At 43.6% G+C, this 288,358-nt stretch overlaps 3 protein-coding genes, 3 long non-coding RNA genes, 1 other non-coding gene and 1 pseudogene across 8 annotated transcripts in view; 3 read left to right on the top strand and 5 right to left on the bottom strand.

The window, feature by feature from the left end:
- The window catches only part of LOC133087882 (uncharacterized), a 55,700-nt gene extending 31,770 nt beyond the window's left edge, over positions 1-23,930 (top strand). Inside the window, exons 2-3 of the long non-coding RNA XR_009700464.1 lie at positions 16,899-16,967; positions 23,107-23,930. This is a non-coding gene — a long non-coding RNA (uncharacterized LOC133087882). The remainder of the gene's footprint in view (positions 1-16,898; positions 16,968-23,106) is intronic.
- Positions 15,401-15,473, bottom strand: TRNAR-UCU (transfer RNA arginine (anticodon UCU)). Its single transcript has one exon. It is a non-coding gene; the product is annotated as a tRNA-Arg (tRNA).
- On the bottom strand, positions 20,256-53,871 carry LOC133087883 (uncharacterized). 2 transcript variants are annotated; one of them, XR_009700466.1, is made up of 3 exons: positions 53,664-53,871; positions 47,497-47,577; positions 20,256-20,297 (listed from the first exon to the last, which is right to left on the bottom strand). It is a non-coding gene; the product is annotated as an uncharacterized LOC133087883 (long non-coding RNA). The 2 variants fall into 2 exon arrangements; XR_009700465.1 differs by lacking the exon at positions 20,256-20,297 and adding an exon at positions 46,222-46,486.
- A 9,768-nt stretch (positions 53,872-63,639) lies between these two features.
- Positions 63,640-65,973, top strand: LOC133087881 (uncharacterized). The gene is made up of 3 exons (XR_009700463.1): positions 63,640-63,977; positions 64,628-64,759; positions 64,851-65,973. It is a non-coding gene; the product is annotated as an uncharacterized LOC133087881 (long non-coding RNA).
- Positions 65,974-89,660: 23,687 nt separating this feature from the next.
- On the bottom strand, positions 89,661-100,004 carry NENF (neudesin neurotrophic factor). Its single transcript, XM_061185575.1, has 4 exons — positions 99,778-100,004; positions 92,265-92,325; positions 91,161-91,264; positions 89,661-90,208 (listed from the first exon to the last, which is right to left on the bottom strand). Exons 1-4 carry the CDS (start codon positions 99,952-99,954, stop codon positions 90,032-90,034), a joined length of 519 nt encoding a protein of 172 aa, XP_061041558.1. The 5' UTR covers positions 99,955-100,004; the 3' UTR covers positions 89,661-90,031.
- Positions 100,005-105,646: 5,642 nt separating this feature from the next.
- Positions 105,647-138,935, top strand: PACC1 (proton activated chloride channel 1). The gene is made up of 8 exons (XM_061185574.1): positions 105,647-105,799; positions 109,914-110,010; positions 124,514-124,723; positions 126,228-126,379; positions 131,617-131,759; positions 133,002-133,146; positions 135,719-135,826; positions 137,498-138,935. Exons 1-8 carry the CDS (start codon positions 105,764-105,766, stop codon positions 137,657-137,659), a joined length of 1,053 nt encoding a protein of 350 aa, XP_061041557.1. The 5' UTR covers positions 105,647-105,763; the 3' UTR covers positions 137,660-138,935.
- Positions 138,936-140,364: 1,429 nt separating this feature from the next.
- Positions 140,365-241,730, bottom strand: PPP2R5A (protein phosphatase 2 regulatory subunit B'alpha). Its single transcript, XM_061187515.1, has 13 exons — positions 240,809-241,730; positions 199,626-199,822; positions 196,518-196,619; positions 163,925-164,017; positions 160,357-160,487; positions 158,815-158,874; positions 157,781-157,889; positions 156,912-156,965; positions 151,721-151,771; positions 151,308-151,427; positions 151,092-151,219; positions 150,056-150,157; positions 140,365-141,582 (listed from the first exon to the last, which is right to left on the bottom strand). The coding sequence occupies exons 1-13, from the start codon at positions 240,987-240,989 to the stop codon at positions 141,450-141,452; spliced, it is 1,461 nt and encodes a 486-aa protein (XP_061043498.1). The 5' UTR covers positions 240,990-241,730; the 3' UTR covers positions 140,365-141,449.
- On the bottom strand, positions 234,994-235,092 carry LOC133089224 (U6 spliceosomal RNA; annotated as a pseudogene).
- Positions 241,731-288,358: the final 46,628 nt, after the last annotated feature.

Below are 288,358 nucleotides of genomic sequence, written 5' to 3'. Positions count from 1 at the left end.
TCCTTTAGAACAACTGCAAAGTAAAAATCCCTGTCCATGCTTCATGGTATAAGGTCCTATCATAACTCCCTTTTTCCTCTGCAAGGAACTCCCAAGTTTTGTTCCCTTTCCAATATTAGAGCACTCTTCTGGATTCTTGATGTTTACCCACCTCTTCTCCACCCTGAACACTGGATGACTACTCCTCCCATCAGCATTTTAAAAGCTTTGAGGGACAGATCACTAGGTAAAACACAAGGACACCAAACATTGCCCAACTACCTACATATGTTAATCCTGGTTTTTCAAATAGAAGAATGAATGCATGTGCAAACAAATTCAGACAATGAAAGACGTCTTCTTTTCACTCCAGACCCTGAGTACTTCTTTCCAGAAGTAAGGCTTTTGAGTTTTTTGCCATAATTTCTATTTTTCAAATAAAACACACATTATTTTTGTTTTGAGCTACTTTCTCTAAGTGAAAATTACTAGCCTGTTTCTTTTGAGCAGTAAACACACACCTGATATATTACCATTGTTTAACACTTTTACGTGCTCTAATTTTTAAGATGAATAATAGATAAAAATCAAAATTATATTAGAAATGAAAAAGGATGAGAGGACACCAAACTGAAAGCAAAGCTTGGTTTTGGTACAGGCTTTACCCCTTGAACCAAATAGTTTATGGGAGCTGTCCACTCAGAAATCATATAATTCTGTGACTTTCTACTCTGACACCAACATTTAAATAATAGAATCCTTCAGAATCACAGTGATCCATGTGAATCTTCTCTTAATGAAAGGGAGGTATGAAGCTTTTTTTGGAGAGTCTAACATACCCCAGATCTAGTGCTAATAATGAGACATAATTACCTCATTTAGCTTTTTTTTTTCATTTAATAATGCAATTCAGTCACTCTAAGTTTCAGGTTTTAAAAGGGCTCAGACTTTCTATACCTCATTTAGTTTTTAAAGAACCTTAGGAGATAAGCTTGTTCTATGTGTGATGAAATATCTTCAAGATAAATTATGTTTAAAAACAAAAGATAAAATACAGATGAGTGTGAATGACATGTTCCCATTAATCTTTTGTGTGTTTTTTTTGTTGTTGTTTTTTAAAGTAGGTCCTTGTATATGCCTAGAAAAATTCTGGAAAGCTACACAAGAAAATGTTAACAATAGTTAATTCTGATAAATTTACTGGGGGTTAGGAATAAAGAAAAAGATTTTTACTTGTCATTTTATATTCTTTTGTACTTTTTTTGAAAACCAAGGGCAGGTATTAATCTAGTTCTTATATCCCCTTTAGGAGAAAAGAAATAAGAGGAAAATTTGAAGAGCTAAGGGAATCAGTATTTGTAGTACAACTCATTTTATTGTTTTCTTCATGTGAAGAAAATATTAAAGTAGAAGAAAAGATGGTTGCCTAAGTACAGATAAACCCATAAGGTTTTCTTATAGAGGGGTGAGAGGGGAGAGCCTAGGTTGTCTGCTCTGCGTTTGGAATCTAACTTCCAGTTTTTGGCAGATGCAGCTCAGAGGTAATTGGAAGTGGGTGAAACAAAGGCTTGCATGTGCAAGTATGATGCAGTCACAGTGATTCAGTTCTTGTTGCACAATGTAAGATTCATTCATTTCTTTATTATTCTTTGCTTTGATGTGTAAAATGTGTTTTGCATTTGAATAAAATGCCCTCAAGTATAAGAAAAAATTCTGAACCCCTACATGGTATTCATAATCTAAGCCAACTCTAAAACACAAAGATAATAATCCAGATATAGAGTGGTCTGAGAGACGTAGTATGTGATGTTTACTTTAAATAAAATGGCAGTCCCCTCTTTAGTCCCAGGCAAGAGAGGTCTCTGCCCTGGATCCTGGGCTTCAGAGGGCCTTGCAAACACACACACACACACACACACACACACACACACACTGTACTATAGGATACATGGGTACCTCTATCTCAGGATCTGGTGCTCAGCACAACATGGAATAGCCTATAACCCTAAATATCTACTCTAGTAACTAACACAACTCAGGTCCCAGGGAAACACCTCATCACATCTCCTGCTAGAAGTTTTGTAAACTACACTGCCGCCAACATCAGAGTCAGACATTCTGCTGGGTATGAGGAGGATTTGAGTGGAAGCAGTAAGTTCATTAGGTAATAGAAAAGAAAAAATTCACTTGTCAAATCCTCAGATACCACGAATACAATAGATTCTTCCATGAAGAAGCACCCTTTCTTCCCCTTCCAGATCCTGAGTCCTTCTTTCCAGAGGTAATGCTTTTGAGTTTCTTGCCACAATTTCTATTTTTCAGATAAGCCATATACAACTATTTACATAGCATTTATATTATATTTGGTATTATAAGTAATCTAGAGATGATTTAAAGTACATGGGAGGATTTACATAGATTATATGCAAATACTACACCAATTTATATTAAGGGACTTGAGCATCTGTGAATTTTGGTATCTGTGGGCAGTCCTGGAACCAATCCCCATGGATACTGAGGGACGACTATGTGTATTTTATTACTCATCCAACATTGTCAGCTCATCAACAGAATACCTAGGCATATCCAATAATAAGGAAATGCTGTTGTCTTTCATATTTTGCCCATATGAAAACCACAGATTTCACCTACTTTTTCAACTTGGGTGTTGGATTAGTCAGCTTGGGTTGTCATAAGATACCACAGACTAGATGGCTTAGACCAGGGGGTCCCCAACCCCCGGGCCAGGACCAGTACCTATTAGGAACTGGGCCTCACGGCAGGAGGTGAGCAGCGGGCAAGTGAGTGAAGCTTCATCTGTATTTACAGCCACTCCCCATCGCTCACATCACCGGCTGAGCTCCGCCTCCTGTCAGATCAGCGACAGCATTAGATTCTCATAGGAGCGTGAACCCTACTGTGAACTGCGCATGCGAGAGATCTAGGTTCCTTATGAGAATCTAACGCCTGATGATCTGAGGTGGAGCTGAGGCGGTGATGCTAATGCTGGGGAGTGGCTGCAAATACAGATTATCATTAGCAGAGAGGTTTGACTGCACAGAGACCATAATAAATCAATTGCTTGCAGACTCATATCAAAACCCTATCAGTGAGTAGCAAGTGACAATTAAGCTGCATCTTACGGAGTAGACTGGACATAAGCAACACACTTCGGGTGTCACTGTCTCCCATCACTCCCAGATGGGACCATCTAGTTGCAGGAAAACAAGCTCAGGGCTCCCACTGATTTTGCATTATTGTGAGTTGTGTAATTATTTCATTATATATTACAATATAATAATAATAGAAATAAAGTGCACAATAAATGTAATGCGCTTGAATCATCCTGAAACCATCCACCCCCCCGCCCCCAGTCTGTGGAAAAATTGTCTTCCACGAAACTGGTCCCTGGTGCCAAAAAGGTTGGGGACTGCTGGCTTATACAACCGACATTTATTTTTTCATGGTTTTGGAGGCTGGAAGTCCAAGATCAAGGTGCCACAGGGTTGGTTTCTGGTGAGGCTTCTCTTCTTGGCTTGCATATAGCTGCCTTCTTGCTGTGTCCTCACATGGCCTTTCCTCTGTGTACTTGCAGAAAGAGATTTCTGGTGTCTCTTCCTCTTATAAGGACACCAGTCTTACCGGATTAGGACCTTTTTGACCTATTTAACTTTAATTACCTCCTTAAAGGCCCTGTCTCCAAATGCAGTCTTATTGAGGGTTAGGGCTTCAACATATGAATTTAGTGGGGGACACAATTCAGTCCATAATAGGTGTTATGAAGGTGTATTTGTCAAGGTAAAAATTTGGAACATGCTTTAGTTAACAGTTTTTTAATTTATATAACTTTTACATAGTTAGACATATGGCATGTGGTCCTCCATTTGTACTTTTGGACCCTGCAAATGTAAGGGGCAGGCCTACAACAAAGAATATGCTACAATTTGTGCCTAAAAATGGCTTCCATCAAACCTAGCCCAAGGGGTATTTCCAGAAGAATTTGTCAATGAATAAAGCTGTCTTTCAAAGGGATGAGCTATATTATGATGTAGTAAGAGGGCTCCAAGGGAAATCCCTTTAAGATAAATACATGCATATCAAAAAATATAGGAAAACTACAAAACTTTCAGTGAAAAAAAGAGTTGGAAACCATAAAAGGTAACTTCATTTGCTAAACACAGACTGTGTAAGGAACTGAAACACGAAGGAAAAGGCACCAAAAGTGGAACTTAGGTCAAATCCACCAAGAAGAGGAATGAGGCAGAGCAGTGCTGAAGGCTCAGAGTGATAAAAGTAGAAACCCCCAAACAGGAAATGAAAGTCAAATGACAAAAGATAAAGGGAAATTAAGAATTCTTTATATAAGGAACTAGAGGAATAAAAAGGAAAATATTGCCTTATTTGGTGCTGGAGGGGGAAATGCACACTTACTAGCCTAGTCAACGCAGAGATTCCGAGGGAGTCAGTACTGCTCCATGGAAACAGGCAGGCCGCCTGGCTCCCAAGAGGCCTCCCAGCCTGGCATTTGTTACGGGGAATTATCTCCAAAAGCCCCAGTTTCTGGAATTGTAAGTTGAAGGTAGTAACAGTGGTTCCTGAAAGATCAAATCAGACAATGTTCATAAGGTACTAAGCATAATACTGGTTCCTAATAAATGCTGGCTATGTGGTAGCTGTTATTAATGTCATTACAAACTTATTACTCTAATTTTTTATTCTTTCCTTATGCTATTATTTATTACAGATAATAGTATGGTAGTTATATGACCTTGAAATACACAGGTAACTACCGTCCCACTAGATAAGGCCATCATTTGTAGTAATCTTTTTTCATCAACACCCTTGACAATGAGCCATTAGTGACAAATTTTACTAACTCAAATTTATAAAAATGGAACAGAGCAGCTTAAGCAATATTACCAATGTGATACAGTAAATCAGTGACTTAGCTGAATACAAGACTTGCATCTCAGGGTCCTGTACTCTAGCTAGGATGACCTGCTAGGATAAAAACAGCTACTTAGTTATTTTACATTCTTATTTATAAGCAATATCATGAAGCATAATCTCAACAATGATTTAGACTGATTTAATTATAGAAAAATCTATATTTGCCTGGTGGTATTAAATATTTCTTAAAAGGAATGCCTAAAGCACCATTTATATTTGCAAACTAAGGACAGCCAACATTGAAGGTACAGAAGCATTTAATAATTAATTATTAAATATTATAACAAAAAGTATTATTACAAATTTTTCACAAGTTGATACACTTACTAAAAAAACCTCCTGATCTTCCATACCTATCACACTAGAAATGTATATGTTTTATATATTTGGCCTTATTTTCTGCCCCTCCATAATACTAATATAAATACTAGTGATATTAATAGCTAATTTTATTCCTTTTTCCTTACACCTTCCCTCCCTTGAAGGTCTCCAGCTTTCAGTTATAAGACATTACATAGAAGAAGGATATAAATTGGTGAAGAGTCTACAGAGTGAACATTTATCCATCCCAAATACCATAGTAGGGACCAGAAAGGCCAGACAACTAGAGGCAGTAAACATCCAGACTAGGGGTTCCCGGATTTAGGGTTCAGGGCTCAGTAAATTTTCAAAAAATTGGGGGGATGGGCATCGAGATGCCACCATCTAATTTGCCAAGTAAGGACATTTAAAACAGCAACTACTACCATATACTAACATTCTTTACTAATAGAAGAAATGTGAACTTTAAGAAAAACCAGGTAGGTCGGACAAAAACATCAGAGTAAAGGCGATTAACAAGAAATGATAAGTGATAACCCTAAATCTTTTTCTGATTTTGTTGGAGACCAATGAAAATGAACTGGCCTAATTCTGTGGACTGGTCTCTGAGAGCTGCTCCAGAGACTTCCAAAGAATCATTTGGGGGCCAAATAAGTGTAAAATACAAACATAACCAGAGGACATTTATTGAGGGGTCACGCTGTTCCAAACCCTGTGCTAAGGAGAGATGACCTACTGCGGTATTTGCGTAGAGGGGCCTGCCCCTGCTGCTTTCTGATTCTAATCACCATGAAACCATTACGACCCAAAAGATCTCACTGCTCAGCTGGTGTTTCCAAAAACATGATCTCTATATGAAATTTTTTTTTTCTTTTTTTTTTTAAACATCTTTATTGGAGTATAATTGCTTTACATTGTGTTAGTTTCTGCTGTATTCTATATGAAATTTTAAAACTCCAGTATAACAAAGACTTGAGCGGCTCTTTGGAGGCCATTGCAGCAGGATCTAGCCACAACTAGGATTCAAAGTTCTTTCACAAAGGGACAGAAGGTTACCAGACTTTTTACCACAAGCTTCTGTGCTGTGACAAAGCACTGCTTTGACCAGTGTACTGGCCCTGGTCTGAGACCACAAGAGCCAGTCAGTTATGACAAATCAAAAATAGCCCCATAATCTAAATCAAGACACATGGAGAATGATCCCCCTGAGTCACCCAGACCCATTTGTTACATACTTTATTTTTGGATAACTTTAGTGGGTATAGAAAGTGTTTCATTTGCTGGTTTTTCCTCTTCAAATAAGAGTACAAAGAAAGGAACTAAGTCGTGTGGTTTTGTTTAACTTACTATGAAGGTTGCAGCTAGTATGGATGATGTGATTCCTCAGCTTTGGAGAGCCCATGGCTAATTGGTTGGGATGATGTGTCTCTCTGGACTCCCTAAACTGCCAAAAAGATCTTGGCTCATAATCTGTTGCATAAGAAAATTTTGTTCCCAGGAATACGTGTTTATCGTTCCAAGATCTTTGTTGCCTTTCAGAGTGAGAAAACACAAGTAAATGAGAATGTTGATGTGGAACAGAATGTAGTAGAGAGCTTGTTTGCCTTATTTAGGCTTATTTCCTATTTGAGATTTGAGTTAGTTGTATAAGTGTTTATAATTTGCATTGTAAATCTTTTTTTTTAATAAATTTATTTATTTTTATTTATTTATTTTTGGCTGTATTGGGTCTTCGTTGCTGTGCGCGGGCTTCTCTAGCTGGCGGCGAGCGGGGGCTACTCTTCGTTGCAGTGTGTGGGCTTCTCATTGCGGTGGCTTCTCTTGTTGTGGAGCACGGGCTCTAGGCGCACAGGCTTCAGTAGTTGTGGCTCACGGGCTCAGTAGTTGTGGCATGTGGGCTCAGTAGTTGTGGCGCATGGGCTTAGTTGCTCCATGGCATGTGGGATCTTCCCGGAGCAGGGCTCGAACCCGTGTCCCCTGCATTGGCAGGTGGATTCTTAACCACTGTGCCACCAGGGAATTCCCTGTAAACTTCTAAATGTTTCATTTTAGCAAATGTATTATTATCCTTGTCCTTAAAAATGATTTCCGTGTTTCTTCACCATCATCTGGTCTTCCTCCCACTCCAACACATATCCTATAGTTCTTCTTCCATTCACTGCTGGTCAGCCTTCTCTTTGTTCTTGTAAAATGCCAAGATCCTTCTCACCTTAGAGCCTTTGCATTCGCTGTTTCCTCTGCCTGCAGTGCTCTCCCTATGATCTTTACATAGCTGGTTCCTTAAATCTCTGTTCAAAATACTTCCTTGGAGAAGCCTTCCCTGACCACCTTGGCTGAAATAACCCATCCCTATCAGTCACTCTCTAGTGCATTGCCTTATGTTATTATCTTTACAGCTCTTATGAATGTCTGAAAAGATTTTGCTCACTTATTTGTTAGCTTACAGTTTACCTTCTCTAAAATGAAAGCCTGTGAGAATAGGGAGTTTGTCTTGTTCGTTCCTATAGCTCAGCCCTGGAATAGTGTCTGGCACATAGCAGCACTCAATAAATATTTGTTGAATGAATGAATGAAAGGATAGAAGAATTCACCAGCTTTTTCATATTTTGTGACCTTTATCCCGGAGAGTTCATGACTCAATTGCACAAAGGCTAAAGTACGTTCCTCGGTTCTCTTGATAATTTTATCAGTAAATATAGGCCAAATGACTGATGATGTCAGTTGTCTGGCATGGCTGTCTGTGATTGGTCATATCACTAAACAGTTGTCACATCTTCACTTCACTGAAATTATATCGCTCAGTCTGAGAGAGCAATCAGATAAGAACACAAATAAAACTTTAAAAAGGAAAGATTAGATACTGTGATTTAGGATAGATAAAGACTTCTTTTTTTGGTCGCAGCTTGCGGGATCTTAGTTCCCTGACTAGGGATGGAACTCATGCCTCCTGCAGTGGAAGCATGGAGTCCTAACCACTGGACTACCAGGAAAGTCCCAAGACTTATTAAAATAAAAATATCTAATTTAAATCAACAGGTAACCTGAATATTATTTGTAGAAAAAAACCCACTGAAAGCAAAAGGCCCATTCTTTTTCATTTGTAAAATATTGATATGGAAGTTCCAATCAGTTAGAAAGGTAAGAAAAAGAAATAAATGATATAACTATTTTAAAGTAGAGACAAAATTATCTTTATAGATAACAATTATCTACCAGGAAAACTTAAGATAATTTTTTAAAAGGACTAATAATGGAGTTCAGTGAGGTACAGTTAAGCAATTATAAGCAGAAATAGTTATTTAGGAAACATGAAGGAAAAAAATAGCTAAAGAATGTTATAGATATTACTAGACTAGCTACAGTTTTTTTCTTTTCCTAGTGTCCAAACATGGCATTAATCTTAGACTGCAGAATATGACTGTGGATTTTAATATAATATTGTGTTTCCTATGAAAAAGCATAACTTATCACTTGTTCATTCTGCTAACATTTATACTTCTACTCTATTTATAGTTCTGTACCAAGAACTATGTAGAAAATAAAGGTAAAGGAAGAAAACATGGTCCCTGTTCTTGAAGACTTTATAATCATGTTGGAAAGAAATAATGTACACATGTGAAACTACTAGAAAATTTCTTCTGGTAACATTTATTTAGTAAGTACTTATTCAGCATCTGTAATGAGAAGGTCCCTTTGCAAGTTGTATGTGGAACAGTGGGTGGACTTACCATAATTATGATTAGAACTCAATCATTGCCATCTGTGCAAGCCATTAGGAGGAATAAGGCACAAACCTTTATAATGATAAAGCAATTAAGCTGAATCTTGAAAGAGGAAGGAAGGCTTTCAGTGAATAGAGATAGACCAGATGGCATTCCAAGTGGAGGGCATGACTTTGGGTAAGAAGAGAAAGTATAGGACGTGTTTGTGAACACTGAGCACTCCTGTTTGGCTGGAGCACAGGCCGACAGGAAAGGCAACTGGCAGGTAAGACCAGAAGGAGAGATTGGAGTTCAGGTCTCAGGATGGGGGTCTTGCATTCCTAATTGCAGAGTTTAGATTATAATTTTTGAGCCTTCAAACATTTCCAAATAAGGAAGCAACCTTACAGCTCTGTTATAGGAATATTTGTCTGATGGCAGCATATGGGTTGAATCGAAGCATGAAGAGACAGAGGATGGAGGGTCTGTTAGGAAGCTTTGGAAAGATAAAAGAACAAATAAAATTTTAACGTATAAAGGAAAAGTTAGACATGATTTAAGATAGACAAATACTTCTTTAAAGTATCTACTTTAAACTAACAGCTAACATGATAATTACCAGTAGAAAAAAATATAATACTAAAGGCAAGAAGCCCATTTTTCCCATTTAAAAAATATTGATCTGGAAGTTCTAACCAGACCTGAATTAGTCTGGAGTAGACCTGAGAGACACTGCAGAGGTGATACTGAAGGACTTTGGCACCCAGAACAGTGCCTGGCTTTTAATAGGTATTCACTAAAAATTCATCAAATGAATGCTTTTCTGTCCTCCCTTTGTAAGTTCTCAGGGGTAAGACCAATTGCCTCTCTCTCTCTCTCTCTCTTTCTCTCTCTTCTTTATTTTTTCCACACTACACCCCCCAGAGTCTGGCATTCAATGAATGCCACCTCCTTAGAGATGTTGCCTCATTAGAGGTGTGTCCTTAATGAATGTCACTTCATTAGGTATGGGATTGAGAGAGATGGAGGAGTGCAGAAGTATTCAGTTTTGAACTTATTTCAATGTTAGTGGCATGTTTTCTTTCACAAATATTAATAGGGAATTTAGGAGAAGGGGCTGGTTTGGGGGAGATGATTTGTAAACTTTTAAACTGATGCATTTGAAAGACTAGGAGAATTATCTAGATGATGCAATCCAGTAGATGGTTGAAAATATGAAGATAGAACTCTGTAAATAAGTTGGACTAGGGGTAAAGATCTGGGACTATCTGCATAGAGATGGTAATTGAAACAGTAGGAGTATTTGAGACCACCAGAAAGGAGGTATACAAAAGGAAGAGAAACTGAGTTGAGGACAAATCTTGGGACATACCCGTGTTTCAAATGAGGCAAAAGAGGAGCCAACTGAGGAGATAGAAGTAAGTTAGAGTTGGGAGGCAAACTGTATTCCAATTGCTCCACAAAGGAAGAAAATTTTCAAGAGAGTAGTTCACAGCTGCATCAAATTCATTAGGAAGATTAGTGAGGATAGAATTCAAGAAAAGCTGTTACATCTGGCAGTTAGAGTGAGCATTTCAGCATCTGCATATGTGTGGAGGGAGTGTAGGAAACAAAATCAGATTTGAATGGACAAGGTATGAGATAAAGGGAGTAAAGATTACTCTCTCAAGAAATTTGGTGGGAAAGGGAGGGAGGAGAGAGAAAAGATAGAGGTGTTTGACTAGTTTCTTTGTAGATGCCCCACCATTAAGTGAATAACTTGCCCAAATTTTCAAACTACACACCAGTGCTGTTTAGCATCTATCTGTCTATAAAGTCCCGTGATATAGTCTGTTGCCAGCAAATAGTTGCTGCTGACCTCCTGGAGCAGCAGCATGGCCTGGGTTCCGTGGAAGAAGACGCAGAAGTGTAAATATAAGGAGATAGCAGGTTGAGAGAAACTACATATGAAGCAGCAAAGAACCATACAAAGAGCAGAGCCAGAAGTAATCAGCTTGGTTCCTTAACGTCACTGACCCCGTGTTCTGTGCCAGGCTCTGGGATCTGGTTAAGGGATGAGTCTGGAGGGCGAGTATGGTCTCTGCTTCATGGTGGGATGAGTCTACTAATAGCTTCTAACCTGGAATAGTGAAGGGCTGGAACAGGGAGAGGTGTCCCTAAACTGAATTTGAAGGTTGGCTTTAATGAGTCAGAGGGGGGAAGAGAAGGCAACTTTCAACCTGTGGGACCCACTTGAAGACAACACAAGCACAAGGACTGCCTTCCTGTGGGCCAGTGAAATCCCCTCCTGACCTCAGTGGATGTGGAGGGTTTAAAGGCGCATGAGATTACAAAGGTGATCCTGAAAGGTATTCATTGACCGTGAATAGCTACCCTTCCTTAAAGCCTGAAGAAAATGTTTCTTTTCTGCTTGTTTTTGTCTCTCCCCCACTGTTTCTCTGAGTTGAAAGCAGAACTATTCTTCTTTGTCATAGTCACACCACTGGTTATGAAAAACATTTTCTGCCAAAATAAAAAATAAATACATGTTCACAATCTATGATTTTCACGTGAAAGTCCCTCCCAAGATGAGGCAGTGCTTGGCCATTCACCTTTTTGGAATAGGAAGAAGGAAGAGCTCACCATAGTCATCAGAATCCACCCACTCTTTTACCCACAAACTGCAAGGAGGGTACAACAGCCTCCCCAGATGCCCTGTTATCTTTTGTCATCTTTGTCATGAGACCAAGACAGTGCTCCTTGAAGACCCACGTGATTCAAAGAAGTTGGTTGAACTTTATCCTTCTTAATACCACTTGATATCAGACCCTTTTCTTAAGAGCCATTTCATTTTTAATATTAGGGTTAAGCAAAGTGGCTGCTAAGATCCCTTCCAAGTTTAAAAGACATTAAGGGCTGGGTGTTAACTAGTGAACTCTCTCGAGGGGCACTACTAGCTTGTTTACTCCACTAAGATAAGTCTAAAATACAGGGACACGAGGCTTCCAAAATTCAGGAGAGCATGGTTGTAAGGAAGTGACTGTATAATGTTCTACCACAGGCCCTGTTTCCTCAGGATAAATGAGAAGCAGAGATGTCCACTGTGACTGAGGACTGTGGGTCTAGGCAGTAATTTAGAGGACTCACGGGAGTTCTTTCACCTGTGATATTCCAGAATGACATCCTTGAGCTTAATGCAATACTTTGCACATCTTGTTTGATTAAAAGTTTACCAATAAACACAAATTTTCAGGGAAGTTCTGAAGGCTTGGAAACTGTGTAATTAGTATGAGATATTCAGTGAAGAGTGGCAAAGAATCCTGTCATCCAATCAGTCTTTAATATCTGTGAAATGGATGTGCTAACAGCTGCTGTCTAGAAAATCACAACCATTCCAATGAAGGTGCCAGGTTAATGAGTTTTGAAGAATCCACAGCATGACATTTCTATTCAGTATGGATCAGATAACTAACTTTTGGGATTTCTCTGGGGTCATATGGGATTTTTAGTGTATAAACTCAAGGGGTGGATCTAGGAAAAGGCCTAATGTCCAGGAGCAAAAACAACATAGTCTTCTTAGGCATCTCAGCATAATCATCTCAGCTCTGGAGAAGGGACTAGCTAGGCGGATGTGTGTTTTTGGTCTTCAGTTTTACCCAAAAATTTGTATCACATAAGACTGTAGAGCCCATCTGGCTGGAGTCTCTCCCTTGCTGGCTGGAATGGCACGTTGCAGGAATGGTGGGTAAACCCTCAGGAGGAGCTGAGGGTCCTCCTGAGCCAACAGCTTGCAAAAAAACTAAAGCTCTCAGTTCTATAACTGCAAGGAATGGCTGTCTGCAACCACATGAGTGGTCGGAGAAGCAGATCCCTCTCCAGTCAAACCTTCAGATGAGAGCCCAGCCCTGGCTGACACCTTGGCTGTAGCCTGTGATACCATAAGCAGAGAACCAAGTCAAGCCATGTCCTGACTCCTGACTCACAGAAACTGTGAGATAATACATGCGTGGTTGGTTGCTGCTAAGTCTGCAGTTATGTTGTTACACAGCTATAGAAAACTAATACAGATTCCCCCGATGTCTGCTGAACCTCCTCCCTCAGGCCTACATTGACACTAGAGCCCCCCAGGGTATGCCGAAGGGGATTATGGAGAGAGAAATAACGGGGGGGGGAGGGGGCAGGTGAGAGAAGGGAAGCAATAAAGGTTAGTCACCCACTCAGCTTTTCTAAAATGGAATGGGTTAGAGCATACTTTTCTGAGGCTGTGAGAACAGCCTTGTTTCACCTCAGGATTACACTGAGCTCCAGGCCATGACTAACTGCTCCTCTGACCCCAGTCTACAGAGGCTTATCTCCATCTACTCCCCAACAGAGAATTAGGAACCTAAGATCACCCAGTTCAGGAAAGGCTAATATGTAACACTTATATCACCACTTTCTAATGCAGCACCCGTGGCAGACATAACTAATCAATCACGGTCCTTCCAACTGAGCCCCTTCACAGAGGACCACAGAGAAGGCGGGATTTACTCAAGGTCACCCAGCAAGTCACTGAATGATCTAAGACAAGAACCCAAAATAATAAAACAAACAAAAAAAAGAAAAAGAAAAACAAAATAAAATGAAATGATTTTTTGAAATTAAAAGATAAGATAAGAAAAAAATTTTTGTATCCAAGACTCAGAAGCAAATGGTGCAGTTGTGCTATGGTGATGCACACCCTGGAGATACAGAAAGATTTCTTTTGGCATCATTGTTTCTGGCAGCTATGGGCTCATGGCTCAGGTAGGCAGGTTGCTGTCAATGAGATGAACCAAAACCATAAATTTTGTGAAAAGTGGTGTCTGTTCCTGAGTAGCATCTAGATTCCCTTAGCAGAGGCTAAAGCCAGGAAGAATTCTCACTTTCATTTACAATGGGGCATTTTCTGATTCCTCTACTTTTTTTCTTCCTCCTTTTAAGTTAAGTGTACCACAAAATATTTGGCAAGAGTCAGCTGTAGTGTAGGGACTCAGAGCTCTCACTCACTGTGTGTTACAGGTTTCTCACAGGCTCTCTCTCCATGCTTTACAGAGAAAGCAGGACCAGGGAGAGGGCCTTCCACCCTCCACCCTACCCAGTCGCCACTGGAGACCTTACCCCTTCCCGTTCCAGACTACCTGCTGACCTTGTGTTGTTTATTTTCTCCTCCCAATTGGTGCTTGAAGCTTACTTTAATTCAGTTTCACCTGGGTACAAATGTTAATGGGACTACAGCCCTATTTCTAGACATGAGAACTTGAATCTTTCACTCTGTCCAGATCTAGAACATAAGAACCAATGGAGATGTGGCAGGGGAACAGTTTGCTCTGAGTGAAGCTTTCCTTGTTCTCTTAGAAGAAGGTGACTCTTGGGTTTGCTCTGGCCACCTGATCAAGTCTGGAGTTCCAGGGTTTCACCTTGCCACCTATTTCAGTGTGAGCTTGATAAATCCACGTGAATTCTGAGAGATTACCGTATTTCTAAGATACTCAGTTACTACCAGTGTAAAAGGGGGAATAATGTTCCTCCTCTTTTGGGGTTGTTATGAGAATCATGAGCTAAGGTATTGGAAAGTGCCTGACACAGTGCTTCTCAAGAGTTTGGCTTTTGTCAGCTTTTCTTTGAGCTTCTGAAAGCACTCTTTCTCCTGAAAAATGCTCGAGGATGCAAGTTCAGAGTGACACATTCTCTTAGTATCATGAGGAATACAGTTAACGGGAAATGACTTCAGTTTACTGCATCTGCTAGTAATCCTGTGATGCCATCGCAAAACAAAAAGCACATGACTACTCGTAAGCCTGTGGTACCTGAAAAAGAAATTGGATTTGACTCAGAAAATCAGGCTGTACAGCTAATCGCTCTGATCCAATAATGCGGCCCTGCAGAATGGCATCGTCAGCCCTGGGACACAGAGAGGAGGAGGGAGGGCGAGCAGGGAGAGTAAGCACTCAGGGAAGGGAAGCAGCTGCCCGGTTCTCCAGACACACAAGCCAATGAAAAATTCATAAGGAGATGTTTTATATCCAATGTCTAATACCACTGCTGGGTCACAAGCTGATCTGAGCCAATCAATAGTATTCATCATCCTGAAAGGAACTAGTGATTGCATGTTTATGAGAACTGGGATGTTTTCCAAGCCAAGGCCAGTTTCTGGTTACTTGGAATGTGTCACCCTTAGAAATATAGAACTTATTTTGAAAATGGAACCCAAGACCTTTAAAAAAATTATTCAGAGAAGAGGAGGAGCGGTACTTTTCAAATCTAGGGGGAAAATGTTTAAATTCATTTTTAAGTCAACTGAAGGACTAGTTTTTAAATTGAAGCTACTTTTTTGTTTCAATCTTTGGTGGACAATCTTTATATATGATTCCTTTTTACTTAGATCTAGAATTTTTTCTTTTTCTTTTTCTTTTTTTTGGCTGCGCCGTGCATGGCATGCAAGATCTTAGTTCCCCGACCAGGGATTGAACCTGTGCCCCCTGCAGTAGAAGCACAGAGTCTTAACCACTAGACCACCAGGGAAGTCCCTAGAACTAGAATTTTTAAAATAACACTTTAGTGTACGTGTTAAACTCCTCCAAATACAAGTGGAAATGTATGAGAGTGAAATCATAAAAAGAAAAATAAATGGAGTCAACTTTATCATTATACATCACTAAGTTCCAGGTTGGTTTGATTTTAAAAAGCTTTTAAAGATCATAGAACTTCAACTTGAGTTTCAGGGTTTGCTTTTTACACAGGCAATGATTTAAAGGCAGAGGGAGGTAGAGACAGCAAGATGAGTCTTAAAGGTTATGTGCTCCGAAGTCTGCTGAGGATTTCAGGGGAAACCACACCACAGTCTGGTTAGATGGGAAAAGCACTGAGAAAACCAGGGCTTCCAGGTGTGGCTAAATCAGAGCCCTCCCTGAGGTCTTCAAAATAGATCCTATTAAACACCATCCACCCATGCTCACTCACAGGTGCATTAAACATCAGGAGCTCACAAATGGAAAGCCTTGGAAAATCAACTTGTGAAGTAGGAAGGTAGGAAAGGAAGAACGTCAGAATGGGATAAGGCTTTCATCCTCTCCCTGGTGATGGTGTCAGGAAAGAAGCTGTGCCCTTGCATCTGTGTAAATAAATAAGATTTCTTTTAATGGCTCTGAAAATAACAGAAAACCATTGTAAAACAAAGAAAAAAAAGTAAAAAATAAGAAAAGAAAAATCATCCATAATCCTACTGTCCTGAAAAGTCTATTTAACAAGATGGAGTATTTTCTTCCAGGCTGTTATATCTCTCTAGATATAGATATAGATAAAAAGATATAGTACATTGGAATTTTATTGTAAATAGTTTTATATCCTGCGTTTTCAATGCATATTTATTTTGTAATCATTTTCACATGTCAGAATTTTCAGATGTGGTACCTTATTGTTCAGTTAGGAATCTATTAAAAGGATGTGCCATGCATTTGCAAGCCCCAAGAGTGAGTTCATGCAGGCATTTATAGCCTGCCCATCTCTGTGCATTGAACCCTTACTTGACTGTTTAGTTCTGATGCCACCTACGCTGAAGCCTGCCCCTTTCCCCACTTACCAATTATGTGACCTTGGGAAGCTTCTTAACTAAGCTTCAGTCTCCTCACCTATAAATGGGGATAATTTTATAGAGTATTAATATAATGATCGAGTAAAAGAATATATGTGTTAGTTTCCTCCCCTCTGCCCTTTCTTGGTTTTCAGGCTTCTCCCAGAAGCAGCTATAGAGTAGTGTTTAAGAGCTTGAGCAAGTAACCTAGGCTCTCTGTGCCTCAATTTCTTCACATGTATTTTGGGAATAATGGTACCCATCTCTGCATTCATAGGTTTTTAGGGAGGATTAAATTAGATGATCAACATAAGGCACTTTGTGCCTGCACAAGTAGGAGCACAATAAATGTTTCTTCTTCCTTTATAATCTTACAGGATCTTTCACGAACGTCACTTCATTGTTTTCACCAGAGCCTGAGCTCCTCTATGGCGTCACAGTGGACGGTAAGTTCCCCCTGTGGGCTGCCTCTTGGAGTCACTGTCTAGTGAGCCTCCAAGCAACCCAGAACCCAGGGCTGGGCCCCTCCTCACTGTAGCCACACCTTGCGGTGGGCTCCAGCCCCGGACTTCCCTAGCAACCCCTGCTTGTCCGGTACCGGAACAGAGGAGCCCTTTGGAGGGAGTGGCTTGAGAGGGAGAGACCACCTTAACCGCAGATCAGCATCCAGGTATTAGCCGGAGGGAAGAAAGTCTGGCTATGAGAGAACTTCCTGAGAATTGACTGAGTCAATTTTCAGAAAAGGCCCTGAGGGGGAGATAACCTCAGGGAAATGCCCTAGCGACTTTCTCTTCTTCTTGGGCCTTTCTTGGGAGAGGTCTCTTTCTGACAAGAGGTGGTAACAACCTTGCTTTGGTGCCACCAGGCGGGATCACAGGGAGAGGATAGAATTCACCCAGAAACCATAGAATTCACCCAGAAACCAGGGTGTGGTAGCAATCTTGGAGGGTGTCTGCCCTGCCCCCAGCCTGCATGTTGTACTCTAGCAGAGGTTCTCAAAGCATGGTCCATGGTTCTCAAAGCATGGTCCCCAGCATCAGCATTACCTGGGAACACATGAGAAATGCAAGTTCTCCGTCCTGCCCCAGACCTGCTCAGTCAGAAACTGGGGGATGGGCTTCCTAGCAGTGAGTGTTTTCATGAGCCCCACAGGTGATTCTGATACACTCTCAAGTTCAAGACCCACTGCCCCACGGGGACTGATGGGGAGAGGAGAGGAAGTCTGGACGGATTCCTCTTTCCCAGGCCCTCTCTGAGGACTGGCTAAGTTCCTGCCCGACATTCTTATCTCCACTTCTTTTGTTTGCTTGAGCTGATTTCAGCAGATTTCTGAATTAAAGAGTTTTGAGTAATAAAGCAGGGGTCATTCAAAGAAAAACCGTAAGAGAAGCAAAGCTTTGAGGTGCCTATGCCCCCTGCTTCAGCATCCCCCCTTTTGGGTGCCCCAAAGCCGCTGATCAGGAAGCCTGGTCGTGACTAGTGCCCACTGTCCCTTCTTTCTGGGCAGAGAGACAGACCATGCCAAAGTGCTTTGTCCCTCAGAATTCTGCCCAACGGAAAAATCAGGTATGGGCACAAATACTTATGTACAAAGATGTTCATCTCAGTATTATTTAATGGAAGGGTGGAACAACCCAAATAGCCAAGAGTGGAGGTCGAACCAATTATGGCATGTCCGTATAACGGAATATTGTGCAGCCACAGAAAATGACGTTTTTATAAAACACTTGGTGTCAAGGGGGAAATGGTATCAAATAATGTTAAGTGATAAAAGATGAATACAAAACAGTATGTACGGACTAAACCCATATACATGCATAGAAAAAAATCTAGAGGTAAACAGAATGTTAACAGTGGTTATCATCTCTGGGTAATAGTAGCGTAGAGTCTTTTTATTTTTTTCTTTATACTATTTGGTATTTTCCAATTTTCCACAGTGAACATGTATGACTTTTACAAGTAGGAAAAAACGCAATGACAGTGTGTGAACTTGGTCATTTTACCCCTGCAAGTCTCCGTTTCTTATACCTCCGTGGCACCTGCCTAGGAACCCTCACCCCGCCTCCCGCACCCAGGGGAGATAGTGTGATTATTGGCAGCTCCTCCCCGACAAAATATATTCTTCTTTAATCTCCACTTTCACCATATTGTTTATCAAGAATCAGATGGATCTAAGAGCTGTTTCATTTCTTTCCCATCCTCTGACCACCTTACTTTGGTGACAGCAGTGACTAGCTACGTTGTCATAACTGGAACAGGCTCAGATGTGACCATGCCAGGCCCAGACTGCAAACAGATCTGGCAGAAAAGGAAAAGAAGCAAGGCACGAGTGGGCCATTAGTGCACAGGGGAAATGGAAAGAGTTTCCGCTGCGCCACTGGGGCTGGTCTGAGTCAGCCACAGGCAGCTCTGCCATGGTGCCCTGAGGACAGAGCAAGCTCTGGCAGCCAGTGATCTTTGGAGGTCAGCTGGCCCAGCCGTAGGCAGATTCAGGCAACCAGAAAGTAACACAACAGCCCAGTACAACACCTTGCGTATAGTGGATACTCAATAAATATCTGTTGAGTGGAGGAATAAATGAAACTTCATCACAGACTCTGGTGATCAAGACCCTCCATCAGAGGATGCCCTCAGGGCCAGGGGTCTGGGCACAGACAAGCTTGCAGGGAAAGGGGGCTGGGGAGAGAGCTCGGCTATGCATAGAGAAATGGTGCCGGTGGGGAAAGCAGGAGCCTTAGAATCCAACCCAGATTTGAATCCCACCTCTATCACTAAGCGACTGGGTAATCCAGGGCAGTTTACCTAACCTTCCTGGCCTCACTTCTTCGCTGGCTACCTGGGGATAACTCTCCCCACCCTGAAGGACTGTTTTTGGATGCTTCCATGAGATAATGGAAGGCATGTGAAGGACTGTTACAGGTGTGCTCCCGGGGCTCAGCCTGAGAGATTAAGGCAGGAGCTCTCCTGTGCTCCAGGAGACACGGGCTCTCCAGGAACATGGGCAGGTCGCTGGCACCAGGCACTGGCTCTAACTGGCCACAGAGGCCACAGCATCTGCACTGCCTGGTTCAGAGGCTGGCCAGGTCCAGGCCTGGAGAAGGATCCAGCAATGCACTGGGGAAGAGGGACGCTGGGACGCCAGGAAACGAAGAGGGGGCTGGCTTCTGAGGCCAAAAGAGTAGGAAACAAGAGTAAGGTGAGGGCGTGGGCACCCAGCAGGATCCTCAGACAGAGGATATAAATTTGGTTTTCTCTTTCTCAAGGGCAGATTTGGAATCTCGTTTACTTGAGGTGACTTGTCTCCATGAGGAATTTGTACAGCTCTTTGTTGGGTGTGCTTAAAGGCCACTCAGACCTCCTCCTAGGCACACGCTGTTTTCGGAATGGCTTCCTAATGTCATAGCAAAGACCTGAGGCAGGTTATCTTCAGAGATGAGAGGTACTAACCCCCACACACGCAGTCCTTCTTCTCACACCCACTGGCTCTTCTTCCCGGAGCTTTCTTGTTGCCAAGTCCTGCCCTCACATCTCTGGGTTTATCCTTGGAAAGCACACTGTATTCATTGTTACCTGGCTAATCCACCAACCCTGTCATTCCCACCTGCATCTTGGGCAAGATATGCCGGCGCAGCACTTCCCACTCTCTCGTGGCTGCCTTCTGACGTAGCCTGTATCAGACTGTGAGCTTCCTCAGCATGGGGGTTGTGTCTTATCGTCCATCTGCCCTTTGCAGATCTTAGCGCAGTGCCTGTTGCACAGCAGGCACTCGACATCGGCTGGGTGAAATAAAGAGGGAAGGGGTGTAGCAGACACTGTGGATCGGCTGCCTAAAAGCCTTTCTCGACCTTCTCCCCTTGGTTTCTTCTACTGAGGGGTTGGAAACAAAATGCATACTCAATTTTCCCAGCTACCCTTACAGCAAGGGGTGGCCATGTGAAACAGTTCTGGCCAATGAGATGTAAGTGCATGTCTTCAAGGAAATCTTTCTCTCCAGAGTAAGAAGCAAACCTCTCTAAGAGAAAGCCTTTGATCCTTTTGCCCTTCCCTTTTCTTCCTACCTGGAATGCAGACATGACACCTGGAGGCTCAGTAGCTATCTTGCAACCATGAGGCAACAAGCAACAGTCAGAAGGGCCAAGTGAAAAAGAATGAAGTATTATGATTCTTGATGGCATCACTGATGACCATTATTGTTAGGCTGACCAACCTCATGGTTTGTTTGGGACTGAGGGGTATCTAGAGATGCAGGACTTTTGATGCTAAAACAGGAATGGTCCTGGACAAATCTGGACTTTGGTCACCTATCCTATTCTACCCTAGCCCTGGGCTGCTTATTTACAGAGACTTTTTATTATATAGTGAGAAAAATAAGCCCTGTTTACCTCAGACATTGTAGTCAAGTTTTTCTGTTATTTGTAGTCAAAAGCGTTCCAGTGGATGCACGTGAAAGTTGGTATTTCTAAGATTCAACAAACAGACATGTACAGAGTTGCAGGTCATTAAGTGCTAGCTGCCTTCACAGAGGTTATCTCAGTTGAGTTTCATTATGATTCTTCATGGTAGGTTTTGTTATACCCATTTACAGATGAAAAAACTGAGGCACCCAGAAGTTTAGCTCACCTGGAATCCAAGTCCTGTACATTAATGCCATGCCCTTTTCCCCCATAGCCACTCTGGCTCATTTTCTTTTAACTCAATATGTGATCACTTAATGTTATTCTAGGAGTGGGCATCCTTCTTTCTGAATGAATGAAGTCACTGTGAGATGCAGTATTGCCTTCTCTTTATGGTTTATTTCTGGATAAGTCAAAAAATCCTGGTGATTCGACTTGTTTCTCCATCATTACTGTTAATGAATAAGAGAGAATTGGTTTGCATAGATTTAAAGAAGTTTTTAAAATTATTCTTGAATGATTCAAAAGGTACAAAGGGGAATGTAGTAAAAAGTCTCCTTTCCACCCCTGTTGCTTTATAGATGAATATTAGCAAAACTTCCGTCAGTTTTAAATTGATGGTTTTGAATGTGGACCATAGTGAATAGTCCCTTAAATTTGTATTCAGCTTTTGCGATTACAAAATACTTTCAAAGGCACAGTCTCGTTTTCTCTTTCCAGCTGAGTGGGGAAGTTTTCTTTAGACTCCATTCACAGTCACAGCTCTTGGCAGATCTTCGTCCCCACCCTACCCCCTGCCCTTCCCTATTCCCAGAGGCCAAGACTTCCCTCTGGGTCCCTTGCCCCTTTTGTAGGCTATCTGCCTATGACCAAGGCCAGACCCTGGCTGGTGCTGAGTCTGCTGGGGCCTCCTGGGTACAACCGTAGGCTCTTTATGTGTTCTTTGTATCACTCACTGCACCTGGAAGAGGCCTCTCCCAGAAGATGCTCTGAAAATGCTGTTGATGGGCCCGCCGACTGGCCAACCTGCTCTTGCACATGTGTAGCCTGTAAAATACCCTCTTCAATCAGCACATCTGACTTATTTTCTCTGACAGTTTGCATATTTATTTATAGCTTGCCCCTTATTAAAAGTAATGCTTATGAAGAGTCTGTAATATCATGGGAAGATGTTATTACATTAATTGGAAAAACATAATATATCTATATCTATGTATACCTACATCTATATATACCATATAATTAAGACTCTCATTACAAAGTCTAGGTATAGAACAATTTCTGGAAATAACTCAATTTTTCCTCCCTCTCAGCTCAACTGTACCTCTTCCCCCAAATTTCCTCATCTCAGTTGGGATCTGCCAGTTCCCAAGCCAGGCTCCTTAGCGTTCTCATCCTCGACTCCTTTGCCTCCACCCCCATGACCAGCACAACTGGCCACCTGTCAATCACAGCTGTCACTAAGTCCTGTCCATTCTCCTCCTTAGCTCCCCCAAATCTCTCTGCTTTTCTCTATCCCCATAGCCGCCTCCCTAGTTCAGCCCTCACCATCTCATACCCAAGTTTCGGAAACATCCTTAAAACTAGGCTCCTGCCTTCTAAATCTTTCTCTACCTTGATCCATTCTCCACATTTCAGTCGGGGTCCCTTTTCTTTAAAAAAAGAAAAAAAAGGAGGCTTGCAACACACCCCACTTACAGGTCTGATTGTGTCCCATCGTCCTCAGGAAACCGTTGACTTCCCTTCACAGTCTGGCTCCTGCTCCCTTCTCCAGCCCCTCGCTTGCCTTTCCAGATGCTGCCCACCGCCCACTAGCTGTTTCTGAACCCCTCGCCTCCAGGTCCCACACGGCTGCTCTGTACACTGTGCACGCTCCCCTGAGCTGACTCCTGCTGATGCCTCAGGTCTCAGCCTCACCAACTTTCTAGAAATAAGGTTAAGACAGAAAAAGTCAACCAAGTTAGCTGAATAATGATCCTGGGTTTTCCTCATGATGTGTATAATGACCCAGTCAATCCATCAACCATTCATTCATCGAAGAATCATTAATTCCGCTCAGATTTATTAGACATAATACATCTAATGGCCCAGGGCACCACTGGTTCTAGATGTCAGCCCATATGTCTCTTTCTGCAGGTTTGTTCATTCAGTCAATCTGCATTTCCATCTTTCATTTGTATTTACTCAACAGATGGCCATGCAAAAATGAACAGAAGGGGGGCTTCCCTGGTGGCGCAGCGGTTGAGAATCTGCCTGCCAGCACAGAGGACACGGGTTCGAGCCCTGGTCTGGGAAGATCCCACATGGCGCGGAGCAACTAGGCCCGTGAGCCACAATTACTGAGCCTGCGCGTCTGGAGCCTGTGCTCCGCAACAAGAGAGGCCGCGATAATGAGAGGCCCGCGCACCACGATGAAGAGTGGACCCCACTTGCCACAACTAGAGAAAGCCCTCGCACAGAAACTAAGACCCAACACAGCCAAAAATAAATTTAAAAAAATTAATTAAAAAAAAAAAAATGAACAGAAGGGTCCTCAAGGGTCGTGATGGGGTGAAGAACACAGGCTTACAAACACATCATCATGCAGCATGGTCAGTGCCATGAAGAGGAAGGCAAAGCACTGCAGGAGATCAGAGACAGTCTCACAGCAGAAGTAAGGCTAAATTGGCAGGTGTTAACAGGAAGATAGGGCATGAGAGATCAGGGGACAAGGAATCAAGAGAGGGAGGTTCTTTCCAGAAGAAGAAATAGCAGGTACAAGGCTTAGAGAGTCATTGAAACCTGGCTATACCAGGACCCAGGTAATGTGTGCAGAATGACTAGGGTGCTGGGAAACATGCATCCCCTACATCCTGCCTGCTGCTGGCACCTCATCCTCCATCAGAATGGAGACACTTTCTCCTTCCTCCTTCTCCAAGTCCTATCCATTCTCAACCCACTCAAGACCTACTTCCTTCTTGAAGAAGCCTTGTTGGACTGTGAACCAAAAAGATAGGCATTTAATTCCATTCTGTTTTGTACATTGCCATTTAAAGATTTCATGACAAATCTCAGCTTCCTACCAAATTGTAAAGTCCTTGAAGAGAGGGACTATGGTTTATACTTACTCTTAAATGCCTCTGGGCATGCAGGCAAGAAACCTAGAGCTTCTCTGTGAAAGCTCATTGAAGCAACTCTCCAGGCCTGGAAAGGCAGCCGTAACCTCAAGCAGTTACTGGTGAGTCTCTTAATACATACCTTCCGTCTTCATTCATCATCTGCTGTGATACCGATTATAGGCTTGTGCTGAGGGCTGATTAGATGCCATTAGCGTGCTTTTATGATTCTTGGAGAAGAGGTAAGTAATGATGCTACCAGGAATTTAGGGGGATTCCCATTAGAAGTCCCTAGTTCTAATCAACCTTTGAATTTACTGTTAATTAACTTCTCACCCATGGGAAATTAAAAGTGTCATCTGTGAAGCCCTGAACTTGTAGATAGAAGAACCAGGTCTTTTTGTTCCATCTCTACCACGAATCAGCCTTGTGACCTTTGACAAATCACCTATGCAATTTTTAACCTCAGTTTCCCCCATCTTTAAAATGGGAATAATAATACCTCACAGGGTTATAACTGCTCTCACAGGGCTATTGTAAAGATGAATTGTGGTAATGGATGTGAACTTGATTGGTAATATGTCATTTAAAAATCAGAGAGCACTTTTATCTTTATTATAAATGAAAGTTCTCTTCCCTCTGTTTCATTCTCAGCATTCACAATCCAGACATAATCTCTCCACAGGGAAGTAAGTGAACTGTACTGATTTTTTAAAATATTTATTCATTTATTTATTTGTTTGGCTGTGCTGAGTCTTAGTTGTGTCGCACGGGTCTTAGAGTGCACGAGCTCAGTAGTTGCAGCGCACGGGCTCTCACAGTAGTCATAGCGCGCAGGCTCCAGAGTGTGCGGGCTCAGTATTTGTGGCATGCAGGCTCTCTAGTTGTGGCACACAGGCTCTAGAGCGTGCGAACTCAGTAGTTGCAGTGTGCAGTCTTAGTTGCCCCACGGTATGTGGGATCTTAGTTCCCTGACCAGGGACAGAACCCACATCCCCTGCATTGGAAGGCAGATTCTTTACCACTGGACCACGAGGAAATTCCCTGAACTGTACTGATTTTAAGGAGAGAGTGTGTCTTTCATCTCATATCTAGGAGATCTACTGTAACCACCTTCTCAGGCCACCATAGATGTTGGGATAGTTGTGTCTGCCTTACTTGGGATTGTAGGTCCTCAGGGCAGGCGTGCTGCACACCATGTGAGCTGCCCTATCATGCTCAGACCACAGTGGAATGGCACCCACTAAGGAAGCTGCCCAGGCTCAGCTCTTGGAACATTAGTTTTTCCCAGGGAGAATTCTCTATTCCAGGCTGTCCTCTTCCAAAAGAGAGTTCTGCTTAGATTTGTCAGGGAAGGTGGTTAAGAAATACAAACAACAAAAGTGGGCCCCAAACCTAAGACCCTAAATGAGAAGGGGAGGAGGGGACTCTGGAGGGAGAGACAGTCACGTCTACACAGCCGGCACTAATCTAACCAGTAATCAGAGGCCTGGACTCAAAACCTGTCTCTGATACAAACTGACTGTGTGACTTTGGGAAACTCACCCAACCTCTCTGAGTCTCTAAAATTATACGCTGTAAAATGAGCATAGTAATGCCTATCTTTTGGTGTTATTTAAGGATTAAATTTGTATGAGTTTTACCAAATGGAAAGTGCCATGTGACTATGAGCTGACTATAAATTTATCTGCCTAAAGGAATCATTCACAATAACACAAATGAATTGTGTGTCTCTAGGTCTCCATGAGGTTGTCCATTAAGGGGCTTTAAATGCGATTCTAAGAACCACCTCAAGGTCTGAAAAGGCATCTGTTGCAGATGAGGGGCGTGCCATGAAAGCCAGTTGGTTTCCACAAGAAGCCGAAGGCCACCCCCGGCTGCCTTTGTTCCCTGTACACAGCCCCTCCCTGGAAGAGCACAGTTGCATCCCCTCATGCCTACCTGCACTCCATGCTTTATGGTTCCTAAGGCCCTTCCACTCTTTTATCCTTCCAATAAACCTGTTAGGTTAGCAGAGCAGATACACCCTCTCTTCGCCCACATGCACTTTTTATGGATCACTTGGCTGAGGCCCCAAAGCTCAAATGGATAGTTCCTCTGCAGCCTGGAACCCCCAGCTTGGAGGGTCAGCTGGGATTTGAACCCAGGTTTCTGACAGCCTTGCCGCCCATAGCCCAAGCCATGAGCCCAGGTTTAACAAAAGCCCTATGGGCCGCAGTCTTGAGGGTAAACAGACCCCCTCCATTAACATAAGAGTTCCTTGGCAACCCTGGCTAGACCTGGGCACCTGCTTCCACCCACGGGTTTTCATTTTCTTGCATTTGTCTCCCAGGGAACCAGCAGGCGCTTGCTCTCCCCGCTTTGGTCCTTTCTCCCCCGAGTGTAATTGGGAGCGCCCTGCTGGCCTTGCGCTACATGACTGGGCTTCCTCAGGCAAGCGGACAGTGACTGAAGCCCTGCCAGCACGTGGGCCCTCCTCTGCAGCACTGCACTCAGATGCGATTAGCCCCGAGCGTCACAATGCTTGGCAACAGTTCCGGGAGGCAGCGAGGCCTTTGTTCAGGCCACCGTCCTGTCAACTGGCTACAGTTCGTTTGGCTGCCAGCCTGCTTGGCCTTTTGCATCATCCTGGCCTGCTCCCTCCTCCCTCAGCTAGTGGTTAGTCCATCATCCCAGATTTTTCAGGGAAGATTTGGGGTGTGCCTGTGAAGTTCCTGTGCCTTCCCCTAAAGCAGCTTTGGAATTATCTAGACCATGAGCAAATGCTGCATGGTTTAGGAGGGAGGCTCCTGGGACTTCTCCTGTTTGCCAGTGCAGAGGAGGAAGGACCAAGTGTGGCAGAATCTGGCCGAGCACCAGGCACTTGGATCTGTACAGCCAGTGTTGGTGGGCGTGGGGGGTGCTCGACGTTTGTTGCTTCAGCATGTTTTAATGGAGCACATACTATGCGCCTGGCACGTTCTAGACCCTGGGGATAAAGCAATGAGCAATCCAGACGAAAATCCCTGCCTTATGGGGCCAACATTCTGAGGTGGGAAGGGGAGTGAGGAGAAGAGACAAATAAACTTAAAAATAGCTATGTGAGGGACTTCCCTGGCGGTCCAGTGGTTAAGAGTCAGCACTCCCGATGCAGGGGACGCGGGTTCGATCCCTGGTGGGGGAGCGAAGATCCCACATGCCGGGCCACGCAGCCACGTTAAATAAAGAAATAAATGAATAAATAAATGAGTGAATGAATGAATGGCTCTGTTAAAGGTTGCTATGGAGAAAATTAAAACAGGCAAGAACCTGGCCGTAGGGGACCCTCTTCCCAGCACCCACACAGTGCACAGCATAGAGTGGGTCCCTGACTCTGACCTGTCCAGCTCGTCAGGGCTGGGTCTGAGTCCCACACCTTCCAGCTGCAGCCGATGGGGGCTGCTAGGATGGGAAGCGCTCCTAGAATGCCCCGCCAGTCCTGCCGGCAGGAGTTATGCCCCAGGAGGCAGACTCCCCCCAGTGCAACTCCCTCCACCCAACCCTGCCAGGACGTGCTCTTCTGCTATATTTTCTCCTCCTCCCTCCCCCAAATACTGACTATCTGAACCCAGCCATTCGGACCTGCATAGTCCAGTGCAGGGACTAGTGGGGAGACCAACTAGCAAACAGACCACGATAGTACAGAATGCTGAGAGATCCGGCGGGGCCTGGGTAGGGTCTCTGGGAGCCCTGGGGCGGGGCTGGGGCAGAGTTTTCTGTAGGGGGCTGTCCTGTGTATTGTAGCACGGTGGGCAGCATCCCAGGCCTCAACCTGCCACATGCCAGTAGCACCCTACCCCCAAATCAGGACAACAAAAATATCTCCAGACATTGCCAAATGTTCCCTTTTGCAAATTGCCCTTCACTTGAGAACCACTAGTTTAACTCAATGTCACTCAACTTATTTGACCAAGAAGCACCTTTTATTTTGGGGGAACATCTGTTAACACTGCACGTGACTGTGTTATTCCGAACACTCCGGAGAGTGCTGCATCCAGATAAAGCCCACGTTCCCTAACGCATGGTCAGGGACTTGGGATCTGGGCCCTGTGTGGCCCTCTGGCCATACCCCACACCACATCGGTCTCTACTTTTTACTTCAGTAAAGCCCAACAGTTGGCAGCTGCCTGTATGCACTCTGCATTTTATGTCCTGGGCCTTTGCTCGGGCTGCTCCCACTGCCTAGAATGCCCTCCGCACCTGTCCTCGCCTGGCTCACTGAGTCATTCTTCAAGGTTACACTTGGGCATCACCTCCTGCAGGAAGCCTCCCCTGATGCCCAGACAGGACTGAGGACCCACTTTGCTCATGAACTCCCATCACACCTGACCCATGGTCTTTCCCTCCTCTGAGACGTGAGACAGGACCTGTGGTCCTCTAGTCCTCCAGTCCTATAGTGTTGGTAGTTTGGGGTTATGGGCCCACTTCTCCCACTTGACCTTCAAGGCAGAGACTCTGTTTTCATCTCCAGAACCTGGCAAAGAGTCTGGCACAGAGTAGATGCTCCATAAATGGCAAAATGAATTGACAAGTAAACAGAGCACAGAGATGGATGAGATACAGAGAGTGAGGACAAGAGAACACAGGCTTGGAGGAGGGTCAGAGCCAAGGGGCAATCATCTTTCTACAGCAGAAGGACAAATGATGAAGTGGCCTGCCCCTCATTCCTCTTTCCTTCAGGCTAAACACTTCAATTGCCTTAACCTTTCATCCCACATCCACCTCACTTCCCAGCCGTCTAATCATCTTTGTCGTTCACATCCCTCTGTGCCTTCTCTGCACTTTCCAAAGGCCGCTTTTGTGTTTAATGTGATGTGTTCAGAGCAGCAGGAACGCGAGCCTGTTTCCCCGAAAGCATCACTTCCACTTAATTAGCTTGGGATTCCACAGTTCCCGAAGCCTCACCGCCACCGGCCTGGTGGCTGTGGGAGCAGCCCTGCCTCTGGGCACCAGCAAATTGTTCACACAGAGAAGTGAGTGGAGAGAACTGAACGGGTGATTATGCTAATGATTTTCTTTTCTGTGTCAGGACTGCTCCACAGGGAGGCCGGGCTTCTGGGTCTGGAGGGCAGAGGTGCAGGATGTGGAGGGGGTACCAGGCCTGGAAAGACTTGGTGCTCTGAGCTGGGGTGTGGAAAGTCCACACTAGAGGAGACATCTGAGGGATGTGGCATCTTGGCGGAGTTAGTGCCTTCAGCTGTGACGGGTGGAGAATAGGGGTCCAGGGCCTTCACAGAATCAAGGCTCTCGAATCCACAGCAGTCCTGCAAAGCCGTGATGGACAGATGGAGGGACAGTCCCTAGGTACCAGCTAGGAGCTAGAACACAGGAGCAGTGAGGAGGTCATTCCAACCCAGATCTTGTAACTCCCAGTCCGGAGGACTTCCATTACCCCACAGCCCTTTCTCCTGGTGGACTCAGTGTCAGAGACAGAGGAGGTAGTGCTGGGGGCAGAAGCCCTTTAGCAGCCCTGATAGCACATGACAGAGGCCCAGCGCGTGGCCAGCCAGCCTTAGGCTCCCAGGCTGCGGCCCCCTGGCCAGCCTGTCAGCCTCTCTCGTTGGCAGTGGCCTCAACCAGTTGGAACCTGTGCTTTCTGGAGTCCTCCTCACGTTCCTTCTGTCCAGCCTGCCTGTGCCGCCTGCCTCGGCTCTCCACACGGCAGCTGCCTCGGGAGCCATGTGGACCCCTCACCCGTTAATAGCCCAGCAAATTCCTGCCACGTTGGCTGCTGTTTATCACTGGGGCTGGCTGGTGTTCATCAGTCAGACCATCATCGGTCAGTCAGTCCGTCAGTCAACAAATGTCTGTTGAGGGCCAGGCACTGTTCTGGGTGATGGAGAGACAGAGGAGAATGAGGCAGAGCTCCTGCTCTCAGGGAGCTTGTTCCCGTCCTCAAGGGGTGGGGTGGGGACAGTTTAGTGCAGGAAGAGGCAGAGGACCCTGTGCGTTCCAGGACCTGCCTTGCTCTTTAATGAAGTCCAGCTCCACTGCAGACACTCAGAGGTGGCTTTTAGGTGGGCGATCCTGAGGAGGCTGCTGCCTGGGCTGATGCCCCCTGGTTCCCCAGGATGCGTGGAAGCAGCAGGAGATGCCCCTCACTCACACACACACACACACACACACTCACACACAAGCTCAAGGATGCTTAGTAAGAGGCCTGGGGGCTCCTGAAGGGACACAGGGTCCACCAGTTCTGCCCCTGCTGGTGGGTTGAGGTCATTTAGCCTGGAAGTGTTTCCAAAATTGACTGCTCTGGCCAAACTTCATGCCACGTTGATGGGAGGCATGAGGTGGAGAGATGAACAACACAACTGGACATCCAGGTGCAGGCTGGGGTGAGTGACCTGAGCCCTCTGGGCCTCATTTTCCTCTGTGAAGTAAGGACTGCACTAAGCCTGGCTCACAGGAGTGTGTGTGTGGATTAAAGGTGCACAAAGTTAGCACGGAGGGCACATGGCAAGGGCTCAGGAAATGGCAGCTCAGTTGCCTCCCTGCCCCCTCCAAAGGAAGCCTTCTCTCTGCCTTCTCGTTCACACCTCCTTGGCAACTGTCCAGGGTCCCAAGAGTGAGCTGCCTGGGAAGAATTCAGTGACAGAAATACTAGGCCACATCCGGAACTTCCCTGCTGGCAGCTGGTCCTGGATCCTGGGCCTCCCCTGGGAGCGCTGTGCTGCGTGTTGCTGGCTCTGTCACGCCCCTGGTGGTGGCCTCGGGGGAGTCACCCAAACTCGCCCAGCCTCAGTTTCCGCCCCGTCAGCTAAGGATAAGAGTATCTCCCTCAAATGCTAGTTGAGAGTGTGAAGTAATACAGTGTAGGAGTGGCTACCTTTCTTTATTCTGAAAAAAGCATGAGAGGACAGAGCACCAAAGGAGAGGACAGCAGGAAGCCAAGTGGAGGAGCCAGGAGCTGAGGGGGGCACGTGGGGCCCGACCAGAGTCAGCACAGAATCCTAGCAGCCGCACGCGGGAGCTCTCACTGCCTGCTGGCACTGTGCTCAAAGCTCTGTACCCACCGTGCCTCACTGAGTCTTTACAAAAGCCTCACGGGTTAAGTATTATCCCATTTCACAGATGGAGAAACGAGAGGCTAGAGAGGTTAAGGAAGCTGCCTAAGGTTGCCCAGCTTGGAACAGGCAGAGCCAGGATTCAACCCCAGCTGTCTACCACCACGGTCCCTCCATGGTGCTGCTGCCGGCTCGGGCGAGGGGCAGGGTCTGTCCCAGCTGGGCCTGGAGGCCCTGAGTCACTGCATCCCTCATCTGTGAAGTGGGTGTGAGCATTCCAGCTCTAAATGGAATGTGTGACATTGACTTGAGGGTCCTTGCCCCTCTCCAGCCCTGAGAGGGAAACACTTTATAAACAGGGGATTACCTGTTGGCCCTGCTGCCTTGAGCCAGATCTCTTGTCCTGCCAAATTGTTGGAATGGTTCAGTGACAAGTGTGTTCTTAGGAAGAAATTTATGATGCCTTTTTCAGAGTGAGTCACCGAATCCCTGTGGTGAGAGGCACGGGGGAAGGGCCTTCTGCAGAGATAGGCTAACTTGCCCTGGGCCTTGCTGCCTCCTCAGGCCCACCTGAGGGTGAGTGCCGTCCAGTGAGGGTGAGGGCAGGGGGGAAAGGGAGACAGCCTCCAGCTGGGGAAAGTGGATGCCTCGCAGTGGATTTGTATAGATCTCAAAGGGCTCCAGAATTCACTTTCTGCCTGCCACCGAATTTCCTAGGGTGCTTCTGAGTCAGGCTCCAGGTCACTCCCCGAGTCCTTTCCAAGGCTTTTGCATAACCCTCCCAGAACCAGGTCAGCCAAAGAATATTTCACAGTGTGGGTGAATCCTCTTCTCTCTGCCTTTGAATCACAAAAGAGGAAGGTGATAAAAATTTAAACTTAAGAGAGAGGAAGATTTAGCTTAGGTGTTGCAGTTCTGTTGGGATTGTTTTTTTTCCCTTAAAAACTATACACTGCCATGTTCATGAGGAAAGCTCCAGCCTTAAAAGTTGACTCTTTTGGTCATAAATGTGACTATGTTAGAAGGACTAGTATGAGAAAATGTCTGTCGAAGAATAGCAGGTGATCTCCTTAGACAGATGTCACTGAAGGTCACCAGACAAGGCCGACCCTCCCCTGTCTGCTCCTGGGTGCAGCGTGGGGATTGCTTTGATGTACCCAAACCCACAGGTTAGGATGGAGCACACACAGGGCTCAGGATACGTGGTCTGCAGACACTGAAATGCCCATAGCATGGACACTGTGAGAACCAGCTCACTTCACTGTCGGTCACTTGTCTAGTCATCCACATTTTGCAAACAGCTAAAGGTCAGGATGCAAAAGCAGACCGCTGGGCAGCAAAAATTGGAGTCCATAGTGTCGTTCACTGTGAAGCTCACCCCCTCTCCAACAGGAGAGCCCATCTGGCTTTTTCAGGTACTGTTGACTCCTACTTTAATCGTAATTCTAACACGATAAACACTTCTATCTCTCAACCCAAACCACATCAGAAGGATATAAGTTGGAAGGACAGAAGAGCCTCTAGAGCTGAGATGTTCAGTATTTTGACGGTTAATGACCTCTCTGAGAATCTAAACTGTGAACTCTAGCCCCAGAAAGATGCTTTCACACCCAGTGTGTTCCGTGCAGTACCAGGTGGTTCTTAGCCCCTGAGGCTCAACCATAAAACCCAGATTAAGAACCCCAGCTGTAGAGACTGGCACACCTGTGAGCTGACCGCTCGGACCTTGGAGAGCAGACACCATGACTCTAACCCTGCTGCCTGTCCCCCGCCTGATGGAGCAAACGCCGCCATCCCTGACAGGTGGTGGTGGTCCTCACAGTGGCCCTGTCAGAGCCCAGGTGCGCTTGACGCGCCCACCTAAGCAAGCAGGGGTGCACGTAAAACACTTGCTGAGCGTGTCTGATGTGTCAGGCACTCCTCTAGGGGCTTTATCTGTTTTAATTCATTGAACCCTTGCAACAGCCCTGGAAGTTATTTCTGTAAAACCCTGGACTTAAACTCTTTTTCTCAAATTCCATCTCCAGTGGTTAAATCATTAGAAATGTAATATTTTCCCAGAAAAATCACTTACTGATACTATTGGACACTTGCTTTGTGTCAAACACTGTGCTAGGTATGGATTTTACATGTGTTAATTCGTTTATTTTACATTTTTACAGATAAGGAAATTGAGGCTCAGAGAGACTAAGTGAGAGACTAAGTAATGTGCCTAAGGTAATAGGGCTGTAAGTAGTGGAACTGGGATTTGATCCAAGTTTCTCCATTTCGAAATCCTTCGATAGGAGTTATTGTGCTCTACTCCTCTCTCCAGTGTGGGGTTATGGTCTATATACTCACAACTACCTAGAACGATGGAGGTTTGGTTAGCAAAGTTCAGAAAAGAATGTCCAGGGCAGTTCCTTCAATGGCTCTGTCGGGGCCCAGCAATAATTTGCCCACTTATCACCCATGCTGTATGATCTGCCCGTCCAGGACACAGACCCTGGTGGTGTGGGGTGATACAAAGAGCAAGGAAGACTTCCAGTTCAACATGGAGGCTTGATCTCCTGCATTTATTTTCTCTCCCTCTATCATAGATTTTTTTTTTGTAAAGATGGCTGCAACAACTTTTCTTATTCTTGCATACATACCCCTTTACAGTGCAACTTTGCCGCTCTTCCCATCAAGAGAAAAGGTCTTGAATCTGGGTTGACTTGCTTTGACCGATAGAATTCAGTGGAAGTGATACTGCATGACTTCTAAGGCTCGGCCTCAGGAGACCTTGCAGCTTCTGCCTTGAATATTTGGAACATTGCCCTGAGATCATGTCTTAAGGAAGCTAGTCTAGTTTATTGGAAGGTGAGGGGCCAATGGAGGAGAACCGAGGCATCCTTGTCAACAGGCAGCAGCAGCCACCAGGCTTATGAACAGGCCAGCTTGTGTTTTCCAGCCCAACCAACTGCTAACTGAATGCAGCTGCATGAGCGAGCCCAGGTGAAACCATCAGAGGAACCACCCAATTAACCCACAGCATAATGAAAAGTAGTAAATTATTGTTGTTATAAGCCACTAAGTTTTGGGGTGATTTGTTATAACAATCATGGATAACTGATACAGCCCTCCTAAATTCTACTTCATTCACCTCTTTCCCCAAATAGCCACTAATAGTGGAATTCCAAAGGCTTTAAGCCAAAAGGGTGAAGAGAAGAGAGGAGACCATTGCAGAGGAAAGACTTCCAAACCCTTTTCAGATGGGCATGTGGGTAGAGGAGCAGTCTCTGAGTGGAGCTGGGAAAGGCACAGTCCACATGTGTACAAGAGAGGAAAATGATGAGAAGTGGACCAAGGAGCCCCACAGAGTCTGCGAGGGTTGGGTGCTAAGAGGTACCAGGTACCACAGAAGACAGGAGTGAGGCCCAGGGCTCAGAAATGCAAGCACCACCCCCTCCAGGTCTCTTTTTCCATGCGAGAGACCAGAAGCCATTATCTGGAGAAGATGACTTGGAGATGCTCTGGACTCCAGGACTAGTCACAGCAGAGGGTGACAGTGAGGTAGGAGCTTAAAAACTGGGAGAGTAAAATCAAAAACTAAGTGAATTATGGCCCCTCAGACTCTCTGCCTGCTCCCAGGACACCAGCAGCTAAGTGTCACTTCCCTTCCAGGCAGACAATGGAAGATTCTTCTCTGGATAGATTGAATTCTTCATCACCCCCATCCTCTGTTCCTAGGAAAGGATCTCCACAAAATGTTATTTGAGGTTTCCCAGTAAAACAGCCTTCTAGCCATCTGGTCACCCTACTGTGACGTCTACTAGACTCTAGGCTTGCCTTGCTCTTTAATATGGAGGGTCATCAGACATTTGAAACGAAAGAGAGGTCAAAATAAACAGAAAAGAAGGAAACAACATATAGCAAGCAGAAAAACCTTAAAATAACTTTTTAGAAGAACCTATAAAGTAGTAACCTCAGGAAAATATGACATAAAAATAGAACTCCATGAGAAAGGAACAGAAAAGAAAGAGATCTTGAAAAATTTAAATATGATAACTAAAGTAAAAAAAAAAAAATCTCAACAGAAGGTGCCCAACACAGTAAGCAAAAAACCAGTTCACCCCAGAAGCACATCAGTATCAAATTTTAGAACACAAAGGATAAAGAGAACATCACGAAAGCCCCAGAAAGAAAAAAAACCCCTAACAGACAAAGGAAGGAGAATTAGAAGGGCATGAAACTTCTCTCCAGATACACTGGATAGAACGTAATGGGAAAATGCCCTCAAAATTCTGAAGGAAAATTATTTCAACCAGGATTTTATATTCAGCCAAATGATCAATCAAATGTGACGGGAAAGTAAAGACACTTTCAGACATGCAGGACTCAAAACCTGGGCTCATCATGAAAGAGGAAGCCATGGCATCCAGGAACAGGGGCTCCAGCAAAGGAAAGGGCAGAGGGAAGTCTCAGGACCAAGAGCAAGGAGCCAGCCCAGCCTGAGTAGTGGAACCAGCACGGGGAAGGGAAGTTTCCGGGCCAAGGGACACAGGGCAAGGACCGGCAGATCATACAGCGTGGGTGAGCAGTGGGCAAATTATTGCTGGGCCCCGACGGATCCACTGAAGGAACTGGGGGAAATTGTTATATGTAGAAGAAACTAAGAAGTGGGAAAAGGGTGGGGGATTATTTTTGAAAAAAATGCACGAGAAAAGGTATTTAGGTGGATATTTTGAAATCTAGAGTAAAAAGCAGAAAAAAAAGAAGCTACTGAGTTGGAAGTGGTTGCTTCTGGGGAGCAGGGCAGAGGAGTAGAAAGGGTTGAACTATGGGCCACTGGCTTTCACCATGCCTTTTAGCCCTGTTTGATGTTTAACTATGGGAATAGGTCACTTTAATCAAATAAACATACATTTTTATGCAAAAATAAAGAGCATGGGCTCTAGAGTCCAATTACCTGGGTTCAGATCTCTCTTACTCTCTTACTGATGGCAGGGCCTGGGTTGAGCCACTGGCCTTCCTCAGTTTCCTTATCTACCTTGTGAAACTGAGGTGAGGGTTAAACATAATTTCTGTAAAGGGCCTGGCACAGAATATATGATCAATAAATCATAGCCATTATGATTTTTAAGACTTCTGAGAAATTCCACGGTAGACTGAAAGCAAACTCCACTGCCCCATGTTTGGGAGGAGCTGAGAAAGCCTGGATAAATGTCACCTTTGCATTTGCCAGTAAGTTCTCCAGCTGTTGTAAAGCTGCAGCCATTCTGCGGGCTCCCACCCCATCCCCTCACTCTCTCGGTCATTACGACGTCACAGTCACCTTCCAGAGTGGCTTAGGAGAAGCTGGGCATGCGGCAGAGAGTGGCTTTTCACATAAAGGCCCAATTCATTCCCAGGGGCTGCTTGCAGGTTTTCCTTCTGAAGCAGTCGTCCCACACAGCAAGTTGCCTCCATGGGAGGGATCAAAAAGCAGCTCCAGGTAGGGTCGTTCGTGCAGGGCAGGCAGAAGGCAGCTCCAGGCTCTCAGTTAGGGGCGGGGAGCACGTGGGCATCAGGCAGAAAAGTCCAGTCTCTGAACTGCCAGGGTCCTGGGCTCAGAGCCACCACAGTGATCTGGTGCCCCACCCAACTAAGGGGGCCTCCAAGGAGGGCCTGGGGCTGCGTTTGCTGACCCCCTGGCCTAAATATATACACATACTTATTTAAACAAACATATTGAATGGGGAGAAGTCTGGAGAGAGAGAGGTACCCTAAGATGTTAACCAGCATTCTCTCTAAATGGTGGCATTTGAAGTGATTTTCATTTCTTCTTACTTATCTGTATGTTTCAATTTTGGTAAAATGATCATACATTCCCTTTGTAGTTTTAATTAATAATAATGACAATAAAGAACAAGGTGATGAATCCCTGAAAAGGGAGTGGGTACATGAGGAGGGAAAGTTCTGTGGCCCCTAAAACGCACGAATGACCTTCAGCCTGAGAGACTTGGTAACAGCAGGGAAAACGCCAGTCCCCTGCCAGCCAGTGTTCCAAGAATTCAGAGACCCCCACTTTGGGAGGGGTGCAAATGGGTGGTGGCGGGGCAGAAGAACAGAAAACAGCTAAAGCCTCAATAACCCTTAATGCACGCAAGGTGCTGCTCTGCGCTCGAACTCACTTAATCCTCCCAGTGACCTCTTGAGGTAGGGTCACTTGTCATCCAGCCTTAGTTTTTCCTTTTCTCCTTCACAGGTCCAGCCGGATAAGAGCGACTTGCTGTCTCCCATACGTGACCCTTAATTTCCACTTCCTTGGAATTTTGTCTCCATGCCTTTGTTCAAGCTCTTTCCTCTTCCTAAACACTTCCTCTTCTGTTTTCATGTGCATAATCTCTCTCTGAGAGGGAGAGCAGAGCAGGATACTAACTCTTTCCTCAAGTAACCTCCGTCCCCTCTGAATTCTTAGAATTCTCACTTGGTAACACCATTCTGCCGGCTTCATAATTCGTGCTGCAAGTTATGTTATAGTACATCAGCCCGGGTGCTCGGAAGAGGCATACCGGGTAGGGCAAGACGTGGTCCCGGCCCTGAGGGGCTTTCTGCCAGCCTAGGGAGAAGACACAAATACAGCCAAGTACCTGCAATAGAGAAAGGCCTTTAGACTAAGTGCTAGGGAGAGGAAGAGGGTCTGGGTTCTGCAGGGAGGCCTCCCAGAGGAGGTCAAGTGAACCAAAGGGGCCTTGAAAGGTGCCTGGGATTCCAGCAGGTGGAGAGGGAGAGGGAGGGTCCCCAGCGGGGGAGGCAGGAGGGGTGATGCTGCGCTGTAGTTTAGGGAGTGTGAACTGGTAAACCCCTAAGGGCAGGATTCCCCCTGGCTCATCTTTGCCTCCCCAGAACGGTTCCTGGCCACAGGACACGTCTCTCCTGGCCCATGGTGAGTGTCACAGGGCCAACCACAGTGAGCATCAGAGACACCAGGCTGATGCTCTGCCCTGGGAAGAGCCTCCCCAGCATCTCACCAGGTAGTGCCCGTAGTGTGTAGGCAGAGAATATCTATAAATGAGCGGTGGGCAGCCCATGAAAGGACTCCTGGGCCTGCTCTCAACTGTCAGGGCCCTCTGTGAGCTGCAGCAAGGCACTTCTCCTCTCCAGTCCTTGGTTTCCCCAGCTGTCAGGTGAGATGACCTTGAAGGTACAGGGACTCCTACGGCAAGGGGATGAAGCCCATCGGCCATGGAGCCAGGACGCCTGGGCACAAATCTCCAGCTTCTGAGTGACATCAGTAAGTAAATCTCTCTAAGCCTCAGTTTCCTCCTTTGTAAAAGGGAACAATAATACTGCAAAACCTAATCAGAACATCATACGTAGGATCCCAAGAATTCAACTGCACAAAACTTGGAGTCTCATTACAGTGAGGATTAAGAAAAGATGGGGCACTTGGAGCTAATCGCACCGTGTCTATTCAATTATTATGAGGTGTTATAGTAGGATTCTTGTGGATTAAATGTATATATGTATATACAATATATGAAAATGTGTTAATATATATAAAATGCTTCACACAGTACATGTGCAATGGAAGTGACTAGTAGTAGTAAAACAAGAGCTCCCCAGCTGGCTAAGTGCGGGCTCCCTGAGAGAGGAATAGTGGGCTGGCTGGGAGCACGTCAGGGTCAGACTCTGGCAGGGCTGCTGAGCCCGCACTCCCTGAGGCCAGGAATCCTGACAGCCTGGCTGCTTCCAGGGCTGGATCCGCTCTTGCCAAGGTTAGATCCTAGAAATCCTGGGGAAAACTCTGACTGGGACATTACCTCTGGGCAGGCAAGAAATGTTTTTCAAGTTCCCATGAGATAACTGGAGGACAGAGATGTCAATTAGAAACCACTCTCCCCTTTTTTGTTAAAAATACTCAGAATCGTGTGAGTTGTTAGTATCCCAAGCACTTATTCCCCTGTTAGCATCTATCACAAGAGAGAAGGTAAGCTCTTTTTCCACAGAAGGAAAGCAGTGTCAGAATAAAGCCAGCTCCTACCTCTCCAGCCCTGGCCCTGGCCGTCCCCCCTCCCTGGGCGGGGACTGCAGAAGGCTTTCTGTTGGGGGGGGGCAGGGCTACCAGCCTCCCCACTCCCTACCCCTCACCGTGCCCAGCTACCTCAGGCCATCTGCAGATGCCCCCATGCCAGGGGCAGCTCAAGTAGGAGCCTGGATCCCACGTGCATCCTGGACAAGAGCTAGGAAAGGGTTTCCTGCTGCGATCTGGGCACAGCTCCATTCTACATCTTATAAGCACAGGTATCAGAATGGGACAGGACCCTGGAGAGCCTCCCCTTTTACTAAATGAGCTAAAGCCTAGAGAGAGGTTGTCCATGCCTCCCTGGCTCTCTGTCCCCTTTGCTGTTCCTTCTCACCTCTCAATCTCTAAATGTTGGTGTGCCCCGGAGCTCAGAGCTTGGATCCTCCCACACCAGCTCACAGACCTCACCCGGGCCTGCAGCTTTATGCACCATATATATGTGCCTGCTGACAACTCTCAAATGTACATCTCCATTCCAGACTCTATTCTGACCCCAAGACTCATACATTCAACTACCCACTCAGCTTCTCCACTGGGATGTCTAATAGGCATCTTGCTCCTCATGGGTCCAAAACTGACTTCCTGATCTTTTCTCCTCCCATAGTCTTCTCCATTTGAGTTCATGACAGCTCCATCATTGCTCAAGCCAAAAACCTTGGAGTCACTCTTGGCTTCTGTTTCTCTCATACTCACGCCCAATCCATCAGCAAACCCTTCCACATACATATAGATTCTGATCACTTCTCCCCATCTCTCCCTCACCCTGCTCCAAGCCACCATCAGTCCTGCCTTGTTTTCAGTAGTCTCCTTAATGGTCTCCCTGCCTCCACCCTTGTGTCCTGTAGTCTGTTGTGAACTATCCCAGGAGGCAGACTATCCTGTGAAGATAGAGGTCAGCTGAGGTCTCCCCTCAGCACAATGCCCTCCAGGGGTGCCCCATCCCATCCAGAGCAGTGGTCCATCTTATCTTTCCATCTGCGCTCATAGGGTTCGCTGCCCGCTCGCTCCACTCCAGCCCCAGTGGCCTCAAACCCACCAGGCGCTCTCCCACCTGAGGCCTTGGTGTGTGCAGCTCCTCTGCTTGGGACTCTTCCCCCAGGTTTCCGCGTGCTCACTGCCTCCCGTCCTGGGCACAGCCTCGTTCCTGTCTGTATGCAAATGCCACCTTTTCGGTGAGGTCTTCCCCAGCCTGCTTAGTTACAATTGCACCCCCTCCAATTTCTGTCCCCACTTTTTACTTTCTTTTTCTCCGTGACGCTTATCACTGTCAAACATACTATAAACTTTATTTATTTTGTTTATTATGTATCTCCTCTAATGGGAATGTAAGTCCCCTAAGGTTAGAGATTTTTATCAGATACACAGTAAGTGCTCAACAAATATTTGTTAACTGAGTGAATGAACAGGAATCAGTGGTTCTGGTGCGTCTGCATCAGCTTTTCCCACGAGGACCATTGCACTTAGCCAATGAATGGAAGAGCAAGAAAACACCTAGATCATCAAGTTCAATACCTTCTTCACTTGAGGGACACAGATTTAGCAAGGAGGAGGATATCCCAACACATCACAGCACATTGACTTTAGAGCTGGGGCTGGGAATGGATCCTCCTGTCTCCCAAACAGAGCCTGTCCTCTGGTCCCCCTGCCACCCACGGAGGTCACTCCATTCTGACAGCAATTTCCAGTCTCCTGAGCTATAAAATTAGAACCAGGAACCTACAGAAAACAAAGAAATAAAGTATGGGGCAGGGGTATTTTTAGGCTCGCTGGTTTCTAAGTGCATAGATATATAGAAAGGTCTATACACATGGCTATATATAGGTATTAAATCAGGAAGTAAGTTGAGTGGTGGGTTAGCTTTTCTGGGGGTGGCTGAGTGAGGCTGCTGCAACACGGACAGTTTTGAGCCAGAGCAGCTGATTCCAAGGGAACTGGCCCTGCTGAGTCATCTGGAAGCCGCATCCCTCACACTGAGTGTTCAGGAAGAGTCTGAGGAGTTACAGCCTTCTTTTTCTTCTCCTCAATCAGCCAGAAGAACCAGTGAAACTCCAAGGCCCACCCAGCATCTTATGGTCAAAATCTCCCCAGTACTGGCTTGCCGTCTTTGGGGGCAAATGGGGATTCTGAAGGGGGAGTCTGAGCAGTAACCTGGGGCCTCTGTGTCCCCAGTTGACCAGAGACACCTCCTGGGCTCTGGTCCCTTTGTCCACCAGGAACTTTCCAAGACTTCAGACCAGGCCTAAAAGATGAGACCTGGATTAGCATAACGCACTTCCTAATGGTCAGACATTCTGTTTATCATGTAGGGATCTCATTTTATATAACAATTTACTAGGGAGGTACTTTTAAAATTGTCTCCATTTTATAGTTGGAGAAACTGAGGCACAGTGTGGGTAAGTGATGTACCCAGGTCTCTCAGCTTAAGTGGCAGACCCAAGCGGTCTAGCTCTACAGCCCATGCCCTTAGCCATCAGGCTATGCTGCACTGGCAAGAGGGCAGGAAACCTGGGTATGTGTAGAGCATTTCTGGGGCTCTGAGATTCATGGCTGCATCCAGGTTTTGATGCTGCCGATCTTTGACTGGACTTTGAGCTAAGCGATGAACGTGTAGCAAGCACATTGGTTGCTTGTGGAAAGTGAATGGGGGCAGGCCTGTTCCTCTCACCTGGGGCAATCCAAGGGAAGTATCCCGATTCATGCGGTAGAAATAGGAGCTAGTGTCCCTCTGCAAGGCAGGAAAAGGACCAAGCACTAAAGCTGGGGCAGATCCCTGCCCTCATGTAGCTTATGTTGTAGTTGCGGGACACGGACAATGACCACAAACAAATAAATGAGATAGTTAAGATGGTTATAAAAGCCCTAAACAAAATAAAACAAGGTAATGGAATGGTTATGGGTTCAGCTGTGTTCCCCCAAAAGTTATGTGTTGAAGTCCTAAGCCCCAGAATATGACTTTATTTGGAGATAGGGTCTTTACTGAGGTAACTGATTTAAACTGAGATCATTAGGGTGGGCTCTAATCCAACATGACTGGTATCCTTATAGAAAGGGAAAATGTAGAGACAGGTACCCAGGGAGAACACCATGTGAAGATGAAGAGAGATCAGAGTGATGCATCTACAAGCCAAGAACACCAAAGATTGCCACGTGCCACTAGAAGCTAGAAAAGAGGCATGGAACAAGTTCTCCCCACAGCCCTCAGAAGGAACCAACCCTGCCAACCCCGTGATCTTGGAAACTTCTAGCCTCCAGAACTGTGAGACAATAAACCTCTGTTGTTTAAGCTACCAGTCTGTGGTGCTTTGTTATGGAAGCCCTAACAAACTAACACACAGACAAAGAGTGTCTTGGGGAGAAGAGGATTCATTTAGCTAACAGATTGGGTTAGGTCTATCTGAGGAGGTGACAACTGAGCTGAAGCCTGAATATTGACAAGGAGACGCTCATGTGAAGATACACACCCCAGACATGGAAACTAACTTGGCATATCTATGGGAGAGACGGAAGGCCCATGTGGCTGGACCAGGGTGGGTGAGGGCAGAGAGGTTCAAGGAGAGGGAAGATAGGATAGAACCTTCATGGAACGTGCTGGGAATTGGGATTTTACACTAATTGCAATGGGAAACCACTGGAGGGAGTGACGTGAGACCCAACTTTCCCGTTTCAAAGATCCCTCTGGCTGCTCGGTGGAAAAGAAATTTGAGGATCTGGTAAGGGGAGGCCAGTTAGGAGTGTGAGGTTCACGTTCAGATGAGAAATGAGTACCCTGGACTTAGGGCACTGGCACAGGATGGGGGAGAAGTGGTCTGGTTGGTGATAAACTCTGGAGAACCCCAATAGGACTTGCTGGTCCTGGGATGAGAGAAAAAGAAAGGTACCTACGACGACCCCTAGGACTTTGGGCTAAGCAGCTGAAAGAGCAGCGGTGCTTCTTACGGTGGGAGTGGATAGAGCAGGGAGTTTCTTGGAGAGAAACAGCCAGTCAGCTCCCACCCGAATAAGATTGATAAGCTGAGGCCAGAACAAAGATTATCGCGACATAGTCCTTGTCTTAGAACTCGGAGCCTGAAGGAGGCGGACACATAAACGAATAATACCAACACACCGTGTGAAGTAGCTGGCTACACACAGCTACAGGAGTGACTCTGGGAAAGTCGGACAAAAGAGGAAAAGGTTTCTGTTTTACTTTTTGAAAATAATTTCGGACTTATATAAATGTTGCAAAAACAGTACAAAGAATTCCCAAATACCCTTCACCTGGTTTCCCCAAATGTTAACATCCTACAAATTTACAGTACAGTCATCAAAACCAGGAAATTAGCATTAGCTACAAACCTCATTCAAATTTCATCAAGTTCCCCATTAATGTTCTTCATCTTATCCAGGAGCCAAACCAGGATCACCCATAGCACTTAGTTATCGTGTTTCTGTAGTCTCTCTGGCCTGGGATAGCACCTTCATCTACTCATTCATGGCCTTCATACTCTTGAAGAGTACTAGCCAGTTATTTTGTAGAATGTGCCTCAATTTGGGTTTGTCTGGTGTTTCCTCGGTTTGTGCATTTTGACAAGAACACCACAGAAGTGATGCTGTGCCCTTCTCAGTGCATCATAACAGGCGGCACATGAGGCCGATATGTTGTGGTACTTGTTATGTTGACTGTGATCACCCGAGTAAGGTGGGGTCTGCCAGGTTTTCTACTGTAAAGGTACTCTTTTCCCCTTTGCTACTAATAGGCATCTCGTAGGGAACTACTTTGAGATGATGTAAGCATCCTGTTTCTCATCTTATTTTTACCCACAAATGTTTGTTTCCGTTGATGAGTCTTGCTTAAAACAATCACAACCGTGGGTGTCTGCCAAATGGTGGTTTTCTATTTCCTTCACACCTTTCTAATGTTCATCAATTGAAATTTTGCTGTAAGAAAGGCTTTTCCCTTTTCCCTTACTTGTTTATTCAAACATTTATATCAGTATAGATGCATTATTTCCTATTTTTCTCTTGCTCTATAAGTTATAATCTGTTGTGATCATTTTTTTTTTTTTTTTTTTTTTGCTCAAATTATCTCAAATTTGGCTATCGGGAGCTCCTTCAAGTTGGCTTCTGTGTTCAACAGGAAAGTTTTGAGCAAAACTTATGACAAAGTTATGACAATGAGGCATAGGGACTTGTAGAGAGAAGGGAGAGGAGATGCTTCCAGGCCTGAAGGGCAACCATGGGCTCTACACCCAGTGCTCTCTGAGGATGCTTGCCAGCCTCTGGGCTGGCTACTCCTGACCATGAGGGCCAGGAAGATGCAGCCATGTGCCTTGCTCAGGTAGAGAGACCTCCACTGAAGGTGCCCCACCTCTAGCAAGACTTTCCCAGGGACCAACCAGCAGGCTGCAGCTACTACTGCACTTGGGCTGTTAATGCATCTGCCTGGCTTTGCTCAAGAGGGGCCCTCCACCATGTGCACTGACACCTCCACCTCCAGCCACCTGCTGCCTGCTGCTGCCCCGCCAGATCTGCCATCACCCAGGGGCGTGGGGTCCCCACTGCTCAGCCCCTAGCTGACTGAAGCGTGTTCCTTTGACCTCCTTGCCTGAAGGGGTTGTATCCGGGGAGGTGGCGAGGCTCTCAGAGCTATGGAGTGACAAAACCACTTGGCCTGGAGACCATCTAGGTGAGACTGGCTATCGTTTTGACTGGCTAGCTGTCGTTTTTTTCAATCCAGGGCCTCTGTGAAGTGTTGAGGGGATGCCCAATAGGTAAAGTAGGTCGGAGCGGGCGAAGGGGCGGGGGAGTGGCAGTTGGATGACCATCAGTCTGGTCCAGGCCCCTGTTGACAGGGATGGAGCTGAACCCCAAAGGGAAAATGGCTTATCTAAGGTCACAGGGACAGTTGGTGGCTAGGCAGGACCAGGACTCAGTGTCCAGAATCCTTGTGTCCTCCTCACCATTGCACATTCCCAATCTGCTCTGCTTCTTGTTTATCAATGACTGATGAGGCCGTAGTCTGTGTTTCCTTGTCCATTTCCCTTGTTCCCATGGCAGGCGGAGAGACGGAGGCCAGTCTTCCAGCCCCTTCTGAGGCAGGGCCTCTAGGCACATGAGCAGCACTGACCCTTCACCCCCAGGGAAGGGGAGCTGTCCTGGGTCATTTAGCAAATCAAGGCTGAACTCACCTTGTAATCTCTCCTGGCTGGAGGCCCATGACCTCACCCAGACCCATCACTGAAGGGCTAGAATCTGGCCACCTTTTCTTCCTTCTCTCCCTTCTCTTCCTTCAGTTCAGAATGGGAAGCCTCCTTTTTTTCCTCTTTTAAATTTCATATTAAGCTTTAAGATAGGGTAAGCATTCACATGACTCAAAATTCAAAAATTACAAAAGTTACACTGTAAGAAGTCTCCTTTCCAATTCTGTCCTTTGGACTTCCCCTCCCAGGGGCAGTCACTGTGGTTCATAGGGTTGCTGTGAATTAATCCACAGAAAGCACTTAGAACCGTGGCGGGCACATGTTACACACACAGTGCATGCCGCATCATTGTTTTTATTTTTAAACTCAATCATAGCTTTATCTCCCACACTCAGCACCCAAGTTTCACCTCCTCAGGCCCCCAACACTGTAGCCCCACTAGACTGTGACCACTGTGAACTCCGCCCATGCCTGGTGACCTTTCTGCATCTTGTTGCTGCTGCTCCTTCAGGCTGGGCAAGCCCTCCCCGCCCTGCCCCCTGCTGAAATGCCGCCTATTCTCCAAAGCCCGGCTCAGATGCACCTTCCTTTCAAGGCCTCAGTCTCCTCCTCCTTTGTATTTTCCCATCCTTCTTGACTTCTGGGATTGACTTTCCACAACCTCCTGCATTCACGTGAGAATCATATATGCTTTTGCCATCCCCCAGCTCAACTGTCAACTCCCTGAGGGCAAGGCCGGGATCTTTTTCATCTCTGAGTTCCCTGCAGCACTTAGCACAGAAACTTCCATATGGGAAGAGAATAAATGCCTTTAAATTTAACTGCAAATTTGAACTCATTGAGGATGCAGAATGTGGACATGTGAAGAAATACTTATGCTGCCCAAGGTAGGACTCATTACTTCTCCATGGTCTAGAAGCCATACTTCTATTTTTTTATAAATTTATTTATTTATTTATTTTTATTTTTGGCTGCGTTGGGTCTTTGTTGCTGCGCGCGGGCTTTCTCTAGTTGCGGTGAGCAGGGGCTACTTTTCGTTGTGATACGCGAGCTTCTTATTGCGGTGGCTTCTCTTGTTGCGGACCACAGGCTCTAGGCGCGCAGGCTTCAGTAGCTGTGGCTTGCGGGCTCAGTAGTTGTGGCTCACGCGCTCTAGAGTGCAGGCTCAGTAGTCGTGGCGCACGAGCTTAGTTGCTACGCAGCATGTGGGATCTTCCCGGACCAGGACTCGAACCCGTGTCCCCTGCATTGGCAGGCGGATTCTTAATCACTCCACCACCAGGGAAGTCCCTAGAAGCCATACTCTTATAATCAGAATGCACCAAGTTTTTCCCAAACCTCACAGGTGGGTTGGAGACCTGCTTTCTTCTGCTCACTCATTCCCTGTCATTCTGCATTTGATTTAACAAATCCTACAGTCCTGCAAACAATGTTTGCTTTGCAGTAGCATCCAACTGTCTTTCATTCCTCCCATAAGATAAGGAGCAGGTGACAGAGAACCAACTTTAGTGCAGGACCTCATTAGCTTTGGGGCACAGACACCCTACATGAGTCAGAAACTTTCTACTCCTCACATAATGTGGCTCCAAAAAGTCTAGATTGTTAGGCTACTTTGCTTATAACCAAAATCTTCCTGAATACACTTGTGACCATATGTGTGACTGGAGCTCAGAGAAGAGGGCAAGGTCACCAACCTACATATCCATAAGGACTATGTTGGGTTACATATAATAGAAATCCTAAATAACTAGTTTCTTCTTCCCTCATGTAACATAAATCCTGACGTCTGGTGGACCACACCCTCCATGGCAAAGACTTCCTCTACTCTTCTGCTCTGCCATATTTAGGATGTGACTTCCATCTTCCAGGTTGCCATATGGTCATAACATGGCCACTGTGGCTCCAAACATCACATTCACATTCCAGACAAGGAAAAGGAGAAAGATGGTAAGGGGCAAAAGGGCACAGTTGAGTCAGCCTCCTTTAAAGAGCTTTCTCAGAGCCTCTCCCAGCAACTTCTATTTACATCTCACTGGCCATACCTGTGACCCATGCACACCCTAATTGCAAAGGAGCCTGGGAAACGTAGTTTCTTAGCACATTACTCCCCCAAATAAACTTGGGGTTTTGTTAGTAATGAAAAAAGGGGGAGTAGGGATGGGGTTGGTAGTTAACTGTCTCTGCCACAATTGGGACAATTAAGGAAGACTTCATGGAAGAAATGGGCCACAGTAGGATGAGATAAGAACTTACCACATGCCAGGCACTTTATTAAAACAGGTTGGGGAGGGGAAGCTTCTGTTATCTTCACATGCCAGGGAGCAGTTCCAGTTTCTGTTTTAGAGATAAGAAAAATGAAAGCTAAAGCTATTCAATAATTCACTCAGGGTCATGTTAATGGCAGTCTAGATTCAAATTCCAGAATCTGCCAGGCTCCCTTGTCCCTGCCAGGCTCACCTGTCACCTGCCAGACTCAGCACCTATGTGAGAGGAAGGAAAGAAGAGGGTTCAGAGATGGGGAGGCTCTCGGTGTGTTTCCAGAACAGAACTCTGACAGGGTCAGAAGGAAAAGGGAATGGAGAGGCCCAGATTGTTCCAAGTGGGTGTTTTCTACTGTGAGGATATCTTACTTACTTATGGGCTAATTGCCAGCAGAATTTAATCTGTTTTACACTTAGCATTAGCATGAAATAAAAGTCAAAAATCAAATGGAAAACTGAGGAGACGTGTGGGGGATGAGAGCACCTTTTGTCAGGGACCCCAGAGACAGGGAAAGGGAGAGGGTGGGAGGCCCACCCCAGGCTGGAGGGCGAGTGGGGCAGGGGGTCTCTGCTCGCGCCAAGTCCCTCCTGCTCTGGGCAGCAGCCAGCAGTCTGCCACCTGCCAAGAGCTGGGGAGGCCTGACCGGTGAGGAGCGTGCTGGGCTGCTCTGAGTCCCGGGAACATTCCCGCCTCGGGCTGGCGGACTGCGCCCTGAGCGATGGGGTCAGATGCATCTCTGCCCCTTAGGAGCTGGGTGACCTGAAGCAAGTTACTTCTCTGACTCTCACCCTCTGCATCTGAGAACTGAAATAATCCTACCTTGCAGGACTTCAGGGAGAAAAAGCAAGGTGTACATAGCCTGGCAAGTGCTTAGAAAACAGAACCTGCTAATTTCGTTAACATAATTATTATTATTGCTTTTGTCATTGTTGCTGTCTAGTAGATGATGGCACCATTGACTAAAACCTGGAATATAGAAGGAGGAACAGGCTGGTGGGGGTAGCAGGGGAGGCTGAAGATAATCAGTTGCAGTATTGCCCTTTCAAAGAGAAGATGGATCCTGTCCCTGGCCTCGATTAGTTAATGCATTGAAGGGTTAAAAACAGGAAACAGAAAAAAACCGTATTCTAACCCTGTATAAATTTATCAGTAAACCGTCTGGTAAGCCCCCGTGATGTGCTCAGCATGGTTCTAAGTTCTCTGACAAATATATAAAAAGTAGAGTAAAAACTCAGCTAATCCAACCATTGGGAAATTGTGGCAGGTGAATTTTCTGGATGCCTGAAAATTTACCAGCCCCACACACTTTAGGCACTTTTTTCTTAATGTTAAAAATCGTGGATGGAAATATTTTTTAAGCGCACTATTCTCATCCCTGGCTTCCTAGTGACTATCGAATACATCGTCATTGAGAACAACATGGGCTCTGCTGTCCTGTGATACGGTGATGGCCCTGGAGGCTGTGGGGTGAGGGTGGCTGTTTGCTTCTACCCTTATGGTCCCTGCGCACTATTTTGTTTTTACATTTGCTTTTATAGTTTTTCTAGGTATTCTCTCACGTCAGGCTTTTGTGTGTTAATCTTCCCTTCTCTTTTTGAGCCTCCTTTCTAGTGCTTTCACTTTATTGCTTCTGATGTGCTCTAGGTTTGGAGATCAGACATAAATGCTTCATCTTTTATAGCCCATCTCAGCCCAAAAAGGAATTAAGGGAACTATTCAGTTTATCAAGTACCTACTATGTGCTGAGCATTTTACCAGCTGTTTTGCAGCCATTATTTCATTTTTTACCACAGCCCCGTGAGTTGGAAATTTTTATCTCCATTTTTTAGACGTGTAGACTGGGGCTCAGAGAGTTTAAGCACTTCGCCCAAGGTCACACAGCTGCTGGTGAGTGGCCTGGCTAGAATTCAGATGCAGTGTGTCTGGTACAGGGACCATCCATGCTTTTCCTGCTGTGCTTCACTGCTTTGGGTCTGTGGTAAATCACATGCTGTTCGCTGTTGCTTGTTACTGTGTTGGGTTGTGATAGCGTTGTCTTCCTAAATATTATAGAACGTAAGCCCCTTGAGGGCAGTGACCTGGCTGCCCACTTACATACTGCCCACAGCATTGCCTAGTGCCAGGATCCAGGTGGTCAACAGCTGCTTTACAAAGAGTGGGAGCCTGGAAGAATGGGGGCAAGAGAATGGAGTGGGCCGTTGCCCCTTGGCACCCAGCACCTCATACCTCCCTGCTACCTAAAACCTTCAACTTGCCCCAGGTATTCGCTCAGCATTTGCTGAGCCCAAATCTTCCCTTAGCTTGAACCAGCAGCTGCGGAAGCAGCCCACGTGGGCCACTCTGGGCTGGGAAGGAGGAGTGGCTGCCCAGTCTGCCGGCCTCCCCCTGGGGACCGACCAGCATGGAAGCCAAGCCCAGGTGAGACACTGCAGTGAGGTAGCAGCCCAGTGGGGAAGGCTGGTGTTGGGTCCGGGATTTTCACTAAGAAATTCTAGAGCAGGTGCCTGTGAGGAAACTCCTACAGAACTTCTTTCCTGAAAGGAGAGTGACTGGAATTCCAGTGGCTCCAACTTTCCAGCCCAGGCAGACAGCAGACCAGCATCCCAGCAGGGCCTGATTTTGCTGGGTAATGCTGGCTCTGAGTCTTCGCTTCTGTGACTCAAACTTTGAGGCGAGAAACTGCCCCATCACATGACTTACGGATTTCGCCCTGACAGGACAGTTTCTGTTTGTGTTTTGGTTCTCTGTCAGACACTCTGAGCTCAGAGGGGAACCCCTCCCTCCGTGTGACCCGGGCACACGGGCCGTGTCACGTGACCACAGTTGCCTGCGAGCCAAGCATTTCTCTGGGTGACATCATGCCCTTGCTGATTGCCCAGGTGTTTCAGGGCCTCCCGGGGCTGACACGGAATTTGCATCACTTCTGATACTTGGCTCTTGATTTGTTTGTCTTTGGTTAATAGCAAATCTGGATTGGGGTTGAGGGAAGTTGTTGAGACAACCAGACAGCAAACACGTCCCACAGAAGCTTGGCAGGACTTGGACCTGCGGCTCCTGCCCCTCCTCAACCCCAGGAGCCATCACAGGTCTTCTGGGCTCAGGCCTGAGGCAGAGAGATTGCTGGTTCAGACTCTCTAGCACCATCCCGGGACTTAACTTCAGATTCGGGACCTCTCTGGACCAGCCTCGAAGGCCCAGAACCAGGTGTTGCTGAGACTTATGCTTTTACGTGGCTCTCACTTCCCCCCTCTTCAGTGGGGCCAGCACCAGAGGACCCTGGATTTCTCTCCTTCCCTCTGCTCTGGCCATTTGCCTGGAGTCAGAGCTCAGCCTTCCCACCCTCCCACTAACCTTGGGTCCATGGGCAATCACTTCACAGACCCATGGAGGGCCAGGACTGAGGGACTCTGCAGAGACCCCCCCCACCCCCATTACTTTATGGGGAAGGAAACCCAGGCTGGAGGGTTTCTTAATCCATTTTTCTCACCCACCAATTTCCAGCAACCTTCGCCTCTCTGGCCTCAGTTTGCCCATCTGCCGAGGAGTGGGAAACAAACCCCATTCTCCCAACCACAGGATGAAGACTGGGACCAGCTGAGTTTGTGAAAGGACCTATTACGCCATTGCTCCAGAGGTTCTCAAGCTTGAACATGCATCTGAGTCCCCTGGAGGGCTTGAAAACAGAGGGAGGCTCCTCCCTCCCACCCCAGGGTTTCAGTAGGTCTGTGGTGAAGTCAGAGAATTTGAACATTTTCAGACGATGCTGATGTGGCTGGTTCAGGGACCACACTTTGAGAAGCACTGCTCTAAATCTCCGGAACTCACCCAAAAGAGAGACAGTATGTGCTGGAGCCTCTCACGCTGGCTCCAGGAAGTTGGTAGCTTGAAATCAGCCACAGTGGGAGTATTCACACCTCGGAAATCAGTAAATGCTGCAAACCATTTTTTTTTTTTTTTTGCCAGGGAGCTAGCTGGTAAACATTTACCAGCACACCGCTGGGTAACAGGGCAGCCTTCCTCTTCCTCTGTGCTCCAAGACTGGGGTGCCGTGCCTCAGAAACAGGACAGGAAAGCTCAGTCAGAACTCTCTGTGCCTCCATTTCATTGTCTGTAAATTGGAAACACTAATAGCATCTACCTCACTGGCCCACAAGAATTAAGTAAGAAAATACCCGTGAATCACTTAGCAAAGAGTAAGTGCTCAAAAATATTAGCTCTTGTCATTAAAATCCTTTGGATTATAGGGAATCTGTATTTTGTTCCTACAAGATTATGAAGTTCTATATAACTGTACTCCTGGGAGGGGTGGAGACCACGCCATGCTGAGCTTCACAGCTTTGGGGTGCCCACTGGTACCTAGTCTTCCTTTTCTGGGGACCCCCCCCATTGCCCAGTGTGAGCCCCACCCAGCCCCCGGTTTGTAATGTGTGACACCCCTGGCCGTGGCTGCTTACAATAGATACTCTGGGGTTCTCAGAGTCTCTTTCCTGGGAACTTGGACTTGGAACCCAGAGCCAGCCTATAACTCACCACCTCAAGGTCAGTGGGGCAAGCAGGCTCTGCCAGCAGCCAGAGGGACCGGGGAAGGGCTGCAAAGAGAAGGGGTGGAGCAGGTGGGCAGAGGTAGGCACGGGAGTGAGGCCTGAGGACACCCCGCCTCTGAATCTGGGCTCCTCTAGAAGTTCTGCTGCCCTGCCCTGGGCCTGCATCCTCTCAGCCAATGTCCACTGTGGCTTAAGTCGTATCACGTTGGCTTCCGTTAATTGCAACCTGAGAGTCCCAACTTCTCCACTGACTCTGCTCTTTGCTCACCCCCACCTGCCCCAGCACAGGCTTGGGGCCTGTGCCTGCTCAGCCCTGCCCGTTGTGGGCCTTGGGCAGGACTCAAGGCCTCGCTTCTTTCATCTGCTCATTGAATATGGACTTGGGCGGAAGCGAGCCTCCTTCTGAATTTTCCCCGTTATATGAAGAGAAATGAATATTCCCGACATTACGTACTCAGTGTCACCCCCTGCTTAAGACCCTGCAGCAGTCCCACCCCACCCCCGTTGCTCTTGGATTGACTCCAGGCTCCCTTCCTGCACTCTAGACGCTGCCTGAGCCTCTCCTGGCCCCTCTCTGACCTCCACTCTCACCTCTTGACTCTGAGGGATATGGACCTGCTGGCAGTTCCCCAAGACCGCATGTTCTCTTTGGCTTCTCTCTGTGTAGAACAGAATCTCCCCAAGCCTACAGCCAACTACCAAGCATTCTTCAGGCCCCCCCTTCGATGTCACTTCCCCTGGACCGTCTTCCCTAGCACGGCTCTGGCTGTGCCCCTGTGCCTCGCACCCTGTGCAGTCTCCCTGTTGGCGCGGCCTGTGCCACACCACAAGGTCCCAAGTGCAGGGGCCAGATGCAGGCGCCTCTTGTTTCCCCAGGTTCCACGTTGTAAGGGCTCAGTGGATGGTTAAATAAATGTTGTGACCTGAGGAAAGGGGAGCTCCAGAAACTCAGGGGCCATCACCATTGTCCATGGTGACCTCCAGAAAATCAAGTTTCCAGAGGGAAGAAAAGGAGAGGAAGGGGTGAAGGCAGCCCTAAAATGGGTCAGGTAGAGTGCCTGCTGGGTGATCAGTTAGAGAGCTCTCCTGGAAGAGAAGGTGCGATTGAAGAGAGAGTGACATTGGCAGGAAGGAGGCAATGTGAGGTGGAGGGGATAAAAGCACAGAATCTGGAGGGAAGGTGAGGAGGAGAAAGAGGAACACGAGCCCTGGACCTTGGACTCCCCTTCCTAGACCTCATGCTGTGCTTGTTCCCTAGAGGCTCGGGCCGCGGTTGCTCGCGGACTTGCTGTTGGCTCAGCCGCACGATGGACACGCGTGTCTAACCTGAAGGAAGTCCCCTGTAACCTGACCTAAAGGAAGTCCCCTGTAACCTGACCTAAAGGAAGCTGCTGGGAAAGTTACCGCAAATACAGTTCTCCAGGGATTCCCTTGCCCTACTCAGCTCGCTAAAGCCCCTCTCCAAAGCCAGCCCTGCTCAGAGGCCCTGGGCAGGGAGTGGTCACGGTGCCCAGTGCCGGGTGGGGCGTCAGAAGGCCCTTGGCTTCCCCCGCCCCCCACTCCGGCTGCAGGCTGGCTCCTTTGCGAGGCCAGCCAGAGGGCTGGGTGGCTCACCTCCCTTGGGCACAGGTCCCATCACAGCATTGCTCCAGCCATGGACGTCATTCCCCAGTTACCGCAAAGTAGGGTTACAGTTTCTCCCACGGTGTGGAAATCCCAGTCTCTGTAACCTCCAGTGAGCCCTCTCAACCACCTGGGCCGAATGCAGAAGCTGGGCTTCTGGTCCATTAAATTCCCAGTCCAGGAAGCCTCCGGTGTGAGGCTTCCTTGTAATCTGTGATCTATTTTCAGGGCTGCCCAAGAAAGACATCATTAGTTTAGACATTAGGACTTTAATAGATGATTCTACTAAAGTTGGGTACACAAAGAAGAAGCTGAGAGCGTTTAGAGAAAGCCTACATTCACCTGCCTTCCCCAGCAACTTAAGAACTAGTTTTACGCCTAAGAGCTTACAGTCTAGGTGGGAAAAGAAAATGAAGGCGCATTACATAAAATTGTGGAGAACACTTAAATATTAACCGGTGTGGTGCTCGCTGATTGCAACAGGACTATAATGTGGCTCAGAGAGCCAGTTCTGCGTCAGAGAATTCACGGAGAAGGGAGACTGGAGCCGGGCCTGCAGCGGGGGGATTCGGATCAGTGGAGAAGAGAAGGCAGGTGTTCCGGGGAAGGGGACCTGCATGAGTCATTGCCTGTAGAGTATGCGGGACGGGAGGCCTGGATTAAGCAGAGGTTGTACATTAAATGCAGGAAGGTAAGATTAGCAAGAGGGTGAGAGAGGGGATGCGTGTTGCAGGAGGTGGAGGCGGGGGCAGTTATGAAGTGTTTGCACGCCCGGCTCCAGGAGTCGGGGCTGATGGAAATGATGGGAGGAGGGCGGGGTGAGGGAGGGGAAGCACTGGAGGGCTGAGGGCCGGGGAGGGAGCTGAGGAAATTTCCAGCAATTGCTGGCCACCAGCAGGCATGGGTGGCTGACTTGAGGGCTGAGGGAGCGCTCTTCCCTCCGGGCTCCGCACCCTGCCGGGGCAGCAGGGGCTCTACAGGCCCCTCTGATCAGGGTTGCCAGCAGATAGGTCACCCGCTGCCCCAGGTACCCGAGGTTGCCAGCCTGTCACAGGCCCTGGGGAGCCACTGCAAGATCCGGCACTTCAACAGGCATTTTGAGGGTAGCTGCTAGGCGCAGAGCACCACAGGGAAACAGAGAGAAGTGAGGTGGGCTTCCTGCCCTCCAGGGAGCCCAGTGTGCGGGAAGAGAACAGATGTGGCGGACAGCGCTGACGGAAGGCCAGGTGTGGGCCGAGTTCCCAGGCTGCGGGGGAAGCAGGGAGTTTAGTCCTGACTGGAGAAGGAACCTCTGAGGAGGGCGTGGGGTTTGTACACCTCAGAGAGTGAATTAGAGGCATTCTCTGCCTGGCAGGAAACACGGATAGACGGGGGGTGGGGGGGGGGGGAGAGCTTCCAGTGAGAGAGCAAAGAGAGCTCAGGCAGAGGCTGCAGACCTTGCCACCTGCCCATAGGAGGGTCCGGCGACCTTGTGAGGGAGGCTGGGGACAGAGGTGGGAGTGCGGCTGGAGGCAGATACCACGCCGGGTCGGGAGAAAGAAGGGCTGTGGGTCCAGGGATCCGTGCGGCATTCACGGGGTGCCTGGTTTGAGGTAGAGGTGTAGATGTCAGGGCACAGGGAGGAATAGACGGGCCCGGCACCAGCGGTCCCCAGGCCAGTGGAGGAGGCTAGAAACAGGGACTTCTGCTCGGTGTGGAGAATGCTTGAATTCTGTGGGTGCACAGAGGACGGAGTGGTGAATTCTGCCCCGGACCTGTGGTGCGGTCAGGCTGGGAAGATATGTGGGCTGGGCTGGGGGCCCTGGGGAGAGGTGAGGGTTCCCTGGGTTGAGGGAGAGGGGGTTTCGGGCAGAGGAGTCAGCACGATGAAGGGGTCGAAGGTAGAAAAGAGCAAGGCACAGAGACCAGCAGGGTAGTGTAGCCAGAGCTGCAGGCTGTGTGTGTGTGTGAGAGAGAGAGAGAGACAGACAGACAGACAGAGACAACAGACAGACAGACAGAGAGAGAGAGACAACAGACAGAAAGAAAGAGGAGGGAGGGAAATAGAGAGCAAGAGAGCTGGGAGGGGAAGCTGAAGAGGAAGCTTGGGGGCCGCCTGGGAGGCCTTCAGCTGCCCTCCCAGGGGACCTGGGCATCACTCCTATGCAGTGAGGAGGTCAAGGGTTTCTGAGCAGGAGCGCGGTGAAGAGCAGTGCGTTAGAAGGTGAACTCTGACCTCTGCATGGAGGAGGGTGGAGGGCATAGAGCCAGGAGGCAGGGCCACGTCAGGGGGCCGGGCACTCCCACCCAAGAGGAGAAACACAGAAGATGAGAAGGTCTGTGGGAGCAGGATGCGAGTTCTGTCTCAGACATTTTGAGTCTGAATTGCGTGGGGCGATGCCCAAGAAGAAGTGGAAAATGCTGGAAATTAGGGCAAAGGTCAAGCCCCTGAGGAACGCTGCCTCAAAGCCTGAACGGGACGAAGAGAACGTCTAGGAGGTGGCTACAGCGGTCACGTGCCAGATGGCCCCGGTGGCAGACGTGGGGGAGGAAGGGGAGGGCCCCTCGGGAGAGACTCGGGTGGAAGGAGGGTCACCTGTGCGGATATAGAGCATGTCGTTAAACCTGGAATGATGTCGGTGTTTTAGGAAAAGGAGACACATGGGGGGCGGTGAGTTTGGATATGAGCCTGTTTAGTCTGGGGGGGGGGTGGGACATCGTTGTCAGGATGCCCGAGCCACTTGCCCTACGCAGAGGTGCCCAGTGTGCAGGGAAGGAGTGAGAGGGAGGACGGGGACCACAAAGTGGCCGGTGGGGAAGGCAGGGATGGCCGAGCCTCTAAGAGCATCCAGTCCCCTGGCCCCAGCTGTCACCGTGACCCTGCATGTGAGTGAGTGAGCCTGGTGCCACACTCAGCGGGTCCTGCTGGGAATGGAGGGCTCTGGTTCTCATCACCGAACCCCATCCCCGCCCAGAAGCCCTTTTCCCATGCGCCTCCCCCACTGTTTCCTGGTGATTCCCGATGTGGGCTGGGACCCGGCAGGATTGTCCAGGTGTGTGTCCTGCCACCAGTAGACCGGGAGCTCTCTGAGCATGGGGACCTGTGTCTCCCCTCTTCCTCTTCCCTACGGAGTCCAGGACAGGCCCACGCGTGCCGGGGGCGGACACCCCACGTGGCACTCAGTCTCCCAGGCAGACGGGGGTGCCTCAGATCCCGTTTCTTCTCGGCAGGAATTTGGGCCAGATCCCACAGGCACGCAGACTTGTGACTGCCCCAGACTCCTGGTCGGACAAGGTCACTCAATCCAGGCAGCGGCGTAGCTTTCTCCTGACTAATTTACCTAATCTGTTCCAAATGGATGAGATGCCCAGGATTTGGGGTGAAGGGGCAGAAGAGGGTTCTTTTTATCCAGACCTGCTCAGTCCACCTGTCCCAGAGTCTCCACGTTATTAAATGTTTTCTGGTTCCTATGGCAACCGAAGCACACGGCCAGGATTTTGTTATTGTTCCAGGGAAAAAAGGGAAGGGCCACAGCGTGAGGACTGACGTCCATGCACCATCCATCAGCCAGGCAGCTGAGTCACCACCACGGTCTGGTGCTTCCATGGAGTCACCTCCCTGTGGTCTGAGGCTCCAACTGGCCTTCCCTCTTTGGCAAGAGGCTGGTCCCAGTCTGCGTCTGTCAGCAAACGTGGGTAACTGGGCACCCTGGTGTGCCGAGTCCTGCCCTGTGCACTTCGGGTGGCTAGCGGGGTAGAGAGGAAATTTCCTGAAGGAGACACAGTCCTGCCTCCAAGGAGTGAGAGCTCATGAGGCTGGGGACGCATTCCCTGTCCTTTCAGAGCACACATGTGTATTCACAGACAGTTTCTAGGGCCACCTAGCAATTGACTTACAATACGACCTCAGCCAAGTCACCTGGCCACTCTGAGCCTCAATCTCCTTATGTACAAGATGGGGAAGCAGGTACTTTCTCACCAGGCTGAGAGGGGAGAGAAATGAGACTGTGCCGCTAAGAGCTCCGCACCAGCCTAGTTTCCACGAAGAACTCGATAAGCATGCACTTTCATGGTTGCTGATTGGCTAGCTGCTGGCCGCACATCTCAGGACCACCCGGAAGGTGAGGCAGAGGGAGCTCTTCTACTCCTTGAAAACACATGCCAGCCCCCCGTCGGGCAGCCATGGGCGGCCACGATGGACGCAGCCATCTCCCTCCACCACCACCAAGGATTGGAATAAGAAGCTTCACTTGCCCAGACACAGAAGGGAACAGAACAAGAAAGTCAGTGGGTCAGCCAGAGGGGTTGGGTCGGTAAGGGTGTGGGAACAAAGGAGGGGCCGTGAGGCAGGCACTCCGGAGAGATGGTGCTTGGGCCACCCAGACCCGCTCCGGTCTTTGAAGAAGGCCCTTGCTCTGTGCTCTGTGTTGGCCAGGCACCTTCTGATGACAGCCTGGCTTTCTGGATAGAATTTCCCACCAGAGAAAGGGTGTCGATGGGAGAACATGCCTCTCAGGCCCACTGGATGGCTGATTCCTCACCGGGGGTGGCTGAATCAGAATGGAGGTATTTATGCTTGTGTTGGGTGCAGGTCACCCCTGAGCCCAGCCGTCTCGGAGCATCTAACCAACACAGGTTTCTAGCTTACAAAGTGGAAACTGGGCCCTGGGAATGGGATGACCACAGAAAGGAACTACCCCCAAAAAGGAGTCCAGCCTTCCCCTAAGGGAGCCCCATAAGACACCCACCGTACAGACTCATCTGACAGCTCCCCCTCCTCGGCATGTTCCACGCTGACCTCTGCCAGATGCCATAGCCGGGCCAGCTGACAGCTGCCTCCCCCGGGCTGGCCCTATGCAATGCTTTTCAAGCTGGGAATCGAGACCCATAAGTGAGTCATGGAATTAATTGAGTGGGTGGGATGAGCATTCTTCATAATTAGCCAGAACAGGGTCACGTATATCAGAGTGCCTCATGGGGAGTAAGAGTAAGTGTTATTTCATGAGTCTCGTGTGTGTGTGTGTGTGTATGTGTGTTGTATATGTGAACACACATGTACTACATGGATACAGCAATAGAAAGATGGCACATTCTGATTGGGTCGTTTGTGGGCATTTAATAAAGGAACTGTTTACAAAGACGTGGGCAGGGTGTAGGGAAGTCACAAGAGAATTGTGGGGCTTAGTTATCACCCTCAGGCTTAAGGCTTGAAGGTGGAAGGTGTTTCCAGAACTTGGAAACAGAGAGAGTGATGTGGCGAAGGCTCAGACAGGAGCTGTGATCACCAGCCCACTGGGGAATGAATACTTACCCTCACTCCTCTCCCTCCCTCCCAGCTCCTGCTGGGCTGCCCACTAATCGAGCCCAGGAAAGCCTGAGGGCTGGCAGCCACGGACCCAGTCCATGTGTGGAAAAGGCCAGTACATAACGTGTGCATGGGATGCAATGTAAAATGGCACCGCACTTCTTACTGTGAGTCTCAGTTAATGAAGTTTTAAACACCCTGGAACCATGTGCCTGACACTGAAATTACTGCCAGGAAGAGGCAAAACGTTTCTGAATGGCCCCAGGTCAGGGCTTTGGGTGGCAGCTAAGACCAGTGAGGAAAGGGCCGTCCTGTTCTCGGCAGCTGGGAGTGCACCCATCCTCCAGATGTGCCAGGACGGAGATGCCCGACAGTGGGGCTGAGCATAGCCAGTGTCACAGGCTGGGGCTGAGGCCACAGAGGAAGAAGGGCAGGAGAGGGGAATGGGTGGGAGAGAGGAACAAAGGGGCCTGTGGTCAGGACACCCACGCCGGGCAGTTGCTTCAGCTCCCCAAGGACAAAGGGCAGGGTTCTATTTCTAGCTCCCGTGGGAGCAGGAGACAACAACCTTCTTGCTTTTCACACACTTGAGGTCAGCTCACTACTCCTCAGCTACGTGTGGTTGTTCTGGACTCACACAAAACCGTCTCTGAGCCTCGTTTCCACGGCCCACACCACTGCTGAGTCCATCATGGCGGGGTCACATGCTGGCGACTTCACGCCTTCCTGGCCAAGTGTGACCGGGCTCCAAGGCCGAGTCTCCTGAACCCCAGAACATTCCCCCACGAGCCCACTCAACACCCACCTTCAAGTGCCCAGTTCCCAGAAGAGAGACTCTTCCGGAAAGGAAATAGTTTCCTCTAATGACTAAAAAAAAACTGACAACACTGTTCACGACAGCACGGAGCTCTCATTTTACCCTTGCTGTTTTCTTGGACAATAGAAAGCACCTCTGCCTTCACAGACCTGGTTTCCTCCTGGCTTACTCATCAACACATAAGGCTGAGGTGTTTACGTGAGAGTTAATAAGGTGCAGAGCATTTTGCCCTTTGAACGTTCCTCCTCCTTCAGAATTTCTGCATTTCTTTGTGCCGTGTTCCTGGTACTGGCAGGGGTGGGCCAGAGTCTCGAGAACACGGTGAAGGTGTTTCCTGCCCAAGCCAGCAGGACCTCGGGCCAGACCCTGGTGTTAGATCCTGAAGACACCCCAAGGAAATGGCTCACCAGTGTCATCATTTTTAAGTCAACCAAACAGAAAGTGGTTGCTTGACTACTTCATCTGTCTTAACCGAGTCATTATTAAAAGATAAGTTACAGGAAAAGGAAAGAGAAAGTCCAAGGGGATCAGGGTCTTGCCAGTGTGATGCTTACAATTTGGACCATGACTTGTGGAAACTGGCGTGCCAGTGGAAATGCCTGGTTAGCCTCTCTTTACTGCTTCTGTTTATTCTTCACAGCTCTGCCATGATCCACGAGGCGCTAACTCTCTCTCTACCTCTTGCACTTCCAACCACACGTGGTCAGTGGTTGACTCGACTCTCTCCCTCCATAACTTGAGAGCACTCTCAGAGGGCAGCAGCTCTGTCTTATTCACCTCATGCTATCCCCATGGTCTGCACCAGTGCCTGGGCTGTCAAAAACTCTCCATGAAGTATGTCTGGGGTGAAATAATGCATTACATATTCATTACACCTAAGTTTTTCAATGTGGAAAAAAAAAAAATAAAGAGCTAGCCGTGGCTTTCCAAACTTTTATTTTTTGTCAGTGAAAACTTTGATTCCAAAAAAATCTAACCTAAGCTCCAAAATAAATAAAAGCAAAGCAGGACACCCAAGTAAATTTGCCAGGTATAGCAAATAGAAATGCCAGATATACAGTTAAGATTGAATTTCAGAAAAATAAATAATTTCAAAAGGATAAGTATATCCCAAATATTGCATGGGACATACTTATACCAAAGAAAATTTTTTCATTTGTTGTTTGTCTGATGTTCAAATTTAACTGAGTATCCTGATTGTAACTGGTGGCCCTCCACCCAGACCCCTGCACGCATGGGACCCCCAGGGCGCCCTGGGGTTGTACAGTCTGGTTTGTGAACCACTATTTGAAGAAACACTGTGACTCTCCCACACTGCTGTCCTTCTCTCGTCTCTGGAGCTGCTCTCCCTCTGAGCAGGACCAAGGCTTACTTCCCAGCACCTCTGCATGCAGCCCAGGTGTCTCTGTGGCCCTGGGCTGTGAGGAAAGGCTGCTGCTAAAATCGGGCTCAGTTTCCTGAAGCATCAGAGTGTTAAGTGTCAAAATGGCTGGAGAGGCAGCCAACATTCATGACAAATAGCTATGCCAGTTCACACAACCATTTCAAGCCCAACATAGATTTCTTCACCCCTTGTTTTCACCCACTGCTGGCTCTTCCGTGAAGGCGTGATGGAGCTGGGGCCTCCTTCTTGCTCCCAGGCCCTGTCCTTCTGGGGTGAACAGAGGGGCCACCACATCCAAACCAGTCACCCTGGTTCTGCTGGGCGGATACTGGTGGCCTCTGTGGCACCAAAGCAGAGATGAGTGGGGAAATGTCTCACCTCCCTCTCTTCAGTGCCCCCCTCCTAAGAAAAGCAGTGAAGGGGCTCCTTGGAGCATCACGCGAACTCCTGAATGCCTTCCAGAATGAGCTCGCTCTGGAGAGGGAGCAGGGGAATCTCAGCGGATGATGTCTGCTGATTTTTGCCTGACCACCTTGCGCCCCCTTCCCAGATGGTTTGTCCACCAGTGTGTGGTCTTGGTGGGGGGCAGACAGTCCTCTAGGCCCAGGTGTGACTCAGGCTCGGCCCATGGGATGATCTGCCTTGGGGCTTTGACCCTGGGGGAGAAGAGGGCAGTCAGAGATGACTCTAAAGGATGTCACTGGATGTCCCTCTGCAGCTCTCGGGTCCCATGCTTCCCAAACCTACAGTGCTTTCTGAAAATAGAGACACGGGCACCACTTTTCTTTCCAGGTAAATATCATACAGGATCATAGTCCCACCATGGTATGTGCAGAAGGGATGAGTATCACTTCTGGGTGGAAGTGGTGTTAAAATTCAGTTCATAATTCACCACGATTTTCCCCCCTCTGTCACGGAAGCCAGCAACTCTCCAGATGGTGGCCACTCCATCAGCCTGGGTCCTGGAATGAGGACAACTCAGAGGACAGTCCCAAACCAACTCAAGTTGACCTTTTGGAGTAAACAAGAAAGAAACCGTTTGTTGTGTCAAGTCACTGAGAGGTTGGGGTTGTTTGTTATTATAGCATAACCTCTCCGATCCTGACTGACACCCAGGCACCGTCCGGGACCTCCTGAGTCTCAATCACCATGGGAGCTCTAGCTGAGCCATTTTTTCAAGTCCCACAGTCGTGATTTTGGAGATCAGCTAGGTTTGTGAACCCGCACTTCACTCCACACTGATCCTGAGGCACAGCTGAACTGTAGTGGGTTGAATGGTGGCCCCCCCAAAACATATCCACATCCTAATCCCTGGAACCTGTGAATGTTACATTATTTCAAAAACGCGTCTTTGTAGATGTGATTAAGAATCTTGAAAGAGGAGATCATCCTGGATTATCCAATAAGTACAATGACAAGTGTCCTTATAGGGGGAGGCAGAGGGAGATTTAAGACAAAGAGACACAGAGGAGAAGGCCCTATGAGACAGGCAGAGATTGGAGTGATGTAGCCACAGCCAAGGAATACCGACCACCACCAGTAGCTGGACAGGCAAGGAATGAATTCTCCCCTAGAACCTCAGAGAGAGTGTAGCCCTGATGTCACCTTGATTTTGGACTTCTGGATTCCAGAACTGTGAGAGAATACATTTTTGTTGTTTCAAGCCACCAAGTCTGTGGTACTTTGCTTCAGCTGCCAGTGGACAGACAGCATCTACTAATCCTCAGGGACCTCCCAGTCTCACAAGGGAAACTGGGGCTGCACCAGAGAGAGCTGGGCAGCAGGGGCGAGGCAGCCAGAGCTGGGCTGACTGCTTGGGAAACGACCTCTGGTGGAGGGGAAGTTTGAGCAGAGGTCTGGGGGGATGTGCGCTGGAGCTTAGTAGAGAAGGAGGGGGAGGGTGTTGCAGAAAGGAACTGGCGGGTGTGGACACCAGGATGGGGGCCAGGCAGGTATTCCAGCCGCAGAAGAGCAGCACAGTCCGTGCTGGGGATGACTGAATGGAACAGGAGGGCTGGCAAACTTGCTCTTGAAACCCAAGCTGGCATGCCTTCATATCAATATTTATAAAGCCAGAATGGTAATTTGAAAACTTGTCTGTGCTTTCAAAATAAGTCAAAATAGTTAAATTCAAAATTGTATCTATGCCCTGACCACTACCACATATATATATGTGCGTATATAGATATACGCACATATATATATATACATATATATGTGCATATATACATACAGACAGACCAAAACATAAGAAAATCATGGGATAGACTTAGGAATTTTTTTCTTTCATTTTTTAAATTGTTACTGAAGTTGCAACACTTTAATAAACAAAAGAAACCCAAAATGAGAAGTTCTGGGTTAATATGAAATTAATAATGAACTACTGAGCGTTCTCGCGGAAGGGTGGGGTGGGGAAGGGGAAGGGTGATCAAAATAATGGTTAAGGAAGGTAGTCGGGGCAGTCCTGTGCATAAAGGAGAGGAGACGGAGCGGCAGAGGCCAGGAGACCTACAAAGGGGCCGTGCAACATTCCAGCAGTGAGGTGTAGCGAGGCCCAACTAGCGTTGTGTGTGAGGACGGAGCAGAGTCGGAGCAGAGTCTGCAGCCAGGGGCCTCCCCAGCGCTCACAGCCTCGGGTAGCTGCCAGGCTAGACGCTCGCTACACTCGACTGCCCTCTAGTGGCCAAAGCCGGGAAGCCAGTCACGCCTTACAGGGCTACCTCTTAGGGATAGAGCATTGCGGGAACGTGAAGAAGGAGCTCCGGGCTCTCTGGTGTCAGAGAAGGCTTCCCAGAGGACACGACGCTTCCACTGAGCATGGTAATTCTTTATAATGGGGCCAGTTCAGCTGTCAGAGACCTGACAGGCAAGGCATAAGGAATGGCATGGGTAATAGCCTAAAGGCTTGAGCCTATATTGCATCATCAGGGAACGCAAGGTATTTGATAGGACTGGAGAGCAGGGCTTGTACAGGGTGGTGAAAGGTGAGGCTGAAGAGGGGAGCTGAGGCTATGCCTCCAGTGGGGGTTGAAATGCATCGTAGACAGTGGGAAGGCTTCCAAGGGTTTAAACAGGGACGTGATACAGGGACAAAAAAAGGTAACATTATCAAATTTGCACTTCAGAAAATCAATCTAGCAAAAGTGTGGAATATGGGCTGGTGGGAGGGGGACCAGTTAGTCCAGGACTGAATGCACACTGAGGGTTGAGAACCCTGCATCTGAAGGTCTTTGCTGTTCACCCCCTGTGCTTGCTCCTGAGGGCTTGCAGGACTGGAGAAGTGGTAAAGTGGCAGAGAACTGAAAGGCAGTTAACTTGTGAAGATAAGCACAGGGAACAGGTGACCCGACAGAAATGTGCTCCAGAGAATGATGGGTCTTAATTTATTGAGTGCTCTTGAACCTGAGGACCAACCCGCTGACTTTGGGTGGGAGTGTTTTGAATTCTACCTTTGATCTCTCTTGGTGCAGGGCTCTTCGTTGCCATATGGCGTCTCTGGGGGTTTAACACTAGCCACCCCTTATACCCCACATAATAGGAGCTGCTCTCTGCTTTATACTGCCCGTCGCCGGCTGGAGTTGGAGCCTAATTTGTGTGGCCAGGTGAGCTGCCTTCCTGTTTAGCACTAACAGCTGGCGTATTGATTAGGTCACAACCCTAACAACCAAATACTGTTATGTTCCCATTTTACAGATGAGGAAATCAAGGCACAGAGAGGCAGAGGGACTCACCCACAGTCACACAGCTGAGGTGACAGAATCAGAACTGGGAGACTGGCTCCTGAGTCTATGGTCTTAACCACTTGCCATTTGACCCTCTTTGTGCTGGTCACACAACGATGCCCAGAACCACACTGAGGAGTGTTTTGCCTTTAACCGTCTTCTATCCTGTTCACCACCCTTGTTCAACCTGTTTCCCACTCCCTGAAGGGTACTTAATGGCTAAATGAATCCCAATTAAATAGTAACTAGAAGAGAGGCACCTGAGCCTCCTCCCCTGGACCCTTTCCTTTCTGCTCAGTGTCCCAGTGTTTGTCACAGCATCTGTGTTTGCAGAAGGTTCGTGGGTGCAGACTCCCCAGCAGGACGGATGGGAGGGCACAGCCTCTGGTCTGGGGAAATTTATGTCTAAAGGGAGCCGAGGCGGGTGAACTATTCTGTTTGCTCCTTTTGCTCTCTCTCAAGCACAGTCAGCTAGTGTTTTTTAAACTGTGAGTCGCCACGCATTAGTGAATCATGACAACCATTTAGTGCGTCTCAAATCACATTTTATTTACGTGAAGCTAATTAAAATTTAAAATATCGTGTGCATTTTATGTAGCATGGTTAAGAATTGTTTTAGGAAATTTTGTTGTAGTTGTGTGCACCTGCGTGTGTGTGTGTGCACACGCACACTTGGCTACGATATAAAATATATTTCTTACTGTGAGTCCAGTCAAAAAAGTTAAAGAGCCACATAGCTAAATGTTTTTCTCCTCTGCTTTCACAATACTTGTTTACAGGAGCTTTACAACCCATGTTTTTTTTTTTTTGCTCGAGTTAATCTGAAAGTGAGTTTCTATCAGCCAGTCTACACTGGCCATGATGGAACAGAGGAGGGGTGAGGGGTGCTAAGACAGCACACGGAGGGAAGAGCACGGCCACAGAGCCGGGGTTGCACTCCTCGGCCACCAAATGTACCACCCAGATGATGACCCAGCGCCTCACCTGCTTAACTGAAGTCACCTGTGCTTCATTAAAACCTTGAGGCCTGTGAGCAAGTTAAATTGTTTGAATTAACACAACTTGTTGGAGCCAAACTTAAGCTATATTTTCATAGGGCATATTTGTCATTAAAATCCTACTATAAAAAAATCCAGTTTATGAATTTGTCATTTATTCTTCCCTGCTTCGAATCAACCAGTCCTGGCATATTTATAGGACTTCCTCCTCGCATCCCAGGCACAGACCCTCAGCTGTGTGGTGTGCACGGGAGGCTGGTCTGGGCATCATCGGCAGGCCTGCTTTGGCGGCCTCGCGGAGGCCCCTCCCCCCGCCCCGCCCCTGCCCAGCTCCACTGTGAGGCCCTGAAGCTGGGTCTTTATTCAGGGAAGACAGCCTTCCCCTGTAGGGCAGCCCAGACCCAGGGGTCCCTGGGATCCCCCGTGCTGAAGCCAGAGAAATGTCCCCACGTCTGTAACACATTCATCTTTCCTCAGCAAGCCTGACGCTCCTGACCCACCTTCTGGGCAGAAGTTAGAACATGAAATCAGACAGCCTGGATTCTCAGCTCAGATCTTCTGCTGATGAGATAACGCCTTTGGGCACATTGTGTAACCAAACCAAGGTTCAGCCGCCTCACCTGTGAGATGGAGGCTGCTAATAGCACCTATTTCATCACGGTGCCGTGAGGGTGAAATGACGTAACACAGGTAAGGCATCTGAGCTCCATACTTAGCAAACAGTAAGTGCTCACCAAGTGTTACCTGCCATTACCGTAATGATTATGATTGTTACAACAGTCTTCCAGGCAGCCTCAGGGTGGCTGTAGTCTGAGAGCCACACAGGGCCCCTCCAGGTTAACTCCCAGCGTCCATCTCTCCATCACCCACTGACTTTCCCACCTTAAGCCCTCTCGCTTCCCACAGGGCCCCTCATCCCTGCCGCTTTCTCGCCTCTTCATGGCCCACCGCCCACGTCTCAACTTCACTTCCTCCATTCTAAAGCCGGCTTTGAAGCACACATCTCCTCGGTCCTTGCCATGGCCTGAACAAGATAACGTGGGTTGTGGCGTGAGAGGCCCTGGGTTCGAGTCCTTGCTTTGCTTTTTCCTGTCAGGAAGCACAGCTGTTTGCTTCAAGTAAATCAAGACAGGCTGGAGAGGGATCCTGAGCCTGAGACTGTACTAAAAGGGAGGGTCCTGCCGGTCAGGCAAAGCCCAGGGCCGAAGGTGTGTGACGAGGGGTCCCGGCTGCGGGGCGTCCAGCCGCTGGGCATCCAGCAGGCAGAAGGAACACTGACTCAGGGAGGGGGTGCACTAGAGGCAGGCAGTCAGACCCTGCCATCTCCTGGACGGGGCTCAAGGAGCCTGGAGGGGTCAGGGGACCCACAGTGGGAACCGGGCCTTGGGTTGGGGAACTGAGGTCAACGCCCAGACACGTGAACTGGGCAGGTCTTGTTTTTATGGAAGAAGGTTGGATGCACACCGGATGGCTGAAGGGTCACCATCTCCAGAATCCACATGGTGCCGAAGGACATAATGCAAGGATTGATTGGCTGTAGTGGTCCGCACCGGGCCCTGCCCCGGATCAACCTGGATTCACTCCCCGCAAAGGGAGCCACGTGGAGAGAGGCCTCGCTGGCCCCTGAGGCTTTCTGTCTCCAGACTAGATGGGTATGGGTTAGCCAGAACAGGGTCAGAGCTGGCTCAGCTCTAGCAGAGCCGGGGAGGCAAAGGCCTGGGAAATAGAGTCACGAGGAAATACTGTGCTGCTCAGAGACACATGTCCTCTGAGCCTCCTTTAACTCATTTCTGTGAGACAGAAATAGTGATGATCCCCAATACCTAAGCTCCTGGGTGTATTACGGAGATGAATGTAAGAAGTAGTTTGGAAATAGCTGAACTAATGTTCTTATATTGTCATTACTGTCCCTTGTGTAAGTACACAAGGATTTTACTAAAATTCACTACAGTGTAAATCGATACAACACATCAGGGAATTCACGAGGGTTCCTGAAATCAGACAAGGCTTCTGAGCAGGAATGGCGCTGAGAATGGGCCCAGCCGTGGTGAGAGTAAGTATCTGTGTGGGAGATGAGGGAAGGGAGTTACCTGGGCTCAAAACCGGTGACACAACTGGGTTTTGAATTTTTCTGAACCAGGTGCCTGCCTGCCTCAGTGCTCAGGGGTGGTGCTGCCGTGACTGGGGACCCCAGCCTGAGGCATCCCTCCTCTGAGCCAATCCTGGGCATGTCTGGGGAAGGCCTTCAGTCAACGTGGGCAGACCAAGTTCAGTCATGGAGCAGGAGAGCTGATTCAAGGCTACCCCTGGGGTTAAAGGAGCCGAGGCAGGGGAATGGGCATCACACCGGCATGTCTCTTACATTTGAAGAGATTCTGCGGGCTTGTAGTTTTCGTAGCCCCTCATACCTTTCATCCTCTCAACAAATCAGCCCAATTATTATCCCATTTTTAACTGCATAGACAAATAGGACTCAGAGTGATTTGCCTAAGGGCAAACGGCCAAGTTGGGACTAGAACACAGATGCTGGAGCCCAGATCCAGCCCATCTCCCCAGAGCATTTGGAGCTCAGTGTCCCAGGATGGGGGCAGGAGCCAGGATCAGACCCAGGCTGTGGCCAGTAGCTCAGAGGACCAGAACCTGGCAGTTCCAAGCACAAGGTCATGTGCCGAATGCCTCGATGGGTTGAAACCGTGTCTGGTGGCAGCATACGAGAGATATGTCCTTTCTTTTTTATAGTTTTCTGTACTGATCAGAATTTTTGCATAAACAAGCTTTATGTTTATAATCAGACAAAAAAATCACATTATTTTTCTGGGGCTTGGGTGGTAGAAATCTGCATATAGCCGAGTTAGGGCCCTTCATCCACCAGTAGCTGTTATTGTGGGCAGGTCTCTGGCCTCATCATACCTGAGTCCCCTAATGCTCTTTTCCTGATGATGGTTTCACCACTTCCAATTTCCAGTTCTCTCAGCTCAGTCCCCTTTCTGGCAACCACAGCTGCCCTCCCCCATCCTTTGAGGGTTTTCCAGCAAACCTTTGCACTCAGTTCCTTGGCAGAAGATCAGGGGATCACATGGCTGAGTGACTGGCGTCTTCTGAATCATGGAATGGAAAGAAACACTACACACAAAGCCAGCACACAGACCCTCTGTTGCAAGCGCGGCGTGAAAGTGATTCATCCGAGGCCGCCTGGTGTGTGCACACGCGTTGGAGCGAGGTCAGTGCAGTGTTCGCCTTCTTCAGTGACTAATGGGGCTTCTCAGACAGAGGGAAGCCCCAGGCCCCTCCTAGGTACACCATGGAGCCCAGCAGCCCTGTGCTCCAGGCTCTGGGGCTGCCAGAGAGGTGTCTGGGGAAGTCATAGACAGAGGCTGGGGCAGGAGGTGAAAAGGGTGGAAGATTTGGGGGATGGGGGTGGGGATTAGGGGAGGAACTAGGCAGACAGGTGTAGGTAGAATGTGGTCAGCCTCTCCTGAAAACCAGGAAACAGGCTCTGACGTCTCCACTTCACATCCCAGAAACACACCCCAGAAACACACCCCAGGACCCACCAGGTACGAGAGACACACACTCACCAATGTCAGAACGCACCTAGTAAATAACTCATGCACTCAAGGAGTCCTTATGAAGTCCAGGCATGGTCTCAGTCCTTGACTGCATCCTCCCAATAGCCCTATGAGAACGCCAGTGAACCCATATGGCAGATGAGAACATTCTGCACAGAAACATGAAGTAACTTGCCCAAGGTCACGCAACCAGCTAAAGGGAATTCTAACCCAAGTTGCCCCATTCCAGAGTCTGCGCAGAGCCCCTCCTGTAGGCCAGGCACTGCTCTACACATACATTATCTGTCAGTGTCCTCACAGCAACAATGCAAAGAGGTATTATTATCCCCGTTTTAAAGATGTAACAGCTAACACTCAGAGAAGTTAAGTACGTTGCCTGAAGCCACACAGCTGGTATGTGGTGAAGTGGGGACTCACCCAGGTCTGTCTGACTCCAAAACCCATGATCTTTACAGGACATCTATGTTCTCATCATTTTCTGGGATAGTGCCGCTCTTTTCTGTGTCTCCCACTCCCCACCTGTGGTTTGGATTGGTTAGAGCTTGACGCAACAGTAGTAGCCTCTTGGTTATTCCACACAAGTTCCTCTCTTGTTGGAGAGAGAGGGGAGAGGTTGTGGCCCAGGGCTAATGGACCGACTTGGAGAGTTTTGGGCAGGTGGGGAAGGATGAGGGAGGTGAGGCAATGCCGGCTAGCCAGCAGGTCCAGTGGATCTCACCGGACTCCGTATCAAAATCCCCTTTTAGGAAACACAGAGGCTAGGCGTGGTGGAGGTCTGGGTGGGGGGGGGGGGGGAGGGTGACTCCAAGGGGCAGCTAGGGCTGAGAAGCCCTCATCACATCCAGGGCCATTCTCTTCCCCATGGAGCACTTCCCCTTGGAATCAGCCCGAAACTAGAAGGTAAATTTGGGATCCCAAACTCGTAGTCCATAAGCCTCATAGATAGATTAGATGTAGGTTTTGTTTGGCTGGATTTATTTCTCTTGTTGTCACTTAAAGTTGATGTCTTTAAGCAAGATGTGCATTCTCCAGTTTGCCACAGACCCCACCACTCCCTATTGCCTCACACCATCCCACTCACTCAGTCAAGTTACCACGTTACTGTGGCCCATGATAACACTGGAGTCTGAAACCCTTGAGACATAATTTGGTATCAGCATTTCACCTGGGAGAAAGAGAAAATAGATGTGCCTCCTAGACCAAAATGAAGACACTGAGGTGCTGGGAGGGCACGGTCAGGTCCCCCCTGAGCAGCTGCTCCTGGAACAGTCAGTTGTAGCTGGAGCAGAGCCCAAAATTTATTATAGTCTGCTTCTCTGGGACCTGGACCCATGTATTAGTATCCTGTGGCTGCAGTAACAAATGACTACAAACTTAATGGTTTAAGACAACATAAGTTTATTATCTTACAGCCTGGAGGCCAGATCTCCAAAATCAGTGTCACTGGGCTCAACTCAAGGTGTCGGCAGAGCTGCATTCCTTCTGGTAGCGCTAGGGGGGAAACCCGTTTCCTCGTCTCTTCCAGCTTCTAGAGGCAGATGTCATCATCGTCCCCAGAGTTAGGGTGGGGAAACTGAAGCTCAGAGGGTTCAGCATTGTTGCAGGCAGTTCAGGGACAGAAGGCACATGCAAAACAGAGGCTGAAGGGCTTGATGAAAAGACTATGTACAGAAGTGTGGGCAGAGTCAGGGGACCAACATGGGCTGGTGGGCACCCAGAGCCTGCAAAGCAGGAGGCTGTTGCCGCCCTAGGCCTCTAGGATCTGGTGTGTGCTGTAGCTGTAGGAGAGGGCTGCCCATGAGGAGAGGGGGCCTTTGGGAGAGACGTCAGCCACTGCCAAGCCCCAGCCCAGTGGGGAGGGCATCTGCACCTCACTCTCCTCTCATCCAGCTGAAGCCAGAGACGGAGGGAGCCCACCAGTACAGCTTTAGGCCAGCCTCCGGGACACAGAGCTGGAGGGCCCAGTGGGGAAGAGTACAGCATCTTCCCTGAGGTCATACAGGCAGTGAAGAGCTGGCTCTACACTGGTTCTTATTAACCCAGAGGAGGAGATTTCTGGCAGAGAGAGAGACACCTGGTGATAGTTTAGCCTTTTGCCTTATAAAATCATTTCATGCTGTTGAGTCCCCACTCCAGCTTTCCCACCAATCCCCGCCCCCCACAAAAAAACACCTTTGGGTTCAGGTTGCCCACCCAACTCCACTAATTGATTTGGGCTCAGTTAATCCAAACTGGACAAAAGGACTCCATTTCAACCAGAACCAGGCATATCTAGAAAGCAAACTCTGCAGCAAACAAAAACTTATAAAACCAAACATGCAACCCACGTTGAAGAGAACTGGCTTGAGATGACCCGTTGCTTTGGGTCACCTCAGTCATTGATGCCCACATGTGTGGAAAACCAAGCCCTGAGTTCATTATTGTACGTGCTTGGAGTCTGTCACACGGAAATGCATGTCAATGGACACACCCCCAGGAAGAAGGACATGTAAATGCATATCCTTGGCTTTCCTAAGTTAGAAATTATTTTATTGGGCCTGGCTTCAAAAGGGGCCAGAGGTCATTGGTGGGGAAGGAGGAGAATCTTCCTTTTCTTCATTTATTTATTGCTTGCATGATTTTTTCCTGCAGGCACCAATGACCTCTCTAATACAAAAATGTTTCCAAGAAGGCTGATGGTCAAGGCAGCCTGGGGACACGTGCAGCCTGGGACTCACTGCTCTCCAGACCCTCTGGTTCTTTGTAAGTTTGACAGGCCTTCTCTAAGTGGACGGGTGAGGATGTGGGGTGGCATGGGGAGAGGAACAGGCTACAAAGGGATCTGCACGTCCACAGCTCCCCTTCCGGAGCTGCAAACCTGTTATTTTGCATTCTTCTGCCGGCACTGCCCTGTGCAGCTCCTGATCTGACACAGGCTTCTTTCCCACCCCACCACTAATGTGAGCTTCCCCACTTCTGGCCTCCCACTCAGCTGACAGTCCCCCCAGGCCAGGCAGCCCACATCCTGCCCTGCTTCCCCTGGGATGAAGGCTGGGTCTTGTACCCACCCTGGATTGGGGCAGCCAGGTTAGCTCAGCAGGTTGAAGGGTGGAGATAGAGAGATTCGAATCCTGGGGCTAACTCTGAAAAGCCCAATGTTATGCCCAACAGAAATGCTCTGCTGTCCCCAAAGCCCCTGGAGCCATCTCAGGGTGGCCAGGGACATCTGACAAAAGCCCTAAACCCCACACAGTACCAGGGATGGTGGGTCTGGCTGTGACCTCCCAAATAAACCCTTGCCCACGACTGAGCTGGTGACTCTTCAGTTCCTGTCAAGCTTGGCTCAGAAGCACCGACCCGGGTGCTAGCCTAACACCCCAGGACAGCCCTGGCCCTCATTCTCACCTAGGGATGGCGACTAGAGCCACAGCAGTACCTTGCATGTGAACAGCACTAGGCAGTGCTCAAAGCACCCTGAGCTCCACATAAAACCCCACCAGGAAGGACGGGCAGAGGTGCCACCTGCATTTGCACAGGTAAGGAATTTGAGCCAGTTACCTGGGGCCCCCAGGGTCCCATGCTGGTGAGTGGGAGCCAGAACCAGAGCCTGTGCCTTTGGACTCCCAGGCAAGGGCTCTTTCCCTCAGAAAACAGTACTTCCTGGTGTATGTCGTGCTTCTGGGACCCCCCAATACCCCTGTGTCTGAGAGCCAGGGAAGCCCAGTCCGTCTTTCCCCACCCTCCGGACTTGGCGCTCCCGACACTGTGCACACAGCCCTGAGCTAGCCCTGGCCACTGCCCTCTCCAGCTGACGACACGCAGCGGGCTCGAGGCTGCAGTCCTGCTGTGACGTGGCCACTGTGGGCACCTGCCTCCAGCCCACGGCCCTGGTTGAGGACCTAGAAGGTCATGTGAACAGAGGAGAGCTGTGGGCTTGGGATAGGCCGAAGGTTTGCCAAGTTTTTAGGCCACAGAAGCACGTTCTTCAAATGCAAGCCCATTAAAACCAGAGGAGCAACACGGACTGATGTGAAGGCCCAGCTGGGCCCTGCCTCCCCGACCCGGCCAAGGCATCCCCTTTTTCCCCAGGCCCTGGAGCCACCTGCAAGGAACACCTAGGTCACTTCATCGAACAGTTTTAAACGCCATCCCAGAGCCCTCCTGGCTGGGCGCTCCCTGCCTTGGGGGGCCCTTGCCTGTTCTGGTTCAACAGCCGCTCTCTGCCCGCCAGAATACCAGAAACCCCATGTGGGGTTGTGTCCCTGAGCGTGCCAGGCAGGCTTCAGGGGGAGGAGGGCAGTGAGGAAGGGGCAGGGGACAGCTTTCTGATTCTTCTCCCCTAGAAATCCTGCCTGAGGCTCTAGTATCCAGAGGGAGGAAGAGGAGAAATGGTTCCTGCGCTTGGGGGCCTCCCTGTCTGCTGGGGAGCGTGTAGGGGGTGCAAACACACACACACACACACACACACACGTACACACAGGCACAGAAGCAGCTCCAAAAGAGAAACCCCATAAAAGCAAGCCCAGGCTCCCCCAGCCACGCAGAGCAACACATCCCAGTGAGGGACCGCTGGAGTGAAGGTGGGCCAGAGCCCAGGTGAGGCAATGGGATGTCCTCCCAGGAAAGGCCTGGGGGGAGAAAGGAAGACCCCTGAGGCCGATCAGGTAACACACCTCAGCCAGCAGGAGAATGCCAGGCAGCCTGCGCTTGGCATGCAGGTGGGGCGGGTACGCTTCTCCCAGGTGTGCCCTGAGCTGGTAGTTTCGGTTAGGGTGAGTGAGGGGCACGGGGGCGGGCGGGCAGCCTGCCAGCGGGGACCCACAGCAAAGGCATCAAATGGGAGAGGAACCAGCCCCCTCGTACCCAGCCCCTGCATGTAGCCAATGTTAAACAAATGATGTTTGAATGACAGAAGGAAAGGAGGAAGGAGGAGAGGGAGGGAATGGATCTGTTTAGCTGCATCATTCTCCTTACTGAGGGAGGAAAAGAAGAAATAAGACAGTCATCAATGAGGATTATTTTTTACTGAACAATTTTACTGAATAAATGGTTTCGAGCTTGTAAACATTAAAGCCTCTGAAAAGAAACAGTGACCCGAATTCTGGAGACAGTGAGTTCAAGGAGCTTCCCTACCCGTTCTGAGTAAGAACCCCACCCCCGTGACCCCCTCACCCTCCGCGGAGCTGCAACAACCCGGGGACAAGGACTCCCCAGAAGGGCCACCTCCCTGCCCCCCACACAGCTGGGAGCCCAGCCAGCCTGAGAGGTGGGCGGGGTCCTGAGCTTCCTGCCAAGGGCCAGCGGGGCCCAGGGGTCTGTCGGACGGGCTGACTCTCAGGCAAAGCTCATCTCCGAATCCCCCTCCCCAGCTCGGCTCCGGAGGAGGGGTGGGGGGAGGGCCTTCCAACCCTCACACCGCTTTCCTCCCCTCATTGTCCCCCTGGAGACACCTGAGGCCATGCCCCAGCACTGCCTGTCCCGGACCCACGTCCTCCTTCTCGGAGCCTGGACTCAGAGCTCCCCCCGGAGCGAGAAGGTTCCTGAACAGGCTGGCCAGGCCTCCACCCTTTTCCGGCAGATGGTGCGAGGGGACAGGGCAAACGGTGATCCTGGGCACAAGAAGGCTGTGACGTGCCTTGTGGAAAGAATATGTGAGTGAGATAAGCTTCGTCCTCACACAAAACAAGCTTCCGCGTTCAGGGGTATCTTCTGGACCCCGCCCTGTGGGCGGTGCCTGTGCTCCTGCTTCAGCGGGGCTTGAGGGGCGGGCGAACGAGGCTGGCTGAGGCAGGGGTGAGCGTTCAGCCATGTGTCGGCTCGCGGTGGGAGGTGGGTGTCCCAAGTGACCCAGAGCTGAGAGCTCAGCTTCAGGCCTGACACGGGCCCAGCTGTATACGCCTCTTTGAAAACTGTGCCGCTTCCGCAGAGCCGCCGGGCCCACCACCCTGGAGGCTGTCGGTGACAGAACAGGCAGTGGTGGAGGGAGGTCTGTGCCTGCGGAACATCCGTTGCCTGGCCTGTCCTCACAGCCCTCCATCCACTCGCCCCTTCGGTTCCCACCCCCAGATGCCTGTCCCCCTTCCCCACTGAAAGCACTGTCCCTGGATGTCACCCCACCTCACAAAAGACAGACGTCTCCACCGCCTGCCCAGCACACTGTCCTGGCCCTTCACCTGAGATGACCCTTGAGGACCCCCTCCATTTCAGGACCCAGGAGGAGCGGAGGGCACCCCTGTTCTCACAGCCTGAAACCCCGAGCCCTGCAGGGAGGCTTGCTGGGGTGCCTGGGGGGCTGGGGTGAGGGCTTGGGCCTGACTCCACAAAGCCACCGCTTTGTCTAACTAGGTGTGAAGCGGGCCTCTGTGACCCAGGCTGAGGACCAACCCACCAAACGTGATTTCTGCAGGGAAACCAATTCTGAATCCTGAGCCACCCGCTTGCAGTGGTGCGCAAGTCCAGGATTTGCCGTGATTTGGGTGCTGAGCGGAGGGCAGAAGTCATGGCCCAGACCCACGGTGGCTGCCTGCCATGGGCACAAGCCCAAGCTGCTCTCCCGACCCCCCAGGCCTGCACCCTCGCCCTCAGTCTGTCCTCTGCAGCTCCCATCACTCCCTTCCAACTTCTGCTGCCAGTTACCAAAAGACCTAGCCCATTGCTGGGCCAACGGAGCTTTGAAAACACAGGCTATCCTCACTATTCACGGATTTAATATTTGCAAATTCACCTACTCACTAAAATGTTTTACCCCAAAATCAATACTCAGGGGTCTTTCATGGTCCTTCATGGACACATGCAAAGTGGTGACAATTTGAACTGCCTAACAGGACATTCCCAGCTGAGGTCACAAGGTGATACTCTGCCTTCTCGTTTCAGCTCCCCTGCTGGAAAGAAGTCTAGTTAGTGTCACATTTTAAAATTTTTGTGCTTTTGGTGATTTCACAAAGATGTTCCTAAGCACAAGAAGGCTGTGATGTGCTTTATGGAGAAAAGATGAGTGTTAGACAAGCTTGGTTCAGGTGTGAGCTATTGTGCTGCTGGCCATGAGTTTGACATTACTGAATCAACAATATATATTAAAGCGTCTTTAAACAGAAATACACATAAAACAAGGTTGTGTATTAATCAGCTGATGAAGCTTGTATCCAGAGGCTCACAGGAGCCTAACCCTGTATTTCGTCTACGGGCAAAGGTTTAGTGTTTGTTAGGTCAGTGTTCTCCCAACTTTACAGAGCGTAACTACTGCGAACAATGAGAATCCACCATCCAGGTGCTATGCCTGGGCCCACCCGGATTTAGCTTATCAGGGTCTCCTGGGCTTGGGGGCCAGCATCTGTGTTTTTCAAAGCTCCACAGGTGATTCTGATGCAGGGCCTGGGTGGGAGCCGCTCCAGTGCTTCCTTGAAGCGCCCGTGTTAGACCTGCTGGGCCTGGATGGTGGCAGCCCTGAAACAACCTTCTGGCACCACTGGGAGGTGATGTGTAGTGTGATTTGGTGAAGAGAACACAGGACTGCCATGGTCACTGGGACCTGAAGACTCTGTGTGACCTCAGGCAGGTCGTCTAACGCTCAGGGCCTCAGCTTCCCCACCCATATCATGAAGGTAATAACACCTGTGCGTGGTGGGGTTTTGCTCTGAAATTCAAGCATGTTTTGTGGGCTGGGACGCCAGGAGTCCACTGGTGTCTTTTGAGAGAGAACTTGTTCCCAGAGGAAAGGAGATGGCCTCGGCCGAGAGTCTGGGGAGGGACAGCTTGGGGGACCACCCCTGAGGTTCCACCTCCTGGGCTTTTCTGGCAGCAAGATTCAGACTCAGTCAAGTAACTTCAGGAAAAGAGGTTTTATGGGAAAGAAAGATGTTCCTGGGAGAGGAAACGGAAACCCCCGGGACGCCAGCAGCCAGTCTCTGTCCCTCCCCCAAAGGCACCAGCGTCTCCTGCCCCCTCCCCTCCCCCTGCCCAGCTTCCGCCTCGGTGCTGCTCACACTGGGCTGTGTATCTCAGGAGCGCTCCTCTCAGCTAGCTCAGTCTCTGCGATCCTCCACTGGCGTTTTCCAAGGCGGGAACGAATGGGTCAACCTTTCTGGGGCATGGTTGCTGGCTGGCCAGCTCTGTGGGTCAGCTGCAGGGGTGGGTGACCGTGTGGGACCGGCCACCACCCTGTGCCTCTGTCCTTTGGCAGATCCTCCCGAGCCCTCTGCAGCCCTACCACACGCACAGAGTGACAAGGGAAGCTTCTGCAGCGGCCCAGGGCCTGGCCTCCCGAAAAGCTCTGTGGGCAGAACAGGCCAGAGGTGGGATGCCGCCTGTGGGGTGGGTGCTGAGACACTGGAGGTGAGGTGGCACGTGTCCCCTTTCTCCTCACCGTCCCTCCTCCCCGACACGCAGAGGCCCACACAGGGAGGAGCTGAGAACAGACCACTGACCTCTCCAGCACAAGCTGGCCCCTCTTTCTCAGGGGGGAGCAGTTACTAACCACCTGCAGGGGTAGAAAATCTGCTTTTGATCTTTCCTCAGCCCCCTGTGGCCCGAAAGGCCCCCAGAGGCCAGGACATGGCTTGGGCCACCTGACACTGGTGTCGGAAAACCTAAAAATGTATCATGGAGGTGGCACCGCAGGAAGCATCACCACCCCGAGGACGAAGCCAGGGAGGGGAGCGTCGAGGACTGTTAAAACTTAGAAACGGGGGCACGCCCCACAGGGCGGGGACCCCAGCGTCTGGGCTGGCGGCCCCTGTCAGCTGGTGTGACTTCTCTGGGGTGGAAGGGGGGCAACGATGTTGGTTCTGCAAGTGCTGGAAAACTGCAAACTGGATTTAGCTGCTGCTGTGGGGAGGAACCCCGCTGCTGGGCAGAGGAGGCCAGGGCTGTGGTGCTGCTCACGGGGCGGGAGGTGAGCAGGACAGAGCCGGTCTCCCTCCAGCCCGCCCCGCCTCTGCTCGCGCCTCCTACTGGCAGAGTCGAACCACGAGCAGCTGCCAAAGCCAAAAGCTGTCTGCCGGGTCCCCGCGCCTCGGAGGCGGACCGGAGAAAGACCAGCGCTCCCGGAGCGCGAGCCGGGGCCTGTTCTCCCGCACGTGTGTGCACGTGCACACACACACACACAGAGACACACACAGATATACACACCGATAATACACACACACAGAGACACACACACAGATATACACACCGATAATACACAGACACACACAGAGACACACACACAGATATACACACCGATAATACACAGACACACACAGAGACACACACACAGATATACACACAGATATACACACCGATACATACAGACACACACACAGATACACACACAGACACACACAGATATACACACAGATACACACACACAGATATACACACCGATAATACACAGACACACACAGATACACACACACAGATATACACACCAATAATACCACACACACAGATATACACACTGATAATACACAGACACACACAGAGACACACACACAGATATACACACCGATAATACACAGACACACACACAGATATACACACCGATACATACACAGACACAGACACACACACAGACACACCAATAATACACAGACACACACAGAGATATACACACATATACCCACACACACACACACATACACACACACAGATATACACACCGATACATACACACAGACACACAGATATACACACAGATACACACACAGACACACACACAGAGACACACACACAGATATACACACCTATAATACACACACACACAGATATACATACACAGATATACACACCGATACATACAGACACACACAGAGATATACACACCAATCCATACACACAGACACACACACAGATACACACACACAGATATACACACTGGTACATACACACAGACACACAGACACAGACGCACACACAGATATACACACTGATACGTACACACAGACACACACACAGATAGACACACAGATACATACAGATAGACACACAGACACACACACAGATACACACACAGAGATAGACACACAGATACACACACAGACACACACACAGATACACACACAGATATACACACACACCACACACACAGATATACACACACAGGTACACACAGACACACACAGATATACACACCGATACATACACACACACACACAGATAGACACACAGATACATACAGATAGACACACACACAGACACACACACAGATACACACACACAGATACACACACACAGATATACACACACAGATACACACATACAGGCATACACACAGATACACACATACAGATACACACACACAGATATACACACACAGATATACACACACAGATACACACATACAGACATACACACAGATACAGACAGGTACACACAGATACACACCACACACACAACTATACACAGACACACAGATACGCACCACACACACATGTATACACAGACACACAGTTACACAAATACACACACATAGATACACACACAAAGATATACACGCACACCGAAACCACAAGCTCCCTCCCTGCAGGCTGGATTGTGGGTCCTGCCCCTTGAGTGTCAGAGCTAAGTCAGCAAACCTCATGCCTTGACTTGGGGGAACTTCTCTGATTCTGAACCGCCAGCCCCTGGGCCCATTTCCTCCACACCCCCAAACAGCCCCATGGTTTGAGATCCTGTATCAAAAGGAAGCTCAAAATTCTCCATCTCTGGAGGATCATCTGGGCCTGGGGGGTAGGCAACGTCGGCGGTGCACACCCCTGTTCTGGAGGAGAGTCCCAGGAGCTGAGATAAAGCCAACTCTGCACTAAATTGCTCGTCACGCAGGAAACACGATGAAACTCCTTTACCAATAGAAGGTACGGGCTAAAAACGTTCTTCTGGGCTCCTTTTAAATGTCACTTTCTCAGAGAGATCTTCCCAGCCCACTGTGATTAGGTGCCTCTGCCACCCCACTGTTCTCCATCCTTGTGTGTTGCCATTTCCTTCAGAGCACCTGTCATGGTGGGCAATTCTATTCTTTTGCAGCTGGTTTATTGCTGGTCTCCTCTAGACAACAGACCCACAGGGCAGGGCCATGCCGGCCTCCTTCACCACTGCAGACTCAGGATCTGGCCCAGTGCCCACCTCATAGTAGATCTCTGTAAGGGTTTGTCAAATGAATCAACTTAACAATATAAAATGGTTCTAGATGAGTTGTGATAAATTGATGGATGATGGAGCTATGAATTAGTGGTGTGTGTGGCATAACCAACTCTGAGAAGAATGCTGTGGAGGGCAATTACTCTCCTCTCCCACAAACCATTTCCAGATTGAGAGGACGGCAGGCAGGAGAATTGTTCTGCCCTCTGCGGCATTTCTGCTGGGATTGTGGTCCTGTACACCCATGGGGGTTAGGGCCTAACCCAGGCTTCTTCCTCGGCACAACTTTCACTCCTGACCCTCCGAAGGCACTGGGCTCATTAAGTGTTAGAGCTGGTGGGACCCCATAGATCTCAAAGATGCCTCCATGTCACAATCACTGGGGTAAATTTAAAAACACCAATTTGTGGACCCTGCTAGGAGCTTAAGTCCTGACTGTGCCACATACTGTGTGAGCTTGGGAAAGTTACTTAACCTCTCTGTGCCTTGATGTCGTCACCTGTAGAATGGAAATAATAACAATCCCAACCTCAGAGATTTATTGTAAGGATCAAAGTCAACAATGTACCTAAAGCTCTTGGTGCAATGCCTGACTTAGTAAATACTGAATAAATGGAGCTATTATTGTAATGATTATCTCACCACTAGTTAGCGGCTGCCGTGGGGCGAGCATCCAAGCCTCCTGATCCCGGATCTAGTGTTCTTTCCAACACGTCACTCTGAATGTGCACACAGCCTTCCCTCTGAGGCCAGGCTCATACTCGGCAAAGAGGACATATGGCCGCTGCCCTGGGACCCTTTAGTCAAACTGAATGGAAGAGAACACTGCACCTGAGAATGAAGGGCAGCTCTGACCCCTGGGGAACAGGCAGCTGGAGAACATGGGAGTTCAGCAGGCAGGTTTTGGGCCCTTTGGGAAGCCCTTTGGCTGCTCCTGTTAGCATTTCATTATGGAAATATTGGGAACCAAAAATAGATGCTCTTAAGGGGAGCTTAATCCTCTGGGCTTTACAAAACAGCTGCTGGAGAGTTCCATGAACCAACCACCGGGGGGCACTACTGTCCCATGCAAGTGGTTGCTGGTGAGCCAGAACTGGTCAGAAGTTTCCATGAAAATCCCAACAGCCTTCCACAGCCTCATGCCCCAGCCTGTCCTGCTCAGGATCCTGTGGCTCGGGTCCCCACAGATCACCAGTTCCTAGTCCTAGAGATACCTCTTCGCAACTCAGCCCCCTGCTCTCCTCCTCGGGGACCCTTAAGAGCCAGGACAGTTCTTGCATCTATTTTCCTGGCTTCTTCCCTCCACCCCACCCACAGGACTAGCACAGCACTGGATACACAGCAGGCATGTGCTGGTTGGTAGATGGCTATGTGAAGTCCGATGTAATTAAGACATTGTGGAAAGGAGGCTGCCTGCGCTTTGGGGGAATGGTGAGAGTGTGGAGTAATATGGATCAGAAAGAGGGTTAAGGCTGATGGTCAAGGGGAGGGTCATGGCTAAATGGGAAAGCAGGGTGAGGGGACTTCAACAGGGAGGCAGCAGATGTATTTCAGAGATCTGGGTAATGAGAAACTGCTCCACGTCCAGGTCGAACCCTTACCTCAGGGTCCTGGGCGGCAACACCAGGATATTATGGGGGTGATGAGCCCGAGCAGCCCAGCACTGCTCAGCTGACCTCCAGGTGGGCATTGCTGGCCCCAAGGCCATTGTAGTCTCTCCTGTCTTTGGGATGGTTTGCAGCTGCCACCATCAGGTGGGGAGCTCCCACGGGTGGGCTTAGATCCCACTGCCTCCTTCTGGGTGAGGCCCCAGGGCTCAGCACCCTGAACCTGTATCACACGTCCTTAGTCCAAAAGTCTCCCTCAAGAGACCCTCAAGGATTTTAGAGTCTCTGCCACGAGCCTAGCATATCGCATCCTAATTCCACCTGCCCGGAAGTTAGCCTCCCCCAGAAGACTTGATTTTCAGGTGCAGTATAATGAGGCAGAGTGGAAAGAACATCGGAAGGGAATAAATCTTGTGTTGGAATCCCAGCTCTAGATCTGTTAGGTGTCAGAGGTGTGTTGGAATCCCAACTCTAGATCTGTTAGGTGTCAGAGGTGTGTTTTCCCTGAGACCAGTTTGTCATCTGTAAAATGTTACTACCTCCTTGCAGAGGATCTGATGAAGGAGCAAATACCTAGGGCACAGGGCTCATGCCTGTAATCGTCCCTGACACAGCAGTGAACTTAGACAAGAGGTCCACAGAGCCCACAGCAACACTGACTGACGGCATGAGTGTGTAGAGGGGCAGGAAGCTGGGTCCAACTGGGAGGGGTGTGCAACAGGGTGGGTTTGCCTAGGTGGCGGTGACTGCAGCCCCGAAGGTGCAGTAAACTCAGTACCCCAGGAGGAAGGGGAGTGAGAGGAGAGCAGGAGTCTCGCTCAGGAATGGGGAGAAGCCGGCAGCAGCATGGTTGACAGGTCACACCCACCAGCCACCCCCTGCAGGCCCGGGGCGTCCACTTCCCAGACACCTCAAGGCCACACCCCAGACTCTGCCTCTAACCCTCCCCTCTCAGCTGCCGCTTCTCTCCTCTCTCGGAGCCCGGCTTCCCTCAGGTGGTCTGGAGCTCACACAGCTTCACCCTTTGCCGGTGCTTTTTAATTTAATTTATTTTTATTTTTATTTTTTTAATACTTCTATTTGATTTTTGGCTGCATTGGGTTTTCATTGTTGCACGCGGGCTGTCTTTAGTTGTGGTGAGCGGGGGCTACTCTTCGATGCAGTGTGCGGGCTTCTCATTGCCGTGGCTTCTCTTTGTTGCGGAGCACGGGCTCTGGGTGCACGGGCTTCAGTAGTTGTGGCACGCAGGCTCAGTAGTTGTGGCGCACGGGCTTAGTTGCTCCATGGCATGTCGGATCTTCCCGGACCAGGGCTCGAGCCCGTATCCCCTACGTTGGCAGGCGGATTCTTAACCACTGCGCCATCAGGGAAGTCCCTACCGGTGCTTTTTTAGATCTCTTCCAGCACCCTCTGCAGCTCATGCCTCTGACTCCCATACCCCATGGGCCTCCAGAACCTCAGCCTGCGGGAGCCCCAAGTCCTCTAGTCACCCTGGAGGGAAGCTGGGGTGGTGCCGAGAGTGGGGTCACAGCAGGGCCTAGGCTGAGCCGGGCAGAGGCTTGGCAAGAACAAGGCCGTGGGCCTGGCTGCAGGGTGGGCACTGAAGACCTGGGCAGAGACCCTGCGGGTGAGGCCTGGGCCAAGCTCAGCACAATGGACACCTGTAACATTAGGCCTCTGGCAGCAGGACTGAGTCTCCAGCTGGCAGCCTCTGAAGTGAGGCACTGGGCAGGGCGGGGCAGCCAGTGGAGGACCCCAGTGACCCCACAGGGTGGGGACGGTCCAGTAGCGCAGGGACTGACAGGGGTGGATAGTCTGGGCAGATGCGCAGCTCCTTTGGCCATTTTTTCCCTTTGGGCTTCAGAGCAGGTGGTCCCCAGGAAGCCCTGAGGGAAGAGGCAGCTCGGATGGGCCCTGCCCGGCCCAGACAGGACAGCAACAGTTGGGGCAGGGCTTCTTTCCTCCAGCCTGAGGGCTTCCCAGGACTGTCTGTGCTGGTTACCATCTGCTGACGTGGTTGCCAGGGGAACCACTTACTATTTGTATATGTTCCCACATGACAAGGCTGTGCAAAGGCTCAGGCGTGTTTGGTCCAGGAGAGATCCCGGAAGCAGCGATGCCCAGTGGGCTCTGGAGACCTTGGCCAGTGGGCAGGAGCTGTCGTGAGGCCCCAGGATTCAGACCTACATCCCTGAATGTAGGGTGGGGAAGGGTGCTGCCAAGAAGAGGGGTGCCCTGGGTGTGGCAGCACCAATCCATTCACTCATTTATTCATTTTATCAAACACAGAAGGTGCTGGGCGGTGTGCTAGGTGGTGGAGAGAGCTGAGAACAGGGCAAGTGCCTCACAGCCTGGTGCAGAAAATTAAAACACAATTGCCTCCACAGGAGTATGCTGGGTACCATCTTGGTAGAGAGGGATCCAGGAAAACTTCCTTGATGAGGTGATATGTAAGCCAGGATAAGATTGTGCAGGTGATGTGGGCAAGGGGTAAGAGCATTCCAGGCAGAGGGAACAGGATGGGAGAGGGGCCAGGGGAGATTGTGAGGGAGGCACCTCCTCGAACTGAAGTCACTTAACTTCTGGAGTGTGGGGTAGGGTGAAAGCTGGGCAGGGACCCAAACCATCAGGTGCTGGCAGGGGTGGGACAGGCTGCACCACGGTGGGTACCCCCAGGCACACCTGATCTTAGGCCTCTGGCAGCAGGACTGCAGTCTGGGCAATGCCCTGGGGGTAGAGGGGCATGATTCTCCATTGCCCTTGGGACTCTGGGAGAATCTCCAGGGCTTCTGGGAAACCAGAGAGTCTGAGCTATTAGAGGCAGGTTCCATCAGGGGAGCTGGGCTACTGCTCATAGTTCTGGGTTGAGCAGCTAGAGTTCAGGGAGAGGGAAGAGAGAGAGAGGAGAGAGAGAGAGAGAGAGAGAGCGCGAGAGAGAGGGAGAGAGGGAGAGAGAGAGAGAGAGCGCACTGTAGCTGGTCACCCTGACTTCTTCAACCCCAGCCTTTTGCCAAGGCCCCAGACAAACAACTAAATGTTTCTTCTCACCTGGGTCCGTGACCCTGCTGGAAGTCCAAGAAGCCACCAGTCCTTGAGGTGAGGGTGGAATGGAGTGCAAGGGGGGAAAACAAGAAGGTGACACTGCCCGGTATCAGGAGTCTGCTGTCACATACATGCATACTGCATGTGTATTACATGCACATTACATACACAACGGAGCCTAATCCTAGCGCCAGCCTTAAAAAAATGTGTATTTTGACCCCCCTTTTAAAGGTTAGGAAACTGAGGCTCAGAGAAGCTAAATAACTTCTCCAGGATCATAAAGGTAGAAAGTCATGAAACCAGGATCCAAACCAGGTCAGTCTGATGCCAAACCCTGTCTCTCTCTACAAGACAAATGTGATTTACTGCTATGTGCCAGGCACCGAGCTAAGTACTGCAAACCAAAAGACAAGATAGCATCTCTTCTCTGAGAATCTAATGAGATCATGTGGGAGGAATGACCGCAGATTGTATTTTCCCAGCATGGTCCATTGCCCCTTGACTCTGGGCGGAACTCCGTGGCTGCCTTGGCGAGTAGAAGTGATGCTGCCTGGTGCCGAGGCCGGGTCATAAAAGGAAGCACAGCCCAGACCTCGCGCTGTGAGAAGTGACACGTGGAGAGAGCTGGAGCTCGGGCCGGCAGCCAGAGTCACCACGGGACCTGTGGTCCCCACTGCTCCCTCGCAGAGTTCCTGACACACACAGTCTCTGAGCACGAAGAATAGCTGTTTCACGCCACTAGGTTCTGGGGGTGATTTGTAAGCCATGGTCACTGGAACGAGAGCTTTGTGAACCGTAAAGTGCTATACAAGTGTCAGATGTTATTAGTAAAACTGAGTTTGGCGTAAGGGGATTGTGTTAGTGTCTTAGGAAGTAAACTTTGTCTTAACCGGGGTTCTCCCCCAAAGCAGAGACTGAGCAGGGGCTCACATTTTGGAAGTGAGCCATGGGATCGGCCAGTTCAAGGGTGTGTATGGAGCTGATTCCGGCTGTGCCCAGCTGGGGCTCAGCATCTCCTGGGACCCCTGTAGAACCGGCCTCAGGGTGTGGGATTGGTGTACTGGCTCCAGCCCTGTTGGTGGAGGGTTGTTCTGGGGGGAGTTAAGGCCTTGCACTTGCCGTTGGGAATGCCTCAGAATGGCTCAGAGCAGCTCGCATGGCAGAGGAGCCATGGGAAGAGAGCTGAGTCTGTCACTGAGGGATGATACCACACCTGCTGGGCTGACCGTGAAATGGAGCATAAAAAATGAGCGACACATCACGGTATCAAGGCAATAATTACATCTGATGTCCTGGACGGAGGCCTGCAGGGCCAGCCTCTGCCTGGATAATTTCCCCACCGGCCATGGGGCAGCCTGCCTGGCGTGCCTCTCCAGAGAAACCTGGGCATCTCCAGGCCTGCTTGAGCAAGGCCTTCATGGCCTGGAAGCCTCCAGGAGCTGACAGAGCCCCAGCAGGCCATGCTTGTTGGAGTCTGGGGCTTTGAGAAGCGGCCTTTTGAAGGAAGCCAGTGTAGAGGGTAAGGCTGCTTTATTCAGACCCTTAGTGTTTCTCCTGGAAGCTAAGGAGGTGGTGAGCAGACCCCCCAGAGCAGATGCCTGAAGGATATGAGGTGTCTGAGTCTGGAGGTCATCCGTCCAGGCTGGGACCCGGGCAGGATGCCCTCTGCACGACCGTACCTCTAGGAGCTGGCTTGCTGGTCAGGCCCCTCTGCCCGCTCTCCTGCTGACCAGTCAGCTCCATCGCTCTCCCCTCTGGGACGCTCAATACTTAGTGGTCTTATCTTCCAAATGGAGAACCAGGCTCCCTGCTCCCAGGCCTTGTCTCCTGCCTTTAAACCTTTAAGTCTCTTCATCCCTGTTATGGGCAGGGAGCCGGCTCCATTCCACCTGTCGGGGAGGCCCGGGCAGCTGCCCGCCAGGAGCACAGAGAAGGAGGGGTGAGTACCCTGGCTGCGGGAAACACGAGGCAGGAGGAGCTGCCTGGGCATCGCCTGGGAGACAGTGGAGGAGATGCACCTTGCAAGAGGAACTTAGATTTGGGGAAGGACTTCGTGAATTATACCAATATCAACAACACTCCAATGTGCTGGGCACCTCTACCTTAGGCCAGAAATTGAGTGTCCCTTCTGAGAGGTTGAACTTGAACCTGTGTGGTTAAGAACCCAGCCCCCATCCACTCTCCCATCGCCTTCCCCTCACCTTTGCTTCTCCTGGGTAAAGGTCATAGCTCCTTTCTTCCTTCTTCATTCCAAGGTGGTGCATGACCTCCCCACTATGCCTGGGGTCCCCCGCTGGGAGGAGGCCTTGCCTCAGCAGCTGGTGAGGCTGGTACAGCTCTGTCCCTCAGGTCTGCTGAAGGGTTTCCTGGGATGCAGGACTTTCAGTGTAAAACCCAGCAAGTCGGGAAAGGTTGGCCACCCTAGGTGAGTGTCTGTGCTTTTGTGTTTGGGGGAGACAATCTCATCAATAGGCAATTACAGCAAAGCGGGTGATTGCTAAGCTATAGGGGACCTCACAGGAAGGCTTCCTGGCAGAGGTGCATCCAAGCTGAGTCGTCTAAGGATATAAACCTTTAAAGCAAAGAAGACATGACAAACAAATGTGGGCGAAGGGGTAAATGGGGCAGCAGGCTTTGGGCTCCAGGGATCTGTGTGTTTTTCTTTAGGTCCCATAGACACCAATGATGCAAATCCCCCCGCCAGCCTGCATCCCCCTCCCCTGAGCTGTACCTACCCTTAGTGGAGCCTGTTTGGGGTGCCCAGATTTGTGTGTGCTCTGTCCTGGCAAAGGCTGACTTGGAATCTCGAAATGAGAGATATTCTTATTCAGAGAAGACCCTTGCTGGGGTGTAGGAGGTGGTCTTTGAAGTGTAGGGCAGGGAACTGGGCAGAATTGCCCCAGGAGTGGGGATCCTACGACCCTGAGGGAAAAATGTGCTGTGATGGGGGCAAGGGGAGGAGAGGGGAGCGGGGGAAACAGTGGTCCTGGAAAGTTCCCAGGGATCTGAGTTTGGAGACCTTGCCCACCTTGCAGAGATGGGGCTCCAAGGAATGGAATCCTAGCCCATCCATTGCTTGGTGATGCGGGAAGTGGGTGGCACATAAGTAAAAGTCATCTCTCGGGGGTTCCCAAGGACTTATAACCATTTGTATTCATTCATACATCATCTGTTTGGGGGCAAAATGTCCCAGTACAGACTACCTTGGCCACATGAACAACTTCCTGAATTCTAGGCCAAAGAGTCCTTCTGATAAATTCTAGACCCATTCTTCTTGGATGGCCAGCAAGCTCCCTGCTTCTGGAATGGGACCCAGGAGTTCACCATTAGTCTGGACACACCAAAGAGTAAAGCAAAGGTCAAACGTGGTCCTCCGAAGGGATCTGGATGGGTCCTCCCTGCGGTGACTGGTAAAGCGTAAGTGGTGTTTCTCAAAGTACATCTGGGCCCAAGTGTATCACAATCTCCTGGAGAGCTCATTACAAATGCAGTTCCCAGGCCATGTTCTAGAAATACTAAATCATAAGCCCTGGGGGTAGGACATAGGAATCAGCATTTTGAACAGTCACCCTAGGAGATTCTTCTGCTTAAAATGCTTCTATGTAAAAGGTCTCTCTAGTGGGTAGTTGCTATTTGTTTAAATAAAAGACAAAGTTGTATGTCAAATTTATCTCTACCGTAAAATTTCCAGGATTTCTCAACCTTGGCACAATTGACATTTTGGACCAGGTAATTCTCTGCTGTGGGGACTGTCCTGCGCATTGCAGGATGTTTAACAACATCCCCGGGGGACTTCCCTGGTGGTCCAGTGGCTAAGACTCCACGCTCCCAATGCAGGGGGCCCAGGTTCGATCCCTGGTTGGGGAACTAGATCCCACATGCCGCAACTAAAAGATCCTGCATGCCACAACTAAGATCTGGTGCAGCCAAAATAAATAAATATATATATTTTAAAGTCTTTAAAACAAAACAAAAACAACATCACTGGACACTAGATACCATCACTAGACACATGCTACCACTAGATAGCATCCTACAGTTTTAAAAATAATAGCTCCAGACATTGCCAAATGTCCCTTAGAGGGAAGAATCCTACCCTCAAAAGGGATTTCCTTATGAAATCTGACCTGAGTCCAGCGTGTTGCATGTGCTTCACCATCTTTGGAATGACCTCCAGGGCAGGCTCTGCCCACACCGGACCCCGGCCCTCCTCACCACCTTCCAGCTGCAGAAGGGGCTGAAGCCAGTTCATACCGTCACTTTCCTGGTTGTGGTGTAAAGCCAGGCCCTTTAATAGCTTTCTTTCCCATTCTCCACCCCTCCATCTAATGCACCCCATTTCTGCCACATCTCTCGGATGCCCCTGTTGCCCGGCCCCCGCCCCCTCACAGGCCGGGGAGACAGAAAGCAGGCCAGCAGAGACAAGGGGTGCTGATGAAGCTCCAAGGAGAGGGCACGTGTGGAAGAATTCTCCTTTTGTGAAAATAGGAAGTTTATTTTGGTGCTTATTCTAAAGTACACATGGTCATGGTACAAAACTTGGCAAGTACAGAGCAATATAAAGAAGAAATAAAGGTCACTCGTAATTCCTCTGCCCCCATAGCCCATGTTGACACCTAGGAGGTGTCCCCCCTCAGCGACTATTACCTCCCTGGCTGGTGTGCGGGCAGGATACCTAGGTGGGTAGAACACTTGACCAAGGGCAATAAAGGGCATTCAGTGTTCCAGGTTAAATGTCTGCTTTATTCAGATCCGGTGACCAGAGGCCCCAGCAGCCTGTTTTGCAGGAGAGTTTGCATCTGAGTGTCTCCCTGCCTCACCCTCCCAAGAACGGTCTCCTACAGATCAGAACTCGTCCTTTATGTCAAAATGGGGCTGGTCTTCAGGCTTGAAGTCCAGGTTGGGGCTGCCGTCCTCGTTGAGGATTCTTCGGGCTGTGTAGCCAACGATGGGATATTTGGCTTTGTACACTTTGGTGAAGACGTCATCCAGGGATTCCAGCTCCTCGGCTGTGAGGCCCGTCTTGGGGAGAAAAGCCCAAGAAATACAGGGGTAGGAATGAGTGACTCGTGCTTGCCACCGGCTTCTCGCCAGCCCTGACCCCGACTTTACTCGCCCCACGCCCCCTAATGCAAGGGAAAAAATATATCAGAAATCAAATCGTGGACAGTTTTTTCGAGACAGCCCTGTGTGTGCGCGTGTGTTGCGGAGGTTACGCGCGGGGGGAGCAATGGCTGCACCGTGTTTGTGGTCTGACTGACGTACGAATTAAACTCCAGAGAACCCCCAGCCTGGCCGGCGTCGGGGGGCGCTCTGCAGTCTGCAACCACCTCCTCCTGCCCGATTAAGCCCCCTGCCCTCTACACTCCTCCCCTCACAGATTTACACGCCCTTCCCCCCCCTGTAGTTTCTTGATTTGCTTCTGTAACGTTGCAGCTTAAGAGTGTGACTCACCTGAGCACAACGGGGGGTGAATGTCAGCCTTTCTGTTGGGATTACTTAGACCCCGAAATGGTTTTGGTTAATGCTATTTTCTCCTTCACAGAAATATGAGCGCGGCGGAGACTCTGCTCCTCCACCCTGTTCCTCCCCTGAGCTACCGGGAGTGGCCTGGAAAGCGGGTCTCAGAGACTAACAGCAAAGCTATCAGAGGCTGGGGGGTGGCGGGTGCAGACGGTCAGGGGGATGGGGCAGCCAGGGCAGGCTGGAGCTAAACTCTGAAGATCAACTGAGTTTGATCTCAAGTTCACAAGAGTTCACACTTGACTCTGTAGGCAGTGGGGAGCCCTGGAAGGTTTCTGAGCAGGAGGGGCACAGTAAGATATCTACTTTAAGAAAACAACTGGCTACCTCTGGAACACTAAACAGACTAGTTAGGAAGCTTTGCTACTGCCCAGAGTCGGGGCGTGGGGAAGAAAAAAGGCCATGGCCAAGGAGGTGGGACACTTTGACAGAGGCTCATTATCTGGCTCACAGTGTCGTGGGTGAGGTCTGCAGGATCCAGGGACATCTTGGCCACCCCTCTGGTGGAGTCCTTCCCGGTCAAGGCGTTGTAGGGGGCTCCTCGTCCGTAAAACTCTGTAGTGGGGAGGAAGGAAGAAGATGTGAGTGGATGTGCACAGAGCAGCCAGGAGCCTGTACACGGCAGGGGGCGGGGCTTCTGAGACCCCACCCCACCCAATCCTGCAAAGGCTCGGCTGAGGAGAGGGACATCAGTGAGGATGGGAAGTCCAATAAGCTGCCCCCAGCCTTCCGACTGGATTCCGCTAATTCAGAATATGGAATAAGTCACACATGCTGGGCTGAGAGGTGATTTTTCTTTTTTTTAAAATACAGAATGAAAATAATCCCTTAAAAATATTTAAAATGTAAACAAGAGGGACTTCCTACTGGTGGTGCAGTAGATAAGACTCCACGCTCCCAATGCAGGGGGCCCAGGTTCCATCACTGGTCAGAGAACTAGATCCCACATGCATGTTGCAACTAAGAGTTCACATGCTGCAGGCGAGCCACAACTAAGGAGCCCGTGAGCCACAACTAAGGAGCCCGCCTGCCGCAACTAAGACCCAGTGCAACCAAATAAATAAATAAATAAATAATTTTAAAAAATGTAAACAAGAAAAATGTTCTGTCTTTCTAAATGTTCATGGAAGCCAAGTCTACTTCCATACATCTTTTGTTTGGTATCAAATAAACAATGAACCATTACAAGACTACTTCCACGATATCAGTTGTAGTTTCCATTAGGGAAAACATGAGATGGCATTAAAATGTTCTATAATGTTCTATGATCACGACTCTTTGCTAAGTAATACTTTTCCTCTCACTGCTTTATCTAGGGTAAATCATCCAGTTTGACGTTGATTCTATAGGCAACAGGCAGCCCTGGAAGGCTTTTGAGCAGGAGAGTGACATCATGAGAAAAACACAGTTGAAGCACCTCACTGACAAAGACTGTGAACTCATTCTGGGGGGAAAAGGACCTGCCCAGCATTCCCTCCCTTCCCTCCCACCTCCAGCACCCACTCAGGCTACCACACTCCCCAGAGGTAAGGATTCATAAAGCCAAGCCCCTTACCCTTTCCAGAAGTGACATCAAACACCACCCCTTTGACTGCCATGTAGATGGGCTGATCTTCCTAGGAAGCAGGAGAGAAGCTGTGAGGAGGAGACAAAGAGCCCAGCTCCGCCAGTTCAAGTGAGTAAAATCTCTTCCCATCACAGCCGGTGCAGAGGGGTGAAGTTACAAGCCGGTCCTCAGGGAGCTCGCCCCACCTGCGCAATGTCATGCCCACTCACAAAAACCTGGAAAAGTCACGAAGCATCATGACAAGCCTATGGCAATACCTTTCCCAGGAACTGAAGCAACTCTGTACAGATAAAAATTCAAAAGAATATTAAATGAATTACTTAAATCAGTCCATGGGACTTCCCCGGCGGTCCAGTGATTAAGATTCCACGCTCCCAATGCAGGGGGCATGGGTTCGATCCCTGTCTGGGGAACTAAGATCCCGCATGCCGCATGGCATGGCCAGGAAAAAATAAAAAATTAAATCAATCCAAATTTCATCTTCATCAATGTACATACATGGAGGTAATCAGTGTAAATGATCTATTTTATATCAATATTTTGCTTCCTACAGGTAATATTAGTTCATACAAACATTTTCATGTATTGAAATAACTAAAACAGCTGTCACTTAAACAGTTCTATCTTATTTTAGTGATACTGTGTACCTGTTTGTGTAGCTATTCTAGTTTGGATCATCTCCAATTCCTGAGAACTATAAATGGCAGCATTACGAATATCTTTCTACAAGTTACTTTCTAATTTGTTGAGTTATCTCCTTGAGGCCTATTTCAATATATGGAATATAAGTAGATGAACATAATCACTTTTTATATTTTACCAGTTTGTCCTTCAAAAAGCCATTTATGGTGCTAGAAATATACAAGCAATACTGTTTCCTTGCAGTTCCTTGGGTTTTACACTTTATTTTTTGCTATATTCATGGGTATACAAAAGGAAAGATAGAAAAAAATGTAATTCCCAAGTGACAGATAAGGACTCTGGAGGAATTTTAAGTTAAAATCAGAAGGGGCCTTGAAGCTAATCTATCTAACACCTTCGTTTTACAAATGCACCTTCATTATCCAGGCCTGGGGAGATTATGAGACCTACCCAGAGTCACAGAGCAAATCAGAGGGAAAGCAGTTTCTGGAATCCGGAGCCCAGGAATCCAAGGCTCAGTCCCCTCTCTGGCCTGCCCCACCAGAGGGCACACAGCACGAGGACAGTGCACTTGCCTGGGACCAGGAGAGGGTGGGTGTCCTGGGAAATTCATTCAAAAGACCCAGGGCCACGAAGAAAGACACAGTGAGTGGGTCGGAGGTACCCAGATGTTAGGCAACCAGGGGAGCCACCTGCATCAATGAGGCAGGGCCTTTATCTTTCCTCTGGGTCTTGGGCTTGCTTGGCCATCTGGCCTTCCTCCCTGCCTGTGGCCAAGCAGGGCCAGGAGAGAGTGCCACGTGAGCTACAATGACAAAGGGATACCAGAACAGTGTGGCAGAGGAAGGATGGCCTCTTCCACACCTGGGAGAGCCCTGGAGCCTGGGTGCAGGCAGGAAGGCGGGAACTCCTGGGCCTCCAGCACCCTCAGACCCTGCAACAGAGGCTGGGGACAGAGCAGAAGTTCCTCACTGGTGACTCTTCTTGAAAAAGAGAGAAACTACTACAGATGTTTTCTTCTGCAGAAATACCTGGGCCCTCCAATGGTCTAAGGCCATGTTTTTCTAACTGCAATTGGCATTGGTAACATATTAGTGGGTCATGGAATCAATTTAGTGATTTATCAACAGATTTAAAAAAAGATGAAATAGGAAAAAAAAATTCAAAATAGAGCAGAAACTAGAAAACATCAGAGTGCCTCACACATAGTAAGAATGAGCATAGTTTCACGGCACTTTTGTTTCAGTTGTGTGTGTGTGTACACCAGGGTAGGATGCAAAATACATTCCTTAACACAGCCAAAATGTCTGCAAGCCATCATTTTATTGTATAATTAGAGAGGGTGGTTTCACCTCTTTACTCACCTGCCTCTATCCAACAGCCTTCACTCTCTGTATATTCTTTATTGTCTGTCCAGAATGATTCTTTCAGAAGAAGTACAAGTCCTACTCTTCACTATTAAGTTTTAGAAAAGCAGAAAACAAATGTCACCCCATCCCCCCTTAGTACAGATTCCAGGGAGAGCTGGTGAGTGAGCACAGACAAATTCCATTTACAAAGAATAACCCTAAAGCCTAGAGGGGCCTTGGGCAAGCTCAGGGTCCAGGGTTGCCCTAAATAAACTCAGAAGGTAAACAACATTTCTGGTCATGCTTGCCCTCTGATACCTTCTTCTTAGCTGAACCAATATGCCCCCGAACAGGTCACTGCCTGGAGTGATGGAAAGGGAGGCTCTTGGTGGTTCATTTCATTTGTACAAACTGGAGAAAGCACAGCTTGGTCCACCTCTTTTACTCACTAGCTGTGTAACCTTGGGCAAGTTACTCAACCGCCCTATGGCTCCTTCCTCACCTGAAAAATGAGATGATGATGATAGCTCCTTCCTCACGGGTCATCATTAAATGATTTAATGCTTTAAAGTGGTTAGGACAGTGCATGGCAGAGTTGGCTCTATATTAAGTGTTTGTTAAATACAGACATCTGGTCCCAGGCCCAGAAGTCATGCTGGAGGTATGGGGGCAGGCGGCCCTCCTCTCCCTGCATTTGGTATCCTACGGTGCAAGTAAGGCAGAAAACATATTTTCTGAGGGTAGCAAAAGTCAGTTTTGCCCTTGGAGGGTGGAGGATGACATTCGCTCGGGACCAAAGAGAATCCTCAAAGTCACCCCAGCCACCCTGCCCCAAAGCTAACTGCTTCATGACATCTGCTTTCCTTAATAAACCAATCCTCCCCCGCCTTTTTCCTTCATCGCTAAGGCAGGGGAAAATAACATTCACGTGCCATTGACTCGTCTCCGTTGGGGAAAATTCTGCAGATTCCAGCGTCTGACATACAGGTTAGAACGCCAGCAGCAAAGAAGGTATATATACACCTCTCACCCCCAGTCCTGCCACACATTTATTTCCCGAGGAAGAACGATGACCAAACTCATGAATGGCTTGTGATTTATGCTGTTTTTCTATTCTAAAAGCTCGATGTGAGGGTAAGTCATACAAGAATATTATTTTGATCATGTTGCCTGGGCTGGGCCATCAGCCACTCATGCTGGTTACTAGAGGCCTATAATTCAGGGCAATTAATATATTTCAGGTGTGATCAAAGCGAGGGCAGAGAAATTCATATTTACTGAGATTCTACTGTGCTAGGTTCTCTCCATATGTTATACATGTTTACTTATACTAATGTATGTCACTTAGGTCAATTTTCACAATGACCTTCTGAAAAAGGTATTACTATACCTGTTTTGTAGATGGAGAAACTGAGGCTTAGAGTTTAAATAACTTGCCAACAGTTTCTCTGCTGGTAAATAAATAGCCAGAATTCAGACTCACACCTGTTTGATTCTAAAGCCCTTTCTGAGACATTCGTCCTTGTCAAAAACTTGAACGCCAATCTTTGACCTATAATTTGTAAACAGTGAAGCCCTGCTAAAAGAACAGCTCATGTGACATGGCGAAAGCTGCCAATGAAAGCGTGTGATCAATATCTCCAGTTATAAGGGCAGCTGAAGAAATCAGGGACCACAGGAAGGCCCTCTGGACACATGTGACCTTTCTCAACCTACATTCATTTTTGTTCAACATGCTTACTCTGTGATCTATGTGTTATCTACAGGAAAGGTCCCTAAAATGACCTCCTCTTTGCAAGCCTTACTAGGATTACTGGGAGAATGGGCTTTGAAGAGGCACCGGGGAGGCCGGATTTCAGCAGGTATTCCAAGAGGACTAATTCATGCCGGAAGCACACGTGTAGCTATCTTCACACTCCCACGTGGGAATGATTCAGGGAGCCACACTGTGGATCACTCTGACAACCCAAACTGCCCCAAAGGGATAAAGTAGCACAGGGCCTTGTGCACTAGATCCAGAACACAGTAGGTTCTGTGAAAGACACCAGCAGCCGGGACCCCTGTCTTTCGTGATTTCCAATCTGAAGCGTCCACTGAAGATACTATGCAGCTTCCTGCCGGGGTGCCCGAGCTCTCACCACAAACCAGGCAGCAGAATGTGGAACAGGTGGGTCTGCCTTGGCTCTCGTCCAAAAGGATTATAACAGGAATGAGAATTCATAGCTAGATGTTTCAGAATGACTTGTTATACAAGGTCCACAATCCCATAGCAGAAACCCTTGGGGGTCAGATGTGTTTTGGAATTCAGAATTTGTCAGATTTTAGAAAGGTGTTATGGGGCACATGCCAGAACACCTACCGGGGTCTGAGGCAGCACCCCATCGTCATCTATATCAATATTTCCACAGTAAAGCATAAACATGAATATTCACACTAAGTAGGATGCATAAAGACTATAAATAGACTCGCGTAGCTCCAACAGGGTTCCATCACCAAAGGAGTTCAGATCAGGCAGGGTTCTGCTGTCAAATGACGTAAAAAAAAAAAACCCTTCTGGGACTTCCCTGGCGGTCCAGTGATTAAGTCTCTGCGCTCCCAATGCAGGGGGCACGGGTTCGACCCCTTGTTGGGGAACTAAGAACCGGCCTGATGCACGGCGCGGCCAAAAACAAAAACAAAAAACCTTCTGCTTTTCAGAGCTTATTTGATTTCTGAATTGCATAAGAGGATTATGGGCCTGTTATAGTGCCTCTTGTATCTTTAATAATAAGCTAATAAGAATAATAGCAGCTAACATTGATTAAGGCTTACTATGCTAAGACTACACTAGGCCTACTACGCTATGCACTTTGCATATCGCCATCTCATTTAATCCTCACAAAACCCCCATGTAGAGTAGGAACTCTTATCCTGTAGCCATTATCACGGTCAGTTTTATGTGTCAATTTGGATAGGCGACAGTATCCAGTTATTCAGCACTTATCTAGGTATTGCTGTGGAGGTATTTTGTAGATGTGATTAACATCTACAATCAGTTGACTCTGTGTAAAGGAGATTATCCTGGATAATCTAGGTGAGCCCGATCGCCATCAGTTGAAAGGCCTTAAGAACAGAATTGAGGTTTCCCCGAGGAGGAAGAAATTCCACCTGTGGGCTGCAGCATTGCTCCTGCCAAAGGTTTCCGGCCTGCCCTTCCTGACAGCCTGCCCTATGCATTTCAGACTTACCTAGCCAGCCTGCATGATCACATAAACCAATTCTTGCAATTAAAGACATACCTATATATATATATATATATATATATTTCACTGGTTCTGTTTCTGGTGGAACCCTGACTGATAACAAGTACCACAGATGATAAAAGAAAATTGAGACTCCAAGAGGTTTAGCTATTTGCCCAAAGGGACTCAAACCCAGATATGATTCAAAGGTATTATGCTCAAACCATACTATTTGTATAATGTATTATACAAATGGTAACACTTCTGAGAGTGAAAGGTGGTGCTATTAATAATTATCCCAGGACAATAGGCATAAACCAGAACCATCTAGGGCAAACCTCAGCACAGGGCAGCTCTAACCAGCTGCACTCAACTGCCTCTCTCCTCTCTTACTCTCTCTGCCTGCAGACATCCTCTGGGCACCACACCCCAAACAATTCTTTCCTTAACCTGCTTCCCTCTCTCCTTCCGGCAGTTGAGTATCAATCAATAATATCAGCATTAAAAAACCTAGGGTCTTTGCTCAGTCCTCATCCTGAACCCTGGGCATGGTTCCTGCATGTAATCTCCACTAGGAATTCTCTCTTCCCTTGGACTCTCTGCTGGGGGTCCCCAAGATCACCCCCACATTTGGAGATTCACGAGGCCTCATAGAACTTAGCATATAATTGTACTCAGAGCTATGATTTATTACAGTGATGTAGTAAGGGTCATAGGGGAAAGGACACAGGTAGAGTCTAGAGGAATCTATCTACTTGTGGACTTCCTTACACTGTCTGCCTCCCATGAGGGGCCACACAGAGCACATTCTTTCCCCGGCAACAAAATGCAGCAACACGTGTGCAATGTTTTTGCCCAGGGAAGCCCATGAGAGACTCAGAGCCCAACGTTTTTACTGGGGACCGGCCATGCAGGCCCTCTCTGCCTAGCAGTGTTCAACATGAATGCACAGTTTGTACGAAGAGCCCAGACTGAGCCACCTTTATCTGTTAGGGAAATGCAGAACACCCTGGAAATCCAGACATCAGCCAAGGCCTTTCTAAGGACTGTGGGCCTGTTATGTTAACTCTTTTCTGCACAGGTTCCCTGACCCGGTACCATCTGGTTCCCTGCTGCTCCAAAAGATGGTGTCCCTTAACATCCAGTCACATGCCTGTCTCCCTCCTTCTGTGTTCTCAATGACTCAGGCTTCTAACCAACCTCTCTTTACAGTGATGCCCAAACTAGCACCACTGCCTAAGGGCCAAGTTTCTAAATCCCCCTGGAGAAACTAGTCCAGCTAAGGCTACTTAACTTGGGGGTTAGGGAGCCCACACCAGAGGGTTTTAACAAGAGAATATTAGGTTCCTTCCTTGTTCTACCACTAACTGGTGGCATGCCTCAGTTTCCTCACCTGTAAAAGCAGGAGGTTGATTCCTATCAACTTTGAAATGCTGTAGTTCCCTGATTTCCCCACCAAACTGTTCCCCCCACCTCCCGATCTAATATCAGCTCCATGGCCCTTCCCATGTGCAGCATCCTGTTTACACACTCCACGGCCATCACACTGGGCCCCAACAACCCGAATGGTCAGATGGCTGTGAGGAATATCCTAGACACGTTCAGACTGCTGACCGATGTGGACCGAAGTGGGTGCGTCTGGGGGTGGGGGTCGTCTTTGTCTCTAACCTCCGATCTCCCCCCCTGCCCTCTCCCCCAGCTCTGGCTCAGCCTCAAGAGCACAGGCATTAAGAGCCAGTGTGAGGAGTCGGCTGCAGAGGAGGCCCGGTAAATGAGGAAGGCAAAGTGCAGGGAAAGTCTGGATCAACCCTGGACCTGCCCCCATTCCCGCCTAACCCAGGGAGCAGGCCTTGCTTCCCTCTTTCCCTCTCCAGCCACTCCCCCCAGGAGCAGGCAGAAGTGTGTGCCCGCAGCTGATGCTTACATTGAAAACAAAAAAGTTCTGAGGTTCGTGTACAGACCGCCAGCCAAAATGCGTCTCTAGGAAACAGCTCGCGGGAAGAGAGGGAGAAGCGCGGGGTGGGGTGCTCTGGCTGGGGAAGGGGGAAGCAGGGAGCCCCGAGTGCTGGGGACTGCCCCCCTGTCCCCAGGCGGCGATCCAGGCCTGGAGAGAGGAGCCCGGCAGGCTTCGCGCCCAGCTCGGAGCCGGGGCTCCGGGAGGGGGCGCCCGCCGGGGCCCGCGCCTCTCCCCGAGGCCTCCCCTCGGCGCCGCGGCTTCCCGGGGTCCCCGCCTCCCTCTCCGCGAGGCCGGAGTCGGTCCGGTCCCTGGGCCCGCGCTTCCCCACTCACCTCCTCCCCGCCGTAGCGGGCCAGCTCCTCCTCCGTGAAGAGCCGCACCGGGGGACCCCGCTCGGCAGGGCGGGGCGCCTGCCCGGCCCCGGCTGCGAGGAGCCCCGCGGCCAGCGCCAGGACCAGGGCCAGCGCGGCCAGCCATCGCAGCCGCCGCCCGGGCGCGGGGCCCGCCATGGTGAGCGCACCGAATCGGGCCTGGGGCGGCCTGGGCGACGGAGCCCGCGCGCGCGCGCGCCCCGCGGCCCCGAACCCCACCCCGCGCGCGCCTGCCCGGCGCCCGGAGGCCCCGGGGCCGGGAGCCAGGAGCCGGACTCCGCGCCTTCCACGCGCTGCGGGGCGCGCTCGGCCGCTGGGACGCCGAAGCCGGAAACTTGGAGCTAGGATTCTGGGGGCTCCCGACTCCAAACTGCGGGCTGAGTGTTGCGCCAAACAGTGGCGTCTGTTACAGCAGTTCCTTGATTAGGTACAGAGTTGACACAGCCAACATTCCAGCACCTAGGAAGAGAGATTTATAACCTAGGACCCCAACTTTATTAATTCACTTTTACTTTTGGCTGATTTTTTTTCCTTCCCAGTTGTGTTTAAATTTCGAGTCCCCAAAGGATTTTTGCAGAGGGTAGGGCACAAGACATGCACTGAAATAATTATAGCTAACATTTGTGCAAGGATTTCTTCACTGATTTATTCAGCAAATACTTTTTGAGGGCCTCCATGTACCAGGTCACTGGAGGCACATCGCTGAACAAGACAGATCCACGCCCCATGGAGCTTACATTCTATGGGTGAAATAGACAAACACGATACATAAGTAGTATGTTAGATGGTGATGAATGCTAGGGAGAAAAATAAAGTAGGCAAAGGGATAGGGAGCATTGGGAGTTGCAATTTTAAATAGGCTGACCAGGGAAGGCCCCAATGAGAAGGCAGTATTTGTATGAACATCTACAGGAGGTGAGGGAGGTAACCTGGGGGAGGACAATCCCTGCAAAGGGAAAACTGCTTAAATGCTGAGGAAGGATAGTGCCCGGCTTGCTGGAGGAACAGCGAGGAGGGAAGAGGGGTAGGAGGGGAGGTCAAGGAGGTAAGGGGGTTAAGGGGAATGGAGGTGGGGGGCAGATCTTGTGGGGCCTCACAGCTTATTTTTGAATGGCTTTGACTTTTAGGCTGAGTGAATGGAACAGAGGAGTGAGTTAAAATATTCACGGAATGACTCTGGCTGTTGTGTTGAGAAGAGACTGAAGCAGGGAGCTACTGTTATAATCCAGGCGAGAGATGATGATGGTTTGGCCCCAGGTGGTAGCAAGGGAGGTGGTGAGAAGTGGGTGGATCATGGATTTGCTTTGAAGGTGTAGCTGGCAGGATTTGCTGACAGACAAGACATGGGGTCTGAGAGACAGAGAGGAAGCAAGGATGACCCTGAGGGTTTTGGCCTGGGCAGCTGGAAGGATGTAGTTGCCACTTACTGAGATAAGGAGAGACAGTAGGAGGAGCATGTCTTGGGGAAGATCAAGATTAGGCTTGTTCAGTTTGAGAACACTTAGATAGCCAAGTGGAAGTATCAAGTAGACAGTTGGCTATATGAGTCTGGAATTGGAGGAAGAGTTCCAGGCTAGAGATACAAATTTTGGAATCCTTGGCATATAGGTTGTATTTAAAGCCACAGAATGGATGAGATTGTCGAGGAACGGCACGTGGATTGGAAGGAGGGAGGACCAAGGACTGAGTTGTTGGAGTTTGCCAACATTTTGTGGTTGGGAGAACCGGCCACCAAAGATAGGCTTGCTGTGTGCCAAGCACTTTTACGTGTATTAGCTCATTTAATCCTCACTGTAACTCTATGAAGTAAGAAATATTATTATCACCCATTTTACAGATGATGAAGCTGAAGTGCACAGACCTTAAGTGCCTTGCTCAAGGTCACACAGTAGGTGGCAGAGCCAAGACTCGAGCACAGGCCCTGTGTCCCAGAGTCTGCCCCTGACCGCCAGGCTACACCTCCCCTCAGTGACTGCGCCAAGTTCTCATCCATGCACTTCTTCAACAGAATGGGCTTCTAGTGCAGAGCAGCCTAAACAGGGTCTGTCCACAAATCGTCTGAATCTGAATTTCCACATCAGTAACATACCAGCCTGCCTCCTGGATAGGACTGTGTCAAAAGTAAAAATGGTATGGATGTGAAAAGCTGTGTAAGCTGTGCAGTATCCACATTACACCATGTCACAGGGTCTCCAGATTAGAAGAGGCTCTTCTAAACCCTTAGAATATCACCCTCTTCCTGATGCATCCTGTTCCTCGGCATACAGGGTGCTGCTTCTCTGCTTGAGCCCTTTCTCTCCCTGCAGCTGGATTTGTTAGGAACTGCTCTGAGCCAAAAGAAACTCCCTATAATTTCTACTGATCAGATCTAGCTTCCCCGTCCCTGAGATACTGAGTGTGAGTCTATAATTTAATAGCGTGCTCATGTGCCCTTGGATTTCTCCAGGCATCCCCCTGATTGCCCTTCCCTACTTGAACCCAGATTCATTTTTCCAAATGAATCAGTAAGTTACCTGCAAGGAAAACAAACTACTCTAAGTAAAACAGAATGGCTGTAATGCAGGGAGTTGGTTACATAGGTGATGCAAGAGGCTGAGAAGCAACCCAGAGGGAGCCTAGAGATTAGCAAAGCAGGAAGATTGGCAACATCCTGGTGTTTTTAGAGTTTAGGAGCCTGGGTCACCTGACCGAAGCTAGAACCACAAAAACACCTTTGCATCAGGGGCTAGAGCTATGGAAGGGAAGATGCCAGGGGCAGAGAGCAAGGGAAGGAAAAACCCTGGCTTCCCCCTGGCCCAGATCCCCTCCAGTCTCCGAGCAGTGCTTCGACTGAACCCAGTGGAAACCCAGCCTTCAGGGCCAGTCCCAGTAACCGAGAGCTGAGCTGGAGAGGCGAGAATGGGATCTGAGAGCAAACAAGCCCAGGATCAGCACAACCCAGTCTCCAGGATCTGGTCTCTGCCTGCCCCTCTGACTCTGTCTCCTAAGTGCCCCTCCATCGGTCCCCTCCAGCCACACTGCCTTCTGCTTGGGTCCCAGCCTGGGCCTCTGTACTGTACTGGCGCCCTCTTCCTGGGGTGCAGGTCATCATGGGCCTGGGGTGCAGGTCGTCATGACCCTCTTGTCACTCAGGTCTCAACTCACAAGTAACTACCATCTTGAGGCCTCTCTTGACTCCCCACCATCAGCACCTCCCTCCGCAGCTGCCCTATCATGTGCTATCACGTGGTCTCTTTTCCTCTCTTTAGAGCTCTTGTCACTATGTGAAATTATTTTGTTCGTTTATTTACTAAACTACTCGTTGAGTACCAGTAACTGCCAGGCACTGTTGGAGGCACTGGGATATGGCAATGAACAAGACACATAAGCACCCTGCCTTCACGGACCTTCTATTCTAGTGCAGGGAGACTGAAAATGAAAGTCAGAAGGTGGTACACGCTAGGGAGAAATATAAAGCAGTGTAGGGGCACGAGCTGGCAATGGGGTTTGCAGTTTTAACAGGGTGCTTCAGAGGAGGCATTGCTGATAAGGTGATGTTGCAAGAAAGACCTGAAGATGGTGAGGAAGTGAGTGGCCTACAGCTGCATCACTGCAATCTCTGCTTCTGTCATCACAGGGCATTCACCCTGTGTGTCTACCTTCCTATCGTCTTCCATCTTCCTGTAAATTCACAGGTTATAATAGACGAAGGGATCACCTTGCTTAGTGTGACCTCATCTTAACTAATGACATCTGCCACAATTCTATTTCCAAGGAAGGTCACATTCTGAGGTACCAGGGGTTGGGACTTCAACATATCTTTTTGGGGAACAAAATTCAACCCATAACGGGAATCCTTAGGATATAGATGGTAATTCAAGCCATGAGACTAGAGGAGACCACTCTATTAGTCCCTAGGGAGTGAGTAGAAAGATCAAAGACCTAGCTTGAGGAAGGCCACTCTGTAGAGTTGAGGGGATGAGAAGAAACCAGCAAAGGAGACTGGAGAAGGAGCAGCAAGTGAGGTGGGAAGCAAAGTGGGAGCGTGTGGTGTCCTGAAGCCAGGGGAGGAAAGTGTACAAGGAAGAGGGAGGATGACCTGAGTCCAGGGCTGCTGATAGATCAAGAGAGAGGAGGATGGGGAAATGGCCATCTGATTTGACAACACAGAGGTCATTTGTAACCTTAATAAGCACTGTTTCAGTGGAGTGGAGAACATAAAAGCCTGATTGGTGTGTGCTCACGTGGAAATGGGAGGAGAGGACTTGGGGACAGCAAGTACAGAAAATTCTATTAACATGTTCAAGGTCTGTTTCTCGACTTTAGCATGGAAGAGTCACAAGGGCAAGGACCTTGGAGTACCCTATTCATGTCTCTATCGCAGTGCCTGGCACATTGTATTTGTTAAACCATGTCAGATGTTGTATTTGTCAGTATCTCCTTCAAATGTGGGAGCCCATAATTTTCCAGTTTGGTCATACCAACAAAGAGTAGAGAGGAATGATAGGGCTGGACTAGATTTCTCTGGTTCCTTCTAGTTCTAAATTTCTATGATTGTGTGACTTGTTCTATCAACCTCCCTTGTAGTAAAGCAGTAAGTAATTTAATGAGTTGTTTGTTGTTGTTCATTTGTTTTGGTAAGCAATTGTTAACTGCAATGGATGGAATAAGTGTTCCATTCATAAATTTAACAAACATTTGCTGAATGCCTACTATGTGTTAGGTGCTATATATATTGTCCCATTTAATAGATGTGAGAGCAGAGGGTCTGGGCTGGGGTAGGGTGGTCAGAAGAGGTGGTGGAGGCCTCCCAGTACCAACACTCTGAAGGTCCAGCCTGCTCTGATGTGGTTGGTGCTACTGTGGTTGCCACTGAGGAGGGAAGAGGCCCTGAGTGCAGAGGTTTGCAGAGTTGCAGCTGCCCGGAACACAGAGCAGCATTCACCAAGGCATAGGCAACCTCTATCTGCTTCACTACTAAGCAGCCCAGGGCAGCCACACAGAACAGCTGTTCAGGCAGCGGGAAGAGGGGACGATGTGGGTCCACCCTGCCACAGGGCAAACACCCAATTTTCCACCCCATTCACGGCAGGAGGCTTTTGCTACTGTGAACAGCACCTTTGGGTTTTGCTGCATGACCTGTTTTGGCTCAAATAAGGACCTGTGAAGCAGGGCAGGGTTTAGCAGTTGCATTCTAAGTTGAACAGAGGATGGCTCAGAGTATTACAAGACCTGTGGGAGAGGGGCAGAGCCAGGACAAGAATCTAGAGGTCCTGACTCCAAGTGTCTGCCCCAGGAATAATGGAAAGAACTTGGATTCTGTCGTCTGTTCCTGGATTAAATAATCTTCACTTGTTCATGGCTTTCTCCCCATCCCTTCTGAAACAAGGTACCTCAGTTTCCTCATCTGTAAAACAGAGAGAAAAATGCCCTCTTTACAGGGTTCCTCGCAGGATGAAAGGCATAATGGGCATGAACGTGCTTCGTAACATATAAAGTGCTCTCCAGATATTTACTATGGTTATAAACTACAAGGCCAAGCTTCCTCTTTCAATTATAGATTAGGATCTCCTACCTGTCTGACTTGGCCCCCTTGTTCCACTTTCCACTCATTTTCTCCGTCCTTCCCCCTCCAATAAAGAGAGGAAGTAAGAAAAGAGGAAAGCACGTGCGTCAAACGTGCGGATTAAGCCTGGCTCTGCGTAACTCAAAGGCTTCGCTACCCCGGGAAGGCTGAGTGGGGCCCTCACGCCCAGAACTACATTTCCCAGCAACCCTTTCGCGGCTCCAGCGGCGGCGGGGGCGAGGCGCATGCGCCGAGTCCGCCCCGCCTTGTCTCGAAGCCGCTCCTGCGAACCGGTTTCGCCTCGGAGAGCCGGCAGATCTCGGCGCTGCAGTCGCGGTGCTCGCCTAGCTGCTTCCCGGGGATCGCAGCGGGCTCAGGTTTGCCTTGGGTCCGGTCAGTGCCATGATCCGCCAGGAGCTCTCCACATCCTACCAAGAGGTACAAGGCAGGGGCGGGGGCGAAAGCAAATTTTCCTGTGAGGCAGAGCCGGTCCCGGGGGTCCGGGCGGCTGGGCTGTGGGGGGCGTCCGGGCGGGCAGAACCCGCCTCCGAGTAGCGGTGAGTGCTTCGGAGGAGGGGTCCCCGCGTGCTGAGCTGCGGCGGAGCAGGAAGGAAGCGGGACGCCGAGCCTCCTCCGGATGCTGCCTTCGCTTGGCAGAAGGATGGAGCCGGGGCCCCGGAGTCTCGACCCTTAACCATCAGGTGAATGATTAAAGCCTCGTCCGACCCAGGCAGCAGCGCGGTCCGCCGGGCGGACTCCACCACCCCCCCCCCGCCCCCCACGCCGAGGTTCTTTGCAACAAGTGGAAGCACCCGCGCCTTCCTCCCAGCTGGGCAGAGGCGCGTGGGCATCAGCCCCCTCCACGCCCAAGGCCTCGTGGCCCCTGCAGCTGCTAACGATAGCGATAATTACAGCTCGTTTTGATGGCCAACCAACTTTGAAAATGTGCTTTCACCGACAGAGCTGCTTCTCGCCCCGTTCCGTTTCTCTCTCCACTTTAACCTCCTCCCACGACTGTAACTCTCACTTTCCAGTTCTTTGTCTCCTTCTTGTCTGTCCTGAGCTGCAGGCTGCGGTTCCAGCTCTTCCCTCAGACCACCTCCTCTTGCTGACTCTTACTGACACTAGTGAACTGCTCTCCTTCTCCTCCTCTAGGGTCCCAAACCTTGGTCATCTCTAGTTCTCTTCCCTCCCCTGTGTCCCTCACCGTGCTCCCCTCCCTTGGCAAGTTCAGGCAGTTCCATATCCTCAATCCTCAGGTTTGTGTCCCCAAGTCTGCTCTAACCAACTCTCCCTTTGGTGTCTCCCATGCTGGGCAGATTCTTTCGGGGGCCCTGCCTTGATCCCCAAGCATTCCTTTTTACATACACCTGATGCTGCTGTTGGTCTACCCAGAACAGTCCAAACTTCTTAGAAGCTTTCACAGCCCTGCAGCCGTACCTTCTGTTACCTTCGTCATCTCCTCACCCACCTAGGTTCTGGCCACACTGGAAATTCACCGATTAAAAACGTGCTCCTGCTATGCCTATGCTCACACCATTTCTTCTTCTTTAACCGCTTCTCAAACTCCTTTGGTTAAAATTCCCCCCATTGTGCAAGGAGGGATCTCAAATCTCACATGCTCCATAGGGGTCTCACTTCCCAGACAAGTCTGTCATTCTGCCAGTCCTTCTCATGTGAACTGCTGCTGTCTTGATCAATACTGATCAATATTGATGTACCTTTCTCCCTTTGTAAATGATACTGTGTGGAGTATATAAAGCAGATGCCTTAGCCCCGTAGTAGAAGGGGAAGCCAAGTTGAAGACAGATGAGATTTGCCTGAGGCTTGCCATTTTGTAGTGTGGGATCTGGGCTAGAATCTGACTTTGGGACAAACTTCTGTATTTCTCCTACCATTTCCTTTGTCGAAAAGGAGCCTGATGGATTTTAACCAGTGCTATGGATTCTGTGGCCCCTAGATTCTGTACCCGAGGCAGTGGGGGAATCCTGGGAAATGAGTTGTGTCTGAGTTCCTTGACTCTGAAAGTTTTCAGGTTTGTAGGGAATAGAGCACAGTGGGTAGATACTAGGACTTTTAAGTCAAAAAGCTTGCATTCCTATCCTGCCTCGCCTCTTGCATTTGTGTGACTTTTGTCAAGTTACTTAACTTCTCTGAGCCTCAAGTTTCTTCATCTGCAAAATGAAGGTAATGATAGTCCCTATCTCACAGGGCTCTGAGGATTAGATGAGTTGGTCTGTGAAAGTGCTCAGCTCAGTGCCTGGCAGTCGTGACCCCTCCGTGAATGCTGGTTCTTATTAACGGGGTGTGGGCAGCTCCTGCTTCTGGGGAGCTTTGGGGTCCTGGTTTACAGGACCATGTCCCTCACCGTTCACACGCAAACTGCATTATCTCCTTACCTAGCAGGGCTCCTAAAATGTTTATTAAAATATAGGCAGTTATCCTGCTTGCAGGGGTAAGGCCAAGGGTGGATTCAGTTTCCGTTGGTGGAAGACACTGGAAGGACCTCTCCCCTTACTTTCTTTAGTGGCCTGTTCTGAAGTCCCTGTCTCTCACCTTCTTCAGAAGAAGGAGACCTCCTTCAGGAGGTCTTGTATGGGTCATTCTGAGAGTGGACCTATCTCCGAGTTAGGTTTCTTTGCTGGGGGGAGATTTTGGTTTTGCAGGATGGGGCATTTGAGAATTTGGCCAGGGCCGGGCAAGGAGGTGGGTTTATTATGGCTGCAGGTAGTCAGGAGGGGAACTGGGTTAGGAGTGTGTTAGGGTTAGGCTGTACCTGTGCGAGGCTTGGATCAGAGAACGCTGGGCCTTCCCAGGACTAACATCCTCCTTGCCCTTTGGCCAGCAAAAGGGAAAGAGCCCTGGGGACCTCTTGATCTGTGTTCCTTCCCACTGTGGGCCTGCGTTTCATGGTGTCTTCTCTAACCTCCTAGCCATCTTTCACGTGTTGGTTTTCTTTTCTTTTGGGCTTTAGGGCTTTAAACCAGGGGCTTTACCTGATTCTAAAGGGAAGGAGCAATAAAGACGCAGACGTAGAGAATGGACTAGAGGACACCGGGAGGGGGAACGGTAAGCTGGGACGAAGTGAGAGAGTGGCATGGACATATATACACTACCAAATGTAAAATAGATAGCTGGTGGGAAGCAGCTGCATAGCACAGGGAGATCAGCTCGGTGCTTTGTGACCACCTAGAGGAGTGGGATAAGGAGGGTGGGAGGGAGATGCAAGAGGGAGGGGATATGAGGATATATGTATACATATGGCTGATTCACTTTGTTATATAGCAGAAATTAACACAACAATGTAAAGCAATTATACGCCAGTAAAGATGTTAAAAATAAATAAATAAATGAAGGGCAGGAGCAGAGCCATGGAGAAGGAGATGGAAGAATATTAGATACGTAAGAGCTTTGTTTTAACTCAAGTTTCTTAGAGATGAATTTTTAATGATGTCCTGCGACCTTAAGTGTTGACACTGTGAGCCTAAGAAAATACTTGGGAAGTCTATCCCCTCCCTCACCTCCCAAGCCAGTGATAGGTCCTCCTCTGAACTCTGGTCTTGGTGTTTCTTGCTTTTCTCCTTAATGCTGTGGAACCTTGTAGGTTATCATGGTATCATTGTCCCCCTTTGACAGGTGAGAACTCTGATGAAATGAGGTGGAGGTTGCCTGCTATTAGGCTGCTGATCAGCACCTGTCTCTGGATGGTCTGCCCTCCCCACTTTGTTCTGCCGTTTGCAGCCTGAGTTGGTGGACTTTAGCTCTGACACCAACTTCTGTTCCCTCTACTCCCTCAGCAGACTCTAAGCTTGCATTTCCTCCTTCTTTGGGAAGTGATTAAGAGCATGGGTTTTGGAACTAGGCTAACTTGGATTTTGCTCTTGGCTCTATGGCCATGGAAAGTATTGTGGGTTGAATTGTCTTCCCCAAAAATGTATGTTGAAGTCCTAACCCCCAGCACCTCAGAAAGTGACCTTATTTGGAAATAGGGTCATTGCAGATGTATTTAGTTAAGACGCGGTCATGCTGAAGTAGAATGGGCCCTAACCCAGTATGAATGATGTACTTATAAGAAGATTGACCATGTGGAGACACAGAGACTCCATGTGAAGATGGAGGCAGAGATCGGAGATGGGATGCATCTACAAGCAAGGAACACCAAGGGTTGCTGGCCATTATCTGGAGCTGGAAGAGAGGCATGGAAAAGGTTCTTCCTCACAGCCCTTGGAAGGAACCAACCTTGCCATCGCCTTGATTTCAGCTTTCTAGTCTCCCTAACTGTGAGGGAATAAATTCCTGTTACTTTAAGCCACCCAGTTTGTGGTGCTTTGTTCCCGCAGCCTGGGAAACTAACACATAGAAGTTATTTGAATTTTCTGAGCTTCAGTGTGCTAATCTGTAGAATTGGTATAACATACCCTATATCATGTGATTTCTTTTTTTTTTTTTTTGATGACAGTTAAGTGAGAAACAGCTTCTGCTTTCTTAGTCTAGTCCAGAAAAGCAAAGCTGATGTAGCTGACTTCCTTGCCCTCTTTGTTTCTCCCTTTAGCTGAGTGAGGAGTTGGATCAGGTGGTTGAGAACTCAGAGCAGGCGGACGAGCGGGAAAAGGAGGCGGTCAAAGTCCAGGGTCCAGGGATCTTACCAGGTAAGTGGGTTCACCGCTGGGGGTGGAAGTGCCGGCAAACGGTGCTGAGCCACTGCTGCAGCTGGAGGCCCCGGTCCAGGCTCCTCGCCAGCTGGGGACCTGTGTCAGAGGCGCAGCCCCTGCCTGGTGTCGGATCTCAAGTACTGCCCTCATTTTAGAGCTATACATATTTAACCAGCCTTGGGACAGAGGATGTGTCCAAGCCGGCATCTGCTCTTTTCTGTCCTGTAGTTTGAGCCAGATCCTGAGGCCAGGCCATTGGATACAATGACAAGAACTTTGGGTCTCTGTTTTTGTGTTCCTTTTTCCCAGGGACGCTGTCAGCAGTTGAGCCTCTAATACCTGGGTCGCTTCCCAGGGCACTCTGGGCGATTATCCGATAGGCCTCATCCCCGGACATCAGGCCTCTCCAGTTTTGTCGCCCAACTGGGTGGTCCCATCAGTAAGGTGGCATCTTGTAGAGCCTTGCAGGAATGTTTGATACTGTCAACCACTTCTTCATCCTGGATACGCTCTGCTCCTTAGCTTCCATGATGTGACACTTTACTTCTCAGGTCACTCCTTCCAGCCTCCTTTGCAGTCACCCTCCAGCTCTTGGGTGTTAAATGTTTCTCAGAGGCCCCCTTCTCTCAGTCTCTGGCAGGTGACCTCACTCAGGCCGCCTCCCCTGCTTTAGTCACTCTTTGCTCACACGTGACTGCCGTGGTTATATCTCTGATCCAGAGGTTACCTGTTCGCATATCCTGTATATCCAGTTTCCCAGATGGTGGCTCTGCCAGGATGTCCCAAAGGTCCCCTGAACTCCACATGTCCAGAATTGACCTCATGGTCTCCCCACTGCCAGCTTCGCCCTCTTCCAGTGTCTCCTGTTTCCAGGAATGGTACCATCACCACCCAGTTGAACCCGAAAGTCATTCGTTTTTCCTTCCTTCCCTACTTCCCCTTATTCACTGCCCCTCAGCCATGCTGGCCTTCTTTTACTTTGGGCCTCCCTCCTACCATTGCACCTTTTTGTAGTTTTATTCCTCTGCCTGGAATTCTCTTCCGTCTGTCACCTTGTTAATGTGTAATCATTCTTCAGCTCTCAGCTCACTCATTTTTTCCCTGCGAAGCCTTCTCTGACCTCCTGGCTAGATCACCTCCCCCGTCACTCGTAGCCTACACATCTCTCCCTTGCAGCTGTTGCTGATGGAATGGTATATGTGTTTGCCTGACTGTTTGATTAATGTCTGTCTGTTCTACTAGACCGTAAACTCCACCAGGGTGGAGACAGTCCCTTTTGCCCCCCATTCAGCCCTGGCCATGCAGTAAGGATTCATTGAGTGAGTGAGTGAATGAATGGGGTCCCAGCCTGACTCCAGCTTCTTGGGTGGATTGAGGGAGGTGGGCTTCTGCTCCTCTGGATTCCCGTATTTGTAGGGGAGGGGAATGGGATAGGAAATTCTGTGATTGTGCCTAATCCTTAGAGAGGACTTTGTAGAAGGAAGGAGGCAGGAAGGGCAGCTAATGTTTACTGACTGCCAGGCTCTGTCATCCCCATTGCCCATTTAATTCTCATAACAACCCTGGGAGGCTGTCATCCTCATGATTCCAGATGAGGCCCTGAGGCTCAGAGAGGCTGAATGAAGTGTGGGAAGATCATGTAGCTGGTCAACAGACAGACTGGATCAAGCTCTGTCTGACCCCAGACTCTTTCTACTGCACCCGTGATTTTTAAAAAATATCTTAAGCATCCTTCTATTAAAGCCCAATGTGTAAAAGGTCGTAGCATGACTACCCTCACTCTCACTCTAGGCATTGCCTCTGAAGCCCTAAGGTCCCAGGGAGAACTGTTGGAAAGCGCTGTATGTTAGTTTCTATTGTGTGTGTAACAAGTTACCACAAACTTAGTGACTTAAACAGCTCAGATTTATTATCTGATAGTCCTGGAGATCACAAGTCCAAAATGGGTCTCACTGGGCTAAAATTAAGATGTCGGCAGGCGAATTCCTATCTGGAGTCTCCAGGAAAAAATCCATTTTAGTGCCTTTTCCAGCTTCTCGAGGCTGCCTGCCTTCCTTGGCTCATGTCTCTTCTTCTGTCTTCAGGTCTTTCTCACATCTCCTCGTTCTGCGTCCCTCTTCCATGTTTAAAGCGCCCTTGTGATTACATTGGGCCCATCCAGATAATCCAGAATAATTTCCCTGTTTTAAGGTCAGATGATTAGCAACTTTGATCCCATCTTTGCCGTGTAACTTGACATATTTATAGGCTTCAAGATTTAGGACGTGGACATCTTTTGTGGGCCATTATTCTGCCTACTGCACCCTGCACTGCCCTCTTGCCCCCAATCAGAAGAGAATAGATGGTGACAGCAGGAAGAGGAGGGGAGGCCAGACTTGGAAAGATGAAGTTTCCTGTTGTGTTTCCTTTTATAGATAAATGCCAGGCAAATTAGGAAGTGGCCATGATGACCTTCGACCTTGGCAGCCTCTCTTTTGCCTCAGCTTCCTGGGGCCTCAAAGCCTGAGATCAGTCAGAGCAGGCAGCCAGACCTCAGGCAGAGCAAATTTTGGGTAGTTCCTTTGGCTGGCAAAGAGCCTTCCCTGCTTTTGGGGAAACTCTCCTGGGCGCATCTCCTGTTTAGACCATAGACAATCCAGTGCTCAGAAGCCCATTTGGCTGGTCTCAGTAGTGACTTGGCCCGAATTTGATGACCTGGTATACAACTTTCAGAGCTCATTTCCTGCCTCTGAGTCCCCTAAGAATAATAAAAATAATGGTAATGACAGCAGCCACCATTGATTAGGTGCTTTCCTCTACTAGGCCTGGGTAGGGCTTTTTCTATATACTTTATCCCGTAATCTTCCCAGCCACCCTCTGAGGGAGGCGGTTAGTCCTAGTTTATAGACAGAAACCTGGGGCACAGAGAGGTTAAGTACTGTGCTCAGAATTAATGAGTAGCAGGGCTCAAATTGAACCCAGGGCTGTCTCTGAACGTATTCTGACTCTGGCTCAGTTGTTCCTGGATGAGATGCTTTCTTGTTACAAAATCCTCCCCTTCCTCCACCAGAGTCACTCATGGATTCCTTCACCTTTATGCCCAATGCTAAAACCACGAAGAAGGTGAGTGAGGCATGGCCTACTTCCGGGAACTCAGGCCATGTGGAGAGAGAAGGCAGGTTACCCAAAGAAGAACTTGCCCTCCTTCTACACAGCCTGCCCTGAGCTACCTAATGGGGTCTTTTTCTCCCTGTTACCTGCTTTCTAGCATTCAGTACTTTTCCTTTGTAGCATTTAGCACAGCTGAGAGTGTCCATTTATTGACTATAATTCTTTCGTTAATTGTGTCAGCCCCTAGGCCCTGCCCCTGAGTTTTGTGAGGCACAAAGGTTTGTCCCCTCCCTACCCCCATTGTAACTCCAGTGCCTGGTAGAGTGCCTGGCCCTCTGTAGGTGCTCAGTGTGTATTGGTACCCCGGGAGAGGGAGGTGGGGATTTGGAGCAGGAAGGCATCTCATGTAAGCCAGCTTGAATGAATGAATGAGGGCCAAAGAAATGCTAGAGACAGGTGCTTCAGGAGTGAACAAAGGAGGGCTGGTTGGTGAAGGAAGTGGGATGAATCTGAAGGAGGGTGATATATGCGTGAAAAAGAAGGGCTGGCCAGGGAGGAGGGGTGTGTGCGCAAACACGTAGAGATGGGAATGACAATAGGGTGTTTCAGAATTGGTGGGTGGCACAGTGGTTGGAGCAGAGGGTTGGTAGGAGAAGCAGAGGGAGGTGAGGTAGGAAAGCTCAGCTGGGTCGGACTGGGGGTGGTTTTGAGTGTCAGGGTTTGGACTTTCTCTAGGGGGCAGGCAGTACTTAAAGGGATTGGAGCAGAGCAGTAAGAAGAGTGAAGTGGGCATGTTAGGAAGATCAGTGTGGCAGGTTGTGGGCCTGGATTAAGGTGAAGCGAGACAACTGTGCCACGTCAAAGGCTGAAGGCTGATGTGATAGGCTGCTTTGATGTGGGGGGAAGGGGTGAAGAAAGAACCAAAGAAGACTCTGAGGTTTGAAGCCAGGTGAGTGGGAGACTAATACCATACAGAGATAGAGTCCGGAGGGGCAAGTGGCTGGAAGAGAAGATGCTCATCTGTGGTGCACACACCACGCTTCAGTTGATGTGGTGTGCCTGGTTAGAGATGGCCTAGAGGCAGTGAGAGGTATAGGATTGACAGGAGAGAGGACCCGTAGTGGGTGGTTTAGGGGCCTGGAAGAAAGCCAGGGACACAGAATGTGGAATGAGCAGGAGAGGGCCATGGAGACTGAGCCTCGGAGGATGTCCACACTTGGAGGCCAGAAGAGGAGGTGGAGCTGGAGTTGAATGCAGGGCCTGGAACTAAGAGTAGCAAGACAGGAAGACGGTATGAGGCTGCTGAGCATTTAGCAGCTGAGGTTCGAGTTAGGCACTAGCGCCCAGGATTATGTTCCCAGTGTTACTCTCTGAGATAAAGAATTCCTTACCATAATGTGGTAAAAGCCTCAGTCTGTTCCTTGCCTCTCTATCAGGGGAAGCACAACCACTTATTATTCTTTTCAAAGGGAGAGATGAGACCAGACGTGCTAATTGAATAAGCAGTTTATTACATCAGAGATGTAATCACATTGAGGAAAACAGTTAGTCATTACAATCAGTTCTCCATGGAAACAGTTGTATATTAATAGAATAGACAAAGATAAGCAACCAAAGGAAAAATAGGTAAATTGGACCTCATCGAAATGAAAAACTTTTGTGCATCAAAGGATACTATCAAGAAAGTGAAAAGATAGCCCACAGGATGGGAGAAATTTTCAAATCATATATCTGATAAGGGACTTGTATTTAGAATATATAAAGAACTCTTACACTCAATAATAAAAAGACAACCCAATTAAAAAATGGGCAAAGAATCTGAGTAATGTTTCTTCAAAGAAGATATCCAAATGACCGATAAACACATGAAGAGATGCTCAACATCATTAGTCGTCAGGGAAAGGCAAATCTAAACCACGGTGAGATACCACTTCATACCTGCAAGGATGGCTACAATCAATAAGATGATGATTGACAAGTTTTGGTGAGGATATAGAGAAATTAGAACCCCCATACGTTGCTTGTAGGAATGTAAAATGGTACAGCTACTGTGAAAAATAGTCACAGCAGTTCCTCAAAAGGTTAAATATAGAGTTACCATATGACCCAGCAGTTCTACTCCTAGGTATATACCCAAGAGAAATGAAAACTTATGTCCACACAAAAACTTGTAATGAATGTTCATAGCAGCATTACGCATAATAGACAAAACATAGAAACAACACAAATGTCCATCAACTGATGAATGGATAATTAAAATAGTATGTTCACAGAATGGAATATTATTGTGCAATAAAAAGGAATGAAGAGCTGGTACATGCTACAACATGGACGAATCTTGAAAACATGTGAAGTGAAAGAAGTCAGACACAAAAGGTTACATATTATATGATTCCATTTATGTGACTTGCCTAGAGTAGGTAAATCCATAGAAAGAGCAAGTATTGGGTTGGCCAGAAAATGCCTTCGGTTTTTAAGTAAAAATAAAAGACACATTTTTCATTTTCACCAAGAACTTTATTGAACAATGTATTCACCCTTTTGTGCCACTACCTTCTGCCATTTTTCAGGCAACTTCATAATTCCACATTCCCAAAACTTTTTATCTTTTTGAGCAAGGAACTGTTCTAGGTGCCTTTTACAGTCTTCCAGGGAATTGAAAATTTTTCCATTAAGAGAATTTTGTAAAGACCGAAATAAATGGAAATTCGAAGGTGCAATGTCTGGTGAATATGGCACATGAATCAGAACTTCCCAGCCAAACTGTAACAATTTTTGCTTGGTCATCAAAGAAACATGCCGTCTTGTGTTATCCTGTTGGAAGATTATGTGTTTTCTGTTGACTAATTCCAGATGCTTTTCCACGAGTTCTGCTTTCAGTTGGTCTAATTGGGAGCAGTAGTTGTTGGAATTATTCGTTTGGTTTTCCAGAAGGAGTTCATAATAGAGGACTCCCTTCCAATCGCACTGTATACACAACATCACCTTATTTGTCTGAAGACCGGCCTTTGGTATGGTTGGTGGTGGTTCATTTCGCTTGCCCCATGATCTCTTCCATTCCACATTATTGTACAGTATCCACTTTTCATCGCCCGTCACAGTTTGTTTTAAAAACGGAACATTTGGGACTTCCCTCATGGTCCAGTGGCAAAGAATCCGCCTTACAATGCAGGGGATGCGTGTTCGATCCCTGGTCAGGGAACTAAGATCCCACGTGCTGCGGGACAACTACACCCGTGTGCTGCAACTACTGAGCTGGCGTGCCTCAACTAGAGCCTGCGTGCTGCAAACTACAGAGCCCGTGCGCTCTGGAACCCGTGCACCACAACTACAGAGGCCTCGCACCCTGGAGCTTACATGCCACAACTAGAGAAGAGAAAACCCGCACGCCACAACTAGAGAGAAGCCCGCGCGCTGCAACGAAGAGCCCGCATGCCACAACTAAGACCTGATGCAGCCAAAAATAAATAAATAAATAAATAATAAATCTTAAAAAAAAAAAACAGCGGAACGTTTTCATTACGTTAGAGAATCGCGTGTGGAAATATGGTCAAGAAGGTTTTTTTGGATTAACTTATGTGGAACCCAAACATCAAAGCGATTAACATAACCAAGCTGGTGCAAATGATTTTCAACGCTTGATTTGGATATTTTGAGTATGTCGGCTATCTTCAGCATGGTATAACATTGATTGTTCTCAATTAATGTCTCAATTTGATTGCTATCAACTTCAACTGGTCTACCCAACCGTGGAGCATCCTCCAGCAAGAAATCTCCAACACAAAACTTTGCAAACCACTTTTGACACGTTCAATCAGTCACAGCACCTTCTCCATATACTGCACAAATCTTTTTTTGCATTTCGGTTGTGTTTTTACCTTTCTTGAAATAATAAGGCATAATAATGCTGAAAATGTTGCTCTTTTTCTTCCATCTTCAATATTAAAATGACTACACAGAAATTCACAAATTTTGATAAGTCTTTTTTTAAATGCACGCTGATATGACAGCTCTCACATACAATCTAACAAAATTGTTTTGAACGAAGTTAAAAACAACTAAGTGCTACCAGAGCCATCTTACGGAAAAAAACCGAAAGAAACTTTTGGCTGACCCAATAGATTATTGGTTACCAGGGACTAGGAAGAAGGTGGAGTGACTGCTGATGGGTGTGGAGTTTCTTTTTGGGTAATGACAACGTTCTGTAATTAGATAGTGGTTATGGTTATACACCTTGTGAATATTTTAAAAACTACTAAATATATTCACTTTAAAAAGGTAAATTTTATGGTATGTAAATTATATCTCACAGAAAAACCAAAAAAAATTAAAACAACAAACCCACCACATCACTAAAAAGAAAAAATGATAAAGAAGTCATTTCTTCTTCACAATCTGAATGCATCTTAGCCCAGTGCTCTCTGCAAGGTGGAGTTTTGCAGGGTTGCGGTAATCAGCCAGTTTCCTTTCCTGTAAATAAAGGTCCCACAATGTTTTACATATCCTCTTAATGGCCTGACTTACATTCTGGGGCAAGTTTGGGTTTTTGAAACTATTCTGTCATGGGTTTTACAAAACTCATAAATTACCTTTCCCCAGAAAATCTTGTGCGTTATTTTTCTCTTCTACTACTGTGACTTTGCATATATATAAAGGACGTATACTTTTAAAATACATTCATCCTGCTTGCCACAAAAAAAGCCAGAGTTTGGTTTTTCTGACTGCAGAGTGCGTGGGACATTTTCTCAAATATCCAGCACCTTTCTAAAAAAAATGGTAAAATGAAACGGTGTCTACTTTTAGAATTGGAGTGTCACATATAGCACGTGTGGATGATAAACAATTCTACAGTGTTTTATTTACGTTACATGCCAATTTGTGGATCAGTGAAGGGCCTGTGAAGAGGCTAAACCTGGCTTCTGTGAATGAAACAGAAGAGACTCTGGGCCCGTGTTCCCACGAGAGTAATTTGTCCAGGTACCCCTGCCAAACAAATACAGGTGGTGCAGTTGTCATGTGACCTTTTTGTTAAATTAGTTTTTTGCCTTAAATTTTTTGCCTTTTTGCCTTAAGTTAGGTTTTTTTTGAAGTTTCGAGAATAAGTAGGGAGAAAGTCATCTGTTTCCCTAACCAAAGGCATCATGAAGGCAGAACATTTCAAATCATGTTGTTCTGGCTGTGATAGAGGAGACCCCTGCCCACAGATGCCTGTCATTGTTCATCTTCATCATGTTGTACAGCCTAGACGTAATATGCAGTTTACCTTAAAAATGTTCTGCTTGTTTTGAAGTTATGTTTTTTCAATCAGGTCTTCTTTTGTCATCATTAGTAACTGAATCTTAAGGACTAATGTTTACTGTCATGTAGCGGAAGAGCATGCGCTAGGAGTCAGGACTCTAGGACCCTCATTCTTTGCCAGTTGTTGACTGTGGGACCAGGATCACTGCACACGGAATGGGGTTGGACCAGATAGCCTTTCAGGTCCCTACCAACTCTTAAAAATTCTATTCAGATGTTACACACCAATTCAGTCATTTGAAGTTCCTTCACTTTTATCTTGTGATCTTTTCAAGCCCCCTTAGAATGTAGCAACCTGAAACCTGTTGCCACTGCAGTTACGAGCAGCTCATGACAGTGGATATGCTTTTACCTGCCATGTTTTGAAGTGAACCTGTGGTCTCATATGGACCATGGGGGCTGGGAGTGCCTTCCAAGCAAAACAGCTATGGGTAGGTGCCTGTGCACAAACCACCGTACTTTGGGTCCTGTGGCCCTGCAGCCAAGCTACATGTGGCTGATCAGGCATCAGCACCTGAGCTAAGGGAAGCCATCTACAGGCTGGGTGTGGAGAAGGGCAGTGTCTTGAGATGTGCCTAATGGGGTAACCTATGCAGGATACTCTCCAGGAGGGGGTCTGCATGTAAAACTCAGAGAGAGGGACTTCAAGAGTAAAGTGGAGCAGGGTCATGAGAGGAACACAGCGGGAAGGCAGGTGGCAGAGCTGTGAGGGAGCAGAAATTGACACTGTCCCACTAGGGACTTACTAAACAATAAGCAGCCAAAGTGGAATCAGAGACAAAGGAAGTTGAAAAAGTGAATTGCTTTAATTCCTTTTGGAGAGCTAGAGCTGCTTGGTACCTTGGCTTCACTCTCAGCTGCCCAAGGGATTTCCTTGGGGCTTCCCGGTTCCTCTTAGAGTAAACATCCATTGTCAACAGTAACCTGTTCTTCACAGCCTGAAGGAACCACACAGACACTTCTGGGAATTGGCATTCCTGTAAAGTAAGAATTTTCTAAACTATTTTACCAGAAATAATAAGGCACACCAGTTGGTTTATAATTTTATGTGCCTGAAATACACTAGTATTCTCTGACCAATTGAGGGTAGCTAGTAAGCATTGTAAGACTTAGTTCATCTGTTATTTGGGTTATTCATTCATTTAACAGACATGGAAACATTACATGACTACTATATGAAAGACACTGTATTCTGCCCCACCTCCATTTTATCTTCAGCATATATTTTTTCTAGTTAATTATTATGAGATTGTCATTCCATGCTCTTCATCTTTGTTATGTTCATCATTGAAGGCTTCATTTTTTGAAGGGTAGAGGGTACCTTCTGGGTCTCCAATAACAGTAATTCATTGAGCAGGCACTCTATAGTGCATTTTACAACAATCTCTCATTTGCTTCTCTCAGAAATCCTAGAAAATTGAAATGATTATTTCCTTTTCACATGAAGAAAGTGAGCCTTAGGAGCATTAAGTAACTGTCCTGGGTCACAGAGTAGTTATATTTAGTAGCAGAGCTGGGGCTGGAGACCAAACTCTTACTCTACCACTGGCCTAGATATCTGGTCTTTCAGTTTGCAAAACAAATGAATAATGAACACCAAATTATTTCTTCCTCAAAATCCTCCTGGTGCTTTAGGGACAGGGCTAATGCAACCTCCTCCACAAAGCCTTTGCTGATCTCTGCCCTTAACCCTGCACTCCCCATTCATCTCTCCAAGAAAAGGAAATCTCACATTTTACATCTTCACATCCTTCTGAATTCTGTAGCACTTGTAGCACAAACCATCAATCCTTCTCTCTTGGTATCTCCCTGAAGCACCTAGCACAAAGTGTTGCATGTAGAGTTGATGCTTGATGTATGTTTGTAGAAGTAAAGAATGAATGATTTCCTTCTCTCTGTCAACCTAGGACATTTAAAAGTTCTGTGCTCCTCTTGCTTTTGTGCTTTTAAATAAAAGAAAATGAAATAATTATGAGCAAATACTCTTGTGTCTTTGTATTTAAAGTCCATCTCTTATAGACATCATTTGGTTGGATCTAGTTTTTAATCCAGGCTGACAGTCTCTGCCTTTTAATTGGAGTGTTTAGTCCATTTACATTTACAGTAATTATTGATATGGTTGCATTTGGTTCTACCATTTTGCTATTTTCTATTTGTCTTATATGTTGTTTCTCTGTTCCTTCTTTCCAAAAGTTAGAAAACCTTACAATATTGTATAATTTTTGCTTTAGATAGCCTAAAATTTTAAAAATATATAAATAGCTTTTTATACTTACCTACCTATTTAACATTTCCAGGGATCTTTATTCCTTCCTATACATCTGAGTGTTACCATCTAGTGTCATTTCAGAATTTTCTTTAACGTGCATTGTAGTGCAAGTCTATTGATGATGAATTCTCTCAGCTTTTGTTTGAAAATAAGCATATCCCCTTCATTTTTGAAGGTTAGTTTTGCTGGAATTTAAAAATTCTCAGTTGACAGAATTTTTTTACTTTCAGTACTTTAAAGATGTTCCATTGTCTTTTGGCCTTCATTATTTCTGATCAAAAGTTAACCTATCGTTAGATATAATTTCCTGTATGTAATATGCCTTTTTTTTTTCCTGGCTGCTTTCAAGATTTTTCTCTTACCTTTGCATTGGCTGTTTGACTATGATTTGCGTAGGATTGGTTTTCTTATTTATCCTGCTTGGCATGTATTGAGCTTCTTGGATCTATAAATTGATGTTTTTTCTCCAGTTTTGGGAAGTTTGGGCCATTATTTTTTCAAATATTTTTTGCAATCCATTTTCTCTCTTCAGTTACATGTTGTTAGACTGCTAGATATTGTCCCACAGTTGTCTAGGCTCTGTTAGTTTTTTTCTTCAATCTTTTTTTGTTTTAGATTGGATAATTTCTGTTCATTTAACTTCAACTACACTGGCTTTTTTTTCTTGTCATCTTTTGCTGTTAAAGACTATGCTGTGAGTTTTTCATTTTATTTATTTTTCTTTTCAGCTCTAGAATTCCCATTGGTTCTTTTCTACAGTTTCAGTTTCTCTATTTCCCCTCTGTTCATTCCTTATCCTTACATTTTCTTTTAAATCCTTAAAGTGCTGTAAAATTCCTGTCTGCTAATTGCAACATTTGGGGTCATCTTGGCATTGGTTTCTATATACTGCTTTTTTCCTTGAGTATGGGTCACATTTTCTTGTTTCTCTGCATGTCTAGTGATTTTTTTTATTGAACACTAGATGTTATCAATGACACGTTATAGAGGTTCTGGATTCTCTTATGATCCTCTGAAGAATTTTTGTCTTAGCAGGTAGTTAAAATGACAAAACTCAAGTTCTAATCTCCTATGTTCCTTGCATTAGCAGCAGCTGAAATCTCCACTCAGATCTTTCGGTTTCCAGCTGCTGCTTTTTTGCTGGCCCTCCTGAGGTCTCCAGTCAAGAATTTGAGCACATTTCATTTGCAGATTTGGGAGTTGACTACCCTATGTGGCTCCCTCCCTTTCAGGTTTCCCCCTAACTTTCTCTGACTGCTCTGCCAGCCTTGAACTCTGTCCACTGTCACCCCCTCATGTGACTTTTTCTCTGTGTATGCATCGTTGGTGTCTCCTCTTCTTCTTTTTTTGGGGGGGTGGAATATAGTTAATTTACAATGTTGTGTTAGTTTCTAGTGTACAGCAGAGTGATTCAGTTTTATATATATATGTTTTTTTATTTACTCTTTTTCAGATTCTTTTCCATTATTACAAGATATTCAGTATAGTTCCCTGTGCTATACAGTAGGTCCTTGTTGTTTACCTATTTTATATATAGTAGTGTGTATATGTTAATCCCAAACTTCTAGTTTATCTCACCCCACACCCCCTCCAGTATCCCCTTTGGTAACCTAAGTTTGTTTTCTGTGTCTGTGGCTCTATTTCTGTTTTGTAAATAAGTTCATTTGTATCATTTTTTTAGATTCCACATGTAAGTGATATCCCATGATATTTGTCTTTCTCTGATTTACTTCACTTAATATGATAATCTCTAGATTCATTCATGTTGCTGCAGATGGCATTATTTCATTCTTCTTTATGGCTGAGTAGTATTCCATTGTATAAATATATATACCACATCTTCTTTATCCATTCATCTGTTGATTGGACACTTTGGTTGCTTCCATGTCTTGGCTATTGTAAATAGTGCTGCTGTGAACATTGGGATGCATATATCTTTTTGAATTAGAGTTTTCTCCAGATATATGCCCAGTAGTAGAATTGCAGGATCATATGGTAACTCTATTTTTAGTTTTTTAGGGAACCTCCATACTGTTCTCCATAGTGGCTGCACCAATTTACATTCCTACCAATAGTGTAGGAGGGATCCCTTTTCTCTACACCCTCTCCAGCATTTATTATTTGTAGACTTTTTAATGATGGCCATTCTGACTGGTGTGAAGTGGTAACCTCATTGGAGTTTTGATTTGCATTTCTCTAATAATTAGCGATATTGAGCATCTTTTCATGTGCCTTTTGGCCATCTGTATGTCTTCTTTGGAGAAATGTCTCTTTAGGTCTTCTGCCCATTTTTTATTGGGTTGTTTGTTTTTTGGATATTAAGCTGTATGGGCTCTTTGTATATTTTGGAAATTAATCCCTTGTCAGTCACATAGTTTGCAAATATTTTCTCCCAGACCATAGGTTGTCTTTTCATTTTGTTTATGGTTTCCTTTGCTGTGCAAAAGCTTTTCAGTTTAATTGGGTCCCTTTTTTTTTTTTTTTTTTACATTTCCATTACTCTAGGAGATGGATCAGAAAAAATATTGCTGTGATTTATGTCCAGGAGTGTTCTGCCTATGTTTTCCTCTAGGAGTTTTATAGTATCCAGTCTTACATTTGGGTCTTTAATCCATTTTGAGTTTATTTTTGTGTATGGTGTTAGAGAATGTTCTAATTTCATTCTTTTACATGTAGCTGTCCAGTTTTCACAGCACCACTTATTGAAGAGACTGTCTTTTCTCCATTGTATATTCTTACCACCTTCGTCATAGATTAGGTGACCATGAGTGTGTGGGTTTATTTCTGGGCTTTCTATCCTGTTCCATTGATCTGTATTTCTGTTTTTGTGCCCCTACCATACTGTTTTGATGACTGTAGCTTTGTAGTATAGTCTGAAGTCAGGGAGCATGATTCCTCCAGCTCCATTCTTCTTTCTCAAGATTGTTGTGGCTATTCAGGGTGTTTCGTGTTTCTGTACAAATTAAAAAATTTTTTGTTCTAGTCCTGTGAAAAATGCCATTGGGCTCTCCCTCTTCTTATAAGGATACTAGTCCTATTGGATTAGGGCCCATCCTTATGATCTTGTTTAACCCAATTACCTCCTTAACCGCCCTATCTCCAAATATTGTCACATTGGGGGTTGGGGCTTCAACTAGGACTTTTGGGGAGGGGCTGGCATCGGAACACATTCAGTCATTTACCATCTAATTGCAGAATGCCTGCTCTATTCCAGGCACAGCATGAAGGGCTAGGGGTTCAGTATGGACAAGACTGGCCCTGTCTCTGCCCTCCTGGAGCTCACAGCCTAAGGGGATAAAAAGACATGTAGACAGTAACATTGCAGAGTGATGACAGTGGACATAGGGTGCCCTGGGAGCACTGAGGAAGGGGTGCCCAAATCAAGTTATGGGATAAGGGAAGGCTTCCTTGAGGAAGTACCTTTCTAAACTGAACCCTGAAGGATGAGTTCGGAGTCAGCAGTAGCAGTGCCTCAGGCCAGGCTTGGGGTGTGAGGGACTCCAGGGTTGAGAAGGGCACACTGGGAACAGTTGTTTAGTACAGCTGGTCCTGGGGGAGTGGAGTGGTCAGGGGATGGGGCCAGAGAGGTAGGCTGGGGCCGGCTCCCTTGCCGGGTTGTAACTGTCTGTCCCTCTAGAGGGGCGCCTCCTTCAGCTCAGGGTCCCGCTCCTGGCAGAGCAGGTGTGTGGTGAAGGTCGACAGGGGCCGCGTGTTGTGATTCAGATGTGAGGGCTGAGGTGGGGAGGTTGGGGGTGTGGGTGACCTCGTCTCCTTGGTAAAGCAGGTCGTTGGCCTGGAGGTTGCCCACCTCCTCTGGATCACGTGTGTGTCATTGTCCTTCAGCCCTGGACAGCGAGTCCGCCTGCAGCAGCATCCACTTTAGCAAGGCCTGCCTGAAGAACGTCTTCTCGGTGCTGCTCATCTTCATCTACCTGCTGCTCATGGCCGTGGCCGTCTTCCTGGTCTACCAGACCATCACGGACTTTCGTGAGAAACTCAAGCACCCTGTCATGTCAGTGTCTTACAAGGAGGTGGATCGCTACGACGCCCCAGGTAGAGCCTGCCTCCCCTTTTGTGCCCTTCGTGGGTTTCTTTTGTGCTCTTACTTCATGGGTTTCATGGGTTTCTTTTGTGCCCTTACTTCATGGGTTTCCTGGGCCCCGTGGCCCAGGTCTGGGGCATCGACTTGCAAATACTCCCTGAGCTGCCTTTGCACTCCTGGCGTCTTGCTGGGCACCACGGGCAGGGCAGAGGAGTCCGAGCACAGTCTAGGTGTGGGTTATGCACCCCAAGAGCTGCTGTTGGTACCCAGCAGAGTGTCACGTGCCAAGGAGGGAGGTGGACCGAGCCTGAAGTGGTCGCTGCAGGACTGGGGTGGGCAAGGAATGCTTATGCTCAGTGGCAGGATATGAGCTGGGCTTTGGTAAATGGAAGAGAGTTTCTCTGGGAGGGGGGTCCACAGGAGCAAAGGGGAGCGTAGGGAGGCGGAGGGCTTCTCTGGAGAGGATGAGTCTAGCCTGGCTGGAGCCAGAGGCCAGTGATGAGGAGAAGTGGGAGTTACAGGTGGCAGGGACGCGAGGCCATCCAGAGGTGGGCGGGGCCCTGCCTGGAGAGGGGCTCCCAGGCCACATCATCCGTACCTCTCCTGTCCCTGCGAGGGGCTGTCTCTGCCGTAGAGCGGGCTGTCTGCTCCAGGCCGGTGGGGCTGGCACTGGGCTCTGGCAGCGTGGAGTGGACCGGGAGGTGTGAGCTCTGTGAGCTCAGGCTCTGCCCACAGGATGCCCCCGAGTGACCTCGGATGGCCGGTTCACAGGGCAGAGCCGGAGTCTCAGGTCCCCTCTGCCTGGGGCTTCTCGACAGGTGTGCTGGTCCCAGTGCTCTTGCCTGTCTTTGCCTGTTTCGTGATTGTTCCTCTTCTCTGTCTGCTTTTGTCTCTTTATCTGTGGGTTTTACTCTCTGTATCTGGTCTCTTGGTCTGACTCTGCCTGTGTCTGGGGCCACGTGCTGCTCTCAGTGTTTCTGCCATTGAGGTTAGAACAGCTGCTGTCCTTAGAGCTTTGAACGAGGTGCCTTGGCTGGGGGAGGGGGAGGGATTTGGGGCTGCAACTTGCACACTTGGAGCTCCCAGTCTGGGCAGGAGAAGCGAGACAGAATGAGACCTGGGGAGTCCCGCAGCCGAGGGCTGTCCAGTGAGTCTGCGGGTGGGCGGCGGTGCGGGGGGCCTGGCAGTGCCCGGCTTGGTCTCGGAGGCCTCCTTGGAGGGTGTGGAGCAGGGTTCTGAAGCGGGGCGGGTTTTGGTGCAGGTACTGGGGAGGCTGCATCCCCGGCCGGGAGGGGCTTACCGAGAGGGCAGTTGTCTCCTCCATTAGAGCAGGGCTTTCTGAGGGCAGGGTGTGTAGCTCCCCATCCTCTGTGACACTTTTCTTCTCCCTCGTCTGCAGTCACCCAGGGAGTCCTGAACTTAGGTGGTTGGCGGGTGTGAAAAAATATATGTGACATGATTTTAGGGGTGTGGTGAGGGACTGTGACCGTTCACTTTTCCCTGTTTGTCCCCCAGGCATTGCCCTGTACCCTGGTCAGGCCCAGCTGCTCAGCTGTAAGCACCATTACGAGGTCATTCCACCTCTGAGGAGCCCCGGCCAGCCAGGAGACATGAACTGCACCACCCAGAGGATCAACTACACAGACCCCTTCTCCAGTCAGACCCTGGTAACTCTCGTCTCCCCGAGCTGGGTCTGGGCAGCGTGCTCCGTCGGCCTCGCACCTTGAGGACCCCAGTCGTCTTTCTGCCAAGTGGCCTCCCCCCACCGCGGTGCGGGCCCTCGGCCCCTGGCAAACACTCCTAAGTGGAGTCTGGCCGCGGCTGGCTCACCTGCTTTCAGGGAGGGCAGTGGGGCCTTCGGCCTCCTCTGAGTGACCCTCCGGGATTCCCGACAAAGTGATAAGATCCTGTCCTGGATGGAAGGGTGGCGGGCTGCAGGGTGGGGCCGGTGTGACACAGCCAAGTGGGTCCCATAGCTGACTGCCCGACAGAATTGCCAGGTTCCCTTCTGAAAACAAAGATTCTGGGTTCCATGTAGTGCCACCTGAATCATTGTTCCTGGGGGCGGGGCCTAGGCATCCATATTTTGGAGTAACTATGCCAGTGTAAGAAGGAGCGCTGGTCTGGGAACAAGGACCCCCGCCCTGCCGTCACCCACGGCTCCGCTCAGCCGGGGAGTGGACGGCGGCGGGGAGCAGCGTCTGCCCAGGGTTCTGGAGGCAGGGAAGGAATTTCGTATATATTTACATCTTCTCCTTTTCATCCCATATCCTTGTTTCCAAAAGGATTGAACAGGGCTGAGTAAGTTTTCCAGCTCAAAGAGAGGAAGGAAAGGTTTTCTAGGCAGAGGAACTCTGCACCAAGGCATAAAGGGAGGAAACAGCATGTTTGTTTGTGCCTCTGAGCAAAATTCCACAGGTGGGTGTTTCTGGAGGGCCAGGTGCCCCCAGAAGGGCAGTGGGCGGTGAAGTTGTGGACAGAAGTACCGGCCAAATAGGGAAAGCATGTGTGTCTGCTGTGGAGCAGGACCTGCTCCTTTGGGTGATCAGGCGCTACAGGTGGGCCTTGAGATGAAAGAATCCCACTAAGACTTTTTGTTAATATTTATTCTAGACCTCCTCCTAAAATCCTGCTGAAATGATTCCCACTCCTGCCAAAAATAGAATAAGATAAAATATCGATAACGGCCCTGCAAACCAAGGACGGGTATCATCTGAGGACCAGAAATTTTGAGGAACTGGTGTAAAATATAAATAGCACATTGGGTCAGATTGATGGAGCAAAATCAGAGAAAACCCATGCCCTAGAACAGACGCCGGAGAGGACTGCTGTAGGGGTGAAAGCTTTCCTTCCAACTGCTGGCTCTGTGTCAGCACACTAAAGAGCCGGGCTGCTGTAGGGCAGGTCAGGATAATAATTACAGGACCGCCTGCCAGGCTTTTAGCCCTCCTGGGGCACGCAGAGCTGCTGGGGACAGTGTTTGCTCTGGGGAAAAGGCTCTGGGGCCATTCTCTACCTAAGCTAAGGGGAGGTTCCCTGCTTGGGCACCGGGCCAGCAGAGAGAAACAGAGCAGAACTTGAGATGGGACGTCCACAATGGAAGGAGGAGAGAGCCATCAGAAAGGAATCTCTTCCCAGAAGAGAAGTACGCAGAGTGCCTGGCCTGCTGGCCTTCTCTGCTCGCTGCCTCTGAGTGTCCTTACGGTCAGCCCCAGGCAAGGGCGAGCCTGGGAGAGGGCCTGTTAGGAAGAAACCCACAGCCCAGACCTGTACTAGTCAGCCTAACCCTTCACTCAGAAAGAAGAATGGAGAATTAAGGGCCACTAGACTTTTACATGAGGCCAACAACATAAAAGGATGGAGAGGAAAAAACAGAAAGGACTCTGGGGAAACGGAAGCTAATTTAAATGAAAAGGAAAAGAACTTTTAAAAATTTTAATGAAGAGCTAGATAATACAGTACAAACGCTGTCTGTTTGAATTCCCCGCTCTCTCCGTTCCCTGTGTACCGACTGGATGCCCGTGTGCGCTTAGATGGCACTGCAGGTACAGGCTCTCCGGCCGTCTTTCCTCTCGGCTCCCCATTGAGTAGTACGCTACCTAGGAGTCCCTGTGTCCCAAACCTGTTCATGCCAGTTGTATCTGTTATAATAGTTACATACTTTAACTAAGTATTATAGAAACCCATGAAGTAAGGGCACAAAAGGGGAGTCATTTCCATGAAAACTTAAGTTGACTGCAATTACCTGCCTCCAGCCCTGGGTGATGGGCAGTCTTCACCACTGGGGCTCCTTGCCATCCACAGCCGCAAACTAGAGAGAGCTTACCCACTCCCTGGGTACCGGGTCCCCTCCCTACACGGTGCAGAGCCGTGGGGGAGGAGCAGAGGGGCTCAGTGGAGCTCCTGAGGGAAAGGGAAGAGCGGGAAGCATAGCCGCCCCCCGAAGCCTGATGGAGCCCCTTGGGTGGGACCTGTGAGGTGTCCTGCCTTGGCCCCCGGGAGGAAGGTAGAGGCGGGGGGCAGGGCCTGCACCTTGGCAGAGACTCCTGTGTCCTGGATTGCCCTGGCCTTGTCCACTGGGAGAGCCTGCCTTGGCTGTGATCTTCTGGGCTCACGTCTGGAGTGGACACTAGAAAACAGGCCCTCCCTGGGCCCCGCGGCGTTGGGCTGTATAGGTTGGGGGGCTGAACAGTCCTTATCCTTCTGCTGCCCGCAGCCCCTTTATTTGCAGTGAGATGTCTGCAGAAACGTGAGCTTGTGGCTGTTTACATCCTGTTGAGTCCACGTGAAAGCATCCCAGCCAAGGGGCTCATCTGGTCCTGCTTCATCAATCTTCAGATTCTCATTTATTTTCTAGTCTCTATCTCTTGTACCCTCAGTTAAATCTCGTTAGTTTTTACCAAATGCCTTGCTCTGGCGCAATTAGGGTCACTGCCTTTCCAGCCTGTAGGACCCATGTCTGTTTCCTCACCGCCTGCCATATTCCCGGTGTCCAAATGTGAAGTTGATCTTCAGGTGGTTGTTCCCTCAGCACTCCAGTTCTGGAAAACAACTTATGTTGGTCAGAGTACGGGCTAAGCTCCTGTACAAAAGCAAACACTCCAGACAAACACAGCGGCTGAGATAAGAGAGGTCTGTTTCTTTCTCGGGGGACGTCTGTGTGTGCGGGCAGTGCTGCCTCACAGGATGGCCAGTGAAGCCTTCTGTCTGTCACTCTGCCATCCCCGGGCGCTGTCTCGGTCCTCGGGGTCAGGGCTGATCCACCAGCACGTGTGCACTGCCCGATCTTGGGAAGGTGAGCAGTGAGGGCGGGCAGTTCCCCGCTGAGGGCCTGGCGTGGGATTGTGTGAGTCACTTTTGTGCTCATTCCAGGAACTTCGTCCCATGGCCACATCTGAGGCCAGAAATGCACCTCCAGTGGGTGACTATATCCTGCTAAAATCTGCAACTGGGGAAGCAGCACCGGTTCTGCAGGAGGAAGTGGATAATGGAAACTGGGGAAAGTTAGCATTCTCTGCTGCCACTTAGCCTGTCATGGAAAGGTTGAAAATAAACAGATGGACAGAGAGAGATCTCTTGGGAAAATGCAGCCGTAACCAGAAGAAGTGGAGTGGCAGTTTTACTGTCAGTTAAAAGTGGAATTCCAGATGCAAAGGGTTAAAAGAGGGCTGTTTATGTGGACAAGAGGTTCAAACTCCACTTCTCCCCACTAAGACTTAACAGTCATAAATTTTTATGTGCAAAACAGCATACCCTTTGTATTCCTCAGGCAAAACCTGTTAGAAATAAAAAATACTATCACCTTAGAGTGTTACTAACACCTCTCTCAAATTCACAGTTCAAACAGACAGAAAGTAGTAAGGATAAGAACTGAGAATTGAATTGGCACAATTAGTAAACTTAGAGTAAGTGCATGTTGTAACACTGTACCTGTCAGAATACTCTTTTCAAATCTCGGTAGAGTATTTATAAAAGTAGATGTAAAGATGTTTCTCCCCAGTTAATCTGTAAATCCAGTATCATCACAGTTAAAAGTCCCAGTTGAATTTTTTCATGGAACTTAACAAGCTGGTTTTAAAGTACATTTAGAAGAGCATGTGGGGACTTCCCTGGTGGCGCAGTGGTCAGGAATCCGCCTGCCAATTCAGGGGACACGGGTTCGAGCCCTGGTCCGGGAAGATCCCACATCATGCGGAGCAACTAAGCCCGTGCGCCACAACTACTGAGCCTGCGCTCTAGAGCCCGTGAGCCACAACTACTGAAGCCTGCACGCCTGGAGCCCGTGCTCTGCAACAAGAGAAGCCACTGCAATGAGAAGCCTGCGCACCACAACGAAGGGTAGCCCCTGCTCACCGCAACTAGAGAAAGCCCGTGCGCAGCAACAAAGACCCAACGCAGCCAAAAATAAAAATAAAAAAATTTATTAAAAAAAAGCATGTATACAAAATAACCCTGCCAGGTTTGGGGATGGGGTGGGCAGTGATGTGGAGGGGACCTGCCCAGTCAGATACCAGAATGAGTAAACATTCAGGGGTCAAACCTGCGTCTGCCCACTGTTTGGGTAGTGAGAGTGAGATCCCTATTTCATACCGTAGACAAAACTGAATGGCAGGCATATTGTGTATCTAAATGTAAAAAAGTTTTTAAAAAAGTGCTGTGGGGCTTCCCTGGTGGCGCAGTGGTTGAGAGTCTGCCTGCCAATGCAGGGGACACGGGTTCGAGCCCTGGTCTGGGAAGATCCCACATACCGCGGAGCGACTGGGCCCGTGAGCCACAATTACTGAGCCTGCGCGTCTGGAGCCTGTGCTCCGCAACAAGAGAGGCCGTGATAGTGAGAGGCCCGCGCACCGCGATGAAGAGTGGCCCCCGCTCGCCGCAACTAGAGAAAGCCCTCGCACAGAAACGAAGACCCAACACAGCCATAAATAAATAAATAAAATTAAAAAAAAGAAACTTCGAATTAATCATGACGACGACTTGGAAGCTAATGTGATTTCTATTGAAAAAAAAAAAAGTGCTGTGAAGAAATACAGGAGAATATTGGTATAATTTTGGTTTCCCTTAGCAAGCAAAATCTAGAAGCCATGAAGAAGATTGACAAATTTCACTACATCACCTTTAGAACTTCATATAACAAATGGCATTAGAACAGAGTTAATGGGAAAGTGACAGACTGGAAAAAAACACTTGTACCTATACCAGATGGAAGTTAGTACCCTTTCTAAATAAAGAGCTTCCCCGGCACGGCCAGCCAGTGAGGCTCGTGGCGGGAGGACAGGTTGCGTCAGGCCTGGTCCAGATGCTGTTCCTGGGCGTGGGGTGGGGTGAGGAGCCCTGTGTGCCCGAGGCGAGGTCAGCACCCACGCGGATCTCCCGGCTGAGACTCTGGCCTTTGTCTCCGCAGAAATCTGCCCTGATTGTGCAGGGGCCCCGGGAGGTGAAGAAGCGGGAGCTGGTCTTCCTCCAGTTCCGCCTGAACCAGAGCAGCGAGGACTTCAGCGCCATCGATTACCTCCTCTTCTCCTCTTTCCAGGAGTTCCTGCAAAGGTGGCCTTTAGAGCTCAGGGCGGGCTTGCTCGACACTCATTCTCTCATTCCGGCCGTGCCCATCGCTGGGCTGGGGCAGAGGGTGCAGGGAAGCAGGGCTGTGGATGAGCCACTGGCCTGGAGGAGGGCCTCTCCACAAGGTCAGGCGAGCCCGGTGGAGGGGGTTCCGACGCGCAACGCTGGTTGAGTCCTGACGGGAGGTTGGTGGGGCCCGCCGCTCCCGGCCGGGGCTGCCAAGGACGGGGTTTTGTGAGCCCCCTGGAGGGCAGCCCCTCCCCTGGGCCTGGCTCCCCACGGTGTCCGGGAACTGGGTCCAGCCCTGCGTGAGGGCTCAGTGCCTGTTTGCCACGCATTTATAGCAGGAGGATGAAATTTCCTGTTCGTGTGTGGTGCCGCCTCTGGGGGCCAGAGTGCTCGTGTCGTGGGCCGTGGGAGCGCTTTCGGCACGGGCCTGAGCGAGGGTGACTCAGTCCCTGCAGGTCCTGCGTGGCCCTGGGGCTCCATTTCAAGGAAGCCGGGCGGCAGCTAGGGCAGAGAGGAGGCCGCTCCCCCAGGTGACGAGGCCGTGAGCCGCCACCGCCGTTCACACCCCAGCGCCCCAATCCTGCCCATCTTGCAGCCCGGGGCCTCCTCCTCGGCACCTTCTGCCACCTAGACTTCCCTCTCCCTTCCCTGCTTGAAGCTGGCCGTGTCCCCTGCCTGCGCAGCCCCTTTCTGCTCCTCTTGCGTGAGTCCTCAGTACCGCCATGCGGTTGCCACTTGCCTGTGCGCGCGTTCTGATCGCGCCACGTCTGCACCGTCCTGAGTGGGTGTTGTGGTGTCCTGCCTGGCTGAGAGCTCCCTGGGGAAGCCTCTTCCCTTCTCTGGGCCTTCAGGGAGGCTGAGGGCCAGTGAGGGCACCCCAGGGCTGCTGAAACCCAGAGTTCTCTGAGGCGCTGGGGGCGCGTCTGCAGAACGTGGCGCCGGCTGCTCCGGGAGCAGGTGCTGGGAGGCGGGGGTGGGAGTGGGGAGGGCTTCCCCTGCCGGGAGCCTCAGCGACAGTGCTCGTGCCTTGAGGCAGCTGACAGCTCCCCCTCCGTCTGGAAGGCAAAAAGCAGGCCTTTGAGGAAGGGGGGAGTGGGCAGTGGGAGCATCCTGGTGGTACCAGCAGAGAAACCGGCTTGACGTAGGGGCTGGAGTTTGAGTCTGGCCACGTTCGAATCCTGCCTGATTAACGTGGACCTTTCTTCTCTGCCCTCCAAGCCCAGACAGGGTAGGCTTCATGCAGGCCTGCGAGAGCGCCTATTCCGGCTGGAAGTTCTCCGGGGGCTTCCGCACCTGGGTCAAGATGTCCCTGGTGAAGACCGAGGAGGAGGACGGGCGGGAGGCGGTGGAGTTCCGGCAGGAGGTAGGTGGCGCTGGGCTCGCTTCGCACGGCCACTGACTCCACCCTTGAGTGCAGGGTGGAGGGAAGCTTCGCAGAGGGGGTGACTGGTGCGCAGGGTCTTTGGGGTGAGGAGGCCTTCGCCAGGATGAGAGCGGACCCGGTGCCCGGGAGTCTGCGTGTTCTTCTGCAGGCAGGGCACACCGCAGGCCCTTTCCCTTTGTCGCTGCAGCCCTCACAGTGCACACGGCGGAGCGTTTTACAGAGTGGCGCCTCACGCGGCTGAATCTGATGCCTGTTTTTAGTTCTGCTCTACTCCCCTGCCCCGTCGCGCCCTGAGAGGCTGGCGGCTGCGTAAAAACGTTGATTATTTGCAGGGCAGAGACTGGATATGGTAGCCTCTGGAGTGTGGGGTGCATGGTGATCCATTGGGACGCAGGAGGAAAATACTAGCTTTCTTTTTGTATTAATTTTTAAAAATTAATTATTTTTGGCTGCATCGGGTCTTCGTTGCTGCGCGTGGGCTTTCTCTAGTTGTGGCGAGCGGGGGCTACTCTTCGTTGCGGTGCGCGGGCTTCTCATTGCGGAGGCTTCTCTTGTTGCGGAGCACAGGCTCTAGGCGCACGGGCTTCAGTAGTTGTGGCACGTGGGCTCAGTAGTTGTGGCTCGCGGGCTCTAGAGCGCAGGCTCAGTAGTTGTGGCGCACGGGCTTAGTTGCTCCACGGCATGTGGGATCTTCCCGGACCAGGGCTCGAACCTGTGTTCCCTGCACTGGCAGGCGGATTCTTAACCACTGCGCCACCAGGGAAGCCCCTCTTTTTGTATTAATTTTTAAAACCTCATCCTTTCTCTATTTTTGAATGTTTTAAAATGCATGTAACATTATAATGATAATAGTAATGTTATGTCGCTTCTAAGAAAGTTATAAATATGTTGGGACGTGCTCAGAATTCTTTACTAATGGGAAGCGTGATCAAAACGCTTTCAGCCCCCTGACCTGGGGCCAGGAGATAGGCCGTGATCCTGGGGGCAGCTGGAGAGGACGTTGGAAAAAGGCGTGGCACCGGGGCTGGAGGGATGGAGGGATGGGACATTTTGGTTGCCTCAGCAGGGCTGGTAGGCAGTCACCACCCAAAGCAAGGCCGCATCCCTGCCTGTGGGGCTTCCACCTCCGCAGGGGTGCGGCCATCCTGCCAGCATCCCTGCCCAGGGCCCGGCCATCCTGCCAGCATCCCTGCCCAGGGCCCGGCCATCCCGCGTGTCGGTGGCTGGGTGCCTGCAGAGGCAGCGAGGAGACAGCTCTGTTCTCGCATCCCCTCCTCCTCCTTGGAGGTTTTCCATCTGGGCTGGACTCCGAGGGGCAGCTTTAGGAAGGGGCTGACTTGGAGAAGGACCCACTCCAACCGGCAGGGCGGATGGAAGCCGGGCTCTCGTCCGGGTCTGCCCCTCCCCACGCCGCGCTCGTAGGACGATTCCAGATTGGAGGCCTTTGGGAAAGGCTCGAAGCCAGTTTTCTTCAAGGGGACAGGGCTTTTTTCCTGCCTTAGGCAGTGACGACCCCCTGGCAATAGATCCTTAAAATATTCGTATTTTGTAAGATAACTGTCATCTCCTGGACTTTTATGCCACACTTTTCTCCAAGAACTCCAAGTTCTTTCTCATCCGGCCCCCAAATCAGCGGAGAAAGGAGACTCAGTGTGTTCACCTTACAGTTAGGTCTCCCCAGGCTACCCCGGCTCTCCTGGTAGCTCCAGCTGTGATCTGAAACCAGAGGGCCAGACCCCGTGAGCCTGTGCACTGTCGAATGTTTGTGTGCCTCTCAGCATCATCTGCATTGGAAGTCTTTGGTGGGGGATGTGAACTCTTTTGAACAAAAATTTAAAAAAATTTTTTTCATGTTTTTATATCACGTTTTAAAGTTTAAAATGCTTTTCCTGTGTGTTGTTTCATGAGAGCCTCTCTACAACTCAGTAGACAAAAAATGTCCCCCAAAATGGCATTTTGTCCCCCCATTTTATGAGAGCAAAGCAGAGGCTCAGACCAGTTGATGGCCCAGCCAGACTTCTGGAAGCCGTCTGCTCTCCATTTCACCTCGCAGCCCCTGTAGAAACTAAGCAGGCCTCACCAAGCACGCCTGCTCACCGTGTGTTTACAGGGAGTGCTCAGCTGGGCAGAACTGCGAGGCTGTACTTGGTCCCTGCAGACCGGAAGGGTTGAAATACTCAGCTCTTCAGGTCAAGTATTTTGAAATTTGGGATTTTTATGGCTTTTAGTTGTGAGTCTTACACAGTACTTTGAAAATGGTTTAATCAGGAGTACAGATACCTAGCGACAGATTTCAGTGACAATCCAAAACACCTATTGTGCACCCCAGATCCTGTCCATTTCCTCAAAGAACGATGGAAACCAGCGTAAAGCCTTGGCTCTGGGACCAGTCTCGGGATATCGTGTAGAGGTTTTTGGCTCTCTCCCTCCAGAAGATGGTGTGAGAAGAGCCGAGGTCTCAGCTCCGCTCACTGCCCTCTCCTTGCCCGTGGCCCTGGCCAGGAAGGGACGCAGAAGCGCTGTAACACTGTTTTCTCTCCTCTCTACCTAGACCAGCGTGGTTAACTACATTGACCAGAGGCCAGCGGCCGAGAAAAGTGCTCAGTTGTTTTTTGTGGTCTTTGAATGGAAAGATCCTTTCATCCAGAAAGTCCAAGACGTGAGTATTATCTCCGACCTTGAGAGGGAACTTCCCACCCGGAGGCGTTTTGGTGCATCCTTGCGGGCCGTCCTCATCTTCTGTCATAGAGCAGATCTCTGTGTCTTTTGTATTTATGACATTCATTTTCTATATCATTTGTGTTTAATTGATCTCGTCTTTAACCCTGGACTGTCGTCGCTGTGAATGTGAGGGCTTCGTCTTTGTTCACCATTTACCTGGCGTCCGGCGCGGTGCTTAGTCCAGCATAGCCGCTGAGTAGTGATAGTGAATGAACTAAGTAGAAAGCATTAAGCTAATAATCTAGATTACCAATGTTGGAAGCCATTCTTCTTTATTGGTTCTCTGTAGGATGAGAGTCATTTTTTATTTGTCATAAATCAGAGCAGAAAGGTACTAATCAGAAATTAAGAGAGCATCAATTAATGCCAGATCCCAGACTCACCATCTCAGAAGGGGAGGGGTGATGGGACGGCTTTGCCAAAAGAACATTCGTGAGACGCCATTTACCAGAGCCAGTCCCAGATCTGATACTGATTGTTGTTTAGATCATCACAAAATGTCCTGATGTGCTTGTGGGTTGGGGGAAGACATTTCAAACCTGAGGCTCAAACAGGGAGGGTCTCTGTGATGTGGATGTGCCCCATGATCCCACCACCGCTGTTAGTCGTGGCCTGGCTGGGCCGTGTACACGTAGGCGTGTGCAGACTCCCTGAATCCAGACTCCATGTGGAAGAATGAGCGCCTTCAGCTCCACACGTAAAACGTGTGATCCAACGTTTTTTAACCTACTGTGTTCAGTATGAAGTCCTATTATGGGCCAAGTAAAGCCCTGAGCTCGAGGCTGACTGACTTGCATCGTCCCTCAGCTTCACAACTGTCCTAAATGGTGGTGGTGGTGGTGGTGGTGTAACTTTCATATGTGAGCCTGAGGTCACCCTGCTGAACTGGGTCTTAGAAGTGCTGTGTGTTTACCAAGTGGGGAACTCAGACATACAAGCCATGACCTCGGCCTGAAGGAGTTGCACAGTCAGTGAGAAAACAATCTGGGCTGTAAAGGAAGTAATTCCAGACAGTAAGGACCTGCCACAGGGGTTTGTGGGATAAATCTCTCTGCTCAAGTCGAGAGAGTTTTGGCTCAGTGGTCAGAGGAAGCTGTGAGGGGCCTGGAAGGATAGTAACTCGAGGTGGGAGGAAAGCGTCCTGGGCAGGGCGCACTGGAGGGGCCCACCTGCAGGCAGGAGTCCCTGAGGTGAGTGGAGGACGGGCAGTCGCTGGACTGGATGGGAGGGGAGGTGGGAGTCACTGTGAGATGGGAAGCAAACAGGAACTGACCGTACAGATGGGGTGTCTAGCTGGGGGGAGATCTGTCTCAAAGCAAGGTCAGTCACATTGTGGGTTAGGCCAGAAATTTAAAGCTCAGGACTGAGTACCTTATTTGTGCAGAGCTTTTTGAAAAAATCTTTTTTTCTTTCAGGATCACTTTATTGTAGGGAGGGATTAGTATTTTTCTCCTCAAACTGAGCTATGGACAAAGTATGGAGTTACGGCAGTTTTAGAAACCAGTTGTTTTTCTTGTTGCCTCAATAATTGGAGGGGCTCTTTGACAATAACACTGAAAATCAAAAATGGAAGCCAACAGGGAAGCTTGTGTTTGCTTCTGTTTTGCAGATAATCACCGCCAATCCTTGGAACACGATCGCTCTTCTCTGTGGGGCCTTCTTGGCATTATTTAAAGCTGCAGAATTTGCCAAACTGAGTGTGAAGTGGATGATCAAAATTAGGAAGAGATACCTTAAAAAAAGAGGTCAGGCAACGAACCACATAAGCTGAAGTCGCCTGCGTTGTTCGTAGGACTGCCCGAGTTCATGGAAGTTCTCATCACTTCTGCTTTGGTAAACCTAGCTGCCAGCAATCCTGTCCTCACTTGAAGAAACGAGCCTTGCTGGGGGCCTGCCTGTCACACTGCAGCTTCTAACTGGTCCTCAGAGAGACTGTCTAGAGCCCAATGGAACAGATCCAATGGATGACCTAACCGTTATTTAAGTATTTAAATTATTAATGAACATTTTTTGACATATGACATGAATAGGGTTTGTGGAAGATGGAATTAGATATAATCCAGTTTCCTGAAGGTTTTTGGAAGCTGCCTCCTTTCTCGGTTTGGTGTATAGTTAAGGTCTAACAGGATGATTAAGGCTCTGACCTTAGGTTTTTTTCTTGAGATTTTTTTAAATGGACAGAGGAGAGTGTGATTTTCTTCTCCCCCACCAGTGATTCTTCGGGTGTGGAGGTCATGCTGTGGAACCGGTGTACGGTATGTGAGAAACGCAAAACCCCTCATGTCTCTGGCGCCATCTGCCAGCCCCTGACATGCTCTCTTGTTTGTTAAATATTAAATGAGACTTTTTTTTAAAGCTACTAGAAAAACTAGTAATTAGATCTCTTGTGGACTGACTAGCCACCTACCTGTCTGCCTAGAATACTGGTTGATGCAGGTATGAGTTCGGACTGATTAACATACAAAAACACTAGGACATGTGTACATAGTAGGTGCCTACTCAGTGTATTTTGATGATTTCATTAATAGGTGAATAAAAGTTAGGTTAATACAAAAGGAATCAGTGTGCCAGTATGCATATCTGCTAAATCAATAGGCACCAGTACGCTTTCATTCCGTGATCTCCAAATAAAAGGGAGTGTGAGCCTGGACTTCCACAATGGACGGGTCTGGACTCCTGAGGTACATCATGACCACGTCCAGGGAAGGGCAATGTGGGCAGGCGATAGATGGCAGGTGGTCAGGAAGTGACAATAAAGCCCCATGAATAAGCTGTGTTAGCTCTTCCTGTCCTACAAACCCCCCACCCATCTGAGAAAGGGGCCCTCAGTATGACCCTCAGAGCTTTCAGCCCAGCCTGTGACAGAGATGAGTACCCTCTGGGTATTTTTCACATGGTAGCCATTGGCTGATTTAAGGTTATGAAGATTATTTCCAGAGTTTTAAATTATTTACATGCCCTTTGCCTCCAAAGAGGACTTGGTAGCATTTCAATTCTGTAACCCCGTTTTAGATAATTCAAAGAGAACAGCTCAAATGTATGAGTGGGGCAATTTTAATCTCATGTCTAACTTAGCAGCAAGCAACTGTGGTTTTTGGTTGAATTATTAAAAGTGAACTTTTGTGTAAGGAAATATTCCCTGCTATTTTTCTATGGCACAGAAGCAGGTACATTCAAACTTTAGCCTAGGTCCTGTCTCTATAAAATCTTATTGTAAGGCAAATGCAAAGCCAGGCATTAAAGCTTACATTAACAGCATTGAAAAACAGGTATGTGTATTTTTAAATTCTAAAGATGACACACCACTTTAATATTAAATAGCTAACAAAATTTGCTCCAGTGAACATATTAAAACTGTACTTCCTGTACTGTAGAAAGTTGAGAGACCTCTTGAATGTGCTTTCGAGTAAGTAGCTAATTAATTAGGAAGTGGGCATTTCTAGCTTTCTTTTCTTCAACAACAAACAACTATTAGCTGCAGCCTGCCAAAATCTACTCTGGCTGCTCTTCAGTGAAAGAAATGTATGCCTAGACTGTCCACAAAATAGACATTTAGACCCAACCGTCTCTTCTGGGGCGGCTGGGGCTTGCCTTTTGCTGTTGTTCTGTAGCGGGGTCACCCTTTCCTTCTCCGTGTGCTGCCCCCAGCTGTCAGTAATCCCGGCCGGCCTTAGGTGAGTGTACAGCATCTGGCAAGAGCACTGGGCCTGGACGGCTGAGGTGGCGGCCATTTGAGAGCATCGTAAAACATGAGCCACGTCCCGAAAGGAAGAGTTTCTCCTGGTTTCACAGCGAGCAGACGGAGGTGCTTTCACAGTGGCCTAGGGATAGTGTGCAGAGTTGTTCTTCATGGATGTGAAAGAGCAGATGCAGACACCAGTAGCTGAGAACTTTGTAACAACAATCATCTCCCTGCCCCCATAAAAAAACAAACAGGGCTATTATTACTTATTATAGATTTTTGAGATTTATCCTCCTAGGTCTATTTCATTTTATTATTTTATTTTATTTTGGCTGCACCGCACGGCATGTGGATCTTAGTTCCCCAACCAGGGATCGAACCCGGGCCCTTGGCAGTGAAAGCATGGAGTCCTAAGCACTGGACCACCAGGGAAATCCCATGGGTCTATTTCAATTAAAACTATGTACATATGTACACACATTTAAGGTAAGTTAAACCCATCCTCCAAACAAACATAAAGGGACATGAAGGAAGATGGAAGGATATCCTAGAACTTAGAATTTTATGTGAAAATTCTATACAACAGATATACTTTGATAAATGGCTAGAACACTCGACTCTGGCACATAATCTTCCTATTCTTTAACTGGTGTACAACCTGCAATTTGCCTTAAAATTTTCTCTATATACACGTATATATGTATGTACGTACGTATGTATATATGTATAAATGAAGGGGGGGGCAGGCTTCTTCCGAGCGCCTAACCTTAGTGCTGAAAAAAGCAAAGTCGACGTAAGGCAAAATACAAACATAGATTTATTAAATGCTGCTCAATCCCCCAATAAAGATCTTTCATTACAAAACAGTTTTCCACACAACTGCAAGTTAAGAGATTGGAATGGTACTCTGATAACAAAATGTGAGAAAATACTTGACCAAGTAGAAACATATATGACTTCTCTATAGTCAGCTTTTTCAGAACCCTACAGAGGAAGCCTACTGCATTTCCTTTACATAAAGCCAGGCAGTGACAATGAGCGCTCTGCATCACCACACCGTGGGACTCAAAGCCTCCATCCCTGCATCAGGAGGTACTAGAGAAGGGCAGGTTGTGAGGACTGGAAAGGCCCTGCCTTCAGCCTTTGGGAGGAAGAGGAGGAATGAACTGAGAGGCAGGCTGTGTTCACGGCACTGCCCCCACGAATCTGTGCTCAGTGCTCTGGGGAGTTGCAGATGAAGGGGGATGTTCATAAGGTCGAGCTGAAGAATTTGGTTTACTTTCCCAGCTTTTATTTATAATTTGTGCTTTAAAAAGCCTGGAAATTTAAGTTTCTGCTCAAATTCCAGAGTACAGTAATATCTCTATGAAGGAAGGCTTAGGGCAAGTAATTCCCTCCGTCATATTTCTGGGAGAGATGAAGGGAAGGATAAGAATTACACCTTAGTTTTATTTTAGGGAAGTCTTTTTCCTAGGATGTAACTAAGGTCTGCAGCAATGTGAAAAGCACATTATCAAAGGGAAAAATATACAGAGCAGACTACTATATCTATGTGCAACACAACCAAAAACAGAATTCAAGTCATGATTCTTACCACTCCCATAATTATTTCACTCATATCATAGATGATAAAGTTCATTCATTTCTGTGAAACTTCAGAAGAGTGACACAAATCAATGATTAGACAAAGGTTACAATATACTATGGCCATGATATAGCACAGAGCTATGTTTAGTCCATATATTTTTTTTCATTTACAGTTGCCAGAAAAAAAATTGGCCTTTTAATTATATTATACTGATGAGGTTTGTTTCATAATTTTTACATATTTCAAAAAAGTGTACAAAACCGCCTATCCAGCGGAGGTGGAAGGCTTTTTTTATTCATCAGTTGTATTGCTGAGAATACTGTGCATGTTGTAAGCACTGTTCTGCTTTTCTAGAGCTTTCTTTAGCTTTAGCTCCTCCAATTTTTTCCATAATTCTTCACGTTCCAATTCCTTCTTTTTCTCCCTGTAAAAAAAGCAAGACTTTTGTAGTTAGAAACTTATTTCAGAGCTTGAAGAAACATGCTGTTTGGCAGCTGGCTGGAGAACAGACTGTGTTCACTCACATTTCACTTAAATCCCTCCACTAAAGCATTTGAGACTTTACATTACCTAGAGCACCGCGTTACTCATCTTCATCTCCTGAGTGTAACACCACGTCCGTGTGGCTCCTGTACCGAAAGTTATCGTTCGCCTTCCCTCCCTGCATTTTATCACCACCACCACCACGACTGTAGCATCTGTGCTTTACGGTTGGCAAAGTACTTAGTCACGTAAACCCCTTGCAGTGGGTTTTTGCCGACAGACTGAAGGGCTGGCCACGAGTCAGCCTGGAGCCGTTTCCAGGTGGAAGCCATATCCTTTGGCTCCACATCGCTAGCTGCCAACCAGTCTGTGTCTTACTGTCTCTTGTCTCCTGCATGTCAGAAGGAGACTTTAAAGTTTGAATAACCTCTCTAAAAAAGCAAAACTCAAAATATGTTGCTTCAACTACTTAATTTCAGTTCTAAAGAGAACATTTCTGAATAACTTGGACCAAACTATTCTGAAGGGCTATATGAACATGTGAAAAAACCATGGACTTACCGTTCTGCAGTTACATATGCTTTAAGGGGACAAAAGTGCTGATTTATGCAGCCAGTAAGATATAATGATCACCCTTAGTTATGTGAAATATGCATTTTTCAAATATAAGTTTCATATGATCCTAGTCATTTTTCCTTCTTCCCATTGCTTCCTGGGACTCAAACTATGTACCTAATTTCTATTACTGCCTGAAAGGTGCTATTTAAAAGAAATAATGCATTCAGTTAGTTATTGATGGACTAGGATGGCCTTGAAGAAGAGAGATCCTTTCTCTACTTGCCACCAGAAAACCAGGACTAGGAACTTATAGTCAAAATAGATCAGCTTTTCCAAACAGAATAGTTAATACTTATTAGAAATAAATGGGCTCAGGTACAGCAGTTATTGAAACTGAAATAAATATATGAGAAGGAAGTGATTTTTAGATTATTTTGTAGTAATTTATGAAATTTTCAAAAAGAGGTAATCACTAAGCCAAGTTCCTAAATGCTTATGTGTGTGACCATTTATTCACTAAAATATATACTGCAAGGAACAAAATATCAATAATAGTACTCAACCACAGACATAACCTTATGTGAGTTTCCTCTTCCCAAAAGGGAACTATACTGACTTTAAAATACCACTTTGTTAAAATGTGAAGCTTAAAAACTATCAAATTATTGTGCAAGAACAGTTGAAGAATAAGCTCACTATGGAAGCCCATGTGGACAAAAGCAATTCTCATAAATGTAAAAATAATTATGTAAAATAGTATTTAAAATTCAGCATAAATTGTATTTCACAATGCAGATGTTATCATACTGATAAAGTCTAAGGCTCAGAATGAGATAAACAGAATTTATGATCCACGTTAAAATCATAATCTAACCATTAGGAGTTTACCTGGAAATGACTTTAGAGTAGTTATTAGAGACATTCAAATTGTAATGCTAAATGTAATTGGCTTTTTTCTTTTTTGAATTTTATTTATTTAGTTTATACAGCAGGTTCTTATTAGTTATCTATTTTATACATGTTAGTGTATATATGTCAATCCCAATCTCCCAATTCATCCTACTGCAGCAATTGGCTTCTTAAACATAATTTTATCTTAGAATACCTTATTGGACTGAATCACATTCAACTAATCTAAAATGTACAGATGAGACCCGGATTAACCAAGATGGCGGAGTAGAAGGACGTGCTCTCACTCCCTCTTGCGAGAGCACCAGAATCACAACTGGCTGCTGGACAATCATCGACAGGAAGACACTGGGCTTCACCAAGGAGGATACCCCACGTCCAAGGACAGAGGAGAAGCCACAGTGAGACGGTAGGAGGGGCACAATCAGAGTAAAATCAAATCCCATAACTGCTGGGTGGGTGACTCACAGACTGGCGAGCACTTATACCACAAAAGTCCACCCACTGGAGTGAAAGTTCTGAGCCCCACGTCAGGCTTCCCAACCTGGGGGTCCGGCAACAGGAGGAGGAATTCATAGAGAATCAGACTTTGAAGCCTAGTGGGAATTGATTGCAGGACTTCGACAGGACTGGGGGAAACAGAGAACCCACTCTTGGAGGGCGTACACAAAATAGTGTGTGCATCGGGACCCAGGGGAAGGAGCACTGACCCTGGGGGAGACTGAACCAGACATAACTGCTGGTGTTGGGGGGTCTCCTGCAGAGGCGGGGGCTGGCTCTGTTTCACCGTGGGGACAAGGACACTGGCAGCAGAGGTTCTGGGAAGTACTCCTTGGCGTGAGCCCTCCCAGAGTCTGCCATTAGCCCCACCAAAGAGCCCGGGTAGGCTCCAGTGTTGGGTTGCCTCAGGCAAAACAACCAACAGGGAGGGAACCCAGCCCCACCCAGCAACAGTCAAGTGGATTAAAGTTTTACAGAGCTCTGACCACCACAGCAACAGTCAGCTCTACCCACCTCCAGAGCCTCCCATCAAGCCTCTTAGATAGCCTCAACCACCAGAGGGCAGACAGCAGAAGCAAGAAAAACTACAGTCCTGCAGCCTGTGGAACAGAAACCACATTTACAGAAAGATAGACAAGATGAAAAGGCAGAGGGCTATATACCAGATGAAGGAACAAGAAAAAACCCCAGAAAAACAACTAAATGAAGTGGAGATAGGCAACCTTCCAGAAAAAGAATTCAGAATAATGATAGTGAAGATGATCCAGGACCTCGGAATAAGAATGGAGGCAAAGATTGAGAAGATGCAAGAAATGATTAACAAAGACCTAGAAGAATTAAAGAACAAACAAACAGAGATGAACAATACAATAACTGAAATGAAAAATACACTAGAAGGAATCAATAGTAGAATAACTGAGGCAGAAGAACGGATAAGTGACCTGGAAGACAGAATGGTGGAATTCACTGCTGCGGAACAGACTAAAGAAAAAAGAATGAAAAGAAATGAAGACAGCCTAAGAGACCTCTGGGACAACATTAAACGCAACAACATTCGCATTATAGGGGTCCCAGAAGGAGCAGAGAGAGAGAAAGGACCAGAGAAAATATTTGAAGAGATTATAGTCGAAAACTTCCCTAACATGGGAAAGGAAATAGCCACCCAAGTCCAGGAAGTGCAGAGAGCCCCATACAGGATAAACCCAAGGAGAAGCACGCCGAGACACATAGTAATCAAAGTGGCAAAAATTAAAGACAAAGAAAAATTATTGAAAGCAGCAAGGGAAAAACGACAAATAACATACAAGGGAACTCCCATAAGGTTAACAGCTGATTTCTCAGCAGAAACTCTACAAGCCAGAAGGGAGTGGCATGATATACTTCAAGTGATGAAAGGGAAGAACCTACAACCAAGATTACTCTACCCGGCAAGGATCTCATTTAGATTTGATGGAGAAATCAAAAGCTTTACAGACAAGCAAAAGCTAAGAGAATTCAGCACCACCAAACCAGCTCTACAACAAATGTTAAAGGAACTTCTCTAAGTGGGAAACACAAGAGAAGAAAAGGACCTACAAAAACAAACCCAAAACAATTAAGAAAATGGTCATAGGAACATACATATCGATAATTACCTTAAACGTGAATGGATTAAATGCTCCAGCCAAAAGACACAGGCTTGCTGAATGGATACAAAAACAAGACCCATATATATGCTGTCTACAAGAGACCCACTTTAGACCTAGGGACACATACAGACTGAAAGTGAGGGGATGGAAAAAGATATTCCATGCAAATGGAAATCAAAAGAAAGCTGGAGTAGCTATACTCATATCAGATAAAATAACTTTAAAATAAAGAAGGTTACAAGAGACAAGGAAGGACACTACATAATGATCAAGGGATCAATCCAAGAAGAAGATATAACAATTATAAATATATATGCACCCAACATAGGAGCACCTCATTACATAAGGCAATTGCTAACAGCTATAAAAGAGGAAATTGATAGTAACACAATAATAGTGGGGGACTTTAACACCTCACTTACACCAATGGACAGATCATCCAAAATGAAAATAAATAAGGAAACAGAAGCTTTAAATGACACAATAGACCAGATAGATTTAATTGATATTTATAGGACATTCCATCCAAAAACAGCAGATTACACGTTCTTCTCAAGTGCGCACGGAACATTCTCCAGGATAGATCACATCTTGGGTCACAAATCAAGCCTCAGTAAATTTAAGAAAATTGAAATCATATCAAGCATCTTTTCTGACCACAACGCTATGAGATTAGAAATGAATTACAGGGGAAAAAGCGTAAAAAACACAAACACATGGAGGCTAAACAATACGTTACTAAATAACCAAGAGATTACTGAAGAAATCAAAGAGGAAATCAAAAAATACCTAGAGACAAATGACAATGAAAACACGACAACCCAAAACCTATGGGATGCTGCAAAAGCAGTTCTAAGAGGGAAGTTTATAGCTATACAAGCCTACCTAAAGAAACAAGAAAAATCTCAAGTAAACAATCTAACCTTACACCTAAAGAAACTAGGGAAAGAAGAACAAACAAAACCCAAAGTTAGCAGAAGGAAAGAAATCATAAAGATCAGAGCAGAAATAAATGAAATAGAAACAAAGAAAACAATAGCAAAGATCAATAAAACTAAAAGCTGGTTCTTTGAGACGATAAACAAAATTGATAAGCCATTAGCCAGACTCATCAAGAAAAAGAGGGAGAGGACTCAAATCAATAAAATCAGAAATGAAAAAGGAGAAGTTACAACAGACACCGCAGAAATACAAAGCATCCTAAGAGACTACTACAAGCAACTCTATGCCAATAAAATGGACAACCTGGAAGAAATGGACAAATTCTTACAAAGGTATAACCTTCCAAGACTGAACCAGGAAGAAGCAGAAAATATGAACAGACCAATCACAAGTAATGAAATTGAAACTGTGATTAAAAATCTTCCAACAAACAAAAGTCCAGGACCAGATGGCTTCACAGGTGAATTCTATCAAACATTTAGAGAAGAGCTAACACCTATCCTTCTTAAACTCTTCCAAAATATTGCAGAGGAAGGAACACTCCCAAACTTATTCTATGAGGCCACCATCACCCTGATACCAAAACCAGACAAAGACACTACAAAAAAAGAAAATTACAGACCAATATCACTGATGAATATAGATGCAAAAATCCTCAACAAAATACTAGCAAACAGAATCCAACAACACATTAAAAGGATCATACACCATGATCAAGTGGGATTTATCCCAGGGATGCAAGGATTCTTCAATATACGCAAATCAATCAATGTGATACACCATATTAACAAATTGAAGAATAAAAACCATATGATCATCTCAATAGACGCAGAAAAAGCTTTTGACAAAATTCAACACCCATTTATGATAAAAACTCTCCAGAAAGTAGGCATAGAGGGAACCTACCTCAACATAATAAAGGCCATATATGACAAACCCACAGCAAACATCATTCTCAACGGTGAAAAACTGAAAGCATTTCCTCTAAGATCAGGAATGAGACAAGGATGTCCACTCTCACCACTATTATTCAACATAGTTCTGGAAGTCCTAGCCACGGCAATCAGAGAAGAAAAAGAAATAAAAGGAATACAAATTGGAAAAGAAGAAGTAAAACTGTCACTGTTTGCAGATGACATGATACTATACATAGAGAATCCTAAAACTGCCACCAGAAAACTGCTAGAGCTAATTAATGAATATGGTAAAGTTGCAGGATACAAAATTAATGCACAGAAATCTCTTGCATTCCTATACACTCATGATGAAAAATCTGAAAGAGAAATTATGGAAACACTCCCATTTACCATTGCAACAAAAAGAATAAAATACCTAGGAATAAACCTACCTAGGGAGACAAAAGACCTGTATGCAGAAAACTATAAGACACTGATGAAAGAAATTAAAGATGATACCATCAGATGGAGAGATATACCATGTTCTTGGATTGGAAGAATCAACATTGTGAAAATGACTATACTACCCAAAGCAATCTACAGATTCAATGCAATCCCTATCAAATTACCAATGGCATTTTTTACAGAGCTAGAAAAAATCATCTTAAAATTTGTATGGAGACACAAAAGACCCCGAATAGCCAAAGCAGTCTTGAGGGAAAAAAACGGAGCTGGAGGAATCAGACTCCCTGACTTCAGACTATACTACAAAGCTACAGTAATCAAGACAATATGGTACTGGCACAAAAACAGAAACATAGATCAATGGAACAAGATAGAAAGCCCAGAGATAAACCCATGCACCTATGGTCAACTAATCTATGACAAAGGAGGCAAAGATATACGATGGAGAAAAGACAGTCTCTTCAATAAGTGGTGCTGGGAAAACTGGACAGCTACATGTAAAAGAATGAAATTAGAATACTCCCTAACACCATACACAAAAATAAACTCAAAATGGATTACAGACCTAAATGTAAGACTGGACACTATAAAACTCTTAGAGGAAAACATAGGAAGAACACTCTTTGACATAAATCACAGCAAGATCTTTTTTGATCCACCTCCTAAAGTAATGGAAATAAAAACAAAAATAAACAAATGGGACCTAATGAAACTTCAAAGCTTTTGCACAGCAAAGGAAACCATAAACAAGACGAAAAGACAACCCTCAGAATGGGAGAAAATATTTGCAAACGAATCAACGGACAAAGGGTTAATCTCCAAAATATATAAACAGCTCATTCAGCTCAATATTAAAGAAACAAACACCCCAATCCAAAAATGGGCAGAAGACCGAAATAGACATTTCTCCAAAGAAGACATACAGACGGCCGAGAAGCACATGAAAAGATGCTCAACATCACTAATTATTAGAGAAATGCAAATCAAAACTACAATGAGGTATCACCTCACACCAATTAGAATGGGCATCATCAGAAAATCTACAAACAACAAATGCTGGAGAGGGTGTGGAGAAAAGGGAACCCTCTTGCACTGTTGGTGGGAATGTAAATTGATACAGCCACTATGGAGAACAGTATGGAGGTTCCTTAAAAAACTAAAAATAGAATTACCATATGACCCAGCAATCCCACTACTGGGCATATACCCAGAGAAAACCGTAATTCAAAAAGACACATGCACCCGAATGTTCATTGCAGCACTATTTACAATAGCCAGGTCATGGAAGCAACCTAAATGCCCATCGACAGATGAATGGATAAAGAAGTTGTGGTACATATATACAATGGAATATTACTCAGCCATAAAAAGGAACGAAATTGAGTCATTTGTTGAGACGTGGATGGATCTAGAGACTGTCATACAGAGTGAAGTAAGTCAGAAAGAGAAAAACAAATATTGTATATTAACGCATGTATGTGGAACCTAGAAAAATGGTACAGATGAGCCGGTTTGCAGGGCAGAAGTTGAGACACAGATGTAGAGAACAGACATATGGACACCAAGGGGGGAAAACTGCGGTGGGGTGGGGATAGTGGTGTGCTGAATTGGGCGATTGGGATTGACATGTATACACTGATGTGTATAAAATTGATGACTAATAAGAACCTGCAGTATAAACAAACAAACAAAACAACTAATACTAAACTTTCATTGGGTTATTTGTATGGAAATATGTTAATATAAATGTTTCAGACATTACATGAAATTTCTAAAAATCTTATATGTTCTGGTATAATGTTATAAGTCATAATCCTAGTTATTACTTTAAAATGTATATCTCAGAAATAACTAATTTTCTTGTCAACTGCATTATTATGAACTTTCATCAAATCTTTAACCGTGGTCATTTTTAAGTCTTTTGTCATTTACAGACAGTTCTGGGTGTACTCTGATGCTTTTGTAAATATGTTCCTATAAAAGGGTTTCATCTTCAGGAAATTCACGGAAAAGACTCTGACAAGTACAGGTTTCTGGTACCTGACTGTACTGCTGAACTGAATGAATAAGCATTTTCAGAACTCTAATGAAAAACTGATGAGCTCATAAAAGTCCTAACAAAAGATCAAGATGAAAAAAGAAAAAATTAATTACATGGGACTGAGTGAACTGATGAGGATGAGTATAATTTTTGTGACTTTCTGGTTGAATTTAAGAAAAGAAAAAATCCCACAAGAACTCAGAGGCAAAGAATATACAAATCAATTTTCACTGCAAAGTAAAGGAGCTGTTACAGTGGAGGATTCCTGGACTGAATGTCAATATTATGACATAGTATGAGTGTGTTTCATGTTTGGTAATTGCAATCATTGTTGCTTTTGTTGTGGTCATCCATGTACAATGCTTGGTGTCAGTCTATTTATCTCTTGTAAAAATAAAATACAGTGTGTGTGGAAAAAAAAAATAAAATAAAATAAAATGTACAGATAAGTCTATAAATAAAAATGTCAAATACCTTTGTCTTTCAGCTTTGTATGAACTAGTAAGATCATCAAAAAGCTTGCCATTCATCTCCATGAGGGTTTTCAGCACATTGTACACCAGTGCTACAATGGTCCTAAAATGAAAACAAGCCAGTGCTGGGTTACTGATGCTACTAACAGATGGGAAATGTAACACTATCATCTCTGAAATGGGTTAGATGCTAGCTGACTCAGTCAATCCATTTTAGAGCTGACAAACTGAAGTTCAAGAAGTTTAGTAATTTGCTCAAAGTCACACAGCTAATGGTAGTAGAGATGGTCGGTCTGATTCCAAAACTCCTTCCATGATACAGTCCTCATGATACAGTCCTTCCCACTGTATCATGCTTAGATTAAACCCTAAAAATGTTATGGTCAGCTTCCTGTCTGCTCTAGAGTCTACTATCACAAACCCTGAGTAACAGCATTAAAAGAAGTTGAAAAAGATCCAATTACTGTAACTTGTAAGAAGAAAAGTAAAAAACAGGATAAGGATGTTACAGAATTTAGAATGTATACAATCTAAACATCACTGATGTGACCTTGAGCACTGAAGCTTCTCCCTGGGCTAGGCCAGCTATGGAAGTGACACTGGATACTGGCAGCACACAGTCGCCTGAGCATCCTCTGCAGATGTTGGGTTGGTCTCCCCAACAGGGTTTAACCACACACTGGTACAGAATGTCACACCAGACAGTCTCTAGATTTGCAATTCTAAATTGAAATTAAGAACATACAGGAGTTCAGGGTTTTTGAGCATGAGCCACCCATTCTCCTTGCTTGGCCCTGCAATAAACCTTTCTCTGCTCAAAAAAAAAAAACACCAAACAACAAAAAGCCCAGAACATACAGACACACATACAACTTCATAAAACTCAGTGCAGAATAGAATAAAACTATGTGATGTTAACCTTGGGATCAATTCCAAATCTGTACAGGTTTCCTATGTATGAGTTATGAGATCAAATGACAAAGAGGTCAAAAAAACAAAAACACAAAAATAACACAATCAACATAAAAGACACTTACGGATTCCAGTGTTCTTTGGAGATTTTGTACAAACTGCCAAACATAATTGGCAGAATTTTATCAATATTCTCCTCAATCAAACTAAGAATATATTCATTGTTCCAGAAGTACAGTGCCCTTTCTGCAACCTAAAAAAAGACATTTAGAAATGTCAAAACTAAAAGAGAAAAGAAGTAATAGTATAAAATAAAAATGGCTTCACTGAAAACATCATACCTGAAAATGAGAACTGGATACACACTTGGATATCTGCTTAAAAAGGGGTTCTTCAATTTTTTTGAATTGTGTTGGTTCAATGACATCTAAGATTTCTTCAATTTCTCCTAAAAACATCACCTAGGTTAAAAAAATTTTCTTTTAAGAAACATAATATGACAAATTACATGATGTTAATATAGAAAACACAAATGAGAAGGTTAACCTACAAATTAAACACTGGATAAAAAAAATCTTGATAGTATACGCAATTTACTATGATGTACAGATATTCTACCAAGTCTCTCTAATCCCCACAGAACATCTCCCGCTTGGTAGCAGTGATGATACGCCCAGGCCAAAGAAGCATGGTTTATAGCCCTGAGATTGAGAAGTTCTAATAAAATGCACTGTTTTTGTTGAATGAAACGCACCTCTTTCTGACTGCATGTTTTTGGCCAAAATTTCAGCAATCCTCTGATCACCTGCAAAAAAGGGAAAAGTTTATTTAGCATGAATTAAGCAAAGAAGCTGGTTAATCTCAGGAAATTTTAAATAATTGCGATAATATCAATATTCATTCTGAAGGAGAACAATAGTATTCAGTAACTACGTATATACCCTTACTCTGCTCAGCTTTAGACTTCTACCAATTCAACAGATACTTATTGAGTGCCTTTGTACCAGATACTGTTCTAGGTGCCAGGGACACACTGATGAATAAGACAGAAGGAGGTCCCTGATTTTCATGAAGCAGGAAGACCAACATAAGTTAGCAATTAAACTTATAAATAAAATAATTTTAATAGTAGTAAGTGCTACTTCCTACTAAGAAAATAAAGTATGAGATAATGACTTGGTGGGGTGAGGAAGGGAGGTTATTTTAGGGAGAAATTAAGGAACAGATAGTTCCTGTTATTTAAACCATTATGAAGCACCCAAAAAAGCCAGAAAGCTTCCCAATTTATTTCATGGCTGGCACAGTCTTGATAACCCAAGTACAACAAAACAAGGGATCGTGAATTTAAGTAAACATAGTTGCAAAAATCTGTATTAAACTGAATATAACAGTATATTAACAGAATACTGCTACCTACCCAATAACTTATTCCAGAAATTCCAGGATGGTTCAACTCATTATAGTTATAGGTTAAAAGGGGGAAAAAAAAACTGTATGATCATCTCAAAAGATTTTGAACAGTTATTTGATTTTTTGATTGATTATATATTCTGATAACAATTTAGTAAGCTAGAACTAAGAATTTATCAGAAACCATCAGCAATCAACTTATATAATGGTCTCTTGGAAATTGACAGTAAAACCATTTGGGCCTGGTGCTTTTGTGGAAATAAATCTCTGACAGCCTTTTAAGTAAATTTAGTTATTGGTCTTGTCTAGTAATGAAGAACACTCATCCAAATTAAAACTGGGGAAGAACACTGTTCTGGAGCCAATCCAGTAAGATAAGAATCTGATGAATAATGTTGAAAAGGGATATCAGAATTATACTTATTTGTCTAAGTGTATGATAATTATATACCGCTTAAATATTAAAAGATGAAAAATTACTAGAATGAGTAGGAAAATTCAATATGTGGTCAGATAAAAGATAAATATGTAAAAATCAATACCTTTTAAAACAAAGTATCAGTTACAATAATCAGAGAAAAATAATTAAAACAATAAGGTAGTAGCATGGAAACTGACAGAGAAGATATATGACACAGAGGAATATCTAGACAGACTCGAGTATATATGAGGTTTTAATATATGACAAAGGTGGCATTTCAGTTCCTGGGAAACAGCTGAATTAGTCAATTAATTGGTGGCACTTGAACTGGTGGCTCACCAGTTAGAAAAAAAATGTAGCTCCTTTGGTAGGCAGACTCCTGAAATGATCTCCTATGATCCTTACTTCCTGAATTCACACTCTTGTGTAGTTGAGCCCTTCCCTGAAGTGTGGACTGGCCTACTGACTTGCCTCTAACCAACAGAATGTGGCAAAAGGGACAGAATGTCACTTCCATGAGAAATTTACAAAAGATTGTGACTTCCATCTTATGAGCAGACTCTCTAGGGCCTTCTCGTCTTGCAAGTTTTGATAAAGCAAGCTGCTGTTGGAAAGGCCCAAGTACCAAGGAATTGAGGGTGGCTGCTGGCCAACAGCATCTGAAGAACCAAATGCTAACAACAGTCACGTGAACTCAGAAGCAGATCCTTCCTTATCTGAGACTTTATTTGCAACCCCATACCTGGCCAACACCTTGACTGCAGCCTTGTGAGAGACCCTGAGGCAGAGGACACAGCTAAGTCATGCCTGGATTCCTGATTCACAGAAACTATGCAATAATAAATGTTTGTTGTTTTAGGCCACGAAATTTTGTGATAATTTGTTATGCAGCAATAGAAAACTAAAACAATTTCTTACCCGTGTCACACAAAAATTTCAATTTCAAATGGTGTAGTGGGTTGAATGGTGGCCCCCAAACAGATATGTTCATGTCCTAATCTCTGAAATCTATGAATGTGATTTATTTGGAAAATGGGTCTGTACAGATATAATTAAGTTAAGGATCTCAAAATGAAAGCATCCCGGGTTATCTGGATGGGCCCTAAATCCAATGACAAGTATCCTTGTAAGAGATAACACAGAGGAGAGACCGAAGAAGAGGCAGCAATGTGATATTGGAGCGATGCAGCCACAAGCCAAGAACACCTGGAGACACCAGAAACTGGAAGAGGCAAGGAACGGAATCTCCCCTAGAGCATCTGGAGGGAGTGCAGCCCTGCCGACACCTTGATTTTGGACTTCTGGCCTTCAGAACTGTGAGAGAATAAATTTCTGTTATTTTAAGCCACCAAGGTTGTGGTAATTCGTCATGGCAGCCCTAGGAAACTATTATAGATGGAATAAAGTTTTTACACGTAAAAACTACATCCATAAAATAACTAGAGTATGATACTAGAGAGTATTTTTATAATCTCAAAGGGTAGAAGGATTTTACTTAGCATGACATCAAGGCCAGAAGCCATAATGATGAATAGATTCCACTACATAAAAAATTTTTAGTTCTTTAAAAAGGCAAATATTAAAAACAGTATATTCAAAGTTAAAAGGAAAACTCCAAATGGATAAAAAAAATTTGCAAAATATAATAGGCAAAGGCTTAAAAGTAGGCAAAGGACACAGAAATATAAATGACTAATAACCATATAAAAGGATGGCTGTAATAATTTTAAAAAGCCAATTAAAATATTTCATACCTATTAGACTAGCAAAAATTTAAAACAATATTCAGCACTGGCTGATAAGGGAAAATAGGCACCTTCACACACTGTACTCTTTGACCCAGCAATATGGTTTTAATTTCAGTAATTTGGTTTTTTTTTTTGAATTTTTGAATTTTATTTTATTTTTATACAGCAGGTTCTTATTAGTTATCCATTTTATACATATTAGTGTATACATGTCAATCCCAATCTCCCAAGTCATCCCACCACCCCGCCCACTGCCACTTTCCCCCCTTAGTAATTTGGTTTTTAAAAAATTTTACATACAGTAAAATTTTTTCTTTTTTTGGTATACAGTTCTCAGGATTTTTTATACATACATAGATTTTTTTATTTTGTAACCAACATTACAGACAGGACACAGAATAATTCCAACACCCTAAAACATCCCCACACCCAGCAACATGCTTATAACAATGAAAACTCCAATAACTCAAGTGTCCATGAATTGAGGATTGATTAAATATGTTACAATAATCCATATAATGGAATTTGATGTGACCAGTGAAAAAATGAAGCAGATTAATATGGAAAGATATCCACATTATATTGACAAGTGAAAAAACCTAGTCAGCACTGTCCCACTGTTTAACCTATACATAAATATATGTACAGAAAAAAATTTATAGAAATATATTCACCAATTTATATGGTTATCTTTAGGGGATCAGATTTTAAGGAACTTCCTCCACATTATGCTTTATGATTTTGTCTTGTGTGTTTTGTGTGTTTTGTCTTTTGCGTGAACCAAATTAACACATTACTTTCATAAATGGAAGTAACAATAAAGTCATTTCCATTTTGGAAAATAAAGTAATTTCAATAGAAGATCTAGGGACATAAAGAATGTAATAAACTACCTAAAGCTCTGACTTATTTACAATTTGTAGGAAGCTTTGATATGAATGCCAGGCTCCTAGAAAATGAGTATTAGGGCTCAAACCCAAGTACTATGGCCTTAATTTTGGTGCTAGAATGGCCTATAGTAGAAATTACAAGATCTCTGTATCTACAGATCTTTATGAATTGAAAAATATTTTCCTTTGTCAACTTGGACATTTTACCTCCTCATCCTGCTCCTATTTCTATTAACCCAGCTCACCTAAGCCAAATGTCCGGCCCTCATCCCTCTCCCTAACCTTTTACTCTATAAAAAGAAATCAGCTGTCTCCCCGATCCACTCCATATTAACTTAATTATATTTATATCTGTTTATTATTCACCAAGCATGAACCATGTTATGGGTTTTCTTTGTCTCAATTCTAATGAGAGTTATCATGGATTTGCATTAAGTTTTACTTCACTTTAGAGGTTTATGTGGTTTCATGTAAATACTGGGCTTCTAATTCTCCTATTTGTCTTTAAAAACTGTTTTTAGCTGTTTCCAGAAAGAACTGCAAGTCTAAAAAGTCTAAAACTCTAAACATTAGGGAGTGGAAAAATATCTTTCATTCCTTTACACAGACAAAGCTCAAGTCAAAGGGAGAACACTAAGTACATAATTTTTTTCAAGTGCCCCTAGCCTCAGAAAACTCTAATATAAAGAAAATCATACAATTTAAATCCTTCAAACCCCTTGCTATTCTTCAAGAACTCTTAGTTTAAATATTTAGATTTAGGATACCTAGAAAACACTCTCTCAAAATACTTACTTCACCAAGGTTAAAATGTTGTTTTCTATGTTTTTATCCTTTTCTGTTTTTCCCTAAACTTATCTTTTGTTTTCCTTGAATCTTCAATTTTCATGATAACATTTTTATTCTCTCCTGAATCTTTGTATTATAGACAATTAGTAAGCAGCAGAATTCAAAGACTGAATTGCTATGTTGATTCATAAAGTAAACAATCTTTATTCCAAGATTATATCTTAATCACCAAAGGCAAGGAAATGTTTTCAATCCCTATCATGTGGTTTACCGTTAATAAGAGGGGAAATCCTATTTCTAAAGAAAAAACAAAACTCAAGGGAATAGTTTTGGGACCCTTACAGTATGTTTTAATTTCAAAAGGTGAATGAAGATTAAAAAGATTATCACTGAAGGTACCATGTATATAAAATTTTGCTGTAGCCATTTGATCCTGTCCTCACACATCTTAACTACTATATATTAATTTTAATCTACATTTAAGTTACTCAAGACATATAACTCATGAGAGCTCCCCATCCCAATCTTGTTCTCTGAATATAGATTAACCTCACCTTCCTTCTTCGAAATGATTTTAGTTTAAAATATATTACTACTACTGTTTGGTAACTCTATAGGGGAATAAAGAAAGCTAAAATAAAATGCTACAATGTAGACCAAAAACATAAAAATAAGTAAAACACTTACAGGTTCTGTTAGTGTTGTATCTTTCTCCAGGAACTGTACAACACAGTAGGCTAGCTAAAATACAAGGGACAGTTTATAAATATTACTGAATGAAATAACATTTAGTAATGCAGGATTTTTATATTTAGCTAACAAAACTACCTCATTTTGACAAACTTTATCGCAATATATAAAAATGAATATACTCATAATTGTGCAAGTAACTTCTACTTCAAAAAAGATGTCCTTTTTTCAGTAGTAACTTCTGAATATTAAGTTAACTGAAATATTAAAGAAAATGTAGTTGGACATATCAATCTTTCGATATCATTTAGGTGGCAGACCAGTTCTTTGGGGAATTAAAAGCAACTGTCTTTGTCTTACAAATCAGAAGTGTAACTATAGCCCACTAAATTAATAGATACATACACAGATAAATAAATAAAGTTGACTGAAATAAGACTAGAGCTAACATTTTAGTTTTTCAGCATGTTTCTAACATGTATGCCTATGCTGATATGATATTATTCTTTGAGTATTAATAGAGGAAACTAAAACCATTCTCTAACTAGGTCATTGAGGCTAGATGGAACATTCTGCAGATATGTGGGATTTATCAAAGTCACACAGTGAATTAGGTTAGGGCCTGGACCAGAAAAGAACTTGATCTTTCCTATATCTATACTTACAGTTCATTCAGCTTATTTAAGAACACTAAATATCATAATGCTTTAAAAATTATGATATAGTAAAAATTTGCTTTGGGCAACTTACAAAAGCAAATTGCTTAAATATACTTAAAATTGCCACCTTAATATTTCTCAGTTTCTCTGCCTTTATATCAGTCTTTGAAACAACATTCATTTCACCTGAAATCTCCTGCAACTTACCTGAGCATGAAACAAAGCTAATCCTTTTGCAGTATGCATAGGAATAAGAACCTTCATTAGAAATTGTTTATGTTCTGCTTTCAGTGGCAATGCAAAGCCATTGATAATACTGGAGGGAAAAAAAGGCAGGGGAAGGGTTACATAGTTACTACTTTATTTCTAAAAGTTATTACATTCCCAAGTACCTAGGAACTGCTCTGCTTCAGTCCTGGTGTTGAATGACTTACTCATCTGTAAACTACGTTAGACAGACTATCACTATGAAGTCTGCTACTTTAAGTCATTCAGTGATCCCAAAAGAAAACGAGGACTGCCAATTTAATGTCCCAGTAAACAACTTTACGTTTTCTATAAATCCTATCACTTATTCATGCCTTTATTTTTCTTCTCTAAAGCACAGGAGAGTCAATATCACAATATTGTTAGAATTTTCAATATATTCTAAAGTAAATGGGTAGTTTCTCTTACTTTATTGAAAGATCTGAAATTAAGAAGTAGTTCTCTCCATAATCATTCTCTAAATATTAACAGAGGAGACAAAAACCATTCTCTAAACATAAATAGAGGGTCTAAACTTCTCTCATGTTAATACTGCTATGTGGTGAATAAGGAAGGCAAAAATGTTCATATAAACTAAAATCAAAGGCTGTAGATTCTTCTAAAAAGAACAGATGTATAGGAATGATCTATCAACATCTGAACAAGAATTCCTGTAACTTCATCAAAGATTCACTATAACTTATTTCATCTCTTCCCAATAAGATCCTATAGGTTTCTGAGGCAGTCTGGCAAGATCAGGCATAAAATATGCCACAGCTTCAAAAGCACAAGTCTATTCTGAAACAGATGTCTTGCATGGCACCATTTTAATATGCTGACCCCCTAAAAAGCTATAAGAATTCCGTTGAGAAACTATGCCTTATACTATATATTCAAACTCTAAAATATGAAATAATTTCTCCAATCCCAGCTATTTTAATACATAAAGCATTCAAAGTTACTTAATTCTTAACAAGAACAAAAAACTGACCTACCTTCCTAATATTTCAAGGAGTTCAGCAACACCATTGAAATGCTCTGTTTCATATATAAACCTAAATTTAAAATAAAGATAGATATAAAGAAAAATCAAACACCAGAAAATTAAACTGAGAGAAAGATGTAGGAAGGTACAAAGAAATCTAAGGGGCAAATATAAGAAATGTTCAAGCACACTTTAGGAATGAATTCTTTGTAAGCTATTTTGCCCCCAATCAGTTACTTCTTAGCAATCTTATAAAAGAAGGTCTATTTCCTATTAAACCACATATACTTTTGCTAAAATTTGCTATATATTAAGATAACAATATAATTTAATCTGGAATATTTTATTTTACTTTAATATTTATAAGAAAGATGGGTCTTCTCAAAGAAATACTTTTTAAAATAGGAAACCTCTACTCATAGGTAACTCTAAGAGAAAAGGACTCATGTAATAAAGCCACTTTTATTCAGAATTTCTCTAAGCCTAAACTACACAGGCTGACTAGCTTTCTAAGATTAGGGTCGCCTTTAAAGTAGGGAGTCATAGACACAAATGATGACAGGATAGGCAGGGAAGATAGCATAAATGATGGGCGGGGCCCCACAGAGAACGACAGAGAGCTGGACAAAGATGTTCTCTCTAGAGGAGGCAATATTTCTCATCTCTGACTGTTACAGTGTGAAAATGCTAGCCTAATTTTGCCACATCGTCAACTCAAACAAACAAACCAAACCTGAAATTTGGGTATTAAAGCAAAATCTCCTAATCTGAAGCAACTACTCAATAGATTTCATTGATAAAGTAGTCAAAAGATAAATTTAATTAGCTTTGTCAGAAAATCGAATGAAAATACTGCCAAGAGCTACTGATTTAAATAGTATTTATACAAAATTTTTTAAACAAGTGCTCAAATAGATATCAATAAGTTTTAAACATCAATAACACTGGTATTATCTATTAAAAATTGTCTTCATTACTACTATCCACTTAGATGAGAAATTACAAGAAAAAGTTAGATGCAATCAAATGATATCCACAAAACAGGCTAAAAATGACTCAAATACTATCAGTTAAGTTTCTAAGTTTCAGACTTTAAAAATTAACCTAACGGGGCTTCCCTGGTGGTGCAGTGGTTAAGAATCCACCTGCCAGTGCAGGGGACACAGGTTCGAGCCCTGGTCCGGGAAGATGCCACATGCCGCGGAGCAACTAAGCCTGTGTGCCACAACTACTGAGCCTGCGCTCTGGTGCCTGCGAGCCACAGCTACTGAGCCCGCGCACCACAACTACTGAAGCCCGCGCACCTAGAGCCCATGCTCCGCAACCAGGAGAGCCACCGCAATGAGAAGCCCGCGCACCACAACGAAAGAGTAGCCCCCGCTTGCCCCAACTAGAGAAAGCCTGCATGCAGCAACGAAGACCCAACGCAGCCAAAAAATAAATAAATAAAACAAATAAATTTATTAAAAAAAATTAACCTAAAAGAACTGGAATAAAAAGAAAATATGGAAGGGAAAAAAAAGTGCTGTATACGAATATACAACCAATTTACCTGAGGAAAATGTTGTTAATTTGTTTTCTGATGAATGCTCTTAATCCAAGAAATTTCCCATAAATTCGATGCAGAACGGTCTTCAGGAAGTCACGTTCTCTGGGATCTTCACTATCAAAAAGCTCCAGGAGCTTTAAAAAAAATCTGAGAAATTACTTTTTAAAAATAATCGAGCTAAAACTTCACTCTATTCTAATATTGATTTTAAGATAATCCACAAAAGCTTTAAAAGTTTTAAAAAGATTCTGCCTCGTCAGATTGACTTTATTCTTGCTAAACAATGAAGCTAAAGAAAAGCTTAGGGAGTATTTTATTTTATTTTATTTTGAAAAATGACACACAATAAATAATATAAACACTTCAAGAAGTGGAATATTGTTTTTTGGCCTTGCCACTCATTTTAAAATGCTGACCTACTCCTGACTACTAAACATGGCTCATAATTTTAAAGTGTTGAAATGTGAGAGATTTTTTAATGCTTTTTGATAGTATGTCAAAACTACATACAGAATCTTAAGCTTGTAGATCGCAAATTGTTAAATAAATGAAGTTTAAAAAATACACATGCACAAATGCGTATTTCTAGTTTACTAGGAAAATTTATACAAACTAAGGCTTCTTTTTTTTTGTGATCTTACACTAAAAACATTCAAGTCACCATGCCAACAGCTCAAAAATTAATATTTAGTTAATAGGTAAAATATTGGTAGATATATGCTAACAGAGTGAAAATCATTCATGAAATAACACTGAAATAAAAGATGAGACTACAGACTTTTATTTAAAGTCAGCTTAGCAAATGGCTGAAAAATTTTAAACCAGTTCAAATTGGCCAAATCAGCATTTTCCTACACCTCTACACAACTCTTCAGCAAAGGCAGGACAAACAGATCTTTGAAAAATTTAAAGTCAAAAGCTCAAACTTCCATTTTAAAATGGTAAAGAAACTGAAATTCTTCAGTCAAAAAAAAAGTATTACTGTATTTTAATGAAACACTGGATTTTCTTAGGAAAAAATATACAATAACCTCTCTTTATAGAATACAATCACCTATGAAGTTGTCAAGGAATTTTATGTTCTGTACTTTGGGATTGATAATTACAGTCATGACGGCATGCTCTGAACCTTAAGTTCTTTTTCCATTCTGTCTTGAATTATATGTAATTGTTTACATGTGTATCTCTTCTACAAGAGTGGGTATTCTTTGAGAGTAGTGATGACTTTAGTCACATTTATATAACCCTAAAGTGTCTGGCTTATAGTTTGCATTTGTTGTTTGCTAGATTATTAAGTACTGCATGTGGCTCCAGCAAAAAATATCCATCGAGTATGAGAATTTATGTTAATATACCTAATTAAGTCACTTAAAATTATTCTAATTAAAATAGCTAAACTATTCACTTAAGACACTCAAATCCAAGTTCTGATGTTGGGTTTACTTGGAAGATATGCTTTGAAATTAATAAAAGGAACCCTTAATTGTTAAGGTCGCTATGTCTATTTCAAGAACAAACATAATGTAATACAAGTTGATCCTCAGGGTCAACGTAAAATAGTAGAGAACAATTGTTAGCTAAGTGTTAAATCTATTTAAATAAATTATTTTGAAATATTACAATCTAAATAAAACAATCTATTTTATATAATCAAATTTACAATCTATTTATATATAATCAAATATAATCAAATCCTGATTGTGCCATTTTCTAGCTCTGTGAATTTGGATATGGTCTAGCTTTTTATATAAAAGCATATAAGGACAGAGCCTGGCACATAAAAAGCACTCAATAATTCTTAGCTTCCTTCTTCTGAAATCCTATGATTTGAACATAACCGGGAACTACACACTTGTTTTCTTCTCTTGAAATAATAAATGTCCAAATTTATACTTTAGATTTTTCTCCTGTACTTCTAAGTCTTAAGCTTACCACCTAATCAAATAATTTCAAAATACAAAAGCTGAGAATTCTCATAGTAATATTTACTGAAGCAACACACTAAGAATACCTCAGAGCAGTGATCTGTGAAATCACAGTGATATAAACTGCTAGAAACAAATTACTGGGCCTTGGCTTCTCAGATAATTCAGGCACTTAGAGTAGAACGTAGAAAATGGGTCCTACCCTACCAGTTTTCTTCTTGTTCCCCCTCAAATCCATTGAAAAATCCAGCAGCCAAAACACCTCAAGCTCCAGAGTGAGGAAGCCCTAAGGCAATTGTTCCACTCAACCTGCTATTATCTTAAATACAATTTAACATGGCATTACTAAAGTTCCTTAATACACTGTATTCCTTCTGTAGCACACAAGAGCTACAGAAGGAAATAAATATGCATTCATTTGCAATTACCAAAATAACATAGCTCCATTTAATCTGACTGCTTTTAACTTGTTATTGAAATGAAATTAACATTTTACTGTTAACACACACCTAATATTTCTTCATAGTTTACGAAGAACTACTTGAATGGCTGAAGGACATATTCTTGACAATGTTCTTCATTTATCAATACTTCACAGCTACTAGTCAAAATACTTTATATGGTAGTTACAGGAAATGACCAAAAATGAACTCCAAATATGTGGAACTCATGCTTGTATAATCTTTATCCTAGGGGACACACAATGGTGGGAAGAGGGTAGCAAATGTCCTTGTAATGATCTTTAATCCTGGCCTCAGCACTTCATTACTACCCTTCTACCCATCTCCTACCTTTCTTTAAAATGCTAATTACTTTAGAAGAGGAGAATTCCTAATGAGACCTAACTTACAGATAAGTATTTCAAAAGAGAAAATGGACCCAGAGAGGTTTGGTCTACTTCACAATTTTGTCTAGGGCCAGCAAAGTCCACATAGTTAAAAAGAGGCCTTTAAATTGTTGAAAAGATTTTGAAAATAAAAATAAACACATTCTGAGAAACTCATTTTGAGTATTTAGGTTCCAAAAAAACCAACTAATAATCAACTTATAAAAAGAAAGAAGGTATCACATATGTTTAACTCTATCTCCTTTTCTTCTTAAAGATCCCATTTTATCTGTGGTTTAGGAACTGGGTGGCTAGAATGCCTAAGACGGGAAGAGGGGGAAAAAAAAAAAGGAAAGGTAAGTGACACTTGATGATAGGAAAGGAGCATAAAGCCCAAACTTCTAACAATAATTCCATTTCTATTTTTTCCACCCTCTGTCATTTCAAAGTCACAGTGCTTAGAACCATATGTCAAGTTCAAGCTCAAAGATTTAAAGATTTTAAAAAAGATTTCCCCCCTAGTTATAGCAAATATTCTAAGTTAGATATTCCAGAAAGGCTTGCTTTTCTGGTCTTTATAAAACAACTATGAGGATTTAGGATTGGATAGGATAATTTGATTGACTTCACTAGAAGGCCACCCTTGATTCAAAAATACTCTTGTATTCTCAAAGCTACTTACTTTTATTCTTATTGCCTGGCAAGAATATTAAGTGCTGTTAAACAGAAATCCTTAAAGTTTTGAAAGACTATTTTAATCACAAGTTAATAAATCATTGCTAAGATGAATACAAAAATTTAAGACAGAAGAATTCCTTACCTGTTGTACAAACTTCTGATCAATGTATCGCTTTGCAATGCTAGGCTGGAAATCAGGGCTCTCCAAAAACCTTAAGAAGAATTCATACACCAACTACAAGACAAAGTGAAATAAAAGCTAAGATGATGCCTATAAAATTTTACCCTAAGTCATTACTTCATACCAAAAACACACCTCCCTTAGCAACTTAGTTAGGATATTTCAGATCTCATTAAAAAATGTCATGAGTTGGTAACAGTTTTTAAAAAACTAAATATATATGCACAGTTTGGTCTCCTCAGCTTGTAGATTTTGGGATTTATTTATTGCGTTGCATCATTCATTGAAAATATTAACTTACAGGAGCCAGAAAACAAAGACGATGTCTATAAAATATTTAATTTAGAAGACTATTTTGCACTCCATACTCACCGGGAACCCTTCTCCAGTGGATCACTAACCTACCTCAGCTTAATCTCCAGAGTTCCTTAAATGCAGGATCAGAAACCTCCAGGTAAGAGTAAACTGAATTATAAGGGGCAGTGTATCAATACCAATTTTAAAAAAGAGAAAAACTTCAAGTTTTTCTATAAAACTACAGTGGGAAAAAATTAAATCGAAACCAGGATATCTTTTCCACACTTGGGAAGTAATGAACCAAATCATATAAGTACAGGGCTCAGGAAGAAATGTCTGTGCACCACAGTGAATAAACTAGAAGTCCTAACAAGCCTTCTACTAAAAAGTGCCAAACATCTTAAAAATAGAGTATTCCCCGCTTAACCATGGGAGCTAAGTTCCAAGACCCCCCACTGGATGACTGAAACCTCAAATGGCACCAAACCCTATTTTCTGTTCATATCTTCTAACCACAAATTTAATGACTTTTCCATCTTAACTAAGCACTGTGGCCATAACTTTTGCAGTCTGAGGTGTGACAGCAAATAGCACGATTTTTTTTCCTTCCTCAGAATTTCACAGATAGAAGATTCATTCTTACCATAGATCTTAGCAACCTCAGCATATGCTTTTTTTCTTTCCTTATTAAGTTGAGAACTTTCGCCTTTTTCTTAAAGGAAGCACTTTACAGCTTCTCTTTGGCATGTCTAAACTGCCAGCATCACTACTCTCGCAATTTGGGGCTGTTACTCAGTAAAATATAAGGGTTACTTGAACACAAGAACTGCAATACCATAACAGTCGACTTGATAACAGAGATAGCTCCTAAGTGACTAATGGGGTGGATATGCTGGACAAAGATATGATTCGCATCTCGGTGGGAGATTTCAACATGCTACTCAGAATGGCACACAATTTAAAGCTTATGAATTGTTTACTTCTGTAATTTTCCACTTAATATTTTCGAACTGCGGTTGACCCCAGGTAACAAACTGCAGAAAGCAAAACCGTGGATAAAGGGGGACTATTGTAATAGCAAAATATTCACTTGCTACCACAAATCAGAATTAAAAGTAATGTTTAGTTCAACTTACCTACATCACACCTACATCTACCTTTCAAGGAGAAAGGCAAAAACACTAAAGTTTTTTTCTATGGTAACCTAATAGCTATAAAAGGCAGGAGTCTAGCACAAAATGTGCCTTAATTTACTAGCTATTAAACAACATATCAAGCTGGCACCCTAAGAACAAAAAAGGAGGATTAGATCCCAAAGTAAAAATAGTCATTCAATAAACATTTAGGTAGCCAGTTAGGCCACAATATAGAAGGGAGGCGGGGAAAATTGCTACACTGAATTTACAGACCTCACAACATACAAAAAGCATTACCAGATCTGAGCTCTATCATTCACCACAGAATAGCAAATTTTTACTGCAGTGAGTTCAATAATATGCTAAGGCTAACAACAGTTTTGGGATCTGAGTAAATATTGTTTTGTTTGATTCATCTTTGCCCAACTATGCAAAAAGAGTGATGCTTATCTGGTCTAATTATTATCTAACTTAATATTTAATGTTAAGTATGAATTAAGAATATAAAGAGGGCTTCCCTGGTGGCACAGTGGTTAAGAATCCGCCTGCCAATACAGGGGACACGGGTTCGAGCCCTAGTCCAGGAAGGTCCCACATGCCGTGGAGCAACTAAGCCCGTGAGCCACAACTACCGAGCCTCTGCTTTAGAGCCCGCGAGCCACAACTACTGAGCTGGCGCACCACAACTACTGAAGCCCGTGCACCTAGAGCCCCCATGCTCTGCAACAAGAAAAGCCACCACAATGAGAAACGCGCGCACTGCAAAGAAGAGTAGCCCCTGCTCGCTGCAACTAGAGAAAGCCCGTGCGCAGCAACGAAGACCCAACACAGTCAAAAATAAATAAAATTTAAAAAAATTTACCATTCTACCCAGCACCAGTCCCTCCCATCAGGGAACTTGCACAAGCCTCTTAGATAGCCTCATCCACCAGAGGGCAGACAGCAGAAGCAAGAAGAACTACAATCCTGCAGCCTGTGGAACAAAAACCACATTCACAGAAAGATAGGCAAGATGAAAAGGCAGAGGGCTATATACCAGATGAAGGAACAAGATAAAACCCCAGAAAAACAACTAAATGAAGTGGAGATAGGCAACCTTCCAGAAAAAAATTCAGAATAATGACAGTGAAGATGATCCAGGACCTCGGAAAAAGAATGGAGGCAAAGATCGAGAAGATGCAAGAAATGTTTAACAAAGACCTAGAAGAATTAAAGAACAAACAAACAGAGATGAACAATACAATAACTGAAATGAAAAATACACTGGAAGGAATCAATAGCAGAATAACTGAGGCAGAAGAACGGATAAGTGACCTGGAAGACAGAATGGTGGAATTCACTGTTGCAGAACAGAATAAAGAAAAAAGAATGAGAAGAAATGAAGACAGCCTAAGAGACCTCTGGGACAACATTAAACGCAACAACACTTGCATTATAAGGGTCCCAGAAGGAGAAGAGAGAGAGAAAGGACCCGAGAAAATATTTGAAGAAATTATAGTCGAAAATTTCCCTAACATGGGAAAGGAAATAGCCACCCAAGTCCAGGAAGGGCAGAGTCCCATACAGGATAAACCCAAGGAGAAACACGCCGAGACACATAGTAATCAAACTGGCAAAAATTAAAGACAAAGAAAAATTATTGAAAGCAGCAAGGGAAAAACGACAACATACAAGGGAACCCCCATAAGGGTAACAGCTGATTTCTCAGCAGAAACTCTACAAGCCAGAAGGGAGTGGCATGATATACTTAAAGTGATGAAAGGGAAGACCTACAACCAAGATTACTCTACCCGGCAAGGATCTCATTCAGATTTGATGGAGAAATCAAAAGCTTTACAGACAAGCAAAAGCTAAGAGAATTCAGCACCACCAAACCAGCTCTACAACAAATGCTAAAGGAACTTCTCTAAGTGAGAAACACAAGAAACAGACCTACAAAAACAAACCCAAAACAATTAAGAAAATGGTCATAGGAACATACATATCGATAATTACCTTAAACGTGAACAGATTAAATGCTCCAACCAAAAGACACAGGCTTGCTGAATGGATACAAAAACAAGACCCGTATGTATGCTGTCTACAAGACACCCACTTCAGACCTAGGGATACATACAGACTAAAAGTGAGGGGATGGAAAAAGATATTCCATGCAAATGGAAATCAAAAGAAAGCTGGAGTAGCAATACTCATATGAGATAAAATAGACTTTAAAATAAAGAACGTTACAAGAGACAAGGAAGGACACTATATGATGATCAAGGGATCAATCCAAGAAGAAGACAAAACAATTATAAATATATACGCACCCAAAGAGGAGCACCTCAATACATAAGGCAAATGCTAACAGCTATAAAAGAGGAAATCAACAATAACACAATAAAAGTGCAGGACTTTAACACCTCACTTACACCAATGGACACATCATCCAGACAGAAAATTAATAAGGAAACACAAGCTTTAAATTACACAATAGACCAGACAGATTTAATTGATATTTATAGGACATTCCATCCAAAAACAACAGATTACACGTTCTTCTCAAGTGCGCACGGAACATTCTCCAGGAGAGATCACATCTTGGGTCACAAATCAAGTCACAGTAAATTTAAGAAAATTGAAATCATATCAAGCATCTTTTCTGACCACAATGCTATGAGATTAGAAATCAATGACAGGGAAAAAAAACGTAAAAAACACAAACACATGGAGGCTAAACAATACGTTACTAAATAACCAAGAGATCACTGAAGAAATCAAAGAGGAAATCAAAAAATATCTAGAAACAAATGACAATGAAAACACGACGATCCAAAACCTATGGCATGCAGCAAAAGCAGTTCTAAGAGGGAAGTTTATAGCTATTCAAGCCTCAAAAAACAAGAAGAATCTCAAATAAACAATCTAACCTTACACCTAAAGGAACTAGAGGAAGAAGAACAAACAAAACCCAAAGTTAGCAGAAGGAAAGAAATCATAAAGATCAGAGCAGAAATAAATGAAATAGAAACAAAGAAAACAATAGCAAGGATCAATAAAACTAAAAGCTGGTTCTTTGAGAAGATAAACAAAATTGATAAACCATTAGCCAGACTCATCAAGAAAAAGAGGGAGAGGACTCAAATCAATAAAATTAGAAATGAAAAAGGAGAAGTTACAACAGACACCGCAGAAATACAAAGCATCCTAAGAGACTACTACAAGCCACTCTATGCCAATAAAATGGACAACCTGGAAGAAATGGACAAATTCTTAGAAAGGTATAACCTTCCAAGACTGAACCAGGAAGAAACAGAAAATATGAACAGACCAGTCACAAGTAATGAAATTGAAACTGTGATTAAAAATCTTCCAACAGGGCTTCCCTGGTGGCGCAGTGGTTGAGAATCTGCCTGCCAATGCAGGGGACACGGGTTCGAGCCCTGGTCTGGGAAGATCCCACATGCCGCGGAGCAACTAGGCCCGTGAGCCACAACTACTGAGCCTGCGCGTCTGGAGCCTGTGCTCCACAACAAGAGAGGCCGCGATAGTGAGAGGCCCACGCACCGCAATGAAGAGTGACCCCTGCCTGCCGCAACTAGAGAAAGCCCTCGCCCAGAAACGAAGACCCAACACAGCCAAAATTAATTAATTAATTAATTTAAATAAAAAATTAAAAAAAAAAATCTTCCAACAAACAAAAGTCCAGGACCAGATGGCTTCACAGGTGAATTCTATCAAACATTTAGAGAAGACCTAACACCCATCCTTCTCAAACTCTTCCAAAAAATTGCAGAGGAAGGAACACTCCCCAACTCATTCTATGAGGCCACCATCACCCTGATACCAAAACCAGACAAAGATACTACAAAAAAAGAAAATTACAGACCAATATCACTGATGAATATAGATGCAAAAATCCTCAACAAAATACTAGCAAACAGAATCCAACAACACATTAAAAGGATCATACACCATGATCAAGTGGGATTTATCCCAGGGATGCAAGGATTCTTCTATATACGTAAATCAATCAATGTGATAAACCATATTAACAAATTGAAGAATAAAACCCATATGATCGGGCTTCCCTGGTGGCGCAGTGGTTGAGAATCTGCCTGCCAATGCAGGGCACACGGGTTCAAGCCCTGGTCTGGGAGGATCCCGCATGCCGCGGAGCAACTGGGCCCGTGAGCCACAATTACTGAGCCTGCGCGTCTGGAGCCTGTGCTCCGCAACAGGAGAGGCCGCAATGGTGAGAGGCCCGCGCACCGTGATGAAGAGTGGCCCCCGCTTGCCGCAACTGGAGAGGACCCTCACACAGAGACGAAGACCCAACAGAGCCATAAATAAATAAATTAATTAATTAATAAAAAAAACCCCAAAAACCATATGATCATCTCAATAGATGCAGAAAAAGCTTTTGACAAAATTCAACACCCATTTATGATTAAAACTCTCCAGAAAGTGGGCATAGAGGGAACCTACCCCAACATAATAAAGGTCATATACGACAAACCCGCAGCAAACATCATTCTCAATGGTGAAAAACTGAAAGCATTCCCTCTAAGATCAGGAACAAGACAAGGATGTCCACCCTCACCACTATTATTCAACAGAGTTTTGGAAGTCCTAGCCACGGCAATCAGAGAAGAAAAAGAAAGAAAAGGAATACAAATTGGAAAAGAAGAAGTAAAACTGTCACTGTTTGCAGATGACATGATACTATGCATAGAGAATCCTAAAGATGCCACCAGAAAACTACTAGAGCTAATCAATGAATTTGGTAAAGTTGCAGGATACAAAATTAATGCACAGAAATCTCTTGCAGTCCTATACACTACCGATGAAAAATCTGAAAGAGAAATTAAGGAAACACTCCCATTTACCACTGCAACAGAAAGAATAAAATACCTAGGGAGACAAAAGACCTGTATGCAGAAAACTATAAGACACTGATGAAAGAAATTAAAGATGATACCAACAGATGGAGAGATATACCATGTTCTTGGATTGGAAGAATCAACATTGTGAAAATAATTATACTACCCAAAGCAATCTACAGATTCAGTGCAGTCCCTATCAAATTACCAATGGCATTTTTTATGGAACTAGAACAAATCATCTTAAAATTTGTATGGAGACACAAAAGACCCTGAATAGCCAAAGCAGTCTTGAGGGAAAAAAACGGAGCTGGAGGAATCAGACTCCCTGACTTCAGACTATACTACAAAGCTACAGTAATCAAGACAATATGGTACTGGCATAAAAACAGAAATGTAGATCAATGGAACAGGATAGAAAGCCCAGAGATAAACCCACGCACCTATGGTCAACTAATCTATGACAAAGGAGACAAGGATATACAGTGGAGAAAAGACAGTCTCTTCAATAAGTGGTGCTGGGGAAACTGGACAGCTAAATGTAAAAGAATGAAATTAGAACACTCCCTAACACCATACACAAAAATAAACTCAAAATGGATTAGAGACCTAAATGTAAGACCGGACACTATAAAACTCTTAGAGGAAAACATAGGAAGAACACTCTTTGACATAAATCACAGCAAGATCTTTTTTGATCCACCTCTTAGAGCAATGGAAATAAAAACCAAAATAAACAAATGGGACCTAATGAAACTTCAAAGCTTTTGCACAGCAAAGGAAACCATAAACAAGACGAAAAGACAACCCTCAGAATGGGAGAAAATATTTGCAAACGAATCAACGGACAAAAGATTAATCTCCAACATATATAAACAGCTCATGCAGCTCAATATTAAAAAAACAAACAACCCAATCCAAAAATGGGCAGAAGACCGAAATAGACATTTCTCCAAAGAAGACATACAGATGGGCAAGAAGCACATGAAAAGATGCTCAACATCACTAATTATTAGAGAAATGCAAATCAAAACTACAGTGAGGTGTCACCTCACACCGGTTACAATGGGCATCATCAGAAAATCTGCAAACAACAAATGCTGGAGAGGGTGTGGAGAAAAGGGAACCCTCTTGCACTGTTGGTGAGAATGTAAATTGATACAGCCACTATGGAGAACAGTATGGAGGTTCCTTAAAAAACTAAAAACAGAATTACCATATGACCCAGCAATCCCACTACTGGGCATATACCCAGAGGAAACCATAATTCAAAGAGACACATGAACCCCAATGTTCATTGCAGCACTATTTACAAAAGCCAGGTCATGGAAGCAACCTAAATGCCCATCGACAGACAAATGGATAAAGAAGATGTGGTACATATATACAATGGAATATTACTCAGCCATAAAAAGGAACGAAATTGGGTCATATGTAGAGATATGGATGGATCCAGAGACTGTCACACAGAGTGAAGTAAGTCAAAAAGAGAAAAACAAATATCGTATATTAACGCATATATGTGGAACCTAGGAAAATGGTACAGATGAACCAGTTTGAAGGGCAGAAATTGAGACACAGATGTAGAGAACATATGGACACCAAGGGGGGAAAGTGGTGGGGGGGTGGTGGTGGTGGTGTGATGAATTAGGCAATTGGGATTGACATGTATACACTGATGTGTATAAAATTGATGACTAATAAGGACCTGCTGTATAAAAAAAAAAATTTACCCTTAAAAAAAAGAATATAACAAGAAAAAATAGAAGTTGATATCAATTTTTTATTTATAAATAATTTTCTAATCAATCAACTACATAGATAATTTTGCTTTGGGGTAACACATGCAAAAAGATACACAAAAATTATCACAGAGTCCTGTGAAGTGTTAGTACATTCTCACAAACTGCTATGCAGTTTCACTGGCACAACCTGCTCAGTGCCTATTTTCATCTCTAATACTGGGCTACTGTGATATTGTGATAAAATTAGAAATATATATTTGGTCTTCATCGCTGGTTATTGGCAGAGGGCTCCTAAACCCGTGGAATTTCCTGAGCAATAAAGAGTGAGAAGAAGATCTTTTGTTATTCATAATAAGCCCCTTTCAACCACAGTTTATGGTTATGAGTTTATGCTAATGAGGTGACTCTGGAGGATGAAGGCTGGTTATCAGAGGAACCAACCATAGTATCAGAGGGTTGGAACTTTCAGCCCAAGCCCCATCCTCCAGGAAGAGGAGAAGAAGATTGAGTTTAATCACCAATGGCCAATTATTTAATTTATCATGTCTACGTGATACAACCATCAGAAACATCCTAAACAAAGGGGTTTGAAGAACTTCTGGGTCGGTGAACACATCAAAGTGCTGGGAGGGTGCTTCATGGAAAATCCAAGCCCCTTCTCCACACCTTACCCTATGCATCTCTTCTATTTGGCTGTTCCTGAGTTATCTCCTTTATAATAAACTGGTAACAGTAAGTAGTGTTTCCCTGAGTTCTGTGAGCTGTTATAACAAATTACTGAACCAGAAGAGTGGGTCATGGTAACCCCAGATTTATAGCCAGTTAGTCAGAAGTATGGGAGGCCCAGACTCTCGACGGCCATCTGCAGTGATGGCAAGACCCCAGTCTTGTTGGACTGAGCCCTCAACCCCTGGGGTCCTTGCTAACTCTGGGTAGTTAGTGTCAGAATGAATAAATTGTAGGACACCCAGGTGATGTTCACAGAGAACTGGAGAATTTCTTGGTGCGGAAAATCTATATATTTGGTGTCAGAAATGTTGAGGGTAGAAGAAACAAGTTTTCCTTTAGCTATGTTTAGTGTGAACAGATAGCAGGTAAGCTCCAAAAAGCTCATTCACGTACTGGGGAGGTAAGACAAAAATAAAAACATATAAAATGGTATATACACAAAAACTATATGGCACAAACTATGAGTTTAGGAGACATTTAGAAAAGGGCTATATCACTGTGGAATAAGGTCAACAGGAAAGTTTTAAGGAGGACATAAAACTTGAGCCCTGCATTAGGTGTGATTTTGGACAAATCGAGAAGAAAGAGGAGGGCTTTTATAAGAAAGGTAGATGTCTCAAGAAGAAGATGGTGTAGTGTAGGGGCTGGTGGGTATGAAATCAGAGACTCTTTATGTAGATTCCAAGTTAAAACCTGTGGTAAGGAGGGGCCAAGTTAGCCCTGAGTCAAGCACGGCATGCATTCACCTGTATATTCTACCCCTTAAGACGTACACCAGAAATTCAGGGCTTAAGCCTTATTAGTTTTAACAGTAATAGCATGTCTTTTGGGAGACTTACATGACATCAAGCTCCAGATCAAAATGAATCCTCTAAATCACATATACAGTTGAAACCTGTGCCTATCACAGATATGACATATCATTTCCTACACAGTTTGCATCTGCATCACTTACCTGACACAGTGAACATTAATTAAGTGACCAGTCAAGATGAGCAGCAAAAAGCTTTTATGCAACCAACTTAGCACCACTGAAGAGATGATGACAAAAGGTTAAATACATGTTGAGTAATCCCAAACAGAGGTAGAAAAACACGAGTGACCTACAGAGCTAAAAATCTTCAATATGGCACAACTAAGACTATGCTTATAAAACTGTACCCCGCCCCCACTGTCACTGTCTCTATACCCTTTATCCTGCATTACTTTTTTTCTTGTATTTACCACACCCTGACATAGTATTATTTATTCTTTTCCCCTAGAGTGTAAGACAGTTTGCTTATTACTTCAATGCTTTACTCCCAATATTTAGAATAATGCCTGAAACACAACAGATGCCCAATAAATATTTGCTGAATGAATGAAAATCATAGTTGAGAAACTGTATTTCTGTATTAAGGTTTCTCTATGTTCTTCCACATGAAAAAATAATTTGCTCCAAGAACCTAACAAACAGTGCTGCAAAGGGACAATAGATACTTTCAGCAATGGGCTTATTTCTCTAATAAAATGGCAATCTTCACGTATGTTCAAGGTCCTCCTATTCCTGTAATCCAAAAAATACCCTAAAAGATGAAAGATAACTAAAAAGTGTTAGGAAAGAAGGATAATCTTAGCATTCTATTCAGTACTGACTGTGCCATTCCTAAGGTAGTTAAAATAAAATATATAAAATTCTGGTCTTTACCAATAAAAGATTTTAGAAGGTACACCACAAAACAGCATAGATCATTAATGTATTTGAAAATAAGACCTATACAAAAAGCTAAAGGAACTAGAAATGTTTGGCTTAGAAAGGGAGACTTAAAAGCAACTTTAATGATTTACAAATACACAAAGGCTCTTTTTCCAGGAGTATGCTGACTGAATGTTTTCCAACCTCCATTAAGAGGAAGCTAATTTAAATGGGGCTTTAAAAATTGATTTAATATTTGAAAGAATTTATATAAGAATTAACATATACTAAATTCAATGATGGATATTAAGTGCCTAGAACACTGCCTGGGACATAGCAAACACTAACAAAATCTTAGTTCTATAAGAATCTGGGTTCTTTTTTTTTCTCCTTTTAAAAACAGGACATATTCTACACAAACCTTGAATAGCTTAAATATGACCAGCCTATTTTTCCGCTGCTCTTTTAACCATAATAATTAAAAAGATAATTAATAACAAATAACTATTTACAATTAAAAAGGTCAAAGTAATGAAAATGTTTCTCAACCTTAAAATAAGGATAAAAGATGTTCCTTTTCTATTTCTGTGCATAAGTGTTGGTGCATTAAGTCATAGTCCCTATAATTTTTGATTCTTAGAACATGCAAATATTTAAAATATAGCATCTGGTCAAGAGCTATTTGGATGTGAAGGTGTACATTATAAAATATATATGTCCCCACTTTAAATTTCTACTTATACAGATCATAAAGAAGAGCCTCTGGTTCCTCAAATCAAGTTATCCTAAAAAGGTCTGTGTTCTATTCAGTATCCTACATAATTACATCTTAATTATCTGTGCCAAAAAAGAAGACAGTTGATAAAAGAAAATAAAAATACTACATAACCTGCCTGTATTCCAGGCTAGTATAGCAGACATGCCTAATTATTTAGAAGTAGGTATATAGAAAATTACTATCTTGTTGGTCTTCAATAAATACAAAGCAATAATACTTAGGAAAGAAAATTTTAAAATAACTTATAGCTGTTTTACATCAGTAATTATCATATAATACTCAGTAAATTAAAAGATATGGCCAATCCACTATCCCCAGTGCTAAAATGGCCTTTCTTTTGTTCTTTTCTTCTGTGTTTCTTTATTCCATTTATTCCATTGTTCATTAGTGTTTCCATTACAGTGTGAAAAAAAAGTAAAAAGAAATTGTAAATTAGCACCTTTTTAGAAAATTCACAAAAAGGTTGAAGAAACAAAAATTTGAAAGGTCTGAAATTACTTGAGATTATTCCCCTCATTAACTAAACTTAATGTTTATTTTTCATCCTGGCAAATTAATTTCTAGCATCAAAGACCTGATAAGCTAAATATAAAATGTAAACTTTTAGTAAAAAAAAAAAAATTCCAGGTGACATGATTCAAGGTATATTAACAACAAGGAAAGAAATTTTCATTGAGCAAACTTCATCAGTGCTACACTCTCTATAATTTCATTCATCAGAACAGCTTTAACATTCCACTCTAAAAAAAGTATGACTAAATAATGATGTAGCTACTGACAAATCCTATCAATCAGTTCACTTCGCATTTAACAGACCATCTGACTGCCAAATTTAAAAACTGTATACCAAATTTAGTTACTAGAAAGATTTTTAACTATAAACATATATATCCAGAGTAGAGCTTTTTTTTTGCAATCCTTTATTTTTTTTTATTTTTAATTTTTAATTTTTTTTAAAACCCAGATTTATAGAATTGCCATTACATGATGCTATCTTTTATTTTTAATTTAATTTAATTTTATTTATTTATTTTTGTCTGTGCTGGGTCCTCGTTTCTGTGCGAGGGCTTTCTCTAGTTGCGGCAAGCGGGGGCCACTCTTCATCGCGGTGCGCGGGCCCTACACTATCGCAGCCTCTCTTGTTGCGGAGAACAGGCGCCAGACGCGCAGGCTTGGTAATTGTGGCTCACGGGCCCAGTTGCTCTGTGGCATGTGGGATCTTCCCAGACCAGGGCTCGAACCCGTGTCCCCTGCATTAGCAGGCAGATTCTGAACCACTGCGCCACCAGGGAAGCCCCCTTTATTTTTTTATTTTTTTTAATCAGTCATCAATTTTATACACATCACTGTATACATGTCAATCCCAATCGCCCAATTCAGCACACCACCATCCCCACCCCACCGCAGTTTTCCCCCCTTGGTGTCCATACGTTTGTTCTCTACATCTGTGTCTCAGCTTCTGCCCTGCAACCCAGTTCATCTGTACCATTTTTCTAGGTTCCACATACATGCGTTAATATACGATATTTGTTTTTCTCTTTCTGACTTACTTCACTCTGTATGACAGTCTCTAGATCTATCCACATCTCAACAAATGACTCAATTTCGTTCCTTTTTATGGCTGAGTAATATTCCATTGTATATATGTACCACATCTTCTTTATCCATTCGTCTGTTGATGGGCATTTAGGTTGCTTCCATGACCTGGCTATTGTAAATAGTGCTGAAATGCACATTGGGGTGCATGTGTCTTTTTGAATTACGGTTTTCTCTGGGTATATGCCCAGTAGTGGGATTGCTGGGTCATATGGTAATTCTATTTTTAGTTTTTTAAGGAACCTCCATACTGTTCTCCATAGTGGCTGTATCAATTTACATTCTCACCAACAGTGCAAGAGGGTTCCCTTTTCTCCACACCCTCTCCAGCATTTGTTGTTTGCAGATTTTCTGATGATTCCCATTCTAACTGGTGTGAGGTGATACCTCATTGTAGTTTTGATTTGCATTTCTCTAATAATTAGTGATGTTGAGCATCTTTTCATGTGCTTCGTGGCTGTCTGTATGTCTTCTTTGGAAAAATGTCTATTTCGGTCTTCTGCCCATTTTTGGATTGGGTTATTTGTTTCTTTAATATTGAGCTGAATGAGCTGTTTCTATATTTTGGAGATTAATCCTTTGTCCATTGATTCGCTTGCAAATATTTTCTCCCATTCTGAGGGTTGTCTTTTCATCTTGTTTATGGTTTCCTTTGCTGTGCAAAAGCTTTGAAGTTTCATTAGGTCCCATTTGTTTATTTTGGTTTTTATTTCCATTACTCTCGGAGGTGGATCAAAAAAGATCTTGCTGTGATTTATGTCAAAGAGTGTTCTTCCTATGTTTTCCTCTAAGAGTTTGATAGTGTCCAGCCTTACGTTTAGGTCTCTAATCCATTTTGAGTTTATTTTTGTGTGTGGTGTTAGGGAGCATTCTAATTTCATTCTTTTACATGTAGCTGTCCAGTTTTCCCAGCACCACTTAATGAAGAGACTGTCTTTTCTCCATCATATATCTTTGCCTCCTTTGTCATAGATTAGTTGACCATAGGTGCGTGGGTTTATCTCTGGGCTTTCTATCTTGTTCCATTGATCTATGTTTCTGTTTTTGTGCCAGTACCATATTGTCTTGATTACTGTAGCTTTGTAGTATAGTCTGAAGTCAGAGAGTCTGATTCCTCCAGCTCCGTTTTTTTCCCTCAAGACTGCTTTGGCTATTCGGGGTCTTTTGTGTCTCCATACAAATTTTAAGATGATTTGTTCTAGTTCCGTTAAAAATGCCATTGGTAATTTGATAGGGATTGCATTGAATGTGTAGATTGCTTTGGGTAGTACAGTCATTTTCACAGTATCGATTCTTCCAATCCAAGTACATGGTATATCTCCCCATATGCTGGTATCATCTTTAATTTCTTTCATCAGTGTCTTATAGTTTTCTGCATACAGGTCTTTTGTCTCCCTAGGTAGGTTTATTCCTAGGTATTTTATTCCTTTTGTTGCAATGGTAAATGGGAGTGTTTCCATAACTTCTCTTTCAGATTTTTCATCATTAGTGTATAGGAATGCAAGAGATTTCTGTGCATTAATTTTGTATCCTGCAACTTTACCAAATTCATTGATTAGCTCTAGTAGTTTTCTGGTGGCATCTTTAGGATTCTCTATGTATAGTATCATGTCATCTGCAAACAGTGACAGTTTTACTTCTTCTTTTCCAATTTTCAGTCATTTTATTTCTTTTTCTACTCTGATTGCCATGGCTAGGACTTCCAAAACTATGTTGAATAATAGTGGTGAGGGTGGACATCCTTGTCTCATTCCTGATCTTAGAGGAAATGCTTTCAGTTTTTCACCGTTGAGAATGATGTTTGCTGTGGGTTTGTCATATATGGCCTTTATTATGTTGAGGTAGGTTCCCTCTATGCCCACTTTCTGGAGAGTTTTTATCATAAATGGGTGTCGAATTTTGTCAAAAGCTTTTTCTGCATCTATTGAGATGATCATATGGTTTTTATTCTTCAATTTGTTAATATGGTTTATCACATTGATTGATTTGCGTATATTGAAGAAACCTTGCATCCTTGGGATAAATCCCACTTGATCGTGGTGTATGATCCTTTTAATGTGCTGTTGGATTCTGTTTGCTAGTATTTTGTTGAGGATTTTTACATCTATATTCATCAGTGATACTGGTCTGTAATTTTCTTTTTTTGTAGTTTCTTTGTCTGGTTTTGGTATCAGGGTGATGGTGGCCTCATAGAATGAGTTTGGGAGTGTTCCTTCCTCTGCAATTTTTTGGAAGAGTTTGAGAAGGATGGGTGTTAGCTCTTCTCTAAATGTTTGATAGAATTCACCTGTGAAGCCATCTGGTCCTGGACTTTTGTTTGTTGGAAGATTTTTAATCACAGTTTCAATTTCATTACTTGTGATTGGTCTGTTCATATTTTCTGTTTCTTCCTGGTTCAGTCTTGGAAGGTTATACCTTTGTAAAAATTTGTCCATTTCTTCCAGGTTGTCCATTTTATTGGCATAGAGTTACTTGTAGTAGTCTCTTAGGATGCTCTGTATTTCTGCGGTGTCTGTTGTAACTTCTCCTTTTTCATTTCTAATTTTATTGATTTGAGTCCTCTCCCTCTTTTTCTTGATGAGTCTGGCTAATGGCTTATCAATTTTGTTTATCTTCTCAAAGAACCAGCTTTTAGTTTTATTGATCTTTGCTATTGTTTTTTCTGTTTCTATTTCATTTATTTCCACTCTGATCTTTATGATTTCTTTCCTTCTGCTACCTTTGGGTTTTGTTTGTTCTTCTTTCTCTAGTTTCTTTAGGTGTAAGGTTAGATTGTTTACTTGAGATTTTTCTTGTTTCTTTAGGTAGGCTTGTATAGCTATAAACTTCCCTCTTAGAACTGCTTTTGCTGCATCCCATAGGTTTTGGGTCGTCGTGTTTTCATTGTAATTTGTCTCTAGGTATTTTTTGATTTCCTCTTTGATTTCTTCAGTTATCTCTTGGTTATTTAGTAACGTATTGTTTAGCCTCCATGTGTTTGTGTTTTTTACGTTTTTTTCCCTGTAATTCATTTCTAATCTCATAGCATTGTGGTCAGAAAAGATGGTTGATATGATTTCAATTTTCTTAAATTTACTGAGGCTTGATTTGTGACCCAAGATGTGATCTCTCCTGGAGAATGTTCCATGCGCACTTGAGAAGAACGTGTAATCTGCTGTTTTTGGATGGAATGTCCTATAAATATCAATTAAATCTATCTGGTCTATTGTGTCATTTAAAGCTTATGTTTCCTTATTTATTTTCATTTTGGATGATCTGTCCATTGGTGTAAGTGAGGTGTTAACATCCCCCACTATTATTGTGTTACTGTCGATTTCCTCTTTTATAGCTGTTAGCAGTTGCCTTATGTATTGAGGTGCTCCTATGTTGGGTGCATATATATTTATAATTGTTATATCTTCTTGGATTGATACCTTGATCATTATGCAGTGTCCTTCCTTGTCTCTTGTAACATTCTTTATTTTAAAGTCTATTTTATCTGATATGAGTATAGCTACTCCAGCTTTCTTTTGATTTCCATTTGCATGGAATATCTTTTTCCATCCCCTCACTTTCAGTCTGTATGTGTCCCTAGGTCTAAAGTGGGTCTCTTGTAGACAGCATATATATGGGTCTTATTTTTGTATCCATTCAGCATACCTGTGTCTTTTGGCTGGAGCATTTAATCCATTCACGTTTAAGGTAATTATCGATATGTATGTTCCTATGACCATTTTCTTAAATTGTTTTGGGTTTGTTTTTGTAGGTCCTTTTCTTTTCTTGTGTTTCCCACTTAGAGAAGTTCCTTTAGCATTTGTTGTAGAGCTGGTTTGGTGGTGCTGAATTCTCTTAGCTTTTGCTTGTCTGTAAAGCTTTTGATTTCTCCATCAAATCTAAATGAGATCCTTGCAGGGTAGAGTAATCTTGGTTGTAGGTTCTTCCCTTTCATCGCTTTAAGTATATCATGCCACTCCCTTCTGGCTTGTAGAGTTTCTGCTGAGAAATCAGCTGTTACCCTTATGGGAGTTCCCTTGTATGTTATTTGTCGTTTTTCCCTTGCTGCTTTCAATAATTTTTCTTTGTCTTTAATTTTTGCCAGTTTGATTACTATGTGTCTCGGCGTGTTTCTCCTTGGGTTTATCCTGTACGGGACTCTCTGCGCTTCCTGGACTTGGGTGGCTATTTCCTTTCCCATGTTAGGGAAGTTTTCAACTATAATCTCTTTAAATATTTTCTCTGGTCCTTTCTCTGTGTCTTCTCCTTCTGGGACCCCTATAATGTGAATGTTGTTGCGTTTAATGTTGTCCCAGAGGTCTCTTAGGCTGTCTTCATTTCTTTCCATTCTTTTTTCTTTAGTCTGTTCCGCAGCAGTGAATTCCACCATTCTGTCTTCCAGGTCACTTATCCGTTCTTCTGCCTCAGTTATTCTGCTATTGATTCCTTCTAGTGTAGTTTTCATTTCAGTTATTGTATTGGTCATCTCTGTTTTTTTGTTCTTTAATTCTTCTAGGTCTTTGTTAATCATTTCTTGCATCTTCTCGATCTTTGCCTCCATTCTTATTCCGAGGTCCTGGATCATCTTCACTATCATTATTTTGAATTCTTTTTCTGGAAGGTTGCCTATCTCCACTTCATTTAGTTGTTTTTCTGGGGTTTTTTCTTGTTCCTTCATCTGGTATATAGCCCTCTGCCTTTTCATCTTGTCTATCTTTCTGTAAATGTGGTTTTTGTTCCACAGGCTGCAGGATTGTAGTTTTTCTTGCTTCTGCTGTCTGCCCTCTGGTGGTTGAGGCTATCTAAGAGGCTTGATGGGAGGCTCTGGTGGTGGGTAGAGCTGACTGTTGCTGTGGTGGTCAGAGCTCAGTAAAACTTTAATCCACTTGACTGTTGATGGGTGGGGCTGGGTTCCCTCCCTGTTGGTTGTTTTGCCTGAGGCAACCCAACACTGGAGCCTACCTGGGCTCTTTGGTGGGGCTAATGACAGACTCTGGGAGGGCTCACGCCAAGGAGTACTTCCCAGAACTTCTGCTGCCAGTGTCCTTGTCCCCACGGTGCAACAGAGCCACCCCCCACCTTGCAGGAGACCTTCCAACACTAGCAGGTAGGTCTGGTTGAGTCTCCCCCAGGGTCACTGCTCCTTCCCCTGGGTCCCAATGCGCACACTATTTTGTGTGCGCCCTCCAAGAGTGGGGTCTCTGTTTCCCCCAGTCCTGTTGAAGTCCTGCAATCAATTCCCACTAGGCTTCAAAGTCTGATTCTCTATGAATTCCTCCTCCCGTTGCCGGACCCCCAGGTTGGGAAGCCTGACTTGGGGCTCAGAACCTTCACTCCAGTGGGTGGACTTCTGTGGTATAAGTGTTCGCCAGTCTGTGAGTCACCCACCCAGCAGTTATGGGATTTGATTTTACTCTGATTGCGCCCCTCCTACCGTCTCATTGTGGCTTCTCCTTTGTCTTTGGATGTGGGGTATCTTTTTTGGTGAGTTCCAGTGTCTTCCTGCCAATGATTGTCCAGCAGCTAGTTGTGATTCTGGTGTTCTCGCAAGAGGGAGTGAGAGCACGTCCTTCTACTCTGCCATCTTGGTTTCTCTCCCCCAGAGTAGAGCCTTTTAATCAGAAGACCATGGCTTTGTAATATTTCTTGGGTATCTATGAATTTGTCTTGAGAGAAAACTCATTTTTAAAAAATCATATTTTGAAAGCAACTCACCATCTCCTAAAATGTTAAGAACTAGTAGTTTCAGTGAATTTAAGTGAAACTTCAAATCATACTAGTGAAAAACAGAAAGCACATTGTATATATGGCTGAATATTTACTGTTAATTCTCAAGGGCATATAAAAATATCTTAATGGAAAAATTGTTTTTAAAAATTCAAAGACTGAGTTTTTTTTCAGGTTATCCAACTACATGTGATTAAAAATATATATAACTTACTGGCTAATGAGAATTTCATGCTTTTAAAATCTTTGCATTATTAAACCTAGTATCACTAATTTTATACCAACTATGGCATGAAATTTCAGATGAACCCTGTGCAGTGCTATTAAAACATAGCTTACCACTTCAGATTTTCTATTCTATAAGCTCTAATGTGCTGATAAATCTCAAAATTTTTATCAGTTTACACTAATCCTAGGATTCCTCTTCCATTTTATTTGGATGTATAGGTGCTAGACAGAGTGAATAAATAATGAGGCAGACTATTGCTTTAAAGTATCCCAAATAGTTTAGAATATAAATTTCTTTCTCATCTTTTATAATAACAATAGAATGAAATGGCACTAATAAATATAAGTCCTGGTAAAATAAAAAATCAACAATACAATCTGGAGGAATTCCCTGGTGGTCCAGTGGTTAGGTCTCCACACTTTCACTGCTGAGGGCCTGGGTTCAATCCCTGCTTGGGGAACTAAGATCCCGCGAGCCATGTAGTGCGGCCAAAAACAAACAAGCAAACAATATAATCTGAAGCAACACCGAGCACCCATATATAAAAGCAAGGTTCCTCTCTATCTCCCAGGAACTATGTAGAAAATAGCTGATGTTATCCATCCTATTGTCATTAACAAATCTATCATTTTTCATTTTACTCAGGATAGACTCTTGCCTCCAATGGTTCAAGCCTATGGCAGGCATTGTTGCTTAGCTAATCTAATACCCATTCCCTTTCCCCTGCATGTCTCTACTACTGAAGCTGTAAAAACTAAATATTGATTCTGTCAGTCTGCCTTTCAACTAGAGTAATGGAAAAATGAAAAAGAGCATGGAAAAAAGAAAAATTAAAGGCCATCCAACAAAATGAAGAAAGAGATAAGAAAAACAAAAAGATTTCAAGAGAAAGTGATATATATAGACAGAAGCAAAGAGCCAACATATGAATAGCAGGTATTCCCAAAGAAGAAAACAATGTGGTGCAACAAAAGAAATACTAAAAAGTATTATTGAAGAAGAATTTTCAGAAATAAAAGTGGTTTTTTTTTACAGAAAAAGAACACTATTCAACTGGGAAAACTGATGTAGAAAAATCAACACTTATGTATAGACCAATAAAAGCAACTGGCGGGACTTCCCTGGTTAAGAATTTTGCAGTGGTTAAGAATCCACCTGCCAATGCAGGGGACATGGGTTTGAGCCCTGGTCCAGGAAGATCCCACATGCTGAGGAGCAACTAAGCCCGTGTGCCACAACTACTGAGCCTGCGCTCCAGAGCCCGCGAGCCACAACTACTGAAGCCGGCACGCCTAGAGCCCACGCTCCGCAACAAGAGAAGCCACTGCAATGAGAAGCCCACGCACCGCAGCGAAGAGTAGCCCCTGTTCAACGCAACTAGAGAAAGCCTGCACGCAGCAACGAAGACCCAATGCAACCAAAAAAAACCCCAAAAAACCAATTGGCCATTAAAGGAAAAATATCCTTTGGGCGTCCAGACAGAAAGACCAAGAATATAAGAGGAAAAAAATCAGAACGAAATAAGAAGACAATGGAATAACATATTTAAAGTACTTAAGGAAATTAAGGAAAGAAGCTGAACCAAGGATTTTATATCAATTCATATTGATCTTTAAACATAAATGCTAGAGACAAACTGAGATGAAACATGCAACAACTCAGGAAGTAGTCTTCCCATGAGCCCTTCTACTAAAGAACTTCAAATTACCAAGAAATGGTCAGAGAAACTTTTCATAAGGATTGATAGTAAGTATTAAATATATTACCTGTAGAACTAATGACAAGTGTCGGGCATAACGGTGACAGAATAGTATAAAATCAGTTATATATTCTAACTATGTACAGTTATCAAAAATAGGGAGTTGGAGGAGGGGAAGGAGAAGAGTATGGGAAGTAGAAGAAACTCTGAATTGCCATGTAAGTATTTACTGTGAAAGTAAAAGGCTATTACTTTACATGAGATGCTAGAGAGGAAGGAAGTGGGGGAAGAAAAGACTACTTACTACCTTCAATATTGTTCATTCTGAGAATCAATAAACTAACTACAAAAGAGGGAACCAAGGGTATCATTTAAAGGTATCAGCATAAAGGTAACCATAACAAAAAATATATACCTCTTCCTAAATATCAAAAGTATATATTTTAAAAAATGGGAAGGCAAAGAAAACAGATAGTATAGTTTAAAAAAATTGTGCTAGATTCCACTCAGATGTTATCCCATTCAGTTCTTACAAGGCCCTGTTTTAGGCCAGTTTCATAAAGCAGGATGCAGAGAAATTTAACAGCTTAACTAAGCCCATTTCTGTAGAAAAGTTATAAAAACTGGGATTTGAGTAGAGGTCTGTCACCAGAATCATTTCCATTTCACCATACTTTGTAATGATACTAATTCTCTTTATCTCTTGTTAGAATGTGTATATATAAACTTTGGTTCCATTTACCTAAGGCACATCTGTACCTGTATAATTATACCTTTAAAAAGTCATTTATGGGCCTCCCTGGTGGCGCAGTGGTTGAGAATCTGCCTGCCAATACAGGGGACACGGGTTCGAGCCCTGGTCTGGGAGGATCCCACATGCTGCGAAGCAACTGGGCCCGTGAGCCACAACTACTGAGCCTGCGCGTCTGGAGCCTGTGCTCCGCAACAAGAGAGGCCGCGATAGTGAGAGGCCCGCGCACCACGATGAAGAGTGGCCCCCGCTTGCCACAACTAGAGAAAGCCCTCGCACAGAAACGAAGACCCAACACAGCCAAAAATAAATAAATAAATAAATAAAAATTAAAAAAAAAAAACTCATTTATGAGGGCTAAAAAAGAAGTGATAGCTAGTGGGAGATCTTATTTATTGGTGCTTAATGAAGCTAAAAAGGTATGAATTAAACTTCATAAGAATTTGTATGTACTTGTTTTAGAGCCATAGATAATATCTAGAGGAGGCAGTAAAGCTTTTAATAATGGAGAGCAAGGACTCTGGAGTAACACTTTTGTTGTAAATCTTATTCTACCACTTACTTTTTGTATAATCTTGGGCAGGATTCTTAATCTATTTTAGCTTCATCTAAGCTTATCTATAAAATATGAACAATACCTACTTTATAGTTTTACTATAGAGATTAAATAAGATGATGTATATGTAATACAATTAGCTAAAAATGATCAGCAGTCTCATAAATAATGCTGTTGGTCATATGTAGGTAAATACATTCAAGTCTCTAGAACAACACTTCACTGTGCTTGCCTGCAGATTTTAGGTCACTAATACTATCTTAAAAATACAAAAGTCATCCGGTCAGAATAGCTATTATCAAAAAGACCACAAATAACAAATGTTGGTTAGGATATGGAGAAAAGGGAAGACTTGTGCACTATTAGTGGGAATGTAAATTGGTGCAGGCACTGTGGAAAATAGTAGGGAGGTTCCTCAAAAAACTAAAAACAGAACTTCCATAGGACCCAGCAATTCCACTCCTGGGTATATATCCAAAGAAAACAAAAACACTAACTTGAAAAGATACATGCATGCCAATGTTCATAGAAGCATTATTTACAATAGGTAAGGACTTCCCTGATGGTCCAGTGGTTAAGACTCTGCACTTCCACTGCAGGGGGCACAGGTTCGATCTCTGGTCAGGGAAGTTCTGCATGCCACGCGGTGCGGCCAAAAAGAAAAACAAAAAAAATAGGCAAGATATGGAAGCAACCTAAGTGTCCATCAACAGATGAATAGATAAAAAAAGATGCAGTATATATATATATATATATATATATATATATATATATATATATATATATATATATATATACACAATGGAATACTACTCAGTCATAAAAAAGAATGAAAATTTTGCCATTTGCCACAACATGGATGGACTTGGAGGGTATTATGCTAAGTGAAATAAGTCAGACAGAGAAAGACAAATATCATATGATATCACTTATGTGTGGAATCTAAAAAATAAAACCAACTAGTGAATATAACAAAAAAGAAGCAAACTCACAGATATAGAGAACAAACTGGTGGTTACCACTGGGGAGAGGCAAGATTGGCATAGGGGATTAAGAGGTACAAACTACTATGTGTAAAATAAATAAGCTATAAGGATACATTGTACAGCACAGGAAATACAACCAACATTTTACAGTAACTATAAGTGGAGTATAATTTATAAAAATTTTGAATCACTATGTTGTACACCTGAAACTAATATAATATTGTAAATCAACTACAGCTCAATAAAAAAATGTTAAAGTCATTATAGTTAAAGCATTAGGCAAGAGTTACTTTCACTTTCTCCCTCAGAGCTTTGCTTATTTTGAAAATAAGAAAATATCTGTAAACTGAAGGTGTCATATGAGTCTTCTCAGAGTATTTTAATTAGACATTCTGGGGAACAAAAATAAAACCTAATGTATACAGTAAAAAAAACTAATCATAAAGACTAGCTATATAAGAACATGTGCAAAAGAAACTCTAAACACATGTAAGTATATTTTATAGCTATAATGGAATTTTCGTAACAGTTTTCATAATACAGCATAAGAGGTGTAAAATGTTCTACTCTGAATCTTATCTAAAGAGTTCTAGTTACTGAAGTATCAAGTGTGGCAGTGCCAATGTGATTCAACTGAGTGAACCTCAGATGACATTATATTAAGGCCACATATTGGAGGGGAATGTTTGAAGCAGTTAGAGCTAGATGGAATTAGTTTGGGAAGGTTTAATGGAAGAATTGATCCTACTTATATAATATACTCCCCCACCCCCTGCCACTTTCCCCCCTTGATGTCCATACATCTGTTCTCTACATCTGTGTCTCAATTTCTGCCCTGCAAACCGCTTCATCTTTACCATTTTTCTAGGTTCCACATTTATGTGTTAATATATGATATTTGTTTTCCTCTTTCTGACTTACTTCACTCTGTATGACAGTCTCTAGATTCATCCACGTCTCTACAAATGACCCAATTTCATTCCTTTTTATGGCTGAGTAATATTCCATTGTATATACGTACCACATCTTCTTTATCCATTTGTCTGTCGATGGGCATTTAGGTTGCTTCCATGACCTGGCAATTGTAAATAGTGCCGCAGTGAACATTGGGGTGCATGTGTCTTTTTGAATTATGGTTTTCTCTGGGTATATGCCCAGTAGTGGGATTGCTGGGTCATACGGTAATTCTATTTTTAGTTTTTTAAGGAACCTCCATACTGTTCTCCACAGGGGCTGTATCAATTTACATTCTCACCAACAGTGCAAGAGGGTTCCCTTTTCTCCACACCCTCTCCAGCATTTGTTGTTTGTAGATTTTCTGATGATGCCCAATCTAATTGGTGTGAGGTGATACCTCACTGTAGTTTTGATTTGCATTTCTCTAATAATTAGTGATGTTGAGCAGCTTTCATGTGCTCCTTGCCCATATGTATGTTTTCTTTGGAGAAATGTCTATTTAGGTCTTCTGCCCATTTTTGGATTGGGTTGGTTGTTTTTTTAATATTGAGCTGCATGAGCTGTTTATATATTTTGGAGTTTAATCCTTTGTCTGTTGATTTCTGTGCAAATATTTTCTCCCATTCTGAGGGTTGTCTTTTCGTTTTGTTTGTAGTTTCCTTTGCTTTGCAAAAGGTTTTAAGTTTCATTAGGTCCCATTTGTTTATTTTTGTTTTTATTTCCATTGCTCTAGGAGGTGGATCAAAAAAGATCTTGCTGTGACTTATGTCAAAGAGTGTTCTTCCTATGTTTTCCTCTAAGAGTTTTATAGTGTCTGGTCTTACATTTAGGTCTCTAGTCCATTTTGAGTTTTTTTGTGTGTATGGTGTTAGGGAGTGTTCTAATTTCATTCTTTTACCTGTAGCTGTCCAGTTTTCCCAGCACCACTTAATGAAGAGACTGTCTTGTCTCCACTGTATATCCTTGCCTCCTTTGTCATAGATTAGTTGACCATAGGTGCGTGGGTTTATCTCTGGGCTTTCTATCCTGTTCCATTGATCTACATTTCTGTTTTTGTGCCAGTATCATATTGTCTTGATTACTGTGGCTTTGTAGTATAGTCTGAAGTCAGGGAGTCTGATTCCTCCAGCTCCGTTTTTTTCCCTCAAGACGGCTTTGGCTATTTGGGGTCTTTTGAGTCTCCAAACAAATTTTAAGATTTTTTGTTCTAGTTCTGTAAAACATGCCATTGGTAATTTGATAGGGATTGCACTAAATGTGTAGATTGCTTTGGGTAGTAAATTCATTTTCATAATATTGATTCTTCCAATCCAAAAACATGGTATATCTCTCCATCTGTTTGTATCATCTTTAATTTCTTTCATCAGTGTCTTAATAGTTTTCTGCATACAGGTCTTTTGTCTCCCTAGGTAGGTTTATTCCTAGGTATTTTATTCTTTTTGTTGAAGTGGTAAATGGGAGTGTTTCCTTAATTTCTCTTTCAGATTTTCCATCATTAGTGTATAGGACTGCAAGAGATTTCTGTGCATTAATTTTGTATTCTGCAACTTTACCAAATTCATTGATTAGCTCTAGTAGTTTTCTGGTGGCATCTTTAGGATTCTCTATGTATAGTATCATGTCATCTGCAAACAGTGACAGTTTTACTTCTTCTTTTCCAATTTTCATTCATTTTATTTCTTTCTCTTCTCTGATTGCTGTGGCTAGGACTTCCAAAACTATGTTGAATAATAGTGATGAGAGTGGCCATCCTTGTCTTGGTCCTGATCTTGGAGGAAATACTTTCAGTTTTTCACCACTGAGAATGATGTTTTTTGCTGTGGGTTTGTTGTATATGGCCTTTATTATGTTGAGGTAGGGTCCCTCTATGCCCACTTTTTGGAGAGTTTTTATCATAAATGGATGTTGAATTCTGTCAAAAGCTTTTTCTGCATCTATTGAGATGATCATATGGTTTTTATTCTTCAATTTGTTAATATGGTGTATCACATTGATTGACTGGCATATACTGAAGAATCCTTGCATCCCTGGGATAAATCCCACTTGATCATGCTGTATGATCCTTTTAATGTGTTGTTGGATTCTGTTTGCTAGTATTTTGTTGAGGATTTTTACATCTATATTCATCAGTGATACTGGTCTGTAATTTTCTTTTGTAATATCTTTGTCTGGTTTTGGTATCAGGGTGATGGTGGCCTCATAGAATGAGTTTGGGAGTGTTCCTTCCTCTGCAATGTTTGGGAAGAGTTTGAGAAGGATGGGTGTTAGCTCTTCTCTAAATGTTTGATAGAATTCACCTGTGAAGCCATCTGGTCCTGGACTTTTTTTGTTGGAATATTTTTAATCACAGTTTCAATTTCATTACTTGTGATTGGTCTGTTCATATTTTCTATTTCTTCCTGGTTCAGTCTTGGAAGGTTATACCTTTCTAAGAATTTGTCCATTTCTTCCATGTTGTCCATCTTATTGACAAAGAGTTGCTTGTAGTAGTCTCTTAGGATGCTTTGTATTTCTGCTGTGTCTGTTGTAACTTCTCCTTTTTCATTTCTAATTTTATTGATTTGAGTCCTCTCCCTCTTTTTCTTGATGAGTCTGGCTAATGGTTTATCAATTTTGTTTATCTTCTCAAAGAACCAGCTTTTAGTTTTATTGATCTTTGCTATTGTTTTTTCTGTTTCTATTTCATTTATTTCTGCTCTGATCTTTATGATTTCTTTCCTTCTGCTAACTTTGGGCTTTGTTTGTTCTTGTTTCTCTAGTTCCTTTAGGTGTAAGGTTAGATTGTTCACTTGAGATTATTCTCGTTTCTTTAGGTAGGCTTGTATAGCTATAAACTTCCCTCTTAGAACTGCTTTTGCTGCATCCCATAGGTTTTGGATCATCATGTTTTCATTGTCATTTGTCTCTAGGTACTTTTTGATTTCCTCTTTGATTTCTTCAGTGATGTCTTGATTATCTAGTAACGTATTGTTTAGTCTCCATGTGTCTGTGTTTTTTACGTTTTTTTCTCTGTAATTGATTTCTAATCTCATAGCGTTGTGGTCAGAAAAGATGCTTGATATGATTTCAATTTTCTTAAATTTACTGAGGCTTGATTTGTGACCCAAGATGTGATCTCTCCTGGAGAATGTTCCATGCGCACTTGAGAAGAACGTGTAATCTGCTGTTTTTGGATGGAATGTCCTATAAATATCAATTAAATCTATCTGGTCTATTGTGTCATTTTTAGCTTCTGTTTCATTATTAATTTTCTGTTTGGATGATCTGTCCATTGGTGTAAGTGAGGCGTTAACGTCCCCCACTGTTATTGTGTTACTGTCGATTTCCTCTTTTATAGCTGTTAGCAGTTGCCTTATGTATTGAGGTGCTCCTATGTTGGGTGCATATTCATTTATAATTGTTATATCTTCTTCTTGCATTGATCCCTTGATCATTATGTAGTGTCCTTCCTCGTCTCTTATAACATTCTTTATTTTAAAGTCTATTTTATCTGATATGAGTATTGCTACTCCAGCTTTCTTTTGATTTCCATTTGCATGGAATATCTTTTTCCATCCCCTCACTTTCAGTCTGTATGTGTCCCTAGGTGTGAAGTGGGTCTCTTGTAGACAGCATATATATGGGTCTTGTTTTTGTATCCATTCAGCAAGCCTGTGTCTTTTGGTTGGAGCATTTAATCCGTTTACGTTTAAGGTAATTATCAATATGTATGTTCCTATGACCACTTTCTTAATTGTTTTGGGTTTGTTTTTGTAGGTCCTTTTCTTCTCTTGTGTTTTCCACTTAGAGAAGTTCCTTTAGCATTTGTTGTAAAGCTGGTTTGGTGGTGCTGAATTCTCTTAGCTTTTGCTTGTCTGTAAAGCTTTTGATTTCTCCATCAAATCTGAATGAGATCCTTGCCGGGTAGAGTAATCTTGGTTGTAGGTCTTCCCTTTCATCACTTTAAATATATCATGCCACTCCCTTCTGGCTTGTATAGTTTCTGCGGAGAAATCAGCTCTTAACCTTAAGGGAGTTCCCTTGTATGTTATTTGTCGTTTTTTCCCTTGTTGCTTTGAATGATTTTTCTTTGCCTTTAATTTTTGTCAATTTGATTACTATGTGTCTCAGCGCGTTTCTCCTTGGGTTTGTCCTGCCTGGGAGTCTCTGCACTTCCTGGACTTGGGTGGCTATTTCCTTTCCCATGTTAGGGAAGTTTTCAACTATAATCTCTTCAAATATTTTCTCGGGTCCTTTCTCTCTCTCTTCTCCTTCTGGGACCCCTATAATGTGAATGTTGTTGCTTTTAATGTTGTCCCAGAGGTCTTGTAGGCTGTCTTCATTTCTTTTCATTCTTTTTTCTTTATTCTGTTCCGTGGCAGTAAATTCCACCATTCTGTCTTCCACGTCACTTATCCATTCTCCTGCCTCAGTTATTCTGCTACTGATTCCTTCTAGTGTATTTTTTCATTTCAGTTATTGTATTGTTCATCTCCATTTGTTTGTTTTTTAATTCTTCTAGGTGTTTGTTCTTCAATTTTTCTAGGTCTTTGTTAAACATTTCTTTCATCTTCTCGATCTTTGCCTCCATTCTTTCACTCTCATTATTCTGAATTCTTTTTCTGGAAGGTTGCCTATCTCCACTTTAGTTGTTTTTCTGGGGTTTTATCTTGTTCCTTCATCTGGTACATAGCCCTCTGCCTTTTCATCTTGTCTATCTTTCTGTGAATGTGGATTTTGTTCCACAGGCTGCAGGACTGTAGTTCTTCTTGCTTCTGCTTTCTGCCCTCTGGTGGATGAGGCTATCTAAGAGGCTTGTGCAAGTTCCCTGAAGGGAGGGACTTGTGGTGGGTAGAGCTGGCTGTTGCTCCGGTGGGCAGAGCTCAGTAAAACTTTAATCCGCTTGTCTGCTCACGCCAAGGAGTACTTCCCAGAACTTCTGCTGCCAGTGTCCTTTTTGTCACGGTGAGACACAGCCACCCCCTGCCTCTGCAGGAGACCCTCCAACACTAGCAGGTAGGTCTGGTTCAGTCTCCTGTGGGGTCACTGCTCCTTCCCCTGGGTCCCAATGCACACACTATTTTGTGTGTGCCCTCCAAGAGTGGAGTCTCTGTTTCCCCCAGTCTTGTCGAAGTCCTGCAATGAAATCCCGCTAGCCTTCAAAGTCTGATTCTCTAGGAATTCCTCCTCCCGTTGCCGGACCCCCAGGTTGGGAAGCCTGACGTGGGGCTCAGAACCTTCACTCCAGTGGTTGGACTCCTGTGGTGTAAGTGTTCTCCAGTTTGTGAGTCACCCACCCAGCAGTTATGGGATTTGATTTTATTGTGATTGTGCCCCTCCTACCGTCTCATTGTGGCTTCTCCTTTGTCTTTGGATGTGGGGTATCTTTTTTGGTGAGTTCCAGTGTCTGCCTGTCGATGAGTGTTCAGCAGTTAGTTTTGATTCCATTGCTCTTGCAAGAGGGAGTGAGACCATGTCCTTCTACTCCGCCATCTTGAACCAATCTATATAATAAATTTTTATTACCAATTTTCCAATAATTATGAGGAGTGAGTTGTCACACAATGGCATTAGGGCAGGAAGACTATCCTTCCCTCAGTCTCAACTAAAAAGATGTGCTACAGAGATGGACTTTTGCAATGGCAGAGTGAGGACTTCAGTAAATTTGCTATCTCACAAAAAACAATGAAAAACAGTTTGAGCTGGCAGAAGAAAGGTCAATAGAGATTATCTAGTTTGAGGTGTAGAAAGAAAGATTGAACACAAAATGAACAGAGCTTCAGAGACCTGTGGGAAACCATCAATCATACCAAGATACACATAATGGGAGTCTCAGAAGGAGAGGAGAAAGAGGAAGAAAAATAGTTGAAGAAATAGCTAAAAACAACCAAATTTGATGAAAAGTATTAATTTATACAATGAACTATTAAGTGGAGCTCACTGAAGTCCAACTAGAATAGTCAAAGAGATGCATATCTAGAGACATCATAATCAAACAGACAGAAAGTTAAAGACAAAGAAAATTTTCAAAGCAGCAAGTAATAAATAACTTATTACATACATCAGATCCTAAATAAGATTAATAACTGACTTGTCACAAAAAAACCATGGACACCAGAGGACTAATAGGATGACACCTTCAAAGTGTTGAAGGAAAAAGGCAGTTAGCCAAGAATTCTATATCCAGCAAAACTCCCCTTCAAAAATGAAGGGAAAATTAAGAGATTCCCAGATCAACAGACGTGCCTTACAGGAAATACTAAAAGGAATCCTTCAGGCTTAAATGAAAGGACACCATATATAACTTGATTCCATAGGAAGAAATAAAGAGGTAAAGGTAACTACATAGGTAAATATAAAAGACAGTATAAATGTACTTTTATTTATAACTCTTTTGTTCTCCTGCTTTACAAGACAACCACATAAAGCAATAAATACAAAACTGTGTTGATGGGTGTACAATGTATAAGCATACCTTGGAGATATTGCAGGTTTGGTTCCAGACCACCATAAGAAAGCGAATATTGCACTAAAGTAAGTCACATGATTTTTTTTGGTTTCCCAATGCATATAAAAGTTATGTGTACACTATAGTCTCTTAAGTATGCAATAGCATTATGTTTAAAAACACAGTGTACATACCTTAATTAAAAAATACTTTATTGCTAAAAAATGCTAACCATCATCTGAGTCTTCAGGAAGTTGTAATCTTTTTGCAATAATAACATCAAAGATCACCATAAAAAATATAACAGTGTAGAAGTTTGAAATATTCCAAAAATTATCAAAATGTGACACTGAGACATGAAGTAAGCAAATGCTGTTGGAAAATGGTTCTGACAGACTTGTTCAACACAGGATTGCCACAAACCTTCAATCTGTAAAAAATGCAATATCTGCAAAGTGCAATAAAGTGAAGTGCAATAAGATGTTATTTTATGCCTGCATAAAGATCTAATTTGTATGACAGTAATACCACAAAGGAAGGGGGAGGGAATGGAGGTATACTGGACTAAAGTTTTGTATACTACTAAAATTAAGTTAGCATTCAACCAAACTAGATCGTTTTAAGATGCTAATTGTAATCCCTAGGGTAACTACTAAGAAAGTAACTCAAAAAAACATAGTTAAACAAGGGAATTAAAATGGTACACTAGAAAATACCTATTTAATACAAAAGGTAATAATGGAGGAACAGAGGAACAAAAAAGATGTAAGACATAAAACAGCAAAATGGAAGACATAAATCCTACCTTATCAGTAATTACATTAAATGTAAATGGATTAAACACTGCTCAAAAGGCAGAGACTGTCAAAATTGATTAAAAAAAAAAAGGGGGGGGTTCCAACTACATGCTGCTTACAAGAAACACTATTTATTTATTTATTTATTTGCCATGCTGTGCAGCTTGCAGGATCTTAGTTCCCTGACCAGGGACTGAACCCAGGCCCGTAGCAGTGAAAGTGGAGAGTCCTAACCACTGGACCACCAGGGAATTCCCAAGAAACACAATTTAGATTCAAAGAAACAAACAGATAAGAAGTAAATGTATGGAAAAGACATATCATGCAAATAGTAACCAAAAGAGAGTTAGACAGTGGCAGTTAGACAGTAAATATCAGAAAAAATGAACTTTAACACAAAAACTGTTATTAGAGTTATAATGATAAGGGACATATCCAAGAGGAAGATAAAACAATTATAAACATATGCAGCTAACAATAGGGCCCCCAAAATTCCTGAAGCAAAAACTGGCAGAACTGAAGAGAGAAATAGACAATTCAACAACAATAGTTGGAGACTTCAATATCTCACTTTCAATAATGGATAGAACTAGACAGATCAACAAAGAAACAGAAGACTTAAACAACCAACTAGATCTAAGAGATTTCAACACAACACTCCACCCAACAACAACAGTATGCGTGGTCTTCTCAAGTACACATGAAACATTCTCCATGATAAACCATATGCTAGGCCATAAAAAAAAGCCTCAATAAATTTAAAAGGATTGAAAACTTCAAAGTATATTCTACAACCACAATGGAATAAAATTATAAATCAATAACAGAAAGAAATCTGGGAGTCACAAGTATGTAGAAATTAAACACATTCTTAAATAACTAATGGGCCAAATAAATCACAGAGGAAATCAGAAAATATTTTGAAATGAATGAAAACAAAAACACAACATATTAAAACCTATGGGAAACAGATGTTAAACAAAAACTTGTACATGAATGTGTAACATTCTTAACAGCTCTAATCACAACACCCAAAAGGTAGAAACCACCCAAATGTCCATCTACTGATTAATGGATAAACAAAATGTGGTATGTCCATACAATGGAATATTATTCAGCCATTAAAAGGAATGACATATTGATACATGTTACAATATTGATAAACCCTGAAAATATTATGTTAAGTGAAAGAACCCAAACACAAAAGGCCACATATTATATGACTCCATTTATATTAAATATCCAGGACAAGCAAATCCATAGAGACAGAATGTGGATGAAAAGCTGCCAGGGGCTGTGGGGGTGGGAGAATGGGAAGTGACTGTTAATGACAAGGGGGTTTCCATTTGGGGTGATGAAAAGGTTATGGAACTAGATAGTAGTGATGGTTGCATAGCATTAAAAATGCACTTAATGCTACGGAATACACTTTAAAATGGTTTAAATGGTAAATGTTAAGTGTATTTTACCACAATAAAAAAAGTGAAAAGCAGCATTTTGAGAAAAGAAAATGTTAAGAAAACATATTAAAAGTCAAGTACTTTAAATAGACACTCAGGTCTAAAACAGAGTTCTGTGATTTCAGCAGAATATCATAAATGTAAAAATTGTCAATACAAAGTTATGTTCCATACTTGTATGTGAGGCCAAGAGGCCTCAAGTGTGGGCTCATCCTCTTCTGGATCAAAATCTGGATTATCACTTGGAGGAAGAGTTCGGAAGATGTTAGCACTGATCTGTAAAGAAAAATAAATTTAGATTCATGTTCTAAATAAACATAAACATAAGTTTTTGTTGCTTAATTGAATTTAAAAATGCAAAATGAAATATTTTTAAGATAACTTTATTTAAGAAAAAGGTTAAGTTGTGGCTATAAGCTTAGTTCAAAACCTATAAATCTCTTCAAGATATGAAGACAGCCATTTGTTTCTCTCTTTTCTCTGTCCCATAATTCTGACTTCTATAGACATCAAACTTCGTACAGATTACCTCTAGATTCCTCTTCCTTAAATCACAAGTTTTTCTTTCCAAGTTTTGCTTTTAAAAAAAAAAAAAAAAAAACAAAAAGAGGAGGGGAGGGAACTGGGTGGGGGGAGCATAAAGTTCCTAACTCTCCCTATCCTTAACTTGATTCTTTTCATCTTTCCACAACTCCCCCCATATTCTAACCCAGCCATTTACTTACCTTATAACCCAAGAGTTTGGTAAAATATCTCTTACACATACACACCACGCTAAAGAAGAGGAGGATGGGGGTAGAATACTTTCACTGTCATTACAGACATAGTTATTCACTGCCATTACAGACATAGTTATAATACCCCATGATGACTTAATTTACTGTATTTCATTAACTCTGAGCATTTTTTTAAAAAAATATTAATCTCTCTGAAATAAGATATGCTTTGAGACTCTTCATTTCAGAGTCTTCATTTTAGGTTATAACTTCATCTTTCACATTGTCTGTCTTAGTACCAAAGTGAACTACATATCCTTTTTCTCTAGCAAAGGATGGATTGTGAGCCCAACTCAAAATTCGTTGAAGAATGATGAACAGACTGACAGACCAAATGGTTTAGTAAACATGTAAGGCCCTAATTTTGAGGGGCTGGTCATTTAAGATAAATTATTTGGGGAACAGAGGATGAGACAAGCGTTGTTTGGTGGTGCAAGCAAATTCCCAACCATTCTTATGAAGTAGCATCTATGGTAATCCAAATAACTGCTAACAGTCAATTACTATAACCCTAAGACTTAGAAAGTTATAATCCAGAATTTGATTTGCTAGAACTCAAAGCCAGTATATGCGGGCAGAGCCAATAAATAGTTTGATAAATATCAATTTCACAGAGTGGCAGAAAGTCATAGACAGAACTTGAAAAGGAAATATGTCCCACAGGAGGGCATAATTTGCCTTTGAAATCATACTTATTATTGTTGGTAGGAAAAGAAAAAGTTAAACCTTGTAGCCACCAATAAAATTAACTGTATACAGCAAATACACATACGAGCTTTAAAGAACTAAGTGGGTGAGTTGGCTTCTTATCTAGAAATTAAGTACCCAGAAGTTAAAAAAAAAAAAAAAAAAAGGACAAAACACACACATCTTTTTACTTGGGAAAAGAAATTAAATCTCAGAATTTGAACTGATGAGGATGAGTATAATTTTTGTGACTTTCTGGTTGAATTTAAAAAAAGAAAAAATCCCACAAGGACTCAGAGGCAAAGAATATACAAATCAATTTTCACTGCAAAGTAAAGGAGCTGTTGCAGTGGAGGATTACTGGACTGAATGTCAATATTATGACATAGTATGAGTGTGTTTCATGTTTGGTAATTGCAATCATTGTTGCTTTTGTTGTGGTCATCCATGTACAATGCTTGGTGTCAGTCTATTTATCTCTTGTAAAAATAAAATACAGTGTGTGTGAAAAAAAAAAAAATCTCAGAATTTATTAGTAAATAGAAAATTACAAAATAATTTGACTCAAATATTTGAGTACTTTCAATATCTGAGGCAACAACTTTAGAGAGATAAAAATATCTTCCCTAGGATTTTCAAAATTCCTGAATACAAACCATTTGAAATCAGTAAAGTGGAAATACTGCATTTTCCCCCTGAACATTTTTTAATGACAAACACAAAACAAAGAACAAAATACAAAGTCTATCAATAACCAATACTTATATTCTCAAACTGTCGCTTTTAATTATCTGTGGAATTGAGGAAGCTAATTTCATTTTGATTAATGTTCTCTCTAGAGCTAATCTTTAAAAAAAAATCTTAAGGCTTTTATTTTCTTTTTTAAAAAGAAAAAAACTAACCAAAATGTCCTAAGTCCTTTTAATTGGTCTTCTAGTACAATATGATGAAAGAAAACTCAACTAGTGTATTAGGGTCAAATTTAACTTTCCTACACATTTTGCTCTTCCCCCAGAACATATATTAGGCACAGGGAAAGAAATTAAGGCAACTAACTTGTATAGTTTATAGCTTAGATTATACTTGCTATGACCTTCTATAACCAACATTTAAGCTTAAATTGTGTACTCAGTGACTCTAATTATTCCAAATGAATTTTTTGTATTTTGTTATGCCCCAAAATATAAAAACCGCAAGTCCAAAACAAATTTCTACAGTTTGATGGAGAATATGGTTAAATAATTAATAAACAGTATCCTAAACAACCTTACTTCAATACTTTTCACATCAGATATTTCAAATTTTTGTTTACATCATTTAACCTCTTAAAGGTCCCACGTTTTGATTAAAATTCAGTGTTATAGAATCTACATATATGATATCAAAATGTCCTAAATAAGATTTGTTTTAGATCTGACTCCCTTATCCACTGCTGAGATGCTGAGAGCCCCATAGTTTTTCATTGGTCTTTTCTTCCCCCTTTAGATGTTCTTTCTCCGCAACTATTCAGCTGCACATTAATTATCTATCTGTCTGTATGATCTTGAGCTTATATCTTTCTCCTAAGCTCTAGATCTGCACTATCCAATGTGGTAGCCACCAGCCATTGTGGCTATTGAATTCCCAAACTATTATAAAGCAATGACACCATCATTGGAATGGATGGATAATCTTTCAAATGGACTATTTTAAAAAAACATTCTTTTGAGCACATTAATTATTGTATATTTATTAAAAATCAGTCTCATTAAATCATAATTACACCTCAGATCTTACTTGAATTTATATAAATCTGAGGAACTTAAGTCTAGAGGCTTACCATTTTTACTATATCAGAATACGCTGATTCAACAATTACACCACGATTAGTTGAAACATACTCAACCAGTTCATTCAATGTTGCTCTTTTAATTTCTTTGCTCTTCAAGTCTGAAACAGAGTCCATGAAATCAAACAGTACGCAACACTGCTGCAGCTTCTGACAGAAAAGCTCTTGTTGTTCATTTGAAGTGGCATCTGTAAATAAAAATAAAGAGAAACTTAGAAATGACCTACTCAGAAGTTACCTTCATATGTTTACCAATTTTGTAGAAGCTATTCACATACATAAAGTAAAACTTCTCGCAAAAATCTAGTGAGAAATTTACCCATCTAATCCCATTATTCACACCAGACATGAATTTCTATCTTCCTCCTCTCTCACTACCCACAATCAATCATTAAATGTTATTGATTCCGTTTCTTTAACTTATCTGGAATCTATCCTTTTCTTGTCATTCCCTCTGCCACTTTTAACGGCTCTCACATTCATCATTTAGACTACAGCAATGACATCCTAACTGCTCCTCTTGCCTGGGGCCATAACCTGCGATTCCTGATTTATCCTCTAAACTACTTCAAAAGCTAAAATCTTGCTAAAATGAGAATCATTCTGATCATACTCAATACTTTTCAATGATCCTCCAAAAATTACAGAATGACGTTCAAACTCCTTAGGATTGTATACAAAATGAAGCTGCCTACGGCCAAGAGTCATCTCTCAACACTATCTAGCATGCACCTTCACTTGGTTAAACCATGCTCTCTGCAATTTCCTGAAGATTTTACAGTGTTTCCTCTGCCTGGAATGCCCTTTTCCCACATTTCCACCCTGAGAACTCTCCCCATTTATTAATAAGTTTCAGCATAAGCATATTCCACTCTCAGAAGCTTTCTCTATGGCACTGAAGCTAAATTGGTTGGTTAATCCACATTTACCCAAATGTATCTTAGGTGCTATCTCTATTGTAGTATTTACTGTGCTATATGGCAGTTATATTTTACATGTATTATACTCCTAGATTACGAGGCCCCCAAAGACAGGAAACAAGTGTTCTCCCTTTCTTTCTCTCTCTCTTCCCCTCCCTCCGCCCTCTCATTATCTAGCACAGTACCTGCCACACAACATGCATTCAGTAAATGTTTATTGTTTTATCTTCTACTGAGTACAAAAATATGGGCACATTATAATCATTTGATTCTAACAAATGTATTAAATCTTTTTGTTTGCAACATTCAAAAAGTAATGACATTTCACTTCTGAATTTCAAATCTATAAACAAGGACCTTCGGTTATTCAGCTCAATTATTTGTTTCTTGAACTACTGAGATTAAATTTTTAAAAATCATGTATTCCAATACTGATACTGAGCTCATAGTATACAACAGTATTCCTTCATTCAAAACCAATGCCTGCTTTATATAAAGATAGAGGTAGAAATCTTCATAAAGATGATAACCTAACCAAGGATGCCCATGCTTTTTAATTCCTCTGGGGCAGGAAGCCAAGTGAAATTACTTTGCAGCTATATTCAAGTGCTGTCCTTAAAAAGCTGAGCTAGATAAGGTACTGCTAAAATATAGCAGGTCAGATATCCTAAGCCCACTCACACAAAGAAGACAAATACAGCATATCCTTTTAATTAGTCAATTTTGTTCAATAACTTAAAACATAATATTTACAAAAAAAATAGATATATTATAAAGAATGACAAAATTCACATGACTTTTGAAGTAAAAATATAAAGATTCTAAAAAAATTTTGAATTTGCTGCAACCCATTTATGGCTATGCCAGCAGAAACTTCTTCTGTGGTAGTGCCACACTTAAAAAGAGTTTGCATAACACTCTATGTTCCAAAATCAATAATGGCTCTCTGCTACATGAAAGCCAAGGTCTACAATCCTAAGACTGGCATCAGAGTTCATGTAATATTGACAGAGTACATGACATTTTTGATGATCACTTCCATAAAGTTTTTGATTCAAGAACACCTTTATTTGAACTGTTCTTCTGTGGGAACATTTTTATGTATCCTTTTAAAAAAAGACCATTAAATTTGTAACTACTTTCAATACCAAGTAATTTGTTAAACAGTTATCTTTACCCAGAAGTTTATTAAACCTCATTCTATTGCAGGTGAGAGTGAAGCACCATCCGACATACATACTGCATATAATCTTACCAGTCATAATTCACTATACTACTTCATCCCAAAATGACCATCAGCTATTCTAAGTAGAATCTGCTCATTCCCTGAGAAGTTAGTGTATCTTAAATGGCCTTTTCCTTAAATTCTCTTGGGGTTTTCTCCCTTAAAGTTAAAAAGGTATCCACTTAAGATTGGTATTTAGTTTATTTCAATTACTAAATAGACGTCTGCTTAATACAAATACTTGGCTTGAAAAACTAAAAGATGGACACCTGTCCTTTTTGTAAGTTTCCTAATCAGGCTAAACTTATTAGATTGGGTATGTATTATACATTAGAGAAGTGGGTGATAATTTGGGCTGTAAGAATCCTTCTCAACTCACACTGTACAAGAAATCCCCATAGTTCTCTCCATTACTCAGTAATATCTTTATCTATTTATAAATATATCTACATCCTTATTGTATAGCTTTATACTGTCTCTTTATTATAATACATATCTTTATATATAGTTAAATTCCATTATAATGATGGTTTGGGGAAATAGGTGCCATACTTTTAGAAGGTAACTCAGTTTAAGAGAGTTTTAAAATATTTTTAAGCTTTTTTTCCTTATGCTAAAAAAATACAAACTCATACAATATCCCAGTTCAATTAGAGATCACCTTAGATAGCCAGCGCTATTCTCTCCTTCCTCCTCCAAACCACCTTCTCTATGTGAAATCACTCCTCTCTCTGTTCTCCAAAGGCCGTATCTTTGTTCAGACTCTTCCCTACCTGAAATACCTTACCAGATTCCTCCCCTATGTTTCCAAATCCTACTCACCCTTTAAGAATAAACTGAAATCTCACATTCTCCACCAAACTTCCCTTAGGTAGGTCAGGATGAACTGATCCCTCCCTTCTCTGGACATCTATAATACAATCTCAATCATACACTTGAGCATGCATTAACTTTGGGCCTGTATTTAATGAATATTTCTTTTAGCACTCATCAAAAGAATTCAGGTTCCTCAAGGGCAAGGATCATTCACTGAGCAGGCTTTCCTTTTTATCTCTTTTACTTCTAGCATAGGGTATATAAGGAGCCAACAAATGTGTATTTGATGCTAGAAAAAACTCTGAATTTGAAGAATAAGATTATGCACTGAATTAAAATAGGCTATAGAACAAAGAAAAGAGGCTGTATATCAAAGCTGGCATAAATAGTGAATTATTACATCATGTCTATGCTTAAGAATTTATAACAATGACCATTTTTATCAATAACCTACCTTGATGGTTGATTTAAATGGATTAAATGAGATAATGATCATGAAGGTGAGTGCATATATGTCAAAGTAGATACAAATGGAAGGCATTTTTCTCTTACACCACAGGCTAGTAGCCTACAGCTAACATGTTACAAGACACAAAATGATTTTCAAGACTGACAAACAGGAGATTCAGGAACATGTTACATATAAAAAGGAAGTTTCTTTTTCTTTTTTTTCTTTCTTTTTTCTAGGAAGTTTCTCTTTCTGGGCACCTAACTCTTGAGTCTCCTTCGGAAGAAATTAATGTTTTTCATAGCTTCTCCATTCAGTAATCCGCTACTTAGCCTAAAGATTTCTTTGAAGTTGCTTTCTCCTCCAGAATTATATCGCAGCATTACCTAATATTTGGATGGAACAGGTCACATCTGGATTTTCCCAAACATTAGATATATTTAGAAAGCAGTTAACATTTCAACACCTTTGGCTCTGAGTTGAAATAGAAAAGTCCAAACCTCAATTATTTTTAGGTATTAGGGAATAGAAAAATCTTTTCCTACCTAGCCCCTCCTGTAAGTTAATACATGTTCTACTGAACAGTCTACTGTGCTACATAATAAAACATAATGCTGCTAACATTAGCGCTTCCTTCATGCCAAATACAACTGTTTCCTATGTCTATTTATTTAACTTTCAAAACAGTCCTTTAAGGTTAGTTTTGAAAGTTAGAGATGATTTCCTGCCTTCAAGAGCTTAGAAGCCGGTTGGGAAGGCAAGATACAAAACATTAAAAAATAATGCTATCAGGCGATAAACAAATGTAAAAGGTATGGTTGTTTACCATATATATATACATATATATATATATATATACACACACACATATATATATACACACAATCTGTTCTCTATATAACCTAGAGTCAAAAAGAATTTGAGAGCACTTACAAGATTAAATATAAGGAGAACAATTAAAAATAAAATCAGGATTAATTAAAAGCAGGAAAGCTATAGATATTACAAGGTATTTGACTGCTATATTTAATCACTTTGTGTTGAGTTTCTTGGCAACTAAGGTAAAACAGCGGTGGAAGAGGTGATCAGATTGTAAAAGGTTATGTGAGAAGAGAACGCTCCTGTCATCTACTGTTGGCTGGCCTACTTCTAGGTAGACAAACAACCTTTTCATATAGATCAAAAACATTTTTATAATGGTTACCCTAGTAAGAAAAAATGAGATCATTGTTTTCATCATTAAAAAATTATAAAATATTTTTCACTTGTAGATGTTTAATATAATCCCAACTCTTAGGCACCTTCCTGAGACATCAATTTTCAGAATTTTCTTATAAGAAAAAGAGACAAAAAGCAAAAAATATATTTCACTAAGCTGAAAAAAGATCAGACTACACTCTGGCTATACTTCATAAATATGAATAATAAATACTTCGTGAGGAAAAGAATGGGTAATAATTCTGTTCACTAGGGACTTCCCTGGTGGTGGAGTGGTTAAGAATCCGCCTGCCAAAGCAGGGGACACGGGTTCGATCCCTGGCCCGGGAAGATCCCACATGCCGTGGAGCAACTAAGCCCGTGCAACACAACTACTGAGCCTGCGCGCCACAGCTACTGAAGCCCACGCACCCTAGAACCCGTGTGCTGCAATTACTGAGCCTGCGTGCTGCAACTACTGAAGCCTGCGCGCCTAGAGCCCGTGCTCCACAACAAGAGAAGCTCGCACACTGCAACGAAGAGCAGCCCTCGCTTGCCACAACTAGAGAAAGCCCGTGCGCAGCGATGAAGACCCAACGCAGCCAAAAAAAAAAAAAAAAATTCTGTTCATTAAATGTAAAAAGCGCTGACAGTATCTACACTGACCACTTTATACTTCAGCTTCCCCATTACAAGCATCCTTGCAAATGAAGTCTGTCATGCTCAGTGGTGTTTCAGTATGGCAATGCCTTACTTTTAGGCAGTTAGGTCACATGCTGTTTTTACTTGGCTATTTTTACTAGGCTTATGTTGATTATCCATTTGCCATTCTCAATGTAGATAATAATGTCCATTCTGATTCCTATAGTGATAACTTCCTCACCTGGGATTCTCCCTGCAATATTAACTGATGTTATCCATCAGAATTCCACTTAGAGGTTCAAAAATAACAATACCCCTGGAAACATACTAATTCACAGGAAAAATTCAGAAAACCTTACAGTGCTACATCATATAGCAACTGGAATGGTGGATGCTGATGATGTAATTGTTTTGCAACATGCCCCAAGTACAACACAGTATTTGCTAGTCACTCTGAAATTAATTACAAGAGACCCCAAATTTTTGTTGGAGCAGTTTAAATCAGGTCTTCTTGGAAAGATGACACTGTACCTATTTCAAATAAATATTAATTTCTTCCAAAATGTGTATATGAATCGTGAGCAAATAAGGGATGAGCAGTTAAGATCCTAGTGACAGCCATTTAAATAAAGAGAGGGACTTCCCTGGTAGCGCAGTGGATAAGACTCTGCACTCCCAATGCAGGGGGCCCTGGTTCGATCCCTGGTCAGGGAACTAGGTCCCACATGCATGCCACAACTAAGAGTTCACATGTCACAACTAAGGAGCCTGCCTGCCGCAACTAAGGAGCCCACGTGCGGTAACTAAGGAGCCCGCAAGCCACAACTAAGACCCCAAGCAACCAAATAATATTAAAATAAACATAAATAAATAAGCAAAGAGAAAAACCCAGTCCTATACATAAACCTATTAGCATATCTTGACCTCCCCCTAAGTATTGATCTGGGAGCAATTCAGACCACCATTTATGATCATAATATAGCATATTCAACAGTCTTAAATGTCTTAAGTCTTTATGTTGCTTCAAAGAAACTTAATCACAACTTAAGACTATAATGTAACAGACCTGAAACACAAATATATTATATTCATATTTATATGCATCTCTTCAATAACAGTATCAGAGCTAAGGATTTACTAAAAGTACTCTTCTGAAAAATATTATTAAATCCCCAATATAAAAAGCTCTTCATGTAAAGTATTAAAGATGCAAGAAAAGCTACACAATCAAGGAATTATCTAAAAAACAGATATGTCTTGCAAAACACGTAATAGTTTAAATCTGATTGGAAGATGAATTTTTTTTTATACAGCAGGTTCTTATTAGTTATCCATTTTATACATATTAGTGTATACATGTCAATCCAAATCTCTCAGTTCATCCCACCACCACCACCCCCCATGCCACTTTCCCCCCTTGGTGTCCATATGTTTGTTCTCTACATCTGTGTCTCTATTTCTGCCCTGCAAACCAGTTCATCTGTACCATTTTTCTAGATTCCACATATATGTGTTAATATACAATATTTGTTTTTCTCTTCCTGACTTATTTCACGCTGTATGACAGTCTCTAGATCCATCCACGTCTCTACAAATGACCCAATTTCATTACTTTTTATGGCTGAGTAATATTCCATTGTATACATGTACCACATCTTCTTTATCCATTTGTCTGTCGATGGGCATTTAGGTTGCTTCCATGACCTGGCAATTGTAAATAGTGCTGCAATGAACATTGGGGTGCATGTGTCTTTTTGAATTATGGTCTTCTGTGGGTATATGCCCAGTAGTGGGATTGCTGGGTCATATGGTAATTCTATTTTTAGTTTTTTAAGGAACCTCCATACTGTTCTCCACAGGGGCTGTATCAATTTACATTCCCACCAACAGTGCAAGAGGGTTCTCTTTTCTCCACACCCTCTCCAGCATTTATTGTTTGTATATTTTCTGATGATGCCCATTCTAACTGGTGTGAGGTGATACCTCATTGTAGTTTTGACTTGCATTTCTCTAATAATTAGTGATGTTGAACAGCTTTTCATGTGCTCCTTGCCCATCTGTATGTCTTCTTTGGAGAAATGTCTATTTAGGTCTTTTGCCCATTTTTGGATTGGGTTGTTTGTTTCTTTAATATTGAGCTGCATGAGCTGTTTATATATGTTGGAGATTAATCCTTTGTCTGTTGATTCGTTTGCAAATATTTTCTCCCATTCTGACAGTTCTCTTTTTGTCTTGTTTGTAGTTTCCTTTGCTTTGCAAAAGCTTTTAAGTTTCATTAGGTCCCATTTGTTTTTGTTTTTATTTCCATTACTCTAAGAGGTGGATCAAAAAAGATCTTGCTGTGATTTATGTCAAAGAGTGTTCTTCCTATGTTTTCCTCTAAGAGTTTTATAGTGTCCGGTCTTACATTTAGGTCTCTAATCCATTTTGAGTTTATTTTTGTGTATGGTGTTAGGGAGTATTCTAATTTCATTCTTTTACATGTAGCTGTCCAGTTTTCCCAGCACCACTATTGAAGAGACTGTCTTTTCTCCATTGTATATCCTTGCCTCCTTTGTCATAGATTAGTTGACCATAGGTGCGTGGGTTTATCTCTGGGCTTTCTATCCTGTTCCATTGATCTACATTTCTGTTTTTATGCCAGTACCATATTGTCTTGATTACTGTAGCTTTGTAGTATAGTCTGAAGTCAGGCAGTCTGATTCCTCCAGCTCCGTTTTTTCCCCTCAAGACTGCTTTGGCTATTCGGGGTCTTTTGTGTCTCCAAACAAATTTTAAGAGTTTTTGTTCCAGTTCTGTAAAAAATGCCATTGGTAATTTGATAGGGACTGCATTGGATCTGTAGATTGCTTTGGGTAGTAAAGTCATTTTCAAAATATTGATTCTTTCAATCCAAGAACATGGTATATCTCTCCATCTGTTTGTATCATCTTTAATTTCTTTTATCAGTGTTTTATAGTTTTCTGCATACAGGTCTTTTGTCTCCCTAGGTAGGTTTATTCCTAGGTATTTTATTCTTTTTGTTGCAATGGTAAATGGGACTGTTTCTTAATTTCTCCTTCAGATTTTTCATCATTAGTGTATAGGAATGCAAGAGATTTCTGTGCATTAATTTTGTATCCTGCAACTTTACCAAATTCATTGATTAGCTCTAGTAGTTTTCTGGTGGCATCTTTAGGATTCTCTATGTATAGTATCATGTCATCTGCACACAGTGACAGTTTTACTTCTTCTTTTCCAAATTGCATTCATTTTATTTCTTTCTCTTCTCTGATTGCCGTGGCTAGGACTTCCAAAACTATGTTGAATAATAGTGATGAGAGTGGCCATCCTTGTCTTGTTCCTGATCTTGGAGGAAATGCTTTCAGTTTTTCACCATTTAGAATGATGTTTCCTGTGGGTTTGTCGTATATGGCCTTTATTATGTTGAGGTAGGGTCCCTCTATGCCCACTTTTTGGAGAGTTTTAATCATAAATGGGTGTTGAATTCTGTCAAAAGCTTTTTCTGCATCTATTGAGATGATCATGCGGTTTTTATTCTTCAATTCGTTAATATGGTGTACCACATTGATTGATTGGCATATACTGAAGAATCCTTGCATCCCTGGGATAAATCTCACTTGATCATGCTGTATGATCCTTTTAATGTGTTGTTGGATTCTGTTTGCTTGTATTTTGTTGAGGATTTTTACATCCATATTCATCAGTGATACTGCTCTATAATTTTCTGTTTTTGTAATATCTTTGTCTGGTTTTGGCATCAGGGTGATGGTGGCCTCATAGAATGAGTTTGGGAGTGTTCCTTCCTCTGCAATTTTTTGGAAGAGTTTGAGAAGGATGGGTGTTAGCTCTTCTCTAAATGTTTGATAGAATTCACCTGTGAAGCCATCTGGTCCTGGACTTTTTTTGTTGGAATATTTTTAATCACAGTTTCAATTTCATTACTTGTGATTGGTCTGTTCATATTTTCTATTTCTTCCTGGTTCAGTCTTGGAAGGTTATACCTTTCTAAGAATTTGTCCACTTCTTCCAGGTTGTCCATTTTATTGGCACAGAGTTGCTTGTAGTAGTCTCTTAGGATGCTTTGTATTTCTGCGGTGTCTGTTGTAACTTCTGTTTCATTTCTAATTTTATTGAGTCCTCTCCCTCTTTTTCTTGATGAGTCTGGCTAATGGTTTATCAATTTTGTTTATCTTCTCAAAGAACCAGCTTTTAGTTTTATTGATCTTTGCTACTGTTTTCTTTGTTTCTATTTCATTCATTTCTGCTCTGATCTTTATGATTTCTTTCCTTCTACTAACTTTGGGTTTTGTCTGTTCTTCTTTCTCTAGTTCCTTTAGGTGTAAGGTTAGATTGTTTATTTGAGATTTTTCCTATTTCTTGAGGTAGGCTTGTATTGCTATGAACTTCCCTCTTAAAACTGCTTTTTGCTGCATCCCATAAGTTTTGGATCATCGTGTTTTCGTTGTCATTTGTCTCTAGGTATTTTTTGATTTCCTCTTTGATTTCTTCAGTGATCTCTTGGTTATTTAGTAACGTATTGTTTAGCTTCCATGTGTTTGTGCTTTTTATGTTTTTTTCTCTGTAATTGATTTCACATCTCATAGCATTGTGGTCAGACCAGAAAAGATGCTTGATATGATTTCAATTTTCTTAAATTTACTGAGACCTGTTTTGTGACCCAGGATGTGATCTATCCTGGAGAATGTTCCGTGCGCACTTGAGAAGAAAGCGTAATCTGCTGTTTTTGGATGGAATGTCCTATAAATATCAATTAAATCTATCTGGTCTATTGTGTCATTTAAAGCTTCTGTTTCCTTATTAATTTTCTGTTTGGATGATCTGTCCATTGGTGTAAGTGAGGTGTTAAAGTCCCCCACTATTATTGTGTTACTGTCAATTTCCTCTTTTATAGCTGTTAGCAGTTGCCTTATGTATTGAGGCGCTCCTATGTTGGGTTCATATACATTTATAATTGTTATATCTTCTTCTTGGATTGATCCCTTGATCATTATGTAGTGTCCTCCTTTGTCTCTTGTAACATTCTTTATTTTAAAGTCTATTTTATCTGATATGAGTATTGCTACTCCAGCTTTCTTTTGATTTCCATTTGCATGGAATATCTTTTTCCATCCCCTCACTTTCAGTCTGTATGTGTGTCTAGGTCTGAAGTGGGTCTCTTGTAGACAGCATATAGATGGGTCTTGTTTTTGTATCCATTCAGCGAACCTGTGTCTTTTGGTTGGAGCATTTAATCCATTCACGTTTAAGGTAATTATCGATATGTATGTTACTACTACCATTTTCTTAATTGTTATGGGTTTGTTTTTGTAGGTCCTTTTCTTCTATTGTGTTTCCCACTTAAAGAAGTTCCTTTAGCATTTGTTGTAGAGCTGGTTTGATGGTGCTGAATTCTGTCAGCTTTTGCTTGTCTGTAAAGCTTTTGATTTCTCTGTTGATCCTGAATGAGATCCTTGCTGGGTAGAGTAATCTTGGTTGTAGGTTCCCTTTCATCCCTTTAAATCCCTTCCCTTTCATCACTTTAAATATATCATGCCACTCCCTTCTGGCTTGTAGAGTTTCTGCTGAGAAGTCAGCTCTTAACCTTATGGGAATTCCCTTGTATGTTATTTGTCATTTTTTCCCTTGTTGCTTTGAATGATTTTTCTTTGCCTTTAATTTTTGTCAATTTGATTACTATGTGTCTCAGCGCGTTTCTCCTTGGGTTTGTCCTGCCTGGGACTCTCTGCACTTCCTAGACTTGGGTGGCTATTTCCTTTCCCATGTTAGGGAAGTTTTTGACTATAATCTCTTCAAATATTTTCTCAGGTCCTTTCTCTCTCTCTTCTCCTTCTGGGACCCCTATAATGCGAATGTTTGAGTTTAATGTTGTCCCAGAGGTCTCCTAGGCTGTCTTCTTTTCTTTTCATTCTTTTTTCTTTATTCTGTTCTGTGGCAGTGAATTCCACCATTCTGTCTTCCAGGTCACTTATCCGTTCTTCTGCCTCAGTTATTCTGCTATTGATTCCTTCTAGTGTATTTTTCATTTCAGTTATTGTATTGTTCATCTCCGTTTGTTTGTTCTTTAATGTTTGTTAAACATTTCTTGCAGCTTCTCGATCTTTGCCTCCATTCTTTCACTATCATTATTCTGAATTCTTTTTCTGGAAGGCTGCCTATGTCCACTTTAGTTTTTCTGGGGTTTTATTTTGTTCCTTCATCTGGTACATAGACCTCTGCCTTTTCATCTTGTCTATCTTTCTGTGAATGTGGTTTTTGTTCCACAGGCTGCAGGATTGTAGCTCTTCTTGCTTCTGCTGTCTGCCCTCTCAAGATGAATTCTTTAAAAACTTATCTTAACTGTCTTCTATTTTATTATTATGACTGAAACTTGATCCGACTCAAGAATTCTCACCACTGTTGAGATCCATGGCCTTAGGCAGAGAGAGAATCAAGATAATTCTAGGGAAGTGAGGCATTTCATCTTTGGAGAATTATTAACACAACTTTTAAAACTCACAAAAACCCAGCTAGATTTTTCCTACTTATCTGTAAATTCTTAAGTTTTTTCAATACTCAATTTGAAGATGTACCTGGCTCACACTTTAAAAAATACTGCTCTAGAGAACTGTGTTTCAAAGTGTGGGTTGCAATGCATTAGTGGGTAGAATAAGATAACTTTAGTGGGTCACAACCAGAACTTAAAAATAAATATAAAATATCAGCATATTGCATGTAAGAGTGTTATTTTATGAAACATTATATGAGAACTGAGTTGTAAAGTAAAATGTGTTTGTTATAGTTTTCAGTCAAAAAAAACCCCCGAAAACCACTGCTTTACAATATGTAAAGTACTATAATATCCCACACTACATAGCATGCCCAAGATCACAAAGAATATCTGTAATAAAACTGGGATTCAAATCACCTAGAATGCAAGGAGAACAAGTATTATATGAGATTACTGTCTTTGAAACATCAACTGTTCCTTTAATAACTATCTTCTATATCTTTACCCACTTAGAGATCACAATGCATATACTTAAAAATGGCAAATTTGTTTATTTCCTTCCCTTTACTCTAAAACAGAAGTCCCCAACCTTTTTGGCAACTGTTTTCAGGGTAAACAATTTTTCCACGGACCGGGGGGTGTGGAGGGTTTGGGTGTAAGGTAAGGATGGTTCAGGCAGTAATGCGAGAGATGGGGAGTTTTGCTCGCCTGCCGCTCACCTCCTGCTGGGCGGCCCGGTTCCACAGACCATTACTCGTCTGAGGTCCAGGGTTGGGGACCCCTGCTCTAAAAGATTAGACCAGAAAAAAGAGAGAGAGAAAGAGAGAGGGAGAGAGAGAGAGAGAGGGAGGGAGGGAGGGAGGGAGGGAGGGAAGGAGAGGGATAAATCCACAATATCAAAGAGAATAGAAGAATGGTCCCCCAGGCAAAAGACAATCAAATTTCTGGAAAATTCGAAGTACATGAAGTGGTAAGTGACAAAACCAAAAGAGAGAAACTCACATCCTAGAATAAACAGAAAAGGGATTACAGGTGAGGTTCGTACAGAACTACAGATTAGAAATACCAGATGAAATAGAAGACGGATTAAGACGTGAACTGAAAATAGGGGGGATGACATAAATCTGTATGCACTATGCAGTTTACTACCCCACTCCAAAAGACAGTGAAGCATTCATGCTCCAGGCAAAAACAAAAAGAAAACACAAAACACAAAAAAACAAAAACAAAACCTGGAAAGTTCTTCCCTAAAGAAACTGAATAGTCCCAGAGAAATATTCATACATTCTAGCTTTTAACTAGTTCCCTGCCCGATTACTCTAAACAAAACTAGACCGTCAACAAAGCCCATCCAACTTCTGAAATGATTTTTTTTTCTTCACTCATACATATCAATAGATTATAAAGGATCACCAGATATTCGAGGAAAGTCTATAACATGAAAAAAAACTAAATCAACAGGGGAAAAAAAAACCTAAACAAAGGGATAATTTAGTTAACACCGAAATTTCAGATGCCCAGGAAAAAAGACTAAAAGCTTTCAAATTAAAAAGTCACTCAAAAAAGAACCAGAGGCAGATCTCCATCAGACTTCTTATCAGCAAGAGTGATGCCAGAATATAATGCAGCTCTGCCACTAGAATTCTTATGCCAATCTACGACTCTGTAACTAGCCAAGTATCAATGAAGTATACAGGTTCAAAAAGGGCATTTTCAGACATACAAATACTTGGAAAACTTAGCACCCTCATATCCTTTCGTAGGAAATTCTGAGGACACGATGTAGCAATAGGGAGAAAGAGAAAGGAATGGAATCCAGGAATTAGGGAAATTCAAGAAAACAGGCCTAGAGAACAAGTGGAACAGTTTAGAGCAGGAGGAAAGAAGGCCCCATGACAGTGGTCTCTAAAGCAGAATCATTAGGATATCTTATCACATGGAGATTTGGAGGAAAAAACTGAGAGTATGTTAAAGGTGCAAAAAAAGACAATTAGAAACTCCAGGAAATACTAAAAAAACTATATAAGAAAGGAAATATAATTACATTATGCAGCTCTGAAGCCTATACAGTCACACAATATAAACCTTGTTCACTGCCTTTCAACTTTTAGAATTAACTTACAAGTTACAGAAAACTTAATTATGGCTACAGAAAATGTTATAGCCTTAAAAATGTTAAGATGACAAAAGCTGAGGGTAAAAGGAGAGGAGGAGAAAGTGAGGGGCACTACCTTTCCAACTTCATTTCCCATCATTCCCCCCTTTACATCCCATGTTCCATTTATACTGGTACTTAAAGTTCCCCAAATGGCCTATTTGCACATGCACTGGTTGGGATGCACTCTCCCATCATTATTCTTCATTCTCTGCAGAAGCAAATAAAGACAATGCCCATCCAAACACTACCCAATGAGTAAAAAGCTTTAGCCAAAGGATTTTAAGTCTACCAGGACCATTAAACACGACTATATCCTCTGTTGTGAGACAGAGAATCAAGTTATGTTAAGCCTAATACCATTAAATATTTATAAAACTTCCCTTCTTCTAATTCCATGCTTATCAAGTGTAGTAGTTCTAAAATTAATCCACAAATTATTTTGACACTCCTCTCTTCAAAAGGTGGAGTCTACTTCTCCTGTGAATGTGGGCTGGACTAAAGTGACTTGCTTCTAGGGAACAGACTGAGTATTGCAGAAGTGCTGCTACATGACTTCCAAGTCTGGGTCATAAAAGTGAGGCTATGTGACTTCCAAGGTGGATTCTTCCTGGAAATATCTTGGAGTCATGAGAGACCTCAAGGTTCACAAATAAACTATTTGAGAAAAATAATACCTATGTAGTTGAGTACATAGCCTAGTTGATCACACTGCCTCATTTGCTATTAGAAAACTTCGTAAGAATTTTTTTGAAGTAAATTAGAGTCTTTAGAAAAATATAAGGAAGTTTTACACTGTACTGTCTGGTGTCAGTTTATGAAACCTATTTAGAAAGACTGTACCACCAAATCAAGAGGTATTTAAGACAAGTTCAGGTTTTTTAACATTGTACAACTGTATCTGACTACAGAAATATCATGGAATGTGAAAACTCTCATTCTCAACCACATGGGTATGTTTCCCATGGTGTTCATGATGAATTTTCAATGTCTGAATTTGTTCCTCTGCCTTATACATGCAAATACATGATTTCTTCTTATACACAATACAAATATAAATTAGCCAAGCTCATGACACAGTAATAAATGCCAATTTATTAATTTAGGATGAGAAATTATTCCATGTACTATATTAAAATATTCTAATTATATTAGAATATAATTAGACCTTAGACAGACCTACAGGAGAAACCAATCCATAATCAGAATGATGTCTGGTGTATTAATTTTCTATTGCTTAATAATAAATTATCCCAAACTTTAGTGGTTTAAAACAACAATTATTATACTATCTATCACGATTTCTTTGGGTCAGAGATTCAGACAGGACACAGCAGAGACAGCTTATCTCTGCTCCATGATGTCTAAGGACTCAGCTAGAAAACTAGAAAGCTAGGGACTAGACTCATGTGAGGACTCAATCATTCATATGTCTTGCAGTTGATTCTGGCCTTTGGCTGAAGGACTAGTTGGGGCTAGTGCCAGAACCCCCACATGTGATCTCTCCATGTGGCCTGAGCTTCCTCATAATATGGTGACTGGGTTCCAGGGGCAAGTAATTTGAGAGGTCTAACAAAGGACAAACATGAGTTTTATGAAGAAAATTATAAAACTTTTAAGAAATATACTGAAGATGTAAATAACATACATTGTATCCATGGAAGAGAATATTCAACATCTTCCCCAATGATTCTATACAGGGAATAAAGTTTGGATTGCAACAGGGTGTTTTGTTGGAATTTGAAGACTTGCTCTTAAAATTCATCTGGAAAAATAAAGAGCCAAGAACAGCCGAGACGATTTTTAAGATGAAGAAGGGAACAGTCATCTTGCCACATACAGTAATTAAAACTAAATGGTGGGGGATTCCCTGGTGGCACAGTTGCTAAGAATCCGCCTGCCAATGCAGGAGACATGGGTTCAAGCCCTGGTCCGGGAAGATCCCACATGCCGTGGAGCAACTAAGCCCATGCACCACAACTACTGAGCCTGTGCTCTGGAGCCTGTGAGCCACAACTACTGAGCCCGCATGCCACAACTAAGACCCAATGCAGCCAAGAAATAAAATATATAAAATTATTTTTAAAAAAACAAAATTAAATGGTATTGTGCAGTAATAGACAAAAAGACCATGGCGGGGGGGTGGAATAAGGCACCTGGAAACATGCCAGTGTACATACATAGGAGGTTAATATATAATAGAGTTGGTGTTTAAAAAAGTCAGTGGGGAATTTTAAAATAAATTATGCAAGGACCACTGTCTATTCATATAAAAAAATTAGATTCCCTCCACATCATTTATAAAAATTAATTCTAAGAGAACTAAAAAACTAAATGTGAATAGGAAAATTATAAAACATTTAAGCGTTTTATAACCAACTCTGATGGTATCCAGAATGCACACAAAAAATATATATAAATCAGTAAGAAAAAGGCAAATAAACCTATAGAAGGGCACATAAAACACAACTGACCAATAAACATATGAAAAGACATTTAACCACACTGGTAAGGAGAAAAATGTAAATATGTATTATATAAACTATATATATGAATTTATGTATGAAATGCCATACATCACTTCATACCCATTGCATAAGGATGACAAGAAGTGTGGGCAAGACTTCTGCTTCTGGCAGATTAATCTTCCTATAGTAAACTACTGAAAACTGGATAAAATACATGAAATAATTGTTTTCAGATGTTGAAAATCAGGCAGTATGGGACTTCGATTCCTGAGAGAAGGAAAACAGAGTGAGTCCCATAATTGCACCAGTTCTACCTGTTAACACTTTCCAGATTGCAGCATAGGGAGAAGCAATATAGCTTCAAAATAGCCAGCAGTCTTACTGAGCTAAACAGACAGTGTAGATCAGGGCTACTGAGGTGGCTGGAATTTGTATGGAAAAGTACTAGAGAGAAGGTAACTATACAGAAAAGGAATTTTCTACTTTTCTATTTATATTGAAGTAATGATATGATTTTTCTCTTTTATTCTATTTATTCAGCAAATCATTTTTTAATGTAAACCAGCCTTGGATTCCTGGCATAAATCCCACATGATCATGATGCATCATCCTATTTATATGTTGCTAAATTCAATTTGCTATACTTTTGTGTAAGATTTTTCCATCTATGCTCATAAGGGATATTGGTCTGTAATTACCTTTTTTTATAATGTCCTTGACAGGGTTTTTAATGAGGATTCAATTAAATAGATATGACTTATTCAGACTTTTGTTTCTTCTTGTGTCAGTTTGAGAAAGCTGTTTATTAAGGGATTTTCCCAATTCCTCTAAGTTTTCAAATTTACTGGCATTATTACATACCTGTAAGCTATGAAATCCTAGATAATTGTAAAGTACTAATTTTTACTATACAAGAAGCTAAATTTTTAGTCCACAGGGAGATCAACTTTTAGCAAGACAAGGTTAAGAGCTCCACAGACCTGCTCTCCAGTGAAGGTGATGAATATCATCTTTAAAACAACCTTTTAAAGCCTCTGGAAATGGTCCTAAGGCAAAAAAGTAAATGAGGAAACATCTATCCAAGAATATCTATGAAAATTTGGTAAGAAAAGCCAGTCTTGGTATCTGAACCAAGACAGCCTCCTCCCAGTTCAGTAGGCAGAAACTCCACTCCAGAGAGGTGCAGTCAAGAACACAAGGCTCGGGGCTTCCCTGTTGGCGCAGTGGTTAAGAATCCGCCTGCCAATGCAGGGGACACAGGTCTGAGCCCTGGTCCGGGAAGATCCCACATGCCGCGGAGCAACTAAGCCCGTGCGCCATAACTATTAAGCCTGCGCTCTAGAGCCCGCGAGCCACAACTACTGAGCCTGCATGCCACAACTACTGAAGCCCATGCACCTAGAGCCCCTGCTCTGCCACAAGAGAAGCCACCGCAATGAGAAGCCTGCGCACCGCAACGAAGAGTAGCCCCCGCTTGCCACAACCAGTGAAAGCCCGCGCACAGCAACGAAGACCCAACGCAGCCAAAAATAAAAGTAAAAAATAAATAAATTAAAAAAAAAAAAAAAAGAACACAAACCTCCCTCTACCTCCAGCTTCCAGTCAGACAGCTTTCTTCAGATGTGGAGCAGAATGCTGGCATTTCTCATTCTGCCCACAGCTACCTGTTGCGGAGGCCAATTTCCAGGCCAGTGTAGTCGAAAAGAGGGGCTCCCTTCTTCTGCCTAACCTGTATTTCTGGGACAGAGACTCTATTTTTGGTGCAGAACCACTCACTGAGAATACTGGAACCCCGATTACCTTAGTCTTGGCCTGTAATGCTATGGTTCCATACTGGCAGAGGAAAAGCCAAGATCTCAGGCTACTGCCCCCTCTCCACCTCACGTTCAGCTCCTAAAGTGTGTTGTCCCTCAGAGAGAAGCCTGTCATTTTCCCCACCCCCAGCTCCAGAGCCCTGGCTCAGAGATTTTGCCTGGGGCAGGGGGGTAGGTGGGGAAGCAAGCCATGTCTCTTTCCAAAGACTTCATTTTCAACAGAGCATGGGAAAGTTCAAGCTTAAATTCAAGCTTAACCCCTCAAAACAATGAAGGTTGTGGTAAAAGGTAATGGAGAGATTTGCAGATTCAATGAGGATATAAGGCTAAACTCTAGGCTGGCTAGTTTGCAGGTCAACACCAGGGAAAGGAACAGCTTGGAGGAGCCCTCTTGGTGTCAGAACAAATATCAAACACTGAAGTCAGGAAATATTCCTTCAAAGGAGCCCAAATTTGATTGGATTGCTCTGTAGAACAAGTATGCTCCACGGCATTGTTGAAAACAAGTAAGCAATTACGTGAAAGTCACTGGAATTTAAAGTTGGGGCTGTGGTCAGGAGAAGACAAAGAGAGCTCTGTCACAACTACTGTTATCTCAGGGGGACTATGGGCATACCCAAAGCTGCCTCGCTGAGGAACACCAGAGGCTTAATGCTGTGGTGGAGGAAAACATCACCCAGTCACTAAACAAACAAACAAACAACAGTAATAGGACCCAAAGGGTAGGACCAGTACCCAGGGTTGCTAAACCATGTTGTCTAAAATGTCCAGTTTACAACAAAAAAATTACAAGATGTGCAAAGAAACAGGAAAGTATGACCTATACACTTAGAGAAAAAAAGGCAACAGAAACTGCCTGTGAGAGCAATTAGATGTTGGATTTAACAGAAAATGACTTCAAAGCAGCTATTGTAAATATGTTCAAAGAAATAAAGGAAACCATGGTTAAAGAAGTACAGAAGATGTGACAACGTCAAATCAAATAGAGGATACCAATTAAGAGACAGAATTAACAGAGAGAGAGAGGGAAACAAATGGAAATTCTGCATCGAAAAGTATAATAACAAAATGGAAAATTCACCAGAGGGACTCAACAGTAGACATGACTGTCAGAAGAAAGAATTACAGAACTTTGAAGATAAAATGATAGAAATTAGGAAATGAGAAGAATAGAGAGGAAAAAAAAAGAGATGAAGAAAAATGAATAGAGCTTCTTGGGACATCATCAGGTTTGACAAATGCACATAATGGGAGTACCATAAGGAGAGGAGAGAAATGAGCAAAATTTTAAAAATTTGAAGAAATAATGACTGAAAACTTCCCAAATTTATTGAATAACACTAACCTACACATTGAGGAAGCTTAACAAACTCCAAGAAGGAAAAATTCAAGGAGATCCACCAATACACATATCATAGTAAAAATGCTGAAAGTTAAAGACCAGGAGAAAATCTTGAAAGCAGCAAAAGAAAAACAAATTGGAGTAGGGGCAAGATGGTGGAAGAGTAAGACACGGAGATCACCTTCCTTCCCACAGATACAGTAGAAATACATCTACACGTGGAACTGCTCCTACAGAACACCCACTGAACGCTGGCAGAAGACGTCAGACCTCCCAAAAGGCAAGAAAATCCCCACGTACTTGGGTAGGGCAAAAGAAAAAAGAAATAACAAAGACAAAAGAATAGGGACGGGACCTGCACCAGTGGGAGGGAGCTGTGAAGGAGGAAAGGTTTCCACACACTAGGAAGCCCCTTCGCGGGCAGAGACTGCAGGTGGCAGAGAGAGGAAGCTTCAGAGCCACGGAGGAGAGCGCAGCCACAGGGGTGCGGAGGGCAAAGCGGAGAGATTCCCGCACAGAGGATCGGCGCCGAGCAGCACTCACCAGCCCGAGAGGCTTGTCTGCTCACCCGCCGGGGCGGGCGGGGGCTGGGAGCTGAGGCTCGGGCTTCGGTCTGATCGCAGGGAGAGGACTGGGGTTGGCTGCGTGAACACAGCCTGAAGGGGCTAGCACACCACAGCTAGCTGGGAGGGAGCCTGAGAAAAAGTCTGCAGCTGCCGAAGAGGCAAGAGACTTTTTCTTGCCTCTTTGTTTTGCGGCGCGCAAGGAGAGGGGATTCAGAGCGCCGCTTAAACGAACTCCAGAGACGGGCGCGAGCCGCGGCTATCAGCGCGGACCCCAGAGGCGGGCGCGAGCCGCGGTTATCAGCGCAGACCCCAGAGACGGGCATGGGACGCTAGGGCTGCTGCTGCTGCCACCAGGAAGCCTGTGTGCGAGCACAGATCACTCTCCACACCGCCCCTCCTGGGAGCCAGTGCAGCCCGCCACGGCCAGGCTCCCGTGATCCGGGGACAACTTCCCCCGGAGAGCGCACGGCGCGCCTCAGGCTGCTGCAACGTCACGCCGGCTTCTGCCGCCGCAGGCTCGCCCCGCCTCCTCCATACCGCTCCCTCCCCCCCCCCCCGCCTGACTGAGCCAGAGCCCCCGAATCAGCTGCTCCTTTAACCCTGTTCTGTCTGGGCGGGGAACAGACGCCCTCAGGCGACCTACATGCAGAGGCGGGTCCAAATCCAAAGCTGAACCCCGGGAGCTGTACGAACAAAGAAGAGAAAGGGAAATCTCTCCCAGCAGCCTCAGAAGCAGCGGATTAAAGCTCCACAAACAACTTGATGTGCCTGCATCTGTTGAATACCTGAATAGACAACGAATCATCCCAAATTTAGGAGGTGAACTTTGGGAGCAGGATATATTAATTTTTCCCCTTTTCCTTTTTTTGTGAGTGTATATGTGTATGCTTCTGGGTGAGATTTTGTCTGTATAGCTTTGCTCTCACCGTTAGTCCTAGGGTTAGGTCCGTCCGTTGTTTTTTTTTTTTTTTTTTAACCTTAAAAAAATTATTTTCCCTAATAAATGTTTTCTTAATAATTTTTTCCTTATTTTCTATTTTTAAAAAATTTAAAAAAATTTTTTTAATAAGTTTTTTCACATTTTTTATTTTAAAAAATTAAAAAAATTTAATAAATTTTTTTCTTATTTTTATTATAAAAAATTAATAAATCTATTTTTAAAAATTACAAAAATTTTTTTCTTAATAAATTTATTCTTAATAATTTTTTTCTTATTTTTTATTATAATAGCTTTATTTTATTTTATTTTATCCTCTTTCTTTCTTTCTTTCTATTTCTTCTCCCTTTTATTCTGAGCCGTGTGGATGAAAGGCTCTTGGTGCTCCAGCCAGGCATCAGGGCTGTGCCTCTGAGGTGGGAGAGCCAACTTCAGGACACTGGTCCACAAGAGACCTCCCAGGTCCACGTAATACCAAACGGTGATAATCTCTCAGAGATCTCCATCTCAACATCAAGACCCAGCTTCACTCAACAACCAGCAAGCTACAGTGCTGGACACCCTATGCCAAACAACTAGCAAGACAGGAACACAGCCCCATCCATTAACAGAGAGGCTGCCTAAAATCATAACAAGGCCACAGACACCCCAAAACACACCACCAGACGTGGACCTGCCCACCAGAAAGACAAGATCTAACCTCATCCACCAGAACACAGGCACTAGTCCCCTCCACCAGGAAGCCTACACAACCCACTGAACCAACCTTAGCCACTGGGGACAGATACCAAAAACAACGGGAACTACGAACCTGCAGCCTGTGAAAGGGAGACCCCAAACACAGTAAGATAAGCAAAATGAGAAGACAAAAAAACACACAGCAGGTGAAGGAGCAGGGTCAAAACACACCAGACCTAACAAATGAAGAGGAAATAGGCAGTCTACCTGAAAAAGAATTCAGAATAATGATGGTAAAGATGATTCAAAATCTTGGAAATACAATAGACAAAATGCAAGAAACATTTAACAAGGACATAGAAGAACTAAAGAGGAACCAAGCAACAATGAAAAACACAATAAATGAAATTAAAAGTACTCTAGACGGGATCAATAGCAGAATAACTGAGGCAGAAGAACGGATAAGTGACCTGGAAGATAAAATGGTGGAAATAACTACTGCAGAGCAGAATAAAGAAAAAAGAATGAAAAGAACTGAGGACAGTCTCATAGACCTCTGGGACAACATTAAACACACCAACATTCGAATCATAGGGGTCCCAGAAGAAGAAGAGAAAAAGAAAGGGACTGAGAAAATATTTGAAGAGATTATAGTTGAAAACTTCCCTAATATGGGAAAGGAAATAGTTAATCAAGTCCTGGAAGCACAGAGAGTCCCATACAGGATAAATCCAAGGAGAAACACACCAAGACACATATTAATCAAACTATCAAAAATTAAATATAAAGAAAACATATTAAAAGCAGCAAGGGGAAAACAACAAATAACACACAAGGGAATCCCCATAAGGTTAACAGCTGATCTTTCAGCAGAAACTCTGCAAGCCAGAAGGGAGTGGCAGGATATACTTAAAGTGATGAAGGAGAAAAACCTACAACCAAGGTTACTCTACCCAGCAAGGATCTCATTCAGATTTGATGGAGAAATTAAAACCTTTACAGACAAGCAAAAGCTGAGAGAGTTCAGCACCACCAAACCAGCTTTACAACAAATGCTAAAGGAACTTCTCTAGGCAAGAAACACAAGAGAAGGAAAACACCTACAATAACAAACCCAAAACATTTAAGAAAATGGGAATAGGAAAATACATATCGATAATTACCTTAAATGTAAATGGATTAAATGCTCCCACCAAAAGACACAGACTGGCTGAATGGATACAAAAACAAGACCCATATATATGCTGTCTACAAGAGACCCACTTCAGACCTAGACACACATACAGACTGAAAGTGAGGGGATGGAAAAAGATATTCCATGCAAATGGAAATCAAAAGAAAGCTGGAGTAGCAATTCTCATATCAGACAAAATAGACTTTAAAATAAAGACTATTACAAGAGACAAAGAAGGACACTATATAATGATCAAGGGATCGATCCAAGAGGAAAGTATAACAATTGTAAATATTTATGCACCCAACATACGAGCACCTCAATACATAAGGCAAATACTAACAGCCATAAAAGGGGAAATCGACAGTAACACAATCATAGTAGGGGACTTTAACACCCCACTTTCACCAATGGACAGATCATCCAAAATGAAAATAAATAAGGAAACACAAGCTTTAAATGATACATTAAACAAGATGGACTTAATTGATATTTATAGGACATTCCATCCCAAAACAGGAGAATACACATTCTTCTCAAGTGCTCATGGAACATTCTCCAGGATACATCATATCTTGGGTCACATATCAAGCCTTGGTAAATTTAAGAAAACTGAAATCGTATCAAGTATCTTTTCTGACCACAACGCTATGAGACTAGGTATCAATTACAGGAAAAAATCTGTAAGAAATACAAACACATGGAGGCTAAACAACACACTACTTAATAACCAAGAGATCACTGAAGAAATCAAAGAGGAAATCAAAAAATACCTAGAAACAAATGACAATGAAAACACGATGACCCAAAACCTATGGGATGCAGCAAAAGCAGTTCTAAGAGGGAAGTTTATAGCTATACAATCCTACCTTAAGAAACAAGAAACATCTCAAATAAACAACCTAACCTTGCACTGAAAGCAATTAGAGAAAGAAGAAAAAAAAAACTCCAAAGTTAGCAGAAGGAAAGAAATCATAAAGATCAGATCAGAAATAAATGAAAAAGAAATGAAGGAAAGGGCTTCCCCGGTGGTGCAGTGGTTGAGAATCCGCCTGCCAGTGCAGGGGACACAGGTTCAATCCCTGGTCCGGGAAGATCCCACATGCCGCAGAGCAACTAAGCTCGTGTGCCACAACTACTGAGCCTGTGCTCTAGAGCCTGTGAGCCACAACTACTGAGCCCGCGTGCCGCAACTACTGAAGCCCACGCGCCTAGAGCCCGTGCTCCACAATGAGAGAAGCCACTGCAATGAGAAGCCCGCACACCACAACGAAGAGTACCCCCGCTCGCCGCAACTAGAGAAAGCCCGCGCGCAGCAACGAAGACCCAACACAGCCAAAAATAAATAAATAAATAAAAATTAAAAAAAAAAAAGAAATGAAGGAAACAATAGCAGAGATCAATAAAACTAAAAGCTGATTCTTTGAGAAGATAAACAAAATTAATAAACCATTAGCCAGACTTATCAAGAAAAAAAGGGAAAAGACTCAATAGAATTAGAAATGAAAAAGGAGAAGTAACAACTGACACTGCAGAAATACAAATGATCATGAGAGATTACTACAAGCAACTGTATGCCAATAAAATGGACAACCTGGAAGAAATGGACAAATTCTTAGAAATGCACAACCTTCCGAGACTGAACCAGGAAGAGCTAGAAAATATGAACAGACCAATCACAAGCACTAAGATTGAAACTGTGATTAAAAATCTTCCAACAAACAAAAGCCCAGGACCAGATGGCTTCACAGGTGAATTCTATCAAACATTTAGAGAAGAGCTAACACCTATCCTTCTCAAACTCTTCCAAAATATAGCAGAGGGAGGAACACTCCCAAACTCATTCTACGAGGCCACCATCACCCTGATACCAAAACCAGACAAAGATGTCACAAAGAAAGAAAACTACAGGCCAATATCACTGATGAACATAGATGCAAAAATCCTAAACAAAATACTAGCAAACAGAATCCAACAGCACATTAAAAGGATCATACACCATGATCAAGTGGGGTTTATTCCAGGAATGCAAGGATTCTTCAATATACGCAAATCAATCAACGTGATACATCGTATTAACAAATTGATGGAGAAAAACCATATGATCATCTCAGTAGATGCAGAGAAAGCTTTTGGCAAAATTCAACACCCATTTATGAGAAAAGCCCTGCAGAAAGTAGGCATAGAGGGAACTTTCCTCAACATAATAAAGGCCATATATGACAAACCCACAGCCAACATCGTCCTCAATGGTGAAAAACTGAAACCATTTCCACTAAGATCAGGAACAAGACAAGGTTGCCCACTCTCACCACTATTATTCAACATAGTTTTGGAAGTGTTAGTCACAGCAATCAGAGAAGAAAAAGAAATAAAAGGAATCCAAATTGGAAAAGAAGAAGTAAAGCTGTCACTGTTTGCAGATGACATGATACTATACATAGAGAATCCTAAAGATGCTACCAGAAAACTACTAGAGCTAATCAATGAATTTGGTAAAGTAGCAGGATACAAAATTAATGCACAGAAATCTCTTGCATTCCTATACACTAATGATGAAAAATCTGAAAGTGAAATTAAGAAAACACTCCCATTTACCATTGCAACAAAAAGAATAAAATATCTAGGAATAAACCTACCTAAGGAGACAAAAGACCTGTATGCAGAAAATTATAGGACACTGATGAAAGGAATTAAAGATGATACAAATAGATGGAGAGATATAGCATGTTCTTGGATTGGAAGAATCAACATTGTGAAAATGACTCTACTACCCAAAGCAATCTACAGATTCAATGCAATCCCTATCAAACTACCACTGGCATTTTTCACAGAACTAGAACAAAAAATTTCACAATTTGTATGGAAACACAAAAGACCCCGAATAGCCAAAGCAATCTTGAGAAAGAAAAATGGAGCTGGAGGAATCAGGCTCCCTGGCTTCAGAGTATACTACAAAGCTACAGTAATCAAGACAGTATGGTAGTGGCACAAAAACAGAAATATAGATCAATGGAACAGGAAGGAAAGCCCAGAGATAAACCCACACACATATGGTCACCTTATCTTTGATAAAGGAGGCAAGAATATACAGTGGAGAAAAGACAGCCTCTTCAATAAGTGGTGCTGGGAAAACGGGACAGCTACATGTAAAAGGATGAAATTAGAACACTCCCTAATACCATACACAAAAATAAACTCAAAATGGATTAAAGACCTAAATGCAAGGCCAGACACCATCCAACTCTTAGAGGAAAACACAGGCAGAACACTCTATGACATAAATCACAGCAAGATCCTTTTTGACCCACCTCCTAGAGAAATGGAAATAAAAACAAAAATAAACAAATGGGACCTAATGAAACTTAAAAGCTTTTGCACAGCAAAGGAAACCATAAACAAGACCAAAAGACAACCTTCAGAATGGGAGAAAATATTTGCAAATGAAGCAACTGACAAAAGATTAATCTCCAAAATTTACAAGCAGCTCATGCAGCAGCTCAACATTAAAAAGACAAACAACCCAATCCAAAAATGGGCAGAAGACCTAAACAGACATTTCTCTAAAGAAGATATACAGATTGCCAACAGACACATGAAAGAATGCTCAACATCATTAATCATTAGAGAAATGCAAATCAAAACTACAATGAGATATCATCTCACACCGGTCAGAATGGCCATCATCAAAAAATCTACAAAAAATAAATGCTGGAGAGGGTGTGGAGAAAAGGGAACCCTCTTGCACTGTTGGTGAGAATGTATATTGATACAGCCACTATGGAGAACAGTATGGATGTTCCTTAAAAAACTAAAAATAGAACTACCATATGACCCAGCAATCCCACTACTGGGCATATACCTTGGGAAAACCATAATTCAAAAAGAGTCATGTACCAAAATGTTCATTGCAGCTCTATTTACAATAGCCAAGATATTGAAGCAACCAAAGTGTCCATCAACAGATGAATGGATAAAGAAGATATGGCACATATATACAATTGAATATTACTCAGCCATAAAAAGGAATGAAACTGAGTTATTTGTAGTGAGGTGGATGGACCTAGAGACTGTCATACAGAGTGAAGTAAGTCAGAAAGAGAAAAACAAATACCGTATGCTAACATATATATATGGAACCTAAAAAAAAAAAAAGGTCATGAAGAACCTAGGGGCAAGATGGGAATAAAGATACAGACCTACTAGAGAATGGACTTGAGGATACGGGGAGGGGGAAGGGTAAGCTGGGACAAAGTGAGAGAGTGGCATGGACATATATACACTGCTAAACGTCAAATAGCTAGCTAGTGGGAAGCAGCCGCCTAGCACAGGGAGGTGAGCTTGGTGCTTTGTGACCACCTAGAGGAGTGGGATAGGGAGGGTGGGAGGGAGGGAGATGCAAGAGGGAAGAGATATGGGGACATATGTATATGTATAACTGATTCACTTTGTTATAAAGCAGAAGCTAACACACCAGTGTAAAGCAATTATACTGCAATAAAGATGTTAAAAAAAAAACCCATAATGGAAAAGAGTATGAAAAAGAATATATATATGTATAACTGAATCACTTTGCTATACAGCGGAAATTAACACAACATTGTAAATCAACTGTACTTCAATAAAATTTTTTTAAAAAGAGATAATAATAGTTTTATTAACATGGCTATGTAGTATTGGTTTTAAGAACAGTTCATTGAATAAAAAAATATTAAATTCAGTACAGTAAGATAATTTGGAGTTTTCCCTCGTAATATAGTTTTGCTGGTACTGTCTCAAATGAATCTTACCAGAAAATCTAGTCTATACTCGTTTCTCTCAAGACCTCAAGTATCAAGAACACTAAAATGTTAAAATATTCATTATCATAAAGTCTTCCACTTCTTGTCCATTTTCATAAAAGTCAATGTGATAGGGCTTCCCTGGTGGCGCAGTGGTTGAGAATCTGCCTGCCAAGGCAGGGGACACGGGTTCGAGCCCTGGTCTGGGAGGATCCCACGTGCCGTGGGGCAACTGGGCCCGTGAGCTACAATTACTGAGCCTGCGCGTCTGGAGCCTGTGCTCCGCGGCAAAAGAGGCCGCAATAGTGAGGGGCCCGCGCACCGCGATGGTGAGGGGCCCGCGCACCGTGATGAAGAGTGGCCCCCGCTTGCCACAACTAGAGAAAGCCCTCGCACAGAAACGAAGACCCAACACAGCCATAAATAAATTAATTAATTAAAAAAAAAAAGTCAATGTGATAAACTAAACTTCTTAGGGATAACCAAATTATTTCAAGTTGTTCATTGTTAATCCTCTATTTTACATCTAAGAATAGTTTGAAGTACTAGGTATCATAATTTGTAACAGAAATAAGTTTTATAGGTATAATTTTCCTTAAAGAAAAAAGATAACATATTCCCAATTACTGTTGCTCACATATTTGAAACCTAAAGTAGGCTCTCATATAAGATTCGTGCTACAAATTACAGAACAAGCACCGTATCATAGCAACCCAGCAATACCACTACAGTGACACGCTGAGGATGCAATCCAAGATTCTAATTTAAGAAACTGGCACAGAATATAGGACATGCAGCTTTTTTTGGCAATACCCCTAGAACATTAATAACTAAGCGTCTAAAATCAGCTTTTATTTGAAACTTTAGAGGATCAAGCTTTTATAAGGTAACAATGGAAACGTTTATTAACAAATGATTCACAGCACTGTAACTAAATATGACTTAAGTAAGGGTCTATGATTTCATTAAAATTGAAAATGGTAGGAAAAATTGTAGATATCACATCTTAGGAATTTGAATACATGAACCCTACCAGTTTGATAATGCATTCTAATATACAAATGTATACCATTTTAAGAAAACCCCTAGAATACTATCTAAAACTTTAAAAAGCATAAATATTTACATGCTTTACTCAATTACCATTCAAATGCAAATACATTCACAACTACTACACTACAAAAGGGTTAAAATGTACTGTTCAATTTTTATTTCAAAAAATTATGTTACCTTTTGTTATCAAAACCACTTTAAAGAAGATAAGAACAAGAAATGAAGATGAGCTAGTGGAGCATGTTATATGGATTTCTTGGAATGTAGAACCTTGAGAAGCAGAATACTGAAAAACAGTCTCCTAGAAGAATAAATGGAATGTTGTGTCATCTGTTTAATTCAATTTGAATATAAAATCTATTCATTAAATAAAGGTTTTTAGAAGCATCTTTGTTTCATTTGGGACCCTTGGGGAACAAGAAGTGTTAAAACAGACCTTTATAGATGGTTTCCATAGCTGTGATGAGGTTCCATCTTGCAGCTAACTCTACCTGCAACTCCTAAGAAACACCTGCTACTGTGTTAGGAAAAGGATTACCTACTTTAACAAGGTGGTTCAAGTCTCTAGAGCAGGGCCTAAGGGCCACAAAACACCCCACCCACTTCCCTCCTCCATCTGACCAGAGACGGGCTTCAGCATGGCGGTGGTGCTGCAAATCCAAGGACCCTGAAATTATATACAAAATATTGTATATGATATTTTCTGAGAAGATGATGGATTCCTTTAATCAGATTTTCTAGGAGATCCATGTATAATCTCCCTAAAATTAAACACCAGTACTCTTAGAAGTTATTTCCTCTTCTTTTAACATAAGGAATTTTCATAATCAAGGTTTAAAATGATTTGATTCAGTATTTCCAAAAATAAAAAGTTTAATCAGAAACAATTCTAAATAGATTTTAATTTTTTTCTTTCAGAAACATGCTATTTATAGTATTCTATTAAAGTAAAAGTAATGGGTTATAGAACAACATACATTATATGATCTCACTAATGGGAAAATATAGGAAGATGTTCACAATTTTAGAAGTTTCCTCTGCCTGGGGATTTTTACTTTCTATTGACTTGTTTTTAAGAGTGAGTCTATAAGTTTTTACAAAAATAATAAAGCCATTATACAAGAAATAGGGTAGTTAAGAATATGACATTTCTCACTGCATAGTCTTTAAATGACTTTATTTTAGAAAACCATGAAAACTGAGACTCACTCATGACTCACAGCAAGTACTGTATCCTAAAATAGTCATTCCTATTCCACAGGAGAAGCTACTTTTCTAGATCTTTTTTAAAAAAAAAGTTCTCAAAATATCAAAATATGATTATGTGTAAGCTTATACAGGTGGTTCAAATTAAAAACAGAATTATCAAAATATATGAAATACCAAAATCAGTGCCTGGTATCTGGTAGCTAAGTAAAACCTGGGTTATTTTTACCTCTCCTACATGAATGATAGAAATTTCCTATGAAGGAAATACGACTGTGAAAATTAAATGCACCTTAAAAGCATTTCATTGTTACATTTGCTACTTTATTTCCAGTTTGGATTCAAATTTAGTCACAAATGTATGTAGAAAACTACTTAGAGAGATGACATATTGTCTAATTTCAGTTTTTCTCAGTTTTCAGGAGAATAAAATCAGTAAAGTGATAGATGAATTGGCCCAATTGACTTTTATATCCAAGTCTCAGTTATCTTGCCCCAATTTATTTTCCTCCCTTGAATTGGAAAATAATGATCAGAAAGACAGTGCTATGTTAATGTGATCATAGTTTAAAAAAAAAAAAGTTTTCAAAAACTGTGTGTACATAGCTTGTGTATAGGAGAACAGAGAAGCAAAAATAAGTAGAATCTAATCAGTCTTGATATTCCATAATAATTCCATAATTCCTCAAAGCTGCTAATTACATATCATTATAACTTTGAGTAGAGACTCCAAATTATAAATCTAGCTCTGACACAAATGTGCTGAGTGATTAAAAGTTCATTTCATCTTGTTTCTCAGTACTCATTCATAAAACAACTGTTCTCCAATTTCTTCTTCAGAAAAACTTTACATTACTTTAAAAAGGGAAGAATTGTGCTAAAAGGGAGACCTGCAAAGATCAATGAAGCATTTTTATACCAGAAGAATTTAAAAAATAAAGATCCTCTGCCTCACAGGGTCTTAGAAAAACCTACTTTCAGTACTGGCCTACCTGCCCACGACCTAAAAGAAATCATTATCTCTCTTGTAAGGCTCTCAACTACAAATATTTCTCCTTTGTGCTGTTAGAAAATAACATGCTAATTTTGCTTTAGTGCAGACAATACATATCTTGGTTTCATATTACAGAGGACGAATCAATTGAGAAGATGAAGCTATAAATGACTTGCGCAAGAATATAACCTACCTGTTTTGGTTTCTTCATCAACAAAATGCTAAATTTGGGGCTGTATGTAAACTATTACTCAATTATAAATCATTATAAAATTGTGAATTACTGCATGATACAAAACGGTGTTTTTCTTTAAATCAATTTAATAGCATTTGCTTCATTATTTCATTCAATAAATATTAAACCAAGTATTGACTGCCTTAATTCTGGGAAGGAAGATAATGGACCTCAGGTCCTGGAGCACTTAACTTATAAAGGCAGAAAACAGCCAATTAAGTAACTAACCCTACTTATGAACCTGTCCCAACAAATTTTGTAATCTACCTCACACATATACCAAGGACATCTTGCCATTGCGCAATGTCTTATACACAGACATTCCACTGAATGGGGAATATATAATCCCATTTTGCCCAAAAGACCAAGTGGCCAGCATCCCAAACTCTGAACATTTTCTAATAAACAACGTTGAAAATCTTTTAATGAATGTTTAGAAATCATAGAAATTACCAATGGGCACTCTGTGATTCACACATCCAAAAGTCTATTTGCTGTTTATACCTAGGTTTCCAAAAGACATCTCAAACTTAAAATCTCTAAAATATAACTCTGGATTTTCCCTCTTTATCTGGTTCTTTTTCTAATGTATTCCTTCTCAGTGGTGGTAGACCTATGCAACTCAGCTGTCCGAGCTAAAACACCTGGGAAACATCTTTGGCTCCTACCTTTGCCTGTCCATCTCCCCCAAACAATTCATCAACAAGTCCTAGCTTAGTTATATTGTGAATACATCTCTTTCTCTCCACCTTTACTGCTACCACCCTAGCCCCAGCCATATCATGCCTCATCTAACCTATTAAAACAACCTCCTAACTGATCCTCCTTCTAAAAATCTTGTTCTGCTACAATCCATTCTCCACCCAGCAGCTAGTGATACATTTTTTTTTTTTAATTGTCAAGCTTCCTGAAAGAGATGTCCATACTTACTGACTTGGCTTTCCCAATTTCCATTCACTCCTCACTTCTCCTTAGAGAAGTCTGGTTTCAAGTCTATCAATCCTCTGAAACCCCTCTAGAGTCACAAATGTTGCCTGAAGACTACCAAACCCATGGAAACATTTCCATTCTTATTTGACTTGTTAGCAGCTCTTCTCACTGTTACTAGCCCCACCCCACTCCCAATTAAAAACATATTTTCTTCCCTTGACTGCCTTGTCTCTACTCTCTCCTGTCTTCCACTCAAGCTGTTGCTCCTTCTTCTTTGATCATCATCTAAATGATGGTATTCCTTGCCCTCTTCTCATTCTATATACATTTTCAATAAGCAGTTGCATCTCTTCAAATGGCACCTTTAATCTAAAGCTCCTAAATTTTTATTTTTAGCACAGATTTTTCTACTTAGCTCCAGACCCAAATATCTAATTTCCTACTAGACTCTTCATTTCCACAGGCACTTCAACCTGTCCCACATGTAGAACCATTATCTTCTCCCACATCAGATCTTCCACTCTTTTTCCCTTTCAGTAAATTGCTACCATACATCTAGTTGCACAAGTTAGAACTGTATCATCATTGATTTTTCCCTCTCACCAAGTCCCCCTGTGATACCACCTATCCCCACTTAGATAAGGCCACCATCATCTCTTGCCTGGATTACTGCGCCAGCATTAACTAGTATTCTTCACTCTCATCTCCCAATACACTCTTCACACAACTGTCAGGAATAAGTGTAGGACATGGCATCAAGGCTGTTACCTAGACACTAATTGTTGCTCCAGTCTCTTCTCTAGCCAGTTCCCTACTATAATATTCTTTATCACGGCCACATATATTGCTGGCAGTTCCCAACATATGCTATGCTCACCTACCTCTGGGGTTGCCCATACTGTCCTTTAGGTGGACCTCTTAGAACCCATGTGTCTTGGTCTAACACCTCTGGCCTTTCAGGTCTCAGCTTACCTGTCACCTTCTCTAGGAAGCTTTCCCTGATCTCTCTCCTCACATACCAAAACTGAGTTGGGTCCCTCACACACTCCCCTAGGCTTTCACTGCTTACTCTTATCATAGCACTTGTCTCTAATTGAAACCACTGGCTTACATGTCTATATTTACCCCACCAGACTCTAAGCCCCTAAAGACATGTAATTTCAAAAGAAAAAGCATTCATCCTTTTATTCACTTTACTGAGTGAAGTTTTCATCTCTACAATGGTTCACCTAAAATTTAAGCACTATGAACATCAAAGAGGAAAATATTTCTGTACTAGATTTTGAAAGCAAAGTATGTATCTAGTTTCACAGCAGGCAAACAAAATCTTTTTCCTCTGGCTAATTATAAGAAGAACAGTAGTACAAATTTAAAAAAAAAGCAAATATATATTCCTATAGAAATTATATTTTATTTTACTTATGACTTCAACAGATGTTTATCTTTAGAAAAGTCTGTTTGGAAAATTATGTTTTAAAAAAACACCCAGTTTTGCTAAATCAAAATTCAGAGCTTATGACAAAAACTGTCTCATCCTTTTGACTTTATCAATTTAGAGGCACAGGATTAACTATGAGTTCAAATAATCATCATCTTCTGGTAACAGCTATAATTCTAGAATATCCGTTATCAATGAGTGTGAATCAACGGCAAATCCAATTAAAAAGAGAAAATGTATCATTTTTGAAGCTACATTTAATATTTTATTATCCTGTACTACAAGTTAAGCCCAGTCATTAAAAAATTCTAGTTTCATACACCTAACGTCTTTTTAACTATCGTTTATGCAGTTTCCTCACTAACTAAGCAAAATCTGAGAGAGTATCTAAGAGCTTAAAAACCCTGTACTTCTTCTCCCTACCTTAAAGAAAGCTTTTCTGATGAAATGACAAGATAGCTATTTATTTAGAACAAGAGTGAAACTCATTCCCAATGAAAGCTAAACCAGAATGACTTCTGAGGTCCCATTCAGCACTGGAAGGCTCAACTAGATATAACATCACAATAAGGTTACAGTAAATGCAATTAGCATCGCCATTCCAGTAGGAGGAGTCAGTTCCCAAGAAATCCCTTGCCTTCAGTATCCAAGTTAGAAATAGGTTCTCTGAATTTTATAATGTGAACCTATCATATTTGGCAAACTACAAAAAAAAATCCTAATAGATTTCTTTAAGAAATCTGATCAAAACTGCAGGATTTCTAAAATTCACCATTACACGAAAAACCCACATAAACAAATTCCTTCAAGGAAAAGTTCAAAAAGATATATATAAAAAGTGGTTTGAAACTGCTCATTAGTGAATATCCTGCCCAGACAAGCAGAGCTCATTTCACATAAACCTAGCCTGTCATGTAAAACTCTTTCAGTAAAGCATTTAGGTTCCCTATTACATAATAATGCACTGAAAGTAATTATATATTTAAAATCTGTTCCTTTCATCTCCTTCAAGGACATCCTTATAAATAAAGATTGAACCTCAAATTTAGAAATTACTGGAAACTAGTTATTTCAGTTTACCCGATATTTATATACAGTTGTCCACATCTGGAAGTCAACCCAGTATTACTTTTCCACACAGACCTTACACAATACCTTTCCTAGAAATAAATCTATCAATAATGTTACACGTCACTTAAACCAGTCACTGGCAAAGCACAAATACAGCAGCAAACAATCCTTTGTTTCAAACCTACATTTACTGTTTATTATCATGGTATTAAAAACCCAAAATTCATAACTTTGAATCAGATTTAGGCACAAATATATTAAAACAAAACACAAAACAGAAGAGAACCAATCTGCTGGTAGATAGCACAGAACACCACTGAAGGAAGCATAATCAATAACAGGGGATGTGTGTAGAGGGAGGGCCAACAGGTAATTTCTTAATCAAAACAGTGACTCCGCCTATATGACCACACTTGTTATGCACAGAACACTGTATTTGGTACTATAATAGGATATGAAAACACAGATGACTTCTGCTTTCACAAAAATTTTACCATCTCATTCTGGAGGGAGAACATCACTACATAACTGACACTGACTCAGCACAACAGATCAACAAATACAGGTATCATTCAAACTGGTTAGCAGAAAGGCCAAAGACAAAAGAGAGTTATGTAATATAAGCGGCCCCAGGTCCTTGCTGCCCTGCCTTCAGTAAAAAACTGTGGTCAAGATTAAGATGATAGATGTAAAGACACTCTGACAAAAAACATTTCTTTTTCTTTTTTTTTCTTTCTAAAATGCCCTGTCTATTCTGCAAAAATCTGGAATACTTCACAAATCTGTGTGTCATCCTTGTGCAGGAATCATGCTAATCTTCAATAGTTTCAGTTTTAGTATATGTGCTGCCAAAGCAACCACAAGAAAAACATTACTTGATGCTAAATAAATATAAGGCATGACCAAAAACAGTTATGATCAACATATCTCATCTGTTCAACACCTAATAGTCAACATATACACTAGTAATATTAGTTCTAAATCTTCAAGAGGCAGAACAATGCTGTGAACATATAGCAAATATCAGCTTTACATTCCAAACTGGTTGGGATTATCATGCTACCCTGAATGATGGGATTAAAACTAGGCAAACTGCTATCATATGTTCTCACTTTTACTTGACAGCTCAGCCACAGCTCCGAAAATCACAGAGAAAAAAAAAACAAAAAAAACTTGACCACCTTGTATCAAAGGATAATAGCTGAGTTTTAATTACGATAACTACAGCAAAATCTAATAGAATCAACTCATCACACCTAAAACTCCAGAATCCAAGAGCACTATCCCCCTTCAGGAAAGTAGCTGATTAGCCATAGGGGGCAGCAAAGTTAAGAGAGTGAAAAGTAAATAGCACGAGGTGAAGTGAGGGCAGGAAATGTTAACAGGCTGGGTAATGAGCCGCGAGTATCCAGAGAAAAGGATAAAGTCTCAATTAATGAATTAAATCAATAGACAGATAAGGCCAAACCAGCGATTCTCAACCCTGGCTGCATATCAGAATCATCCTGCGAGCTTTCAAAAATACAAATGCCTGCATCCTACCTTAGACCAATTTATTTAGAATCACTTGAGGGTAGGACCCAGGCACTGATGTTTTTTAAAACTCTCTTAAGTGCACAGCCAGGGTTGAGAACACTGCTAAACACATAAAATAAAAATAAGCTAGTTTATATCCCCAGCTTTTTACAATTTAAAAAGTTAAAATTTTAAAAACACACAAAAATCTATTATTTCCCAAATGTTATGATTTTTGTTGATAAACCTGTCTTTGTCATCCAAAGAGAGGCAATACCTCATTAAAGACTAATTCATTTTTGTGATTTTATCAAGGGAAAATATTATTCTTACAAGTAAAAATGATTAAACTGAAGGTCAAAGGGGTTAAACAACTAGCCCAAAGCAACTGTGACTCATCAATGATACAGGAAGACAGTTTAAGTGTACTATTTACAGGATGGTACCCTATCCCAGTGATCACACTATTTTACTTAAATACATTTTACTGGAGTCTCACTTTACAGGCACTTCATAAAAGGATTCAAAATTCAATTAAGAATCAGAGGAGGTAATAACACTGGGGGAAAAAGAAATTTGACCCTAAATAGGAATTCTGAAGATGTTAAATTAGACTTAAATGGAAGTTTTTCCTTCATGTGAAGGCCAGCAACAGACACTATATTAATTTCTCTAGAAGTATATCCTTAAAAAGTTTTTAAAAATTTAAAAATAAGTCTACCAGAAGAAATATAATATTACTTCCAGAAGACAGTCCTAAAATAGGTAAAATGTTATATCCCTTTGTAAACAAACATTTTTAACATATTCAGATGAATTTCAACTCTCCTTTATTGCCACCCCAATTACTAAAACGGGTTTTGGGTTTAGACAGAATGAAATTGATTTTGAAAGGAATCTATAAACCTTAAAAGTTGAGTCAGTAGTGTCCCTCACCAGCACAGAAAAGTTAAGTTAGTTATGAAATTTCAAATCGTGTCATTGTTCTTGTTCCAGATACCCTAAAAGACCACATACATCAAGAAAAACAAAATTTTTTTTTCCCTATAGGTAAGCAAAGCACTTCAAATGAGCACCACTGTTACCGGACTAAATACCTCCAGTGGGACCCAGCTTCTAAGAATACACCAACAAAGAAACTGAGGAAACTTGGTAAGTTCTTTACCTCATCTGAAGGGGACTTCAATCTCAAAGCCAGTTTCATTCTGTTCTTTGCCATTTACTGGCTGTCTCCCATAAGAAATGCACATCTATACAATTCTACTGGTTAATTCAATTTCTCTGCTTGATAAAAAACTTCTAACTACAACTTTCAATATTTTAAATAGTCACTCTACCCTATTTCCACATCCACACTTATGCTGATGTTACAGCTTCACCTCATTTCACATAAATCATATGTGAAAACTGATTATAAACAAATTATATATTAAGTACACTAGCAAAGTTTACTATTTATGTGAATCCTTCATTTAGAAAATACCTTTGATCTGGATTTTCAAATATCAAACAGAATGGGAACTGACATTCTTTGCCTATTTTTAGGCACTAATTACATTATTTCACTTAATCCCCCAAATCCTGGGGAGATAGAAGGTATTATCCCCATTTTACAGATAAGGAAAGCAACTCAGAAAGATTAAAATTTTACCTTTGACCCAGGGCTGACCCCAATGACCCAACTCTATCATACTGCTCAAATTTCATATAGCAGGATAACAGCAAAAAATACTGAAATCATTTAACCTGGGTACCAGTGTCAGGTGCAACACCATCCAGATAAGTAATCACAGGCCTGAAACTAAGCTGTTTAAGCCTCAGCTTTCTCATCTGGGAATAATATTGGTCTTGCACAGAGTTGGTGGGATAACACAATGAAATATAATTTTTGTAAAAATACATTGAGCTATGGATTGTCACAATATTACCTTAGGTGTGAAAAAGCAAGGGATATCGGGGATTAGATGTTATACAACTTTGGACTATTTCACTTATTATGAGCAATACTGTTTTTATAATTTAAAAATCTAAAGAATAGTGTAAAATAATTTGTAAATGCTAAATGTTATATAACTGTATGGCATCTACTATTTTACCAAACCAATCCTTCTAGAGACTTACACAAAAAAGGTTAAACAGACTGACAAGCTTCCAATTAACTGATTTTTTTTTTAAAGTTAAAAGTCTCCTAACTGTTGGTTACCAGAGGAAAAGTTTAAGGTAGAAAAATTAAGTATTATACTAATGTAAATTTAAATACAGAAAAAAATGATTGACAGAATGTTCCTACCTTTATTTTCTAATACCTAGTTCTCAGAGGAACTTACAGAATGAACATAAGAAATTTCAAGTATTTTGGAAAAAAAGTTTTTTTAAGCTATAAAATATAAGGCAGTTAAGTTTGATGACCCACATAAGTTTCTCATTTTTAAAACATCCTTTTAACAAGGCTTGTTTTTTAAATACTTTCTGTAATAAAACAGAATTTTCTCTGAACATTTTCACCATTAAAATCCTGCAACCCACTTACTAAATTATTTCACACGAATAAACTTCTTATAGATTAAAAAGTGGGATTATTTTGTTAATCTTTACCCATAGCATGCTTTAAGGAAAATAGCCGGCACCTTTCCAGTTTAGATTCATGTGGACAAGGTGTAACATAAGCAGGTTGGCATAAACACTTAAAAGATTTTGGATGGCCATAGACATTGAATCACTCCACAACAAGATTATATTTCAGAGCAGGAAGAAAAATTCTCTTTCATACATGTATTACAGGGCTTTCCACTGGTTTTTGTTAAGGCCACAAATGGAAAAAACTACTACTGACAGAAAAAGCACTCAACGTTGTGGTATCAAAGACACTGCCAAAGTACCAAGTGAAGCAACTGAATTTTTAAAAAACCACTTTTCAAGCATTTTGGCATCTGGAGTAAAAGTAGTTTTTCCTAGTGGGTATTCTAAGTAAGAATCTTATTCCTCAATTAAATTTACATAAATTTATCCTGAATACGTAACTTTCCTTATAAAGAATACTATATTTTCATGCAAAACATATAGAATAAAACTAAAGTTCCAATTTTATTTTTTTCTCTACTAGTGAGCAAAATACTATAAATAAAACATTCAATGGCACCTTCAACTTGTTGAACAATACACCGTGAAACCTGGATGAATACTGACTCTGCATATTTTTGCTAGGCTTTTAAAAACAAAATATATTAAAGTTGCATCTCCTGGCTTGAAGCAACCATATGTTTAATATTCAATTATTTTTATTAAATATAAGTAAATATTATATTAAAAAAACAATATAAGGAACATCTTACTAAAAAGCAAATTAAAGAAACATGAAAGAAAAACACTAGCACCAAACCTTCAAACTGCAAAAATAATTTGCCAATTTAATGAAAAAAAATAAAAAGGTAAACATATCTATAATGTTTTAGTTAAGTTTAAAATTTTAAATTCATGAATAGTAGTTCAATGTCCTAATAGGTAAGATGATATTCTTTTATAGCTATGACATCACTCAAGAATTAGTCTTGGCAATGACTATCATTGTGGTCTACCGTTGACTATGCTATGTAAATTTTCACAATTTTTGTATACTAAATAGCAAATGATAAATGCAATACCACAGGCTACACATCTTAAATAAAACCTTCTTTCAAAAGTCAGTTTGATTCTGGCGGTGGGATGTCTTTAATTTAGAAGCACCCCAAGAGGCAGGGCAGTGTAGGATCTGAGTGGGGTTCCAGAGCTATTGCAGGTCAACTGTGATTTGATCTGGGGTTTTCTTTAGACTCTTAGCCAAACTAAGGCTGGATTCATAGGCCCAAAGACAAATCAGAACCAGACTGGCCTTAAAGGGGATGCTGGAGCTTTTTCAAACTGATAGAAAAACCTGCTGAACATTTATCTATTTCAGTATGAACTTTTCATTTCCTGGCCTTGCAAAACAGATGATCTAAATTTCTATCAGGTTTCTTTTGTTGAAAAAAAATTTCGAATGTTTAGGACCATTATCATCTTGTTCCATGATGATGCCTATCTCATAAAAAGCAAAGACATTAAAATTATAAAATTAAAAGGTAGTAATCCACAAAGAATAAACTAGAACACAAGGAACCAATTTCTTTCTTTCTTTCTTTTTTTAATCCTCTAAACCTAGTGGGAAAAAGGAGTGAGCCAAAAGTAGTGCCAAGTTCTCCTGCAAGGCACTGACACGGATACCAATCTGAATTACTGTACAAACCTACAAAGTCCCTGGAATCACTGCTTGGCGAACTAAGTTCCCATTCCATTGCAAAGCGACACTATCTACTCCTTAACACCTCTCCAAGTTTACCGTGTGTATCTTCTAACACGATAAAGTATTTTAAGTCTTTCTATTCTTTGGGCTAAAGGTAACATTTAAATCTAATGACCCAGTAAGTAAGACACTACACTGGTCAGATTTTTTAGGCTTTTTCTTTATAAATAAATCTAAAGGCCAGGTAACTCTTAACCGGTGTTTGCATTAGGATTCCTGGTCTGTAAGACTCTTAGGAACCATCAATGGGAAGGAAAGTTAGGAAGAGAGTGCGTACAGGCGCTTTATAATTGGAAAAGTAAAGGATTGGCTAAGAGTGGCCGAAAAGAGGCAGGTCTCAGAAAGGGAAGGTCGGAACGTAAGACAGGTTGTTAAAGCAAGATGGGGAAGGGCAAGGCTCGGGGAAGAAGAGTGAAGAACTCTACCCCTCGGGCCGCAAGAGGAGAGTTCCAGTAGCAAGGGCAGGTAAGCGAGCGCGCAGGTGGGGAGGGGTGCTGACCTCCTCCAAGACCGGAAGAGTTGAGGTGAACCCAGAAGTGAGAAAAGAAGCAAGGCTCTTAACAGCAAACCTGTTTGAATCAAAGCGGGGTGGGAGGACGCCAAGGAAGCATGGGGAACGCGACTCACACACTCCGAGCCCCAGCTGGGCAGAAGGAACCCCCAGAAAGAAATGAAGAAATGACTGGCGGCGTGGAGGGGAGCCCCCGCGTTCCTCCCCGGGCTGCGCCCTCGGAGGTTACCTTTGAGCTGGGGCAAGGGGTGCAGCTCCGGCTGGCTGCCCTGGCTGCGGAACTGCGACGAGCCCTGCGAGCGCTTCTGCCTCTGCGCCTTGCGCACCGATTTCCGGGTGAAGCCGTCCACTTTCTCCGAGGCCGAGATAGCGGCGCTGGCAGCCCCCGCCGGCGGCGGCGACGACGACATCACCACGGCCCTGGCGCTTGGCAGCTCCGGCTGCTGCTTGCACGGAACGGGCAGCGGCAGGAGGAGGAGGCGGGGGAGAGGCGCCGAGAGCTCGCGCCCCTCCGCCCCGTTCCCCCGGCCGCACTGCCCTCCCGCTCCCGGGCGCCGCCGAGCTTCTCCTCGCCGCCCACCGACGCCTCACGGCCACATCTCAGTGCCGGAGGTTCCTGGTCCCCGACGCGCGGCGAGCTCCCGGGGCGACGGAGGCGAGGGCGGGGGTAGAGGGGGGGTGAAGAAGTTGTTGACTCCGAGTTCGGAGGGCGGGTGGACGGGAGCCCGAAGTTTAGACAACTGAGGCGAGGACGCTGGGGTGCGGACGTCGAACGCGCCTCTCGTCCCTGCAGCCCGGGTAGCCAGCCGGCCGGCCCGCCAGCACCTCAGTGGCCGCAGCTAGCGCAGCCCGCCCTGCCTGGAGCCTCCTCCCGAGGCGCTGCCATCGCGGGTGCCCTCCGAGCCGCTGTCGCCACCGCCGCGGTGTCCGCTCTTCCCTGTCAGCGCCGACCCCTCATCTCCCGGGGCGGTGAACCGCCGCCCCGGCCCTGGGCGCGCACACACACTCACTCCTCGAAGCGCCGAGCAGTCCGAACCCCCTCCCCCACGCGCCCTTCCGCAGCCCACAGAGAACCCCTGGCGGGCGACCGCTACAACTTGAGAAGGTGCTGGGTAGAGGAAAGGGTGGGAGTGTGAGTGCGTGTGCGCGCGCGCGGTAGGGCGCGCGGCCAGGGGGAGGGACCGCGCGGGGGATGGGGAGGGAGGAGATTGACTGACAACTTCCGCGGGGTCCCGCCAGCCTCTCGGAGGCCCGGGAAGGAGTAGGGGGTGGGAAAGCATGCCAGCTCCCTCAGCCAATCGCAGGGCTAAGCGGCAGCAACGGGGTGAAGCTTGGCCTTCTGCAAGGGCTATCAAACTGGGAGGTTAGGCAGAGGAATGGGGCGTGGTTTTATGACGGACCTCGGCCACAGCCAATCGTTAGTGAGGATGACAAGCGGAGTGCCACTCTCACGTCACAACAGTGTAACTAACTCTCTAAGGAATGAGGGGAGGTGCCCCTCCACCAGCGAGCAGCTTTGCACGCCTGCGTGACAGCGCCAGGCTATAATTGCGCTCCTGACAGCCTATGAGAAGACCGGGAAACTAGAGGAGGGAGTTTAGAGAACAAAATAGAATGCGCCCATTCTTCCCTCCCCTCTCTACTGGCCAATGAGGAACTGAAGCGACTGGTGGAGAGCTTGAGGGCTGGGGCGCGAAAGAGCGCCAGGTGTTACGTCACTGAAAAGGGGTGGAGCAAAGGCCTGGTAGGGGTGGAACAAGCAGTGTGATTGATGGCTGAAGTAGTCCCGCGGAGGAAGGCGAGGAAATGAACTTGTCCAATCAGAGCGAGGTGCTGGCCTCTGTGGGCGGGCCTTGGAGCCTGGCCTGCCCTAAGCCGCGCACTTGGAAGTTACGGGATAAATTTATAGCTCTGGTGGCTCTAGCGCTGCAGTTCCTGAGAGCTGTTCTAGCGCGAGTTTGGGCAGTCTGGCGTCCATTACTGAAAAGAGTTTCCCAAATCCACACCCTGCAGGAAAAGATTTCTCATTCCCAATTTAGTATCCTACTAATTTTCACTCTTCTTCAGCCGGAGGCCTTCAGCTGCTCCAGCAGGAAGAGTACAAATTGGCTGATCTGTGGTTTGTGGATTTGAGGGCTTGCCATTTACTCTTACTGGGATCTCCTGTAGATTCCATCCAGATTTTAAACTTTTTAAGGACAGGACTGCTGGTCATCTTAGTTTTTTTGTGTGGCGCTTTCTGTATAATGATGCTTAATAAAAATAAGTGAGCTGAACAGTCTGTCTTCTCTGCGGCTTGGCGGACCCCAATCTCCATTTCTCTCCCACGACCCCCAGACCTTTTCCTTTCGACAAAATTAAAATAGTTGCCATATATTTAAACAAAACTATCTGATGCATATGTACCGAAGATGCCAACTTTGGGTAGGAAGTTGGATTCCAGATCTAAAACCAAACACTACTTTAAAATATTTCCTTCCTTAGATTCACTGAGTGATGAAATCGTACACAAGCCTCCTAGTCAAGGAGGTTCAAAACTCAGCAGCGTCTTTGACACCTTCCTCATCAAATCAAGTTCCAGATTGTGTTGAATCTACCTTCACAAACGTTCAAACCAAGCCTTCCTTACAATTTGCACAACCAACCACCAAATATAGTTCAGGGCTTTCAAACTCACTGCCAGATCAGTCTTTTTAAATGCCACATTTATCTTATTGGCACGTGTGAAGAACCATCCAGTACCTACAGAATAAAGTCCCAATTCCAGGCTCTTCTCAATCTAACTCGTGGCTGTCTTTCCAGGCATAAATCGTGCCATGTCCCTACACAAATTCTTTTTTCAATTTAGACACATCATTCTACATACTGATACCCTAAAAGTACAGTGCTTCCTTGACCCTCAGCTCCAACATCTTGAAATAATCCACTTTTTTCCCCATCTTGTTGAGCCCTGTTTTTTCTAACCCTAGCTCAACCCCTATCTTTTATGAAGCCATTCATGATAATCTGGCCAAAAGTGATGCCTTTCTTCTTTACATTCCTATAGCATTTATTATCTATAACACTCACAGGGTCTGTCATCATATAATGTCAGAGATGGCAGGCGCTCTACTCTTTCTCCCCTGGAAGTCTGTAAACACTAAGAGAGCAAGAACTCAGTTATTTTATACTTCTGTATCTTTTACTGAACAAAGGATAGATACGCAGTATGTAACTGCCTAATTTTTAGTTCTCAAGAACAAGGTTTCTGAAAGCATGATCATTGGATCGCCTGCATCAAAATCCTCTGAGGTGCTTATTTAAAATGCAGATTCCTGGACCTGACCCCAGACACACAGAATCAGAACCTATGGGGAAAACACTGAGAAATCTACTTTTAATAAGCTCCCTAGGTCATTCTTATGCACACAAAAGTTTGAAACTACTATTATCTAGTCACCTGGATTTTATTTAGAATAGATTATAAATGTCTAAAAGTCAAGGGTAGTACTATTTATAATAAAGAGCATTTACATAGGCTAAGAAGGGGAAATAAATAGCAGAAAGCACACCAATAAAGCTAAAATTCATACTGGAATATGATAGATAATAAATAATGGAAAATAGAGACCAAATAGAATAGATAGAAAATGGACACTAGAAACAAATTATTGGGAGGCTTGGAACCAGCAAAACTGTCAGGGCTTTCTGAAACAGCCTCTTGGAGAAGAATTTTGAGAAAAATTTTAAATAAAGAGTGAGTCAAAACCTAAGAAGAGAGAAGGATGGCATTCCAGGTTGAAGTCACCAAACATTTTGGGGGAGATGGAAAATACAATAGCCAAAGAATCAAAAGGCCTGACTTTATTAATTATCAATAGTTTGGGCCTGTCAAGTCACTCACCCTCTCAGAGTCTTAGTTTCCACATTTGTTTATCAGAAAAAAATAAGTAACCAGACTTCTTTACAACGTTGACATGAGTTTTAAATGTGATATATAAAACAAAGCACTTGGGAAAGTGAATATTTTGCACATGATAATTTTATAGACATATGTATTTATTGAACATTTATTTTCCATGTACTATCTTAAGTAAATAAGGTACCTGGGTCCTAAATAAAGATTTGTTCACTAATAATCATCTAACAGAAAACTGCAATCTCAGTGCTGATCTGTATGTAACTCTGACACAGGAAGAGCGTCAAGGATGATTCCATGCTGTATAACTCCTGCCTTTTCCCATATGTGAAGACCCATATGTGATTCAGAGGTCAAGGCTTCATCACTGCAAATTCTTTGGTTTACTTTATCCCCACATGACTTGAATTCCTTAGTCCATAAGCATAAGTATGCTTAGTGATCTCATTCTTTTATTCACAATACCTAGCTTGCTGGGGAAAATAAGTAATTTGTGAGACAACAATATCCACAAAGCAAAATCACAGTCTTTTAATGGTTTAAAGAGTGCATCCGAGGGGGGAAAAAAAAATTCCAGCACCTCTGATGGTTGAGCATATTATTTATGCTTTAAATTTCAAGAATAATAGAAGAAATATTTTTTTTAAAGAGTGCATCAGGGAGAGTATTCTTTTCAAATCACTGTGAAATTCTCTAAAGCATGTCCAAGCAAAGTTTTGGCTGTCAACGTTCTCTTTCCTTAAGAGCCATAATACCCAAACTGTGCGCCAACAGAACACCAAACAAATGTGTTTTATCTGCAGAATCAAATAGTAGTGGTCTTTTCCAAATTTACAAAAATAAAATAAAATAAAATAAAATTTCTTCCTTACATCTTTCTTAAAAGTTTGATTCTTTTCTATTGCTTTACTATACTGGAATCTAAATCAAGATAGTATCTGATTTATCATAAAAATTTTAATTTTTAATATGTCACTCCTTTTTATTTAAATACATTCAAATTATGTAAAATTCAGAAAGAATGAAAGGGTAACAGGAAAAGTCTCACTCCCATTTCTGTCTCCCAAAATTCAGGTCCCCTCCTGGGAGGGAATCAATGCTATCAGATTCTTATATGTGCTTCCAGAGATAGAATAGGTTTACTCTCTTAAGATTTAATAAATTCACATTTTTAGATGTTCCACCAAAAGCTACATGATTTATAGTTATTTCATCACCTGAAGAAATTTGAAAACCACTGCTCTATCCATCAGTGAACCTTCCAGAGTTCTTACAGGTTTATTCATACCTATTCATTCATTCATTATTTTATTCATTAATTCATCATGTAACAGATATTTATATATACATGCTATGCATCAACAAAATATGAAAGTTGAAGGGACCTTAGATGCTAATCAGGTCAAGTTGGTACCTGACCCCAGGTAGACCAAGAAGGTCCTCCTTCAAACTGATCCAAATTGGAAAGTCTTTTTTTTTTTCATATCTTACAGGAGACTTTTGTTTCTATGTACAATGAGATCTTCTGACCAATAACTTACTATGCAAGTTGTCAAAGCTTATCGGCACTTGGTTCATAAACTAAACTGAGCGCTTTTCTAGATTTTTTTCAAGGACTCTAATTCTGTGTTGTCTTTCTGGCCACTGTTCAAGCACAAGTACACACTGAGATGATTGGAATTCCTGCAATTTTCAGGAAGGGTCCTTTGTTAACAGCACAAGATCCATAGTCATGGTTTTCAGTTGCTGCCATTTTTGCTTTTAATTATAAATTGCTTTCAGTTAAGCTTGTCATTATTAAATCAGTTTGTTGCTGGCTATTATACAGGCTATTGTCTTGGTCAATCAAGAACTTAGACTAGGTCAGTGGCGGTAGAGATGGTTAGATTGGAGACTTTTTTTAGAGGAGGATTACATAGGACTTGCAGAAGGATTGAATGTGAGCTATTGGTACAGCAGAGGTATTATTAATCCCCCCAAAACATGCTGGTACACTTATACTTTATGATTATCTCTGAATCCTTTTTCCACAGCTGTGAGATTTTTTGCCCCATCTTAAGTGGGCTGCAATCATAAATGTTCAATAACCCCTGGTGTGCCCAATCCTACCTGTATACTAGATGAGGAACCAGGATATAGTTTGAAGGGGCTCAGCTCATGCCATATCCTCTTGTCCTTGCAGAGTGGGATTTAAAAGACTGATACTGGCAAACTCTCCACTCTTTAATTCAACGCTGCAAGTATTTTTCAAGTGCCTTCTATGTGCCAGGCAATATGCCAGACACTAGGAATGAAGAGAGAAATAAAGCACGGACCTTACAATTTAGTGAGGACGGACAGCATAACAAATCGAAGACTATACCCTAAATGTTCCCTACGGTGTTGTGTAAACATAGTGGAAAGAAGAGCAAATTTTGTTTGTGAAGAGAGAGTCAGAGAAAATTTAACAGAACAAGTAATGCTTGAAGTGAGCCTTGAAACAAAATGAAGTTTTCATATGGATAAGAACAACAACAGAAAAGAATACTTGCCATTCAAGAAACTGATTTCCCACATTTCTTCATCACTAAAAAGATTTCCAGGGAATTCCCTGGTGGTCTGCCATGGCCCAGGTTCAATTCCTGGTTGAGGAACTGAGATCCTGCAAGACGCGTGGCCAAAAAAAAAAAAAAAAAAAAGATTTCCGTATCTCAGTCAATGAATTTACTTATTTCACACAATATGTTACTAAAAAAAAAAAAAAAATTCCACTGCAACAGAAGAATATATTTTGCCACACGCTGTGTCAGAATTTGACCTGGAGGTGAATGGGCAAAGAAAAAGCAAAGATTAAATTCAACACAGGACTGCTCTCTGGGTATATATTGAGGAGCAGTGATTACAAAAATACTGTATGGCTCCTTAATGTTCCACTCATATGCAGATTTTATATAAACCTATAAGTGGTCTTCCTCTTTCATCTGCCTGGAGGAAGCATGTAGTAAGCTTTGAAGCAGTCTCTGTCTTAAAATACCTAGCGGCTGCATGCCAGCAATATGTTCTCTCTTATTGGCTTGTTATTTTGGCTCAAACTTGCAGAAAATAATCAATTTGAAAATCTAAGAAATTGACCTTGTATCTTCAATATCAGGAGGTGTTTATGCTTTGAAGAAGCAATACTAGTAGTACTATGGGATTTTCAGGAATTATTGAACTGGAAATTCTCCAGTGTTTTCAGATCCTAAGCTTTGACTTCTATACCAGAGGATACAATTTTTTAAAAAAAACTGTGTGTGTCTCTGGGTGTGTATATATAATCATCACCATAAATTTAACTCCTACTGTGTACTAAGCATTATTCATATAAAGAATCTGGCAAAAAGAGATCAAACAAGATTCTCTATTAAAGTCCCTCTCATCTGTGTGACATTCCTCTCTATTCCCCTGGGAGTTTGGTCCCAGTGACTTCTGTCATGTCCAGGAGCAATTTTTTGTATTCTAGCATGTCTGGGGTCCTCTATTCTTCTCTTGTAAAAATCAGTGAAAGTTCAAGCTCTCTTTATTCACTCTGTACAAAGACATTCACCAAAAATGAAATTGAATGGATTGCACTGTCACTGCCATAAGATGCCCAGCACTTAAAAATTTTTGTATATGTAGAGCTCTGAAGTCCTGTTACCTAGAAGGAAAATGAGATTATCAAGAGATATAATGGTGCCCAATGTTTCCTATTCATTCACTCCAAAAATATTCATTAATCTCCTATAACATGCCTGGTTCATTCCAGGTGATTGACGAATAGCCATGAGTGACACAAGGCTGCCTGCATGGAGCTCACCATCAGTGGGAAGAGCTCACATCAATTAAAATTCAACTATGGAAACAAAGCAGGGAATATGCACCAGAGGAAACATGGTATTATTGCACACATGTATGGGCAAACCAGGAGGGCTGGTCATGCTATGGACCAAACAAGCACCATCACCAATTTATGAGGCCTGTTATGAACACGGCCCATGGCTAAACGTTGTGCTCTTGACCCTAAGGGAGCACGAGCTCTAGGGGAAGAGATGAGGCATAAGCCCAGGGAAAGATAACGTCTCATTCAGGACAGTATTTGATGAGAGCCAAGACAACAAAGTCCAAGGGAGTTCACAGGTGATGCTTGTGCTGAGGTGGAAGACGGGATTTTAGCTGGATCCAGAGGACTGGGAATAATTAACTAAGTGAAGAAAAGTAGACGTGTTAGGGGAGAGCACCATCCAGCTACTTACTACACATCTCTCCAGCGCAAAGTGTCCAGCTTATTATGCCCACCTCCTCCTCCCCCACTACTTGATATTGCCGCCCACCAGTCAGTGAAGGAAGGGTGTGAAGGCACACGGGTGGGGAAGTACAGGCATGTACAGGGGATGTTAGATGTCTTTCCTAGAGAAGGTGATTTCTGGAGGGGTAGTGGGAGAGAAAGCTGGAAAAGGTGCATTCATTCAGTCATTCAACAAACATTCAATGCTTATTATAGGCTATTTTCTGCTCTAGGTTCTGGGGATAGAAAAAAAAAACAACAACAGGTTTTTCCCTCAGAGAGTCTGGAAAGGAAAGTAAAATGAAAACATAAAAACAAAAAAACCCACAAACCACCATAGACAGTATAATAAGTGCTGTGTCAAAGGTAAGCACAGAGGAAGAATGCAGAATCTATGGGGTGGGGAGCATGATAGCCTTTCTGGAGGAAGAGGTTCTAGATTTGAGAATTGAAGAACATAAGGAGTTAGTCAGGACTTCCCCGGTGGCGCAGTGGTTAAGAAGCCGCCTGCCAATGCAGGGGACACGGGTTCGAGCCCCGGTCCGGGAAGATCCCACATGCCACGGAGCAACTAAGCCTGTGCGCCACAACTACTGAGCCTACGCTCTAGAGCCTGCGAGCCACAACTACCGAGCCTGCGTGCTACAACTACTGAAGCCCGTGCGCCTAGAGCCTGTGCTCCACAACAAGAGAAGCCACCGCAATGAGAAGCCCGCGCACCGCAGTGAAGAGTAGCCCCCGCTCACCGCAACTAGAGAAAACCCCTATGCAGCAACAAAGACCCAATGCAGCCAAAAATAAATAAATAAAATTTAAAAAAGGAGTTAGTCAGGAAAACCCAGAAAGGGGAATTTATTCCAAGAAGCAGGAAGGAGATGTTTAAGGTACAGAGCCCTGAGAGAAGGGGATATGTCAGGAAGCTGAAGGGAGTTTGGTATGAAAACTTTGAGGCAGCAGCAGACAAAGAAGATGGTATCAGATTATGGAGTGTCTGTAAGTTTGGACTTTATGCTGAGGTCAGTGGGGAGACGCCAAAGCACGTTTGAATGGAAGATGTCACGTGGAAAGCAGTGTTTTAAGAGTACTGGGTGGGGAAAGTGGAAGCCAGCAAGATTAGCTGGAGGTGAGGACAGGTGTCCAGGAGAAGGACTTGACTGAGTGGTGCTGAGCAGTGTGTGTCAGCACCTGTGGAGCTTTTCTAAGCTATACGGTATTTTGAAAAAATTCCCAAGTGACAATCCAGACCCCCACCCCCCCATCCCCATCCCCCATTCCTTGATGATCACTGGCTTAAACTAAAAATGGCCCTGGGAATAGATATGAAAGACATTACAAAGGAAACACCCGAGAGATTTGATGAATGGGGGGTGGCAAGTCAAAGGGAAGAATTACAAAGGGCGCCAAGGTTTTGAACTGGCTGACCACATGAACTGGGGGCCTTTAACCAAAGGTTCGAAAGCTAAGCCAGTTTTTTTCTGTGGGAGGGAGACGAAAGGAGTGTCAGAGGAAGGAAGGAAAGGGGAAGCAAAGATGACTCTGAGGTTAGACACATCGAGTTAATAGTTCTTTAAGGTCATTGAGGCGGAGAGCTGGATCTTTATTTTCAAAAAGAAGTGATGACATGTTGTATATTAATTTGGGGAAAGATGAAGACTAGACTGGGCTGACAGCCTGGAGTAGGCCAGAGCAAAGAAGGAAATTACACAAACAACACAAGCCTCTTTTTTCCTCTTTAAGGAGAAAAAAATCATGACAGAAACAAATGGGCAAAAGATGTGTAGCCTGTCATGTGTCTCGGCGGTCTCCAGTGCCAAACGCGCAGTAGGACTGCACAGGAGAGAAGCAGGGCCCAGCCACTTGTACCTGCTGTGGCAGAGGGTCAGGGATCAGGAATGAGGCAGCCCTTGCTATTCACAAATAGGGCTCAGTGACTCCTCTGGACACACCATCTCTCACACACACAGACACACACACACACACACACACACACACACACACACTGTCCTTAATTCCTAACCACCATCCTAATCACAAAACTATGACAAAATCTCTTTATGATACCTTTACAGAGGAAGAAGAAATCTATCTACCAACTGAGGATCTCTTTCCAGCTTGAAGCAAAGCCTGTGTAAGGTTTCCAGCTTCTCCAGCCTCTTGACTGGCTAAGACCTCTTCTTGCCTTAAGGAGCTCCATCTCACTCCCTCACACTGAATTAGTGATTGTATTTCAGCTTACTGAGGGTCAAGGGTATGGGACAGGACTGGAGAATGACCATAACCTTGTGAGGATGCAATTCCAGTCCTTGCACATGTTAGACTCCATATTTCAGCATGAATTCTTTGAGTACAGGTCTTCTTCAGAGAGAAAGAACTCCATCAGTTCAATGATTTACAGCACTGTTTCCTTCTATGGGCTAGGAGGTGCTAGGGAAACAAAGATGAGGGAGACATAGTTCTTCCTTGTTAGTTCTTCCTTGTAACCCTTTTTTCTCCCCAGAATTCTGCCATGAGTTCAAGAAATAAAACCAAATGGCAAACCCTTGCTGTAGCCAGAATTGCCCCTCCCCCAAGATGACCAAGGCTGTGTATTGGGTCAAGCAATTGTACTGGCTCCATTGTCCCTTAAGGTAACCACTCTACTGGGAGACCTCTTAGCCCCTGGTAAATAGAGTTCTGTTGAGTGTCTGTTTTTTCTGCTGTGTCCAAACACTGCAGCTCAGAAAAGCTATAACCCTGAATGAATGAGTAGAGCTTAAAGACGTGTAAAATGCTATTGTTTAAGGGTATAGAGAGAGTATATATGTAGTTATATATACATACACTCATGCCATATCTATCTATGTATCTATATATCTATCTATATTCCTAAATAGTAAATAGCATTATATTCATGAGAGTTAAAAACATCAAAATCAGAAGCTTCTTACTTCCTGGAAGGAGGATAGGAATGGGAACACAATTGGGAGGGGTACAGTGAGGGTTATACCTATATCTGTAATGCTTTATCTATACATTCTTTTTGCTGGATGTTGGGTTGGTGGGTTTTTATATTATTCTCTATACAGTATGTACATAGTAAATAATATATTTATATATACGTATTTTTTTAATTTCAGAGTGAACAAAGTAGGGTCTCTGTATTTTGAAAATGGTGAGATTGAGCTGATACTTGGGCACTTATAAAAGGGGAAATCCAGACATGGAGAGAATCCTTTGCAACATGCGTCAGATCCAGCCAGCAGACAGACTGCCAACCTTCATGCACCAGAGTAAGGATCCCCCAAAAGGAGCTAGATGGAAGAAAAAGAGCCTCAAGCACCACTCTAGACGATGTCCACCCACAGGAAAAGTGACACTGATGTAGCACCAGCAGAGTAAAAACTAGAAGAACAGATGGGTTGCTAAAACAAAAACAAGGGAAATGCAATTCCTTAGATCCCTGGGGAGAAAGGAAGTAATAGGCTGTCAGTGACATCAGGGAGGAAAGTTAGAAGACAGTTTGACTTGTACAGAAAAATATTTTTATTGACTTAAGCAAGAGCAATTTTAGCAGTGCAAAAAGAAATCATGATGAAGAAACTTGCACTTCCAGACATGAAAATTAACTGAAACTGGATTTCCCCTGTCACAGTAAACAAGAAGTTTGGGCAAAAATGCGTGAAATAATTGTTTTCATCATACAACACACACACAGTGCAGGATTGTGATTCCTGGGAGAAGAGAAACAAATGAAGTGATATGTACAATATTCCTAGCTTTCTGCTTAGAGGCACTTTCCAGATCACAAGAAGGGGGGATCCGAGTAGACAAAACAGTCTTGCTAAAATGAGGGCAAAAAGATCAGAGTTTGGGCAGGCTGAGGTGGCGGTAATTTTTGAGGCAGAGTACCAGAGAAGAGGGAGGTATACAGAGAAAGAAATGTTGAGTCCCCTTGAGTCTTAAGCTGAATACTAAGCTGCATAAGGTATAACTCTATGAGACTCAGGAAAGAGAACTCTTAGATTGCTAAAAGTTAAACAAGTTCCTGAGCTGAGCTGGGAAACACTCAAGTTCCAACCAGGCAGAATGGAGAGACCTTGTTGAACTCTTTTGGCTTTTAGAAGAGACCCTAGAGGGAGCATGCCTTTAGTAGGGCTAAACTAGCCCTAAAGTAAAGCCCTAAAGTAAAGGTTAGATCTTCCCTAACAAAGCTTAAAAAAGATCAAACTGAGGTTATGCAATTAGGTGACAAAAACTGTAAAAGAGCTATAATGTGCTCAGTAATTTAAAGGAAAACATGAAAATAATGAGGAGTGAAATGTAAACTATAAAAAAGAACCTCATGGAACTTCTAGAGCTGAAAAGTACAATATCTGAAATGAAAAATTTACCAAATGGACTCAACAGCAGCTCAAACAATGCAGAAGAAAAGATCATAGACTTGAAAATATAGCAGCAGAAACTATCCATACTACAGAGAAGAAGAAACCTGGAACCCTTGGTGACCCATGAGAAAATATCAAATGGTGTAAAACAGTGTAATTGTAATCCCAAAGGAGGGTGGGGAGAGCAGAAGCAATATTTGAAGAAATAATGGCAGCACATTTTCCAAAGTTGATAAAAATCACAAACCCATACATTCAAGAAATTCAGCAAACCCCAAGAAGGGTAAAAAACAATTGAGATAGAAAATGCATTCTGAATTTTTTCAATAATGGAGTGATATTCTGAATGGACCAGTACCTGAAGGCTTAGTCCAGAGAGGAGAAGGAAAGATCTGTAAATTGGAGGAAACTGTACAAATTGTGATGTGGGAAAGTAGAAACCAGCCTAGGAGACACAAACACAGAAACATATTAAAGGAGAAGAGGTGGGCTCTCTGGAGAACCCAAATACCAAAGATGCAGACATATTGCAGAGTAAGAAGAGGAACTCTTGAGAATAAAAAAGGGTGGAGTGGCATCTCCAACTTTCTTCACTTTAAAATTTTTTTAGTCTCCTTGTCCCCATACCTTACTTCTCGATGACAATCATCTCAGAACTGGGCTTGAAGCTCCTTTTTTTAAGAAAAAAATTTTTCTTTCTTTAAACATTTTTTTTCTTTATTTTTAAAATTTTTTCTTAAAAAAAATTTTTTTTTCTTTCTCTTTTTTTTTGGCCACACGGCTTGCAGGATCCCAGTTCCTTGACCAGGGATCAAACCCGTGCCCTTGGCAGTGAAAGAACAGAGTCCTAACCACTGGACCCCCAGGGAATTCCCCGAAGCTCCATTCTTTTCCCTATCCAGTCTATCCTGAAGTTCACTGCTTCCAGAGTGGCTTCCTTAAACCCAAGAATCTCGTCACTCCTCTGCCAGACATCTTTAGTGAAATTGGTACCCGAGTAGCCCTTATGTTAGATTGCCACAGGGATGGATCATGCCTCCTCACCATTAAACAGATGTGAGTTTGGCCCTCAGCTTCCCAAAGCTTCCTATGTGTAGGGCTTCATGTTATTCCCTACTTTATCTTGCTTTTATTTGAGCCCAGTTCTCTGTGAGTCTCTGAACGAGGACCATTAGAAGTGCTTTATGCTTCATTTGCCTCCCTTTGCTTCTAAGTAGACCCACACCTGTTCCCTCAGCCTCTTACATGCCTGTAGTCCTGGTTGTTCAAAACTTATGCTGGCTCTCTTAACCCAAGTTTATAGACCTTGAACTTGAGAGGCCACAGGATGTCTCCTTGCAGCCAAGAGCTCCTGGCTTCAGAGGCAAGAAGGGGTTAATAAAGGCATACTGGATTTCAAATTAGGGTTTGAATCATAGGTCTGATTCTGCTGCTGAGAGACAGTCTAGAGCTGTGTTGTCCAATATGGTAGCCACTAGCTACCTGTGGCTTTTGAGCTCTTGAAATGTAGCTAGCGTGACTGAGGAACTGAATTTTTAATTTTATTTAATTTTAATTTAAAACCCGAGGCACTGTAAATCATTTTCCTATTAAGCACATTGTGGAAAATATTGTTATAGTGCATGTGTTGGGTGTGTGCCTAGTTACACACATAAACATATCTCTGATCTAGTTGGTTTCAATGGATTGACTGGGTTGAATGATCTTGTAAAGTAAGATTATGTTTATTTGATTATTTTATGCACACAGTGGAAGTTACAGTAATATCTATGTAAATCATGAGTAGTATTGAATTGAAATACTTATTTTAATTTTATTTATGAAATAATAAATTGTTTCTAATTTAAAAAATAAGTATGGGAAATTTTTAATATTTAAAATGATGGCATACTACTGACACACAACTGAGTAGAGATGCAGAAGCTAGTAAGTACTCCGACTAAAATAGTAAAGAAAAAAAGATACTGGAAGAAGGTATGTTGCAGATTTTGAAATGAATGGCAACTGCAATTTGCTGCAGCCAAGCAAATGAAAAAGCTGCTTGTTTTGTAAAAAATAATTTTAAAGATAATAAAGTGGACAATATTGACATATTTTCAGCAAATACCTAGTGAATTTGATAAACTGTTTCCTCTTAACAGACCAAAGAGAATTAATATTAGTTGCTTGAAATTAAAATTAAATGTCCAACAAACATTTTAAAAACAATTTTTAGCAGAATCTGAGCTTATAATTTTGGCCAGCTATAAGATGAGTTGGATCCTTGCACAGAAATTAAAACTATTTTTAGATGGAGAGATAATAAAATAAATTATTATTTTAGTTTTGAAAATTTTGTTTTCATATAAGAAAAAAACTTGAAAAGATATTCTTTACAAAAAGTGAAAGCTATTCAATTAAGGTACTAAATAATTGCTTGTTGAATACAAAATCTTTCTAACTATATAAAAATTCAATTGATTCAAGTTTTGAAGAATTGCAAGGGCTTTCTTCAGCTTTAGAGTAATTGTGATATGAGATATTGCACAGTTAATACTTTGGATGTGTTTTATCTCAAAAGATTTTCAAACTCATGAAAAAAAAAGCCTTATTTTGCAGCCTAAAAACTGAACTCATTGGTATAGATACTGTTGAGTCTTTTACAACTGTCGAAGAAAGCCTTCAGCCAGATATGAAAAATGTAGTTTCCATTACAATGAAAAGTTCTCCAACTATGTTGGAAGTCTGGATTTATTGAAATTTTAAAGCAAAAAACGGATCTTTCTTCTATTGCTTCATTCCTCCTATATGATACATATGAAGTTATTTGTGTTCAGTTTTCTGAACAGTGCCATGGATATAGTTGTTAAAATTTTTCTGTGTATGTTATGCTATGAATCATCAGCTTATAGAATTGTAGAGAGAAATAGAAGAAAATGAATGTAGTGATCATGTGCTTTTCCAATGCTCTTTGGTTGAGTAGTGGAGGACCTTTACAAAGATTGATTGTACTGTTAATTCGAATTAAAGATTTTCTTGAAACAAAAGGAATACTTGCCAAATATTCAATAATCAAAGATAAAAAGATAGCAGTGTGATTTATTCTCACTGATTTTTCTCACTGATATCATACTGCATATGAATGAGCTAAATTTGAAGTTCCAAGGAAAGGAAAAATGTATTTGTGATCTAGCTAGAAAGTACAAGAGTTTATGTTGAAATTGAAAATTTTCATAATAATAATCAATAATAACAATTTAACACATTTTTCAAACATGAATTAATATACAGAAGAGTTTCATTGTAATCAAGAGCATTATGTAAATTAGCTGCAAAAACGAAAATAAAAATATGAAGAACACTATTAATTTCAATGAATTCATAGTTGCTTTTCAATTTATGCAATACTTCTTTGAATTTAATGTTAATAATACTGGGTTGACAGAAGAGTTAGTGAATTACTCAACTTAGATAAAAATTAAAACTGATAGGATTTGCTCCAAAGTCAGATCATTTCTTCTAAAATAAAGAAACCAAGTCTGACAATACAGATGCAAATATTAAAAGAGTGGTGTTTGGAACTCAATTCAATCATTGGAAAACTTTTCAGTAAGTTAGGAATAATTTGGGTATGCAACTCTAATTTTTTAACTATAAATTTTATGAAATATAATTACTCAATAAATATTTCTGATGAAAATTTAACATTTGAATTGAAATGTGCTCTAAGTTAAAAAAAAAACCCCACTGGATTTAGAAGATTTCACATAAAAATGTGAAATATATAATAATTTTTATATTGATTACATATTGAAATGATAATAGTTTGAGATATTTGGTTTAAAAATGTGCTATTAAAATTAATTTTACCTGTTTCTTTTTACTTTTTTAATGTGGTTACTAGAACATTTAAAATTACATATGTAGGGAATTTCCTGATGGTCCAGTGGTTAGGACTTGGCACTTTCACTGCAGGGGCCCTGGTTCAATCCCTGTTCAGGGAACTAAGATCCTGCAAGCCGTGCAGCATGGCAAAAAAAAAAAATTACATATGTGGCTCACATTTGTGTCTTTCATTATATTTCTATTGGCAGCTCTGCTCTAGAGTAGAGGCTTCAGAGACTGGGCTCTACACCCAGATAGCCTAAATTCAAGTCTAGTCTCTGACACTTCTTAGTTGTATATCTTGGGCAAGTTGCTTAACATCTCCATTCTTCAGTTTTTCCCATCTGAAGAATGGGGATAACAATACTTTCTACCTCATAGAGTTGTTATAAAATTCTTAAATAGTATCTGACACATAGTAATTACCATGTGTAATAGCTATTGTTGTTTTATTAACTATGTGACCTTGAGAAGTTTCTTAACCATTAATTTGCTCATTTGTAAAATAGTGATAACAACATCTACCTCACAAGTTTAGTTCCTGAATTAAATGAGATAAGGTATGCAGAATTATTTGACAGGAGGTGGCTGCCCAACCACAAGCTTGATGAATCTTCCATATCTTAGCTGTTGTTCAGAAGTTTCATAATGTGGCTCAGCTCACCGCTCTTTTTTTTTTTTTTTAGGTTTCTTTTTTTTTCTTTTTAATTGGAGTAGAGTTTATTTACAATGTTGTGTTAGTTTTGGGTGTACAGCAAAATGAATCAGTTATACATACACATAAATCCACTCTTTTTAAAATTTTTTTCTACACATATATACATTCTTTTTAATTTTATTTTTTTATAAGTTTATTTATTTATTATTTATTTATTTTTGCTGCATTGGGTCTTGGTTGCTGCACGCAGGCTTTCTCTAGTTGCAGTGAGCGGAGGCTACTCTTTGTTGCTGTGCGCAGGCTTCTCGTTGCGGTGGCTTCTCTTGTTGTGGAGCACAGGCTCTAGGCGCACGGGCTTCAGTAGTTGTGGCACGTGGGCTCAGTAGTTGTGGCTCGTGGGCTCTACAGCGCAGGCTCAGTAGTTGTGGCGCACGGGCTTAGTTGCTCCGTGGCATGTGGGATCTTCCTGGACCGGGGCTCGAACCCGTGTCCCCTGCATGGGCAGGCGGATTCTTAACCACTGCGCCACCAGGGAAGTCCCTACGTTCTTTTTTAAATATTCTTTTCCATTATGGTTTATCCCAGGAGATTGGATATAGTTCCCTGTGCTATACAGTAGGACCTTGTTGTATCATCTCACCACTCTTAAATTCTATAGTGTGTGCATGAAAGAAGTTGCAAACCATAAAGTACTCTTTATAATGTTAAACATAATACTGTTAAATAATAATAATAAAATAATAATAATAATAATGTTAAACATTATATTATTTTTTAAAAATATTTATTTATTTATTTATTTGGCTGAGCTGGGTCTTAGCTGCAGCACGCGGGATTTTCATTGCAGCATGCGGGGTCTTCAGTTGCAGCATGCTAAGTCTTTATTTTTTTATCATTTTTTTTAACATCTTTATTGGAGTATAATTGCTTTACAATGGTGGGTTAGTTTCTGCTTTATAACAAAGTGAATCAGCTAAACATATACATATATCCCCATATTTCCTCCCTCTTGTGTCTCCCTCCCACCCCTCTAGGTGGTCACAAAGCTCCAAGCTGATCTCCCTGTGCTATGTGGCTGCTTCCTACTAGCTTTCTATTTTACACTTGGTAGTGTATATATGTCCATGCCACTCTCTCACTCCGTCCCAGCTTACCATTCCCCGTCCCCATGTCCTTAAGTCCATTCTCTACGTCTGTGTCTTTATTCCTGTCCGCGGCATGCTAACTCTTTAGTTGCAGCATGTGGGATCTTGTTCCCTGACCAGGGATAAAACCCGGGCCCCCTGCATTGGGAGTGCGGAGTCTTAGCCACTGGATCACCAGGGAAGTCCCATATTTTTATTATTCTTTACCATGAAATTCCTCCTGCGAGTATTTGTTCCCTAAGCTTGCTTTACTTTGAAGCTCCCTAGTTCCACCCTCTTACCATCTAGACTGAAGGCCTGCTTTTCTATGAAGCCTTCAGTGTGGACTCCAGCTCCAGTATGATCTCTCTCTCTCCTCTAAATTCCTGAAATACCCCCCACCCATTGTGTGTATTTGGCATTGAATCATATATTACTTTGTATTGTTTAAACTAATCATGCAGGGTGAATGTTTAATAATTTGTGAATTCCCCAACAGCACATGATAGTTGCTCAAAAAATATTTGGTCAACAAGTGGGAACATTTGAAAAAATTAGGGGGAAACTTTTTTTGAGTTTGGACTCAGGAGACTCAAGCATCCTCTACAAAGAACAAAGAGCATCACTGGAGAGAGGAAGTTTTAAGCAAAAGTTTGAGATAAGCATGAAAAGGCAGAACAGAAGTGGTGTGGGAGTGAGGAGGGCAGAGGTGGTAGCTAAGGACGGAGCAGAGGTCAGGAAGCAAAGTGGAAACCCACCCTGCGGGACATTCCTAGAACTCAAGGTAAAGCTCCTTCTTTCCCAAGTTCCTCCAACAGCTATTTTTAGTCACGTCCAATTTTAGAAAGTGACACAAGGTCTCATTCCAATCAGTTTTGTTTTTTTTTTTTTGGAACAGTTAAAACTTTAATTCATATATATTACAAGGCTAAGATGTTATACTTGTGGCTGCTATATAATTTTTGCTAAATAATAGACCAAAAAGATACCTTAATGATCTTTTAGATTAACAACTCCTTTGGTCAAGGATCAAGAATGTTGATGTCCCTCAATCCTTTATTTTGTAAGTTAAGCAGTTGAAGTGATCTTGGTTTTGTGACAGAGCAGGGTCCGGGATACGACAGTTCTCCCCATTCTCAGTTTTTTGATGGTTGTATTTTCTTTACCTTCTCCCCCCAACCCTGATGTTTTATAACTATTTATTTGAAGAGTGTTTTTGTATGCTTGGTACACTGTGTCTATATATAATTGATTTATTCTGGTCATTTAAAATTTCTATAAGCATGTTCTTGCCAAAAAATGTTTTGGTCTCTGTACTTGAAAATAGAATTTTCTCCTTTAGTGAAATTAAAAACAGTATATTAAAGTAGGGAGTATGAGATGAAATATTAAGATTACTGAACTCAAGGGCATTTGGCATTTTTGAAAGTGGTACAGCTTAACCACCACAGCAATGTCACTTGTTTTTCATTGACAAGAAACACAAATGCTTTGTTTCCTTTGCCCCATGCCTTTCCTCTGAATTCACATTTCCTCTTGCTGGAATAAATCCTTTATTAGTTCTTTTAGTGACTGCTTGTAAATGTTAAACATTCCTAATGTATGTTTTATAATATGATTATTTTGCCCTCAAAGTTGCATGGTAGTTTATCTGGGAATAAAATTCTATATTAACAATTATCTTTCCTCATCATTTTAAAGGTGTTTTTCCAGGGTCTTCTACTAACTTTTGTTGCTGATAAGAAATCTACTCTGAGTCTGATAGTCACTTCTTTTTAGGCTAAGCTACCATTTGTCTCTACTGGCTTTTGAAAGTCATATTTTTCAGTTTTACTAAAATTTGTCCAGGTGTGGGATTTATTTGTATTTATGCTCCTGAATACTTACAGAGCACTTTCAACTGAGGATTTTCATTTTTCTTTGATAATGGAAAGAAAACTTTTGTATATTTATGTACAAATACTGCTCTTTAGTTGATCCAGACTTCTTTTTGGAATCTCTAATAAGAGGTTCCACATCTCCATAAGTCTCTAAAGTTGGAGACTCTCAAACCATCCGCCCTGATTCTTAAATGGTCTTTCACAAGTTTTAATTTTTTTTCTCCTCCTTCTGGCTTCTGGGCAAATTACTTGCTACCAAAATATAATTTGCTAATTCACTTTTCAGTTATTTCAGGTGTAAAGATTATCTCATCCTCTAAATTTTTAATTTTAAAAACTATATATTTTTCACCAATCAGTTATTTTGCTGATCTCAGACAGCTTATTCCCAGAAATTCCTTCCTCTTGCCCTGGGAGCCTTCACTACACCCAGGTAGTTAAGATGTTTGGAAATCCTTCCCTCCACCTTAGTCTTTGCTGACCACTTGAAAGTGAATGTCAGGTGCCTTCTGCACTCACAAATTCCCCTGGATACTCCATTAGGAGAAGACAACTTACTCGCTGGGTCACTGCAGAATCCAAACAGTGCCTGCTCCATAACAGGCACTCCATTACCATTGAATGAACCAATGTCGTTCTAATGACATTAATGGTTGGCATGGTTGATTCTTGTTTGGGCTACAGTGGAGGAAAAACACAGCTAATGTGGAGAGAAAAAAGCTGTTGTTCAACTATGACTCATGGGCTTAGCTCTCAACACAAGCTTCCAGTTTGTCTTGCATTTTTGTGGCTCCAAGGTGATGGTGAATTGGCAAGGAGAATGGGAGGCAACATGGTGGAAGACAGGATAGGCCTGATTCAGGCCTTATCACTAACTTCAGCATGAGTTTGGGTACCAACTCACATGGGTTCGCAAGATACAGGGGTGCCTTCCCTCCTCAAAATTCTATTATTCTAAAGTTAGACTGTTGTCATTGGGCATGATGCCCCAATGACAATCATTCCTGGAAGGGGGTTGACCCTCGCCAGGGAAGAGTCCCTAATCACTGGATTTGCGGAAATACGACATCTCAAGACTGGTTACCTTGGCCCCCAGGCTCAAGGACATGGGACTGACAGAGGCCAGCATGCGTGGAGAGGGACGCAGCTGTCTCAGTCACTTGTTCATGCTCTCTTTTTCGCCCACCCAGGTACAGCCAGTCTCTTTCTCTCTCTTTCTTTCTAACTTTATTCTAGCCCCCAAGCCAAAATCTGATTACATAATTAAGCACTTAGTAAGTGTTCTCTGATGCTGATTTTTAATGAACTTGGCCAGTGCTACTTCCTGTTTTGAAAGAAATAGGCCCATTTAAAAAGCTAGTCCGTGCCCCCAATACCCACTTTGTCTTAGAAATCAAATGGGCATTTTAACCATTTTAGAAGAAAAATAATTAGATGTAAATAGGTTAAAGTTCTTACAACAGAGAGGGTAGCTGTTGAAAAGGGAAAGTGGTAGCAGGATATGATTGTGATACCGAAAGTAGTACTTGCTTTCCTGCTTATCTATCTATCTATCTATCTATCTATCTATCTATCTATCTATCTATCTATCCATCCATCCATCTACCTACGCTACCTATTCTCAGATTGTTCTGAACTAATATCAAAAATATCATGAACATGCTGTCTCCTAGGGCCTGCCTTTTCCCTGGGATTTTGGAGCAGCAAGTAAGAGATAGCTGTAAGACTTTGGAAGGCATCTTCCTAGCAAATTGCTTCTCAGTCTCCTGGGTACTTTTGAAGGGCACCTTGGAATGAATTCTAGACATTCACGTGGAGGCCTGTAAGCTCAACACCAAGCCTGCTCGTGTTCCTTAGTGGAGTAGAATCAGGACACCCTCCCAACATTCTTGGTGTGTGCACTGAATAGTACAGGGGGAAAAGGAAAAGAGAAATGTTGAGGGGGAAGTGAGGGTGTTGGGAGAGCCGGTGGGCATTCAGGAGAAGCACTGTAGTTTTGTTTTATTTTGTTTGGCCATGCTGCGCAGCATGTGGGTTCTTAGTTCCCAGACAAGGGATTGAACCCTGTGTCCCCTGCATTGGAAGCGCAGAGTCCTAACAACTGGACCGCCAGGGAATTCCCAGAGGTGCTGTAGTTATTCTCCATAAAACTATTCTATCTTCTCACTCTAGCTCCATGACTATCGACTGCTGAAGTATTAAATCTAACACCATTATTTCCCTCCTTAAAATCTTTCATCCCAAGATGCTTACCATTGCACACTTGGTTTGACATTTAGTCCTGCCTGTATCTTCAAATTCACTTCCCAACACTCCCTGCCACACCTAAATTCCCCATGTGCTCTCTCCTTTCAATAGCATTGCCCATGCTGAACTCTCTCTCAGAATGCCCCTTCCCACCCTCATCACTTCCATTTTCTATTTTTTCTTTAAGATAACTCAGGTGCCACCATCCTTGACACCTCCCTGAGCTTGGTCTCTCTCCTCTGTTATGTCTGAGCACCCAGACATATCTCTATCATTGTCTCTGTTACAAGATACTGTAATCATCTCTTTGCTTTACTGTCTCCCTAACTAGACTTATGGACCATAAGTTCTTACAAGGTAAGACTATGTATTAACCATGATTATATTTCTGGTGTCTTGCACAATGCCAGTCACTTACTGAAGCTCAATAAATATTGATGAACTAATTAATTAGGTATAGATTGGGGGTGAAACCATGCCCACCAGCTGGCATTGGCATGGTGCCACAGAATACAGCTGGCTTCATCTCCAGTGCTCCCCTGGGCATAAGCCTTGAGCTCCAGAAGCCCTCTCTGACCTGGGCCCTGTGTCCACATACGGGGACACATTATTCTCTCCATCTAGGCTGGAACTCTTCAACCCCGAGCTCCTTGCTCTCCCTCTTTTTGGAAATCTGTTCCTTTTTTAAACCCACTTGGTTCTTTTCCCTTCGCATCTCTGCGCCCCTCATCATTATGTGCGCTATGTTTTGGGGTACATGTTTCCATGTTTATTTTTGCCTCCTCTACTCAGGTCGAAGTTCCAAAGATGGCCCTGGCTCTCCACCAAGCCCACTGTAGTGCTGTGTACACAGTGGAGCTCACCTCCTTCACTAGTCTGGAGCCTGTTTTGGGCAACGCACAGTCCCCACAGTCTCCAGCCATAGCTGCAAGAGGCCAACTTGTATGGCTTTCTCTGTAGCTATTCATTTCCACTGTATACCCAGCCCTGTACCAGATCTGTGCTGAGTTACTGGACACTAGAGATTTCACTTCTGTCTCAGGGATGTCAGGAGGTGGTGTGTCATGACCTCAACAAGCTCAGAACAATTAAACAAAATTTGATATCTCAACAGGGTTAGAACACCTCTATAACTTCTCAGTATACCTTTTAGGGGAAAAGGAGTAAATTTTGGAGCTTGGCCTTTCAGGGATTGGGATTCACTGAGATGCGAGGTCTCTATTGCAAATAGAAAACTATCTTTATATAAGGTTGTAACTTTTGACCATCCATCTGTAGGGCATATGCTTTTATGATTTATTTTTTTAAAATAGAGGATTATATTAAGCCACTTTCATTTCATCCAGTGGTGTACACTTGAGAAATGCTGGCCCAAGTTCAGAGTACCATCTGTGGCCACAGGATAGATGGAAGTGAACTGGCCCACGAAGGAATCAGATTTGTGACCTTGGCCCTATTACCACTCGCCCAAGTAGGATGTGGGCCCAGAGGCCTGGCAAAGCTGGAGCATGGTGGCTGCAAACTTGAGAAAGAGCAAGCTTCCCTGCAGATGACCACTTACAGGTCCCTATTGCTTCTGGGGCAGTCTGATCCCAGATCCCTGGTGACCAGCTTCCTCCCCAGAATAGCTTCCTGTTTGAAATGGTCTTCCCCACTTCAGTGGGTGGGAATAAGTTGAGCTAAATGCCTTTCAAGCAGCATGTCATGACGCTTAAAAGCAGGGGATCAGGAATTAGGCATATCTGAGTCTGCATCCCAGCACGGCCACTTGGCTGCAATCCAGTCTTGGGCAAGTTGCTTAACCTCTCTGAACCTTATTTCCTTATGTTTAAAAAGGGAATGGTGATAGAGTTAGCATATGATCCAGTAATCCCACTCTTGGGCATATAACCAGGAAAGACAAAAGCTCTAATTCGAAAAGATACACGCACCCCAGCGTTCATAGCAGCACTATTTACAATAGCCAAGACCTGGAAGCAACCTAAGTTCCATCAACAGATGAATGGATAAAAAGGGGACGGTGATAGCACCTACTTTATGTGTTTGCCAGGGGATTAAGTAAGTGAGAAAAGGCTTGTAAGGTGCTTGGCATGTAGTTAGGTACTCACTCAATGGTGGCTCTTCTTCATATATTAAGAATATTAAGAGTAATAATAATAGGAAGTCATATTTAAAATGATTATAGCAAGACGGGGCCCAGATGGGCTGTGCTCTTAGGTCACAACCCCAATCACTGCTGCCTGCCTTCTCCCAAGGTAACCCATCTTGGCCGTGCCAGCTCTGGCCAGGGCTGCTGAGTGAGGTAAGGATCCGGGCCAGGATCGTGCTGCCTGGGTGTGACCCCTGGGCTGGCAGCTGTGGGAGGAGGAGCACAGGGGCAGAGGAGAAATGGGGTGTTAGTGGGCAGGCTAGGGCTCTGGGGAGGAAGTGGGTTTGTGGTGGGGTGAGGGCGGGGTAAGGAAGAGGGGATGGGCTAGAGAGTTTTTTAGCAGGAAGGAAGGCGGTTGAGAAAAAAGACAATCCACCTTGTGTCTTATTGGCTTCTTGGTGTCATTTTCTGGAAACAAAGAATCAGAAAGAGAACCCAACACAAAGCTTCTGGAGTGTCACAAAATATCGGGCCTTTCTCTCTTTGATTTTCTTCTTTTTTTTGGCCAGGGGACAGGAGGGGGTCTCACCACTGTCCTATCTGCAACTCCAAAAAAGGAAAAATGGGCTGTGTTTTACAAATGGCCAGACTGTCAGACCAAGATCAAATGTGTGTTTTTCACCCCAAAAGTCTTGTTGCACAACTTGGTGTTATTTCCACAGGCAGCTGAAGTAATTCTGGTCTTGAAATCCTGCCCTGTGTGGCTTTTGTTTTTTCTTGTTTGTTAGCCCAGTAATTAAATAGTCATGACAAACAGTCCCCCAGTTCTGTGAGGCAGAGACCTGGGAGCCCACCAGCAGCTACCGTGGCATCTCCAGAAAGCGCATGCTGTGTCCTGGGTGCTTGGGACTGGCGTAATAGAACGGGTCCCTGCCCTCCAGGAGCTTCTAGCCTAATGCCCTGTGTCCTTCTTCAGCCATCAGTATCCAACTGAGATGCAGACTGAATGCCCCACTAGAGCCATGCCTGACGGATGGAACCCTAGGAAGGGCCTCCTATCTCAAACAGGAAGCAAAGGTCACAGGAGAGCAGGATTTCGAAAGCAAGGTTTCTTCAGCACCTTGGACACACCCACTTGCCACCCACTCTCCCCATAGTTTCACTTCTTATCTCTGCTCAGCCACTCACTTTTCCATACTCTCTTTCAGACTCTAGTCTCCAAACTTTCATCAGGCTTTATTTACTTAACCAGGCGATTTATTTGACTCTCAGTCTCCTCACCTCCCCATGAAACGGCCTACTGTTTAGAACAGTCTATTGTTTGATATATCTCAGCTCGGTTATTCTATCCTCACCTCAGATTTTGCACATTTGAAATCAGCCTTTCATCCTCATCTCCAAAATCAGCCTGGTTTCCTCACTTCTATTAAACAGCACCACCATTTACCCAGTCATTCAAGTTAATCTTTGACTCATACCTGCTAGCTTCCTAAATAATCACCAGCGGATTTGGCTGCTTCTTTTTTTTATAAATTTATTTTATTTTTGGCTGTGCTGGGTCTTCGTTGCTGTGCACGGGCTTTCTCTAGTTGCGGCGAGCGGGGGCTACTCTTCGTTGCGGTGTGCAGGCCTCTCATTAAGGTGGCTTCTCTTGTTACAGAGCACGGGCTCTAGGTGCGCGGGCTTCAGCAGTTGTGGCACATGGGCTCAGTAGTTGAGGCTCAAGAGCTCTAGAGCGCAGGCTCAGTAGTTGTGACGCACAGGCTTAGTTGCTCCGTGGTATGTGGGATCTTCCCGGAACAGGGCTCGAACCCGTGTCCTCTGCACTGGCAGGCGGATTCTTAACCACTGTGCCACCAGGGAAGCCCTTGGCTGCTTCTTGATGCATCTTTTAAAAAAATTATTTATTTATTTATTTATTTATTTGGTTGTGCGGGGTCTTAACTGTGGCAGGCAGACTCCTTAGTTGCGGCTCGCCGGCTCCTTAGTTGCGGCATGTGAACTCTTAGTTGCGGCATGCATGTAGTATCTAGTTCCCTGACCAGGGATTGAACCCAGCCCCCCTGCATTGGGAGCACGGAGTCTTATCCACTGCACCACCAGGGAAGTCCCTTGATTCATCTGGACATGTCATTCGACTGGCCCCTCATCACTGTCACTCCTGTACAGTCCAAGCCCTTATCACTTCTTCATGCCTGGACCTCGGTAACAGCCCCCACCAGACCTACCCAGCTCACATCCTGCACAGCATGTCAAAATTAATCCACCCAGAGCACAGATTTTATCACTACATTTTCTGCACAGAAGCCCCATCACTGCCTATAGCACAAAGTCCAGCCAGACATGCAGCCTGGCATTCCCCACATTCCTCTGCAGTCTGGCGGCCGACTTCCCCAGCAATCTCCCCACTCTCCAAAGGACACCCACTGCTCCCGTTGGGCTGCTTTTAATACCACACCCCACTTGCTATGTGGGAGATGCTAACTCCTAGGAAGGGAGAGAGGGAGGCAAGGAGGAAGGAAGTGCTTGGCAACATCCCCGCCACAAATCTTTCTCCAAGGGCTCTAATCTTTACTGTAGCACCCAGCTCTGAACTTCTCATCCATTCAGGTCTACACCACTCATTAAACAATTTACAAGCAAAATCTTGTATTATGAAAACTTTCAAACACATCTAGAACCCTCATGAACTCATCAGCCAGCTTTAACAGCCATCAAGTTTTGCCATATTTATTTTATCTATCCTTGTTTTTTTGGTGTGTGTGTGGGGAAGGTAGACCATTTTAAATCAAATTCTAGACATGGTGTGAATTTATACACAAATACTTCAGCATGCATCTCGGAAAAGGACATTTTTGTGCATGCCATTATCACACCTAATAAAATGGACAATAATTCAAGTTTCCCAAATTGTCTTTAAAAAGTCATTTTTAGAGTTGGGTGTGTTTTAATCAGGATCCAACGAAGGTCACACTTACTCATCATCATTGGTTATGACTGTGAGATCTTTTTTAACTCCTTTTAAACTAGAATAGCCCAATTTTTCCACTTTTCCCCCCATGTCATTGCCTAAGTAAACAAATAAGCAAACCGGGTCCTGTAGAATGTCCCACATTCTGGATTTGGCCAATTGCTTCCTTGTGGTATCATCTAAACCCACTCATTTCAATTCTTACACCTTGCCTTACCCTGTCTCTGACCTAACTTTTGTATGTGTATGTACCACTACCTCGCAGTGGAAGTACGAGCTCCCAAAGAGAAAGTCTGTGTGTGTGTGTGTGTGTGTGTGTGTGTGTGTGTGTGGTGTGGTGTGTTTGGCTTCAGTGTTATGAAGAGTTTTTCACATAACAGATCCTCAATAAATACTTGCTGATTAGTATTTATTATGCTCTACTGTCTGCAGCGTTGTGTACTAAGGAGAGAGGTACAGAGGAAAGAGACAGATTCCTAACCTTGGTGTTTCCAGTTCTGTTAATGATGCAGGATACTGGCTCTCGAACTTGAACATGCATCAGAACCACCTGGAGGGCATTGCGGGGTTCCATGCCCAGAGTTCCCAACTCAGTAGGTCCGGGATGGGGCTTGAGAATCTACATTGTTAACAAGTTCCCACAAGATGCTGCTGGTCCAAACTTTGAGAACCACTAAAATCAGACAAGAGCTTCAGAAAGTTTTCCCACAGTCCTTGGTGGCCCGGCCGTTTACACAGACCTGATTTCCAGCACTGCCCACTTCTGAGGTCTCTTTCTGGGCTCAGTGAGTGAGCTGGTTCTCTAAACCTTTCGTGGGGAGGAGCTACTTTGAAAACACGTTCTCCTGGTGGAGGGAGGGAAGTGGGGGGCCTGACTGTAGGGTAGAGACAGAGAGGAAAGGGTTGGCTAGGTTCTGTGAGTCTCAGAAAGCTGTAGAGGAGTGCTGGGCCGCAGGGGCCTTCCCCAGGCTGGATCCTGAGAGCTTCAAGCAACGTTCTCCGTGTACAAAATGTGTGCCTGCAGCTGTGCCCTGTATAGTGATTCATAGCAGCCCCGCACAGGCCAGCCGCCAGGCAGGATGTGGCTAAGGCTTTGTGCCACTGCTCCTGCTCCAGGGTCTGCCATCCAGATTTGGAAGGAAAAGATGCCTTTGAAAGGAGTGGGCAAAGTGAGAGAACTTGAAAGTCTTTTAAGAGCATCCTAGAATCAAAGTGACCAAATAAAAACTTTTGTTATTTTGCTCAGTACTCTCAACCAGACTTCTTTCCATTCCAGGCTTATTTCTTTCCCTGCAGCCAGCTATTTCTTAGGGCTTTCCTTATGATAATTCCTGTTACTTTATTCTTTCTACGCCCTACCTCATTCTTGGGGGACAGACTACCTTATCTACCACCTGCCCCTTAAATGCAGGCGTTTGAATTTCTAGACTTAGCCCTCATCTCTTCTCACTCGTATACTCTCCCTGAGAAACATTATCTACTTCTTTCACCTCAACTTTCCACCCATATGTTCATGGCTCCCAAAAAACATCTCCAGCCCAGACCTCTCTTTTGACTTCAGACCATAGCTCCAACTTCCTGCCAGATGTGTCTCTACAGCGTGGTCCACAGGCACCATACTCAATATGTCTAATCCAGCTTGTTGGCTCCATCCCAACACTTTGCTTATCCCTTCCCCTTGCCTTGTACCCTATTCTTGTTCCTCTTTCATTCCCAAACTCAGAGATGGTGTCACCATCTCTTGAGGTGTTCAAGCTTGAAATCAGGGAATTTTTTTCAATTCTTCTCTTTTCTTCACCCACCCTCTATCTAATTGCTCATCAAGCCCCATCTTTCTACCCCTCAAATGTCTTTATAATTCATATTCTTCTTGCAATCTCTCCTTCCTTTGGCTTAGTTCCAATTCTCTTGCAATTGCAAGAATCACTGCAGTATTATAATAGCTACTAGGTATTGAATTCTTACTATGTGCCAGGAACAGTGCTCAAACCCTTATATACCTTATCTGATTTAATTTCAAGCTAATGAGGTCGTTATTTATTTATTTACTTACTTACTTACTTATTGGCTGCACCTTGTGGTATGTGGGATCTTAGTTCCCTGACCAGGGATCAAACCCGCATCCCCTGCAATGAAATCGTAGAGTCTTAACCACTGGACCACCAGGGAAGTCCCCAAGCTAACGAGGTAGTTACCATTTTACAGATGAGAAAATTTCTGAAGGCTTAAAGATATCAAGTAACTTGCACAAGGCTCGCTGCTTTCTGGTAAGTGGTGGAGCCAAGAGCCTCTGTTCATAACCACTACCCTGTACTAACGTGATCCCAAATTTGTGGGCACACTAGAATCACCTGGGGAGATTTTAAAGCCTCACGTTATTCCAGCCCCACGCCAGACCAACTGAATCAAAACATCATCTACTTCTATAGCTTCAGCTTTCCACCCATATGTTCATAGCTCCCAAAAATCTCTCCAGCCCAGACTTCTCTCTTGAGCTCCAGGCTCCATCTTCAGGTGATGCTCCTGGACAGTCAGTGTTGAGAACCACTGCTTTTCTGCCTCAACACATAACTACCATCCCTGCTTCCCATCCCGCTGCACTCTGAACCTTCCTGCAGGACACTGTCGAGCTGTCCATTTAAAACACCACCGTGGGGGCTTCCCTGGTGGCGCAGTGGTTGAGAGTCCGCCTGCCAACGCAGGGGACACGGGTTCCAGCCCTGGTCTGGGAAGATCCCACATGCTGCGGAGCAACTGGGCCCGTGAGCCACAATTACTGAGCCTGCGCGTCTGGAGCCTGTGCTCCGCAACAAGAGAGGCCACGATAGTGAGAGGCCCGCGCACCGCGATGAAGAGTGGCCCCCGCTTGCCACAACTAGAGAAAGCCCTCGCGCAGAAACGAAGACCCAACATAGCCATAAATAAATAAATAAATAAAATAAAAAACATAAAACAAAAAAAAACACCACCGTGATCAAACAGCCCCCGTATCTCCCCTCTGCCTATACAATGAAGGCCAAACTCCTCGGTGGAGCTCCTCCGTGGAGCACCCTCTACAGTTTGCATTCCCATCTGCAAGCCCCCTTTCCTCACTCTACCTGCAGTCACACCGTGGACTTGAGATTTCCAGTACCTTTGCACATGCTATTTGCTTAGCCTGAAATAGCCTTACCCCTTATCTGTCCCCCACCTTAACTCTCTCGCAAATAGTTTCTCTTTTTTCTTTTTTTTGAGACATAATTAAAATGTCACCTCTATAACTTCCCCAGATAGTATTAATGGCTTCCCCTTTGTTCTCTCTGTAATCTGCCTCATTACTCTGAGTTGCAATGATTCATTTACACATCTTTCTCCCTCAAAAGACTTTGAGTCTCAAAAAGATCTGTGTCTTGTTCATGTTTTTACCCCCATGACTTAGTCCATGTTAGGCACTCAGTAAATGTTGAATGAATGAATGAATGAATGAATGAACGAATGAACTCCCTTGCTGGCTTGTGTTACCTACTGTTGCTGGGCCCTATGGTCAAGAGCAGAGTTCCTGAATCAGATGAGTCCAGATCCAGGTTCTGCCCCCTTACTAGCTGTGAGGCCACTAACCGGAGGCTAATCTTATTGACCCTCTTTATGGCTGAGTCTACTCATCTGTAAAATGGGGATATTGATAGTACCGACCTCATAGAATGGTTATGAGGATTATATGAGATTAGTCCATGTTAAGGCACCAGCGTGGTGCCTGGTACATAGCAAGTCCTCAGTAACTCACAATTATTATCATTAGCTTAGAAAATGGCCTTCCAGTATATGGTTACCACTTACGGAAAATTTCATCTATGTGTGTGTGTGTGTGTGTGTGTGTGTGTATGGAGAGAGAGAGATACACGGGAGAATGTTCACTAAGGTGATATTGAATGGTTTTTTACTTATATTTTTCTTTATTGTTAGACTGTTTTACAATAAATATTGATTTTTACATACACTTAGCACCTCAACTCCCAAAATACACACACCCATACATACACACAAATACTCCAGTCCATGATATACATATGCAAACCCCACAAATACACACATAAAGCACACACACACACACACACTCCCTCGGGAGGCAGAAACGCTGAGTCCTGACGCACCCCAGCTGCAGGGATGCTGAGAATGTGGCTGCAGAGAGAACGTGTAGACCTCAGGCCATTTCTGGCTCTTAGCCAGCAGGAGGGGCAGGCAGTCTGCCAGCTCTGGAACAAGGAAGTGGCATTCCTATTCATCCCAGCCTTCCAGCAAACAGCCAACCTGCGTGTCTGGAGACCCTTATGAAGTGCAGGCCCTGGAGGGGAGGCCCAGCTGCACTAGTCTGTTTCTCGGGTGGAGGAGTGAGAGGCAGAGGGCTGCAGTACACAGCACAGAACACAAAGGACTGCTGGGACATAACTACCTTCCTGACCGGGCTTCCCAGAGCAGAAGGGAACTAACTGCTGTCAGAAATGATTTATTTTTATTCCAGAAAGTTTAGGAAATACAGGAGGAGCTGGATGGAGGGAGATAAATTCTACACTTTAATTGGAATTTCTGTTTTCTTCCACTGAGAGGGAAAATTTGATGGAGAGGGAGGTTGGGGTTAGCAGATGTAAGCTTTTTTGTTTGTTTGTTTTTTTGTTTGTTTTTTTTAGGACTTATTTAGTATTTATTTGTAAGTTTAAAAATTGTTATCATACATTCAGTGAAGTGCGCGATCTCAAGAATCCTGATAAATTTTTACATAGTGAGCGTACTCTGACCAAGATAGAGAACATTGTCCACACTCCTAAGGCCGCAACACTTGTAAGCTTTTATATATAGAATAGATAAACAAAAAGGTCTTACTGTATAGCACAGGGAACTATATTCAATATCCTATGATAAATCATAATGGAAAAGAATATTAAAAAAGAATATATATGTATAACTGAGTCACTTTGCTGTACAGCAGAAATTAACACACATTTTAAATCAACTATACTTCAATAAAAAATACTGATAATTTAAAAAAAGAGAGAAAACTTGTAGTGACTTCCGTACTGGCTTCGTTGATTAGGCCTCAATTTTGCTAGAGTTTAATATCAAATATCATAATCCACCTACTCCACATTGGCATGTATTTTGACCCAAGAAGCAGGTGACATATGACCCCTAGAGATCAATCCCGCTTTCCCGTTGAAGGGAACAAATGATGCCAAGTATCAGGATAGAAATCAGGAAAATCTCTGGACCCATGAACCATCCACACCTTTGGAGAAGAATCTGGAGATTAGCAGCAAATAGAATAGAGCCCTGTCCAGAGTCAAAGAGTCACACAGGGTGGGCCTTGTTGCCAGGCCTCAGGTCTATATCCAGTTTAGAGTCAGCATGAGAAGGTCACTGGGTCAAGGACCACGTATGGGTGCTCAGCTTAGGGCAGGAAAAGAAGAGGGTATCCCTAATTCCCTAAAAAGACACAATCTCTACCCTCAAAAACTTTACATTGCAGTTAGGGAAATGAAATGGACACTCAGGAAACAATTAGAAAAAAGTCTCCCACCTTCTATCTTGGGCAGTGGAGATCCTAAGCATTGAAGAAGTTCACAGAGATATGGAACTGAGCAGAGCCACTACATAATAGACACAGAGGAGACACCCTCTACAGTCTGCAAGACCGGACCTCCCTCAATGCTTATGTAACGCCAGTGATCCCAATCATCAACAGCCTAATGACGAACAATTCGGGTAACAGATGAAGGCGCATTAATGTAAATAACCAAAATTTTTTTAGCTTGTAGCTCTGGTGGATTAGGACCTCGGGCCATCCTTCTATCACCCCAAAGTTTCCCAATTCTTTCCTTCCTTTTTAAAAAATTGAGATATAATTTACATACCACAAAATTTACCATTTTAAAGTGCACAATTCAGTGGTTTTTAGTATATTCACAAGGTTTTGCAACCATCACCACTACCTAATTCCGGAACACTGTCACTGCTGAAAAAGAAACCCTGTACCCAGTAAGTAGTCACTTTTCATTCTCTTCTCCCCTGGCCCCTGTCAATTACTAATCTACTCTTTGTCTCTATGGATTTTCCTGTTCTGGATATTTCACATCAAGGGAATCATACAATATGTAGCCTTTTGTGTCTGGTTTCTTCTACTTAGCCTGTTGTCAAGGTTCATCCATGTTGTCATATGTATCAGTACTTTGCTCCTTTTCTCAGTTTTTTCTGGGCATCCCAGATGGTGGTTCCCGTGTGCTCAGGCACAAGTGTGCTCATAGACGCCTGCTCTCTAGAAGCCACTTGGGAGAAGTGCCTCACAGCCGCTACCTCTGTCCCCTGTGAGGATGCTCTCCCCCTGCCTCAGTTCTGTCTTCTGCTTCTTCGAATTGGAAACCCCTAACTCTAACCTTAAGGTATCAAATGACATGCAGTTCCCATCAGTCCTCCTCTTTCAGAACTGGAGCCATATCCTATGCAGACGTGAGGACATGGTCTCCCTTCCTGCCTGAGAGCTGCCCTTGTCCCCTGGGCCTTTAGGAAGGCCCCACTCACCTTCAGCTTGTAATGATGTCTCTCTCTGGCACTTGAAGGAGGGCCTGATCTTCTTCCCCCACATGTCTCTCATTTACTCTGACCCTAAAGACCAGGGTGGGAAGACGCCCAAGACAAAACAAGCACATCCTAAGACAAGAATTGGTGTGAAAGTCATTTTTTAGGATGTGCCCAGGAAAAACCAGTAGCAGTGTGGGAAAGTAGCACTTGGGAAATGTGGAAGCCATGAGTGAGGGCCCAAAGAGGGGAACTTGAGCTCTGTCCCATAGGGGAGCGATGGTGCATGTCACTCCTCAGAGTGGCGTGTGTGTTCCCTGCCCCTGTCAGTCATCGGTTGAGGGCTGCTCCCCTGGTATGTACAGTCCAGACCCTTCAGCTTGCAGAGACCGCAGGCAAAGGCCATCCTGCAGTCTGAGAGCAGCCCTTTGACATAGAGACGCAGGTGCTGACTGTTAGAAGTGAAAGCACAAAGGTCCTGCTACTCTCTCTTTCAGGAGGTTTCCTTTTCCCACAAACATATCAGAACCTAGTATATATTATCACGTAGCATGGTGCTGAGACTCAGTATTTGTTGATAGATCCAGATTGATTGATTGATTAATTGATTGATAGACTTCATTGGAGTCCTAAAAGTAATTGTCCTTACAACCATAAAACACTTGAAAAAATGGAGCACATTATACACGTTTCTGGCTCTTTTCCACTTACTGTATGTACTTTGGCGTGTGCAAAAGAAAATGAAGGTGGTACCTTCTGGATTGTTGATGTGAAGGAAGCAACTTAGATACTCAGGGAAATCGATTTCATGAAATTCCGGGTGACAAAGTCGAGGGTCAACAAAGTGTTCAAATTTGGTAAGCCAGGGATTCAGGCCAATGTTGTACTTCTCACCCTGGATTCTGGAAGGGCCCCTCTCTGGCATCTGCAATGGGTCCCAGTTTGTCTTTTTTGAAGCATAGAAGGCCAAGGAGCAGGGAACAGAGCTCTCTGACTGACTGGGGCATGTTACCAAACAGCTTTATTTTTCTGTTTCGTCAACTGCTTTGCCCACAGCCCAAGGTATAAAGATTAAATCAATGGATCTAATCCATTAGATTAGAGTATGTTTGAGAAAACATACTCACAAATATAAAGAATTTTTTAAAAAATAGCTTTTGGCTTTTTTAAAAAGGAATCTTGGGCAACTAAGAGGAGAAGTTTCTTAGAATGAGGCTGAGAAGGTCCCCTTGAGTCCTCAGTAGGGTCTGAGTCTCACCATGATCCCAGACCTGGCCTGTGACCACACATTCATTAACCGCCACCGGAAGCCTGTCTAGACTAGACTTTCCAGGCCACAGCAGGGCTAATCAATAAAGGTCCACGAGGGGCCCCAGCAGAATTAAGAGGTAGGGAGAGAAGGCAAAAGAGGAATAGAAGAAAGAGTGAGGGGAAAATGGAGGAAAGTGGATGAGACAGGGAAGGTGGGTAGGTAACAGATAAAGAAGTAGGGGGTAAAGGAGAGGGAGGAAACAGAGTTGACCATGAGGGAGGGTGATGGGCGCCACCGGCAGCTGCTCCTGTAATGTCCACATCCTGGGCTCCCCGGGCACTGGTTCTGTGGTAGAGGCCACATCTGCCACATCCAACCCTGCTCTCAACTCTCTGGCTACCTTTTCAAATTCTTTGAAGGGAAAAAAGTCCAGGAGGGTCTCCAAGGCAATCTGACCTTGACCCCTACAGATCTCCCACAGGTCTTGGGCAGAAGGTGGCCGGGAGAGTCAGGAAGCAGAGGCCCTGATCCAGCCAGCACACAGAGGGCCCTCAGTGAGCGTGCCAGCCTGTAAACGGTCCTTTTGTTTTGCAGGCTTTACCGAGCACGGTTTTATTTCATGTGACTGTGCTATTTCAGGAGTAAATATTGCTGGCGGTCTGTTTAAAAAGGCCAGTGACCTGAAATGGTGGCTTTTTTTTTTCTTTTCTTTTCCATTTGAATTATCTCCAAGAGACAGGCCTGCCCAAGCATCGTGCAGTTTTAATTCATTCACTTTTAGTTCTAACTTTCCCTTTTCCGCTCGTGATACGCTGGAGTGACAAACAAAAGGGAGAAAAGATATGAGATAAAGACTTGAAGAGCTGACCTAGGCCCAAGGAAAGGCGGGGGGAGATGTCCAGGGTGCAACCCGGAAGACGGCAGGGAGCCACAGGCTCTCTGTTGCCTTCGTTGCTTCCGGAGCTCGTGTTTGACCTATAATTATAGCCTCTTTCCTCTGATTTCCTCTGTGAAAATAGCAACATTCAGACTAAGCGCAGAGTAGAAAAAAGCGCTACGTAAAGGATCCGGGATTTATAAATACAGTTAAAATTACAGGATTGTTACCCCCGTGGTTTAGTTCTCTGAAGAGCGGGTTGGGAAGAGGCGGGGAACACAGGTCTTGAAACTTGTCTCAAGTCCTAAAATACCCAGGTGTGTCTCTGTGGCAGCCTAGTCCAGGAAGATTCACTCCAGTTTTTTTCCACTGGATGTGGATCATTGTAAAAAAGGATGTCCCTGGTCAGGCACATCCTACTCCCCAGAGTTTTATTTTGACGTCTTAAGGATTCTCACTCACCATCTAGTTTTTCAGTCTCTTCTCCTCAAACTCATTATCTCTAAGGAGAGGGTGAAGGATATCTTTGTCTCATAAAATACCTCCCAGTCTTCTGGGACCTGCTTTTCCTTTTAGACAAACAATGTATTCCTGTTGGAACTGTCATGTTCTTATATGACCCAGCACCCTGGTTGTAGCTCACCCACACTGGCCCTCCCATGGGATTTCTTAACTTGGGACAAGGAGAGATCATCAGGAAAGTTCATCTCTGGCGAAGGAGACTGTCAGATGGAAATATGGCCATGGAAAGTGGAGTCAGCCTGTGCCATGAAAGAGAATGAAGCAACCATGAGAGAGAACCAGAGACAAGAGGCAGAGACAAAGGCCTGGCCCTGAGGTCTTTGGTTCTAGTGGCTCCTGTGCCTGGCTCCATGCTTGCCTGAGCTTTGCTTAGTTAGGATACTCAACTTTCCTTGAATTCCATGAACTAATGTATTCCTTCTTTTGCCTAAACTAGTTCAAGTGGGGTTTCTGGTGTGTGCAACCAAAAGCCTTGATTAATATGATTGCGCTAATGCCAAGAATTCCCTAGGGAAGTTGACAAAGTAATGTTATCAGTGCCGCCTCTCAAAGTTAGTTTCACAAAGGGTTAAGAGCAATATTTATAGTATGCTGACTGAATTGCTATCACTACTCTACTTCCCAGAAAGATAAATGGTGGGAAGAAGAGTGAAAATATCCCAAGCAGCATTTATGACCCAACTACTGAAGAAGAGGAAGGAATATGTGGAGGAGACTTGTGGGCTGGCCTCTGCCTTCATGTGGGACCACATATAAGCTTTCTGGGTAGGAGATTTCCAGAAAAGAGTGTAAGATGTCAACTCTCACTATCACATTTCCAGTAAGTTAAACCCAAATTTCCATATTTGCTTCTCAGTAGAGATGAAAAATAGTGACTGACCATCATTAGCATAAAAGCCTGTCCTATGCTTAGGGTTGTCACCTCCACACTAAATGACTCCAATCCTCTTTATGTGTCAACGGGCAAATTGAAAGGTCTGGCATGATGGTATAGAAAATGCCCTGAACTGGGAGTCCAAGGACCTGGATTCCAGCCAAGGTTTTGCTACCAAGCACTTAGAAGACCTGCTAAGCCTCTGGGTCCAGTTTCCTCATCTGCTAAACAAGAAATTGGGCTAGACAATCTCTAAAATCCCTTCCAGCTCTTATACGCCATGACTCAAAGGTTAGCTACTGGCCTAGAATCAATGAATCAATTCATTCTCCACAATGAATACTATTTGCTTTCCACCAAAAGCAGGAGGGACAAAGAGGAGAGAGAAGAAGAAATTCAGACATTTTGTTTTCTCATATTTAAGGTGAGATGATTCTTTTTACAAAATTAAGGTTATTTCTAACATACCATTAGATTTTGAAAATAAGTTTATTGCATAAAAATAAGTGTCACTATCAGCTCTGAAAAGAGTAATATAAATACATATAAGAACCTATTATACCATAAAAGTGACACTTCAAATCAGTGGTATGGATTAGTCAATAAATCGTGATACATACATGTTGGGGTATAAATATTTCTCTGGAAGGATCCACAGCATGGCAAAAGCAGATGTCTTGGAGGAGGGAAATATGTGGCTGGGGAACTTGGGGAAAAGGGTGAATTTCCATTGAATACGCTTGTGTACTTTTCCTAATGTTCTGTCATGTGAATCTATCACCTCTGAAGTTTGTCTGAGTTCAAACCCCAGCTCCTCCAATTGCTAGCTCTTTATCTTGGGCAAATTCTTCACACTCTCCAAGACTATCCCTGTATCTGTGAAATAGGGTCAATAACTTAGCCTGGTGCTTCCTGGCACAGAATAAACTCTAAATAAATGGAAATTATTAGTGAAAAAAAATGTCTACTATAGAAAATGTAAATACAAATAAGCAAAAAGGAAAGAAATTAAACAATCTGTAATCCTTCCTGTCAAAGATAGCATCTATTGATATTTTATGTATATAAATGAGATTTTTTTCTATACACACATGTACTTTTTTTTTCTTATGAAAACAGGATCAGAATATCTGTTTTGTTTTTCAAGTTGATCTTCACATTTAGCAACACGCTGAAAACATCTTTCTATGTTAATAAATATGCTTGTATAGCAATGATTTTAATAGTTATATATTAATCTGTCGTTTGGATGCACCTTAATTTATTTAATCAATCTCCTATGGCTGGATAGCTGGATAGTATTATTTTGCATTACTATAAACAATCTTATAAATATACTTTGTGCATATATATGTGTGTGTGTGTATATATATATATATATATTTTTTTTTTTTTTTTTAAAGACTTGTAAGTGAGCAGCCAGTAGCAATTCAGTGTGGTTAGGGAAGCAGAGCATCCACACACTTCCTTGTGGTTCATGTGTTAGTCAAGCTCTTTCAGGCTGCAGGGAACCATTAGATTCCTCAGTACCACATGACCTCCCACCATCCTGGTCACAACTGATTGGACTGGTATCCCCTCCCCAACAAAGGCAGCCATCTGGAGGCTGGCCAGATGGGACCTGGCAGGAGACCTCTGCCTTGGGGTGGTAACTGAATCAGTTGAGCAGGTAGATCCTCCTCAGGGTGTTGAATGCGCTACACCTGAGTGGCCTCTTTATGAGGCGCAGGCTGGGTGATAGCTCCATGGATTTAACCCCATTAACTGTAACCAGTGGGTTCCTTACAATCCGAGAGAGAAAAGAATCCCTTCCTGCGTGAGTCCACGGGTTCACCCTCCCTGGCTCCAGGTAGTTTAACCCGGAGGGTAAAGGCGTGGTCTCTGGAGCCAGAGGGCCTGGGTTTGGATCCTGGGTCACTTCTTACTTGTGTGATCTTAGGCTAATCTCTTAGCCTCCCTGTTCCTGAGTTTCCCCATCTGAAAATAAGGACGACAAGGCCGACTACAAAAGGCTACTGTGAAAACTAAATGACATAATATATAAAAGCCTTTAGAAGAGTGCCCAGTATCTAGCAGATATTATTATTATGCCTCTGCTAGTAGGGTTTGCTCTACCTAGAATCTCAGGAATTTAAAGAGTCTTACAGGTCACTGATATCTGCAAGGACAAGCTGATGACTTCAGATATCCTGCTATTATTCATTTACTTTTTAAGTACTTCTGTTTCTTCCACCAGAGTCGTGACCTCCTTGAGGGCACGGGCTAGGCCCCAGGTTCCATTGTGCCCTCCAGGGTGCCTCCTGCCCAGTAAGTGCCTGATCCATGATTGCTTCTGCTGATTGGTGAGAGAGCATTTTCTTTTGTTTTTAAGTAATTTATTTATTTATTTATTTAGGGCTGCGTTGGGTCTTCGTTGCTGTGTGCAGGCTTTCACTAGTTGCAGAGTGGGGGCTACTCTTTGTTGCGGTGCAAGGGCTTCTCATTGCGGTGGCTTCTCTTGTTGCGGAGCATGGGGTCTAGGTGCATGGGCTTCAGTAGTTGTGGCGCACGGGCTCAGTAGTTGTGCATGGGCTTCAGTAGTTGTGGCGCACGGGCTTCAGTAGTTGTGGCACGTGGGCTCAGTAGTTGTGGCGCATGGGCTTCAGTAGTTGTGGCGCATGGGCTTCAGTAGCTGTGGCACGTGGGCTCAGTAGTTGTGGTGCACGGGCTTCAGTAGTTGCAGCACACGGGCTCAGTAGTTGTGGCGCAGGGCTTCAGTAGTTGTGGCACACGGGCTCAGTAGTTGTGGCACATGGGCTTCAGTAGTTGCAGCACGCGGGCTCAGTAGTTGTGGTGCAGGGCTTCAGTAGTTGTGGTGCCTGGGCTTCAGTAGTTGTGGCATGCGGGCTCAGTAGTTGTGGCTCACAGGCTTAGCTGCTCCGCAGCATGTGGGATCTTCCTGGACCAGGGCTCAAACCCGTATCCCCTGAATTGGCAGGTGGATTCTTAACCACTGCGCCACCAGAGAAGTCCCGAGAGAGCGTTTTCTGTGCAACCCCAGCACAGCCAGCTTGGACGAGTGTAGTGGTTAGTGGGCTAGCAGCCCAGCTCCCCCTCCCCCACCGCAGCCTTTCCGAAGCGGTTCTCCCTGGATGGCCCAGCACCAGCAGCCCTTGCCACCAAGTGGAAGCCTAGTGCTGTGTGCAGAGCCAGATTCTTGGGGCTAGAATCTCGTATCCTAGTCCCTTGAATCCTTGTGTTCAGTTTGCAGGCTTAGCAAAACATCCCCACCAAAGCTCACCCAGAGCCTCCTTTGGCTTGTGCCAAGAGCCGACAAAATGCAGGGGTACAATCTGTTTTGGGGACTCTTCCCTCCAGGAAGGCAGCACACCTGCCTGCTTCCTGAGAGGTACTCCAAGTCACACACTCTGGTTTCCCTTTCTGGGGTGTCCCTGAGGCTAGAGCCCTGGACAAATAATGGAACAAAGGCAGTGAAATGTGTTGGTCCTTCTCACCGCTTTGGTCTCCTCTGGACACACATGCTGACTTACCTGGGCCACCAAACATGGTTCTCAAATGCCTGATTGCTGAGCAGCTCCTGAAGCCCCAGCTTCCTATTAGGTGGAGAGAAGCTCAGCTAAGCAGGACAACTAGAGAGGAAGGAGTTCCAGAGGACCAGCAGCAGGTTTAGTACTAAAGGTGTCAGGGAACAGGGATTTAGTACTTTTTTAGCATTACTCTGTGCCAGATATTATGCTGTGTGTGTTGCATAATAATAACAATGATATTAACAGTTAGCACATGCCACCTGCCAATTACTGTTCCAAGCATTTTACACATATCAACTCATTTAATCATTACCTCAAATCAATGGAGTAGGTAGTGTTATTATCCCCATCTTATAGATGGGGAAACTGAGGCACAGAGATGTTAAGTAACTCGCTTAAGGTCCCACAGCTACTAATGGCACACTTGGACATACACCTAATTCCTACTCAAAAGCTTTTCAATTAACGTTTAAGTGTGATCATGTATGTTTGTCCACATTTGATTCTCACAGTAACTCTGTAATAGCTTATAGGTTAAGGTGGTCCCATCTTATGGGTAAGAAAACTGAAGCTTAGTTCAAGTCACATAACTAACTATCTGTGGAATTCAGGCCAGGCCTATCTGACTCCATGACACCATGATATAGAGAGAAGACGTGGAAAAGGACAGGGAGTTGTTCAGTGGGCTTTGGAAAGGAGGCCACAGCAGGATCACAAAGATTAGGGATGTGCAGATTGGGTCTGCTGGAGGTGGTATCAGGCACAGCAAAGGAGCCAGACCTCGGATTACCTGCTCTTTTGCCACTTTCAAGCCACACCAATTAGCCAGATGGGTGAGCTGATTTAAATATCAGAGTGGCATGCCTTTTAGAAAGGTGAACCCAGCAGAGCTGAAAAAATGACTCTAAATGCAGCCAGATCTCCAAATGGAAAAATCTTAAAGCTTTTCTCACTCTCCCTCCTCACTTTCTAAGCCATCTAATATTTTTTCTTTTCTCCTCTCTCTACTGGGATTTTTCAAACCCACTTCAAACTCTCTTCAGCTTAAGATTGTTCAGATTCCAGAATCGCAGAACTGGAAGGAATCTTAGAGATGATCTAATGTCCCCTGTCAAGGCTAATTAAAGCAACTCTTACCTCTCATTGCATGTTTAAACCTTTTTTCCTTGACCGAGGAAGAAGACTTGCCCCTTATTAATGGCGCTCAGTGGCTGGCTAGTGGTGGAGTTATTTCAGGGACTTGCCTGGAATCATACAATGGAAGCTGATGCTGAAGCTGCCTTCTCAAAACGGCTTTGCCTGCTAACCTCCTCCTCATACCTCCAGCAGCTAGGTCCTCACTGGGGAGGGCAGGGGATCCACTCTGCCTTTTTCTAACTAGAAGGAGTCCTTGGAAGGATCACCAGGAATATAGAAAGAAATAGGATCTATTGAAAAACTCACATGCACATAATGATAATACCATGAGATTGTGTTAACAGATGCCTGTAAGAAGTTTTACACCCCAGCCAGAAACTATCAGTGCCTGCAGGTGTCCAGAAACATCACCAAGGAGGACACCCAGGGAAGAAACTGAGGCCTAGAGAAACTGCAGGCCTGGAAGGCAGCAGGGTTTATCAGCTGAAGGCAGGCAACACTGGTTTTACAATCTGACTTTCCCCTTTCCAGCATGGGACTATGACCTGTGACACACCTTGACATTCCCAGACTTTATTTCATTGTGCAGCTGTCTGATTGGGTGGCTCCCCACACTAAAGAGGAAATGAATGATGACTATAAAATCGAGTTCATAAAATGAATGACTATACATTTGAGTTATACTTTATACAGATTCTTTATCATCAGCATTATTATCATGACCATCAAGCCCTAACTGATTACCCAGCTCCTTTTAGATCAAGTGAGTCAGGGTGAGGTTTGTCCAATGGAGTGGAGGCTTATGCCAAACTCAGCATCTGTGGTCCCATCCCTGCTGGAGCTAAGTTTCTAGCTGTGGCACTGCTGAGGTGCTAAGCTCCCGGCGGGGGGCGGGGGGGCGGAGATTTGACTACGGCACCAACAGGCATATCAGCACACTGATAATCTGAGTCCCACACCAGTTGTTTCTTAGCAGGAGCTAACAGCTAACATTAGTTAAATGCCTGCTAAGTGTTAGGCACTCTGATGAGTGCTGTATATACCTTACCCAGTGAATCCAATGAGTCAGGTACATTATTATCCCCATTTTACAGATGAGGAAACTGTAAGAGTTTAAATCACTTGCCCAAGGGTCCCCCACTGAATTGCGAACTCCACACGAGGAAGGACTGCCTTATGATTGCTGCCTCCCTCAGGTCTAGAACAGTGCTGGGCACAGGGAAGATGTTCAGCAAAAAAAATTCTTGAAGGGATGAATGAAGAGGTAATAAATGGTAAAACAAAGAGGACTATATTCTCCAGAAAGATTTTCCAGGTTAACCGAAAGAGCTATAATAATCTACAGCTCTTTTAACCTTCCATTTCTCCATGTATTTACCCATTTGTTGAGTGTTTTCAATGGGAAGTGTCTTACTATGTGGGTGCATGAGGCTGATTGCTAATTTTGGAACACTTGTGAATCCTGGGCCCAGAGTCATGACCAAGGCTGGTGAGTCATATTCCCCACGCCGAGCCCCCTACACACTGGCTGTCAGAATAAACCAGGAGAAGTCTCCATCTCTTCCTTTCCTCTGGTTGTCTCATTTTACCTCCTTGAAATGACAAAGGATGTTCTGCAGAGGGTGGGGTCAGGTTAATAGTACACTTCTGGGTACTCCTGTGCTCTGGAAACCTGCAAATTGCACAGGCTCTCCTGGAAGCCTCACTTTCTACGGGAAGAGTCCATCCCTCCTCGTGGATATCAGTGTGAACCTGTAAGGGGCATGGCTTCTTTATCACAGCCAATGTCTGCAGCAGCCCCACTCTGCCATTCCAGGTGGGTACATAACACAACCTGTCACCAGGAGACCATTAGCCTCTTTCACAAAGGACACATCTTCTCATTCCTTACTCACAGAAAAAGGTTTAAAAAGACAAGTGCCCATAAGAGAGGGAACACATTGATTTAAAGGCACACAAAAGTATGAAAAGTTGATGGCAGACCTTTCTGGGGCAGAAAGAAAACAGAGTTCGGAGGGATTTATAACAGAGGTGGCAGTGGCTTGGCTCCATTCACAGATTATTGGGTACTTAAAATACAATTTACTGACTCTCACTCACATTGTGGGTAATTCACACTCCTCTGCTTGGCCGTGGTGGATGGCTGAATCCTTGCTTCCTTCCAGGTCTCTCAACTGCGGGGAAATATGAAGTCAGGGAGAAAAGAGAAAACCCAAACTAGGTCCTTCTTACCTGTGATCAACACTATGATGAGGTTCTGATAAGTGTAGTGATGATGCTAAATGTTCAGTGGAGATTTTTATTCTCCTTTCAGGCTTTGACTTGCATAACATCTGCCATCCCCTTTATTAGAGAAAACTGGGAGTGGATAGCATTCAGGTGTGTAACGACGTTCTGGCTGGATGGGCAGCTACATGAATTTTCCAAACACCAATTCCACCACAAAAAGTGCCCCGATAATTTCACTCCTAAGAACAGAGAGAGAAGCAGTGCTTTTAAAAATAGGCCTGACGGGCTTCCCTGGTGGCGCAGTGGTTGAGAATCTGCCTGCCAATGCAGGGGACACGGGTTCGAGCCCTGGTCTGGGAAGATCCCACATGCCGCGGAGCAACTGGGCCTGTGAGCCACAGCTACTGAGCCTGCGCGTCTGGAGCCTGTGCTCCGCAACAAGAGAGGCCGCGACAGTGAGAGGCCCGCGCACCGCGATGAAGAGTGGCCCCCGCTTGCCACAACTAGAGAAAGCCCTCGCGCAGAAACGAAGACCCAACACAGCCAAAAATAAATAAATTAATTAATTAATAAAAACTACAGGGAGAACAATGATTAAAAAAAAAAAAATAGGCCTGACTTAGTAGCCTTTAAATAACCAAGAATTATGATACAAGAGAGGGCTACTTTGGAGCTCCATCTCCACCGAGAGCAGAACTTGGCAAAAGGGCCTCAAAGGACTTGACTAAAGGGATTTGGCCTTGCTAAGTAAGAACTTCTACAAGGTAAGAAAGCTGCTGAACAAGAGGATTTCCTTCTCTGCAGCAGGATAGATTCTTATTGGGCGGAGATGGTCACTGAAATTCAGCCTACCTTGACACAGAGGAAAAGAGTAAATCCTTGCTATTCCAAGGGTGGTCCCCAGACGAGCAGCATCAGCCTCACGTGGGAGCTTGTTAAAGATGAGGCTCTGAGGTCCCACCCTCCACCTACTGAGTAAGCATGTCTCCTTTGACAAAATTCCCAGATGAAACACTTGTACCTAACAGACTGAGAAGCGCTGGACTGAATGACCTTTGCAGGTTCCTCCTACTTGGGGATTTGATGGGCCACCCCAGTTGAGAAGCAGTGTGGTCCCTCTGCGAGGGGGGACCAGGCTGCTAAGGAAGTCTGAGGCGTGCTGTTGTTCCCCTCCCAAGCCACAGCTCTCCACTCATCTGTTTTAACAGGACACGTTTCTCCACCACCTCAAGGGGACCGCAGCTGCAGTCCTTCTGAACATACACCAGACTTCCTGTGGCAAACTCCTGGGAGACCACACAGCTTGGGAGTGTGGTGTGTGTTCAGAGGGACTGCAGTTGCAATACACTTGAGGTGTGCCTCCCTCAGGCCCATCAAAGACACCCAGAGCAAGGAGCCAGGCAGGCAGCCCAGTGGTTTGTGCAGATCTCCCCTCAGTGGTGAGAACCACCTGCATATCTCCCCGTTCATTCATCGGGGGCTACAGATGGCAGGCATCTCATCTGCTGAAGAATCATAAGGTAACTCACATACTTTCCCTAGAAGGTTTTGAAAAGTCATTTTTGCATAAATTATTCATAAATACCAATGAGAAAAAGAACACCCAAATGTCATGCGGAGAGTGAGGGGTCTCAAGATACAGCCAACAACCCTCTAAGAGGATCTAGTTCATGGACACACACACAGGGAGCGTGTCCACCCAACTGCTGATATCAACCTCTGATTTGGTCCGTTTGGGCTGCTATAGCAAAATACTATATACTGGGTGACTTAACAGATGTTTATTTTCTCAAAGTTCTGGAGGCTGGGAAGTCCAAGATCAAGGTGTGGGCATATTCAATTCTTGGTGAGTCTGTCTTCCCAGCTTATAGATGGCCACCTTCTCACTGTGTCCTTACACGATGTGCCAGGGTGTGGGAGAGGAAAGGGAGAAAGGAGAGAGAACGCCCTGGTGTCTCTTTCCTCTTCTTATAAGAGTGATAATCCCATCATGGGAGCCCCACCCTCATGACCTCCTCTAAATCTAGTTACCCCCCAAAGGGCCCACCTTCAAATACTATCACATTGGGGATTAGGACTTCAACAGATGAATCTTGTGGGGACACAATCTATAACTATCAAGGTAATAGACTTCAGAGAGCCCATTTTCTAATCCATATTTTCCCCCCTAAATCATATATTTTTGGCTAATACTAATTTTTTTTAATGTACTAAGACTATATCAGTTAAAGAAATGGAAATTTAAAAATTATGCGTCTTCATAACAAACAGTAGTGCTGTAGAAATGCAGGTCACCAGTCTCTAGGGTCTCTCTACCCCACCATTTCTGATGGGCTGTGGTCCAGTGGTCAGGTCAAGGATGGGCTGCATGGAATATTTATTCACAGTAAGGAGCGCAGTTGAGATCAGGGCTCGAGAATTAGAATGATCTGGGTTCGAATGTGATTCTATGATGCCCTACCTATGACCTCTCCAAACTTGGGTTTCCCCATCTATGAAATGAGTGAATTATAATATCTTCTATCATTATATATCATTCTATAATCATGTGAAGGTTAAATTAAATATACATGAAACACTCTGCCACAGAGGAAACACTGACTACAACAGTGGTATTAATATCACTGCAGTTGATATTATTGGACATGATACTTATAGCTCTCTGGCTCATATGCGCTCTTTCTACTCTTAGGCTGAGACCTCCAAGAAGCAGGAATTCAGTTTCCTGTAATTGACTGCCTCTCACGTTTCTGAGATTATAAAAGCTCTCTTGCTTCCTGTATCTTGTGGAGCAGCCAACATAGGGCTCTGCCCTTGGAGACCAGAAGAACTGTGGTGGCCACTTGCCTGACTACTGGCCAGAAGAACTCCTCCTGTGCCCTGAGCTCCCAGTAAAACTCGCAGCACAAGTTAGGCCTTGTTTGTTAGGAGGCCAGGAGTGCTCTTCCACCTCTCCAACCCTCATTGTCCTGCCCTGGTGAGCACTGATCCTCATCCGTATCTCTCTACCCTGCCCGCTTACCCTTACACAACTCTTCACTCCTGAGCATTGGCCTTCAACGGTGATCTTTCCTTCACTTTAGCTCTCATGTCTGCCAGGATTCCCTGGGGTCAGCTATCTGAGCAGGCACCTTGGATCATATCCAGTACTTCATGGGTGGGTCACCTGTACTTTCCCAGAGTAGAAGGAGGCATCATTTCTACCCTGCCCATGTGGTCCTAACCATACCCAGTGACATCAAAATCTGTTGTCATCCATCCATGGAAAACCCACAGCCCCAAAGTCCTTCATCCCAATTCTTTTGTCCAGTGCTCCTGAACAACATGAATGGCTTGGCCTGCCAGGTAAAGGCCCTGGGCCCTGCTTCTCCCCCATCCCCACTCCTAATCAATCATCCAGTTTTCTCTTCTAGGAAGCTTTCTGCCGTCTCTCCC

Source organism: Eubalaena glacialis, chromosome 3 (assembly GCF_028564815.1).
Source record: "Eubalaena glacialis isolate mEubGla1 chromosome 3, mEubGla1.1.hap2.+ XY, whole genome shotgun sequence".
Lineage (NCBI taxonomy): Eukaryota > Metazoa > Chordata > Mammalia > Artiodactyla > Balaenidae > Eubalaena > Eubalaena glacialis.
The sequence above is the reverse complement of the archived record's forward strand: the minus strand, read 5'-3'. Positions and strand labels throughout refer to the sequence as shown.

What these genes read in the sequence shown, in the direction of transcription:
- NENF (XM_061185575.1), bottom strand. Translation starts at nt 99,954, where the DNA reads ATGGCGGGCCCCGCGCCCGGGCGGCGGCTGCGATGGCTGGCCGCGCTG. An exon ending in TGATGTCACTTCTGGAAAGG is followed by an intron (nt 91,265 to 92,264) that starts GTAAGGGGCTTG and finishes TCCCCACTACAG; the next exon opens with AGTTTTACGGACGAGGAGCC. An exon ending in CAGACCTCACCCACGACACT is followed by an intron (nt 90,209 to 91,160) that starts GTGAGCCAGATA and finishes TTTCTCCCCAAG; the next exon opens with ACGGGCCTCACAGCCGAGGA.
- PACC1 (XM_061185574.1), top strand. Translation starts at nt 105,764, where the DNA reads ATGATCCGCCAGGAGCTCTCCACATCCTACCAAGAG. An exon ending in GGGTCCAGGGATCTTACCAG is followed by an intron (nt 110,011 to 124,513) that starts GTAAGTGGGTTC and finishes ATTGTCCTTCAG; the next exon opens with CCCTGGACAGCGAGTCCGCC. An exon ending in TTCCAGGAGTTCCTGCAAAG is followed by an intron (nt 131,760 to 133,001) that starts GTGGCCTTTAGA and finishes CTGCCCTCCAAG; the next exon opens with CCCAGACAGGGTAGGCTTCA.
- PPP2R5A (XM_061187515.1), bottom strand. Translation starts at nt 240,989, where the DNA reads ATGTCGTCGTCGCCGCCGCCGGCGGGGGCTGCCAGCGCCGCTATCTCG. An exon ending in ATTCTGATATAGTAAAAATG is followed by an intron (nt 196,620 to 199,625) that starts GTAAGCCTCTAG and finishes TTTTCTTTACAG; the next exon opens with ATCAGTGCTAACATCTTCCG. An exon ending in TCCAAAGAACACTGGAATCC is followed by an intron (nt 150,158 to 151,091) that starts GTAAGTGTCTTT and finishes TTTTCATTTTAG; the next exon opens with GACCATTGTAGCACTGGTGT.